At 36.9% G+C, this 254,075-nt stretch overlaps 7 protein-coding genes and 1 long non-coding RNA gene across 14 annotated transcripts; 5 read left to right on the top strand and 3 right to left on the bottom strand.

The window, feature by feature from the left end:
* The first annotated feature begins 1,666 nt into the window (after positions 1-1,666).
* LOC131427896 (bromodomain-containing protein DDB_G0270170-like) lies at positions 1,667-18,730 on the top strand. 5 transcript variants are annotated; one of them, XM_058591469.1, is made up of 3 exons: positions 1,667-1,954; positions 3,138-3,335; positions 12,038-18,730. In XM_058591469.1, the coding sequence occupies exons 2-3, from the start codon at positions 3,138-3,140 to the stop codon at positions 13,178-13,180; spliced, it is 1,341 nt and encodes a 446-aa protein (XP_058447452.1). In that variant the 5' UTR covers positions 1,667-1,954; the 3' UTR covers positions 13,181-18,730. The 5 variants fall into 5 exon arrangements, with proteins under 5 accessions (XP_058447452.1, XP_058447449.1, XP_058447450.1 ...); XM_058591466.1 differs by having other exon boundaries at positions 1,669-2,074; XM_058591467.1 differs by lacking the exon at positions 1,667-1,954 and adding an exon at positions 2,707-2,785.
* A 5,844-nt stretch (positions 18,731-24,574) lies between these two features.
* Positions 24,575-25,996, top strand: LOC131427897 (uncharacterized). The gene is made up of 3 exons (XR_009229320.1): positions 24,575-25,256; positions 25,320-25,436; positions 25,707-25,996. It is a non-coding gene; the product is annotated as an uncharacterized LOC131427897 (long non-coding RNA).
* A 7,369-nt stretch (positions 25,997-33,365) lies between these two features.
* Positions 33,366-44,155, bottom strand: LOC131427895 (tetratricopeptide repeat protein 14 homolog). Of its 2 annotated transcripts, XM_058591464.1 has the most exons (12): positions 43,955-44,155; positions 43,556-43,631; positions 43,052-43,392; positions 42,890-42,966; positions 42,662-42,784; positions 42,371-42,585; positions 41,845-42,057; positions 41,375-41,778; positions 36,055-36,318; positions 35,232-35,434; positions 34,908-35,164; positions 33,366-34,798 (listed from the first exon to the last, which is right to left on the bottom strand). In XM_058591464.1, exons 3-12 carry the CDS (start codon positions 43,353-43,355, stop codon positions 33,529-33,531), a joined length of 3,330 nt encoding a protein of 1,109 aa, XP_058447447.1. In that variant the 5' UTR covers positions 43,356-43,392; positions 43,556-43,631; positions 43,955-44,155; the 3' UTR covers positions 33,366-33,528. The 2 variants fall into 2 exon arrangements, with proteins under 2 accessions (XP_058447447.1, XP_058447448.1); XM_058591465.1 differs by lacking the exon at positions 43,556-43,631.
* A 14,466-nt stretch (positions 44,156-58,621) lies between these two features.
* On the top strand, positions 58,622-59,601 carry LOC131427899 (GTP:AMP phosphotransferase AK3, mitochondrial). The gene has a single exon (XM_058591472.1). The coding sequence runs from the start codon at positions 58,785-58,787 to the stop codon at positions 59,430-59,432; it is 648 nt and encodes a 215-aa protein (XP_058447455.1). The 5' UTR covers positions 58,622-58,784; the 3' UTR covers positions 59,433-59,601.
* A 44-nt stretch (positions 59,602-59,645) lies between these two features.
* Positions 59,646-61,719, bottom strand: LOC131427898 (uncharacterized). Its single transcript, XM_058591471.1, has 3 exons — positions 61,527-61,719; positions 61,113-61,470; positions 59,646-61,048 (listed from the first exon to the last, which is right to left on the bottom strand). The coding sequence occupies exons 2-3, from the start codon at positions 61,444-61,446 to the stop codon at positions 60,165-60,167; spliced, it is 1,218 nt and encodes a 405-aa protein (XP_058447454.1). The 5' UTR covers positions 61,447-61,470; positions 61,527-61,719; the 3' UTR covers positions 59,646-60,164.
* Positions 61,720-79,787: 18,068 nt separating this feature from the next.
* On the top strand, positions 79,788-81,374 carry LOC131427901 (lanC-like protein 3 homolog). The gene is made up of 2 exons (XM_058591475.1): positions 79,788-79,861; positions 79,963-81,374. Exon 2 carries the CDS (start codon positions 80,027-80,029, stop codon positions 81,275-81,277), a length of 1,251 nt encoding a protein of 416 aa, XP_058447458.1. The 5' UTR covers positions 79,788-79,861; positions 79,963-80,026; the 3' UTR covers positions 81,278-81,374.
* Positions 81,375-81,378: 4 nt separating this feature from the next.
* Positions 81,379-207,458, bottom strand: LOC131427900 (uncharacterized). Of its 2 annotated transcripts, none has more exons than XM_058591473.1 (4): positions 207,329-207,458; positions 89,508-90,071; positions 83,217-83,313; positions 81,379-83,156 (listed from the first exon to the last, which is right to left on the bottom strand). In XM_058591473.1, exons 1-4 carry the CDS (start codon positions 207,329-207,331, stop codon positions 82,174-82,176), a joined length of 1,647 nt encoding a protein of 548 aa, XP_058447456.1. In that variant the 5' UTR covers positions 207,332-207,458; the 3' UTR covers positions 81,379-82,173. The 2 variants fall into 2 exon arrangements, with proteins under 2 accessions (XP_058447456.1, XP_058447457.1); XM_058591474.1 differs by lacking the exon at positions 207,329-207,458 and adding an exon at positions 98,644-98,909.
* Positions 207,459-208,004: 546 nt separating this feature from the next.
* On the top strand, positions 208,005-212,618 carry LOC131432578 (transcription factor glial cells missing-like). The gene is made up of 3 exons (XM_058598923.1): positions 208,005-208,455; positions 210,584-211,154; positions 211,218-212,618. The coding sequence occupies exons 1-3, from the start codon at positions 208,445-208,447 to the stop codon at positions 212,274-212,276; spliced, it is 1,641 nt and encodes a 546-aa protein (XP_058454906.1). The 5' UTR covers positions 208,005-208,444; the 3' UTR covers positions 212,277-212,618.
* Positions 212,619-254,075: the final 41,457 nt, after the last annotated feature.

Consider the following 254,075-nt stretch of genomic DNA (forward strand, 5'->3'; position numbering starts at 1 on the left):
ATTTTTTCAAAAAAGTATATATGAAAGACAATAAGATATTGCCTTTTATATGTACTAATTATGGAAAATGTTATTGCCAATAACATTGCTTTCTCACTACCAAACATACCCATATTTCAATCTCATTTACCTTTCGTTCTCTTCCGTAACATCACCAATACCGCCCAAGAAAGACCGCTCCAGTAGAAAACCAGTATACGGGCCACCCGCCGGGCCTTCGTAGCCTGGGGGTGTTTCCCGCGGACCCACACGGACCGAAGGATGCGGCCAGCATAGATATTTACCAACGCCATCTGGAAGACTCATGCAACACTCAATTCATCGACCACTGCCGATCGCCAGCTGAAAGCTAGATTCACGAGAACCCGAGATGACATAGTCTAATGATACTATTCTAGTTTTAAGTTAGTCGTTAATTAAAATTAGAAAATACCCTTGGCATCTTAGAGCTTAAGCAGTGTGCCTAAAATTATATTACATTATTGAATAAAACAAAAATCTCATTTACCTTGTCTCAAGATTCGTTTTTTGTATGGACATGCGGGATTGACGAATATCAAATGAAGTCGAATTAAAAAAAGGAAAAAAAAAGGAAGAGAGAAATAAACAAGACACGTGCGGCGAGATAGTGACGTAATTTCGCCTGGACAATATTGACAGCTGCCGGAATGCAGCCAGCCTTCTGACGGTTGCCAGAATTCCTCACAAGCGAGTACGGACCCAACATTTTTCAATGAATCGCATGTGATATTGTAATCTTTAGTTTATCTTTGTTACAATAATCTGAAGAATAGGTAAACAAGGAGGATCTGTCATTTGCTTATATGACGTTTTTGAACATCAGAAAAAAATAAACCAACTCCGCTCAAATATACCCGAAAATTTGGCAAACACAGACCCTGTCAGCTTGGAGCGAAGTCAATCTTCAGTTCAGCAACGCCATCGCACGGCATCACATTCAACATATGGGGTGTATGGGTGCGCAACCCTGCTATTTTGGCGCGCACGAATTTGACATATTTCTCTCCTACTTATATGTATAAGATTCGATGCGGGCTCGTCTGGGGGCGACATGCTCGCAAAAAAGGATGTTGCCAATGATTTGTTCGGGAAATGTGAAAGCTGGATATCTTGTTAATATGATGTCTTTGGCAAACAGTAAGTTGTGTTGCGTACAAGTAGTAATAATTGTATGCTGATTCAAAAAGCCAATACTCGAACCATGAATAGAATAATTTTGTGGAAAAGTTTATAGCATTTTCATTTCTCGCACTGGTGCTAAACATGTGTAGGACTGAAAAGAATGGCTAGATTACATTCAAGATCTAGTTAGTGTAGCCAACTAAGCATTGGTGAGGTGCAGGCCTAAAGCCCAAAATAACGATTGTTTAGACATTTTAAATATGTAGAACACAAGATATATCCCTTTTTTGATACTTCCATGCAAGTTGCAATCCAGATGACGGTTTCTCTTTTGTAGCCCCTAGCACAAAAACTACACGCACACATCCATTCCATGAACAAAACATGAACGAACAAGATGACAGCGGTGGAGTGTGGATAAGAAATCAACCGCGCGCGAGAAGCAAAATAATACGCACGCAAACACTACAAAACGTGAAGAGCAGCTGTTCATCTCACCAATCCTGCTTGGCAGCCAGAAAAAGAAAACAACAGCACCGAGTGAGCCGCGAGTGTGTATGTACTCTTCTCGTTCGTGCTAGAGGTGAAAAAAGTGCTCATTGGGACGTTCTGAAGCAGATATCACACAACTCGCAACAGTAGTCGAATCTGCGACGAAAAAATTGTCCATCATCAAAATTCGCTGTCCGCCGTTAGAAAACGCTTGAAACCGGAAACTATTTTACTCAGAAGGAATATAAATCACGTAATTCGAGTTCACCAAACTGTGCGGATCCACCGGAATATGAAGTGTTGAAAATTTGTGAAAAAGGTAGGATTTTGTCAGTCTCGCGAAAGCACTAGAAAAAAAGCTGGAGCTCAGACGTGTGAGGATCAGAAAGCTAATCCCGGTCCATAACAGCAGCTGCCAGGAGCGAAGCGATTTTGAATGGTGAGTTCTTCGGCAATCCACGGCTGACGTTCACCGGTGGCCACTATTCCGGACACGTGTTGAATGACGCCGTAGCCAGTTCCCTATTTGAGTAAAGAAAAAAATGGAAACGAAGTAGGCAACCATTTTTCTTCCTTTCATCATCGTCATCATTGCCCTCGTCGTTCGTTCGTTCGTTCGTTTGTCAGTCCGTCCATAGTTATTTCGCTCTCACTCACGCTCGTGGGGGTCTATCTGGTTGTAATGAAGATCGAGCTGCTCTCTGATGCGAGACGACCGCAACAGGGATTACAATATCGCTCTGGATAGTTTCAAATTTGTTATTGGAACGGTAGGATCACCAGTGTATTACCATAATTTATCGCGGATTTTATACTATTATTATTTCTGGGAAAAAATATGTTCATACCTATTATAAATCCGATTCACGTAGATACTAAATACATGCAAAAAAATCACCTCAAGAAAAAAGGCAAATCGAGTGCTTGGGCTTGTTTTCCTTTATTTAAAAAAAATCAGTACTGAATTTGAATTCCTGGGTCGAATCCCCATAAACCATCCCACCGGTTCCACCTGAATAAACCCTTCGAACAGGCGAGAGAAAGAGTAAACGTAGCACTCCAGAGCAAAGTAACCTAGTCGTTTTCGATCTCACCACAATGTATAATACCACTGTGTGAGCCAGTCTGGTTCTGTCGTGAACTTGCCGACGTAATCATTGCTATTTTTATTTTCTTGGTTGTTTTTTTTTCGTGAAATTTTTCGTCTTTGGATGCAGAATTCAGGAACTGGAACGTACATCGGCAAATTTGTAGCTATCAAGCTCATAACTAGAAAAAGGTGTTCCGTTCGTGATTTTGATTAAGCCATCAAATGTGATTTTGCTTTATCATCGGTACATTTCCATTGATGTAAAATGAAATAAAAGCGCATCGTATTGGTGATAAGGTTGACATGGCGCAAGCAAAAGATTGTTTCCTTTTCAAGCAATAGAATGTTTACACTATAGAGTAGATCTTTCATTTGAAGTAATATTCCGTTCCCTTGTTTGTTTCGATTTTAGATGGCACTCAACATTGCAGTTCCGTTGACGACCGTCGGAGATCTGATGGATGGCTTCGGACTGCTCTCGCCGATTTCACCCCTTAGCGTAGACTGCCGAGGTGTGGTAGCGGCCGGAAGCCACGGAAAAAAGCAATTGGTCTCACCCGTTGGAAGCGAATCGAGTGGTGTCAGTTCCCTGGATTCTGACGAGATTAAGGTAGGATCGGTATATAGTATTCTACTGTGGTTTTCATGTTTCCATGACTACGATCATTTGTATCGCAAGAATTGTTTCGTTATTCATTTCTCTGGAACGTTAAATGACTACAATTCATTTTGCAATCTAATAAAAGTTTAACTTATTTGCTGGGAAACTCCGGAATGTTGTTATCTCTGAAATTGTGATAGTACTTATTCTAGACTGTATGGTGAAAGTATCTGATAAACTGCAACCAGATTACCAGATGTGTGGTTTCACATTGTGGTGAAATCTTTCCTGCTTTGGAACGCTTTTGTAGCTGCCAACCGAAAAGATTTTTATTGTGGTTTTTGTCGGTCAGTACACAAATCCAGAAGCTAAACCTTATGTCGTTTCCGCTTGATGCCAAACCTAACCCAGTTTCCACCCTAACTGCTGTCAAACCGTTTGTTTGAAGCTGGTTTCGGACCTAGTTTCAACGTTGTTGAACTGAAAATCGAACCAGCTTCGAACCTGGTTTTCATATCAGGTTTGCTCAAACCCCCGTTGCCAAGTGCGAACCCAATGCAGTTTCGTGAGAAGTGTTTGTTTGATGAAACTACCCTGGGTCAGTTTCAGTTTTCTCAAGCGAAAACGACATTAGTGAGGTCCAAACCCTAGTTGCAGCGAAGCCGCGTTTTTAACATAAAAAATTTGATTTCATTGTATGAACAGGACAGCCTCAGAAATTTGAAGGTGAATCCAGAATGAACGATAGCGCCTCTGTTTGTCACAGCAAATTGGTAGTGTTGTTTCAGCTCCGCTCAGCATTGCCTTAAATTGTTTCACTGCTGCCAGAACCATATACTCTGCTTCTGTTATTGAGAGTCACTGTTGGTTGCCTTTTAGAACACCAGGTGACAGCACCACCAGCATGCATAAACACGTATCCGTTGATAGATCGGTGTGTCTCCTTAGCATTCCCCCAGTCTGCATCGAAATACCCAAGAAACTGCTCTGTTGATGTACACAAGTTGATCTTTTTTGGTACCTTTCTGATATCCGAGTACACGTTTAGCTGCGATCCAGTGTAGTTCTCTCGGGTTGCTGCAAAAACTGCTGATTGCATTCACCGTAAACGCAATGTCCTGTCTGGTACATTGTGCGACGAACTGTAATATACCTACAAGTTTACGAAATGGCACCCTCTTTGTTATTTCATCGGTAGACTTCGGACACATTTCCTTTGACATTTTCTGGCTAACATCATTTGATTTGTGTTAAACGCATTCCGAGGAATTGTTCTGCATAGCCCAAACCATTAATCTGGAATGTAGCCATCAAATGCTACTGTTACAATTTCAAAGTCATTTGAAAACACTAGAATATACAGCCACGATGAGTATTTTGCTATCTTCAATCAGGACATATACGCAGGTATCCAGATTTGATCTACGTAGACCAAAATTTCTAAACACCGCATCCAGCATCGTGTTCCAAACTCGGCTTGTTTGCTTCTGCCCGTACAGAGCTTTCTTAAGACGACACACTTTGCCTACATCAGTATTGAATCCTTCTGGTGGTTCCATGTAAATTTCTTTATTATCCAAATCACCTTGAAGAAAAGCTGTGACTGCGTCAAGAAGATGAATCTGCAAACCAAGCTTCACTGCTACTGCCATAAGATAGCGAACTGTAGCATATCTGACCACGGGCGAATAAGTTTCGCCGTAATCAATTCCTTTGATCTGCGAAAATCCTTTGATCACGAGCCGTGCTTCGTATTTCTCAACTGAGCCATTCGTGTTGGTCCTTATCTTATAGACCCATTTTGATTTAAGTGCCGTTCGTCCCGGTGGTAAATCTGTTACTTCCTACGTATGGTTATCCTCTAGTGACTTCATCTCAATCTCCATTGCCTCTTGCCACAGGCCTTTATCGTCGCGTTGTTGCACCTTCGTATACGATAGCGGTTACCCTGAGACATGAAAATACTCTGAGAGACAGTACTGAAGCTTATCTTAAAATCGTGGTACTCGCCTGGAAAAGATTCCCTCCCGGTCACTGCGCTTTACACCATTGGCTAGGCATTCTATTGGCGGTGGGAGCGCTACTTCTGCCGGCAAAGGAGGGTCAATCACAATGCTATTGTTTCGGTTTGAATGTTATTTTCATTATATTCACTTGTCCGCATCCCGAACTGTAAGACTTCTGGTTCAGACTTCACTGTAGCTGATTGCTCCTTGTTATCGTCTTCATTCAGGAATTTGACATTGCAACTTACGAACAATCTTTTGGTTGTTGGATTATAGATCTTTTTTGGATTTCATATTCCATTTCTTTCTTCTCACTTTGGGAATATGGGTCATCACTCTAGTATCAAACGGGTGTACGTTATTTGGACGAATTTTGTTTGGCATAACTTTGTTTGGTATAATGTCGTTTGGCATAAAATAAAAAAGATATACTGCTTCATTTGGCAAAATTGTTGTTCGGCATAATTTCAATAGTGCATATTTTCATTTGATTCGTTTTATTCTGGGAGTAATTTAAAAGGTTGAAATACATAACGGCCTGATAACACTTATATTATAGGTTTTCCGAATAGTGATTGGACGACTCGGACTGCGTTACCTCGGGGGCTTGGCGCCGCCAAGGTTGCCTTGTCCTCGTTGTGGTCTAAAACTAGAAAATAAATCCTAAAGGCGGCGAAGCCGCCTTGCACGTTTTAATGCGAGGCCAAGGAATAGCACCTAGCTTTGAATAGACCGGGCAAACGAGTGGATTACAGGTTTGTGTACGGGGGCCGCCGCTTCCGAAAATTATGCCAAACAACAGTTATGTCAAATGAAACAGTATGTCTTTTTATTTTATGCCAAACAAATTTATGCCAATCAAAAGTTATGCCAATCAAATCTATGCCAAACAAATTTATGCCAAACAAAATTCGGCCAAATAACGTACACCTTTTCAAACACGTGCAAGTTGGACAGGTTTGGTTTAATTCCGCAGAATCTCTCATCTGGCCCTTCGTTGGTGGCCCTTCGTTGGTGATCGATTAATCAGGTAGCAAGTTGTACTTACAGCCTCAGCCCAAAACGATTCCTCCAATCCTGAATCAGAAAGAATGCATCGGACACGTTCTACTATGGTCCGGTTCATACGTTCCACTAGACCATTTTGTTCTGGATTATGTGGCACGGTTGTTTCATGCCGTACTCCACACGGTCGCAAGTATCGTTTCATGGATTCATTGACATACTCCAAGCGCTTCAGTCGCTTACCAGTCTGAGTTTCACTAAAGACTTGAAAATCTTTGAAACACCCAAATACCTCACTCTTTGACCGAATAAAGTAGATGAAACATTTTCTGCTTCAATCATCGATAAACGTGAGAAAATACGTATTGTCACCTAGAGATTCCATTCAAGCAGGAAACACAAGACGGAATCTCTGCATCGCTGAATTGCATACCGGTTACCATACTCCTAAGTTGCTTCAAACTTTGCACATTCAGATGTCCCAACCGACGATGCCACAATTTGATATCTTACTTTGGTTTCGTCAAACAAGTAATATTCTGCTCTCTCTGGCAAAGTCGGTACATTCAGGGTGGCAAGTGACCGGAAAACCCGGGAAAAAGTCGGAAATTTGATTTCACCGGGAAAAAGTCGGGAATTTTAGTGAAAAACTGGGAAAAATATTACTAGCTCACCTATGAGTAACAGTTGCTTGCTGTTTTTTTTCAACAATTGAAAAGTAGGAGACAATACCCAATTTTGCATTTGAGCGAAATGTTCAGTACAACCGTTGAAATAACTTATCCATTGGAAATTGGGCCAATACCCCATATCTCATCCAACGATTTTTAGAGGCTTGCAGGCTTAAATCAAACAGGAAGCATCATAGTTTTTTTAGTTGTTATCAATAACAGCATAATGGAAGCTCATTTCGAAAAAATAAGGATAATTTGGATGCTTCTGTTGGATTTTTATTAATTTTTAAATGAGTATTCAACACACCTGCAAAATTTATGACAAAATCTCAAGGTAACATAGGGAAAATTTTTAACAAAATTATTAAACATTTTAAGGATCCTTTATGTTTAAAAGTTTGCTAATGATTGCCCTTGTTTTATCATAATTTGTCTCAGTGATGTCATCTTGAGACAATACTTGTGTTATGCTTATATTTCTGTTAGATGTCAAAAGGACTCGCAAAATTGGAAGAGTTGTCGACTTTGATCTTATTCACCGTTTACAGGAAGTATTTAAGTTCCTTTTTTGAGAGTTAAAATTTGTTTTTGAGGACCAGTATAGAATCTTAGAAAGATTTAGAAAATGGATTGATTTGTTCAGTGAATCTATGTTTAATTTTCGTTTAAAGGTCCTCAACTATTCCATAGTAGGATCACAAGAACGTTAATATTGGTGTAGATGAAGGTGAATTGAATTTAGTTTGAGCTTTTGGAACTTCAATAAAGTAATGATTTAAATTATACACGGCTATATCTATATTTCTCAAAACAATTTCAGGGTTTACATTCGATAGTGTTCTAGTCGATTAGTTCTAAGTTGGTAGAATATATAACTAATTAAACTAATCATTGCTTAATTTGAAACTCTGAATGTTATTGATTGATCTGCTAGAATCAGATCAATTGAAGAAAGATTTCTCATAGAAGATAAATTAGTTAAGCTATTGGAAATAAAACTGGTTTTAAACCAGCGGGAAGAATCGTACTTCCTGATTATTTTTCTGATTCCTCTACTAGCATTTAGAATCCTATTAGGAAAAAACAAATCGATATATTGTGCATTTTAACAGATATTATTTGATTTATTTGTCCATCAACGCATTGAAATCGTAAACATTGTTTATTGACTGACAGATACATTAGAAAAAATTGGGGTTTTAAAAGAACAAGTCGTGGCAGCCGAACGGTTTTGCGAAATCCTAGGTATACGTACATCTAATGATTTTAAATTCAATTCTATTACATGAAAATTTCAAATTTTTGGTCTGACATGACTTTGTTAATAATTGGTTTTATGGTTTTCATCACAATCACAGCATAATAATTCATCTTAGGGTATCGTTCATTAAACAGATATGCTTGCAAGCGACTTAATTTAAACAGTATATGTCCATATAACAATTTATTGTACCATGGCCGAAGCCCAGGTAATGACGATATAATGTTAGATTCGCTGTACCATCATCAGTGTTGGTGATTGCCGATAATTTGTCAGAAAGCGGCTCGATATTTCAAAACCCTATTCTGGAGCATTCACAGCTATTTTCATAGATACAACTTATATAAAGGTTATATGCACATAGTTAGAATAAGCGGCAATAGTAAAATGATTCTATCGCAATTATCCACTGCCCGTATAGCGTGCTAACCCGTGATGCTCAGACATGTCATCGGGAGATATTCGCTTTCGCACTGGTGTCCATTCTATGTACAGTGGACCATGTCGGTTTTTTGTTGCTAAGATGATATCCGTCTCTCTTTGATGGCAATGATTGAATATTGTGAAGAGTTGGTAGAGAGCGTTCTTTGATACGATAAAAGCCATCCTTGGCCACCATGCCGTTAATAATTTTCCCGCTGAATATTTTTTATTTATACATCGAAATGCCTGGAAAGTAATTGAATCCTCAATTAGTGGGCCTATTACAATGATCCTTTTTGGACATGGGATATCTGTTTAAGGTTTAAATTAAAAAAATATTTACAAAAAAACTAAACAGGGGCGATTCGAGCCTATTCCAAAAACCGGGAATTTTTCTAAAACACCGGGAAATTAAAAACGGCAATTCACTTGCCACCCTGTACATTCCACCTTGCTGCTTTCCAACAGCTACCAAGGTGCCACATGGATTGAATGCTTCTGATTTATTTTTGATGAATAGTACTCGATGACCAAAACTGCAAATTTTATGCACCGACAGTAGATTCATTGGTAACTCAGGAATGCAAAGTACTTCGGAAACATTGTGTTACTCCTCCAACGTCTGCTTCGATTGTTACATTTCCTTCGGCAACTACCGGTGTTTCCATGCTATTCGCAACTAGGACTCTGTCAGTCACCTTCTGTGTATCTTTCAAGATCCGTTCTTCTCTTCACATATGTGATGACGTTCCGGAATCAATAATCCAGTCATCCGCACAACTCTTGTTATGATGTGTCATAAACGCCGCGTTCGCTTCTGATCTTGTGAAACATGGATTCCATGTTTTTGACATTCAGATGCGTAATAACCAGCTTGTTTGCACTTGTAGCACTTGAGGTGTGTCTTATCTGGCTTAGATGATTTTATAGAGAGTGCGAAAAGAAACTAAACTGTTCTGATTGACGTTTAGAAGTACATTAATTTTATTTAATGAAATCTTATTATCTATGCCTACCATGATAAGTGTTAAGTCACAGGTTACTATTCTTCAACACTCTTTCTAAAACTGTTGACTTCAAATCAACAATCCCATCGACTTTTGGTTATTCTCAAGCATTATTCGTTGGAGTGGTTTATTTAAACCATCTGCTACTTGCTCATTTGTTTGAACGTAAGAAATTTTGACAATTCTTCGATCCAGTGCATCTTGGATGAAGTGGTGACGGATGTCAATATGCATTTTTCGTGGTGTGTATCCGCCATTGCGAGCAATACAAATTGTGCTCTGGTTGTAGCATCGCAATTCGATTGAGTCCTTTTCTCTCAGTTGTGACATCAGTCCTTGTCACCAGGATGCTTCTTGTACAGCAGCAGACAGAACTATGTACTCGGCCTCACAGGTCGATAGTGAAATAGTAGTCTGCCGTTTACAGTTCCAGGATATTGCTCCTCCTTGCAGCAAGAATATATAACCGCTCGTTGATCTCCTGTCATCTAGATATGACGCTCAGTCTGTATCGGAATATCCGATGAGTTTTGAGTTGGCATTCGTAAAACAGCATAGCTTTATTGTCGATGTTACTCTCAGGTAACGTAAGTGATGCTTGACTGCTTCCCAGTGCTTCGGTCCAGGATTATTGTTGAACCTACTCAAAAGGTTAACAGCAAACAGGATATCTGGTCTAGTGCACTGTGAAAGATGCATCAGGCATCCAACAGCTTCTTGATATGGAATGTTCTTCATCCTCTCAGTTTCCTCAGGTGTCTTTAGTGACATTTCCTTGTCTGCGGCATTCATCGGTGTGGTAACAGCTTTCGCATCTTGCATGTTGAAGCGACGCAAGATGGAATTGATGTAAGTTTCTTGATCCAGCATAACAGAATTCTTCTTGCGAACGATCCGAATACCCAAACAGCTTGCAGCAGGTCCCAGATCTTTCATGCGAAATCTACTGCTCAGCTTGTTCTTGACATTATTGTTCAATTGGGCGTCCACGGCAATAAAAAGAATCTTCCCATCTTGGATCCAGTAGTACAGGCATGGATCGTATTCAGATGCAATTAATCCGAAACTTTCCAATGCAGTATCGAGCTTGATGTTCCAGACTCTGCTTGACTGTTTGAGTCCATACAATGCCTTGTTTAAGCGGCAAACCAGGCGGGGCTCTCCTGATTTTACGAAAGTGGAGGGCTGCTCCATGTAGATTTCTTCTTCCAAATCTCCTTGTAAAAACACCGTTATGGCATCCATCTGGTCTATTTGCAGATTGTACTTTGCTGCTAGTGCAAACAGATACCGCAGTGAACTGTGACGAACAACAGAAGAATAGGTTTCGTCGTAGTCGAAGCGTGCTGGGGCTATAACCTATAGAGTGCGAAAAAAAACTAAATTGTTCTGATTGACGTTTAGAAGTACATTAATTTTATTTAATGAAATCTTATTATCTATGCCTACCATGATGAGTGTTGAGTCACAGGTTACTGTTCTTCAACAGATTTATTCTTTATTTTCGACTGTCCATAAAATGCCCTGCTAGAATCGCTTCCCATCGAATCGACCGGCCACTTGACATCTTGGAGAATTTTTGCTCCGATGGTATCGGCTCGTAACTGGATTCCTGATGCTTCCAAATCCATGATCATGGGCTCATAGATTTTTGGCAGTTCCATCAGCAAAATGCTTGACATCCATCGATCGTTCACTTCAAAGCCAAATTGCGACAGTTTATGCCTGACGTATCCAGTATATTGAAACGCCGCCTTTAGGGTGTCCCATGCTTCTCTGGCAGTTGCCGCATTCTAATCGAGACTATAATACATCGGATCTGACGGGTTTTCTTTCTTAATAGCAATCTACGTACCTTCCCGGATCATGATTATCTTGATCGCGAAAGCCCAGGAACTGTAGTTCTCCTGGCCACGTAATCGCTCCGCCAAAGGTAGACTCACGCTTTCGCCTGGTAACGAAATTCGGGAAATCGTCGCTCCTTGCGCTTCTCCGTTTCGAATCGCCTGGAGACCGCTCTACGGTTACTGAGTTCAACAGCATAACAGAAGAATTTTTTTATAACTTACACATACAAACCTTTATCGTATTTTACATAATGTTAAGTTAACTTTGAATAATTGAACTTCTTAAAGATTTGTAATCATTGAATATATGTTTCTCACTAGTTCCATATTTAGTTTCATATATAATCTTATTAAATTCTACGGAGAGGAAAGTAAGACATTCGAAAAGTATGAAATATCGGTCAGCGACATTTATAAAAGTTCCATAGAAAAAAAAATTCTGTATTCCTATAGCAAAGACAACTATCTAAATTGCACTCCCTCCGCAGAAACCAAGCTCGCCACCGACGACTCCAACAGAAGAAGTGGAAAGATCATCGGTCAGCTCTCCACTTCCGTTGTCTTCAGAAGGTAAATCTGAAGCAACTGGAACCGAAGATTGTCCTAGTCAAGCAGTATCCAGCAGCTGTTCATCGTCCACTCGTACCTCGTTATCGTCTACGGAGAGCATTGGCAACAACTTGGAGGATCCCGGTTCCGTGGATGATTTGTTCGAAACCGAGCCAATCAAGGAAGTCAAGGTCGTTCTGGGGGGCCGCGACGTACTGAACTTGATTGACAATTTGGTCAATTTCGATCATTTCCGTCTTCAGTTCGCCCAGTTACCGGAAAATGATAACATTCACTTTTTTCTGGACAACCGTTCCCAGTATCATCGTCTTGGAGCAAACGGCCATATTCAGGAGTATACGATGGTTAAGTGTAGATGCTGTGACTTTAAATATCCGGTTAATGAGACATCACTGACAAGCGGAGTTCCGGCTGCGAGCATGAGTCAAGCAAATTTGACAGCGGCTTACCAGCTTCAACAACAACAACAACAGCAGCAGCAGCAACAACAATTGCAGTGGAGCAGTTTTTCCAACAATCTTAATAGTATTGCCGGAAGTAGAGAAAAGGTTAGCCCGAATGTGGCGGCCCATGCATTTAACAAAGCGTTTGTCGGTGGTAACAGTGGCAACATGAGCAACAACAGTAACAATGTCGGCAATCATTATTCGCGCAACGGTGGCAACATTTCCGCTGCTGCTGTCTTTGGAAGAGATTCCAACAATCGCAATACCGGTGGCAGCTTTCTAAACAATACTAGCACGTACCAGAATCACAAATCATATCAACAAAACTTCGGAGCACCAACCAACAATAGTAGCAAATTCAGCTCGCCTTATGGGCAACTTCAGCAACAGCAGTTCTACTCCAAAAACCACCCGCTGCGTTACGGCAGTGGCAATGGTAACGGTACTGGTCAGTCTAGTGGTTCCGAAGGGCTCAACGCGGTCGTCGCTGCAGCCGCTTTGGCAAGTCAGAACTTGCAAAATTTCCACCTCATCAACAACTACAACAATCGCTACAACGGCAATAAAAGCAACAACAATAACAACATGTTTGCATACTACAAGACCATGATGTAAATGAAAGCACAGTGCGTTCCATACAGTTCTAGCACCGAAAACAGAAATCGGTGACGTGTCAGACATTGCCTAGAGCGCAGGAAGGATTCTTAATGCTCTGCATCATAAATCTAGAATGGCAGAACGCCCTCGGCATCCCCTTCACAGTAGATGAAATCTGTTTCCCGTTTTTTTCCCCGTCTAGTGACGAATCCTTCCAATTCGCTAGTTAGTAGAAAGTGAAATTGTGACCAGCCATGCGGTCAACGAAACGCTGCCGCCGCCGCCGCAGTAGCCACCGCCGAAGGAACGATAAAAAGATAGCATAGTGACATTCGAGAGGTTGCTACTAAAACCAATACATTACATTTTTACGTCGAGATATTTAACTGCAAGCAAACAAAAAAAAATCGTTGTAATTATTATACATACACACAAGCATATATATTTTTTTAGAGTAATTGACTTCGTATAAGAAATTAATGTTGAATTTTAGTTATTTATTAATATTTTGATTGTATTTCCAAGCAGAACCCAGAACATACAAGGAGCTCCTAGTTATTAATATTATTATTTTTTTTTTGTAATCGATGCCACCCCGCGTTGGTTTGTAAAGTCAGGAAAATCCTGCTAGGAAAGCAAGCGGAAATCGATCGACCGTTGTTCGCTTTTTTTTGTTGAAAAATATCAAGACAAAGAATTTACTATACAGAGGAAAGGATCTCATAGTCACAGTTGAATTAGGATCGAAAACGAAATGCGAGCCGACAACAACAAAAAAATATCTGTAGGTTGGAAATCAACGGCACAGTCTTTAGCAATTTAGATAGAAGAGGAGAAATAGTTTTCCGTCTAAAGTCTTTTTTTTATTAAGAATATCAAATAATTGTGTTTTAGAATGTTAGAGAAGGTCATAGAGCAAGATAAATAAAACAATTTTATTTCAAGAATTACTGTGCAACCGGCTAGGGAATGAATGAGTTATAAGAAGAAAGCAAAACAGTCAAATTGGCTACCCACAAAGAAACGTACCTAGTATTAATAGTTGGGGTTTGTTAATCGATTCCTTTTTTACGATATTGACATTCAAAGAAACAGTAATGATTCTGGAAGAGAAAACAAAGTTTAGCTCTGCTCGAAGCGGCGGAGACAAGATTTCAGCCAACTTGCCAATTTCAGGGATTCTGACCAAATGAGAAAACACATTTCAGTGTACGCCGTCTCGGTAAATTTTTAACTTTATTTCCTGTCGGGAGACGACGAAACAACAAGCAAGCATAATTATGACAATGCCAAAACCTAGTGCAGTTAACGAGCGAAAGTGAATGTTTTTCGTTTTCTATTTGAGATTTTGCTTAGTGTTTATAAATGTAACAAGCTGAGCTACCGTAGGGAACACGGAACAAGAAACAAGACGGAAAAACAACAGCTTTTCGTTACAATTGATTGTTGCCTGCAAGACTAGTTTTCTGAACCGTTGAATTTTAAATATTCACGCGCTAGGAGTTCGAGAGCAGATTTATATTGTTTCCATGGAACAGACCGTAAATTTCAAAAACCATTCACGCACACATTTCCCTAGGAAATGTGATTCTTAAAAATTGATATTTGAGAAGAAAAAACTAACTGTGTGAAATTTTAATAGACTTGAGAGTTTCTAAAACGAGTAATTTAGACATGTTTGTTTTTATCGAAAATCCATTTGAAAGAATTTACATTATATCGAAATATCATTAGCCAAGGCAAGGAGAAATACCAAAAAAAAAGTTGATCCTACTATTAATAAAATGAACTATAAGTGTTTTGTTATCAAACTGTTTAATTCTGTGTGTATTTCAAGCGGAAATCAGCAAACGGCGAACCTCCTGTTCGAGGAATGAATTCTAGGTACTAGTTCAAAAATAAACAAATCAACAACTAATCAATAGAATGTAAGGTAATGCTCAAAAAGACTAACAGCCGCAAAATGTTGAAACGCCTCCTGGGCATCCGTTGTAGGGTTCAACTCAAACACGTACACTCAAGTACATTAAAAAATAAATAAACACAATTCTCTGTGCCGTCACTGTCGCTCGGAGTGAAATAGAGGATTTCCGGTGTGGTACTAGAACGAACTGCCGGTTATATAGTCGAATGGGGTAAGACAGCTAGATCTGTATTCGGTATTTCACGGTTTCATCGAACAATAATGTTAGTTTCGCCAATGTAAAAAAAAGTCGCAATTCAAAGATGAATTTTGTATTGCTAGAACTGCAGAAATCGTGTACGTAATGTGAATATTCCTGTGTAATTTTCGTTTTAATTAATAACCACTTGGAGCTCTGGTTTTTCCAATCTCAGTTGTTTTTGTGTTTTACAAGTTTTTAGTTGTGGGTGCGCCAGTGATCGGTGTCCATAAAATTATCCTTTTAAACGATGTTCTAGTACTGCAAAGCAATTTCCCGTTAATCACTCTCAATACGGTAGTTACCTTCTTTTCTATCATTAAAATAATATGTTTAATATGCGCTTTTCCTATTGGTTTTAAATTTGAGTGTTTGGTAACTTAGAATTAGTGTGTCTGTAGAATGAATATAAAGGGAAAACTCAAATACATGCGGCGAACCCAATTGTATGACGATTAATTTTTCTAGTTTGTATAGCTTTTCATTTATTTCGTTGCTTTCTGTGATGGTCTTTGTTTAAGGTTTTTAAATGTGTAGTTTTTTTTTGTTTAATATAATTTTTTTGGTTTTCTCATCCAAAAACTAACTACTCTTCGAAGGTAGTAGAATCATTACCATAATGCTGCTTGAAAAAAAAACTGGAACGAACAAGCACACTCACGATTGTCGATATAATTAATTATTACCTTGTTTCAAATACGTGTACGTTAACATTCTAGTTGTAGATTAAAGGAGTTTTATTAATCACTAGTTTTAGAGACGTTTTGACGAAGAACGAAAATAATAATAGTCATACAAATGTTACGATAAATTCCTATTCGATACTCGAATTGCCGTTAGATACGCGAGAGATAATAGCCTATTTTCACGCTTAAAACGATCGTTTGTTTGTATATTATTTACCACTAGTAGTGCGAGATTAGAAGGAAGTTAAACAACACTATTTAGCTTTTTTTATTTTCCCAACCCGTGCTTCTGGACGTGAAAAATTAATCGTCATATCAAGAATTCACCTGTACACTATGACATCTAATCACTAATTAAGTAAAGGAAAACGAAGCCTCGAGTCATAGCAAGAAGCAAACAAATCGCAAAGCCAAGTCAGCGTAGAAGAAAATTTCTTATTTATACATAAATTTTTTTTTTTTATCCAGTGTTTTCCGGGTTCCATTTAAACATTGTTTCTTATTACATGTGCTAGCTAAATCTAATCCTAATACGAAACGAACACAGAAAAGATCCTTCCTGATAGTCATTATTGCCTTACGAAAACATATTGTAAGTGTGTATTCTTCTTAACCACAAGCATTACTATGCATTGCAAATTAATTCATGTATGTGTGTAAAAAAAAACAGTAAAAGAACAACGCAGCACGTACCCGATAGAGAGAAAAAAAACACTGTATAAACAACGGGGGAATAAGGCCAAAATCAAAGACAAAGTCAAGCGTAGGTGTGATTTTGACAATAAAAGAAAGAACTAAAAAGCTACGAGTATTGCCGTTTTGTTTCCGTTACTTTCAAATTGAATGAGCCGTTCCGTAGAAATGAAATGAAAAAAAAACAATGTGTACTTAAGCATCCGCAGTGGAACAACATATAAACAGGAATCTTCCTGTCATAAGAAATAAAAAAGTAGAAACAAAAACAAAAGTTTGAAAAAAAAACAAACAAGTGATCTCAGAGAACTCTGTTTTTAATCTGTAAGAAGTAACCAAACGATATATCGTGTGTCATCAGAAGAAAAAGTATTCAACAGTAGTAGCGTTTGTGAAACCAATTACTTTAACAGAAACTATGCGAACTGAAAGTTAGCCTATTTCATTGTACATGTAACGCCAAAATATCAATGGTAATTATCTGCCTTTTTGTGATAAAAAAAAAAGATCAATATTTCTGGACTACCTACCAACCAACAAGGAATACATTGAAATCAGAGTGCTCGGGAAAGTCAATATCCTATACCATCCAGGTGACTGCAGATACTTCGTCATGGATCAAGTGAGTTTTTTTTCGTGGTTCTCTCGCTTCCGATAAGGCACTGTCCGTTTATAGTCCCATTTCATTTCGCAATTTCTATACAAACGTGCCTTGCTATAACCAACTGTAATTGATTATATTATTCAGCTGGATTGTCTGGATTGGTAGCAACCCGTACGATTTAAAGCCATTGGACATGAAATCGTTTAGCATATTGGTCATCTGACATAACCAACGAGAACCAAATATTTATCAGAAAAATGTATTCATCATAGTGCAGAGTAATGTTTCAATGCGAACATAAACGGGTCGGTCTGGTTCATTAGACGTAATCGTGATGCTCACATGAATTGTTTTCCGGCTAAGACAGCCGTTTTGCATGTCATGTGACTTGCGATGACAAAGCTCACCTCACTGCAGGTGACTTTTTCCATATATTTTGAGAGTTAATTTGGGTGACGTGAGATTTTCTATTGTAATCCAGAAAGTTTTTCATGTGTATCGAGATGTGAATGTGAACCGATTTAAAGTATTGGTAAAAAATGTAGTCACTTTGATAGTTGTTTTATATCAATTGTTTAAACTACTAGGCTAAATATTGTTCTTGGATTCGACTTCCAACCCCACATACAGAGTTGAAAAAATTCTAACTCGGAGAGGCAACAGATCAACACAAAACTAAATCCTCTTTTAAAAATAGAATAAAATGTTGCCAATTTTGAAATTTGGCCGATGATTTTCCGTAAATAAAAACTTGAAAATGAAAAATAATATAATTTGAAAAAAAAAGTTTATAATTTTAGATGTTCTTCAAAGAAAGGCGACAGTAGCATTGACATCAAATGGAGGAAAAACATCGATGAATTCTTTGAATTCGGTGTCAATTTCTGCTTAGGAATTATCGTATATTTTCCGATGAATGTTTGATGAAGCGATGAATTGACTGTTTAGCTTTAAAACGTATACAATTTTTTCACTTTCCTTCTATTTCCACTGAATAAATCATCAAAAGTGTTTCACTCTTTCTCGATTTCTAGAACAACATTAGAAAAGGGTGGAAGAGCCAAAGTGTAAACAAAGCATGTTGCGCTTTATTTCTATGGAACAACTCATAAACTATTATTTTCATTACAAAATTCCCTCAAAAATCATTCAGTCAAGGATTTCCGAAGTTACGCTTGTTTTAACGTGGATTTCTGAAGTTACGTGATTTTTATTTTCGTGTGGACTTTCGAAATTTCGCGTTTTTTTTACGCGGGTTCCCGAAAGTTCCGCCGTTTCTTTTGCAAATTTTCATTTTCCTTTTTCTCGCGTTTTTTTTTGTGTTGTCTTAGAAATGCATGAAACGTCGAGGTCTGGTGCTATCGCGATTTTTTTAAAGTCAGCTCTGAAACTTAAAAAAATTTCAAGTTTTTTTTTTCAAAAATAATAATTTTTAAGACTACACTGGGGTCTTTTTTCACGCGGGAGATACGTACCGAACAAAAAAAAGCGTGTACAAACCGCGTAAGTTCGGAAATTCGCCTTAAAAAAACCGCGCAACTTTGAAATCTGAGTAATTAAAAAATACAAAACCATAGAAATTTTGTTTTGTGCCGACTGTCTTCAAACAATCATGAAACATCGAGATCTGCGATCTGGTGTTATTTGACAAAAATTTATTTGAAAAAATCGACTTTGAGACTTAGAAAAATTTTGAATTTCCCAAATTGAACTTTTTTTCATGCCAAATGTCTTAGAAATACGTGAAATGTCGTCTCTAAAGTCTCTAAAAAAAATTCGAAAATTTGTCAATTGTGTCAGATTTGGCTTAAAAAATCGGAATAACACCAGATTTCGGAAATCTCAAAATTTTTCTAAGTCTAAAAGTCGCCTTTTTTATTCAAACAAATTTAACACCAGATCTCGATGATTCGTCAATATTTGAAAACATTTGGCAACAATAAAAAATCCTATAGTTTTGCGGTTTTTTACGCGTGTTTCCGAAGTTGTGCAGTTTTTGGACGCGAATTTACGTGTTTTTTTGTGGGGTACGTATTTCTCGCATAAAAAATTATAATTCAGAATAGAATTGGTCAAAATAACAACCAATTGTATTTGTGAAATGCAAAAAGCCTAAAATCATTAGCTTAAAAATCTGCATTTGCAAAAATATTCAACGACCTATTCATTTTCGGAATTGGCATCCGTTGAGTATATAATCAGAAGTTTGACGCGTTTTCAACATTGCGAGTACCCATTTTGTCAAAGGTAGCATAATGCATAATAGCTACAAAAACACGCTCTATAAATTTTATAGAAAAAAAAGTAAAAAATAAACAAACTCGCATTGATGACGTGTTGCAAATTGTGAAAATTTTTCAGGTCAAAACTACACGATTAGAGTCCGATCCAGAGCGACGCCCGGTTACTAATGTTGTTTTTGCTTGATGCCGAACCTAACCCAGTTTCGAACCGAGTTTTAACGCGATTGAACTGAAAATCGAGTCAGTTTCGAACCTGGTTTTTTATATCGGGTTTGCTCACTACCCGTTGCTAAGTGCGAGCCGAACACAGTTTCCTGAAAAGTGTTTTTTTTTTATGAAACTACCCTGGGTCAGTTTCAGTTTTCTCAATGGAAAACGACGTAAGACAAACAATTTAAAAATTGTTTGGGCGACTCTGAGTTGGCCCTCAGACTACTTCGATGAATAAACAAGTAAGTCAATCGAAGTAAGCTTTTCTCGAGGTTATCCTTAGTAGCCTATATCTGGAGAACATTGAAAGGGACAGCATTTTTATGTCGTTTTCGCGTGAGAAAACAAACTGATCCAGGGTAGTTTCATCAAATAAACATTTTCCACGAAACTTGACATCCAGTCGAAAACGACATTAGAATCGGAGGGGACTTGTTGGGTGGTGATTTCTGTCGGCTCCCATCACACGACAAGCAAAATAAGTGCAAAATAATAGATTGACAAAGTTCTAACAACTACAAATATTATCCTCCTTTAACAATTAATTTAAAATGTCATTCGTATTAACCTCAAATTCAAGTGAGTTTTGATCAAGAAATTTACTAGCTATACAATGTGCCTGAGCCATTTTGCATATCGATTACTTATTTGACATTTATGCTGTTGACCATCTCGCGAATTAGTTTAACTTTCAGTTAAAATTTGACACTCGAGCGGTTATGTGGATGTTGTCAAAAATAACCCTGCTCGAAATTTTATGTTTAGTGCAAAATAAACCCAAACAACTGTCCATTCATCAAACTTTGAAATAGGCCGAAATTTTAGTCAAATTTAACTACTCGATATAAAAAAACTGCTCGACTGTCTGTTGTTAACTAAAAGTTGAAATAATTCGCGAGGTGGTCCTCGGTCTTAGTACTGTTGAGCGTCACACCACTTGCGCAAATTTAAAATTTTACCTCACTGCACCCTACTCTCTTCACTCTATTTGTGAGTGAGCGAACGAACTCGATGCTTCAATTTTCATGCTAGAAGTCTTTACCTGAAATAACTAGAAAAAATAATTCAGGTAAAATGTCTTTCACCCAAAAATAAGTTATGTCAGATGCCAAAAACCGTATTCCAGACGACGGCTACATGATTTCGGTCAGATATCGCATCCCTCAAAATCATCATTGTTATTTCCGATAGTTTTCAGATTATTCAGGATGGATCTGTCTCCAAGATCTTCACTGGTGCATATATTATCGATATTCATGTACTGTTGATTCTCATAACTTTTACATTGTGTTACGCAATGATTCGGTTCAACTCGAGTCGGGTACGGATACCCAATCCATTTTTGAGTATACTTTTTTCGTTACTCCAATACAAACAAATTGTTAAGATCTTCAAGAATTGGAAATAATTAATAAAATTATAAACTAAATCGATTGGAGCCATATTCATGCTAAAATAATCAAAATTAAATGGAAACCTCGATTCTGTGTTTTACATGTGATGATGGTATTTAGACTGCTTACAATTGCAATCCCGTTACCAGTGTGTCGCTTAGTGTACCAATAAATTATTTGAATTACTTTTCATCGAAGTAATTTTTGTTGTTGGGCTCCCTATTGCATCCGCGCGAGCCTCGTTGTCTTGGTATAATTGTCTTTTCCCCTCGACGTGATGTATTCTTCTATTGTTCTATAGCAAAACGTATCGCAAGTTGGTAGCAATAATATTTGTAACACGCAGAAATTGAAATGAAAAAAAAAACACAACCGATGTAGAGAAACAAAGCAAACAAACCTCTGTCGATGAAACCTCCGATCGAGTGTTTTAGCAAATTCAACAAGTAATGAGCAACGAAACGATCTTTTCCGGGCAAGTTGTAGAAGCATGCTCTCGTAGTGTCGTAGTTTCCCTCGGTAGCCGAAGCAAAACGAACTCTGCTGTTCCAACACGATGCACATATTCATCTGATTAACGATACCACACACATACACATATATAAATAACACACCACTCCTACGCATGGATATGAGAAACTAAATGGAAACATTCTAGGGACAGCAACACGAAAAAAAAAATCAAATATAAACATTTACGTTCAGCAAAGTTCAAATTGTACGATATCTTTATTCTTGAAATAACCTTCTTTTAGTGCAGTATACAGAGTTTTTATTATATACTAGATTTTTACACTCTACATATTAGGCAAAGACAAGCGGAAAAAAGATGGCGTTTTTTGTACGTAGAAACTAACTAGTTATTTCTATTTTTAACGGAAACAAAGAGTAAAAGCAAACAACTTGTAGGTAACCATTGTGAACAGGAAAGAAAGATCTAGTTATTGCTGCTTCTGACTCCATTTTTGCTGCTTCAATGAGACACATGAATAACAAACAAACAAACAAAAAAAAACATTTGTTGATATAAACGAAGAAAAAATGCAATTACGAGAAACACAATACTAAAGGAAAAATAATGCAAAAAGAGGAAGAAACACAACTATATTCTTATTAATTGAGACTGTATATTCCATTGTGATAAAAACATAATTAATAAAAGTGAAAATTAAAGTACGTTGAAATAGTGAATGAGTAATACATTAATTTATGAAATAAAAGTAATTTAACTATGGTTTACAAAATGTGCAAATCAGTCGTTGATTATTATCGAAAGAATTACCATAAGTAACCTCCAACTGACTCTCATCTGTAAGTATTCGTCGGCGATCTGATCTACCCACTCGTTGTTATACAGAAACGATAGTCTCAGGAGTTTCGTACAGAACCCCAACTAACCCCCACCAACCTTAAGGTAAGTGATTTTTTTTAAATATTATATGTAAGCAAAATTATGTAATGTATGTAGTTTTATGGAAACTATGTCAGGTGGGTTTTTCGCTAATCCAAAATAAAAAATAACACGTGGATCAATAAGTCCCGGAACTAACTAGGAAAATCACTTTTATTTGGCATTTTAATGTCATGAGCAAACGGCCCGTAATGCCAACCCTGGAGAATCCATTGATGATAAAATAAACTACTCGGAAATACGATCGTCGATTTTCGCTACTAAACGACGATTTCTGAGGATCGAACCATTTCCATGTCTGTCAAGTGCACCAATCGTAATATCTTGGATAATTATGATATAATATCTTGGATAATTATGATAGATCAGTTGACTTTGTAACTTGACTAGATTTTGGAACTGAATTTAGTTCCTTAATTTATATTCGAAATTGTAATCCAGTTCTGGAGCCAAATTCAGGATAAGCATTTTGATTTAGATTCTGGAACTAAATGTTAGATCTAAACTGCGAACCTGAATTTTAGAATTGATTCTGAACCAGAATTCAATTCCTGTTTCAAAATTGAATTTCAAAAACCCAAATGCTGAAACTTGGTTTCTGGAACCAGGCCCGTACCCAGGATTTCATTTCGGGAGGGGTCCACAAATAAGATATAATGCATCTAACTGATGATTCTTGTGCCTTAAGTATTTATTTATTTTTTTGAATTTTTTGAGTGCAAGTAATTATAAATTTAAGTAAATATGTACTCACATATTTTGGATTGGACAATGAGGGATTGAAGCAAGAAGTTATATGTGTCAAAGGAAAGGGATCGTTTTTTTTTACATTTCTTTTATCAAATAGTCCCATAGCTAGGCTTCGACTTCTGGTTCCGGAAAAACTGAGTTATGAGTATTAAGACCTTCAATTTCAAGGGTGTGTTCTTATGTAAAAAGGATGTTCTTATGTGTTCACGATGTAAAAAGGAGCAAATATTTTGAAACTATTCAAGCTCTTCTAGTTTGCAAAATTTGTTGATTATTTTTCGAACAGATGGTCGAGCAGATTTTAATAAATTTATATTCAAATGAAGTGCCTTACAATCCCACATGATTCTATTTAATTTCATCGAGTCATCTTCCGTATCTGGATCAGAGATGCCAGACCTGCAGATTTGTTTTTAAATCAGCAGATTTATAAAACAAGCTGCAGACATGTTTCACTTGCAGACTTTTTTGTAGGCTTTTGAAAATCACGTTTTTTGAAGACGTTTGTACAAATTTACAGACTTTTGAAATTGCCGCGGTCTTTTTTTTTTTTTTGTTCACTATACCAATTCCTTACATCATTCTTTGAAGAAAACTTAGAGTCCGTAGACTTTTTTCGAGTTTACAGACTTCTTCAACCCTGCATGAAAATATTTTAAAAAATTTTTACTTTGCATCTCTGGTCTGGTTATACAGGGTAATGAGTATAAAAATTTAAATTCGTCATTCGGAGTGACGATGCAACAACAGAAAAATCTTCTTTGTAGCGGTCAAAAACTCCAAAATGGAATGGAATCACATAAATTTCTCAGAGATGGCTAGGACGATTTGCAAAAATGTAAAAATGGATTCTAATGAAAGGTCTTATGGATTCATAGATTTTTATGCTATTTTAACCGAATCCGGTTTCGGAACAGTTACGGAAGAAGCGGTCAGAACTCTGCTCTTGTGTATCTTGAAAAACCGATTTTCAATCGCTCTAATAATACACACTTATTGTATTGGAGAAAATTGTGCGAAGAAATTTTTTTAAAAAGGTGCTCACATACATTTTCTGTTCTCGTTGAACTGAGTCAAATGGTATAATAGGGGTCTCCGGAGCTCCTCTACTGCTACCTTTCTATAGAGAAATATGAAAAGCTATCAGTTAAGGCCCTACCGGCCTCTCCAACCTCGGATGTTGGAGTTTAATGAAATCGCCAACGAAAACAGAAGTTGTATTACATATTTATGTTAAATCATAACACAAATTTCGTTGTATCTAGTGATGTTTGTGATATGTATTCACCTGTACATTTATAAAACATGGTCGATATGTTTAGCATACGACAATACTACCTACGGCTCTATTAAAATGTGCTCTAGGAAAGAGAATAAAGCACTTCCTTCTTGAAAATCATCGAGTGTAGTTGGTTATAGTTGATCATCCGAATCCTGAAAATTAAAAAAGAAAATTAAATTAATAGACATAAAAAGTGGCGACGAGGAGAAATTTATTTTGATAAAGTGAGATCTTGAGCGCGATAACGTTGGTGGTAAAAATTTGGAGTGATTTTTACGGAACGAGCGGCAAGGGTCGACGAATTAAATTATAAGACGACAACGTGTCCCGTGGAAGGGCAGCCATTGAGCTTTTAGGCTTGGATGAAGCAGCGGACAAGTGAAACATTTCCTGTGGAAGCAGTTTTCGGTTGCTGAAAGGCGACACTATTGTGTTGGCCTTGGAAGGTGTCCAATCAACGGTAGCGGTGGGACGGACATCACACGTTTCAGAGCAGAGTGGAAATTAGATACGGCTGGAGTTTTCAGCGGCCATCGTGATTTGTCGTAGGGTTAGCATCTTCGTATTCGCAGACCCTGTCAGCTTGGAGCGAAATCAATCTTCAGTTTAGCAACGCCATCGCACGGCATCACATTCATCTTATCATGTCAGTTGTATGGGTACGCAGTGCTGCTATTTTGGCGCGCACGAATTTGACATTTCTCTCCTCTACTTCTATATAGGAGATTCGATGCGGACTCGCCTGATGGCGCCCTGCTCACAAAAAAGGATGTTGCCAAATATTTGTTCGGAAAATGCGAGAGCTGGATATCTTGTTAATATGATGTCTTTGGTATTCGGTAAGCCGATCGTAAGACTTTATATAAAAAAAAGCAAGCTTAAAAATATCGTGATTTAATTATAATTTACTGCACTTGTGAAATACATTCCTCATTTTTTCTCTTTTTATCAATACAAAAGTTGGGACAAAAGGAATAGGTTCTGTTTGAAACAACAATAAGGACAAAAGATTGTGCAAGCTGGAACAATACATTATTGTTATTTTTTTTATTTGACAAGACATTTATTTGTTCTTTTTAATAAGAGTGTTCTTTTCTTCCTTAACTTAGGTAGAATATTGATAAAGGTCTCGTTTCGGACAGTGGTTGAGGAAGATAACAAAAATTTCACACGGAAGAGTTGTGTTAAAAGATTTTTTTCGGTAAAATTGCTGACAAAGGTCGGACATAGTATCTGGTAAGTCATTTATGATTATTTTATGCAAAGTGAAGCCGATTGATGAGACATTTCGTTTTTTCCCATTTCATATTTTTCCCCATTGATTGATTGATATTGAACATTGTTATTCCGTTTATTGGGCATGATAATTTGATTATTTATATTGTTATAGTTGTTTTTTCTCTGTGCATCATTGATTTTTTTGTATAATCGATTCAATGATTGATTATCCTTCTCGAGTAGAGATCAAGTTATTCAAAATGAGTTTGGCATCAACAATCGAGCCATACCGTAAAGGTACCTCCTTCGGGGATTGGGCCGATAGGTTGGCATTTACCTTTGAGGCAAATCAAGTTACTGAACCGATGCAAAAATCTCATTTCATGAATTTGTGCGGACCGTTTGTTTACTCTCAGCTAAAATTATTTTACACAAAAGATACTCTTGCTACTGCGAAGTATAGTGAAATCATTGTTAAATTAAAACAAAAGCTAGATAAGACTGAGCCAGACCTGGTTCAACGCTTTCGGTTCAGTAACAGGGTTCAGCAACCTGACGAATCAGCCGAGGATTTCGTACAGGCAATAAAATTGCAGGCAGAATTCTGCGGGTTCGGCGAGTTCAAAGACGTAGCTATTCAAGACAGAGTTCTTGCTGGGTTGCGGGACGAGAACTTAAAACAGTTGTTACTGAACTATAGACAGATTCATAACTACGTGGTGTATGGCGAAAGATAATGCGCGCACCTTAAAAGTAAATTCGTTTTTTCCTAGTTTTGGGACAGTCTCTGCTGATAGTGCATATGGCCCGCCTGAAAATATAAATTTTATTAGACGACCAGTTCATGAGCGTTTGGGTGACAAAGGTTACAAACACAAACAGAACAGAGAAATGCAATATGCTAGACCCAACACAAATAGTTACAACAAAAACACACATCAAACATTTAGATACAATAATAAATACAGTCAAAACAACAATAATAACAGATTCAAACCTCACGATTATAACAGAAACAATCGATACAATGACACTCATTTTGATAACAAATTCAAACGAAATTACTCCGACATGATTTGCGATCATTGTGGGTTAAGGGGTCATATTAAGAGAAAATGCTTTAAGCTAAAAAATTTAAAAAGAGACGCTGTAAGGTTTATAGATACAGTAAAACCTGGAACTAGTGCAGAGAAAGACCTGACTTCTCTTATGAACCGGATGACGACAGATAACAGGATGGACACGGACAGTGAGGAGGAATGGAATGAGTGGAACTCAGGTGATTTACAGTGCATGCATGTTAAGTCTTTTGATAAAATAAGTAAACCATGTATAATAAATGTGTCGATTGACAATATTATGACCCGAATGGAAGTGGACTGTGGGTCAACGGTAACTGTTATGGGTGTTAATCAATTTAAGAGTCTTTTTGATAAATCCTTAAGAAAATGTGACAAACAACTGTTAGTTGTAAATGGTTCTAAACTTGAGATTGAAGGGGAGACAAATGTCTTGGTCGCACTAAATGGTGTTGAACATATTTTAAAACTATTGATTCTAAATACGAATCATAAATTCATGCCTTTATTTGGAAGGAATTGGATGGATATATTTTTTCCAAGATGGAGAGAAACTTTTTCAAGTAAAAATATTTTGTATGAAAACGTAAACAACACAACTATGCCAAAGGGTGAACAGTTTATTGATGAAATCAAATCTAAATTTTTGGAAGTATTTAAAAAGATTTTTCGACACCCATCAAGGGATTTGAAGCAGATTTAATTATAAAACGGGAAATCCCAATTTTTAAAAAAGCTTACGACGTACCCTTCAGACTAAGGGAAAAAGTTTTAATATATTTGGATAAGTTAGAAAAAGAGAATGTGATAACGCCGGTAAAGACCAGCGAATGGGCATCACCTGTGATAGTAGTTATAAAGAAAGATGACCAAATTAGACTAGTAATTGATTGCAAAGTTTCGGTAAACAAAGTTTTAATACCGAATACTTATCCCTTACCTTCTGCTAATGATTTATTTGCTAAATTGGCAAATTGCAAGGTTTTTTGTTCACTTGACTTACAAGGCGCATATACACAGCTAGCCTTGACAGAACGATCTAAGAAATTCATGGTGATAAATACTATTAAAGGTTTGTTTACTTACAACCGGTTACCACAGGGTGCTTCTTCTAGCGCCTCAATATTTCAACAAGTTATGGATCAAATACTGAATGGTATTACTGGAGTATATTGCTATCTAGACGACGTACTGATTGCGGGTGAAAACCTGAACGATTGTCGTAATAAACTGTATTTAGTTTTGGATAGGCTTGCGAAGGCAAATATAAAAGTAAATCTAGAAAAATGCAAATTCTTTGTTTCTCAATTAAATTATTTAGGACACATAATAAGTGGAAAAGGGTTACTACCTAGTCCAGAAAAAATATCTACTATTCAAAGAGCAAAAGTGCCTAAGAATGAGAATGAGTTGAAATCCTTTTTAGGATTAATCAACTATTATAATAAATTTGTTTCTCATATGTCTTCTAAATTGTTTTATCTTTACAATTTGTTGAGAAAAGATGTAAAATTCGTTTGGGATAAAAATTGCGAAAAAGCATTTCAAGATAGTAAGCAATCTTTGATATCAGCGAACATACTAGAGTTTTATGATCCCAGAAAAGAAATTGTGGTCGTGACCGATGCCTCAGGCTATGGTCTGGGTGGTGTTATTGCACATGTGATAGATGGCAGAGAAAAGCCAATTTGCTTTACTTCTTTTACGTTAAATGACGCGCAAAAGCGATATCCAATTCTTCATTTAGAAGCCTTGGCTTTAGTTTGTACAATTAAAAAGTTTCACAAATACCTTTATGGACAAAAGTTCATCGCTTACACTGATCACAAGCCATTGATAGGAATATTCGGCAAAGAAGGCAAAAATTCAATATTTGTAACAAGACTTCAAAGGTATATTCTCGAATTATCAATTTATGACTTCGAAATCCAGTACAGGCCTTCTGCGAAAATGGGTAATGCGGATTTCTGTTCGCGATTCCCATTAGATCAGTCGGTTCCCGTAGAATTAGATCAAAATTTTATAAGAAGCATAAATTTTAGCAACGATTTCCCAATTGACTTTGTTATTATTGCCAAAGAGTCAAATGACGACATTTTCTTAAAACAGATTATGACTTTTATGCGTGATGGTTGGCCGAAAAAGTTGGACAAACGCTTTTTAGACGTTTATGCCAATCAGAATGATTTGGAGATAATTGACGGATGCGTATTGTATCAAAATAGGGTGGTGATTCCACATAAAATGAAAAGCGGGATACTTAAACTTTTGCATGCCAATCACGCGGGAATGGTTAAAATGAAACAGTTGGCAAGAAAACAAGTGTACTGGTTTGGGATAAACAAAGATATTGAAAATTATGTTACAACATGCGAAGTTTGTAGTAGCATGGTAGTAGTGCCAAAAACAAAGGTTTTGTCTCATTGGACACCTACTACAAGACCTTTTAGTCGAATTCATATCGATTTTTTTCATTTTTCTCACCACACTTTTCTATTGATTGTTGATTCTTTCTCAAAGTGGTTGGAGGTAGATTGGATGAAAAAGGGCACGGATTGTGCTAAGGTAGTGAAGAAATTGGTAGCGTATTTCGCTAGATTTGGATTGCCAGATGTTCTGGTTTCTGACGGCGGTCCTCCATTCAATTCATACTCATTTACAAACTTTTTAGAGAGGCAAGGAGTTAAGGTGTTGAAAAGTCCACCATATAACCCTTCAAGCAACGGCCAAGCCGAAAGACTTGTAAGAACAACGAAAGATGTATTAAAAAAGTTTTTATTAGAGCCGGATTTGGCTAATGTTGATATGGAGAACCAGATTAATTTATTTTTAATGAACTATAGAAATAATATAGTGACTAGTAGCGGGCAATTCCCCTCTGAAAAAGTTTTTAGTTATAAACCAAAGACGATGCTTGATTTGTTAAATCCTAAATGTCATTCTAAAAATTATTTAAATTTGCCACAGTCCCCTGATGATGATAAAATAAATGATTTTCCTAAAATCAACAAGAGGTCAAATGACAGCTTGGATGATCTGACGGAAGGGGATACTGTTTGGTACAAAAATCATCATCATTATATACCTAATAGATGGGTAAAGGCAACTTTACTAAAACAATTCTCGTTAAATACATTCCAGATCTTGCTTGGAAACGTGGCCATAATGGCGCACCGAAAACAAATTAGACGCTATAAGGATCGAGACCCGGAGCCAAGGCCAAACATGATGATGGGTCCAAGTTCGGAAGCTGATAGATTCGGAATATTAGAGCGAGAGGAGTCATTATATGGAGCTGGAAGCGGCTCAGAAGAAAACCTGTTCCGGGGATTCTCGGAGCATGATCTGGCGAAGGTCGGACGGAAAAGAAAAGCTTCAACGGCGAACTTGCCGGGAGGCTGTCTTCGACGCTCAAAGCGTCTTCGGAAGCAAACAGAGAATCCAGATTTTTATTATGATCGTTAATTGAGTCAAAATCATTTCGGATAGAGTCCGTTCAGAACTTTAAGTAATTGAATTTCAAAATTTTATATTTGTTTAAACTTGATTAGTTACATTTAGGATATATTAATCCTTTCAAAACTGAATTTATTAAAAAAAATTGTTATTTTTCTATTGCTTTCTGTAAATAAGTTCAAATACACTTTGTAAATATTATTATTAAGAAAACTCTTTAAAAAAGGGAAGAATTGATATGTATTCACCTGTACATTTATAAAACATGGTCGATATGTTTAGCATACGACAATACTACCTACGGCTCTATTAAAATGTGCTCTAGGAAAGAGAATAAAGCACTTCCTTCTTGAAAATCATCGAGTGTAGTTGGTTATAGTTGATCATCCGAATCCTGAAAATTAAAAAAGAAAATTAAATTAATAGACATAAAAGTTTGCTACACCGTCAAAACCCATCAACCACAGGAGGGTAACAGATTTCCAATTTGGTCTGGAAACTTTTCGATTATTAGTTCGAAAATATGATTGATTTGACAAGATGGACGTCGAGCAGAACAGTATCCGCCCATCTGCATGTATTAAAACGAGCAATCATGTTACCTAATGGGTGCTGATATTCCGAAATGTGACTTCCCATGTGGATATGACGTTGTTCATCCCATTCGCCATTTTCCGTTTTGTTATTATGAAATTATATGCTAATATTCCTTGTTTTATTTTGCTTTTGTTGTCTTTTAATATTGCACCAATGCAATTTATGCGTCGCCCTCGTAATCACGTTGATCCTTGCTCTTCAGATGGAGAGGTTCATTATTCCTGTTTCGATACTGTCACAGCACTCTGTCAAATATACAAGGTGAGATGAAAAAACTGCAACCAACTTCAGACTGCTGTCATTTCTAAACCGCTCGTCCCACAGCTGTCAGATTTATTCTAGTGACAGCTCATTATATTATTTACAAGCGCACAAAAGCATTTTGGTGGGAATTTTTCAGAAAAAAAGTTATTTGTGATGGAATTCAAGCGTGATAGTGTGATTGCTTTGCATTTGGCTGGAAAACCACAAGTGGCTATCGTTAGAGCCCTCCAGCATTTAAAAGTGAATAAATCTTTTGTGTCTCGTACCATCGCTCGTTACCGTGATACTGGTAGCGTAGCCCGACGTCAAGGAAGTGGACGAAAAAAAACAGCAACATCGGCAGAAATGGTTCGAAAAGTGAAGAAGCGAATTGAACGAAATCCGCGTCGCAGTGGCCGAAAAATGGCTCGTGAGCTGAACATATCGCAATATGCCATTCGGCAAATATTGAAAAATGAGCTTGGACTAAAGCCATTGAAGTTCCAAAAAGTGCAAGATCTTACTGATGCGCAAAAAAAAGTTAGACTCGAAAAAGCTAAAGAGTTGCTTCGCTTGGCCGAAAGTGGTGAACTGCCGAATTTGGTTTTCTCCGATAAGAAACCATTCGTTATCCAGCAGTTTGTAAACAAACAAAATGATCGTGTTTACTTGCCAGAGAGGTCAGCTGAAAATTTGCAACTTCGGTTGGCCACCAGAACTCAAAAGCCGGCCATGGTGATGGTGTGGGCCGCCATAACAGCCGATGGTCGCTCGCCGCTCGTATTCATCGACCGTGGGGTCAAAATAAATGCGCAAATCTATCGCGAAAATATTTTGGAGGGAGTTCTGAAGCCCTGGGCACGCAAACATTTCGGCCGCAGACCTTGGACATTCCAACAGGACTCAGCACCATCGCACTCAGCACGCGCCACCCAAGAATGGTTAAGAAATGAGGTTCCTCGCTTCATTTCCACCGCACAATGGCCACCAAAATCTCCGGATGCCAATCCGTTGGACTATTGTGCCTGGGGTATTTTGGAAAGCAAGGTTGGCACTAAAAAATACCAAAGTGTCGATCATCTCAAGCAAGCGCTTCGCCGAGAATGGGACAAAATACCGCAGAGCCACTTTCGGGCAGCGTGTGATGGTTTCATTGGCCGTTTGAAGGCCATAGTTCGTGCCAAAGGTGGCCAATTCGAACAAATCTAAACCGATTCTCAAATTTGATGTTATTTCCGACATTTTTTGCTTTCATTCAATAAAATTTAAAAAAAAAAATGAAAAAATTATGGCGTTTTACTTTGTTGCAGTTTTTTCATCTCACCTGTATATGTTCCGTCTGGACTATGTCCAGTGTATGTCCGCATATTACTATTCGCATTCGTTCTGTTTGCAACTCTAAAATTAAATTCCTACTTTCCATGATAAATATTGATCAATTCCTAAGGGTGTCATGTGGAAAAGGTAACAGGATAATAAATAATTTAAACAAAATAAGTTGGTAATACGATATTACGTATTGCACGCCTCTCACGTTGAGTATATTAGCAAGAGTTATTGTCAACCCACTATCCAAACACCCGTAGTAAAGTGCCACTGGTCACTTCTGCACTCCGCCCCGCAGCTAGCTAATACTCCGCCTCTCATCATTCTGATAACAAACAGAAGTCACCAATCATCTTTTGACATCGGATATGCATTTTTTAATTGGAAAACAACGCCCTCGAGGACAAAATTTTTAGGAGTAACAAAAATTCGTATGTTCATATGAAATGATACGACACGTCATGTTTCATGACAAATATCATGTTCCTTTTTTGAAAATGATCACAAATTCTTTTGACACTGTTAAAAGTGGACGACATACGTCGCATGACAGTCGTCGGAAAAGATAATTGTAAGTGACGTATCTAAAAAGAAGTGACAGCCTTCCAACAATCAAATCAGTTTAATCTCTTCATGAAGGTTTTGATTTTGCTCATATTTACCTGTGCCAACTATACGAGATCAAGGAGTGCGAACCCTCGGCTAAGAAAATGCAATTATTTGAACGTACGACAACTACGAGATCCTTTCGAACAAAACTTCGCAAATTATAACTCCTTATAGTCATTAGAAAGAATTGTCACAACACAACAATGGATGTTTCGGGAAAAATAACATCATTATCCTTAATTGGATATTTTAGTACTTTTTATTGTTGCTATATTAAGGAAACGATATAAGATGCATTATATCAATATTATACATAATATTTCAAAACAATGCTGTGAATCATTCATTCCAAATATTGAAAATACTAAAAACTACAAAAGTTATGAGTCAGTTTCATTTTTCCTTATGTCCCTTTACGGTCCGAATCATCTCCTGAAAGATCTGCTCCCGGCGGAGGTGGATCTTTTTCATTATCCGACCACCGTTCATCGGCTTGCTGTACTGAAGTTTCTGCACTAGTCTTTGTTTCTTTCTTTTCCTTTACCTTTAAAGAATCTCGTTCCTTGGGTACCGAAGAGTCGCGGTCACTGGATCCCTTATCATTGCTGTTGGAACGTGAACGGTCCTGGTTCCTGTCTCTACGTTGACGATCATTCGGACTGGTTTCGAAACGGTCCGGCGATTTACTGTCACTGCGAGTGTAGGAGCGCTGAAATCTATGGTGTCCTCCGCCACCACCACCTCCCCCACCGCGAAACCGTGGTCGAAATGGTCGATCACGATACCCACCACGATGGTAGTTTTCACGGAAATTTTGGAAACCACCCCGGCGATTCATGAATCCACCTCTATTATTATTATGATGATAGCCAAACCGGTTTCCGAAAGGCCTATCGTAAAAATTACCACCTCGACCACGGTAACCACGGTTATGAAAACGACGACGCTCAAAACTACGCGAACGAGATCGACTTCTTGAATAAGACCGTGATCGAGAACGACTGAACGAACGTGATCTTGAACGGCTGAAGCGACGCCGAAAACTTCCGGAACGGGACCGACGTTTCATGCTTTGCGATCGCGATCGACTTGAACTGCCGCCATATCGATTTCCACGTGATCTGCTTCGTGAGCGTTGTGGCGGCCCAGTAGGCTCCGGTGGTTTGGCGTCATCCGCATTTGCCAATCTGAAATTACCAAATTTATCGAGAACAACCGGTCCAGATTTCACTGGAGCCATCTGTGAAATAGATTTTGATTTATCCGGACTGATCTGCCTGCGTCTTATCCTAAGGTTTGCTTTTTGTTGCAACTGTTGCTGATGTTGTTGCATCTGAAATACTCCAAGTGCACCGCTCTCTTCGTCCGATTCATTTGAAAACGCGTATTGTTTCGGAACGGTAGGCCGTGCTGAAGACGGCTGTTCCTTGGCGGATCTTTCATCTTTGTTGAACATCATGCGCCACTTGCCGTCTTTGTCGGGGCGCTCGTTTGCTTTCATCGATGCCGTTTTATCCGCTTTAAGCGATTCTTTTTTAGCATTTTTACTGAGCAAAGACGACATAACGCCTGCTATACCACTGGGGCCTGCCGCACTGGAGACATCCTTTTTCGAATAGTATTCAGACAGTTTTGAGCCAAGCTCATCCAGGACGGGAAAATTTTCAAATATTCTGAAAATATAGCAATGAGAAAACAATAAATTAGTACAAATTTACTTTTGATTGGAAATATTTCTGAAACTAGCACAGAATAGGTGTGAATTGCAAGTGGACTACTCACTTGAGGGCTTCCTTGAGTTTTTCGTTGTTCAATACGTCGTCATCTTTATCCTTTTTCTTCAGACGTTTCTTGTCCTCAGATTTGCGCTTCTTTTTGCTGTCCTTTTTCAGCTTTTTGTCATCCTTCTTCTTTTTCTTTTTTGTCTTATCCTCCTGAGCTTTACGTTCTTTTTGATACTTTGCAGCTTCCGCTACAAAACGCCGTACCTTCTCTTCGTAGTTATCCTCGTCACGAGGAATATCAAGAAACTTGCGAACCTGTGAAATGGGCAACCGGTCAAATTAAAATTCTCAACAACAACAAAACTAACGTAACAAACAATACCTTCTGTTCATACTCGTCCGCTCCGGCGGACGAATGCCCAGCCGTAGCAGGATGATTGGTCAGTAAAAATAATCCATCGGTGGCACGACTATCGTTTCCCATTCCTGCCGACATACGTTTGCTGAGCGGGGAAAGTGATTTTGGTTTCTTAACACTTTTGCTCCGCTTGTTGCGCTTTTTTGCTCGCGACGATCTCGACGAATCTGTAAATTAAAAAAAGTTCGCCTTAATGAGAATACCGTTCTATAGTCAACCATTTTTAAAAACGAAGCAAATTTCTCGATCGGAAATTACGAAAAATTAAGTGAAAATGATTTTCAATATGCTTGCATTCGCAGCTGTAACCACCTTCGATTGCGCTGATTGCCTCTAATTATCCGTATCAATTCCGGCATATTATTTTCGTTTGTATTATGTTTTTTGCTAATCAATACTCCGTTCTGCTGTTAGCTCTGTGACCGACTGGTCGTTTATCCTTCGCATGCGCAATCTTGCGACGGCTTTCATATAAAAACAAGTATCCTCATTTCAATCATTTCTAGTGACAACAAAATATAATCATCCTTCATTTGAAAGCAATTTTTCAAACCTAAAACATACGGACAGTGATGTAGAAAGAAAACAACTCTTAACATTTTATCATCAAAGGAAATGGCAACGAGGATATATGAGAAAAAAAAGTTGCGTTTGTCCAAATGTTTTCCTTTGATATACTATTGATCGTCTCAAAGAAATCTTCCACGACTCGACTCTAGACTTAGCTGAAAAGTGCATTTGTGTTTCACGGTAAAAAAAAAAGGTACGCAAGATAGTCGATACATACCCGAAGTAGACGAAGAGTTGCTGCTGCTGCTTTCCGAGCCGCTGCTCGATTCACTTGAATCTGAATCTGAGCTCGAATCGCTAGAGGTGCTTTGTTTCTTGTGGCGCTTTTTCTTCTCCTGCTTTTTGGAGCTCTTCTTCTCCTTCCGGGACTCGGGTCCATCACCTTTCGATCCACTGACACCGGAAGTGTCGGGTTCCTGCTTGTTGCTGTTGTTCGCTTGCTTGCTACGATCATGCGACGGCGGCTTGGGGATGTGAAGAACTGCGAACGAACGGAACCGATTGACGATTATTTTACCAAGCATTAGCAGCGATTACATCTCGTACGGGGATATGAATTTGCCCGTGACGCCGTTCATGAATATATGGTTACTATGCTGGAAGAAGCTTTCTGTGATAATTAAAATTGTACGCCAATGTTCTTTGTTCTGCCATCAGAACTGATACGATTTCAGATAAGCATTTTTGACACACATTTCTCGGGATCTGTACAAGATTATTGTATACACTGAAGTCTTTCTTCTGCGGATATTATGTACCGCACCGAAAAATAACCGCGTTATTTCGGAAATCCGCGTAAAAAAACCGCAAAACTATTTCGACAAAAATTTGTTTGAAGAAAATCGACTTTTTGACATAGCAAAATATTTAAATTTCCGAAATTATTTTTTTCTTTACCGAATGTCCCTAAAATGCACGAAACGTCGAGATCTGGTGTAATCTCGAAAAATAAGTTTTCCGAGTGTCAGAGTTTTCTTAGGTTCTAAAACATTTCCCCGAAAACCATTCTCCAGAACATAAAAAACCGAAGCTTTTTCACCAGAAATTTATTGCCCAGAAAGTACTAATCCCCAGAAATACAAACTCTAGAAAGTAATAAAAAATCCCAGAATGTACCAAAGTCCAGAAAACCATACACTCGAAGGCATTAGTCGCTAAAATAGTATTATTAGTATAATATTGTTTGGCATGATGGTTATTTGGCATAACAGATCAACATGCTGCTTAATAGAATTTGTTCTAATTGACTGCGACTTTGAAAGGTCTAATGCGGCTACGCCTCATCGTTTTTAATGACCTGCCTGAGGGATAGCCCCTAGCTTTGGGTAATCCGGGCAAACGCGCTGTTGTTTCTGTATTATTTTCCATTATGGGAAAACAGTTTCTAGGTATTTGCTTCTTCTGGGAGATGGTATTCTGGGGAATGGTACATTCTGTTGTATGTCTTTCTACTAATTGATACCTTCGTGACTATGGTTTTCTGGAGAATGGTACATTCTGGGGAAAATACTTCGTTGCTTTCTTTTCTGGGAAATGGTTTTCGAGAGATTGACACTAATCGACTTTGAGGTTAGGTTTGTTTGTCATCTGTTATGGCACCATGCCCCATAGTAATAAGGATTTTTACCGTCACTGCTAACCTCAATCGGAGGAACACATTTTGACAGTTCAGCGGTACTGTTTGTAATCAGACTTTTTTTGTTTGTCTGTTAATAAACGGATGAGACCGTTCACGGTCCATATCGCCTAAATTGAGTTCAAACACATTTGTTAACGTGTCCCGGGTTGGCGGTTCAATGCATAGGGCGCTGGTCTTACAAACCAGTTGTCGTATGTTCGAGCCTCGAAGTCTGCGAAGTCTGTTGAAACAGAAGGTCAAATTCCACTACAGGAATGTAATACCAAGGCTTTGCTAACGATTCGATGGTTCATTTCAAAGATTCATTAAGTAAAAGTGGCTAGTTGTGAAGTGTAGAGATGATTGTTTGAGATATGTTCCTCGATTTTGTTTAGGCTTGTTTGTAAACAGTACCGCTGAACTGTCAAGAATAAATTTTTGTTCATTTGTGACGTCACGATGAAAAATCGAATTAGGTTTTAGGTTTTGCACGAACATGACATAACCTCACAAAAATGAACAAAATGAATTAATTTTGACAGCTATCAGTGGTTTGTTTACAGTGGATAAGTTCATCGTTTGATTTCGAATTTGGCACGCTGCCTTACATGAAACGAAGGATCATCAAATTTAGCGATATGGATGCAGTTGAAAGCAAGCAAAATTACAAACTATCCGCATACGCACACGGATTGTCCCTCGCTGACAGAGCGAACGGAAACCTGCACTCAGTCTGAGGGCTTCAATCCACTTCTCTCTCCTTTTTTCATTTAACCTATTCATAAACAAATTTCTGCTTGGTAGTGGAAACGCAAACAGAGCAATTTTTTTAGTCCCTTTTACCGAGGAACACGATTTCAACAAACACTTTTTGGTCATTTCCGAGCTTTGAATCTTCATCTGAAAATCAAAACAAACCACTGATAGCTGTCAAAAGGTGAACTTGATTCATCGGCAGTTCATTGGTAGTTCATTCGAGTGGTCATCGTGCAAAACCTATTAGGTTTTTTACCGTCACTGCTAACCTCTATCGGATGAACACATTTTGACAGTTCAGCAGTACTGTTTGTAAACAGAAATTTCTTGTGTTTGTTTATTGACAAATTGGATCAGACCATTTACGGTCCGTATCACCTAAATAAAGTTTTAAAACATTTGTTCACGATTGAATACGGTTCGTTTTTGATAATTATTAAATAAAAGTGACTAGTTGCAAAGTGTAAAGATGATTGTTTTAGATGTGCTCTTCGATTTTTGTTTAAACTTGTTTGTAAACAGTACCGCTGAACTGTCAAAGATGAATACTTGTTCATTTGTGTCGTCACGATAAAAAACCTAATTTGCACGAACAAGACATAACCTCACTTGTTTACAGTTTAAAAGTTCATCAGAGGTTCATCGTTTGAATTGAAAAATTGCAAGTCGCCTCACACTAAACCGATTAATACAAATATCGCTTCTTGATGCTGGAAACGTATGTGTTTCCAGCATATGCATGAATCTGTTGAGTGTGAGGCGACTTGCAATTTTTACATTCGAACGATGAACTTCTGATGAACTTTTAAACTGTAAACAAGTACACGTCGACTGTCAAAATAAGTTCATTCTGTTCATTTTGTGAGGTTATGGCATGTTCGTGCAAAACCTAATATGACTTACCCCATGATGAACCGAATGAAAGTTCAGACTAATATGTTACTAATAAATGAATTTTCCATGTTAAATTTAGAACAGTAATGGCGCAAGATCTTACGACCAAATAAATAAGTTCACGCCTTTTTTTGAGAACGACCAATAAGCCATCCATCAACATTCACTTTGAAGAGTAATTTCGAATGACTCGGCACTCGCTGAGAGTAAGTCATAGTAGTAAACGGCAGAGAGAAGTTTCCTCTTTCGTCTGGTGTTAAATTTAATACTCTCTCTCTCTCTCTCTCTCTCTCTCTCTCTCTCTCTCGCTTGCAATTTCTTTCGAAAGTGGAAGTTGACAGGTGGCTTATTGGCCGTTCTAAAAAAAAAACGCGTGAGTTGTATAAAAAAGAACAGATTGGAATTATATCGTGGATAGTCAATGAACAAAATCATATATTTTTATTGTTGATAAATGTTCAATTTTTATGAAAACAAGAGGGTTGACACACTGACAACCTTACCCCATCTTATCCTACTGGCTTTCCCTAAGAGAGACGATGATTCAGAAGGAGTAAGTCATAAGATGAAAAAGCATCGCTCTGATTGCACAGTGAACAAGCTAGTACAAACTTTAAAAAAACTGTGTAATCATACAAGTGAAAATTTGTGGAAAATCGCCATAACGTACGATTTTGCACGCATGATTTACCATTGTACGCAAGCTTGAACGCACGAGCCCATAAGCGATTGTTGAGCTGCCCAAAGCGCCTCTATAAGCGAGTTGCTACTTGATGATCGTCATCGTGCAAAACCTAATTAGGTTTTTTACCGTCACTGCTAACCTTTATCAAATAATCGTTAAATTTCTTACATACACTTTTACGCAAATTTTCAGTCATCCAGTTTTCTTAAGTCAACTCTGACACTTGGAAAATTTTCGATTTTCGTCAAAAAAATTTTTGTTGACCAGCACCGATTCGGTTTTTGTTACAAATTTTTTTGTTGTTACACCAGATCTCGATGTTTAATTCATTTCTAGGACATTTGGCATAAAAAAATGTTCGATTTCAGAAATAACAAAATTATTGTTTCAGACATTTTTTTTCAAAAGAAAAATGTATGAGATTACACCCGACCTGAACGTTTCATGTATTTCCAAAGCCATCGGAAAAATTCCTTAGTTTTGTGCGGTTTTTTACGTGGATTCCAGAAGTTATACGATTTTATTCGCAATTTAAGAAATTTTGCTATAAAAACTCGTGATAAAAGACCTCTGTGTATTTAGGCTATTGATATATTTTTATCAGTCACAAGACAATACAAATTAAGGCAAACAAAATGTATGTTTTGGGTTCATGTGTTCCATATTCTTATGACATTCGAGCAATTGCACATTAACAATGAAGTATTATGACAACTGATCGAACTGTATAAAATATAAAACATCAATTATTCAAATTTGGTTTGCCTTGTTCCACGAGTTCCAAAATATATTATAATGTATTATACTATATTATGTTGTATTGTGATACACTGAACTATATATTGTATTATGTTATATTTTATAATATTATGCTCAGTTATATCAACAACGGGGAGGAGTTGGGAGTGCATCGGAGTATCTCACAAGTAAACAACTGGATGAAGGATTGGATTGCCAGCCCAAGTTACGTGAGGGAAGCTTTATGCTTCCCCCAGAAGGTCTGAAATGAGAAAGTCGCACCTTTTCAACATACAAACCATCATGCGGGTTCAAGCTGGTATATCAAAACTAAATACAAAGCAACAAATTTTGAAGAGTGGACAAACGAGTGTATTACAGGTTTGGTTGCAAGAGGCAACATTTGCCTTGATTAGGAACGATATTCTGGCCGCACACACAATAAAACGATGCGGAAAAGCAACATTATGTACAGAAGAAGGCACATAATAGTCTAAAATCGCGTTATTGTAAATTAAATGCACAGAAAAATCATTCGTTAATTTAGTTTTCAGCCTATGAGCAATCGTACTTCTCTCATCATCCTACGAAGTTCCATTTTGCGTGAGCCTTTACAGTCCCAAAAATAAATAAAATAAAATTGAATAGGGCTGAAAAGTCACCACTTGTGGCTGAACACCCAATTTAAATCTTAATAATTTAATTTTAACTCATATTCCAATAAATAGTTATTTAAAAAAAAAATATAAAAAAAAATAAAATAAAATAAAATAGCCCCACCCTGAATACTGATAAGTTTGTTCACCTGATGCTACGTCGTAAGAAGGTTGACGAAATAAACTTTACCTGGCAGTTCCAGCTCATTGGGAGCAACAATTTGCTTGGAAAACGTTTTCGTTTTAAGAAACTCCAGCGAATTCTGCGCTTCCTCGTGCGTAGGTATAATATTTAAACAGTCTTGGTATGCTTTCTTGGCGTCATCAAAACGACTGTCCTCCTCGTAGCTTCTACCCAGTGCAACCAACGTTTCTCCCATGTACTTCCGCGCATTAGCATGGGACGAATTAATCTTCAGTGCCATCTCAAAATCATCCACGGCTTTCTTAAAAGAACCACTGTTGGCATACAATGCGCCACGTGCCACCAAACCTTCAACATTTCGCGCATCAATACTTAGCGCTTTATTTAAACACTGGAACGCCTCTGAATGGCGTCCTTCCTTGAAGTGCTCGATGCCCTCCGCAACGGATCTGCAAATGTAAACAAAAATTATATAGTTTAAAACCTGGACAAAAAAATTCAGTACTGTTGCTTACCTAAACGCCCATTTACTGGCCTGGGTGTTGCGAAGTTCACCAGAATATTCACCTTGGGGAAATTTCCCCTTCAATCCTGACATATTTGTGTAAAATTCAGTTGCACTTAGGCCAAACTCTTGCATCAAAGTTTCCACTCCTCGAGGATCATTGAAAGACGGCGATTTCCTTAAATAGTACTCGTAAGGTTTTCCGTCCTTTGCTGCTGCAAAACTATACACCGTACAGAGAAAATGGACAATATTAAGAATCAATAGGCATTCTTTCATGGGGCATTTAATTCATTGCTATTTTTTCTAGTAAGGACGTTGAATGCTCGTGTCGGCCAATTTAGTCTAATAAATCCAAGCGAACGGTCACACTAAAAGAATAGTTATGCGGTCTCTTAGTTTGACCTGTCATCGGCCATTTCCCATAGTGCCAAACGTATGCACTTTCTATTCGCGAATGATTACAACGTACTAGAATTGAGGAATCGGATTTTATTTGGAGCAATTTCATCTGAACACATCGGAACTTAACTTACTTGTATGACAACGGTAAATCCTCTGCCGAGATAATTCCGTAACTGATCGAAATTGGCGAACGACTGAGAATACTACGCTGCATTGTGCATATTAGTTTCCTAGCGTCCGGTTGCGCATCGGCTACTTCACAACAAATCAAATCATTGGCGGTGAAATTCCTCGGGGTACCGTTGCGATCGGTTATTGGTATCAAGTAATTGTTTGCCACATACGCCTAGAATATGCATCCAAGTACAGTCAGCTTCGTTTCTTTAGTCATGTTATTAATAATATTCATTTTGTGATCAGACCTTTATCGAGCTGCTGTTGACGAAACAACACGTATTTCCGACTGAATAAAGTACTTTGAAAATGACTCCTTGCGGCGATCTATTGAGCACGACTCCATACACGACATCGCCCGGTCTTGTCGTCTTAAATAATAATCAAAAACATGTACATCGTTTGTAAATATTAAAATAATTGAAACATTTATCTGGCGAGTTGACAGATTTGTTTTTTCAATTATAATTAAATACCTCTAAAAAATGAGTAATTTTGTTGTTAACATCCGTATCCATAAATGTATCGAGCGGCGGAATGACAAATTTTTCATCTAAAAAGCAAAACCGTAAGCATTTATCGAGAAATTATTTCAGTTCAATTCACCGATACACGGCGAATAAAACGAAAACACTTACTCTGCTGAAACTCTCCACCTCGTTTTCGTTCTAAACGATCTTTTGCTGTGACTGTTACAAGTGCACTATCATACAGGAATTCTGCCTTCTTTGAAAGAAATTGATGCAATTTGAATCGTTTTGCGCGGTCCTGAAAGGTGAGTGTCTTCTGGCGGGACTGATACACCGTATAATCCGGATTGATAATCCCAAGGCATGACAATTCGGCATCGCCCCGTTCGCCTTCCCAGATTTTTTGCAATGGTAACCCATGGAATCCGATGGCTTTCTCCACCAGACTGGCATCCAGCTGGGATATTGACATTGAGCTTTCACGATAGTATCTGCTTTCTGTTCCTTATCTACAGGAGACAAAAAGGAAGAGACACAGTTTTCGTGACCACGATTATTGCAGATTGATTTTAACTCGAATCCATAAGTATGTTGTTCGTGTACAATCGTTTTGCCCGGTTGACAGTTGAAAAAATTAAACACAAACGCCAGTCAAGTTTGGTTCATACTTACTAAATTGCTCATTTCCTCTTCACTTACAACAAACAATTTGTTTGGTTTTGTTGTCACAAGCACTTTCGTTATCGAACTAAACAGAGAAACAAACGACACAGAAAGCCTAGGTTACAGAGCATACTCTATCGATTTATGGAAAATCGTTTCCATTTCCGGAATATGAAGAAAAATGTATTTTATCGTCCGGTAATGTTCTGAAGCATTTTTTTCTAAATAGTATCCATTTTATGAACTCTCAATAGAAACAAAACGAATAAATATTTGAAATTATATTTTGCGACTAAAATTCAAAGGGAAGAAAATGTTAGCTAAAGATGGCCGACCGCAATCACATTTTTCTTTCAAGTCTATCCAATGCCAAACGGCAGATAAATCCAAGAAAAAATAATAATTTACCTGTTCGTATGTCACTATTAGAGCCGGTTCTCTGCAACCGGCAATTCTAATAAAAAATCTAACGACTTTTTGCTAGTAATCCTGAAAATTCGCACTACAATTAACAATTATTCTGAAGTTAAAATTCCGGCTTCCAATTTCTGATGCGTCAGCCATCCACACACACCTCCACTTCAACGGAACTGAAAACTTGGAATGAATGAAATTAAAATAGAAAACGAATGAATATGGTTGCTTTGCGATACGCAGAGTTGCCAGATCTATCGATTTATATTTTGCGACTTACAAAATTTCAACAAGACATCAGCAACAAAAAAAATCTAATTTTTCGACAATGAATCTCGAATAAACCGACGAAAAATAAGTGCTTCCCTAATTTGGTTATCGCAGTTAGGTTTTACACGATGACGAAACGAATAGCGGCCCTTACACGATCATTAAAAGTGTCATTACTAAAAAGTAATTACACTTTTAATGATCGTGTAAGGTCTGCGAGTTCAGTAATAAAGCGAGTAATGATGGAATTCCGGATTTTCCATCATTACCAGCATTATTTCTTCTTCTTATTTTTTTTTGTGGAAGTGCTGAATATCTTTAGAACTATACGCGAAAAAATGACAAAGTGTAGATTTAAATTGTTAATATTTCATTAACCTTAACGATTCAATGGCAAATCAAATTTATTTTCAGCTAAACGAAAATAAAAATATTGCTATTGCTGTAGTATAGTCACAGACTAACAGACAGGACACTCAAATTAGATTCTTCAATCATTTTAACGGTCATTTCGAATATTCCTTTATTTGGGACAGTACTCACATGTGTCATGATGGCGCCACGTTACCCTATCAAAAACATCCTGTCTGTCATCTAGACTGTGTTTATTTTTTTCATTTACCAACAGAGTTGCCATTCATACAGAATTACCTGTAATGTATTGATTTGTATACGTCCATGCGAATTTCATGCAGGATACAAATTTAATACATATTGCCAAAACTATATACATAATTGTGCCTACTTCTCATCCTCCAACGCAATACAAAGACGAACCCGTTTTGTTACAATACTTACTTACTTCTGGTCTGTCGCCACTTAATTTCGGGTGAAAACTACCAACACAATAAAAAATAGTCTAGATGAACAACGTTGAGTCAAATAAATGGTTACCTTCCAACATCGCGAAAAAGTTAAATATATTATCAACGTAATCCAATAATTTATTGTGACGATTCATTTTCCATATTATAATGAAATCAGGCATCCCTGCAAGCAGCTGATCGGTGTTGACAAACGAGGGGAAACCAACTAGTAAAAAAACTTGTACATAACACAAGGGGTGTACAGATAGTAAATAGTTCGCGCAGTACAATATAGGTGGAACTAGTGCATCACGAAAAATTATTTTTATAAGAATTTACTCATACTGTCATGTCTGTTAGTCTGTGGTATAGTTACAAATACTCATCATTAATAATGAACATGTAATGCTAAAAAGTAATGATGTACAGTAATGCAGTAATGACGAGCGTTTGAGCAGAAGTGTCATTACTTAGTAATGACACTTTTAATGATCGTGTAAGGGCCGCTAATGAGCTACCAATGATTCAAGTTCATCTTTGACAGCTGTCGTGTATTTGTTTTGTTTTGCGACTGCAAATAAAAAATTGAAAAATGACCAAAGAGTGCCGGTTGAAAACGTGTTCCACAGTGGAAAAAACTAAAAAGATTGCCCTGTATGCGTTTCCAGCATCAAGGAGCGATATTTGTTTAGTGTGAGACGACTTGAAAATTTTAAATTCAAACGATGAATCTTTGATCAACTTTTGAATTGTAAACTGTAAAAAAAATTCATTCTGTTCATATTGTGAAATTATGTCATGTTCTTGTAAAACCTAATCAACAAGAATTCAAATTAGAATGAACAAAAAAACAAACCACTGAAATCTGACCAAATTAGTTCATTTTGTTCATTTTTGTGAAGATAAGTTATGTTCGTCCGAATAAAAAATGTTGTAGGAAACCAATACGATTTGTTGTTACAAAACCTTCCACAATTTTGGTTTGATCATTGAAAAATATTCTAATGTAGTGTTCTACACTATTCATTGTTAAGTATCGTAACAATTCAAATCATAAAATTTTCTCATACATGTTTTCTCGGAAAACAATTAAATCTACAGTTTGCATATTGTTTGAAAAACCACGTGTATAATAAATTCAATTGTGAATAGATCTAGTTGTGAATCAATTGTTTATGCTATAAAATCAATAATTTATTTTTAACGAGCGAGCAAAACCTATACTTGCGATCGAATAATTTTTAGTGTAGAGTGTTTGCGAAAAAAAATCTGGTTGCACTGTTAGAAGGCGTCAGGGCGTCACTCAGAGACAGCGATGCCAACCCTACGGATTTATCCGTAGATCCACGGATTTTTGTCTTTTCTACGGATCTACGGATGGACCTTTAAAAATCTACGGATTTTTATTTAAAAAAAGCATTTTTTCCAAGATATGTACGGAAAATGCTTGAATATTGTCGCATCATTTATCCAGCTTTTTTTTGTATGTCCAATTATAAAAACTATCAAACATCTACCGGCACTGAGTACTCATTTTAAGGAAGCCTGTCTTTATCGCTTTATTTATTTGAAAAGGAACAGTGAAAACTGGTGTTTCATATGCAGAAAATTAGAATCTGGTCTGTTATAAGCGGGCCATATACGCTCAGTTTTCCGGACCTAAATTAGCATATAAAACATAAATCTGGAACATTGGCAACTCTGGCGTCACCACAAAATGAACGTTTTTTTAAATTCGTCTTCATTCGTCTTTCTATTCGGGGGCTAAACACAAATAATGTAACAGTAAACGATTAGATTTTTTATCGTGACGTCACAAATGAACAAGAATGCGTCCTTGACAGTTCAGCGGTACTGTTTACAAACAAGCTTAAACAAAAATCGAAGAGCACATCTCGAACAATCATCTTCACACTTGGCAACTAGTGACTTTCATTTAATAAATCTCAAAAACAAACCGTATCCAATCGTGAGCAAATGTTTTAAAACTCTATTTAGGCGATATGGACCGTAAATGGTCTCATCCAATTTGTCAACAGACAAACAAAAAAATCTATGTTTACAAACAGTACTGCTGAACTGTCAAAATGTGTTTATTTGATTGAGGTTAGCAGTGACGTTAAAAAACCGATTGAAATTTCCGGCCACCTGTCACGACGCCATATTGATGAGATCAAAATCGGAACTTCAAAATCAGCTGATTGCAACGTAAACAAACAAACAGTAATACATTTGTTTTACGCGTTTACTTTGTTTAGTGCACCAAAATTAGTGAATTTTGGGTCGACTCTCCCACAATAACTTGTCGGTTTACCTAAGATACAGCAGACAGTGTTTTGTGACATCAAGTGTAGATAATTTTCACAATTTGAGAGTCGCGATGAGTATCAAAACATCGCAGTGTTTGGGGCTCGAAACACGAGGGGCTCAACGTAATCGGTATACTTTCAAATGGCTGGTGCTCACATACCGGTGTCAGATGGGTGGAAATTTCAGTAGCGGCCCTTACACGATCATTAAAAGTGTGATCACCAAATAGTAATGTCATTTTAAATGAACGTGTAAGGGTAAGTAATATTTAATTCTCCATAAAAATTTGGAATATCATTACTTTAGTTGTCATTAAAAATGACAATAATAATTCTAGTATTTTCACAGTCTTAAACACAGGAAAAAAAATTTGGAATTTGATAATGATATCGTATCGTATCGTATCAGTCACGAATATTGGAATTCCAATAAAAAGCTCTATTAAAATCATACGAAAGTTTTAGGAACATTGTTCGATATTTTTATGACAAACATAACTTCTCTCATATACTGTGGAATTCATAAGTTGTTAGTAGGGAAGCTGTAATAGTAGTAGATGAAATGTATATAGTAGAATCATAAATATTATAATAGAGGTATATTTTTCATATTAACCTTTTGAAATGATGATTTTGGTGGTTTTTGATGCATCATAAGATTTGTCGTATGATTTTCACTACTCATTTTGTCTGAGTGAAAGGAGTATTGACAACACTATCGATCAATCAAACTTCCCATCAGTTCTAAAATACTTTCCCTGCAGAGAAGAAACAGTTTAATATGTGCATTTAGCTCTTCTCTCGATGTTTCAATAGCGGCCCCTCAGCAGACAATCGCCCCGATTCTGAATTTCGTTCGAATCGGATTATTTCGATCGAATGAGAAATTTTTCATTCTGTATCTCGATCGAGTTCGAGTTTTCCATACAAACTCGATCGAATTACAGAATGCAAATTTTTACATTCGTTCGACAAAATTCGATTCGAACGAAATACAGAATAAGGGTAATAATATTCATTTGTGAATTTGACAATACTGGAAAAGTGCGATGGAAAACGACTATGTACATTCGAATGGTATTGACGTTTTGATGAAGGATTGACAATACTAAGTATTAACAATCAAATTGTCTCGTGTAAGGGCCGCTAATATTGAGTTGCAATATTAAAAATTCTCAACGTTTGTTTTTCTATAATTTCTACCAAGCTAGCAAGTGAATTGGATTGACGGTATTAACAATACTTTGGATTGACAATAATACAGTCTCGTGTAAGGGTCGCTATTGACAATACTGATTATTAAAAATAATATAGTTTCGCCAAACACTGCTCAGAATCATCAACACGTTCTTGTTTTTGGTCAGCAGTTAGCAAACGCGGCAACCACTTTGTACAGAGCTTTCTCATAGTCAAATCAACGACACGACCTGCCACTCGTCTATCGTAACTGTATCGCAAATTTTACTACCCCTTAGTAGCTATAATGTCAAAATCAACATAATCTCTTGAGAAGCTATTGAAACTGTGCAACGCAAGTTGGTGAATTATTGATGTTGAATAACAGTTACCATAACCTTGGTTACTGCATATTGAAGAGTTGAGGAAAGTAAATAAAATAAACTGGTTAAACGAAAAATTTCTTGTAGGACCAGCTCAATCAGGTTGTCGTATGGCCAAGATCTTTTGTATTGGATACTTTTGTAGCGTTGTCGGTACCACATAACGTTTCAATATTCGTCGATGCTTGTTAAATAATCTAACGTAATCAGACTTCAGATCAGATCTATTACGGCTGTTTCGATCGAATACGAAATTTTGCATTCTGAATCTCGATCGAGTTCGAGTCTTCCATACTAAAGCATTACTCGATCGAATTACAGAATACAATTTTTTGTATTCGATCGAAACATACCGACTCGATCGGAATACAGAATTGAGGTGAATATTTATGGTCTCCGTAACCTGTTGAAGTAATCGAATGTCAAGAATGTCGATACAATCTAACAATAAAATCTTATCTTCGCTTCGTGCAGACTGGCACGAAATTCAGGGTTTGTTGACAGTATATCAAGCAACGGTGATGTGTTTCGGAAACTCGAGTGGATATTCCTGAACACCGAACGATGAACATTAACTTTAACGTTGTAAAAATAATTTGATAGTATCTTACAAATTTATAATTCGTTCCGGTATATGATCAACTGTTGAACCTGGCTCTGGTGCAGGATAATGCTCTACTTCAAGATAAATAAAAATGTTGACCCAAGTAACCACGACGCATTTTAATTCTACATTAATTCAGCTTTCAAAATTCGCGTAAAATTTAATTAAATGCAGCGGAGTTGCACATGTTTTTACAATGCTATTATAAAGCGAAAAAGGGCGTTTATTAGACTCTTATAGGATTATTACTCTTATAGTTATTATTAAAGTTTCGTTGCTCCAAAATATAGCATTGAATGTCGATATATAGCACGGCGGAAGGTTGTTGTAAAATTATGCTCAGTTACATTTTGAATGCAAATTTAATGCACATTGCTTTAAAGTATGTAGGATTAGTGTAATTATACATTAACAATGTAAAAATAGAGTTGTAAATGTGCAGTGATATAATGCATATGGTTACATGGGGAGTGATTCAATTTGTTTCCTCGTACTTAACGGTTTGGTAACAACGTACCGCCATTGTTCGTGTGATCGACGCACTAGCACTTTTTATTGATTTATAGTGGTTTTTATTCGTTTCTATTTCCTGCGTTACTCGTAGTCTCGATAAGAATTGGACAGTTTTTTGTGTCGTGGTGAAGTGAAGATAATTTGTGGTGTTTTTCGGTCAGTTTCGTTGCCGCTCTTTTGCTATCGTATCGCGAAGTGACGCCTATCGAAGATATCGTTTTATCAAGATACTCAGTTTCACGCTCTCTCTTACCCGACCGAAGCGCCATCTGAATTTCACTGTTGGCATCCTGAGATTTGTTCACTATGGCTAATGCTTGTGATCGTTGTGCCAAAACTGTAAAATCGGAGGAAGATTTTGTTGAGTGTTCAGGTTTTTGCCATCATTTGGTACATATGAAATGCGCAAAACTCAACAAGCCGTTTCTGAAAGTTTTGGACGAAAATCCCAACCTGTTTTGGATATGCGATGAGTGTTGTAAACTGATCAAACTTGCTCGTTTCCGCGACTCGGTTTCTTCGTTTGGAAGCGCATTTGCATCTATCGCAGAGAGAACAGAATCGATTTTTGCTGAGCTGAAGGCCGAAATTAAAAAGTACGGGTGTGTAATGTCAGAGACATAACTGGATGTCGTGAATACGAATATGACACGCTTTATTTATGCTTCCGAATTCGAATTGGTAGTTCATCGATTGTTTGAATTGTGCAACTTTCCCCTCTTTCATTACTAGAAATTTAAACGATGCGCCTAGACTAAATTACAGATTAGTTACATTAAACATTCTGAAACGCACTTAAATACTATGAAATAAGCAGTATAGTTCTTTATAATAAAAAAATGGTGACGATTTGAGTTAGTTCAGCACGCAGACTCTGAATTCTAAACCCATATTCCAGAACTAAGCTCTAAAACATGAAGACGATTTTTCGCCATGACTACCAGAATGGGTTTTATAGAGTACAGTAAAGTAAATTTCCGCATAATTCTTTAGGAGTATTATTATGGTTCTAAAAAGAACCGAATATAAGAAGTATGGAATAAAGAACTGGATCCTGAGTTCAAGAACTAAATTTAGAACCAATAACAGACTCAGAATCCAGTTTCAATTCTAGAATTGCAATTTCGAAACTCAAATTAGTTCCGGAATACAGTTCCAGAATCCAGTTTCAGCACGCAGGCTCTGAATTCTAAACCTATATTGCGGAACTACAATCTGAAAATTGAACTTCTCGTTATGACTACCGAAAACCAAATGATGGCAGGTGCTCTCTCCGTCGCTGATGGTTTAACTCCCGCGATGGCAGTCTGCTCGCCTTGAAGCCCAGCAAGCGAATGAGAGTTGCTACCTGAGCGTTTGAGGTTTTAACCACGCAGAAGGCGCTCTCTCCCTCGCTGCTGGTTGATGGTTTAACTCTCGCGATGGCAGTCTGCTCGCCTTGAAGGCCAGCAAGCGAATGAAAGTTGCTACCTGAGCGTTTGAGGTTTTAACCACACAAAAGGCGCTCTCTCCGTCGCTGCTGGTTGATGGTTTAACTCTCGTGATGACAGTCTGCTCGCCTTGAAGGCCAGCAAGCGAATGAAAGTTGCTACCACGCAGAAGGCGCCCTCTCCCTCGCTGTTGGTTGAAGGTTTAACTTCCACGACGTCTGCTCCCATCGAACGCACGAAAAGAAATGATCGTTTTTCACCACGGTTCCCCTTTTATACGCATTCAGTTGAAGATATGTGCCTGGCTACCTCAAAATCGTCGTCCTTGCGCGAAAAACCCAAGCGAAAGTAAATAGTTTTCCGCATTATTTTGAAATTTTGAGAAAACTTAATTTTTGAGTTGTTGTATGGGTATGGGTTGTATAGAGGTACAGTAAAGTAAATTCCGCATAATTCTTTAGGAGTATTATTATGGTTTTAAGAACAACCGAATAGAAGTCTGGAATAGAGAACTGGACCCTGAGTTCAAGACCTAAATTTAGATCCAATAACACTCAGAATCCAGTTTCAGTCGCTGCTGGTTCTCGCCTTGGTGGCCAGCAAGCGAATGAGAGATGCGACCTGAGCGTTTGAGGTTTTTATTAACCACGCAGAAGGTGCATTCTCTCTCGCTGCTGGTGGAAAGTGTAACTCCCGCTGCTGCTGCTGGCTGGTCCTCTCGCCTCGATGGCCAGCAAGCGAATGAGAGATGCGACCTGAGCGTTTGAGGTTTTTAACCACGCAGAAGGTGCATTCTCCGTCGCAGCTGGTTAACTCTCGCTGCTGCTGCTGGCTGGTCCTCGCGCCTCGATGGCCAGCAAGCGAATGAGAGATGCGACCTGAGCGTTTGAGGTTTTTATTAACCACGCAGAAGGTGCATTCTCTCTCGCTGCTGGTGGAAAGTTTAACTCTCGCTGCTGCTGCTGGCTGGTCCTCTCGCCTCGATGGCCAGCAAGCGAATGAGAGATGCGACCTGAGCGTTTGAGGTTTTTATTAACCACGCAGAAGGTGCATTCTCTCTCGCTGCTGGTGGAAAGTTTAACTCCCGCTGCTGCTGCTGGCTGGTCCTCGCGCCTCGATGGCCAGCAAGCGAATGAGAGATGCGACCTGAGCGTTTGAGGTTTTTATTAACCACGCAGAAGGTGCATTCTCTCTCGCTGCTGGTGGAAAGTTTAACTCCCGCTGCTGCTGCTGGCTGGTCCTCTCGCCTCGATGGCCAGCAAGCGAATGAGAGATGCGACCTGAGCGTTTGAGGTTTTTATTAACCACGCAGAAGGTGCATTCTCTCTCGCTGCTGGTTGATGATTCCACTCCCACGACGTCTGCTTCCATCGAACGCACGAAAAGAAATGATCGATTTTCGACCACGGTTCCTCTTTTATACGCATTCAGTTGAAGATATGTGCCTGACTATCTCAAAATCGTCGTCCTTGCGCGAAAAACCCAAGCGAAAGTAAAAAGTTTTCCGCGTTGTTTTCAAATTTTAAGAAAACTTAATTTTTGAGTTGTTTGTGGTTATCGCACACTGTTCAAAATATTATCCTGAATTCCTGATCATATTTTTGATGAAATGGTGAAAGAATTATGTTGCTACCATTAATACAAGTCGAGATATTCGCGATTAAGTTCTGCCCATTCTTCCATATGGCTAATTTTGAAAAGGCACCCCATAGTAAAGTAAGTCGTATTCACGACAAAAGAATAGCCAGCAAATATCTCGTCTCTCGCGCAAAGTGCCTGTTTCGTCGCCGCTGCCGCCGAAGCCCGACGGATTTGGTCCCAATGCGAAGCGTCGTCGGGAAGATAGTTCTGAGCCAAGTAAAACCTTGGAAGGTTGCCGGAAACCATCGGATAACTGTAATATCGCCACAGTTCCAACGCCCTGCTCCCTCGTATGGATTTACTTGTCACGTTTCCACCCCAGCGTTAGTAAGGAGATGGTTTCGCAGCTAACAAAAGATGGTTTAGAGTGCAGCGAAGATGTCACGGTCATCCCGCTGGTGAAAAGAGATGTCGACGTAAATACTCTGAACTTTGTCTCCTTCAAAGTTGGGATACTGCCCAAATTTCGGGAAGCGGCTCTTAATCCCGACACCTGGCCACAAGGTGTTTTGTTTCGCGAGTTCGAAGACAACAAAAAGCAAAACATCTGGTATCCTCCAATCGATATTTCTCCACCGATTCCCGACGAAAATGGATGCAGCACCGTTATGAATGTAGACGAAGTAACACCCAGCCCGCTCCGTTTGATGAGAACACCGCCCCGGCAAACGTTATGAGAGTACAATGGAACCACACCGGGACGCACTGAAGTTGATATTTTGGAAGCTCTCGAACCCCCCGCCACAGTCGTGCCACAGCAGCCAGCGTTCTCCAGTCGTCCTGGTCCTGTGCGTGGGTGTGGTGAAAGAGTCTTCCAAATGTCTCATCTCGGCAAGTATTTGCATATTCCGTCCTTTCCAAGTGCTGATCTCTCTCGCACTTATAGATGTCCTCCTCTCGCTTTGAATCGGATACCGGGATGCACAGATGTTCGCACCATGGAAGCCCCTGATACGTTCCCCACAGTCGAGCTATTGCAGCCAGCGGTCATCAGTCGTCCCGGCCCTGTGAGTGGGAACGCGGAAGGGGTCTTCCAAACCATCTCAGACGGCAAGTACAATTCAGTCTCAAACGATTCAGGCGTTGATTCACTTCCCGTCGTTTGCAGTTATCCATCGCACGATCAATCTAGTCAACCGCTGCACTTGTACTACCAGAACGTTGGAGGCATGAACATGCACATCACCGACTATTTGCTGGCTTGTTCGGATGATTGCTTCGACATCATCGCTCTTTCGGAGACCTGGCTCAGTGATTGTACGCTCTCCGTTCAAGGTTTTGGATCCAACTACGAAGTCTTCCGTACCGATCGCAGCCCCTTAAATAACTCAAAAACTATTGGAGGCGGGGTGCTTATCGCAGTGCATCGTCGTTTGAAGGCGCAACTGATCGAAACCGCATCTGGTAAATGCGTGGAGCAGGTTTGGGTGCGTTTGAAACTGGTCAATTTTTCCCTCTACCTTTGTGTGATATATCTTCCTCCGGACCGATGCCGCGATCTACCGCTAATCGATGCACACATACAGTCGTTGCAAGAAATTACTTCCACTCATGTACTACCCGTAGATGAAATCTTGATTGTGGGAGACTTCAACTTTTCCAGCATAAAATGGCAAACAAGTTCCGGTGGTTTCTTCTTTCCTGATCCGGCGCTCTCCACTTTCCACATTGGCATTACAACCATGCTCGACGGCTACAACCTCAACCTTCTTCGACAGTCGAATCCTGTCGTTAATGAAAATAACCGGATGTTGGATCTTTGCTTTTCAAGTAGAGAAGATGTTGCACCAAAGATTAGTGCTTCACCGTTCCCTCTGGTCAATTCCGTTCGTCATCATCCTCCACTACATATTGTGCTCGATTCAAATCGCTTACAGAACGCCTGCATTCCAACGGACATCATCTGCTATAATTTTAGTAGAACCGACTACACCAATATGACCGACTTCTTGACGCAAATCGACTGGGATGAAGTTCTCGACAACGATGATGTCAATGCTGCTGTGCAGACGTTTTCTAATGTTATGAGCTACGCAATCGACTACTATGTACCGAAACGAGCAGACCCGGCATCCACCATGGCTGACTGCGGAAGCGAGACATCTGAAAACGACCAAAAGAGCCGCTCTAAAGAGGTATTCTAAACATGGAGGATTTTCCCTGCGTAATCACTACGTGCAGATAAATCAGTTGTACAAGAAAACCGTTAAGCGCTGCCATGCCAACTACTTGAACAACGTACAACGAAAACTGAAATCAAATCCAAGGTATTTCTGGAAACATGTGAATGAGCAAAGGAAAGAATTTAGGTTGCCCTCGTCAATGAGCTTTGGAGATCGTACTGGTTCGTGCACACAGGAAATCTGCCAGATGTTTGCGGAAAAGTTTTCTAGGGTTTTTTCAAATGAAATCCTGACTCAGCAGCAAATTGCTGCCGCAGCACTTAACGTTCCCCTGTCTAATAACTCATTGAACTGCATCAATATTGACGAAGACTCAATACGGACGGCAATTGTAGGAATGAAAGCCTCAAATTCTCCAGGCCCCGATGGAATACCGGCAGTTATTCTTAAAAAGTGCTCGCGTGGAGTAATCGCTCCCCTCTGCAAACTGTTTCGAATGTCTCTCGCTACAGAAGTTTTCCCCAATTTATGGAAAGCTTCCTTTATGTTCCCAGTCCACAAGAAAGGCGATAAAAAGGATATAAACAACTACCGCGGTATCACTTCCCTTAGCGCTATACCAAAGCTGTTCGAAAAGGTTATACTGACACCAATTTTCAATCACTGCAAGCAATATATCGTCGATACTCAACACGGTTTCATGCCTAACCGCTCAACAACCACAAACTTACTATCGTTTTTGTCTTATGTGTTTGATGCAATGTCTAACGGTTTACAAACGGACGTTATCTACACAGATCTTTCCTCCGCTTTCGATATAATCAACCACGACATCACGGTTGCTAAGTTGGACAGACTTGGATTCAGTTCGAACATTCTTCGTTGGTTGCAGTCGTATCTTAGGAATCGTCGTTTAGCAGTTAAAATTGACGATCATACTTCCGGAGAGTTCCTCGCATCATCCGGAATACCACAGGGTAGTCATCTAGGACCGTTAATATTTTTACTGTACTTCAATGATGTCAATTTTGCCTTGGAAGGTCCTCGCTTATCGTTTGCTGATGATGTCAAGATCTATCACATCATCCGCAACTTAGAAGACGTAGCCTTTCTCCAGCGGCAATTGGTAATCTTCGCAGATTGGTGTAAAGTTAACCGTATGATTGTAAATCCAGACAAATGCTCGGCCATTACGTTCACGAGGAGAAAAATGCCATTGCATGTCGAATACTTTCTGGATGGATCCTCGATTGGAAGATCTACTAGCGTTAAGGATCTTGGCGTCCATCTCGATGAGCAACTTACATTCAAGCATCACATCAGTTACATTGTAGCTAAAGCTTCCCGTAGCTTAGGATTCTTAATGAGAATAACTAAGCACTTTACAGACATACACTGTCTAAAATCGCTTTACTGCTCGCTTGTTCGTTCAACTCTCGAATATTGCTCGGCAGTTTGGAACCCATGCTACCTGAACGGTGCTCATAGAATTGAGGGAATACAGCGTAGATTCGTTCGCTTCGCTCTTCGTCGATTGCCGTGGACCGATCCTCATCAACTACCTAGTTATGAAAGTCGCGGGTTATTAATGGGTCTCGACACATTACAAGTGCGACGAGAATTATCACGCGCTTTGATAATAGCAGATATATTCAACGGTAGGATCGACTGTCCCGTTTTGCTCAACGAAATTAATATTAATGTGCGACCCAGAGCTCTCCGCAACAGTGCTTTTCTTCGACTTCCTATACGACGTACCAACTATGGCGCAAACGGTTCTATTATTGGTTTACAGAGATCGTTCAACCGCGTTTCATCTGGGTATGATTTTAATGTGTCACGAAGCAGAATACGTACAAATTTTCTGAATATTATTAGGAATTATCATTAGGACCAAATTGTGTCTGTTGATTGTAAATAAATAAATAAGGGTGAAACGTATTGTGAAAAGCGTCTAACTTTGTCGTATTTAATAATTTCATTTTTCAGGGTTTCCAGTTCCCGGCCGATAGCTCGCGGTGCCTCGTGCAACTTTCACAATATCTATTTCTTCAGAATAACTTTGAGTTGGCTTGCCATGCACTCTGTACAATTTATTACATGTGCTTTCTAGCAGATAACCGTATCTGAGTAGAGGCTATTTGCTTCAATTTTTTCAATCGCTTGGAAATCGTGGTATGACTATAGAGCACTGACACAAACATACAAAGAAAAAATATCGTTTTCATTATTTCTACTTTTTTACAATAATGTAATGTCGATCTATATTAAACAATGGAGTTTTTCACTCACCTATTTAATGATATTGCAAACAATTGCGAGCGAAGCCCAGCGAAAACTTTATTAATCTATTCGAAGAAGACTTTGTATTTGTTTATTTTTGTTGCAAAAGTTCCTTGGTGACGAGTTTATAGCAACAAGAAAAGTGTTGCTGGAAACATTTTTTTTCAATGATTAACAAGGGGTCGCTATATTTGTGCTAACTGGCGCTGAATCGTTCACGGACACTTTTTATTCTGATTTATCTTCGCAGTGCCTGGTCGTGTTGTCGATAGAGTATTTGGTTTATCTTTGGTGGAACTCAATACAAAAGATCCTTATACGAGCGTTTGTATGCAAAAGTCTAATCGACTTGGTAACGCAATGCCGTCACAGGTTTGTAACAAACTAATTCTAGGTTTGATACACGACGTAAGATACACTGGTGGCGTGATAAGACAGTTTTGGTTGTGTTGGTAATTTTCTCACGAAATTAAGTATGGCGCGCTGGGATTCAAGCATGTAAACATAAACAAACGACCAGTTCAGATCGGGATTTCGATTCTAAGTTACTTCAGTTGTCGCGCAGCCTGGCGAATCTTTGACACTAATTGAAAATCTGGACATTTTTCTTCAAGGGCTTGCAAGGTAACGTCGATATATAGAAAATTTTACACACATCCGATTCTGTTCATTTCGTTGGAGGAAGGATTTGGCGGATCGCACTGTTGTATCTATTACAGTTATTATGAATAACGGAGTGATTGTGCTGTGGGTGGCATTTCAAATGCAGGTAATGAAAACGATTGAAACATCCCGGAACAAAACACCGCATTTTACTGTCAATATTTTCGCAAACAGAATCAACTCTAAATATTTTCATAAAAGCAACTCCCGAAACGTCATTTGTTTATATTTTTCTTCTTCACTTCTCTCTGTTATTCCAAAATAAAATGACAACCGCACTAACACATAGAAAAACGTGATCACCAGGTATTTTACATCGTGGGTTTGATAGACCTCTAATCGTGTAGTTTCTAATACATTTGTTTTTCTTTGTGTGCATTTTACGGTTGGTGCTTTGAATATTTTGAGAGAGCAGAGAGTTCTCTACACAAATAAAGAGAAACTGCATGCAAAATCAACAGAGTAGAGACTAAAGTCCAACATAAATCTTGTTTAGTTGTTTTTTGATAGCGCTGCGGAATGCACCGAGTTTGGAAGTTGCTAACTGTCTGTGGTTAACCTTTTGTTGTTTTAGAATATTTTATTCACTAAAAAGTAAAACTGATAAAACGAAACGCACAAAAATGAGCCCAAACCTGTTTCGCGCGGTGCTCATGGGTGCACCAGGGTCGGGCAAGGGAACAGTGTCTTCTCGTATAGTGAAAACATTTAGTATGAAATACATCTCGAGCGGCGATCTGCTACGAAGTAACATAGAACAGAAAACGGATTTAGGCAACATTGCAGATCAGTACATCAGAGATGGGAAACTAGTACCCGATATTTATATAACCAAATGTATCCTAAGTGAGTTAGAAAAACTTAAATCGAAGTCTTGGTTATTGGATGGTTTTCCTCGCACACTTGATCAGGCAGATGAATTGTTGCACACCGAGCCGATTAACACCGTTATCAATCTAGATGTGCCTTTTGACGTAATCATAGACCGATTGAAAAGTCGGTGGGTTCACCTTCCAAGTGGGAGAGTATACAATATCGGTTTCAACGATCCTGCAGTGCCTGGAAAAGACGATGTTACCGGTGAGCCACTTATCCAACGGCCAGACGATAATCCAGTGGCAGTTCGAAAACGATTGGAGGTTTATGAAGCTTGTACTAAACCATTAAGCACATACTTTAAACAACGAGGATTATTAGTTACGTTTAGTGGCAAAACGACTGATGAAATATGGCCTAATGTAAAAAAATATCTAGAAGAAAAAATAAAATAGTAACAATCATAACATTTCCAAAATAACACTGGCTTTTCCGAGCTGACTGTGCAATACAATTAGACAGTGGACTGATAAGGGATTTCATGTACATTCAACATGATATAGATAAGGACAAATTATGGTGCGAGGCAGATGATGTTGAATAAAACTTGCTATCAATTATTAACTTATTATTTCTTCTAAATTGTATCTAAAATAATCCTGGAATATTCAAATCCCGCAGTTCCGTTCGATATATTTGTACAGCTGTTCTATCGCACTCGTGAGAACTGAAGCATTGTGTGTCAGGTGTACATGCGAAAGGCACGTCTCCGTGTTTAAATGTGTTGAAATATCAGTTTATCAGCAAAACAGGTCTTTTGGAAATATTTTAAATAAAGTATATTTGTAGACGAGAAATACAGAGCAAAGCGGAGATTTGTTAGGTGTTATTTACATAACTCATTTGCGTCAGAGCTCAGCCGAAATATTTGGGAACCTTTGTTTCATGCCTATTGAATAACAAGCAGCTGTTAGTTTCTTATAGTGCTTTTCAAAGTAATGTTCTCCAATACTGAAAAGAAATTTCTGTGTACTGCGCTGTTGTTAAATTGTGGCATCATAAAAAAATATCAAATATTTACGTTGAGTACTCTGACTTGCTCGACATGCCCAGACAAATTCGATTTTTGTTTGCGTATATATATATTTAGAAGTAATAAGTAAGATTCTTTCTAAAACAAATTTTATTCAGGTGGGCAAAAGTCTCTCCGTAGACTCTTCTTGATCAGCACTCACAAACTCAATCTCCTCCATTCGGGTGCTACGTTGAAGTATCCACTTATAGAACGGAAAGTCTGCCCAATCGCTTATAATTAACTCTTGACTAATTCCATGATGTATAGCAGTTTGAATTAGTTCTGAGAAGTGTATTTCCGAGATACAGTTGCCGGTATTCAATTCTTTCCATTGGAAGGAAGCATCACTAAGTTTCCTTTTTATATGTCTTGTCAGGATTGAGATGTTGGCGGCATGTTTCCGGTTGTTCAAACTTTCGCTTGGATTATAAGCTACAAGGCTGATATTTAGCTTTTGACATGCTTGCCACAATTCCAAGGTAACTTTTGGTTTAGTTCCATCAATAAAAAGTATCACAGGAAAGTGTTTTTTGTTAAGTATTAAAAATTTGTAAAACGTCTTGGTAACAAAATTATAAAAATTTTGTTTCGTTATAGTACCACTTGTGCTGTTACCAATGCCATAGAATAAAGGTACCGATTCAGCAATATCGATAGGTATTGTGCCGCTACGAGGATATACAACCATTGGAAATGCTAACTGACCGCGAGCAGATGTTATTAGACCGGTAGTAACTAAATCAGGACGATTACTGTTTTTACCATTTGCTTCAAAAAGGCTCAACAAATTAAAACCCAAACTAAACTCAATTTCGTTGTATTTAAAAACCCGCGATGGATCGCTAAACACTTCCAGTGTATCTAAATTTAGGAAGACGTCTTCGTAGCATTTTAAGATAGGTTTTTCAACAATGTTTCTATTGGTAGTAGGTTCCACTTGGATATACATTGTTATTGCCGGATGACGTCTTTCGAAAGCTCTCAACCAACTATTGCCTAAAAATGATCAAACATTATTAGGAGTTTCTTCTTCAAAAAGAGTACCGTATTCTCCACATACTAGGAGTATTATCTTTAAACTTTTTTTCCCGGGGAAATGTTTCTAAAATCCATTGGGCCGCCTCTAGTAAATCGACACGACGTAGTGTTAAACCTTTCTGATACATATCTTGCACCCATAAGACCATAATTTGTTCCTCTTCACTCGAGAATGTCAATGTTGGTCCCATTTGTCCTTTTCTATTACGATTTTCGTTATACATCGTTAAAGTTGTGCGAGGAACATTGTATTGTTTAGCCGCTTGATATAAACTCATGAGCCCCTCATCAACGGCTTGTAAAGCTCGTTGAAGATCATCTTTACTATATTGACGGATCCTGCGTACTTTGGACATTGCTTTCAATAATAATTCAAGCTTCTGTGGGGAAACAAATGATAAGTGGTTAAATTCATACATGACAAATTCGTACATACCTGTAATGTTTTGTTAACAATGAACTAACAAACTTCGTCAGAAATTATTAGTCAATGATTTATACCTATATAAAGCATCCAAGATGTAGATGAAAATTGAATTATCTGAAAACAAATCGAAATTCAGGTACAACGAAACACCCCTAGAGTAATCATACTATGAAAACAGTGGAAACAAAACAAAGAATGTTGATCGAGCTCAAGATGTAGAATTTACACTGGTGGCGACATAGGATGGTTTTGGTGGCAGTAATTTTCTTACGAAATTAATAAATCGAGAAAATAAGTAAAAGTTTTGGTTCTCTGGTTCCACAATGGTGTCGTAAATGGAATAACATTTGGAAATAAAGTATATGTTTTTCGACAATCTGCGGTTTAAATTTTTATATTTAAATAGGTAAAATAAATTTGGTTAGCATTTCTTGACATTAATAAAATAATTATGATGATAAGTTGCTTTGGTTTAGTATAAGTATAATTTTTCTCTTTTCATCAATAGAAAAAAAGTAGTTAATCACATTTCAATGAACAATGTACGTGAAGTAATGTATTCTACTAAATCTTGAAGAACAATACTACTTATTTGCAAACCAAGATTAAATCCATGGTTCCCTTATCTTTATCCGAGCCGTTATAAGATCATTCAATGATAACAAATACTCCTACAAATGGCTACTAGTTCCTTGCGTTTTCATTGATACGACTCTAGTCACACACAACATTAAAAAAACACTTCGTTTTTAATTCTATCAATTACTATTGTTATATATTATAACAGTTTTCATTCCAAAAATAATAAAAGTCCTGCTTACTGGCAGCACTGCCTACGAAGGCGATCGAAATGTAAATAATAAAGAAACGGACTAGTTCCGTCAGTTAAGTTTTTGATGTTAACTAGTGCGCTTCACTTTCCCGAAAACTCCCTTGGATAACCTTTAGTAGGATTGGATTTTGGTACTTTACCGTCTTACTGTTCAATCACAGAATCGTTGAAGGTAAGGTTTGTGTTCTGGTCCAGACCTGTAAAATAAAGGATATAAAAACTGGCGACGAGGAATTCAAACCAGAAAGAATATTTAATTCTTTTGTTCTTGGTAGCGTCACCTTCACCCATCTCCATTTTGTTTTCTTTTGTGTAGGTACTATTCCAGCCATCAAAGGTAACAATTAAATTAATGTTGAATAGTGCTGCTGGTTGAACACCATTTTAAATTTGATTAAACCTGGTTGTTTTTTTTTGTAACGAAACTGTGGTTTTACCTATCATTAATATCTTTTTTTTTACGTTTTATTTTCGGTGGTGTGATACAAAACAGTGAGCTGAACATTGAACAACTCTCCTCGATATTGTGGACAACTGATTATTGTCGGAGGTCGCGAAAACTGCGAAACAATTCATTTTACTGGCGGATATAGGCTGAATTGGATAAGAAGAATAATACCTTAGTAAAGCGGTGAGTCATTTTTGCTCTAATTATATTGTTTGTTGAGTGGCAATTTTTGTCAAATTTTATATATACATATATATTAATTGATTTTAAAGATGGCGAACGCCAACATGGTAACAACTATCGAACCCTACCGCAAGGGCTCATCCTTTTCCGACTGGAAGGAGAGATTAAGATTTTATTTTATGATGAACGGTGTTGCCGAGAATGCAAAAAAGCGCATTTCATTACTCTAGGTGGTCCGGTAATTTTTGCCCAATTTGAAACTTCTTTTCCCGAATGGCAAGTTACATGAAGCTCCTTATAATGAATTAGTAGCAAAATTAAAAGCTAGGCTAGACAAGGTGGAATCGGATCTGATACAAAGATTCAAATTCCACAAAAGATCACAACAATTGGACGAATCGGTTGAAGACTTTATTTTGTCTGTCAAATTACAGGCAGAATTTTGCACTTTCGGGGATCACAAAAATGCCGCAATCAGAGATAGAATAGTAGCAGGGTTAAGTGATAAGGCATTACAGCAACGTCTGCTTAATGAAGAGAATCTGACCCTGGAATCGGCAGAAAAAATTATTGGTAACATTTCTCAAAGTCCAACTTTGAATGTATTAAATCGTTTGCGGGCGTATGAGTCTATTCAATCTAAAAACAACTATAATCCAGGTGAAGGTAAATCGAAAGGCCCAATCAAAGATAGATTAGGGTTTAGAAACCAAAGCAAAAATTTTTATGGCAACACTGCAAAATATGAGTCCAAATATAACAATTGGAATAATGGGGCAAGACCCGATTATTCCAATATGGTTTGCGCTTTTTGTAAAAAGAAGGGTCACATAGTAAAAAAATGTTTCGCCTTGAGGAATTTAAAAAAAGAGACAGTAAATGTGGTGGATTCATTCAGTCCAGGACCCAATACGGAGCGGCATTTAACCGACATTATGAGCAGGATGAGGACGAGCAACATGAAAAGTGACAACGAAGAGGAAGATACAGGTGATTGGGATTGTATGTGTGTTTCGTCTATTAATTGTATCAATAACCCCTGTTTAATTAAATGTAAAATTGAGGGGGTCAATATTGACATGGAAGTGGACTGTGGGGCTTCAGTATCCGTAATTGGGAAAAATCATTATGAATCTATATTTAACAAGCCAATTAAAACGTGTGAGAAAGAATTGATGGTAGTAAATGGGTCCAAGTTGAAGGTCGAAGGTTTTGTAAATGTGTTGGTTGAACTTAATGGGTTTAAGCTGCACCGAAAATTGATAGTTTTGTATTGTGACAAATCATTCATTCCTTGATGGGCAGACCGTGGCTGGATAAATTTTTCCAGAGATGGAGGAGTGTTTTTTCAAATGAGGAAATGATCAATAGGGTAACTGATCAAAAGTTCGCCATGGTAGAGGAAATCAAATCTAAATTTTCAGATGTTTTTAAGAAAGATTTTTCCTTGTCAATCAAAGGGTTTGAAGCAAATTTGATACTGAAGACAAACACTCCGATATTTAAAAAAGCATATGATGTCCTTTTCAGACTGAAAGAAAAAGTTATTAACCTTTTAGATAAACTAGATGAACGAAAAGTTATTTCACCAATTCAAACTAGTGAATGGGCATCATCAGTCATTATTGTTATGAAGAAAAATAACGATATAAGACTGGTGATAGATTGTAAAGTATCGATCAATAAATATATAATCACTAATTCATATCCCCTGCCAGTGATGCAAGATCTATTTGCTAATTTAGCAGGGAGCAAAATTGATTGCTTATTGGACTTGGAAGGCTGTTTGCTGTATCAAGATAGGGTAATAATACCAGCAATTTCGAAAGATAAAACATTAAAATTGTTTCATGGGAATCACATAAGAATTGTGAAAATTAAACAGCTGGCAAGACGTTCAGTATACTGGTTTGGTAAAAACAGTGATATAGAAAAGTATATTGGCAAGTGTTTCAGTTGTAATAGCATGTTCATTACTCAGAAACCGAAAGCGGAGTCTAACTGGATACCTACTAATAAGCCTTTCAGTAGGGTTCATATTGATTTCTTCTACTTTTCTCATCATATTTTCTTGTTACTGGTAGATAGTTTTTCCAAATGGATCGAAATCGATTGGATGAAGAAAGGTACTAACTATACCGAAGTGCTGAGGAAATTGGTGAGCTATTTTGCAAGATTTGGGTTACCGGATGTTTTAGTTTCAGACGGAGGTCCACCTTTTAACTCTTATGCCTTTATACAATTTTTAGAAATACAGGGAATCAAAGTCCTCAAAAGTCCGCCTTATAATCCATCAAGTAATGGTCAGGCGGAGAGGTTGGTGAGAACCACCAAAGAAGTTTTGAAAAAGTTCCTTTTAGAACCGGAAGTGTCTGAATTAAACTTGGAGGACCAATTGATTTTGTTGTTGTTTAATTATAGAAACAATTGTTTGACGGGGGATGGACTTTTTCCATCCGAGAAAATTTTATCATATAAACCAAAAACCTTGTTAGATTTAGTTAACCCTAAATTGGGTTATAAAAGTAATTTGCTATTACCACAAGTAAAACATGATGAAAGTCGAGTAAAAGAAACGATCACGTTTCGTGAGGAACGGAATGATCCAATAGACAATCTGATTGAAGGGGCTGAAATTTGGTACAAAAATCACGATACTCACATTAAAGATAGACGGATAAAAGCAGTATTTCTAAAACGCGTTTCAAAACATATTTTTCAGATTATCATTGGAAACGCTCGGGTAGAGGCCCATCGAAATCAGCTAAGGATGTCTAAGGACACAAAGGTTCAGTCCAAGCCAAATATTTTTATTTTAACGCCTTCCTCATATCAACAAGTATTAGAGAAAGATAACGAACCTGACTTTCCGGGATTTCCCGAAGCAACCACATAAGAAGAGGCTAAAGCAACTTCAAGGAAAAGGAAGATTGGAGAAACCCTAATGGGTTCGGAACACACACTAAGGCGATCAAAAAGGAAAAAACGGCTAAGGCTGTACATGAATATCTTTATTTCTGATAGATCAGAATTCGATATATTTATATTAATTTCATTATCTTAAAACATTCTTCTTTGTTTTAGTTTAAACATTTCATAATTAGAAACCCTGTTAAAGGGGGAAGAGTTGTTATATATTATAACAGTTTTCATTCCAAAAATAATAAAAGTCCTGCTTACTGGCAGCACTGCCTACGAAGGCGATCGAAATGTAAATAATAAAGAAACGGACTAGTTCTGTCAGTTAAGTTTTTGATGTTAACTAGTGCGCTTCACTTTCCCGAAAACTCCCTTGGATAACCTTTAGTAGGATTGGATTTTGGTACTTTACCGTCTTACTGTTCAATAACAGAATCGTTGAAGGTACACACTTAAAACCATTTCTTGAGCTCGGCATAATAAAATGCCGAAACTGATCAGCAACACCTAAATTTGCTGATTGCTCAGTAATCAATACGCATGTTTCTGAACTTCGTTAAATGCATTCACTGATATTTCGGTAAAACGCTTCACTTTGCCGAAATTTGTCATGATTGCTTGCTAAATTTATCAGTAAACAACAGATATGCCGACATCAGCAGAAACGTTTGCCGAGATTTCGGAATATGCGCTAGCTGTTGCCGAGATTCAGCACGACAGCTGTCATTTATTGCTGCGTTACATTTTCGCTTCGCATTGCGCGATTATTTTCTGATGAAATTCTCGAGTGAAAAAAAGGCGGGTGGGTAATGTCAGAGACATAACTGGATGTCGTGAATACGAAAACAAATGACATGTTCCTTAACACTTCCGAATATCAATTAGTTGATCAATTGTATGAATTATGCAAGCATTCCCCTTTTCCACATTTTTCGCAAAAATAAAGAAGGCTTCACTTGATCTCGATTACTCTGAATTTCACACAGCGAAAAGTGCAAAAATCTAACCAAACTGTTCTACATTTGCACTAAACTGAGGATATTTTCTTTCGATTTGCGAACAACACATCCTAATAGTTCTTCAGAAAACTTTTAGAGCCATTAGAACGGCTGATTTTTTATAATGCTTTCCAACGTTGCTTTTTCATCCATCGAAATGACTGGCAGCTGTGACGTAATCGCTCTTGTCGGAAGCGAAACTAGCTTTGCAAACGGCACAAAATACATCTGCTCGCATTGACGATAGAATCCAAACTGATTAGATTTTTGTTAGGAGCTCTCTTTTACGTGATTTCGTTTGCAGCTTTTTCACTAATGGGCGGTCCTAACAGCTATAAAAATAGTCGCATACAGAATATTATTGTCGATTATTTTATTTCGCATTTGCATAATTTATTGAAAGAAACTATCAATATGCTGTAGGAATTCGTTTCTAGCATTCAGAAGGGTCAAATTGCGTAATTCTCTACGATATTAAACTCGGAACATTTTTCGCAAAAAAGGCTTCACTTGATCTGTGAATTTCACACAGCGAAAAGTGCACAAATCTAACCAAATTGTTCTTGATTTGCACTAAACTGAGGATATTTCCTTTCGATTTGCAACAAATCCTAATAGTTCTTCAGAAAACTTTTAGAGCCATTAGAACGGCTGATATTGTGTAATGCTCTCAACCGTTGTTTTTTCCCAATGCTAATGACTGGCAGCTGTGACGTAATCGCTCTAGTCGAAAGCGAAACTAGTTGTGCAGACGACACAAAACACATCTGCTCGCAGTGGCGATAGAATCCAAACTGATTCAATTTTTGTTAAGAGATTTCCTTTTATGTGATTTCGTTTGTAGCTTTTTCACTACTGGGCGGTCCTAACAGCTATAAAAATAGCCGCGTACAGAATTTTAATGTCGATTATTTCATTTCGGTTTTGCATAATTTATTGAAAAAAAAACTATCAATATGCTGTAGGGATTCATTTCCAGCATTCAGAAGGGTCAAATTGCGTAATTCTCTACGATATTAAACTCGGAACATTTTTCGCAAAAAAGGCTTCACTTGATCTCGATTATTGTGAATTTCACACAGCGAAAAGTGCACAAATCTAACCAAATTGTTCTTGATTTGCACTAAACTGAGGATAATTACCTGCGATTTGCGAAAAACAAATCCTAATAGTTCTTTAGAAAAATTTTAGAGCCATTAGAACGGCTGATATTGTGTAATGCTAATGACTGGCAGCTGTGACGTAATCGCTCTTGTCGAAAGCGAAACTAGTTGTGCAGACGACACAAAACACATCTGCTCGCAGTGGCGATAGATTCCAAACTGATTCAATTTTTGTTAAGAGATTTCCTTTTATGTGATTTCGTTTGTAGCTTTTTCACTAATGGGCGGTCCTAACGGCTATAAAAATAGCCGCATAAAGAATTTTAATGTCGATTATTTCATTTCGGATTTGCATAATTTATTGAAAGAAACTATCAATATGGTGTAGGGATTCGTTTCTAGCATTCAGAAGGACCAAATTGAGGAACTCACTACGATATTCACCACTTTTCGGAACATTTTTCTTGAACGATTTGTTGTACAGCAGCAGCTATTTTCTTCTCTTCCTCAGAACGCGTTCTGATTGGCTGGTGTTGACATGGGTCAAATGAGACAGGTTTTTCAATAGTGTACTATTGAAATACTTCAATGTTTTTGCTATACACGTTTAAGTTGAAAAATTTCGATTCTATTGGTAGTTAGATTATATAAATCCTTCCACAAATCACTGAGCTATGAGCTTTCAAAATACGAGAAAGGCAAACGCGCCATATGGATTATCCCCTTTGATTCTCGTTTATACCAAACATTTAAGAAAAGTTTAATTTTGAACTATTTGAGATTATGTCACACAACTGAAAATTTTATCATAAAATTGTGATCATATTTCCGATGGCATGTAGCAAAAATTATGTTGATTCGTTAGATACAACAATAGATATTCACGATCAAAAACTTATCACTCTCTCAGAGGGTAAATTTTGAAAAGGCACCCCATAGTAAAGTAAGTCGTATTCACGACAAAATGAATAATCTTCGAAGAAACGTGGAACCACTTGCAAGTAAAAATATTGAATAAATATAGTGACATGTTTCGCTTTATAAAAAGCGACTTTATCAGATCACATTATAAGGGAAAAACACCCAACACGGGGCTCAAAGAGTCTTCGAGACAAAACTTTGGGGGATATGCGAAAAAATAACCCAATGCATGGACAAATTCAATAGATCAAAGTAAGTTTATTTTTTGAACAATACCGTATATGCATCATTAAATATTGAAAATTTTTGTATATTTATTTTTATTTTCATATTTCCAGCTCGACTCAAGGTGGCCGCATCCGGAAACGCCGCTTTTTATTATGCTACATGTTTTAAGGTAGAGGCTTTAAGCACTACTGGCAACAAATTTGTAAGCCTCCTTCAAGTGTTAATAAAATGAACTTTTGATCCTGAATGGTGTGTTTATAATGTTTAGAAATTACAAACAAAATTAATTGACTAGATATTTAATTACTGATGATTCGGTAATTTGTTTTTTTCATTTTTTCGTTTTATTGGATTGCCGAATATTCAGCGAACGTTTCACTGAGAAAACAGTAAATCTTACGCTGGCGATTTCGGCAATATTTGACGTTTGTCAAATTTGAGGGTGCCGAGACGCTCAGTTATTTTATTTTTGCCGAGATGATTGCTGATTACTCGGCTGTGCGAATCTCGGCATTTTTTTGCCGAGACTCAGTTAAAAAATTTAAGTGTGTAAGGTTTGTGTTCTGGTCCAGACCTGTAAAATAAAGGATATAAAAACTATTAATAGTTATCTTTTTAGACCAAAGAGAAGACGTGGGGCAGAGTGAATTAAAGGATACAAAGATTAAAAAGTCGGGTGGGTAATGTCAGACATAACTGGATGTCGTGAATACGAAAAAACTGGCAGGCTTCAATCACTTTTCCGAATATCAGTTAGTTGATTGATTGTATGAATTGTGCAAGCTTTCCCCTTTTTCACTAATAGAGTTTGAAGCGATGCACCTACATTAAAGTACAGATTAGTTACATTAAACAGCTACTATTCTACAGCTATATATTCCAAACTTGAAATAATTCCTTTTTAATTTGCCAATATAGGAGGCTAGGTACGACAAATTTGTAGTTTATTTTTATTGAAGCCTTGAAGTTCGAAGATCTGATTCTTCTCGAAATTTCAGTACGAAACAATTGCAATGGCCTGGTCTGAAATGTATCGACGATCTTCGGTATGCAAGTTATTTTAATAATAATAATGATAGTAATAATAATGATAATAATATTAATACAGATTAATCTGTACATATATGTATGTGTAAATAAAATATAGATTAACCTGTATATATGCCAACCCTGTATCGCATGGCATATTTTCACACGACCCCATACTAGTATAAAGATGTGTTCAACATCATCACATTCGCTTTCGCATTGCCGTTCGTAATTGAATGTGTTAGTGACGGTACAAATCTGCCTTTTTTCGGTTTTTGCCATCTAGCTGACGGTGTCTCGTACGTTCAGAGCAGCTGCTTTAACTTAAATGACGCTATTTGATGATGATGATGATAAAATCAAATTTATTTGTATTCGTTTTTGGTTTACAATCGTTTTCTTTACAGAGTAAGTGATACAGCTTATTGCTTTTCAAACTTCGTATTTCTGTTTTGTTAAGTAGTTTTAATCTGTTTGAATTGTTTTGCATTTGCAGCATATTTGATTATCAACAAGAATTTTGTTTTGTTTCTGGTTATCCTTAAGCCTAAATTATCCTAATACCTAATTTTCCTAACTCTAATTTTATTTACAATATTTACAATATTTACAAAATTACGAATAAATACTTCGTATAGTTTGCCATTCTGACATTAATGCTTTGTTCATATGCTTCGTTGCATTGTTATTTATTCTGGTTTGAATCGGGTCGAGATTTGCCAGTTGATGGATACGAGATATTCTTGTTCGTCTTGGAAGATTTAGTATCATTCTCAGGAATTTATTTTGTACTATTTGGAGCTTTCTTCGATGCGTAAGTGCACAGTCTTTCCATACCGGAGAGGAGTACTCCAGCATGGGCAGAACGACTTGCTTGTAGACAGTCAATTTATTGGTTTTAGACATTTTAGACTTACGGTTTATTATCGGATATAGCTTTCGCAGCATGACAGTACTTTTGACCACTCGATCATCTATGTGAGCTCGGAAGAGTAGCTTACTGTCCATTAAAAGGCCAAGATAACGAGCAATTGCGGACCATTCCACTTCGGTTTCCATCACCTGAATGTTTGTACTTGGTTTAAGACGGTCAGTATTTCGGTGAGGAAATACGATTATTTGCGTTTTGGCCGCATTGACCCGAATTTTCCATTTGTTCAGATACGAGGTGTATGCATTGAGACCGTTTTGCAGTTTTTTAACCAGTGTTTTTATGTACCGTCCGGTATAACTGATAGCGGAATCGTCCGCAAATAACGAGAGAGTTCCTTCAGCTGGTAGAGGTGGAATGTCTGAAGTGTATAGATTATAAAGTAGTGGACCCAAGATACTACCTTGCGGTACACCCGCCGGAATATTGTACGGATTCGAACAGACTTTCGATAGGCATACCTGTGATGTCCTATCTTGAAGATAGTTGGTAATAATTTTGGTTAAATAAATCGGACAGTTTTGCTGGAGAAGCTTGTAAGTCAAGCCTTCATGCCAGACGTTGTCGAATGCCTTTTCGATATCAAGGAACGCCATCACCGTAGTTTTAGCTAGTTCTTTGGATCGTTTAATTAATTTTAGAACTCTCTGGAGCTGATGGACAGTTGAATGACCTCGCCTGAATCCAAACTGAGAGTCTAGGAGGATATTATTCTCGTTGGTGTGCTCAAGAAGTCTCGTATAAATGACTCTTTCGAACAATTTGCTTATAGAGGAAAGTAAGCTTATTGGTCTATAGCTTGATGGGTTGGTGGGATCTTTGCCCGGCTTAAGAATGGGAATTACTTTGGAGAGTTTCCACATGGATGGAAAATAACCAATTTCCAGACAGCGGTTGAACACATTGATCAAAAGGTTAAAAGTTTTTGGTCCGAGATTCTTGAGAACAATATTGAAAACTCCATCAAAACCGGGAGCTTTCATATTACGGCTGGTCTTAATAAAGTTTTTCAACTCATTCAGTGAGACTTTTTTGACACTTAATGGATCAATTGGGGTGTTGGAAAGCTGATTGATGCTAAACGCGACTGGCTCTTCCATTTCACTGATGATATCTCGACCCAGATTGTGCGATGCAAGGAACTGTTCAGATATCAGATTTGCTTTTTCGGTGGCAGTAATATATAAACCATTAGTATCTTTCAGTGGGGGAATAGGTTTTGGTTTGTTTTTTAGCACTTTGGTAAGTCGCCAGAAGGGCCTGGAGTAGTTAGGTAAGTTTTTTATGTCATTACTGAACTTAATGTTGTGAAGTTTTTTAACCCTAGCAGCAATAATTCTGTTCAGTTTTTTATACAGCACTTTTCTGAGTAAATTTTTTGTTCTTTGGAATTGTCGTCTTACACAATTTCGCAAAGATATAATTTTTTTAGTGTGTTCATCAACTTGAAGAAACTCACCTACTACTGATCTTGCTGGAACGTGCGTTGATTCCGCTTCGATGATGGTGTTGGTCAGGTGCTGGAGAACATTGTCAATGTTGGCTGTAGACACCAGCGGAGGGTTATCCGGAAGTTTATCTTCGACGAAACGTTGTAGAATAGGCCAGTTCACTTGATGATAGTTGCGCCTGCAAGCCTGTTGGCGCGTGTTGATTTCGCTTTCTAACTGAAATACCACCGGTAGATGGTCGGATGATAATTCAGCTATCACGGAGGGGGTTGAACAGTTTTCCACCATATTGGTTAGTACAATATCCAGTATGGTGCCTTGTCCGGTCGGTGAGTAGTATGTTGGTGAACCTGGGTAAAGCACTGTGTAGTGACCAGCCTGAAGATCATTTGCCATCACGACACCGTTGCAGTTGTTTCTTGCGTTTCCCCATAGCGGATGGCGGGCGTTTAGATCACCAATAAGGAGGAATTTTCCTTGTCTCCTGGTTAGCTTCTGGATCTCGTTTCTCAGTCGCATTGCAGAGCCATCCACTTTTTTGCACTGTCTTGGGCAGTATGCTGCTATCACTTCGATAGGTCCTTCGGGTGTCTTCAACTCGATGCCAACAGCTTCGATTATCGATAGTCGGTAGTCGGGAAGAGTCCTATATTCAAGCCCCTTGCGGATGGCAATAGCTACACCACCATGCCGTGCTCCCGGTCGGTCCAAACGGCAGAGAAAGTGATGAGGTAGAGAGAAGTTCACTGAGGGTTGGAGATGGGTTTCGGTAAAGACTGCTATATCTATTCGGTTTGTTTGTAGAAATTCGATAATTTCCAGCTTTTTCGCCGCTATCGAGCGGGCATTCCAGTTAAGGATTTGGGCGGTGAATGCTGAAGCTCATGAACATTTGCATCATGTGCATCATCATTTTTTGCATTTCAGCCACCATCGCAGCCAGTTGTGCAACAGTGTTTGAAATTGAAGTGGCAGCTGATCCCATTTCAGGATGTGGACCGTTTGTATTCGGATCCGGAAACGGTTGATTCTGTTGATTCCATTTAAAACCGGGGGGAATCGGTGTAAAATGATCGTGTTGACTAGGGCCTTTTCTGTTATTCGATGGAGGCGGAAGCTCGGGAAACATTTCCGGATCGATGAGAATATCTCTTTTCTTTTTTGTCTGTTGGTTTCTGATGGTTGCTTGTGCCCGAATTTTCCGGTACTCTTCACGTTTGGGACACTGTTTATCCGTAGTTTGATGATTGCCGGCACAGTTAGCACATTTGTATTGACATGCACCGTCGATTTCGCAGTTCGCTGTTAGGTGCTCCTGGGAACAATTGTTGCACTTTGGTTTCATATGACAGTTGCGGGTACCATGACCAAAATTTAGGCACCGCATGCACTGTGTAACACTACGATTTGGGCCTCTGTACGCATCCCATTGCACTATGATATGGCCGAGCGAACGAATAGCCTTCAGCCCGCCGAGGGTGACACTACCCTTTTGGAAATGTACGAGGTACAAGCAGTCTCGATATTTTGCTGTTTGATTCCTTCTTGTTATCGGAAAAACAGCAATCGGCTTCAATTTGTAGACTTCACTTAATTCACTCAAGATATCGTTAGTTTCCATCGCTGGTAGACCTCGAATCACTGCCTTGAATGGTTTAGCTGCTGCAATGTCGTGGGTGTAAAATTCAGCTCCTGTCTTAGCCAGATAGGTTCTCGCCTTGTCAAAATCTTTCTGCGTTGATATGATAAGCTTCGTTCCCATGCTGGTGAGCTGGTAAGCTGCTGATATGTTGATAGCTTGCATTACACGTTGCAGTTTCGGGAGGGGAACGGTTTTCACCACCAGTGGGGGCAATTTTATTTTTGCCTGTACGGTAACATTTTCGGGTTTGTCGGAGAAATCAGGATTTATCGGCGTACCCGATGTGTGTACGGAGTACTGATCATCACAATCGTCGACTTCTGGCAGTATATCGTAAACATTATTTTGCTTACGATTGTCACTTGAATTATCGAAGGCATCAGCACCGCTGGAGGTGCTGCCACGCTTTCCCTTTTTTAACAAAGGGCTGATATGCGATTTTGTGGGAGAGAGAGACTTTTTCTTTCTCTTGCCACCCATTCTCAGCGCGTTTAACTCTTTGTAACTGTAGGAGAATTCTAACCGTGTTCACTTTACGAATGCTAACACTAGAATGACGCTATTTCTCACATCACATTTCCTTTTATACCTGCTACTGGTAAGGGTGTAGGGACCTCCCCTTCGCAGAACGGGAAACAGTGAGACAATATAAAAGAGAGAGTTAGTATAGCAGCAGCCAGTAATACTGAATTGGCTATCGAGCAGTAAACAGTATCTTGTGGAGTTTTCACGCAGAAACACGCTCACAGGAGGAAGAGTTAAGGGCAAGGCAAAGTCTCGCTCGAACCGTGCTGGTCTGCAGTTCCCAGTTGGCAAAATCCATCGTCTGCTCCAAAAGGGAAACTACGCAGAGCGTGTCGGTGCCGGTGCATCGGTCTATCTGGCGGCAGTGATGGAGTACTTGGCTGCCGAAGTGTTGGAATTGGTCGGTAATGCTGCCCGTGACAACAAGAAAACGAAAATCATCCCTCGCCATCTGCAGCTGGCCATCCGTAACGATGAGGAGTTGAAAACCCCGTCCTTTTCAGGATGACCACATCACTGATAAAGAAATATTTAGAATTGCTTTAAGTTTAGCCAGTTCTGAAACGCCTGGAAAGTAGAATGCGCAAATCAAGTGGAAACATTTGTTCATCTCTTTCATTTGTTCAACTCTGTTTCGCACGGCATATTTGTATACTAGTATAAAGATGTGTTCAAAATCATCACTTTCGCTTTCCCATTGCCGTTCGTATTTGAATGTGTTAGTGACGGTGCAAATTAATTTAGCTTCCATCTTGATGAATCTTTTGGTAGGAAATATTGAGATCTGATATGGTTCTCGTGTGTGTCTTGTTTCAGCAATGGGCCTTGCTGGACTTTTTGGCTGCCTTTTTTTTTACCGATTTTCGGTGTCATTGTGCTGACGGTGTCTCGTGCATTCAGATCGGGAAACAGTGAGACGACAGGTCCTCGATGTTGCTCTCGCGTGTCTTGTTTCGGGAACAGTTGCTCAGCAAATGGTAGGAAAAATGAATCACTCAACTTTTATATGAATGCTCTTGTATAGATTCAGACATCTCGCGTTCTGATTGGCTGGTGCTTTCATGGGTTAAATCAAACAGGTTTTTCAATAGTGTACTATTGAAAAACTTCAATGTTGTTGCAATACACGTTCAAGTTAAAAATTTTCGATTCTATTGGTAGTTAGATTATATAAATCCTTCTACAGATCACTGAGCTATGAGCTTTCAAAATACGAGAAAGGCAAACGCGCCTTATGAATTATCTTCTATGATACTCGTTTATACCAAACATTTCAGAAAAGTTTAATTTTGAACTATTTGAGAATATGCCACAGAACTGAAAATTTTATTATAAAATTGTCATCATATTTCCGATGGCATGTAGCAAGAATTATGTTGATTCATTAGATATAACATGAGATATTCACGATCAAAAACTTATCACTCTCTCAGAGGGTAAATTTTGAAAAGGCGCCCCATAGTAAAGTAAGTCGTATTCACGACAAAACTGCGCATTTTTGGAGATTTATGATGTGTGTTATTGATGAGTTTGTTCCTATGCAGCGCTGTGAGAAAAATTCGAAATTTCATTCGCATTTCATTCAGGAGTTCTTGCGTGAGTCACAATATGAAAATTACGCTCCTTTTAAATATATTGCTGGAACCATACACAGTGACCGTAAATAACGTAATGAAGCACTGGTTTCTCTTATAATCTTTTTGTTTCGTTATTCATTGAACCCGTATTGTTTAGGTACACTAGCGCCGTCCTGGATTCAGTGAAACAGGCTCATTTCTGTCAGGTTGTGTATGAGTTGGCGCCAGCATCCACGCATGTAAACATCGGAACAAAATATGACTCGGAATTTTATTGTAAAGCTACTATGTGGGGGTTTCGGGTATTTAACATAAATGTACAAGTCATCATGCATTTCTCAAGCAGTCATGCTTGATTACTTGTAAATTTATGTTAAATATCCGAAAAACCCACATAGTAGCTCTGCAATAACATTCCATAAGCAATTGATTCACAATTAGATGTATGTGTTACAATACATTTTATTTTATCTTGACAAAATTTTTTCGTTCCGAACGATTCAATATATTGTTTCTAAGATTCTACAACTGAATTTATTGTACATGTGGTGTCTTAAACAATATGCAAACTGTATATTTGATTGTTTTTCAAGAAAAAAAAAATATGAGAAAATTTTATGATCTGAATTGTTACGATACTTAACAACATATACATTCTATTGTAAAAAGCATGTTCACAATTAATTGAATAGTGTATAACAATACATTAAAATATTTTTCAATGGTCAAAGCAAAGTTGTGGCAGGTTTTGCAACAGCAAATCGTATTGTTTTTCTACAATATTTTTTATTCGGGTATAAACTATGCTACACCCAAAATAATAATCATATTATAGTTACGTGAAAAGTTATGTGAATATTTTCCACCCTACTTTTCACGTAGGTTTTAATGGACTGGCATTTAAAAGCTGTTTAATGCATAATCCAGTAAAAGTTACGTGTTTCATAGGTAAAATGTAATGTACTGTTCATATCACATTTATCTATCAGTTCATATCAAATTTAGATACCAGAAAATTACTATTTCATATATTGGTTGAAGTCAAAAGGGAGATTTCAGATTTTTATATAAATCTATGAAATGAAAAATGCCATGAAATATAAAACATTTATTTCAGAAAATTGTCATACAATTCCAATGGCTTGAAAAGCAACTAATAACGTCGTGGTATCTCAAATCGACAAGCCTCCAGAAATCGTTTTTGTTGTCGCTGCCATCCAACCGAAGTCGAAGCCGAGATCCAAGAACATCCCACAACACTACCGATGCAGGTTGAAGTCGCATTACATGGTTCCAGTGTCTCTAGCTTCATACCGACGGCCTGTTGGAAGCATTCGGCAGGAGCGGGTAAACTTCCGGAATCACGCAGGCACTCGGTCCAGTTGAATACATGTAAACTTTCATACTGGAATGGTCCGGTCGATGGAGTAAAAATTGTAATTAAATAACTTTTCTCGCAAATATTTACACTACTTACACTTCGAGGCCCACTGCTCGCCATTTTCAAAATCGAGTTTTTCACACTGGAAATTCACGTAGATTGTTTGACGTTTGGTCAATTCACGTAAACCTTATGTGATGACTCTATTCATTTTAGGGGATGTTCGTATAACATTCATTTTCGTCACGTAAAATATTCAGTTTGACATTTGAAACCATTTTACGTGATTTTTCAAGTGAATCGAACGTGAATTTTTATTTGAGTGTAATATTCACATCAACATCAGGATGTTCATTTTGCGCACTTAGACAAAAAACAGGTTAGGTAATGTACATAAATCCGGATCTCGCTTTTTACAACAAAACATCAATCACTTTACAATGTTTTGATGTCAAACTAACTGTTGGTCTATACCAGAGGTTCCCAAAGTGGTCGATATATACCCCTTAGGGTCGATATCCTTTTTGCGGAGGTCGACGAGATCTAGAAATCGACCCTCTATTGTTTGATATACGTTGTTCTTTGAAATATTTACGCTAAAAAAGTTGTGTCTATTTGACCATCCGCAGAAATTTGGTAAGTATTTTACATCAATATTCAAAAAGCAAGAATTTGAATTTTCAAATGAATTTGTTGATGGAGGTCTAAAGCCAAAGTTAATTTTAGTAAAGAGGTCAATGACCCAAAATAGTTTGGGAATCCCTGATCTATACTGTTAAAAATCGAAACAAAAAACAACCACTCCTTTAAAACATTGCAAAAAATATGTCGTCATCATCTTACTAGTACCATTTAAGAAATCTAGATATCTCGATATCCAGCTCTCACATTTCCCGAACAAATCATTGGCAACATCCTTTTTCGCAAGCATGGCGCCCTCAGACGAGTCCGCATCGAATCTCGTACATAGAAGTAGGGGAGAGAAATGTCAAATTCCTGCGCGCCAAAATAGCAGCACTGCGCACCCATACAATTGACATGATATGTTGAATGTGATGCCGTGCGATGGCGTTGCTGAATTGAAGATTGATTTCGCTCCAAGCTGACAGAGTCTGCAATAGGGTAACAGACGTATTTCGGCCCGCTTTAGGATTTTTTTATTTTGGCCCATTTTGTAACAATATCCACCAAATGTAATATCTTTGAAAATCCCTTCCGCAATAGATAATTTGATGTGATTAGTTTGAAATTTATGCAACATGGGTTACTTAAAATCAATTAAATCCATAAAGTTTGTTATGTGGGAGAAAATATATGAAGTGACCAAAATACCTCTGTTACCCTATTCAACAACAATGTAAGCGATTCTACTTTTTATTAACACCAAAGCATTGGTTTAATGTATCAATTTAATTTCCTTGCACTGTTATTATTAATGTTTCGTTGCTTCAAAATATAGCATTGAATGTCGATATAGCACGGCGGAAGTTTGTTGTAAGGTAATGCTCAGTTACATTTTGAATGCAAATTTAATGCAAATTGATTTAAAGTATGTAGGATTAGTGTAATTAACTATGTGAAAATAGAGTTATAAATGTACAGTGATATAATGCATATGGTTACTTGGGTAGTTCTTCTGGTTCAGTTGGGTTGCTGGCAGTTGGATATTTGGACACCAAGGTCGTAGTCGCGTACACGTTTTATGAAAAAGTTCGGTGTTCCAAATGTCAAACATCTGAAAATGCAAATTTTTAACCTTATCCGTTAAACCATGTTTTACAACCGAATTCGCTACTCCCATACATCAAGCAGTAGCGGAAGAAACCTCTAGAAAATAAAGTGTTTAACTCATGTAGTTCGATTCAATAGCAAAACATATCACATTCGAAGAAAAACCACATCTAGGCTAAGTGAAACTGAACTTTGCTCACAAAATCTTAAAACAAATCAGTTTGTTTTCGGATTAAAATAGAAAAGCATAATAAATTGAAGTGCTATTTGCATATGAATCGATAGCTCCTTGTTTTTCCAGTGTATCATGCATGATTTTTTTGGCTCCGTGTACAAAAATAATAACTTAATATTGGTTATCTTTTGTTCAGCGGGTATGTCCAACAGGCACCACAAGAACAGAGGACCAAAACAAACCAAAAAAATGGCAGTAGGCGATCGATAGGTAAAAATTTTAATGGAATAATTTTTCAGTCGTGTTTCTAAAGCAGTCGTTCATGAAATAATGGCATCATATCAAATATAACATTTAGTTATTGGTTTTAGATTCGAATTCTATCGATTTTTGTCAATTGGTGAGTTACGGCAGTTGTGTAACAACTCAAATAAGATGTCTGGCCCTGGAGGTCGATTCTTCAAAAATCCGTTTCAGGATTACGTTGGCGGCCAAGTGGAAAAAAACGATGACCACATAAGGGGACTTATACAATCCTACGTCAATCTGATTGTGGACAATACCCGAACTGGTAGAAATAGTGACCATAGAGGCGATTTGTACGTAGGCGATGCTGGTATTGCATACATGTTTTTAAAACTTCATGAAATGGGGTTGTTTGGAGCGGAAGCTCTACAATATGCCAAACAATATGCATCTAACGCTAAAACGAAAGCAGTTCGATATGCTGCTAGGGCAGAGGAGCGGTGTTCCTTCCTGTGTGGAAACGCAGGAATATATGCGGTTTCAGCAGCTATTTGCCACAAGCTTGGGCAGCGACAGGAAATGGACGAAGATCTTAGAAATTTTGCTTCTGGGATAAGCGTGTGCAAAAAAATTGACTTCAATCAGAATGGAAGCGACGAATTGCTCTTCGGGAGAGCTGGCTATTTAAGTGGTATTTATTGGCTGCATCAGACCATCGACAAAAGACTATTTGCTCAGGAAACATTGAGCTCTATTTCTGAAGTAATTATTGAAAGCGGGAAACGTTATTCCGCTGCTCATAGGAGTCCTTTTCCGTTGATGTTCCATTGCTGGGGAGATGAGTATTTGGGAGCAGCTCATGGGGTGTCATCTATTATGCACATGTTGTTGGAGTCGCCACTTCAAGCTAACTTGAATAGTAACGAAATGGCAGCGGTGCGAGCTACTATCAATAGTCTATTATCTCTCCAAGATGGCGAAGGCAATTTTCCGGTGACTTTACAAGACTATTTACAACGAACAAGGGACGAAACCTTAGTGCATTGGTGTCATGGCGCACCGGGAATCGTTTATCTAATGGCCAAAGCGTATATTGTGTTTAAAGATCAGAAATATTTGCATTCTTGCATCCGTTGTGCCGATCTTGTTTGGCGTAAAGGACTACTACGCAAAGGTCCTGGCATATGTCACGGTGTAGCCGGCAGCGGATACGTCTTCCTACTCCTCTATAGACTGACAGCAGACCCCAAGTACCTCTATCGAGCGATAAAATTTATGGAGTTCTTAACACACGAAGAGTTTATTAGATATGCGCGTAATCCCGATCGATCTTTCAGCCTCTATGAAGGATATGCTGGCACCGTATGCTTCCTTTTAGATCTGCTACGACCGGAGCGCGCCAAATTTCCGTTCATGGACGTGTTCGAAGCAAAATGCTAGATGAATGTCGGGTTTCTGAGTGTTGATCAAGTTTAAATGTGTTTCACGTAAATAAATTAATTTCTTGATTCCTTTTAATACTTCGCACCGAAATAAATTGTGCCTTTATTTATATCACATATTCCACATTTCTTTGGGGAATTAAATTTTTTTCTTCTACTAATTTGTCCGAATATGATCGCTTTACAGTTTAACTTGAACGAATCGTGAGTTTAGAATAACAAACTATTAAAAATCGTGATAAAAGCCTCTGTTCTATAGATATGTGTGAAGACTCATATGAGACTAACAAATGAAATGACTGGAAATATTGAACGAATATATTTTGCCGATTGCTTAAGACATTTTCCAAATCATCTTTCAAAATCGAGACCCATCGTATCATTCAATTATTGATACGATTGATATTGATCAACTACATGTTAGCTAGTTTCTCTCCCTCTATGTAGATAGCGTAAATATAATTATGGAACCGTTGATCGTTCTAACATGTAATAATATGAATGACTGTTCATAGTAAATATCAAGACCAAACTGTAGTTCTGTCTAGCGGTACGGGTTGATTAGTAGTTCAATTTGAGCTGCTATTTACAGTAGAAAGAATCAATTCTAAGATTACCTTCCAAGCAACGAAAATTTAGGATGTAGAAGAATAATTTAGTTTAGGCAGACCGTTTTTTTTTCAAAGTACCTACAGTAGTACAGAACGAGTTACAAGCGTATTTTTTTATGATGCCGTTGATCATTTGGTTGGCTTCTTACTGGATATACAACACATGCAATACATGTAATCTAATATTCCAATTTGTAGAATATATGTGTGATATTGTTGACACAAATAACTCTACGAAAAATATGTTTTCTTATTTTTACTGTACTCAAACGAACGAATAAGGCTAATAAAAATCGTACGACGCAATGGGCACTTCTGCGCCTATTTGTTGATGCTGCGAGACGTGGTCATTGGTACCTAGACCAGTTTTGGAATAGCCATTGTTGGGATATCGGTAGCATTCCTCATTCATCAAAGCCGTCGATACGAGAGCCGATTGATTTGATCCGCTACTAGTTAGGTAGTTTAAATTATAGCGATGTTGGTAAGTACCGGATTCACTAGGGAAGTTGAAATTGACATCGTCACACGGATTGTAGATTCCTTGATGGCTTCCATACTGATAAGATGTGCTGTTGTTATTGTTGTTCGTATAAATTGTATTGACGGATTTTCCAGTTTTTCTACAGTTTAGTTTGTTATCACAGTCATACCGAATCCGTTGAGCATAATTTAAATCGCAAAACTTTGCCGCATTTTCTTTTTTGATACTTTTGTTAATATCCGAAGCGTATGACAAATTCGCAGAACCTTGAGTTCCCGACGTAGTAACAGGTCTGTTCGTATATCCGTCACATTTATCGAAAGCTGTCGAACCTCCACAAGGAACAGTTTGTCCTAGATGTGCTTCGGTGAATGTGTTTCCACTACTACTACCAAGAAAATAATCCGGTGCAATTTGATTACATTTTTTATAAATTGCTCCACTTCCAAGATCTAGCAGTGTGGTAGCTGGAGCGATCATGTTGGCCGATTGCTGCGAACTGTTTCTCAATGGTTGATCCAGCAGGAAGATCTCTTCTGGTTGGAAATTTTCAATAGCACTCCCAGAACAACCAGCATAGTCAGACGGGCCCATACAAGTAGCAGTTTCATACGAGTGATTGTTTGAAGCAGTTGAGGAGCATGGCCACGTGGTTCCATGAGAAGAGTTGACGCCACTATCCACGAAGAAAAAATTCGATTCTGGAACCTGCGAGCCTTTGGCAGGAAGTATAATTTGGCAACTACATTGGGCTTCGAGACAATGTCGGCATTTTGATTTTTCTGCAAATTAAAATCAATTGACACAAATATTGGAATTTCTTTGTCATTTTCAAATTATACCAAGGTTTGCATCTGGAATCAAAGGGGGAGGTTGTAGAATTTCTGCTGATGGTTGGCTGGTTGAAGCTGCTTTACTTCCATTTTTTAGTTGAAGAAGCTGTAACAAATAAAAAGAATATCACATGTAGTTTTCAGAGTGTTGTTTTGACGTAATACTAATGTATAATTTTATATTTGAAATATATTATTATCAATCATAGATTGTTCAAGCTAAAAACCTTTTTTCAAACAACCTAGTAGTGTGATAATACCTTTCTCTTGCCAATCACATACCTAGGCTCATTTAAACATTTTTTTCAATCAGCTAATTTTGGACACAAATTTGGCTACATTTATTCGTGCTCATTCAAAATGATTTGAGTAATTCACTAAAGCGTACTTCAAGCTTCACGTTGCTTATTCGGAACAGAAAGGCTTTATGCACAAATTACGTCACGCGTTAAGGGGGGAGGGGTTTCGAATATTGTGACAAATTGTGTCAAAAGGGAGAAGCGGGACTTAGTAAAACGTTACGTCACGGAAGTTTTATTTTGACTACTAAAGTAAAGTGTTTTTAATCCGGACTTTCGGCTTTCATTTAAAAAAAATTGTGTAATTTTTCGAAATTTCGAAAATTGTGCTAATGTGTAAAAATAAATACTCGAAAAAACGTTAAGTTAAGGAAACGCACCCGGGTTGGCTGTTCTATGCATAGAGCGTTGGTCTTACAAGCCAGTTGCCGTATGTTCGAGCCTTTACCTGGAAGGACTGTTAGTGTCAGTAGCACCGTAGCACCAGCCAATGTGACAGCTCAGCTTAGTTGACCCCCCGTGAGTTTCCTATGATTGACCAGAAATCAGTTGGAACTGCAAACACGGGTAAAATTCCAACACTGAAAATGAGCAAAACGAGTCATGATTTAAGGAAAATAATATATTTTCATGTTATGATAATACACCCTGATTAAAACTTCTCGGATCATTATCTATTTGAAGGTAATTTTTGCAACATAAATTCAGGCGTTATGTGTGATTTTTGCAACGATGTTAATTTTTGCAACACAAGTTCGGTAAAAAGCACGATAAACTTATTTTAGTCAGAATCATTAACATTTAAAATATTATGTTTTTGAAAAAGGCCGACGCCTAAAATAACGTCTTTACTTGCGTTCATTGATTCAGTTTTGATTTTGTGTTTCAGAATTCAAACACTTAAACGAACTGCATGAAAAAACACGTGTGAATCAAACCTCTTAAAAAGAAACTCTCTGCCGAATTGTTGCAAAAAAATAGTCTTATTTATAATATTAGGTAAATAAATACAGCTTGTGATATTATATCTATGAAACAAATTATTCAAAGTGGTTGAACAAAATATCTTTTTCAGATTTTCGTTAGATGGTGTTCCAAATTCACATTCGAATTTATTTTTTGGTTTACGCTAGCTCTCGGAATATTATTCTAGCAACAACTGTCACATCAAATATGTAAGAATACATTCAAACAAAATGTAACATTGATGTTTGTCAAATGAAAAGCGTAGCCGCTTAGTCTCTTATGATGCCAATGCTCGGTTCATTATCTTTATTTTTATGTTATGTTTAGTTCTCTATCAGCCAGTGGGTAAAACAACATGATTATTAAATGAACATGCTTCAGGATCAAGTAAACATTTTCAAGCTATCACATTGCTTTTCAATATCTGCTTTTTGCTTTATCATCAATCTATTAAGCAATATATCACATCACTTGAGGCAGAGGGTTCAAAGTGATATCCGGGTAGAAAATTAGAGTTACGAGCTTTGAAAGAAATGCATTCTTCAAGTAACGCATTTTCGTACCATGATTAATTTTCATGGGAGAAGAGATATTGCTCATGATTTCATGGTAAGTTAAAATGATTCGTTTCATGATTTTCTATCATGACAGCAGTAACGGAATTGTTTCCGTGTATATGTACTAGTAAGGTACTAGGCAGATACTAGGAAGAAGTAGATGCTCAACGACTGACTTAGAGCATGAAACGATCAATAACGTAGATGATTAGTTCAATACTTGTTGCTACTAGTGACCGAGGAAGTCTCTTCATCACAAGTGTCACAGGATGTAGTGGGTTAGTGGGCCGAGGAAACGATCAGACTTTATCATTGTAAAAAAAGTCTTATTTTTTGATAACTTACACGTGATGTTCATAACCTGAATGCTCATTTGTAACCGATCTTATAATGGATAAATAATAAAAATCATTTATCAAAATAACGACTCACAACGACGCTTAACTCTGCAATATTTCAATAATGTAATATTTTAATTTAAAAGTGGAATGAATCATGTACAGTTTAAATTCTTAGCACGGTAGTTAATCAATTTGAAACCAATCAAATCCCCAATCTTACCTCGAAACACGATATCAATGACAAGTTTTTTATAAGAATAATGTACAAACATGAAAATGATGAGTTATTCATAATAGGCGTTTGATTTATAGTAGCCCAAATGCATTGGTGAATTTCTAACGAAATGTTTGTTCTTAAACCTATAGTTTTTCCTTAATCTATAGACAGCCGGATACTGAGAGATAAATATGAAATCTATCCTAAGCTGAGGTGCTATGATAATAATAAAATAAGACAATGATTAGCTTATTTGAATTTATTTTTGTTTATTTGCGAATGAACCGAATTCTTAAGAAAAACGTATTGTACGTTTGTTTCACAATGAAATGTTCTATCACTACTCTCATCCAAATGTTCTGTCGCTACTTTCATCCAAACAGTTCCAAGACACATTTTGAACTTGTCTTGTCCTGATCTCCATTAAAAAACCGCGTAGCTTCGGAAATCCGCGTAAAAAAACCGCATGAAACGTTCAGATCTGGTGTAACCTGAAAATTTTTTTTTGTGAAAATCGACTTTGGGACTTCCAAAACAGAAAATTTTTTGGATGTTGAATGTCTTAGAAATGGATGAAACGTCCAGATCTGGTGTAATCGGAACAACTGTCAAGTGTCAAAGAGTTGACTTAAAAAAAATTTAGGATAATACCACATCTCGAAGTTTCATGCATTTCTAAGACAAAATAAGAAAACCTCGTAACTTCGGAAATCCACGTAAAAAAAACTGCGTAACTTCGGAAATCCGCGTAAAAAAAGCCGCCGTGAAAGAAACCGCATAAAAAACCGCGTAAAAAAATCTCAGTATACAATTCACACTTCTTCTGGACGGATTTGTAGTTGGTCATACACATACTAAACAAAGCATTAAAAAAGTATGTTTGGCAAAATAATATGAGTGCTCAATTATCAATCAATAAAATTATGCACATTATGTTAATGGAGCAATTTTCTTGCTGAGAAAGAAAAAGAGACAAAGGACGCGAACAAATTGAGCTCATCGCCATAGGCTTAGAGTATGTATTAGAAAATGAAATTTTAAAATTAGATTGGTAAAAAATGCGCAGTAAGAGAAACAACTAACAAAAAGGCGAAACACTATCAATAAAAGCTCCGCTAACGAACCATTACATGAGAATAAGCGATGAGAAACGCATATGAATTGAGCAAACGAACGAAAAATAACACATAAGAAGAAAAATATTTTTGATTAGATTATTCTTAATAAGTCGAGAAAATAGATAAAAATTCTTTCAAAGTGTTCTGATAACATAGTAGGAAATCCTGAAATTGTGACCTTTTACAACATGAAAGCAGGAACCCAGTGGATCTACTCTTCATCATTTTTTTTGCAGCCGGATTCCACACAGCCTCTAGGTTGGCCTATCCGGAGAAAGGTAGTATATGGGAAGGTACAATAAGTGCTATTGGTTTTTTTTTATTGAATTCCGACTGCGGACTCCAGAGAACTAAATTTGAGGAAAATGTATCAAAAAAAGTATTATAATGTGGATTCAAATAATGAGGAGGTTTTATGCCATTTGGAGAGCTACTTTGACAGAAACTAACTTCAATGGACTTTTCTCTGCATCAAATAAATAAATAAACTGAAAGGCATCGTTGTAAACAAAAATTAAAAAATTAATTTTCACTGAGGTGGATGAGTGGGGAGATGGGGTTATGAAAGTTGTTACGTAGTACTTTGAGGGGGTTCCAAAATTTATGACTAACTGCGGCAAGGGGAGGAAGGGGGATTAAATTGATTGAAATTTATCGTCAGGTAATTTGTGCTCGACGCCAAAGTATCAGCAGTAACCCAACTAATAAAAAGTTCGGGTAGAAGGGACTGATTTGGTTTAACCAGCTTGCGAAGGTCATGAATAGCATTCTAATGTCGTTTTCGCTTGATGCCAAACCTAACCCAGTTTCCACCCTAACTGCTGTCAAACCGTTTGTTTGAAGCTTGTTTCGAACCCGGTTTCAACATTGTTGAACTGAAAATCGAGTCAGTTTCGAACCTGGTTTTTATATCAGGATGCTCAGATCCCCGTTACTAAGTAGCACTTAAGTGTTAATCTGTATAATAATTATTTCTTAAATTATATTAAAATTAACTACGAACAAAATGTTTAAAAATGTAACTATAACTGAAAAACTTGAAGTTGTATCTCTAAAATTGTAAAACATGTAAGAGAAAACAAACATTTGAATTAAGAAAATGTTACGGAATATATGGTTGCTAAATGCGGAACCAACACAGCTTCGTTAAACGTGTTTGTTTGATGAAACTACCCTGGGCCAGTTTCAGTTTTCTCAAGCGAAAACGACATAAGCAACACATCTTTTGCATTAAAAATCCCTTACTCTTCACTATACGGGGTCATTAGTATACCATTGAAAAATCGCTTTGAAATGACTTATGTTTTCATGAGCCAATCATTGCTTACCATGATGATATCATCCTCTCGTCTAATTTGCGCAATATGGACTAGATCTAAAATTGATCTTTAAAGTAACTTTGAAATAATCATAATAGAGTTCCAGTTGACGAATAATTTCCAAAAACTCTGCATTGTAAAAATTTGTGGGAAGGGATCAAATCAGAATAGAACCAATTATCATGAAATAATCTAGTTGTCAATTTTACATCCGCAAACCATCTAAGCGCTTAAACTTGAATAGATTTTCTAATTTGTCCCTTGAATAAGTTTCTAGTGTAGTGCATCATCCATCATCTTTATTTTGGTGTTCATTTGTGGGAACCTTAGAATTGTTTCATTTTTAATTTAATTGTGCTCGATCGTGTCTTGCATACAACCCTGTAATTTTTTTAGGAGATGGCTTGACCGATTTTCACAAATCAAATAAAAAAATTAATAATCGCATAGGTTGCTATTGAATTCCATCCAGCTCCGACTTCCGGTTACGGAGTTTGTGGGGAAAGTGTGTGTTTTAAATTACACATCGTCACTTGGAGCGACGATGCAAAAAAGGGTAAAATTCTTCTAGAGTTGGCTCAACACTGTTTTAATTTGTAGAATTTATTAGTTACTTACTAAACGAACCGACTTCGGCTATAGCGGTTCCCAGTGCTTGGTTCCGGAAGTACAGTGGTGGTCAAAAACTCTCAAACGAAACTTACTTTTTTCTCAGATATGGTTTGATCGATTTTCATAACCTAGGCTCAAATGAAAGGTCCTATAATCTCAAAGGTTGCTGTTGAATTTCATTCGGGTCCGACTTCCGGTTCCGGAATTATCGGGTAGAGTGTGTTTAAAATTTCAAACAGTCGTTTAGTGCGAAGATGCAAAATAAGGAAAAATTCGTATTAATTTGACATTTAACGTAACTGCCTTCAAATTGGAAAGGTTATGATAGTTTAAACCCAAAGAAAGTTTCAAATTTTATTCAAGTTTGAAAAATAATGTACTTGACAAAATCTTCTAGTAGTTTTTTTTGAAAATATAAGTAATATGAGAAAGGCACCATTACACCACTAGGTGGATTAAAATAGATTTTTATTTATGACTCCTGGCCAGTCAGTGATTTTCCTTTTTCGAGTTTTTTAACGATATCAAACTAACTAGAGATTATGAGAGGAAAAAGAATATGAATATTAGAGAACCCTAGTACTCAAGGAAGAACAGGGATGTGGATGTTTACCATTTACTATCCGAACCGGTTCGGATAGTTTACCTTCACTTTCTGACATACCTGATACTCGAATGATTTGCATTGATGAAATGCTTAAGTTCGACTCCTCTGGTAGAAGGTAAAAGTTTAGCTGCGAAAAACCTTCTGCTATCTTAAATGACCCTTGTCATGTCTCACTTTTTCCGCACTTTATCTGTACATCCTTGCTCTTCCTTGAGTACTATGGCTCTATAATTTTCAAAAATGGTATTACGAATTATTACTTACCTTGTTTCCCAACGCTGCATCCCTCAGTAGTAGCACTGACAACTTTTTCGATTTGATTTTACCACACGATCCAACTAGTTTCCTAGTTTCACCCGATGTTTTGGACTCTGGCTTCGGATGGTCATGGGTGCCTTTGGCTTGGAAGAAAATCGCCTTCTCTGTATGGCGCCAATAGTGTGTTACAGGATATCCACAGTGGCCCCGACAGGCCAATATTTCAAGGCGACCGCTTTTGCAGTTGCGATTGGGACAAGCTCGTCCCTGTTGTTTCCTGCGGGCTTTATCACAAATTGCCGGCCGCAGGTGTATTTGGCTTCCGTTAGGAAGACGGCATCGTGTCGAGCAGATTAAAACACCGAGGCAACTTTTCTTCAGTATGCTTACATTGTGGTTGTTGGTGTTCCGCATTGCCCAACCGGATATGTGCTTCCGCGCCTGGTCGTCGGTAGAAACGTACACGTAGCGACAATGTCCGTCGGCCCATTCGTGAAATCGATCGTAGCTAATGTCCTGAACAAAGGGTATGTGGGCGTCATTGATATCCCACTCTACTGACATATTGTGCTGGAATGTAAGAATAATGAACGATATGTTTTAGGTCAATTTATTAATTTATTGGTTCAGTCTGAACTTTTTCTTTATTATTCGTGGTATGCGCACTGTAAAATCAATCTAATGGAAAACTCCCAGTATAACATTACTTCTGTTCATTTCCAAATCCGGAAACAAATCATCATAGCTAAGGGTTAACTGACAGCTCGTTTTCCTAAGAAAATCATTATTTGGAGGATTTTTTTTTTGTTTTGACTATAGAGATTTTATCCTTAAAGTCAGTCGCCTGTTCGGGCCACAAAAACTTCCTGACCCTATGTGCGGGGTTGTGAATCGAGCCCAGGTGAGCCGCGTGAAAGGCATCGACTTACCCATCACGCTATACCCGTCCCCCTAAATTATTTAGACTTGTTATTTCTGTATGCGCAAACTTTAAGTTTGATTTCACCTAATTAGGTTCTGAACACTGTCCTCAGTCACATGTCTGGAAGCTTTTTCTATTTTTCAACAAAATCTTTGTCGTTAATTGCCTGTCCTTCGGAATCCCCAAGTGGCCCACTTTCACTTCACAGTGGCCCAATATCTTCCAATGCATACCATACCTGAGCTGCTCCAAAACTCTAAGGTTGCTGTCAGAGTGAAAGCGTCCCGCGAAGTGTCCGGACGCGCGAGTGAGCTAGTTACATTCAATCAAAGCAAACCTGTCAGAGTGAATGCGATGCGCAAAAGTGCATCGCATCAAAACGCTTCGCATCGCCTCGTAAATCGCGTTCTCTCTGACAGCAGCCTAAGGTTGATGTCAGAGTGAGCGCGGAACGCGAACCGAAGCGATTCATTTTTGCATCGCTTTAACTCTGACAGGTTTGCTTTGATCAAATGTAACTAGCTCGGACGCGCGCCTCGACGCTTCGAATGACGCTTTCACTCTGACATCAACCTAAGACTCCAAAACAACATAACATAGAACTCGTGCGCTTTTGGATGAATGGTGGTAACCGTGTTTTGCAGATACTCGTTGACGTACATTTGTTGGTTATTTGTTTCTGTAGTTATGAAAATTTATCTCCATCTACATTACAAATAACCTATTTAACTACGTACTTTTTAGAAAATTCGGATAACCTTTTAATCTTGAAATGTTCGCCGATCTTACCACGTTGTAATTTGGCCTAAAACGTAAAACCAGACATCAGCACGACATTTGTTTTATAATTCTTCACCTGGTGGACAAATTTGGTCTGAAATCTCGGATAGGAAGGTTCGGGTTTAGCTCAATCAGACTCTGTATTCCGCTTTTGTGTTAGCAAACCGTATGTCAAAACGTTTACATACAATGACATTGGATTAGCGGTGTTGGTGACATCTTTACATTAGCAAATGAAAATGGCTAATAAATCATGGCTAGATTTTTCTGTGCGCATATCTTATATAAAAACTCCTTTTTATAGCATGGTAAATATCTAAAGGCAATGACTGAAAAAGATCTTAACCATCAGTACGTGGTTGTAATTGATCCGAAACGAAGGTAGTCCTTTGAACCGAGATCACATCCTACTTTAACTATTAATACACAATGTAAGATAGATAAAAATAACCTATGTGATGTGATTAAAGGGTAATAATGAAAATGTTTTTAAAATTTACTTATTAGTAAACTACTCTTCGATGATTTGAAAGAAGACCCGAACCTCCGCCGTAAAAATCTTGCGGACAACAGCACTCCACTGCCAATTACGCGAGATATTCTATTTAAATTCGAAGTACATTTTTTGGCAATAAAAATACCTTACTCTTCAATATACGGGGCCGGGTGCCAAATAAAAAATACAAATTTAGCCACGCTACCTCTTTTCTGTCATAACTTTGAACGCTTATAAATTAGTCATTTGTTGATGGATTTATTTAATTTAATTACCAATCGTTTCGAAAACGTGTGCAGGTGCATTGTCGTATTAAAAATACTTTGTCGTGTCTTCTGGCCATTTTGTTTTGTCTTCTGGCCATTTTGTCGTGTCTTCTAGTCATTTCTGGATCAATTCATGGTTCAAGTCGATCATTTATTGTCTGTAGCTATTAATATTAACGGATTCACCTGGTTTTAGAAACTTACAATACACCACACCTTTTTGATCTCACCAAACACAGAGCATTGCCTTCTTGCCGAATCGATCTAGTTGTGCAGTCGATGTTGATGATTGCTCCATACTAACCCATGATTTTCCTTATAAGAGTCAACAAATTAATTTTTTATCATCAGTAATAATTCAATGCAAAACTGATTTTCTCTCGTACCTTCGAAGCGAAATTTCATAAGTGTTTTTTCTGTTTTCCCCCTGTCTTTCATTCAATTCATGTAGCACCCATTGTCCACACTTTGGGACTTTTCCCATAGCTTCTAAATGTTAATTTTTCACATCAAAATTATTATCTCTGAACCGTTTAAACCCTTTTTGGCATATTGCATCTGATAGAGCATGGTCACCATATGCTTTAACAAGTATTCGATGCGACTTCGCAGAATTTTCTATCAACTGAGAACAACAAAAATCATGTTTTCCGCAAATCATCACAAGTTTAGAGCCCAACTATTTCAATTTGTTCGTCATGTCATCGTGTTAAAATGTCGAGCTTTGTACTAGAGTTCGACATTTTAACACGATGACATGACGAACAAATTGGAATAGTTGGGCTCTAAACTTTAAGGATGTTTTAGGATTTTTGGTATAGTCATCTTCTCACCCTGTAATTTTAGAATCGGAAGTTAGAGTTGGATAAAATTCAACTATTTTGTATGGGGCCATAAGACTTTTAATATGAATTTTTGTTCATGAAACTCGAGTTTGGCTTCTTCAAGAAAACGATTGAGCTCTTTTATTCCCGACCGGAATTCGGAAACCGGTATAGACGAAATCAGTTAAATTTCTAAATTTTTGAAAATCAGTGTAGCCATCTTTAAGAAATCGTAGTGCGTTCAAAATAAAATGTTTGGGTACCTTCCGGGATCGAGAACCAAATACTAGTATAACTGAAATACATTTATTTAGTCATCGAATATCAAAACCTGCAAACCCAATAAGCCCGAATAATTTATGTGAAACTGACATTTTTACACTCCAATACTCCCAATACTCTGGAACCGAAAGTCGAATCTGATTAAAAAACAGGAAGTTTTTATGGAATCTTAAGGTCTATCATTTGAATCGTAGATGGAGGAAATCTGTTCAGCCATCCACGAGAATTTTTTTTTCATTTTTCTACACATGTCATCCTGTAGTTCCGGAACCAGAAGTCGGTTCCAAATGAAATTCAAGAAATTTGTGTCGAAGTATATGATTTTTCATATGAATTTCAGTTTGTAGAGATCGACTAAGTCACCGACGAGCTGATTCGAATGGTATATGGGTGTAAGAAATTGTTTTCTTTCAGCAATTATTGCTGTAAGCAGTTTAAATCAATAAGAATGAGATTTTTTTAATTCGAATATAATGCCATCTTTCTAATACAGATGTTATATTCGAACAAATATGTTGAAGAAAAAGAGCCCTGATAAAATCGAGTCGAGGTAAAATGTCATAAAAAAGGATGCTGTACACAATCTATGGTGCTCAAGAAGAATTGCAAACATCTGTCATACAGCGCTTCAAACTCCCACTGCTGGAATTACCCCTTTACACAAAAATATAAAAATCTTCCTTAAAAAAGACGGATTTTAACAATCTATGGTTTGTTGGGTAGCTATTGCCGTGTGAAATCTAAGTCTTAAAACATATTTTGTTCACAAGGTCAATTGTTACAGATTTTGTCAAAAAACTAAAAATTTTGACATGAAGCTTTTCATAACTTGAAGAGAAAACATTCAATAGTGTTCAGGCCGACGAGGAGAGCTTTTAGTTGCGACTAGTCTGATAAAAATCGGTCCAGTAATCTCTGTGATCTCGACCTCATTGTTAACAAATACATACTTACACGTACACGGACATTTGCTCAGTTCGTCGAGCTGAATCGATTGGTATATGACACTAGACCCTTCGGGTCTCGCCAAATTTTTCTAAAGTTTCAGCGAACTCTATGCCTTTTTTTGCCTATGCAATCGCTGTGAAAACCGACTTTACAACCGAGGCCCGGAGGGTCGAGTGTCATATACCATTCGACTCAATTCGTAGAGATCGCGAAATGTCTCTATGTGTCTGAATGTATGTATGTGACAAATAATCTCAATCAATTTTATCAGAGATGGCTGAACCGATTTCCATAATCTGCTATTGAATTGTATTTTCACCCGATTCCCGGTTCCGGAAATACAAGGTAATAAGTGCGAATTTATGAGAAAAGGTCAACTGAATTTTCTCGGAAATTTCTTAACAAAATTTCACAAACTAAGATGCAAATGAAAGGTCTGGGCATCCTTTAAAAAGTTCCCGAAAAATCGATTCGGATCCGATTTCTGATATCATGGCGCCATAATAGAAAAATGTTTTATTTCACGAGTATTTTTCTCACAAGTGATGGCAAAACAAGGTGCAAATTATTATAAAACTTACTGGTAATTTCATCTACTTGGGAGATCTTGTTGGTTGGTGAATATATATACCTACTTTTGGACTACTAGTGCCTGGTTTACGGTTCAGGAAGCACCGATAATACTAAATAACAGCTCCAAAAACGGTACTCACTTCGATTTGTCAGCAACGGTTAAACCGATTTCCACAAATTTTGACTCAAATTGAAGCTCTCATTATCTTAAAAATACCGGGAAATTTCATCCAGATCCAATTTCCGTTTCCGAAATTATATGGCGATGAGTGCCAAAACTTTCAAACCGTCATGCAAAATGGCGATGCAAAACCGGTACGCATCGGTACGTTCTGATCCGGAAGAAGAAAACACCACGGCCTAGCGAATGAAGCACACAGTGTGCTTTGTTCGATTTCGTATAGCGTGTACGGGAACGCGTAGAAGAGTATAGCGTGTAAAAGAGAACGAAAACATGCAACGTTTTCACAACACAACCGAATTCATCCACTGTGATTACATTGATAATAAATAATAATAAAAATAAAAATCCAATCACTAAGCATGTTTCATAATACTGCTTGAAAAGTATTACTTCTCAATCTAAATAGTGCATAAGAGGAGAATCAACCAGTTTTAATTCAAACAATAGTTTTTTCGCTGAACTGTTTATATGTTGGTCGAAATGTTTAATCGTCATAACATTTACGGCATAGATAAAAATGAAGTTTTCAAACCAGATTTTATAACTTATTGCGACATTCACCTAACCAGAGACCATTTTGTAGAAACAGGAATGGTTTCTTCAAAATGGTCTAGTCAAAAACTTAATTCGAACTTGCATCGATTTCTAATGAAATATTAACGAGAAAAGTATCATTACACCATACTTGGTGAAATAGAAAAGGTTTTTATATTTAAAAAAATAGGTAATTATGAAAAATAATTGTCATCATAATTTTAATACACTAGTTTTCGGTTCTTGAAATAGAGGTAAAATAAAAGAACTTTCCCAGGGATGATCGATCCGATTTTCACAACCTTAGATTTAAATGAAAATGGTCTCATACTGAACTTACAATTTTATCCGCATACAACTTTCAGATCCGGAATTATGGGAAGATTATTGCATCAAATTTTAAGCCGTCCTTTAGATCGACGATGCAAATACGAGAAAATATTTTAAATTGAATTTAAAATGAATTCAATTTATGTATCATTAGAGCTGACTTCGCCTATATTAGGGGCTGGGGTCCACTAGGAGATTGATAGTACCTATTAGCTCTCTCCGGACAGTACCAGCCTATATGTCGTGTGGAATCCGGCGGAAAAAAATGAACCAAGAATAGATCCACTGGGTTCTTGCTTCCATGTCGTAAAAGGCGACAATTGCAGGAGTTTCTTTTTCCTTTCAGTTATCAGATATTTTCAATGTTTCACTTCTGATTACTCTATTTTACTAAATGATCTCTTCATTCAACCTATCAATTTCCGTCTAGCTTCAGAGAAAAGTTTTATTTGGAATGTTCTCTTCTTCCATGTTATTGCTCGTCTTTCGAGATTATAAATTGAATGATAAAAATAAACTATTGTGCAAATCCGTTGATATTACAAAGTTAATAACAGAGATAACATATATCGGTATATTGAATACGTAGTAAAAACACTTGATATTAATATTTCAAACAATAAATTAATATTTGTCTCGGTAGCCGTCTGCCCAAATCAACCAATATAACCAATTAATAATTTTAATAAATAATTAAAATAATAAAACGGAAATAATACAGAATCAAGACGCGCGCGAAATCTGTTGACCTTTATTTGGTGATTTAAAATGATTTTATAACAACTGTCATTTGGATGATTGTAATCTGTTGATGCTAAAGATGATGAGGTTTTATGCCTGTTGGAGAGCAAGTTAGACAGAGACTAATTCCACCGGGCTTTTCCCTGCTCCAAATAAACAAATAAACCAATAAACAGTGCAATGAATCAACTATTTTGTCTAAATCCTATTCACTCGTTTATTTTGTATCACGTAATTTCATTTATAAAAATTAGGGAAGTTTTTATTCTTTACGCGACAGTATTGCAAATTTTTCTTCAGTTTCCTCGAATAATAGCTGTGAATCAAGACTTTCCGGGACTTCAATATAGGATATTGTTGAAACGTTCACTCGGGAAGTCAGTGAGTTTAGTGGTGCATCCGAGCATCTTGAAACCGGAACATACTGAGTCACACGTGAATAATACCAATACTGAAATTTTTACTAACAAATATCCTTCTCCCATGACATTTGTGGAGTGCGCAGTAGTATATACGGCCTCTAGTAACAACAAGTGTTGGACTACCATCCCTTCCCATTCCTTAGACGATCTATGTTCGGGCCTGGCCGGCGCCGGTACTGATCAATGAATTCTAGGGTTACCAGAAGATGTACATTGAAGGATGATTTACCAGTCCCAGGTTGGATCATTTAGAAATTCCATGTACAATTTCAGCTAATCCCGATCTGTAACGGAGTAGCAACCAGGGGTGGTCGCTCAAGCTCAAGCTCAAGCTCATTAGAGCTGACTTCGCCTGTATCGAGATTCCGGTTCCGCATGTACCGGAAATAATTGTCACACACTCCGACAATGAACTCATTCATTTTTCTCAGAGATGATGAAACCGATTTTAAATAACTTAGATTCAAATGAAAGGCCTTAGGTGTCACATAAAATAGCTGAATTTTATCCATTTATAACCTAATGAGTGCTTAAAATTTCAATCCGTCGTTTGAAGCGACGATACAAAAAATGTTATAAAAATCTTCTGAATTGAACTTAAAACTGAACCAATTTGTAAGTTAGTTGATATCCAAATGTTCGGTTATTCCGGTCCCCGGATTCCAGTTCCTTAATTAGCGGAAATAGTGGTCAAAATTACCGATAAGGAACTCACTTCGATAGCATAAAGATGGCCTCTCCGATCATTACATTACTAGGTGGATGGAGAAAGGTTCATGGGGTAATTGACAATCTTAAAAAACGGCCATTGTTGCAAAACGCAAAAGCAGTTTTCTTCGCAGTCGTTGAGCGGAAATTCAAAAGAGAAAATCATCTATAGCTGTAGAAATTTTAAATTTATTATCCAATTAAAAATTAGAATTTTAAATGTACACTAGCCGCGATAATTATTCGAGGTGGTAGACGTTTGTTTTTCGAAGATATCAAACTATATGCGGCTCCGGAAATTAAACGAAAATTTTATCTCAGTGTTTTTATATTGTTCCACATCCATTGAATGGAAGTCGCATAATTTGTTAGTTTCGTTATTTTGGAGTAGCGTGACATTTCCCGCTATACACTATGTCTTGACATTCGACAGTTCGAATGATTTGTTATGTTATTTTTGTAAGAAATTTAAAACAAATCGAATGTTTCTACAATTCAATAAATTTCCTGTCCTTCTCCTTTTATTTTTAACGTACGACTCACGCCCTTTCTGGAAAAGACAATTTTATCAATATTCACATTTTATAAGAAGTGCTAGTTTTAGTAAGGATATATTTTAAGCGTAATCTAGGTTTTGATAGCCTAACATAAATCATAACAGATGGTAAAATATTATAATTGTCGAATAATAAACATAGCTTCACGAATGTCTCCAATGATTACCACTAATGTTCGAAATTTTATCCTATATCCAATAAGTAAATTTTTACGTACATCTTCAACAATGTGCTTTCGTATTCTTATCCAATCTGATTATTCATTGCTAGGATCAACTTTACAAGTTATTCGAATATATACTATTCTGAAAATTCAATTTTCTTGGCGCTACGTTGACGGAACATTCATCACTGGATTCGAGAATTTATTATAGTTTTTGGTGGAAGTACACTAAGTTTGTTTCATTTTTGACAATTAAAAGTTAGTGTTCGTTATCCAAGTGTATGTCACTCGTACTCTTATTTGAAGTTCTAGAAATGTTTCGTGTTCTACTAAGGACTGGTTAAATTTCGAGTGTCCTGAACTGTTGGTCTATAACTACTAATTAAGTAATAATTGATTGATTTCTGCTCACCTGGCCGATTGTTTTGTATCAAGATTTAGTCACTTGATAAAACCTCGAAGCACATATATTAGACGAACATATAGATTTATTTTGTCACTCCATAGTATCGCAAGTCAATTTGTTCATCATTGCCGCAAATATGAAGATGCCGTCGCCCGATGTTCACTACAGAATCTGTATTTTATTGCGTTGGTTCAATTTTATTTTATTGAGACATTTAAGAAAAACTACCGTACCACAGAAGCACTTTCCACCTCGCGATCGCCTATCGACAAACTGAGCGAACGATTGAATTGTGTTTGATGAAATGTTTGCTTCTTGTAAAACTATTTCACACAACCCATACTTTGTTACTCCCTCTCTACAAACGGGACTTTCTCTCGTTCACTCTCAATCAAACCACCACGGCTCAACAATTCCACCATATCGCTTGAAAGGGAACGAACCGCGGTGTGCACTCATTGGCAGCATAAATTTCAGAGATGGAGGAAAATTCATCATCATTGCGCCATCATCGTCAACGGACTTCCACAGTCGGTAGCTACCCACCACCCACAACGCGTTTTCAGTTTGCGTTCTCTCGTTGACAGTCGTATAACAGTTGTGTGTTGTTAGAAGAGAAAAAGAAATCGTCATTATTATCGTCATCATTCTCATCATCACCATCGTGAAACAGCAGTGGAAAAAGCAAGGGGGACTACGTCCAACCCGAGCGCACGCGAACGAGTGAGCAATCCTAGTCTAACATTTCAAGAAGGGGGTGGATTGTTTGGTTGACATTTTTTATGATGTTCGGTTTACGGGTGGTGCGTCGCTCATCGGTTTTTTATGCGCATGGGAGATATCCCTCGGTATCATCTTTGTCTGCTCTGAATGACGAAGCTGTCGGAACATACTATATTACATAGAAGCTGGGCTTGCGTGTTACGAGCAACCAGTTGTACATATATGCGGGACTAAAAATCGAATCGAGAATGCGTCACAGGAATTATATTTCGTCGAGCTGGCAATGTTTTTGAACGTCATAATTGAAAATTTCACACAAATTGCACAGAATGGTGTAATTTTTTTTGCTGTGGTAATAAGTAGGGATATTTACAACTACAGTCATAACAATATTACACCCACAAATTCTTTGTTCATGAACACAACCTTGCGACAGCTTTTGTAATCTTAAGATGACTGAATGAATACTATTCCTTCATCAATAAGGGAGATACGATCTACTAATTTTTTTTCTATTTTGCAATGTTGGTCATATGATGAAGAGTGTCGAAACAGGAGATTGGTTGCAAATAAAATATGATGTTGTTTAAGAATATCAAACCATGTGGTAATAGCACACCTAGTAGTTTTTCTGTATGATAAACGTTGGTGGTCGGTAGTAGCTGATGGGATGGCTCTGCTGCTTTTGACTCTGTGAACCATGAAATTTCGTTAACCAAGCTGAGAAAACTAGGATGCGCGACCAGATTTGGTCAAGGGCTCCGAACATATCTCGCTATCCGTAAAGTTGTCGTACAAATTGGAAATACTGTATCTGAACCCTTTGCAAGCACCTCAGGAGTACCTCAGGGAAGTAACACATGGATCAATAAGTCCCGAGACTAAAGCAGAGATGGCGCTCGTAGTAAACCAGTAACCACGTCTTTCTAGAGTACTAACCTTTGCTTGAAACGGGTCAAAATTTTAAGTCGATCCGACCAGAAACAGCTGAGTTATCGAGGTTGGAGTAAAGTCGTTTTGTAGTTTGTTTAAAAAATGGAAAAAAACGAGTTTCGTGTTTTGATAATACATTGTTTTTAATGGGTAAAAACACCGTGCAAGCGAAACAATGGATTGAAAAATGTTATCCGGACTCTTGTCCATCAAAAGCAACGATTAGCCGGTGGTTCGCCGAGTTTAAACGTGGTCGTACCGACACAAATGACGCGGAACGCTCGGGTAGACCTGTGGAAGCCGTTACACCGGAAAATGTGAGTGAAGTGACAAAAATTATAATTAAAGATCGTAAAGTGAAGCTCCGTGAGATTGCTGAGATGACACAGATATCATATGGAAGTGTATTTACTATCCTTCATGAAAAATTGAGCGTGAAAAAGCTTTTTTCCAAGTGGGTGCCGCGATTGCTTTCGATGGAACAAAACCACCCTGCCACAAGTCGATGAAAACAATGGCGAAATTGAACGAATTGGGCTTTGATCTGCTTCCCCACCCCCCATACTCGCTAGATTCAGCCCCCAGTGACTACTTGCTCTTTGCTGATCTTAAAAAAATGCTCCAGGGAAAAAGATTTGGCTCAAATGAGGAAGTCATCGCTGAAACTGAAGCTTATTTTGAAGCGAAAGATAAATTTTTTTATAAACATGGTAAAAAATTTTGCAAAACAATGTTGTTTCCATTGTTAGTCTCGGGACTTATTGATCCATGTGTTACTCTAGGACCACTTCTTTTTTCGTTGTTTGTTAACGATGCTGTATTTCTCTTAAGACATGGTGGTAAATTAATTTTTGCTGACGATTTGAAAATATTTCTTGTTCTTCTAGTTACAACACCTTGTTAATATGTTTTACGAATGGTATGTAAGAAATGAAATGGATCTCTGTGTTTCGAAATGTTCCGTCATAAGCTATCATCGTACGAGAAGTATGTTTAATTTTAATTACACCGTCACTGGCGCTCAGCTGCAACGCGTTGATCACGTCAAAGATCTAGATGTTATTCTGGATGAAAAACTAACGTACATCCACCATCTTTCAGTAACGATTGACAAAGAAAATCGTTTACTTGGATTCATATTTAAAATCTCGAGAGAATTTCGTGACTCACCTTGTTTAAAATCGTTACATTGCTCATTGGTTCGTTCACATCTGGGATTTGCGAATGTTGTTTGGTGTCTAAACAACGCTATATGGATTCAAAGGATGCAAACTGTGCAACGTAAATTCGTGCATTATTCTTTACGAGAACTACCGTGAACTTGTTGTCAGATGAGCATTGTACTAATAAATAAATAAATAAATATCGGCCGGTATTTCATTAATAATGCCACCGGCTCATAAACCACACCAAACAGTGACTTTTAGGGATGAATTGGTAGCTCTTTCAGATCTGGCAATTTTGCTAATTGACGATTCCATTCACGAAGACGACGAAATGAGCTTCGTCGCTGAACTCAATTTTTCGATATAAAAATGAACCTTCCTCCAGTTTTGGCAGCGCGCATTCATGATTAAATTATAGACCGAACGATGATTTATTATCAAATTATAGACCAAACTGAACAAGTTTGATAATGGCACAAGACACGATTCACGCGTGATCGGTCAAAAACAGTGTTGCCAAAAAGATACCACCAAAATTACCCTTTATCTGTTTGTGTGTACATATGTGTGTGTGTCTAACGTAAACTAGATTTTAGATGGCCGTAAATTTAGATTCAAATGCAAGGTCTCGTAATCGTAAAGTCTACTATTTAATTACATCCGAAACCGACTTCCGGTTCCAAAGTAACGTATAGTAAAATGTTCAGAAAAAAATTACATTAGTGCACTCGATTTTCTCAGAAAAACAAACTTTAATAAACGTAGTCGTAAATGGAAATTATAATAGTCGCATAGCATGCTATTAAACTTTATCCCTGATCTGATTTTCGACCACGGAGTATCGGGATGAAAAGTGCAATGAAATTTAAAAAGTGCACACGTCTTTCTCGTTCTCAAAAATCAGCAGATCCGACTTCCGTTCCCGGAATAATGGAGTAAAATGTGCCCAAAAAAGTGCGCTCGATTTTTTCAGAAAGTGCTAGATTATCGAAAGCTTAGATTCATATAATAGATACTAAAGTACCATAGCCACCCAAGTAACAATTCGAATGCCTTATGGTTTTGATTATAATTTATTGGAGTTTTGTAATTGATTTTTCAATCACTATCTGTTTTATGACAACTATAATAAGAGTCTCTTTTAACTAGTAATATCATGGTTTTCAAAGCTTCTATAAAACCCTTTACCTACACTAACAACAGAACTAAAAATAAAACAATTTGTACTAGGATAAAACCATGCAAACACTCTTAATATTACTTTCAAACATTTTCTTTAAAACATTATTGTCAGTTAAATTCTTTCATAAATCTAGTTTTGTGTGTGTGCGTGTTCATTGGATGACAATTTCACTCAGAGCAAATTCGAGAGTTCTAAAGTACATTTATGACACATTAGTTTTAGGCTATTTGATTTATTGCTTCTTAGGTTAAGTGTAATTTGCATTAAAGGAAATTTCATGGCCGCCATTATGGTGTTCTATACCGTAGCATTTATTGACATCAAATAAACTTCGAAATGCTAAAACGAGGAAATATGTTGGACTTTCATGATTCGTTTTCAGAATGTATGCACAAGTTTTAACGCCACGAAATAGTTTTATACAAAAATAACGATGAATCACAAAAAATAATTTTCATAAATCATGAAGACTTTCTCAAAAACCGCATTCATTTCAAGGCGATTAGTTATAATTCTTATTTTTATCCTTACATTCACGATAAAAATAAAAGCGCATGAAGTTTTTACGTTCGGAAACAGCCTCAAACTCGTAAAAAAATCTAATATATTTTTACTGATTGCATTCAAAGTAGACATGACACACACATAGTCAGAAAAATTTTATCAAAACGTCATTTTATTCATAGCGGAATTCATTCCATCCAAATAAATTTAATGTTGATCGTAAAGCTGGTTTCAAAATTTTCTTGAATTTGGAGTTTTAAAGCAGGTTTATGCTGATTCTTCATTTTGATTTATAAACCTTATGAAGAATGGTCCACTTGGCAGGAACCCAAGATAGACTATCCAATGTCCCAGTTCGAGACATTTTTGCTTGTTGTGACCTTCCATACATGAAACTTCTTTATCATTCTAGTTTCAGTTCAATAATTGACCTTTTCAAGACATAGTTCTAACTCCCACTGTGCCCATTAGTTCAACCAATAGATCAATTTGAATAAAAAGAAATAGTTTATGAAATTATCAACAAAATGTATAAAAATAACAGCTTTTTCATAATTTATAGCAGTTAATCGTTTGGTTCAAATAATATTCTTGAGTAGATTTAATAATAAATGGCGCAATACCTAATATGATATGCAAAAAATAAGAAGAATGTGTTTTATTAAATTCAAATCGTTGTGACTATATTAAAATTTTATTAGAATAAGAATTCTATGCAAAAGTGATGCTACGGCGAAGAAAAACATATGTAACTACCTTAAGGCCATCGTCCAAGTACCATGCGCGCGGGTGGTTTTGGAAAATTTTCGATGGAAAATTTGAAAAATTTGCCAAAACCAAAAACATACAGACCTTTGAAAAACTTTTATCTATCTGCAGGGCAAAACTGGCTGAAAAATTTGGAGGATGTTCCGAATGTTATTAAAAATAGATCTGTTTTTGTTATCTTTCACAATTATTACACACATTCAAACTGAAGCGGATTTTCTTCAGATCATTGCAAAATTGATCTTATTATGTGTAAAACTTAGAAAACTTCACAAAACTAACATTATTCCGTTTATTAATTGAATTAGCATCGTTGCGAAATAATTTGTATTTCATTTAGTACTTTCAAAAATAAAAAAGCATTGGAAAGTTTTTTTCCAAAAATGTGTCTGAATGTAACCCTTGCAGCCAGAAAAAGGTTTATTCGAGAAAAAGTTATCATGCCATCGCATTATTTTTCCAAATAATTGTGAAAGATCACAAAAACACTCATTTTTCAGAGCTGTTTTTGATAACACTCGGCGATTCCTCCGAATTTTTCAGCCTATTTTGCCCTGCAGAAAGATAAAAGTTTTTCAAAGGTCTGTATGTTTTTGGTTTTGGCAAATTTTTAAGAATTTCCCTCGAAAATTTCCTAAAACCACCCGCGCGCATGGTACTTGGACGATGGCCTTAAGAAATAAACGTATTTATTGAAAAAAAGTCCCATAGCCTCTTATTGATACGGATCCGACTTCCGGTATTACGAATTAAAGCGTTTAAAAAATGAAATAAAGTGCACTCAATTTTATCGGACACCCTGAAACAGTTTTTGCATACTGGGATTCAAAATGTGCAAAATAATGGATCAAAATCACTCAATTTTCTCGGCCACGCGCTGAACGGACTTTTTTTTACATTGTTTACTGTCAAATTTCGGGATTCGATTTTCGGATCCGAAGAAACGAGATGAAATGTTCTAGAAAGTAGAAAAATGTACACACGGTTTTTTCTAGGATATTACTATAACAATTTTGAGTGCACGATAATTCAAATTTAAAGTCTTGTGATTCTATAATTTTATATTGAATTTTATCCGGAATCACGGAGTAAAACGTACATAAAATAGCAAATGATTTTACAGTACAGTTTTTTTAGCTTGCGATAGAGTTTTATCCGGATCCTACTTCTGGTTTTGGCGTAACGGAATAAAATAAGCTAAGCATGAAAAAAGTGCACTCAATTTTCTCCCACATCACTGAGCCGATGTTCGCAAACTTGTATTCAAACAAAAAGTCGTACAATCTCATAGCTTGAGATTGAATTTCCTATGGATCCGACTTGCGGTTCCAGAGTAACGAGGTTGAATTAGCAAAGAATGAAGAAAAAGTGCATTCGATTTTTGCAGAGACCACTGGACCGATTTTCTTAGGTTTAGATTCAAATGAAAGGTTCTCAGAAAAATTCCAGAATTAGATCCGGATCTGATTTCCGGCTCCTATAAAATCTAATTTGATCTTGTTGTAATCGTTACGTTTTTGGATTCTTTAACAATATAAAACTAACTCAAATTTTCCTTACTTTTTTTCAGCAATAATAAAAGTAACTAGAGGATAGCGAATATGAAAACTATATCATTGTACTCAAGGAAGAGTAAGGATGTGAAGATAAAGTGCGGGAAAGTGATTTTCAATTGTTCGTTGCTGATGATTAATCACCCAAAAGTAAACGATTTAACTGATCAAAGCGTCATCTGCATATCATTGTCGGCGTTAGAAAGAAAGACAAAATCTGTTAACGATTTCATCGAATGTTCGAGTTTTTTACAATCAAAATCCTGAAGCTGAACATCCAAAATTTGATCTGGATGTGGGATGTTTGATAAATGCAGTGGCGTATCAAGGGAGGGTGGTGGTCGGAGGGGGTATTCGCACCGGGTGCAACGTTTTTAAGGAAGCGGCAAACTAATCCTTGGGACCTATTTTTTTGCTCGCTCAAGTCATCTTTCTGGAGATGGAGTTCAGCTTCTTTTTTTTTGCTCACTAAACCAACGATGGGGGCGGCAAATCGCTGATTTTGCCCCGGGCGCCAAATTTCCTCGGTACGTATTTTGGAATGCAAAATTTGGATAAAAAAATAAGTAAAAGTCGGGCACGGATATAGACCTATACCAAAGCTTTCAATCAGGAGAGCACCAATCGAAATTCTTATTGACAGATGAATCACCGTGATACTTTGACAGTAAAACAACAACCGCTAACAATGCAATCAAACTATGTTAGCTATGTTGATGAAACCCCATATTAGCGTAATTTTTTCAAAATTCGACAAAGTCCTCCCCATTCTATGCTTTCGGGTGTAAAAAATTCTCACGTGAAAAAAGTGTGAAACAGGCGTTCCACGCACCCTTACCAATCACTCATTATTCGCTGCCTAGAGCGGGATTATCGTTTATTGTTTCCAATAAAAAAAGATAAACGTTTCAACGTTGATTAGCGATGGTTTGACTCGTATGAATTAGTTTTTCGAAAAAAGGAAAGATAATGCCTTATCTCCCCTTCGCGATCGATTGTTCCTAACTACCAGCCAGGCTCAGAAAATTATGTTATCTTCTTCGCTGTCGGTCTCACACTTCTGCGTTCATAGGTAATATGTCTAAGTGCAAGTGTGCAACAGGACGACGGAAACCAGCAGAAATTTGGTGCGGTTTCTAATACTCACGTGTGTGTGTTCGCTAAGTGCATAGAAGATGATGGTTTTATTAGCACTTGAACGTGGGAAAATGGGTCCTCGAACCTTGGGATCACAAGGACCTCGCCCTTCCCGGAGGGAAATATGAGGGCGGTTTCTCCCTTAGTTATATTTTCTGTGACTTAAAATCCCCTTTTGTTTTACCAGGGTCAATTGCATCTTTGGCATGAGAGTAGAATGGTTAAAAACGAAAAGGATTTTTTGTCTAGATAAAATTAAAATCAATTATTTTAATCTTCTTAAACACTGTATTTGTATTTACGATAAATGTGTTGTGTCGCATCGACAGTCGGAACGTAAATACTGTCGGATTTTTAATTCACGCTTTCTGGGATTTGATTATGCGGGCGCTGAGAATAACTCCTAGGCCCAACTCGTCGTCAGCGTAGCCGAGTTCAAAGTGCGTCTATGTACATGCGGATCCGATGAGCGGGGGAATTCCGCTTGATTCGTTCGCACAGATTTCACATCCATCCACGGAGTGCCACCACGGGAAACTGAACTGTGTAAAGCCAATGCAGTTCGGTTTTTGTTCTGTGAGTGGAACATGATTCATCGATTGTCGGTCTTTGCTGTTAACGTTATTAGTAACATATATACCAATCACATATATAGTCTTTATGAAAGTTCATAATGTTGATTGCCGGTTCAGTGTGGGATATTTAATTAATCATTGTTAGGATATGCCGAGATTTTGGTTTCTCGGTTCGATTTTATTCAATCTGACAGTTTGAGATGCTTTTGTATGTTCAAGCTTTGGCGGTTTGAGAGGCGTTCATATTCCAGCTTCCAACTTGTTACAGTTTCTCTTCCATTGGTAATGTTGTTTCTGTGCATACATAAAAAGCAACCTGTTTCACGAATCGACGCAGGTGTGCTGAATCAAGTTTGAAGATTTTTTGTGTGAACAGAGTGACGTGAGTTATTAGGTCATTCCGTCCTTGACCAGTAGGCATATAATTTCTGGGACCTAATAAACTAATAAATTTATCTAAGGATATAGGCATTTACAGTCAAAAGCTAATGAACAAAAACATCTGAGGGCATTATAACATATACTGTCAAAAACAAAACATTTTACCGATATCAAAGAGCTGAAATTAACTAACAATAACGGATATATATTAGAAACAGTATTGAAGTCAGAATTTCAAAAAAAACATAGATTGCTGATTTGATGTTTACAATATTATAAATTCTGAACTTGTGTGTAATGATTTGTTCGGTTTTGTTAGTCATTACGAGGAAAACTGCTGTCTTATTCTTGCTTGTGGAAGAACGTATTATAAAAGCATTTGCCAAGTTGGAAATTATGAAATACATATAATAACATACATAGAGTAACCAAATAACTTAGCAGGTGATTCGTTCATTTAGAACAGATTTTACTTCTGGAACGGATACCAATCGATAAGAAACTTTTACGTCAATTTTCACACTCTTTTCACAGGAAGATAATATTTTCATCACACAATATTCATAATAAATTCAACCAAAGAATTTGAAAGTTCTGTAGCTGAAATGTTGCAATTAAATTAGTAGTTAAGATGAAAAAAACTTATTTCAGTCCATCTAGTGGTGTAATGATGTCTTTCTCATAATCAGAATCATCAAAGGAAAGCCATCAACAAATTGGGATTGGGATGGGTTTGAATACAATTTAAAGACAGTCCCAGAAAGTATGGACGCACTTTGATTTCGCTGTAAATAATTCACAAGTGTTAGATATTCAAATTTTATTCGATATACTGATAATATTAGACTACAACAACAGAATATTATTCTCAGCATTTGCTACTTAGCCATTGTAGACTAGCTGGTGCATCTTCTTGCGAACGTTCCTCATTAAATTCCGTACAGACTACTTGGCAACAAGTTTTGACACTTTTTTCCAATCTTTTTCGAACTGTTGAATGGTTTCGGCTGCCGAAACATGTTTCCTAAGATGTGCCTTCGTTAATGCCCAAAATTCCTCAATTGGTCGGAGTTGTGGGTAATTTAGTGGATTCATGTCTTTTGGGGCGAAAGTGACATTTTTGGTAGTATACCATTCTACCGTTGAGTTCGAGTAGTGGCAAGAAGCAAGATCTCGCCAGAAGACAACAGGATCCTTGTGACTTCGAATCATGGGTAGAAATCGTTTTTGTAAACATTCCTTGATGTATATTTCGCTGTTCATTAAAGCAGTGGTGATGAAGGGTTTCGAAATCTTACCACAGCTACAAATTGCTTGCCAGACCATAGCTCTCTTATCAAATTTTTCGACTTCAATCGATGTCTCGGACTGGTTTAACACTTGCCCTTCTCGCACCGTATAATATTGTGGTCCCGGCAAGGATTTGTAATCGAGTTTCACGTAGGTTTCGTCGTCCATGATTATGCAGTTTAAATTTCCAGCAAGAATAGTATTGTACAGCTTTCGAACCCTCGGCCCGATCGATGCTTCTTGTTTTGGACTACGTTTTGGTTGTTTCTGTTCTTATAGATCAAATCGAAGATTCAAACGTTCTTTAGCACGAAGAACATTTGACTTCGAAGTGCCCACTTTTTTGGCCACATCCCGAACTGAAACCTCCTTCTTTTGCTCGAACGCCTTCAGTATACATTTATCCAACTGACGGTTAACAGGACCTTTTTTCGACCCGTTTTCGGTTTATCCTCAAAGGTGTTATCCTCACCGAACTTCCTGATTGCATTTCGCACGGCTTTTTCACTTACTCCTTCAACTTTTGCTATCTTTCTCAGTGACAGTCCGCGTCCTGTGCACCATTTGTACACAATTTTTCGACGTTGTTCTGCTGAAAGTCCACGCATTTCGAAACAAACTAATGAAAACGAATAAACAACTGCATAAGTGGTTAAAGAAGAGTGTAAACAACAGGACGCAGCCATAAAAATTGACAGATTCTAAACCATTGCGAAATGGCAGCGGTTTTTGGTTGCGTCCATACTTTCTGGGACAGTCTTTAGAAGATTTTTTTTACGATTTATGCATCGATACTTGATGTGATAGTGTGAAATTTTAAACACTCTTCGCCATGTAATTTTAAAAATAGAACTTGAATCCGAGTAACATTTAGAAGGCCTTTCATTTTAATCTACAGAGAAATTCTACGCCATATCTTTCAGAAATGGCAAAACTCTGGCACGATCCCCTTCAATTTGCATGAAACTGTGCATGTGGGATCGGTATGGCAAATAACAGATCGGCTGAAAAGTTCGTATCGTTTCTATGAGAGGGCGCCACTAGAATTAAATCCATACCATTTTCAGTTAGGACCAACCTTCAAAAGATACGTGTATAAATTTGACAGCTGTCTGATTATTAGTTTGTGAGATATTGCATTTTGAGTGAAGCTACTTTTGTTATTGTGAAAAAAATGGAAAAAAATGAATTTCGTGTATTGATGAAACACTACTTTTTGATGAAAAAAAGTGCCGCCGATACCAAAAAATGGCTTGATGAGTGTTATCCAGACTCTGCACCGGGCGAAGCAACAATTCATAAGTGGTTTGCAAAATTTCGTACTGGTCATATGAGCACCGAAGACGATGAACGCAGTGGACGTCCAAAAGAGGCTGTTACCGATGAAAACGTGAAAAAAATCCACAAAATAATTTTCAATGACCGTGAAGTGATGTTGATCGAGATAGCTGACACCCTAAAGATATCAAAGGAACGTGTTGGGTGCCGCGTGAGCTCATAATCGATCAAAAACAACAACGAATTGATGATTCTGAGCAGTGTTTGGATCTGTTATATCGAAATAAAACCGATTTTTTTCGTCGATATATAACAATGGACGAAACATGGCTCCATCACTTCACTCCGGAGTCCAATCGACAGTCAGCTGAGTGGACTGCAGACGATGAACCGAACCTAAAGCGTGGAAAGACTCAACAATCGGCCGGTAAGGTTATGGCGTCTGTATTTTGGGATTCGCATGGTATAATTTTCATCGACTACCTTGAAAAGGGGAAAACCATCAACAGTGACTATTATATAGCGTTATTAGAGCGTTTGAAGGACGAAATTTCGAAAAAACGGCCTCATTTGAAGAAGAAAAAAGTTTTGTTTCATCAAGACAATGCACCGTGTCACAAGTCGATGAAAACCATGCTGAAATTGAACGAACTGGGCTTCGAATTGCTCCCTCATCCACCGTATTCTCCAGATTTGGCCCCCAGTGACTTTTTCCTGTTCTCAGACCTCAAGAGAATGCTCGCTGGTAAAAAATTTAGAAGCAATGAAGGGGTAACCGCTGAAACTGAGGCCTATTTTGAGGCAAAGGACAAATCGTACTACAAAAATGGTATCGAAAAGTTGGAAGATCGCTATAATCGCTGTATCGCCTCTGATGGCAATTATGTTGAATAATAAAAACGAATTTTGGAAAAAAAAATGTGTGTTTCTATTAAACGATACGAACTTTTCAGCCGAACTGTTAAAGTTTGTTTTACTGGTCTAGAGATTACTTTCATTCAAAAGTAATTTTTGAAAAAGGTGTATGTCTCTTAAGCAGTGTGGGGAAAAGTGAAAAGGGTTTAAAAGTGATTTTCGGACAAAAAATCATCGATTAGAAAACTCACTGCAAAAAAGTTCAGTATTGATTATTTGAAAACGCGATTCTTACTGAAACTGATTCCATATGGGAAAAAATTAGTTGTGAAAAGTTCGATAGCGAACATTCTGCTCGATGATATTCAAGAAAAATGTCAGCTGGAATAAGTATTGTTGTTCATATTGACCACCCCACGTGCATCGCAAATATTACAGTCATTATTTCTCAGTTGAAAGTTGCTAATTTAATCAGTAGAGATTTTATTATAGCTGAAAATATCATTAAATCTTGCACGAATCATTCAGTGAGCTTCGAGGTTCTGAGTTTTGTGGATGCTTGTTTTATGAATGAAAATCACTGAAGTGATTTTTTCAGTCACTGAGTGTTTTTTGGAAAATCTCTTGAGCTTATTTTTCACGAGTGACACTGAAATGATTTTCCCAACAGTGATCCACATTATTTTTAAACAATTATTTTTTCAACACTGAAAAATTAAATTCTGATTTTGCAAAAAAGTCAAACATAAAATTTATTTTACAAAATTGTCAGCTGTTTTTTGTTGGGCTTATCATGCGATAGAAATTTTGGCAATAGATCAAAACACATTCTGTTTGGATAGTGAAGAATTTTTTGAGAAATTATTAATACTTACATCACTAGTTCCTGATTGTGGCACTTTTTTCAGCTTATTGTTCAAATAATAGTAATTAAAATAGTTGAGCTTAACTTTTAAAACTATGGTTGAGAATATTACAACGCATCGTGCTGATCACTTTAATCGTTATTTCGAGATGTGCAGTTAGCCTATAGCCCGTTTGATTTTGGTCTAAACAGTAGCATGAAATCATAAAAAATTATTTGAAAACGATCAACAGCAATGAATTTTTAAAAATAAACAGCACGGAACATGGAGTAATGAAAAATATATTTCAAAACTCTTAGAAAAAAATGAAGATTACGGAAAGCGTAAACGTTTAAGCTTGCTGTATTCTCTGGAAAGATCACAAAATATTACATCTGTTAACATGCAAGCTTAAGTTTTGTGTCTATTTTTCTGTTAAATTCTGTATACGATTAGTATTTGCATAATTTGGATGTAAATTTAAGTAAATTGAGACCCTTTTTTTATGTGATTTTTGACACATGTTAGGGTCGGTGGAGTAGAGTATTAGGTGCTGGTTCAAAAAGCCAGATGTCGTATGATCGAGTCCTGACTTGGAACGATTTTAAGTATCCGTAGGACCATTGCAGAACTGGCCATGAAACACTCCCATACGTTTAACACTCGGCTACAGGGTTGGCAGGTATACGGATTTTTCAGTATTCCACTGAATTTCAAATACATTTATAACATTTACTGAATTTTATACAGATTTTGCGAAAAATGCTGATGTTATACAGATTTTTTGGAAAGTTAAGTTTTTCGAACCTGTAAACTCTAAAAATCAGTACAAACTATCCGACATTTGTAAATATAGAGAGTATATGTCTTCGGCAAAGTTATTGAATGTGAGTTTATCTAAAACTTTGTCGAAGGCACCAAAAACCTATATTTTCAAATTAAAAAGTTAGATTATTTTGTTTATTTACAGTGAATTTTGGAAAGTGGCTTGTCACTTACAAGAATCTTTATACTAAGCTGAGTAACTATCGTGAACACATATACAACTCAGATCAACAGTTATAGCATAATAATAAAAAGTCAACTCATATTACGACCACTAGAACCTTCCTTTTTCGACCGGTATGTTTTCTCCTCGATGTATTTGAGTACTTCAATGAGTGTAATGAAGAAAGAGATAATTTACTCTGGATTAGACAACAAAATTTTTCGTAATGAATAATAAAAATTCGTTTAAACACCAAAACATCGCCTTGACATAAATTACGCAATAATTTGTATAAAAACATGTAATCAATGTAAAATAAGCTATACGGATTTATACTGATTTTTTTCCTCTACCATCACCTCGATACTATACGGAATACGGAAATTCAGTGTGCACGATCTGGCATCGCTGCTCGGCTATTATTATTCTATTCAAATTGCAGACAATTGTGTGAAAACAAACCGATCGAGTAGATCAGTAAAATAGAGAAAAAATGAAAAGTAGAACTCGCAAACTGCTTGAACAAGATGACGAAACTTTGTTAGATCTGCCTTTCGCATTGCCATTTTGAAAGTTAGCCGCATATAAAACTGATGGCCAACAAAAATGTCAACACAGCACATGAAAATTTAATTATAATCGTGCATATTCATTAGCGTCGAGCATCCGTGAAGTGATGTGTACATAGTATCTGTTCGGAACGGTGTTCCACCTCAGAAACCATAAGAGCTCTTAAAATATCGTCCCCGATGTGTGTCGTGCTTATTAGTATGAAAACAATAAAAAATTGGATATCACCTGAATACAATTAAAACGGGCCCGCATTTTCCACGTTGGCTCTCTCGCTTGGTAAACGTTTTTCCACATTTCAGTTTCCATCGTAAGCTTTGTGTCTTGCAAAGCTGCGATGGGATGACACTTGTGCTGCGGTGTGAATAGTTTCAAGAAATTAAATGAAATCGTTCGTCGAGCAACCGTAGCGTCATATACCTATGTATATGTCAGGTCCGTTACACCTTTTCCGCTTTAGCTAAACAAAATGGCTCTTTTCAGTTGAGCACTAGCATAACGGACGAATGATCAATTGAATAAGGGTTTTCTTTTCGATTTTGGACAGCTGTCTAGAAGTTCTTCACTGTTATCCTTTGAACTTTCTGTAGTATAATATATTTAATGAATTTCCTCACGAATTTCTCATCGTCCACTGATGTGCTTGAGTCTCTTTCTAGTTTCCCTAATATAAATAACATAATTCCCTATCGAAATTCAAACTTTGCCTTTGACGATATTTATTAATGAAGTTATTTAAATTTGAAATTAGTAATATTTAGCGATATTATTTGAGAAAAATCTTTCATTATTTCTTGACGCATTTTTTCCGAAAATATCGGAATATATTTTTTATTACCATCGAAAATTTTAACTTTATCCCATCTTTCAGTTTGTTATTGATGCGAATGGAATGAAACCTATTCCGGTGAAAATGTTGTTCGACCACCAATCGTCGCATATTTCTGTCTCGTCAGCTTGCTCGATTGAATGCATCGTAGAAATGGAGCCTGACCAATAGGTGGTTAACAGATATTTGTTTGAAACCAAACCTCATTGAAATGCTTCATTTTCCGTTTTTGGTGCACACCAATCGCATTGGTTGCCATTGCTAAACTGTATCGTTTTATTACTTACGATGATTTTAGCACCAGAATGAAAATCATTTTGTACAGGTCGTCCGAAGGTGAGATACTTAGTGCTCACAAGTACGACGTCGACTGGATGCTATCACCTACTGCGTTAGTAGCAGAATGAGAGGGTGCGAATTGGTTTGTATGTAATAACTCCCTTTAAATGCGAAAACTATGAATAATCCCTAATTTTAAATTGACGTTATTCTTGTTTTGTTTGTTTTGTTTCAATTATAGAGGCTTTAACATTAATGTCATTCGTCTCTTCGGGCCAGAAAAACTTTCTGACCCTATGTGCGGGGTTGGGAATCGAACCCAGGCGGGCTGCGTGAAAGGCATCGACTTACCCATCACGCTATACCCGTCCCCCACGTTATTCTTTTACTTTCTTATTTATGACTTCTGGTCAGCCAGTAATTTTTATTTTTTGGTTCTTTTTTAAAGATATCAAACTAACTAGAGAGAAGGAAGAATGTGAAAGTTATAGAGACATACTACTCAAAGAAGGGCAAGGATGGCTCTATAATTTTCATATTCTTTCTTCTCTCACAATCTCTAGTTAGTTTGATATCGTTAAAATAACGAAAAATTGACGTTAACTTATTTAGTTTTTCTGTTTACTTTTTCTGATAAAAACCGTATGTAAAATTTGCATAATCCATAAATTAGCATTTTCATCTCATCCTTGAATAATTCGACGCATAAAGCGAAATATGTCTTATGAGTAAAAGTAACTATTTGAGTATAAACAATTTTTCTTTCTTATTATTAGTGTTTTGTATAGAAGCATTTATGGGGAAGATATTCAGATGTATACAATATCATACTATGTTCCGGAGAAGTAATTGATTGGTTTCCATCACTGAACGTTTGGAAATAGGACATTGGATACCAACTTAAGAACATAAACTGAATATGCGTTGATTACTTGACATTTGCAAGAGATCGAAAGTCTCTCTAAAATGTTTGAATCCATTTGATTCAAATATTTCATTGAGACGGGGCTGGTCGATGGAACGATGACCTCGGAACACGGTTTGCTCAGATAGGAAAATGAATACTGAGCCAAAACAATACCTGAAATAGCGGTACGAGAAAAAACGTATCGTTTAAACTTGATACGAGTTTTGAATTTCGAAACATAGGCAAACGGTTTTAACTTTTTTGAGTGCGATTTATTAATTTTAGTTGGTTTGACGTAAAGCCGCCATAACTAAGTTCAGTTTTTGCAATAACTGAGCGGAAACATATATTGGTGAAGCCAAATGAATGAACAACTAACAGAAAAGACTTTGGAATAAGATACGCTCAGAGACAGGACTCGTACCTGCGTTCTTATACATTCCGTGCATACGCGCTACCATTTCGCCACTCTGAATCCACTCATTGCAAAAACTTTTTTGAATATGCATCGTAAATCTTCTAAACTGGAGTTCGATCCTTCCCAATTTTTAGGTAGTGCTAGTCGATGCCAAAACGAATCGATTTCGGCTATTCCGGTCCCAGAATTCCGTATCCAAAATCGAACTCGCATTAATTTCTCAGAGACGACTGGACCTCAACTGGAAAAATTTATAGGATGTCCCAGTAAGTTTATTTATTTATTTATTTCGTCAAGCAAATGTAGCCTATATATAAATTGTTTACAATGTTCACTTACATACTACGCATTATTTCTACGACAAAGCTGAGATTTAATTTGATTTTTTGACATAGTATGGTCAAGATGTTCGCAATATTGATTGTAATGGCGTATTATTCGATTGACTGGACTGTATTTTGCATAATTTGTTCTAGTATGTCTTTCTAAAAATAATTTCCTGGAACGTAGTTGACGGCTAGGCATAGCAAAATTTAATTGCGATAATAATGGAGCTGATTGAATGCGTTGAGAAATAATGTCGCTTATAAAAGAAAGCATTGCAAAGTCGCAGCGTTCTTTAAGTGTTTGTATATTGATGAGCATGCAGCGTGCTTCATATGATGGTAGAAGAAATGCTGTCCAGTTTAATTTATGAAGTTTATATAAAATAAATTGTTTCTGGATCGATTCAATGCGTTCTTCGTGAATAATGTTATATGGTTCTATACTAGGCTTCAATATTCCAGAATGGGTCTGACATATGTACTATTTAGCAATTTTATAATATATGGGTCTTGAAAATTATGGCTGAAGAGTTTGATAAAGCCCAGTATACTATTATTGTATTGTAATGTTCCACAAATGTTAGTTTGGAGTTCAAGATTACACCTAAATCTCGTACAATTTTTCTTGCATTTTTTTACATTGAGTTGAAGTAGACTTTTGCAGAACCAAATGTGGAATAGATTGATTTCGTTCTGGAACATTACAGCGTCGTTGGTATTTTTAATTTCCATGAAGAGTTTCATGTCGTCTGCATAAATAAGAACTTTTAAATTTTTGAGTATGAAGGAAATGACGTTTATATGTAAAATGAAAAGAAGAGGCCCGAGGTGAGAGCCCTGAGGTACGCCAGATGTTACATTAATTGGTTCAGTGTTTATGTTTTGGAAGCGAACTACTTGTACACGATTCGTTAAGTATGATTCAAGCCACTCCAGAAGGCTATGTTCTACGTCATATTTTTGTAGTTTGTATAGAAGTAATGGTGTGTCAGTACGGTCGAAAGCTTTACTAAAGTCGGTGTAAAGAGTTTCTACGTGGTTGCCAGCGTCCATTTAAGCACGGCTGATATGATTTGCGAAAAATAATAAGACAATTGTCGTTTTGCAAACCAACTTTATTATTTCCCATCGGCCAATACTTATTACAGTTATATATTTTCATATTTTGATAATCTTATTATTTAAACTTTAACTAATCTTTAAGATTTCTTTTCCGCAGATTTATATACAAAATGACTGCTCATTTCTGTGTCTGGCATATAAAAAAACGAGATTGCTGTGAAATCATAGTGATTCCTCTTAGAAGCTCAATTGTATAAAGTTTTTGCATTTGTTATTGGACGTTCATATTCTCTTGCCAAGCCAGCTCTTGTTGCCATTCGTTTCAATGTTCCACGATTGCATCACATGGTTCCTTACCGTGCGAAATTGCGAAGGAATACCTCTCTGAATCAACACTGTATTTTGTTTAAAATTTACGGAGGCTCTCGAATATTTTTTCTATTTTTATATTGAGAAACTGCACGTCCGATACAAAAATTTCTTTTTTTATATTCATTTTTTTGTCTCAAAAGCGTTATTAATTTGGAAATGAAAACTTGCGCAGCAACTGTGTCATGTTTCAAGACTTATGATATTACAATTTTTAATAGTGTCTGATTAATGTCTGATTAATTTATTAAAAATTGATGAATTGTTGCTTGATCATTGCTCCAATGATGTCTTTGAACAGCGTCTTGAAGAAAGAATGAAAAATTCTCGGAAAAATCGCAAATTATAACTACTTCTCCTTTAGTTAATGAAAATTTTGTGTCTTTCAAAAACTGAGATTGTTGTTTTTTTATATAGATACAAGATTTTATTGCTTTTCTGTTAAATATGTTACAAAATCATTGATTTATTGAACTGATTTTCTTAAGATTTCTAGATTGTAGTTTACTTTTTTTATAAAAAGGCCAATAACTTGACTTTCCCTTTAAATTTTTGCACCTTCCCCTCCGTTTGAACCTCCCCTTCCTTCCTTGAATACCCACCCCCCTTAAACCTCCAACCCTTCTTTTGAACCCCCTTGAACTCTCTCTTGAACCCTTCGTCGAAATCCCCTCCGCCTTTGGACAAAAATATACAGTAAATTTTTCCAAAGGCGCTTTACAATCAATTTGAAAGGAATACTTTTTGAGACTGTGAAGAATTGAGTTAACATTTTCATGAATTGTAAAAACAGATACATAATAACAACCTGAAGAAGAATTAAGAAGTTTACCATGGTTTGGTCTTAACGCCGCAAATGTACTGAATGAATGTGGTGTGCAAATTTTTGTTCGGGTGTTTATTCAAGCCCGATTTCAATCATGTAAGGTTTTTCGCCGGGTGAAAATGTAATCTTGTTGTCCTCGCATAGTTCTACTTATACTATCATCGTTGGAGAACTGCAGTACGTCACTTTTTATATCAGGATATAGCGGACGGACACATGTTTTTAGGAACAGCCAATACTCCTTGCTCTTTAACCAATTTTGATACCAGTGAGACCGTGTATTTATTCACATTAAATTGTTTCATCATCATTGGAACAGACCACGAGTTGGGTAAAATTGAGAGTATCCGCATTTTATCATCTCTTGAGCAATCTGGTTCGCTAAATTTCGCCTTTGATTTATCAATGATTTTGTCGAATGCCACAGGCTTAGATGTCTGAACTTCTTTAGATGCATTTAGTGGTTGTTTTCTGATATCGTCAACGATTTTGGAATACTTTGATTGACGATAGTTGTCAGACCTGAGCTCTCTAGCTGCTATAGGAGATACATTGTTTCCAGAAATACCTTCATACCTCAACATTTTGATTCCACAATTCATCCGCTAGATTATTGTGATGGGAGGATGGTGAGACAATTGAAGCCGCTGATGGTATTTCTTCTAAATCATATCTCGATATAGCTAGCGGTATCTTTTCTAAATTAGTTCTCGGTGTTGCTGGCGCAGCTGCGGTAAAATTTGCCGTCTCGTTGCCGCTGGGGCTTTCAACTGACACAGGTCGATATGAATATAATCGACATAAGCCGCAAATATGCATTGTAATATTCACAGTAATTGCGCACTGTTTGGATGCAAAGTGTTCATCATACTATCTGTTACTTTACGACGCTTAGACGAACAAGGTTTTCCGTTATCACGAAAAGGTCTACATCAATGATATATTCCCATAATTAAAACACACTCACTGAATACTATAGTTTTGTATGATAGTTTTCACACTGACTTTTGTACCCGAGGAAAACAAAAAAATCGCGGTTACCTAATTTTTGATACCAGAACCGGTTACTGTTGTTGTTTTTTTTTTTTTTTCATAAATACGTTAATTTCTTAAGGCAGTTTACATAAGTTTTTCTTCGCCGTAGCATCACTTTTACATAATTTTTTTTTCATAAATACGTTTATTTCTTAAGGCAGTTTACATAAGTTTTTCTTCGCCGTAGCATCACTTTTACATAATATTCTTATCCTAATTTAATTCTAACATAGTCACAACGTTTTGCATTTATTAAAACATATTCTCTTATTACTTAAATATCATCTTAGGTAACTCGTCATTAATTATGAAATCTACTCGGAAATATTATTTGAACCAAACGATTAACTTCTATAAATTATAAAATAAGCTGTTATTTTCAGACATTTTGTTAATAATTTCATAAACTGTTTCGAGTTTGTTTGTATCATTACATTATTTTTATTCTAATTTAGCTATTGGTTGGACTCATGGACGCAGCTGGGATCAGAACTAAGTCTTGAAAGGGGCCTTTATTAAATTGAAACTCCAGTTTTCTTTATGAAATGATAAATAAGTTTCATGTATGAAAGGTCACGACAAGCAAGAATGTCTCGAACTGGGACATTGGATAGTCTAGCTTGGGTACGCAAAGAATTTATTAGTTGAGATCTGACATCACGATACTCCACGCATGTCCAAACGACATGATCAATATCCCGATAACCTTCTCCGCAAGCACAATGATTAGTCTCGGAGAGCCCAATTCGAAGGAGATGTGCATCTAACGTGTAGTGATTGGACATGAGTCTGGACATCACACGAATGAAATCTCTACTCACATCCAGTCCCCTGAACCATGCCTTTGTCGATATTTTCGGAATAATTGAGTGCATCCACCGACCCAGATCATCTTTATCCCAAGAAGCTTGCCAGCTGGCAAGTGTTCTTTGGCGAGACGAACTATAGAATTCGTTGAAAGCAATCGGTCGCTCATAAATTTCACCCTCAATAGCACCACGTTTGGCTAAAATATCGGCTCTTTCATTGCCAGGAATGGAGCAATGAGCCGGGACCCAGACTATAGTGATTAGATAATTATTGTTCAATATGTCGTTCAGGCACTGTTTTATTTTGCCCAGGAAAAACGGTTCAGTCTTGCCAGTCATGTTTGAGCGAATGGCTTCAATTGCACTCAGACTATCTGTGAAGAGGAAATAATGGTTTGGAGATAATGTGACGATTACACTCAAACTATAATGAACTGCTGCTAGCTCTGCTATATAAACAGATGCAGGTTCTTGAAGCCTAAATGAGGCCGAAACATTATTGTTGAACATACCAAACCCTGTCGCTTCTTCAATTCGCGATCCGTCCGTGTAAAACATTTTCTCAGAGTCAATATGCCTGAACTTACCTGAAAATATTTTTGGGATTTCCGTCGAGCGTAGGTGATCCGGGATTCCACGCACTTCGCGCTGCATGGATGTGTCGAAAAATAAAGTTGAGTCAGGGACATTTAGGAGGCTGACATGGATAGGAATATATCTTGAAGGGTTGATTTCCTGTGACATATGGTTAAAATATACTGTCATGAATTTTGTTTGAGATCGAAGCTCGACTAGTCGTTCGAAATTATTAATTACCATGGGATTCAGCACCTCACATCTTATTAGCAGGCGTGATGAAAGCTCCCAAAATCGATCTTTTAATGGAAGAACTCCCGCCAGAACTTCAAGACTCATTGTATGTGTTGAATGCATGCAGCCTAAGGCAATTCGCAAACAACGATACTGAATTCGCTCCAGTTTGATAATATGAGAGTTTGCAGCGGAACGAAAGCAAACGCATCCATATTCCATCACTGAAAGTATCGTTGTCTGATACAATTTTATTAGATCTTCCGGATGAGCACCCCACCAAGATCCGGTTATTGTTCGAAGAAAATTTACTCTTTGTTGGCATTTTGTTATCAGAAACCTAATGTGTCCTCCCCACGTGCATTTGGAATCAAACCACACCCCGAGGTATTTGAAAGTCAAAACCTGTTGGATCATTCTTCCCATCATATGAAGCTGAAGCTGCGCGGGATCATGCTTTCTTGAAAAGACGACCAGCTCTGTTTTCTCCGCAGAGAATTCGATACCCAGATGGACAGCCCAAACGGACAAGTTATCTAAGGTATCTTCCAATGGTTTTTGCAGATCAATAGCTTTGGGTCCAGTAACTGAAACTACGCCATCATCTGCCAATTGTCTTAGTGTACATGGGGATACTAGACAGCTGTCAATGTCATTCACGTAAAAATTATAGAGGAGCGGACTGAGGCAAGAGCCTTGCGGTAGACCCATGTTGCTAATTCTGAATGTTACCAAATCGCCATGTGAAAAATGCATGCGTTTCTCTGACAAAAGGTTGTGCAAATAATTATTTATAACCGCTGGGAGTCCATGTTGGTGAAGCTTGTCTGAAAGAACATCAATGGAAACTGAATCAAATGCTCCTTTAATGTCTAAAAATACAGATGCCATTTGTTGCTTTTGAGCGAAGGCAATTTGGATGTCAGACGAAAGTAATGCAAGGCAATCATTCGTCCCTTTATTTCTACGGAAGCCAAACTGAGTATCTGACAACAAACCGTTCGTCTCGACCCAAGTGTCGAGACGTCGTAGAATAATTTTTTCGAACAATTTTCTGATGCAGGACAACATCGCAATGGGTCTATATGAGTTGTGATTGGAAGCTGGTTTCCCCGGCTTTTGAATGGCGATAACTTTCACTTGTCTCCAGTCAGGTGGAACAATATTTTGCTCAAGAAACTTGTTGAACAATTCCAACAAACGTCTTTTTGCGAGGTCGGGCAAATTCTTCACCAAGTTGAATTTAATTCTGTCCAACCCAGGGGCGTTATTGTTACAAGACAAAAGTGCTATAGAAAATTCCATCATTGAAAATGGGTTATTAATAAAACCATTATTTGGAGGAGATTCCCGTATAATGCTCTGCGTAGGAACAGAATCTGGGCAAACTTTCCTAGCAAAGTCAAATATCTATCGGTTCGAGTATTCATCACTCTCGTTGCCCACGTTACGATTCCTCATTCGTCTGGCCGTGTTCCAAAGAGTGCTCATTGAGGTATCTCTTGACAAACCTTCGACAAAATGTCTCCAATAGCTACATTTTTTGGCTCGAAGTATGCTCTTGTACTTGGTTTCTAAAACCATAAGTTTTTCAAAATTCTGAGGAGTTCCTCCTCCCCGTTTTAGAAACGTCTTGCAAGCATTTTGTTTTGCGAGTTTAGCCTCTGAGCACTCTTTGTCCCACCAGGGGTTGGGAGGCCTTCTGTTAGTCGTTGGCCCAGGAAAGCGTTTAGTTTGGGATTGTTCTGCTGCCTCCAGAATCGAACAAATGAGGAAGTCATATTCTTCAAGTGGAGGGAGCTCTTCCATTGAATTCAAAATACTAGAGATACTACTTTGGTATTTAATCCAGTCGATATTTTTTGTCAAATCATATGGAATACTAGCGGAAGTAGCAATGCAATTGCTACTGCTAATCGCTAATCGCTACCGTGTAAATCAGGCAGTATTTTCCAGGTGCAATCTAGTCGAATTGATGTTGAGCAAAGAGATAGATCTAATGCACTTGGGCGTGCCGGAGGTCTTGGGATCCGTGTCATGCTACCCATATTTAATACCGTCATGCTAAAATTGTCACAAATGTTTTGTATTAAAGATGATCTGCTATCATTGTAAACGGAACCCCACATAATACCGTGCGAATTTAAATCCCCCAGAATCAATCGTGGTGCAGGAAGGGCTTCAACCATTTCATTAAGCTGTTGCTGTCCAACTTGTGCTTTTGGAGGAATATAAACCGAAGCTATGCAAATATCTTTGCCTTTAATGTTTATTTGGCAAGCAACAACTTCTATACTAGAAGTTGAAGGGATGTTTAATCTATAAAAGGAATAACATTTCTTAATTCCTAAAAGCACTCCACCATACGGAGAGTCTCTATCGAGACGTATAATGTTAAAATCATTAAAATTTAAAGCTATGTTTGAAGTAAGCCATGTTTCGCATAAAGCAAATACATCACATTTTTGACCATGCAATAAAATTTTAAATGAATCAAGTTTTGGCATGATGCTTCGACAATTCCACTGCAGGACAGTGATTGTATCATTTGCGGCGGGTGATAAATTATCCATCAAAAGATACAAAACCTGAGACAATTGGCCATTGAGCTGATAACTGCTTCAAAAAATTTCTAGCTATTGGAAGGAATGCCATTATGAGGGTATTTAAGGGTTCAGATATATTGAATGCTGAGAAAATCCATTCAACAATTTCCGAAAACTTCAGTAATCCTGTTGGTGGCTGTGAAATGGAGCCCACAGGATTATTACCTTTTTCTGTGCTAGATCCTGGATTGGTTTGTGAATTTGACAAACCAGGAGGCACAGTCTTTGGTTTTGACTTTTTTTGTTTAACACGGGGATCTTTTTTTGAAGATGAAACTTTAGGTGTCTTTTTTGGTAATTTGGAAGAAGACTTCTTTCTCTTAACTGACCCTTGGGTAGTGATAAACGAATTACCTTCACTATTTTCGTCAGAGTCAGAGTCCTCTGTTTCCTCTAGATTTGAAAACCCGTTTTCGGTTTCCAAAGGGGGGACATCAATGACCGTTTTAAGCATTTCTGCATATGTGCGCTTAGACCGTGCTTTTAAAGAAAGCTTAATTTTGTCTTTGTGCACTTTAAATGCAGTGCATACTGAAATATCCTCATGAGGACTTTCCCCACAATAAATACATTTTTCAATTTCCTTGTTGCAATCATTATCTTTATGAGGTCCTTCACACTTAATACATTTTGGTTTATTGCTACAGTAAGTAGCTGTGTGTCCGAATTTTTTGCAGTTCGTACAATTCATTACATTTGGAACAAAAAGCCGAACAGGGAGGCGAATTTTATCATTTTATCGACATAGACATGGGACGGCAACGCAGATCCGGCAAATGTCACTCGAAACGAGTCTGATGGGCGATAAACTTTTTTTCCCTCTTCATAAACTACTGAGTACAGTTGTTTGCACTCCAGTATTTTCACACCCTCAAGCATAGAGTTCTTGAAACGACCAACACCATGCTTGAGTAAATCATCTACCGAAAGACTCGCTTCGGTAACAACACCGTCAATTTCGACATCTTTGGAGGGTATGTAAACTTTATACTCTTTAATGAAATGTTCCGAAGAGACAATATCATTCGCGTGTTTCAAATTATTTACCACAACACGAATTTTATCGTTATTTACTTTTATGATCTCTTTGATTGAAGAGTATCGTGATGTCAAACCTTTAGAAATTTGGTAAATGTTTAATGGCTTTGATATACGTCTAAAAAAGACTATCCAAGGTCCAGAAGAGCTCTCCTGATATTTTTTCGTTCATGGGGGTATAGGATTCATGCTAGGATTTACGTCCATGGATTCATCCATCACATTAAAATTTTTAATCAAACTTTAAAATAAAACATGAAACCAACACTACACAGTACTCAATCAAAAGGAAAAGAAAAAACTTCTACCTTGAAATTGTTGTCTATCTCCGTTGCACTGCCGTGTAGATCCTCGTTGCTCTAGATGTTCTTGTTGGATGCTGATTGTTGGATGTGATGCTACTGCTACCTGACATCCAGCACCACTCGATTTCCGATTTACTTTTGTCTTCGCCAGCTGCAACCAGCGCAGGTCACCGGTGTATACCTGCGTGTTGTATGGCAGTGGAAAGACCGAGTTGTCTTGTCTCCTTCTTCCTTGTGCTCCGCACCGATATGCTTCTGCACCGAAGTGCCTTCGCACCGGTGTGCTTTTGCACTCTCCTGCTTCTGTGTGCCTTTGCACTCTTCTTCTTCGATGTGCCTTTGCACTCTCCTGCTCAGCAATTGTGGCTGTATATTGTGGCCTGGGTAGAGCTTGGGAAACGCCCTTTGTTGTTTCCTTCACCAGCTTGGCCCAGCACTAGGGCTCTCTTATGCAGCACGATTTTACGTTTTAACGGCTGCTGCCAACAGGTCTCTACCTGTAGTTCAACCGTTGTCGTATTTAACGCGTGTAAACTAACCAGCGTTATTAAACTGTACGCTTCTATACACAACCTTCTCGGTTGAACGGCTATTACTGAATGGAAATAAATAAATAAATAAATAAATAAATAAATAAATAAATAAATAAATAAATAAATAAATAAATAAATAAATAAATAAATAAATAAATAAATAAATAAATAAATAAATAAATAAATAAATAAATAAATAAATAAATAATAAATAAATAAATAAATAAATAAATAAATAAATAAAATGAGTACGGTTATTAAAAATCTCTTTCAAGACCAAAAATGCTTAGTTTTCGCCGTAAATTGTTAAGGAAGGGAATAAAATTACAGACAGAGTTCCACGTAAGTTCGAGAAGCGAAATGACAATGCTTTCCTCCTCAAATGAAATTTTTATACTTACCTATCTGTAATTCCAGAAACGGAAATCGTACCCGAATGAAATTCGATGGGATTCTATAGAATTGTAAGACCTTGAATATGAACCTCTCGACGAACTGACTCGAATGGTATATGAAACTTGCCCCTCCGGGTTCGGCCTTTCTATATTGAGAAAGGCAAAAACGAATACAATCTTCAAAACTTATCTTAAGACTATTTCAATTTAAAGGTTATAATGTTGGTCTCATGAAACAAAAATAATTAGTAATTTTTGTTTCAATTTACTAAGAAGGTCAAAACAGCTCTTTGTATTATACATTTCAAAATAATTTCCCATTAACCCTTAATTGTATGATTTTTCATTTTTTTTTTGGTGATACGTTAAATGGTCCACAACACGGGAAAGTACTAAAAACCCTTGTTTACCCCTTCAGGGGTGAAAAATGTGCATTAAACTATTTGAAAATCACGAAAGTCAAAAGTTTATTTTTTAAAATTATTAGTATGGTAAAATAACTAAACAAAATTTTTTCATGTTATTTCATAAGTATAGAGCACCCCTGGATTTTTTTGGAAATAGCTGAAATCAGCTGTGTACGTAATTCTCGTTTTGTGTCAGGTAGATGCCGCTAACTTCTCTCGATATGATGGGAATTCTATGAAATTTTTTTTGTGAGTTAAGAATGCGTCTCAAACATGGAACATCATGCAATCGGTGATAAATATACATTACAACGCTTTGTAGAATTTTTTGAAATATGTGTCCCATATTTGGAACTCAATGCAATTAAGGGTAAAATTTTAAATGCCTTTCCTTTCCTACCGAGAATGTTTTTTACACAATATAGCCTCGGAAGTCTCCCAAAAAGGGTAACTCCATTAGTCATCTCATATACGAATACCATTAGTTAGAGTGAGATCTGTTATCTCTGTGCGATAGATCGACTTCAAGATGAAATTAGGAGCATTCGCTTAGCTATAAGAGCAGTATTGAACAATTTTGAACTACTTTTTCTGCGGTATTGCTTCTTAGAGCCGGAGCAAATATTTTATCACAATGCATTGGTTGAAAGTTTAAAGGTAAAATAACATGGTGACTCTACTAGTGAGATGGCAATTGGTACAATAGCTCTATATTGTGAAGAAATTTGAGCAAAAATCTACCTATCAATTACTCATAATAGTTTGAACATCATTTTTTTCTTATTGTTTTCTGTTCTTAATTTTGTTTGTTCTTGTCCTACAGCTTCGTCGAGAATCTCTAAAAACTTGGTACATGTTTATTTTATATTGGAGTAAATGAAGTTTTGAATCTCTTTTTCAATTTTCATCAGCAGTGTTCTCTGAAACGATCTTGGCTACCACTGCATATCTGTAACTGCGAAAAATTCTTCTGATGCACCATATGGAACTTATGAGTTGTTGCATTACACCCCCTGCACTATTAGCTCAGTCGCGGCAAATTAGACTATTGAAAGGGAATATTTACACTGTCATTATGACGTGTTAGAATGTGTCGGTAGTAAAGGCAATCAAATGACCGTGCCGCATTATCATGCCGTCATCCTGCAGCGCCAATTGAGATATCGATCTAAACTGTAACCAGCAGTAGTACAGTGAATTGGGTAGTTTGGACGGTGGAGTTGCGTGCTATCCAAAACTATCACTTCTTCGTAAATGATTTGAATATCGCGTTTACATATCTGTTTATTTTCCGAATCGACATCACGACATGCCGCGTTCACCCGGTTCTCGCACATTGACCAGACATCCCAAAGTGACTCCCGACTTTAGTTTGGAGTGGGGTGTTCAGTGAAATGTGAAAAAGAGGAATAATTTAATTGATCCTAGTTTCCGAGGGGCACGTGGTACTGCAGTGGAATCTCCCTCGCGGAAATGCACCGTGGAGGCGTGTGTGGTGCGTTCGACGGAATTTCGGAACACCATATGGCATACCAGGTTGACGTCACCGCTCATAACACAGAGTAGCGTTAGAAGCTTTCAGAGGTAGTAGCCCTTTAAATTTTTAAATTGCCACCACTTGAGATGTGTGCTATGATTAGGAAACACAGTGAGGGACATCAACGTGCCGCAAGTGGTTGGTGTACCGTATGATTTGACGGCAGGGACCTGTAAATTTATGCAGAGCGTCTGCCGGCCAATAAACGGGATCGATCGCGTGTGGTTTGAAATCGCGGAACAAAGCGAAACATCTGTTTGTGACTGATGTTCAGCAAAGTATGTTCACGGGGGTGACTTCGGGGTTTATCTGCAGCAATGCACTTATCACATTGATACGATGACTAATTGATCTTGAATACAGCCGGTTATGGCTGTAATTTATTGTTGCTGGATTTTGAAGGCAGTTCTATGAAATGCTACTGTCACGCGTTGTAATTTCTGGATGTTTGACTTGAATTTGACTTGAACTAGAGAGATTTTTATAACTTTTTTTTATCTGATTCTCGTGGCCACCCAGGTATTCAGATCAAACCCTAAGTGCGAGAATTTCAAATGAACTCAAGCGGGCTGTGTAAAAAATCAATCATATTATCTATCCACCTTTGACTTTACGATGAATACCGATTGAACTATTATAGAACATCAAATGAACATAAAGTGTGGTGAAAAAACTATTTCGAAACTAGCTCTCAATTTAATATATTTAAAAAAGTTTATCAGAAAAGCTGGCTACCAGGAAAAATCATTGGTTTTCCTGTAACAAAAATGATGAGATGATTAGTCGTATCAAATGTTTTTCTTTTATTTATTCAACATAAATAAAACAAAAGGAGTGAGGTAGTTTTATTTACATTATTAATATAGTAATTTAAATGCATTTTCTCGAGAGATGATTTTTATCAATCAAATTGTAGTCCAAAAGTTTTGAAATAATATGCAAAACGACAACGAATTTAGTCAGATAAAGCTATTCTTAGAAGCTAAAATAATGGATAAGAAACAGTTCTTTCGAAAAATTAAAGATAAATAGGAATAGTTTAGAAAAAATAAAACAAACAAAGTTTGAACACTAAAAAATCTGGTAATCGAAATTAAGAAAAGAGAAACTCCTGCAGTACGAAGTATCAAACTGCATTAAATTTTATAACACATTTTTTTAAATCTCAACAAGTTCGTTCAAGTGAAATTAACTTTTTATGATTGAAACATGAATGTGACACACCAGAGAAACCATAACCTGCGACACACCAGAAAACCTTAACCTTGACTAACTTATTCGATATCCATTTTCACATTTGCATTCCATTGGCAAGATTTCTAGTTAATCATATAAACATTAAACCAAGTGTCGAAATAGCCTGTTTAGTGAGAAAATGTGTGAGTTCGATTGGCGTCACCCGGTGGATACGGTGTTCCCCTACAATACCATCACTTTCGCTTGAATACGACATAAAATATGTAGCTGTTGAAAGAATTACAAAACAAGTTAAATTTACAATGAGCTATGAACCGATGGAAAACGATAGCATTGCTGACATATTGCTACTTGAAAAAATGGCGACAAGAGACGTGGACGAAGTGAGCTCACCACCACCTTGCTTGGGACTACAGCTAGAAGTACAAAATTCAAAACATTTTCACATCTTAGGTTCATATCTTTGGCAAATCCATCGGTTTAAAGTTTCATTTACTAGTGGAATTGAATACTTACATAAGTCATGTCAGTTTCTCACCCATGGAAATAGATGGGTCGCCTCTTTTTCAATACACGTTTGTTCATAAAGGCATTAGTTTTTTCCTGGTAAAGCACCATTTTGGCCGTCGTCTAACATATTTGAAAAAAGTTTTTTTTTACACTAACAACATTGTACTCAAGTCAGATGACAGAGAGCATGTTTATAATAATAACATTTCTAGAAAATTTTATTCACATTCCCAAGCTTTTTTTTATTAAAAAGATATTTTATTCAGGCCTATTTGAGTATAAGCTTTCCGTGGCCGATTTAGCTGAGTTTTTAGATAATGTTTTTTTTTGTATTGGATCCCGTTGTCACCCGTTTCCTAGGGGAGAGGAGCTTCCATTTTCCTCCTGCGAGGATTGAGCGGCAGTTTGTTCGCGGTTCGTCTCGTCATTCATTGCCGCATCGGTGGTATTGTTGTTGATTTCGTTGCTAGTTGCTGAAGATGCGTCTTGTTGCACATTGCTTGCGGTTGCTGGTTGGTTGTATGGTAAGTTGTTAAATGCAGCTGGTGAACTTTGTTCTATAGGGGATACGTTGGATGGTTTCGTTCACTGTTGTTGGTGACTGTCACAGGTGTACTGGGGTGCTTGGGGTTGGTGTGAAGGAAGCATCGTTGTCCTTTGGTGTATTTGTCTCCTTGTCCAGTTTAATACATGGCTTACCGTAGTGAACAGCTTTTTGGCAATATTGACATGTGGCCATCTGATTGTCATAGGTAACAAGTGATTTGCACGGGATTCTTGTATCTTGACCGAATGTCACATAAGAAGGTATAGGCCTCTTCAAGTGTATGCGTAACAAACGTACGCCATTCAGAATACCGGGGAAAAAATTCTTCCACTTTTCTTTTTCGATAGAGAGAATCTCTCCGTATTGGGACATAGTTTTGCGAATATAAGAATCGGTGACGCTTGAGGGAAGATCATGCACACACACTTCTATAGCACTATCTTCCATATATACTGGAATGTTGTACTTGATGTTCTCGTGCCACACATAGTGCACATTGTTATTGTCTTTTGTGAATTGAATTGCATCCAACTTTTTATAAAACTGGATGTAAACAACATTATTCGTCTTATTGCATTGAAGTAAATGCACACGTTTAATGTCAAGAGGCATTTGCTCCTTAAGCAAACCTTCAAGTTCTCGTATCGAAGGTCGAATTTTGCACTGCCTGAAGTCAACAACAATTGTATTCTTTCGTGTCGGCGGTAGCTTTTATTCCTTTGGTTCACTCATTTCGAGGTCGTTCTATTGTTCACTACACAATACTGTACTTGGATTCTTCCGTCCGGAACGTAAACGATTTTGTTATATCGACTGACTTGGATGAGATGTGAAAGCGAACTGAGGCCATTCCTTGAATATATTTCATATTTTTCTATATAAACAATGCTTTATTATATTTCTCCCTATAAACAATTGGGGGAGACTACATTCCATCGATCATCCGAGGAATGTTTTATCATTGATTTTTTTCTATTTTTTACAATTATTAGGTATTTTATTGTTTGGGGTTGAACGCAGAATTAAAGACGCGCATAACTTTATATCCGGGCAGACATTTTTTCGACCATATTCAACTAGAACGTATGTAGATATAATTTAGACTACGAGGGGGATCCTTTTGGTATTTCATTACTTTGGTTAGGGAGTAATAATCGACATTACTCCGTACATATCTTAATACAAAAAACGATAAAATTTCAGCGTATTCTTGGTAGCCGGCTACCCAGAGTAATGAACAATTCACTGCAGGTTTAATACGGCAACGTTTGAAATCAACGGAGATAAAATTTGATCGCAGATGCAAAAATGTCGGGTTGAGTTGTTTCAATCTATTAAATTTTATTGGTCTGTAACTTTTCTTGGTATTCGCTATTGCAATGAAGGCAGCTAATGAATATAACAAACAAAATACGGAAATGAGCTGATTGTATCTGACTTTGAAGTTCCGATGTGGTTAAATTTTTTCCCAACCCATGCCATAAGCAAAAAAATTATATGAATTACGTATTTCTTAATAATAACTTATTATCTACACATGAAGCCCCATCTTCCGTTGAAGAGGGGTGGTATGTACAATGTTTCTATTTATGTAGAACGTTTGTTAATCACAAATGAGCTTTGAATTTCGTTTGAAAGTCGACAATTGATGAGTATTCTATACACCACAAAAAATAAGTTTCAAGCTGAATCAACCCTCAAATGAGACCTCACACGAGAAAGTTGGGTTCTTTTGCGGAGAAATCCATCCATCATATATTATGTGCCAACCTATTTATGTTTGCATATTATCCCGAATGGCATGAGCCGACACTACTATTATCTCAATAATACTTCATTACTGCAGAAAGTATCATTTTCGACACATATTTCCCGACATCCAACAGAGGGCTCATTTGCCCTGTTCCATTGTTTAATTAGCGACATAATGATAAAAAAGGTGTTTCGCAACGGTAAAAAAAGCATTTTCCGATAGATACGAGCCACACGCAACTAATTTTTTGTATGTTTCGTACCTACAAGTGACAATTTATCAAGTGAGCACGTGCTATATGCCGTTGTGACATGCGTCTGCGGTGAAAAGGTGTTCTTTGCGTTTCCACATGTTCTCTAGCAGTGATCGCACGGTCACATGAAGCATACAAATGAATTTCATTCGCCGTGGCATCCGATACATCATCAAGCGTTTCCACTCATGTCCCGGAATCACGTTTTGCTATGCTTCGGCTGCCAGGATCTATATTTTATAAATGCCATTCAATACCAGGTGACTGCATTATTCTAAGTTTTTTTTTCTCTCCTCTTCTCTTTAACGGCGTCCCTTTTCACAATCCTCTTTACGCCTATAAATGTTGTCATTGAGTGGCTCATCCCAACAATGAGGACGATTCCCCCTACGGTATCCTTTCTGTGGTAGCCCTATTGTAAAGAGAAAATTTTGTTTACCCTAGAAATACAAATAGATATTCAATTACCCACTTCGACACTGGTCCGAGTCGAAGAAAAATTTATGACCTGAGTACCCGGGAATAATTTCGAAAATTATCGATGTGACCACTTTTTGGCTGATGCCATCAGGCGGTATTGTCTTTTTTCACGGTGGTCAATTTTTGTTCGGCCGTCCCGGAGTGGCATTGATCAAGCTAAGGACTATGGAGAAATTCGGCAGCATTCGACTCGACTGTTCGTTTTGGTGAACAGTAGCAGCGGAAAAAGTGACAACAAACGAGAAAAATGCCGAGGGGATATACAAATGAACGGAAACACAAAATTCATTAATTTTCATATTGATTATGCAATATGTTTTGATCTGCACGAACAAACGAATGCTACATTGAATGATAATTGAAATTTATGTTTAGAGGTTGGCCCATTGTAGCACTATTAGATGCAGTACATTGAGTCGAAGTCGGGGACTCGGTAATACAAGGGTATGCGCAATAGCATTACTTTGTTGTTCGGTACTTCGAGCCTTTTGGGTAAAAATATTATTTTTGATGGTCATGTTTTCCTCACTTTAGGCTACAAAGCTGATTGTCTTTATTTCCATAGGAATACTTTAGTACGTATTTGTTGTACGCTGGATTTCGGCTTATTTTTAAAAGTACTGTGGATAACAACACGAAGATAACAAACATTTAAATGTGTAAATGCAAAGATGTCTTTTTATGACTTTTTTAATGGAAAGCTGGCGATTAGTACGCACTTAGGCTTTTCTATGTATTACAAATGAAGTATTATTGTTTAAAGATCCTACGGAAACTTCAAACTTTACTTTAGGATATTCCAATGAATGATTTCAATTATTATGTTGCTTACACGTATGGAAACCACAAAATGGTCATATTTCGTAATAGTGCGCAAGGGTAAGATAATAGTACGCGGTAGTACATAATAATGCGCACAATGATTTTTTCGTAATTCTCGAGTCTTTGTAAAACAAAAAAAAAATCTGCCTAAATCGTCGAATAGACACGAATCAACCCTTGGGAACGAAATATATACATACCTTATGATAAAAAAAGAACTGGAATTTTATTTAAAAACGCAAAATTTCAATTTTTAATAAATTTCTTTATTATCGCCTTCAAAGTACTCTCCTCCTGCGGCAATACATGCATGCCAACGCTTGATCCAATTTTCCATACAAGTTTTATAGGTCGCCGAAGGTATGGCCTTTAGTTCACGCAGCGAATTCTATTTTATGGCCTCTATGGTCTCAAAACGCGTTCCCCGCAATGGCAATTTGAGTCTGGGGAAGAGGAAAAAGTCACACGGGGCCATATCTGGAGAGTACGGTGCTTGGTTGAGTTTTTGGCCAAAAACTGTGACACAACCAACCGGTGTTTTTGAATGAAATTTAGCTTTTTTGGAACCAGCCGAGAAGCGACGCGTTTCAAACCCAAAACATCAGTTAAAATGTGTTCGGCTGATCCATAAGAGATGCCCAACAACACAGCAATCTCTCTAATCGGTACAGAACGATTTTGCAACACGATTTGCTTCGTCGATTCAATGTTTTCTTCAATAACAGATGTTGTTGGGCGGCCAGGGAGCTCATCATGATCCAAACTTGTACGACCACCTTTGAAGCGTTTATACCTCTCGTATGCCTGTGTTTTTCCTAAACCCGATTCACCAAAGGCCTTTTCTAACATTTTAAACGTTTCGGAACACTTAAATCCATTTGCAACACAAAATTTGATGCACGCACGTTGTTCTAAATTTTCATCCATTATAAAAATCGCCACACGAAAATTTTTCAACTTCTTCGTATAGACGCCAAACAAAAACTAATCGTACGATATGCGTCAAAATTTGACAGAAGTGTTGCCAACGTTGAGAGAATAAAAGTTTACCGATTGGACAAGCGCGGGAATTTTAAAATGAAAATTCCGGTTCTTTTTTGATCATAAGGTATATTAGCAAATTCAGTGAATTTGAACAAACTCAGAGCCATACACTAGTTAAACCAATGCCATATTTAAAAATATGAAAAATTAATCGTTGTGATTTGCATTTTAAACGTTCCGATTAACGTTTATGCTCTCATATACTACTATTCATCCTTGAAAGATTAAGAAAAACACTTCCTGATTCGCAATTTTATTCGAAGCTGCTCGAAGCAAAACATTCGCTGATGACAACAATAAACATCGTTAGCACTTGTACACAAAGAGAAAGAAAATAGCGAATCTAACTAAACTTGAGCTTATCACAACGATTTATTTTATTGAAACAGTAACAGAAAATCTGGTTTGATACTGAAAATATTGTTTCTTGAAACAATAAAACAAGATATTTGTTATTTCCTAATGAGTAAGTTTGTTTAATTATTTTTTCTATTTTAACTGTTCCACTTACTTTTTAGTTATTTTAAACTGGCCTAATCTTTTGGCGTTCGATATGATTGTAAAATAAACCAATCGGTTCATACTGCTTGAAATTGCAATTCAAGAAAAGCGAAAATCTTAGTCTAAAACTCTTCCGTTTTCCTTAAAACTGCTCGAGAAAAATTATTTCAGTTTCAGCTTACTTCCACAGACAAATTTGATTAGCAACAAACACATTCCTATATGGATTTCCTCTTGCAGAAATTATTGCGATATAAAGATTTACGTACCTTCTATTAGTAATCCGGCAAAAAAGGAACCTTGAATTTTACACGTGAAAGGCAATGAATATGGAATGTTGTCGTAAAACTATTTATTTTTCTGGCAAACTGCTTTTGTAACAGAAAATGTTTAGTTTTGTTTATTTTGTGTAGCGCAATCTAATGTCGTTTTCGTTTTCAAACTGCACTACACCGGTGCAGTGCTACACCATGGCATGAATAAACGAACAAAAATGATGAAAACATAAACAGTAACCCTTGACTACAATAAACGATTCCATTGCACAGAGCTACACCGAACTTTTGATAAGTGCTACACCAGTGATATCGGTGCAGAAAAAGTGTAGCACTGGTGTAGTGCAATTGGTAAAAATGAACGGTTTCAGTGCAGCTTTCGCAACACCAGTGTAGCGCAATTTAAAAACGAAAACGACATAATGCAAATGCATTGAAGCAGTGTTGCTAACTTTTTTATTAGGGATTTAAAATCTACATTCATAGAATGTAAGCAATTTTACATCAAACGTTGGTGAAAAATTGATCAAAACTGATATTTCATCCAAGATGTCAGGCTTAACATTCATTTGAGAATACATTATTATGAAAAAAGATTGTTTGAATCTCAATCGTGCAATCCACTTTGATTAACTCGGTGCACTGCATATATGAATACACAGATCTATGGCATACGTACCAAATAAAATGCACGTAATACACAAATTACCAACACAAGTTAACTTGGTTTACTCTTGATCCTTAAGCGAAAGTATTATAATGCGCCCCTGGGGGCTAAAACGTACCCCCTTTCTTTCTCAAACATTCGAGGCTTTTCTCGACTATAGTTTTATCACTAACACTATCTTTTCGTTGGGTCTTTCTGCTATGCAAGTTTGGCAGTTGTCGTTTGCTGGAAAATATGCGTAAACTGGAAACAAACAGGAAGCTTTTCGATGTAATATTTTGTGTCGACTAAATAAGCATTTTAACCGTATAAAATGTCTAATACACTGGACCCTCAATTTACGCGCAAAGTCTGGGGTGCGTAAATTAAATTTCACGCAAATGAAGTAAAACATCGCGTTATTTCAAATTTTTTAGCGTAAAAAAGGTTTTGTTTCAAAGCCATTCGATTTTATTGTAAATAACACAAAAAATCTAACTAAGTTCATACACAAAAGCATCTAAGACCATCTGAGTATATTCTGAGACTACGGAAATCTATAAAAGTTATTTTAAGATCCAAGAGTTACTATTAAATTATGCCACTGCACGAACTTCCACACATTGCCTACTTGTCTATTTCGATCTGATCCAGGGACGTTCACAGTTATCCAAGAACTTCAGTGGAAACAGATCTTAAGATCTACACAAACAATCCACGGCTTTTGTATAGTTTTTCAATGCTGCTCATAATCATGGAGCTACATGTTGCTTACTTGTCTAGTCCGATCTGTTTCTGGAATATTTTCAGACATTCAAGGACTTCAGTGAATCGCGAGTATAGAGTGTAAAGATACGATTTTTTAATGCACTTTGTTATTTTGGTAGATCTTACGTTCGAGGACAGAAAAGTTGATTAGCGCAGTTCTTTGGGCTGGTAGATCTTATGGCTTTGTTAATAGACCACAAGTCCTATATTCCAATGAGGTTTTGGATGAACAAGAACTTCCACAGACATTACCACAGTATTTAAATTTGCTGAATAAAGTACTACGAGAACATATCACACTCAAAAGTTATGCAAAAGTCACTAGTTCATACACTGATATTTCCTTTTTTTCAGAGAATTCTTGGATGCTCCCGATCTTCAAAAAAATCTATGAAACAAACCAATTTTATATAATTCCATTCACTGAAGCTTGTTTTGTATTCGTATAAATAAAATTTCCTTCATCATGCAAAAACTTTTTAATAATTAAAAAATAATTAAATAAAAAATCGCGTTATTTAAAATGAAACGCGTAAAAAAAGGCGCGTAAATTGAATTTCCTTGATGTATATTTCTCTGTTCATTGAAGCAGTGGTGATGAAGGGTTTCGAAATCTTACCGCAGCTACAAATTGCTTGCCAGACCATAGCTTTCTTACCAAATTTTTCGACGTCAATCGATGTCTCGCACCGTATAGTATTGTGGTCCCGCAAGGATTTGTAATCGATTTTCACGTAGGTTTCGTCGTCCATGATTATGCAGTTCAAATTTCCAGCAAGAATCGTATTGTACAGCTTTCGAACCCTCGGCCTGATCGATCGGCTTCTTGTTTCGGACTACGTTTTGGTTGTTCCTGCTTCTTATAATTTCGAAGATTCAAACGTTCCTTAGCACGAAGAACATTTGACTTCGAAGTGCCCACTTTTTTGGCCACATCCCGAACTGAAACCTCCTTCTTTTCCCGATCGCCTTCAGTATACGTTTATCCAACTGAGGGTTAGCAGGACCTCTTTTTTGACCCGTTTTCGGTTTATCCTCAAAGGTTTTCCTGATTGCATTTCGCACGGCTTTTTCACTCACTCCTTCCATTTTTGCTATCTTTCTCAGTGACAGTCCGCGTTCGGTGCACCATTTGTACACAATTTTTCGACGTTGTTCTGCTGAAAGTCCACGCATTTCGAAACAAACTAATGAAAACGAATAAACAACTGCACAAGTGGTTAGAAAAGAGAATAAACAACAGGACGCAGCCATAAAAATTGACAGATTCTGAACCATTGCGAAATGGCAGCGGTTTTTGGTTGCGTCCATACTTTCTGGGACAGTCTTTATATTAAATATTAAAATGTGACCGTATTTACACACCGATAGAATCAAAATCCGAATTCAAAAAAAATTAAAAACATTACACCAAATTAAAACCTGTTTTAATCCACCTAGTTGTGTAATGATGCCTTTCTAATCATACTATCATATATAATACTGAGGTATTATTCAAAATAATTAAAGAATAACCGAAATCGGTTTGTTCGACCGTCTACTGATGAAAACCATCAATTGGAGAAGATTCGAGGTCGATTTAGAATTTTTTTACGGGTTTTCGCCCTTTTCAGTAATTGTATAAAATTTTTAACACACTTTACCCTATATTTCCGGATCCGGAAGTCGAATCCGAATGAAATTCAGGAATTATGTATGGGACCACAGGACCTTTCATTTGAACCTAAGTGTGTGGAAATCATTAACTTTAAAATGAAACTAAATTAGGCCAGCGCGGACGGCAAAGCAGAATAGGAAAGGATATACTTATAGTGCAGTGTGTGTTTGTTCTCCTAGAACTTTCTCTTCATATGTTTTCATATGCAGGGTAGTTTAATCGGCAAAACAATTTCCCCGGTTGGGAGTTAACTACGCGGTAATATTTTCGCGGTTTTCATTACATAGTTGCATTCGCATGTCAAATCGAGATTTACGTGAACTGCGGCGCTCCATTTATGTGCGTCTTCTAAGATGTAAAATCCTAAGGTTTTTCCGAACTATGTAAACAAATTGTGTAGCACCAAATTAAATAAAAGTATTTCATATTTAGAAATCAACTCTGTTTTAAGTCTATTCAATGTTTTCATCCCGACACAAGAAATGGCGCCCTTGTATATACTCTTTCACTCAACATATACAAAATTAACAAAATCGGTATAATTGTTTAATATGAATTTTTTTATAAGGTCTTTCAAGAAAAATCGATTTTTTAACCATTCTAGAAAATGTTCAGCCTAATGATATTATGAAAAATACGGATCCAATATTGTTTAATGGAGTAAGATTGTACATCAGAAATTAGGTATTTGGGTTTTTGTGTCAACTGTAATAGTATTCCACTAAATAAGTTTTGAATAGCCAATTTTGCAGGTTTTTTAATGAAGAACACTGAAATAAATAGACGTAGGATAGCATATTAATAATACGAAAAAATTCTTCTATCATCTACTTGTGCAGAAATCTGATGCAGCATGTCAAGATGTGGTAATGATGATGTAGAATAAAAACTGTATACGTACTGAACCAGTTCATTCATTACCTTATATTTAGTCCAATACATTTCGAATCAAAGGATGAAAATGCTCAATGCACCTTGCCAATTTAAGATAAATTCAAACGTATGCAAGGTTCTGATAACGACTGCATATTGCAGTCTCAGGGACTACGAGTAAGCAACTGTTGATGGTAATTAAAAAAGCTTCAGTCGATTTCGCATCGACAATCTTCAATCACCGGGCTGCGTTGTGTTCATCCTTGAATTAATTCGTAGCCAGAATAGCAGCACCATTTAAGCAGACTTTAATTATCCCACCTCATAGCAATGAAATATGGCTTGCTCCGAAACTATCGAGAACAGAGTTGTGTCGCGTGCATGTGAGTATAATAATTTACAGATTGACACCCGACGTAAACGATGAAAATGAAAAGCGGCAACAAAAAATAGTATCGCGCTGAAGTCAAAAGGAACGCGAACAATTCTGCGTCAATAATGCAATAAAAATTGCGAAAATCGCTGCAGAAGGTGCGCTACAACATATCGTGGATATCGAAAGTTCATCCTGAGTGCTGCCATACGAATAAATTAACGCACAGCACGGGTCTGTGCGATGCGGTGTACAAATTGTCCAGTTTCTTCGAATAAATCGGCCCAATTGCTGGATAATTTTAAACGATGGGCCGCAAGTTGAACTGACGCCGCAATATGCAGGACTTACATGCTGTTTCGGATGCCTCGTGACAAGCCTTCTGCATCGTGCTTTATACTGCTGAGCTGACTACTGTTACTACGAGGCCAATGAGGAGCAACTGCGATTTTAGTGCGGTGATAGCTCCAGGTGCAACAGAGCTACAGGCTGCACTGGAACTAGGCCTAGAGACCCTGGCCCATTCGGCGTGATTGTCACCTAGTAGTCGGGCTCGAAGAGTTGCAGTTGTATAGAAAACCAACTGCTTGTCACTTTTTGCATAATAAGGTGACAAATATACAATTAAGGCACTCGGTGGTAATGAAGAGTCCGACAGGTGCGAGAGTTCAGTTTCGAATCTGTTTTTGTGAAATTAAGCTGTCTCACAACTGCGACTGTTTCAGAAATACACACAACACCACACAGAGTAAACTCGTTGGCTAGTCCGCGTGATGCAGTCAAACGGTTTGCAGTTTGTGGAGTTCTATATATTTCCTCGGTTCATAGGTCATTCTACATGCGTGCTCAACTCGCGGAACTAGCATACGGACGATGAAACAATGCTATCTAGAAATGTGATTGGAATGTTTCGCGTTGCTCATATTTCTTTGTTTTGAAAGATACTGTTCCGTGAACATGCTCTTCAGTTCAGTGGTACTACAGACATAGATATGTTGCTTAGGATTGGTTTGAACTAGTAACAGTTAATTCGAATTAAATTTCTCGCGACGCTTTATGTTTTCGTATGCCATCGAAGTTTTTGACGAACTAGAAGAATACATTGCTGAAAAGGCGACGTTTTGTTTTTGGACAGGATCAACTATTTATACATCAATAAAAAAGTTTGATTTTATATTCCGTTTTTCTTAATCCCATTCTTCAACAATTTCTTCACCTTTCACACCAATTGCCGCTTGAAGTCAAGGTGAAAAATGATTTCGGTGGTGATTAATGAATAAAAAGTGATCTTCAGGTCACCCGTTTGGGCAGTGAAATGTCTGTTTCGATTGTTGAGCTTTCTTCGTTCTTTTTGTTTCTAAATGGTTATTTCTAAACCAAACACGAGTATTGATTAATTTTTATCGCTGACCTAGGGATATGGGAACCAAGTTGATATGACATGACAAGTTGGGAGACAAGCTTTCTGGATGAATAATCGATTATGGATATGAGAAGATGTTTTACCTTACCTAAATGTATCCGTGAAGCATGCTGTACCACAATGATTGAAATCTTTCAGATTGAATCTGTGAAAGGACGTGGGTGTTCAATGAGCATAAAACGAATTGCATTCATTTTGCCTGAGAGCAAAGTTTAGATCGAAATTACTTAGCATTAGCGTTGCATAAACCACTTAAAAAAATGTTTTGCAAATTCTTCGAAAATGGAGATGGCTGGCATAGCATTAGCATTAGAGACCACCCGTGTGTTGTTACTCAGTTATTGATCAGAACCAATTAAGCTAGCAAAATGTTTTTCTGAAACAACTTGCTTGGGAATAGCACGTAGTTTCACATTGTGTAAATTGCATTGGTCTCTGCATGCTGATCAATATCAACGTCGACCACATCCGAATGCTGCTCTACTTGAAAAAAAAAAGGATTGTTGGTTCAATGCATGTTGCTACTAGAAATGTTCTGCGTTTCCACATTCATCACAGGAAGGGGTAGTTTATAAGCAAATTTTCTAATAATATTATCATGTGTTTATTGCTCTGGGTAGCCGGCTACCGAGAATACGTTGCATTTTTATCGGGTTCTGCATTAGTATTGCTTCCTACAAAAATACAAAATTTCATCCGAAACTCGTAAAACTCCGGACTGTCGGGAGGTTCGCTATCAATTCATGCATTTAACTTATTGTGTTCTGTTTTTTTTTAAACAGCCGTAATACTGGTAAGCTATTACTCGACCACCATCAATCAAACAACAACGCCTCACGCGATACGAAGTAATGTCGATATCTACTCACTAATCAAAATAATAAAAATTGCAGTTCGCTTTCACATCTCATCCAAGTCAGTCGATAAAACAAAACCGCTTACGCTCGGGACAGAAGAAACCAAGTACAGTATTGTGTAGTGAACAATAGAACGACCTCGAAATGAGTGAACCAAACGAACAAAAGCTACCGCCGACACGAAAGAATACAATTGTTGTTGACTTCAGGCAGTGCAAAATTCGACCTTCGATACGAGAACTTGAAGGTTTGCTTGAGGAGCAAATGCATCTTGACGTTAAACGTGTGCATTTACTTCAATGCAATAAGACAAATAATGTTGTTTACATCCAGTTTTATAAAGAGTTGGAGCATGAGAACATTAAGTACAACATTCCAGTATATATGGAAGATAGTGCTATAGAAGTGCGTGTGCATGATCTTCCCTCAAGCGTCACCGATTCATATATTTGCAAAACTATGTCCCAATACGGAAAGATTCTCTCTATCGAAAAAGAAAAGTGGAAGAATTTTTTCCCCGGTATTCTAAATGGTGTACGTTTATTACGCATACACTCCAGGAGGCCTATACCTTCTTATGTGATTTTCGGTCAAGATACAAGAATTCCGTGCAAATCACTTGTTACCTATGACAATCAGATGGCCACATGTCAATATTGCCAAAAAGCTGCTCACTACGGTAAGCCATGTGATAAACTGGACAAGGAGACAACCACCCCAAAGGACAACGGTGCTTCCTTCACACCAACCCTAAGTACACCTATGACAGTCACCAACAACAGTGAAGCATCCCCTTCAACGAAACCATCCTACGTATCCCCTATAGAACAAAGTACATCAGCTGCAGTTAACAACTTACCATCCAACCAACCAGCAACTGCAAACAATGTACAACAAAGCGCATCTACAGCAACTACCAGCGAAATCAACAACAACAACACCACGGCAATGGATGACGAGACGAACCACGAACAAACTGCCTCTCAATCCTCGTAGGAAGGAAATGGAAGCTCCTCTCCCCCTAGAAAAAGGGTGACAACGAGATCCAACTCAAAAAAAATTATTTTAAAAATCGGCTCAATCGGCCACGTAAAGCTTGTACGCAAATAGGCCTGAACAAAAATATCTTTTAAATAAAAAAAATACCAAATGGATCCTCATCGCAGTCTAAACTGTATTTACATACGTCACACCACTACTACAAATATAAAATAAACACTCGCGGATGGGTTTGCTGTATATACATTTTAGATGGCGCTTCGATCGGTTGACATCGTTTGATATTGGGCGGTAAATTCGCAGTTTTCGTCACTTGAATCTATTTTAGTTTCGCGAATCATAAATATTCAATAAACAACACTTTTCACAAACCAATACACACTTGCCACAGCTGCACTATCACTCAACATAACTGTTTACAATATATTTTACAATACATTACTCTTCCCTTCGAAAATGGAGATGGATGGCATATTGAACGAAGTCTTACTATAAACAATGATATGGTTTGTTTTTTAAGTATTAGAATTCAAGTGAATGATCATATTATATCATAGATGTTTCATAGGTCGATATTGAATCAACCGATCTCGGGTAGATGTTATAAACACGTTGTTCTTAGTTTGATATTGTAATTATAGAACTCGATATTATGTTCCTATTTACACAGGCAGAACTTATGAAATTTTATTTTAGATATTTGAATTCTTTTTTCACACACCATAGTTTAATTTTACCATTGAATATTTGGTTTTAATTTTAAGGGGCTTGAGTCCATTAGAAAATTGATAGTACCTATTATCATTTTTCGGACAGTACCAGTCTAGAGGCCGTATGGAATCCGGCGTTAAAACAAAACTAACCAGGAATAGATCCTTCTTCCATGTCGTAAAAGGCGACAATTGTAGGATCTTCTTTTTTACTTCAGTTATCCGATTTTTTAATTTTTTTACATCTGCTAGCTCTATTTTACTTAATTATCTCTTCATTCAACAAACTGTTTTTTGCTAAAATATTTTCTCTGAATTTTCTGATTTCTTATCTATTTACATCTAGTACTGAAAAATGTTTTATTTGGTATATCTCGTTTCGTTCGTTCTGGACGTCAGTTTTGATATTACACTTTGGTGTAATATCAAAGAAATGTTTTGCAAATAGAATTAACTTTACGTATGCCTAGCGGTTTATGTTGAACCGCCAGGTCGGAGGTAGCAGTTCAACATAAACTGCTACGCACTGATGAGTCTAAGACGAAACGTAAAATCAAAAAAAAAAATCTTCCGTGTTCTTGTTTTTCTTTTTCTTTAATTATTGCGAAGATCTGTTAATATTACAATGTTAATATCAGAGATAACATAGATCGATATACTGCATAAATGGTTGGGAAATACTTATTTGTTTTATCTCCTATAACCGTTTGATCACTTTACTCTGGATAACCGGTAGGATAGGTTACGTATCACTTTGAAGTAAATAAATTAATAACTTTTTCTCGGTAGCCGGCTGCCCAGATCAACCAATGTAACCAATTAATCATTTTCCGTGGTAAATAGTAATAATATAGTGGAAATAATAAATAATAAAGAGGCGCGTGATGTCAGTTGATCTTTGTTTGGTGATTTAAAATCGTTTAATACAATTTAACCCCTTAACCCTCAAGGGGAATATTTTTCCCCTCTATAAAAATTGTTATCGATTCTTCAATTATTATTAAATCGATCGATGTTTTACTGAATGTTAAATGTGACTAAATCCTATTCACTCGTTTATACTGTAGCAATCAATTTCATTTAGGAAAATTTAAGGAAATTTTTATTCGTTCTGCGATAGCGTTTAAAATTTTCCTTCCTTTCCTCGCATAAAACCGATGAACCAAGACTTTCCAGGACTTCAGTATTGGATATTGTTGAAACGTTCACTCGGGAAGTCCATGAGTTTTTTGGTTCATCCGAGCATCTTGAAACCGAAACATACTCAGTCGTGCGGGAATGCAACTATTACTGAAATATATACTAACAAATCGGTACTAACATGTGATTAGGGTATATCGTGCGATATGCCCTTTTGAAAGTTACGAAAAATAATGCTCATAATTCAAGCATATTGCGCACAATTTCGTAGATTAAGCTTCCATCTACGAGATTATTTCGATTATTGTGTTAATGAAGGTTGTAGAGCCGAGCAATAAGCATTATATTTTGTAACATTCGCAATAATCACATGTTACTACCGAAATATCCTTTTCCCGTGAAACTTGTGAAGTGCGCAGTAATATGTACGGTCTCTAGTAAGAACAAGTGTTGGACTAGCATCCTTTTTCATTCCTTAGGCGTTCTACGCTCGGGCTCAGAAGATGCACATTGATGGATGATTTGTCAGTCCCATGTCTGATTATATAGAATTTTTGTGTAAAATTTCAGCTAATCCTGATTAGTAACGGAACAGCCACCAGGACTAGTCGGTCAAGCTCAATATTTAGTTTTAATTATTTAAAATTGCTATTTGTAAGTTATATCTTCCCGGGATGTGCGTATGTTCGATCAAAGTTACCCTGGTTTGCGGGTGTTTAAAAATGGGCGCGTGTCATAATGACAGTATGATAAAGTGTTGCAACGTCTGTTTCCCCTGTAAACACCGAAGGCGTTCGTTTATCGGAAATATTACCCCTGTAACCCATTGTCAATTACTTCTCCGCTAATGATTCGACATACTGAACCGTGCTGTTATGTACGGCGATGAATTTCGAAACTTCCGCAAGTCGAGCACATAAATCAAATCATCCGCGTTCACAACAATTGATGACAATGCCGAGACCGAGGAGAACACCAAACAAAACCTTTCATGTTTTCCACGAATAATGGTTTCATGTTTCAAACAAGGATACCCCTTTTCCGATTGAGTAAAATTGAATCTGATCTTGTCAGTTTTGTTTGAAAACATATGCGAATAGATGCTACAGTTGATATTGTAAACAAAGTGTACGTTGACGCATGATGACATTGATTTGATTGAAAAAATAAAAACCGGGTGAAGCTGCAAAGATGCAGTTCACTCATGCTATGGACATATTTTTTATTAATTATTTTGTTTACAGCCAACGAATTGTGCTTTTTTCGTTTACGATTATTCTAGTTTTGGAAACGTAATCGTTGTTAACAATGGATTAAAATTGACGGACTAAAACGTACTATCTTGACTTTGAAGGAGCTGAAAGTTTTCAAAAGATTTAGAATGCGGTCATTTTATTCACATGTCAACGAAGAATGAATTTGAAATGTTCAAATTGTTTTCTTCACGAATATTCTTCGGTTCAATTCAACCAGCCAGCGAAGCTCATAGTATTGATTTTCGACTCAGATTCGTTATCTGTACCCAACGAAAAGACTGACTGGAAAATAATTGTTGGAATAAAACCAGTTAAACATTCAATTGTCGATTCCCAACTGTTTCACAATCCACCTATTCGACTGTCCGTGATTTTGCACAACCGCGTACACTAATTTTTTTGTTGAATCTTGCTTGGAAGACATCTCGATAACCAGTTGACAGATTCTAACGGAACTTTGTGCATGTAAACATTACAAATTTCTAAACTAAAAATTTCATCAATTTTACCCATCCTTTAAAAATTAATATACCAAAGGAAATGTTGCTTTTTTTCTCGAGTCTTTAATTTTGGAATTATTTAAAATTTATTTATTTTCTTTAAATTCATTCCACGTTGGTACATGCATTAATATAGTGTAATCTAACACTTATATTAGGATAATGTTGAACAAATTACCATGCTCGGTAAGTAATCGTACGGTTTCATCTTCGTACTGAGAGAAGGAAAATGGGGTAAAACGCAACCCGAAGCAAAATGCATTCCATACCATTCCATAGTTACCAGATATTTGCGCAAATATTTTATTGAAGTCCATCATGAGAAGATATTACTATAAAATTTTGGTACCTATCGGGTAATCATATCTGGAAAAATAATCAAAAACTAATAATGTCGTTATTATATGTAATTTTTGGTGTTCGTTCCATAGTAGCTTCTAGAGTTATGGATACGATCCTTCGTTTTTCTAAGTTCTTTTTCTTCAGTTCCAATACAAATTAAATATATGAAATTCAATTTAATAGTTGTCATGGATATCGTTTGATGTTTATCGGGGCAAAATGATTCGAATTGTGTGGGACAATATGCTGATCAATTCGCTTGTTTGCATTATTCATAAGTTATAAATTAAATGAATAATAGTAAACCGATATATGGAAAGTATATCTTCCCCGTTGCACAATGGTCTCAATCATGTCAAAACACGCGTTTTTCTTTAATTTGTGCTTCAGGGGTTTAAACTTGGAGCTTTCATGTCTTCAGACGAATTTTTTTTTGAAATAGTCCGCTTCTTTTAATATAATCAATGTTGTCATTAATCCACCTACAAGTAAGTTGAAAAAAAATATTTTGCATATAATACGAGATAGAGCAATTATGTATTTAGAAAAAAAATATAGATATAGCAAGCAAATAAACAATTCATGGAAATATAAAAAATGGTGTTATAATTAAATATCCAAGTATCTCAAGAACAGCTACTTTTAGAAGAAAGGATATCATGAACATATTTATTTCCTTCAACCTGTAGAATAATATTCTACTGTTTAAATGATTATCTTTCAATGAGAACTTGAAATTTCGAAAATATCTGTAAATTGTTTTAGCTTTTAGCTTCTTGATTTTTCAAAAGGCACGGATGGGATAGCCATCAATCTGTAGGTTTTAATAAGAGCTTTAAAATAAAAACTATCGAAACCCTGATTTTTTTTATTTAATATTTTTGAGAGAAAAAAAACAAAATTTTTCAGTGTATATTTTTTAGAGTGCCCAATCGATTCCCTACAACATCTTCCTGAACGCCATTTTTGAACAATTAACGATTTCCGAGTTACAATGATTTGAAAAAGGCAATTTTAGTGAAATTCAAAAATACATACGCCCTTTTTAAAAATCAGTCGTGAGTCGGATTGACCTCTCCATCGGTTCAAAACTTATAGTTTACCATACTGAAGCCATGAGCAAAGTTTCATCCAAATCGGAAAAGGTCGATTCTGATTTGGTCACTTTTTCGTCTACTCATTCCTGGAATTGCTCAGCAGCCTTAGGTTGGTGTCAGAGTGAAAGTGTAGCGCGAAGAGTCGGGACGCGCGTGTGAGCTAGTTACATTTGATCAAAGCAATCCTGTCAGAGTGAATGCGATGCGAAAACAGTACATACAAAGTGAGCGCGGAAAGCGAAGCGTTTTGATGCGATGCACTGTTATCGCATCGCGTTCACTGTGACATGCTTGCTTCGATTGAATGTAACAAACTTGCGTTGAACTGATTTTGGGTGATTTTTGAAGAGGTGTAGGATTTGATTTTCAAAAAAAAAAAACAAAAAGATGAGAAATTTTACGAAGTCTTCATAGCAATCGATAGAACGATCAATATAATTTAATGTTTGAATATTCCATGCAAATGGCGACTCTGCTTTAGATAACTTTTTATTGTATGCATTGGTAGCTTTTGCTATGATTCTGGCTGATCTTCACTTCAGATGCGGCAATTTTGCTTGTTGACTTATCCACTCAACCAGAAATGAGCTACGACGCTCTCTTAATCTCTTAACCGAGCATGAATTTTTAAAGTAAAATTCAATAATTTGCAAGCATTGTTCGCCAAACTGAACTAGTTTGACAATAACACGAAACACGATTCACACGTGATCTGTCAAAACAGTGTTGCCAAAAAGATACCAGCAAAAATAACACCCTTTAGGATTGACAGTAACAGATCGGTTGAAAAGTTCGTATCGTTTCTATGAGAGGGCGCCACTAGAATTAAATCCATACCATTTTCAGTTAGTACCAACCTTCAAAAGATACGTGTATAAATTTGACAGCTGTCTGATTATTAGTTTGTGAGATATTGCATTTTGAGTGAAGCTACTTTTGTTATTGTGAAAAAAAATGGAAAAAAAGGAATTTCGTGTGTTGATGAAACACTACTTTTTGATGAAAAAAAGTGCCGCCGATACCAAAAAATGGCTTGATGAGTGTTATCCAGACTCTGCACCGGTCGAAGCAACAATTCATAAGTGGTTTGCAAAATTTCGCACTGGTCATATGAGCACCGCAGACGATGAACGCAGTGGACGTCCAAAAGAGGCTGTTACCGATGAAAACGTGAAAAAAATCCACAAAATGATTTTCAATGACCGTAGAGTGAAGTTGATCGAGATAGCTGACACCCTAAAGATATCAAAGGAACGTGTTGGACATATTATTCACGAATATTTGGATATGAGAAAGCTTTGTGCAAAATAGGTGCCGCGTGAGCTCACAATCGATCAAAAACAACAACGAATTGATGATTTTGAGCAGTGTTTGGAGCTGTTATATCGAAATAAAACCTATTTTTTCGTCGATATATAACAATGGACGAAACAAGGCTCCATCACTTCACTCCGGTGTCCAATCGACAGTCAGCTGAGTGGACTGCACGCGATGAACCGAACCCAAAGCGTGGAAAGACTCAACAATCGGTCGGTAAGGTTATGGCGTCTGTATTTTGGGATTCGCATGGTATAATTTTCATCGACTACCTTGAAAAGGGAAAAACCATCAACAGTGACTATTATATAGCGTTATTAGAGCGTTTGAAGGACGAATTTTCAAAAAAACGGCCTCATTTGAAGAAGAAACAAGTTTTGTTTCATCAAGACAATGCACCGTGCCACAAGTCCATGAAAACCATGCTGAAATTGAACGAATTGGGCTTCGAATTGCTCCCTCATCCACCGTATTCTCCAAATTTGGCCCTTAGTGACTTTTTCCTGTTCTCAGACCTCAAGAGAATGCTCGCTGGTAAAAAATTTAGAAGCAATGAAGAGGTAATCGCTGAAACTGAGGCCTATTTTGAGGCAAAGGACAAATCGTACTACAAAAATGGTATCGAAAAGTTGAAAGATCGCTATAATCGCTATTTACTATGGGACGCCTTTTCAAAATTTACCCTCTGAGAGAGTGATAAGTTTTTGATCGTGAATATCTCTTATTGTATCTAACGAATCAACATCATTTTTGCTACATGCCTTCGGAAATATGATCACAATTTTATGATAAAATTTTCAGTTGTGTAACGTAATCTCAAATAATTCAAAATTAAACTTTTTTGAAATGTTTGGTATCAACGAGTATCAAAGAGGATAATTCATAAGGCGCGATTGCCTTTCTCGTATTTTTAAAGCTCATAGCTCAGTAATCTGTGAAAGGATTTTTATAATCTAACTACCAATAGAATCGAAATTTTTCAACTTAAACGTGTATAGCAACAGCATTGAAGTATTTCAATAGTACACTATTGAAAAACCTGTCTGATTTGACTCATTTAAGGCATCAGTCAATGAGAACGCGTTCTGAGGAAGAGAACAAAATATCTGCTGCTGTACAACAAATCGTTCGAGAAAAATGTTCCGAACAGTGAGTTCCACAATTTGGTCCTTCTGAAAGGCAGGAATGAATCTCGTACAGCACCCTGATAGTTTCTTTCAATGAAATGCAAATCCAAAATGAAAGAATCGACATTAAAATTCTATATGCGACTATTTTTATAGCCGTTAGGACCGCCAATTAGTGACAAAGCTTCAAACGAAATCACGTAAAAAAAACCTCTTAGCAAAAATTGGATCAGTTTGGATTCTATCGCCACTGCGAGCAGATGTATTGTGTGTCGTTTACAAAGCTAGTTTCGCTTCTGACAAGAGCGATTACGTCACAGCTGCCAGTCGTTTGCATTGGTGAAAAAACAAAGAAAAGAGAACAACGGTGGAGAGCATCACACAAAATAATCAGTTCTAATGGCTCTAAAAGTTTTCTAAAGAACTATTAGGATTTCTTGCTCGCAAATCGAAGGTAAATATCCTTAGTTTAGTGCAAATCTAGAACAGTTTTATTAGATTTGAGCACTTTTTGCTGTGTGAAATTCACAGTAATCGAGATCAAGTGAAGCCTTCTTTGTTTTGCAAAGAATGTGAAAAAGGGGAATGCTTAATAAACAACAGAATGTATAAAAATTTCAGATTATTTTATAATTTATAGCAGTAAATCGTTTGGTTCAAATAATGATATTTACAAATAAGAGGAATATGTTTTATTAAACTCATATCGTTGTGACTATATTAGTATTATATTAAGATAAGAATTTTATGTAAAAGTGATGCTACGGCGAAGAAAAACTGCATAATTCATACAATTGATCAACTAATTGATATTCGGAAGTGTTAAGGAACATGTCAATTGTTTTCGTATTCACGACATTCAGTTACGTCTTTGACATTACCCACTCGTCTTTTTTATCGCGGTTTTTCTCGTCACGGTTTTCTTTCGCACGAGTCTAAGACGAAACGTGAATTTACGTAAAGATCATTATGTTCACCTAGCATAAGTTAGGGAGTAAAAACTTTTCGCCCCTTGAACTTATTTAGACAGAATGACTTTTTAACTATTAGTTCTTAATGATATTGTTATGTTAAATGTTGATGTGAAACAAAAGTGTATTTATCGTGTTCTATTCGCCTCAATGCCGCGCACAGCTTTGCGCACTTTTTGCTGTGTCAAATTCACAGTAATCGAGATCAAGTGAAGCCTTCTTTGTTTTTGCGAAAAATGCGAAAAAAGATAATGCTTGCATAATTCATACAATTGATCAACTATTTGATATTCGGAAGAGTTAAGGAACATGTCAGTTGTTTTTGTGTTCACGACATCCAGTTATGTCTCTGGCTTTACCCACCCGCCTTTTTACCCGGAAGATGAACTTCCTCATCTTGTTCGAAACGTTTCTATGGATATATCTAAAAATACTCAACATTAAAAAAGCCATGCTTCAGTACAATGCAAACAAACTTCATGAACATTAACGATTAAGTGTCTTATAGAACTACCAATGCTATAGAACAATAACACACACACACCAGACACAGTCAACTTTCAAACTGAATGTGAACAAATTTTCTCACGCCTCTCAAAATTGCTCAAAACCACGCAAACATAATGTTAAAACTGTGGCATCAACTATTAGGAAATATCTGTTTCCCCTCTTGCGTTTTGATGGCATCACGCCAAGGTACAAGACGGTACAACATTTTCTCAACGCACCACACACCAGTAAATCCTCTAAATGAGGGCGGAAAATTAACTTCACGTCACTTTTTGTATCAGTCTATATTGTATATATTGCCGACCGTCTACTGTATTATCCAAAAACATTCGGGACTTCCTGACCCTCTCGAACATTCATTTCTAATAGATTAATAATAGTATAACATTTCCAAAAAAAATTAGAACAACAATGAAAGAGAAGCACATGAAAACAGAAAACATCAGAATGCTCAAGATTCGCCTCTTTTTGCCGGTTCTCGTAGACAGACTCCGTCCAACTCTGCCACGGTTGCCGATAATAAACACCAATGAGCATAAATCATTCCAACCCTCCCTGCTGAATGTTGCATCGTGTGTTGATCGGTGAATAGCTGTCTGTAATACTAGTAAGCGAGTAACGGTGGCTTTTGACGGGAGAATATGCTTTTTTATTTATCATTTACGATTTAACAGTTATTGAGGGCGAATTAGGGAAGGTTTGTTGATGAGTGGTGAGAAAACAGTTCAGTTTGTGTCGCTAATCACGGGAAAGGTTTTTACGTTTCAAACGTTTTGGTTTCGACCGCATTGTTTTCACGAAAGTTTTCGAAATGACGTCCAAAGTCGGGAAAGCCAACACAGCTGATTACAGGCAGTGATTAATGAATGTTTGACTAAATTCGTGGTATGAAAACATGCACCTTTGGATCAGCATCGTATCGGATGTCGTAACGATGATGTTGATTAATGGCTTGTTCCTTGATGAATGTTGGCAAAATCGATGCAGAGATGTTCGTGATTGTGTAATTTGCTAATCATCATCATCCCCGGTTCTCGCTCTAGTTTTCCGTTTTCACTGTCGTCAATACTCACCAAGTAATTCAGGCGAATTAAAGATCGGCGAACTTTAATCCTACAGATTTATTCAAATATAATTTCTTGAATCAATACATCTCATTCAAATTGTATGACTATTCAATTGCAACATGCAGCATTCATTATGAAACACATTTTTATATCTTGTGCTATCTCTCAATTGTTATCCTATTAAAGGATCATTTTCCATACGAACCGAATCATCCTTACCACATAACAAGGAACACACAATAGATCGAAAAAGCTGAGTAATGTTCGCCGCGGGGGGAATAAAGTGTGCTGTGTTTTTAAGGATTTTAAGAAAAGATTCCACAGCTGGACGCACGCGATTCCTTGAGCTCGCAACCAAAACAGCCCTTTATAGCAGAACAATCAACGTCTGGTGAGTTTTATTATTAAGACACGAGACCTACATCATTGAGGCGATAAATTTACCGAAGATGTATTTAAACGGTTATTAACAGCTCTCCGTGATTTCTTTCTCTTACGTGTATATCCTTTTTACCATTTCTTTGACAATGCGTTGCTCAATATAGTGATTCCTGGAACACACAATGAGTTCGTTTCACGAAAAAAGGATTGCCTAACTAGACGATGAACACACGTGTCATTTTATCTGAATTCATAGGATGTATGGCATTATTATCAAGGATTTGGTAAAAGTCATCAACTTTCTTGAGAACAAAATCATACGTGTGGGATATTAGAAATTCAATATTATTAAACTTTGAAGATATCGTAATTTCAATTGCTCGTCTCCTACAATTGTGACAACGTCTACATTAGAGTAGTAATGACAGTAAAGAATGTAGACAAACACACTCCCTGTTTTGTTCCAACAAACAGTGTCAACCCTCAAGTTTTTCAGCGGAAGCTGCATACGTTTCGTACGAATAAATTAAAATCTGAAGTGGCATCCTGCGGGAATGGCAATGCCGAGGCAAAAAACGCGAAACAGTAGGATTTCAATATGTTTCATGGAGAACAATTGCATAAGTACCCACTCGAGAATTGTACGGCTGTAACTTTTTTGCCCCGTCAAACCTATGTATCAAGATTGAATTTATGATTATGAGAGACCTAGCGCGGAAACGATGTCGTGTAGTAATCTGGACGAATTTTCTCACGATTTTGATACATTTTTTTGCTTTCGTTGGCCTCGCCGGAATAAACTACTAGAATATTTTGAATCGATTTTGAACAAAAAATGATAAAATTTTACATAGCCTTCATAATTTTCTCCAAATGAAACGAAACCCTGAACTGGTCAGGTAAAAAAATCTGTGAAATACGTGATGACTACGATTAAGTTGATCCTTTCGTGAGCTTTATTTAGTGCTATTTAGGCTTCTACTGTATATTGGATAAATGTTTTCATAACTTCCCTAATAGTTCTATTCATCCAACATTGTTGATAACAAAGGCGGATGAGAGGATAACAGCATCACAAAAATTCGACCTCGTATCCCCCTTCTTCAGCCCGCGCTATACCCGAAACGGTCCTCTGTAGGCACGTTCCTTCCACTCGTTGGTTTGCTGGCTGTCTGCCGCTGATGATGACGAGATGCCACAGTGTGGAATGATGAAAAGTTGATATCTTTCCCTTTTCATTATTTTGTTCACATATGAGAACACGAGAGCGTTTGAATTTTAAGGACTCTCCGAACGTTTTTCCTTTTCACTAGCATATTTCATCCATTATCGAGAAGGTATATCTTTTTACAGAACCACTCAAAACAATGCAGTGCGCTTGGCCCAGCGGTGTGTGTCCCCGGCAGGAGGTCTTTGTACGAACGCAGAGTATCAAATGGTCTGCATCTTGTCTACAGTCTGCCACAACTGGACGTGTGCGCTAAGCTATTCAATAGCTGGTTGTCAGAGTGCGAATCTTTGATCCAATTTTGTTCGCATTAGCTGCTGTGCTATGAACTGCAAAACCGTTTGGATTACGATGTCATGGTGAGTTTTGGATTCGGAGTGCACTTTCAACTGCTTGCTACACCATTATTGGACAGTACATAATGTAGACTGAAACTATCGAGTACCTTCAAGGGCAGCCATGAACAAGGAAAAATGTCTTTCTGTCATTCTACAAAAACTTTATAAAAGGCTGTTACACAAAATGATGCACAATTAAACAATTTAGTTTTTATCAGCACATGAGTCGTTTCATAAGGTATGCTTCAAAGTTATTCAAATGTTTAAATGAGAAAATGAGAAAAGACAAACATAATAAAAATTATCCAGTAAAGAAAAACAAATTGTGCAATACAAAACTTTCATTAGTCAGAAGTGGAAGGAAAGAAAGGGAATTATAAACTGCTATAAAAGTATAACATTGTATAAGAATTCAATGCCAAACAAATACTAATACCATCGTTCTCGACTTGATTATAACTCCTAAGGTATTATCAACCTAAGTAAGTAAGGGGGCATTCTATGCCCTTATCAAATTACCCATCTTTAATCGCAGACTCTATCTGTAAGTTTTCAAATGTCAATTGAAAAAAAAAAAACAAACCGAACATCGCCACGGAAGAACGGGTGTTATTTTTATTGTGCGTGTTGGATATTCGTTTTGCTCAGAGATTTAGTACCCTGCCTTTAGAACTTTGACTAGACTAGAACTTGATCATGGAAGGCTGTGAAGTGAAATAACAGCTCGCTCATATTTTTCCAACCAGCCTCAAGAATAGACGGATAAAATAATGAACAAGCGTATACTGCCCATACTCACATATCAGTCCCATATCGATTTTCAACTCATGTCTGTCCCATTCAGTGCAAATTTCAATAATTTCATTTGATGCAATATTTAAATAGCAATGGTGTATTACCGATAATTCATGTAATAATATCGTGATTTAGCATTAGGTAGCACAATAAATAAAAAAAATCGGAAATAAAATTTAGATGTCTTTTTCTCGACATGCCGATTTTCCATATGAGTATAGACAGTATAGCAATAAAGTTATAATTGATTCCCATTTTAAATTATTTGGAATATCTGTTTACTATATTTTCCTAAACTAGGATTACAAGAATGACGAGTTTGAACAAAAACGTGATAACGATTAAATATTTGTGAATACGGGCGTTATTGGGGTAGGCTCGCCACTCTCTTTAAGGGGTAAGACCAGAGTTGCAAATTGTCAGTCATGTCAAATGACCTTGACAGACTGACTAAAATCATTGTCAACTGTAATCGGTACGGTCAAAGTGTCTGTCAAATGAGATAGTCGATAGTTCTATGACCACGTAGAAGTATACTCAGTCAAAGACAGACGACTTATTTGTTTTCTCTCTCATTCTTCTATTCCCAGTTAAAGTAAAAATAAATCCATGAGAGTAAAGACTGCCCCAGAAAGTATGGGCGCAACCAAAAACTGCCATTTCGCAATGGTTTAGAATCTGTCAATTTTTATGGCTGCGTCCTGTTGTTTACACTCTTCTCTAACCACTTGTGCAGTTGTTTATTCGTTTTCATTAGTTTGTTTCGAAATGCGTGGACTTTCAGCAGATCAACATCGAAAACTTGTGTATAAATGGTGCACAGAACGCGGACTGCCACTGAGAAAGATAGCAAAAATGGGAGGAGTAAGTGAAAAAGCCGTGCGAAATGCAATCAGGAAGTTCGGTGAGGATAACACCTTTGAGGATAAACCGAAAACGGGTCGAAAAAAGGTCCTGCTAACCCTCAGTTGGATAAACGTATACTGAAGGCGCTAGAGCAAAAGAAGGAGGTTTCAGTTCGGGATGTGGCCAAAAAAGTAGGCACTTCGAAGTCAAATGTTCTTATTCAAATGTTGAATCTTCGAACCTATAAGAAGCAGAAACAATTATAACGTAGTCCGAAACAAGAAGCATCGATCAGGCCCAGCATGTCGAGAAATTTGAACTGCATAATCATGGACGACGAAACCTACGTGAAACTCGATTACAAATCCTTGCCGAGACCACAATATTATACGGTGCGAGAAGGACAAGTGTTAAACCAGTCCGAGACATCGATTGAAGTCGAAAAATTTGGTAAGAAAGCTATGGTCTGGCAAGCCATTTGTAGCTGCGGTAAGATTTCGAAACCCTTCATCACCACTGCTTTAATGAACAGCGAAATATACATCAAGGAATGTTTACAAAAACCACTTCTACCCATGATTCGAAGCCACAATGATGCTGTTGTCTTCTGGCAAGATCTTGCTTCTTGCCACTACTCGAAATCAACGGTAGAATGGTATACTACCAAAAATGTCACTTTCGTCCCAAAAGACATGAATCCACCAAATTGCCCACAACTTCGACCAATTGAGGAATTTTGGGCATTAACGAAGGCACATCTTAGGAAACATGTCTCGGCAGCCGAAACCATTCAACAGTTCGAAAAAGATTGGAAAAAAGTGTCAAAACTTGTCGCCAAGACGTCTGTACGGAATTTAATGAGGAACTTTCGCAAGAAGGTGCGCCAGCTAGTCTACAATGGCTAAGTAGCAAATGTTGGGAATAATATTCTGTTGTTGTAGTTTAATATTATAAGTGTATCGAATAAAATTTGAATATCTAACACTTTATTTAATTATTTACAGCGAAATCAAAGTGCGTCCATACTTTCTGGGACAGTCTTTACTAACATAGACATAAATTGATAAAATTCATTGTTCTTTACAAAAAGTCATCGGACTTCGGAGTTTATTGATGTAAATGAATTTAATTCGAAGTTTATGCTGCTTGATCAATATTTAGTCCTTGTCACGGATGCAGTAGTTCACGAAACTCTTTTATGTTTTAGATAGTCTTTTGGCTAACCAGAGCGGCCATTCTGTTGCACCATCTCTGTCGCATCCGGAGTCATCTTTTCTTTCTTCTTCAACTTCTGTTCAACAATTACTCAGTATTTCTCATTTTGGTGGAATAGAGGACAGTTGAGAGGAGAGTCCTTTTCGGAGAATTCCACCAATTGTCTCGCAACCACTGTAGCATTTCTCCACTGTAGTGACAGTTTACAAATTCTTTACTACTTGTAGATTTGTGAATAAATTATCTTGTTTGTCACGAAAACCTAGATTTCTGTCTACAGCTGCAAATTTCTTGCCGTATGAAGCTTTCTTGAGAATTTAACGAATAACACAAATTTGAACTTGCTCGGGATATAACCTCGATCAATAATAAATTTTATAAATTTAGTCCAGAAGGTTGTCCATAATCCCATCTTTGCTTACATTTTGTCCTTCATGAGGATGCATTCTTCGTATTTTGTAAGAGCCTCATTGTATTACTTCCGGACACGTTATTTGACCATTAAATTCCATTACAGTTTCAGAAATCTTTTAGTAACTTAACTTTTACCTTCTACCAGAGGAGTCGGACTTAGGCATATGTTCAATGCGAATCGCCCGAGTCTCTGGTATGGCGGAAAGTAGTGATTAAGGTTTTAACCATTTACTACCCGTACCGGCCGGATAGTAAATTTACTATATAATCAATTTACTATCCGGCCTGTTTGGATAGTAAATGGTAAAAGACCATTTACAGTTGAGTTACTAAAAGATTTCTGCTTGCTTAAATGATCCACTGTCACGTCTCACCTTTTCATTCTATATATTCACATCCTTGCTCTCATTTCCTGTTTCTACAAAATGGTTTCTGGTTAGCTGAATATCGCAAAAAGAACAAAGATTTAAAGAATTTATAGCTGGCACTATACCATTTTAAGTATGTTCAGCCAGGTTAAAAAATGAATGAATAAATTGGAATGCTCGATCTCTAAAATCAAGTGAAGATGAATTTTATAATTTTCTCAAAGTTCACAAAATTGCTATTGTGACAGAAACATTTCTTAATCCAAATGTCAAATTGGAAAGCAACTCCCCTTAAGCGGTTTATCGATTTGACAGGTTGGTGGACATAGTAAACAAACAAATTTGCCAAAAAATAACAAGATGTCGATTAAAATATTTCATAATAGGGGACCTCAATGCAAAATAGTGGAGTTGTGGGAAAAATAATCGGAATGGGAAAATACATCATAATCAAGTTTCGGCTGGTTATTTTTCAGTTCCATCTCTCGGTTGTCCTACTTGTTTCTCTTCCGTGAGAAACCCCTCTACAATTGATCTGGTTCTAACAGATCAAAGTCACATTTGTAGCGATCTGATAACTCATGCAGACTTTGACTCAGGTCATCTTCCTATAACACTCAGAATATCCAATGCAGTGATAATTAATCCAATCAGTTCTATATTTAACTATCATAGAGCTCATCTAGGGGTTAAATTTTGTACATAGGGCACATAACCGTTTATTATACTTTATATTTCGTCTTCGACTCGTCAGTACATAACAGTTTATGTTGAATTGCTTGGCAACATAACAGTTCAACATAAATTGTTATGTACTGACGAGTCGACGAGACAAAACATAAAGTATAAATATCATAGAGCTAATTGGATTGAATACAGATCACGAATTGAAAATCGTGAGAATGACCGAGCAGGTGTTCCTTAAGGAACAGAATTGCTGTTTTAATAGTAATAACTCAATCATGTATACAATAGGACTGAAAAGTCACCACTTGTAACTGAATACCCAAACAAACAATCAACAAACAATACACTAAGAAAAATAAATAAATACAGTCAAATTACCATATTTTAGAAAAGCAATGAAAATATAATAATAATATTCGCCTGAAACAATCACTAAAGACCTGGAATTTATTGACCCATTTCGACCTTGCATTCACTTGTTTGTTTAACTGCAGTCACGATTTGTGTAGGTAAAATCTCTTGGGGAATTCAACAAAAAAAAACTAAAACATAATTAATCATTTCAGCAGTGCCTGTAATCATCTAAACTGAGGAAACATGTGAACCGTATTAGTGAAGTCTGTTGTTGACCGACGAAGTAAAAGTTTACCTTATTTTCGCCTTCCCTTAATTTGGTCAATGGGCCGCCAAAATTTTGAGTCAAGAAACAATAATAAAAAAAAAAACCAAACGAGTAGAAGGTGATATTTCAATTAGTGAAAATCAAACCGTTTCTCAACTCTAAACGAAGTCACGACCCAAGTTATGAATAATTGATTTGTCAGTCAGTTGGAGGAGAAGAAGCTGTTATTTTTGTTAATTCCTTTTAGTTCTTTTTGAGCTTTGTGTGAATGTCGATCGGAGCGAGGGCTCGGTAGGTCAAAAGGCCGTTTGGTTGCATTTTTCTCTTTCCTTTGCTTTGCTGCAACCTGGTCCAGATAACGCCGGGGAAAGAAGCAACTTGTGTATCGCCGCAACCGTGCCGCCGTTATGCACAATCAATGGAAGGAAGGATGGTACATTGCACAAACGCGATGCGACAGCTGCGAGTGCAGACAGCAGCATGACGCATAGATGTGGTAACCCTTTGCGAAGTTATTCCTTCCAATAAATTTGTTGCAATAAATTCCGCTTCTGTCGATATAGGGAAGGTGATAAAAATGAAGCATTTAATAGTAAAACCGTAGAGAACGAACCCCTGAAGCCGTCCTACGGAGTTATTCGGAACAGCAACAGGAAGATTGTGGGCTAAAATTTTAACGATTATGAAGTGTATTGTTACCAAGCCACATATCCACTGCAAGCCGCTTTTGCATTTGTGGTCGGGACGAATAGCCAGAGTAAAGCAAATAACCGAATCAGTGAGAATTATCATGAAATTTGTGTACATCCAACTCAGCATAAGCATGAAACCACTCCAAGTGACATGGCAAATCAGAAAACCATCAAAACTCACGCACTCATCTATCCCCGTTGACAATAACAATTAAAACCGAAACCTTAATGCTCCATTCAAATGAATATTTATGATGTTTGGTTAAATCCTTTTGTTGGTCGATATATGAGTTTGGTTTTCTGTACAATGAGAAGATGGTGAGCATAAACCAATTTCTAACGATTTTCCGTGCTCGTACGGCCACCAGCAGTGTTGTAATAATCATAAATTCACAAATACTGTCAAAGTAACAGAAATTTGCGTAAACGGCTAGACTGGTGCAAAGTTTAGTGCGATCGAACGATTGACATTGAAATATGAGAACCGATACAACCTCATTCTTTTCGAAAACAAAATGTGACATGTCCCGCATATGAATGCTGCTGAAAATTGCAACTGCAATTGTAGTGCTGCTCCCTCTTCGTAAGTCATCGGTCAAAAACTGTCAACAGTGGAAAGAAATACGCGGCGTAATTACTGTGGGAAAATCGGAAAGCTTGGGGTCACAAAGCTTGTGTAGCGGGGAAACGGCACAACATCAAATTGGCATTCATTTTATACATAGATGTTTTTTCCTTGAAGAGCTAAACAATTGTTCCAACGGCGTTCCAACATTTATACCACGATTTTTCTTTAGCCCAAAAAACGCTCCAATCTTAACGATGGCCGCAATAATCGATGCAAATTTCTTTCCAGCAAGCTGCTTTGAAATCTGAAAACAGAAAAGAGTCACTGGGGGCTATATTTAATGGATATGGTGGTTTTTGATGAACTGTGAGAAAACGCGGAACCTACTTTGCCAAAATGTTTTTTTCGTATTCGAGTGCAACTTTTTGAGTACACTTTCTTTTCTATCTTTACTATGTCAACTATCTAATGCAACTTCACTTTTCTATTTTCCATACCGATGGAATGAACTTTTGAGTCGATATCGGGAACAACAGCGTCTTTTGGACGACTACAGCACGACCACGTTCAAATTCAGCCGGTAAACTGGTAATGGTTGTTTTGCTTAGAACAGCGTAGATGCCTTTGAAGCCATTTCTATTTTTGCATTTTATTTTTTATTGGAAGCAGTGTTTTATCAACACACAAATTATTTTTTCTCCATGGTTTGTAATTTTTCAAAAGTATTGTCAATGAAAGCACAACAACGCGTACCAACGAAACCTTTGTTCAAGGGAATGGACGTGAATCGCGAGTTTTAATATTCAGGTGAATTTGAAAGAAGTCTTTTATACAGAATGAATCGAATCCAAAATGCTGCATTACAGATATAAATATTTCAAAAAAGTTATAATTGAAAATATTGGACGACACATTCCAAAAACCATCCTCCCTTCAGCCCTACTCCCCCTCCTCCCCGTACAACGCTGGCCCCTTATCACATTGAAGAGAAACTATAGAATATCCTTCAATTTTCGCTTTCCATACTTAGGTTCAACTCTGTATGGAGAGTCAAGCAACCCGGATACGTGGTAGCGTCAATGCAGGGTAATTCGGTGCATTGTCTTGGTGAAACAGTGGGTTTTCTTCGACATTTGACGGGATCGGATGGGGTTCACTTCGACAGTTTCGACGGGTTCTGATGGGGTTCGCCGGCTGCAGTTCGCTCAGATGATGATCGTTTTAAAACCGGAGTGAAGTGATAGATCCATGTCTCATCCATTGTCACATGTCGATGAAAAAATCTGATTTATTTATTATAAACATGACCAAACACTGCACAGCGGAGAAAAATGGACCAAAAACGCGATTATTGCTGACCGCAAAGCCCTTTTAGAAAGACCGCACGACCTTATTTAGAAGGACCGCACGAAAAGCTATCATGTACACGTTACCTCATGTTCTACTTTTTACTGTATTGTATTCCAACTTAACTATATAACATAAAACCGAAGTTCTTGCAGAAGAGCGACTAGAGTGTTTCTGATGTAAAAAAGTCTACCAAACCGATTTCATATAGTTTTAAAGGCAGAATCAAACTCGTTGTACCGTTTTACCCCATTTCTTTTCTAGTTATAATATTCAGTGAAATATAATCTACAATCCAACAGCAGATCCAATATGATCTATCAATATTGGTTCATATTACCTATAAAACTTCTGTGATTTAATTAAGTACCGTTTTACTCCAATTTATTTCATAAGTCGTATTTCAGGTTACACTTTCTTTCGCATACCGAAAGGAGGTAGATTGCGGTTAATTAAAACCTTTTGATATTAAAAAGTTCTAAATAATTATTAATATTATTATTATTATGATATTGAAAGCTCTAAAAAGTAGAGTACAAATAGGTTCAATGACTGCACGAATCTTGTTATACCGTTTTATCCCAATTCATTTCAAAAGTCGTATTTCATATATTATTAAACTTTCTTTTGTATACCGAAAGGAGGCTAATTGCTATAAGTGAAGTCGGTTAAGTTATGTTTCATTCTTAGTCACATTCGAACCTTTTTCCAAATCTGGAACGAAATCTCAAGACTGAGTTAAACGATAAATTGGGGTAAAACGGTAGAACATGAATCGTGCGGCCATTGAATCTATTCGTAATCCACTTTTTGTTTTTTTTTTACGTAATATCAATCAATTTTCATCAACCGCACTCAGCCTCCTATCGGAATGCGAGTGAAAGTTTACCCAGAGATACAACTTATAAAATAAGTTGGGGTAAAGAGAGTTAAACGGGCTAGTATTGTCGTTCCCATTATATGTATTCAGATCACTGAAGTTTTGTACGTATTATGGACCCATATTGGATCTCATTTAGAAATTAACCTTATTTTGTGCTAGGGCACATAACCAATTTTACTATCTTTACGTTTCGTCTTAGACTCGTCAGTGCAGAGCAGTTCAGCTTGGAGCGAAATCAATCTTCAGTTCAGCAACGCCATCGCGCGGCATCACATTCAACCTATCATGTCAATTGTATGGGTGCGCAGCCCTGCTATTTTGGCGCGCACGAATTTGACATTTCTCTCCCCTACTTCTATGTATGAGATTCGATGCGGACTCATCTGAGGGCGGTATGCTCGCTAAAAAGTATGTTGCCAATGATTTGTTCGGGAAATGTGAGAGCTGGATATCTTGTTAATATGATGTCTTTGAACAAATGGATCTTTTCGATGCAGCAGAGTTCAGATAAGACTTTTGAAACCATTGCTGTGTTTGTACATTTTTTTACGTAGGACTACGTCTATGCTCACCTGGTTGCATTTTCAAAATTTCACAACGCGAAAGTGTTACGAAATTACTACAGATTTGTTTTCTTAAAAACTTTTTCCCTGTTTGAGTATTTTCTCTAATTCTTACACGAAACGAATGGAAAAAAATGTAAGATTGTTATGAATACCACGTTTATTGCGAAAGCATTGTTTAAATAATGAAAAAATAGGTCCAAACACGAAACATCAAAATCAACCGAATCTATTAATAGGCCAAGTTACACGTTTGCTAGCTTCAGTCTATGATAATCCATCAACGGAGGCACATCGGGTGCGCAGGCTGCCATCTACGCCAAGACAGTACAATTACACCCGCCATTATTCAACTGGTGTTTCAGTCAATGGCGAATATGAGGTTTTGTTCATTCAGACTAAACGCAGATAAACAGCAGCTAGTTCTTCTATGAGCATATCTGCTGTTGGACATTTGCAGTGTGAGCTTCACTTCAAACAAAAGTGGTTGCATCATCCAGCTTCTGGTCGTTTGCATTGGAGGAAAAGAACATGAAAAGTGGACAACGATGGGGAACACACAAAATATTAAGACTACTTTCTTTGCAAATTAAAAGTAAAAATCAGTGATTTAGTGCAAATGCATAATAATTTGATTAGCTTCGTGCACTTTTTGCTGTGCGAAATTCGTTCGAGAAAAATGTTCCGAATTCCACAATTTGGCCTTTCTGAATGCCAAAAATGAATCTCGTACAGCTTTTTGATAATTTCTCTCAATAAAGTATGCAAATCCGAAATTAAATAATCGACATTAAAACTGTATAACAGATCGGCTGAAAAGTTCGTATCGTTTCTATGAGAGGGCGCCACTAGAATTAAATCCATACCATTTTCAGTTAGTACTAACCTTCAAAAGATACGTGTATAAATTTGACAGCTGTCTGATTATTAGTTTGTGAGATATTGTATTTTGAGTGAAGCTACTTTTGTTATTGTGAAAAAATGGAAAAAAAGGAATTTCGTGTGTTGATGAAACACTACTTTTTGATGAAAAAATGACCGCCGATACCAAAAAATGGCTTGATGAGTGTTATCCAGACTCTGCACCGGGCGAAGCAACAATTCGTAAGTGGTTTGCAAAATTTCGTACTGGTCATATGAGCACCGAAGACGATGAACGCAGTGGGCGTCCAAAAGAGGCTGTTACCGATGAAAACGTGAAAAAAATCCACAAAATGATTTTCAATGACCGTAAAGTGAAGTTGATCGAGATAGCTGACACCCTAAATATATCAAAGGAACGTGTTGGACATATTATTCACGAATATTTGGATATGAGAAAGCTTTGTGCAAAATTGGTGCCGCGTGAGCTCACAATCGAGCAAAAACAACAACGAATTGATGATTCTGAGCAGTGTTTGGAGCTGTTATATCGAAATAAAACCGATTTTTTTCGTCGATATATAACAATGGACGAAACATGGCTACATCACTTCACTCCGGAGTCCAATCGACAGTCAGCTGAGTGGACTGCACGCGATGAACCGAACCCAAAGCGTGGAAAGATTCAACAATCGTCCGGTAAGGTTAAGGCGTCTGTTTTTTGGGATTCGCATGGTATAATTTTTATCGACTACCTTGAAAAGGGAAATACCATCAACAGTGACTATTATATAGCGTTATTAGAGCGTTTGAAGGACGAAATTTAAAAAAAAACGGCCTCATTTGAAGAAGAAAAAAGTTTTGTTTCATCAAGACAATGCACCGTGTCACAAGTCGATGAAAACCATGCTGAAATTGAACGAATTGGGCTTCGAATTGCTCCCTCATCCACCGTATTCTCCAGATTTGGCCCCAGTGACTTTTTCCTGTTCTCAGACCTCAAGAGAATGCTCGCTGGTTAAAAATTTAGAAGCAATGAAGAGGTAATCGCTGAAACTGAGGCCTATTTTGAGGCAAAGGACAAAACGTACTACAAAAATGGTATCGAAAAGTTGGAAGATCGCTATAATCGCTGTATCGTCTCTGATGGCAATTATGTTGAATAATAAAAACGAATTTTGGCAAAAAATGTGTGTTTCTATTAAACGATACGAACTTTTCAGCCGAACTGTTATGTTGCTATTTTTGTGGTCGTTGGGTCCACCCATTTGTGAAAAAGCTACAAACGGAATCACGTAAAAGAAAAATCTTAACCAAAATTGGTTCAGTTTGAAATTAATCGGCAGTGCAAACAGATGTGTTGCGATTCTTTTGCAAAGCCAGTTTCACTTCAAACAAGAGCGATTGCGGCATACAGCTTTTGGTTGTTTACATTGGAGGAAAAGAAAACGAAAAGTGAACAACGATGGGGAGCATTATACAAAATCAGATGTTCTAATGGCTCTAAATGTTATTTAAAGAACTATTAATATTACTTTTCTTGCAAATCGAAGGTAAAAATCATCAGATTAGTGCAAATCCAGATTAATTTCATAGGTTGTGCACTTTTCACTGTGCAAAATTCGCACCAAACAAATGCAAATAAACATATAAGCATACGGCATATCAATATCGTAGAAAAGCAGTTCGCTTTCTCATCTCATCCAAATCAGACGATAAAACAAAACCGCTTACGTTCGGGACGGAAGAAACCAAGTACAGTATTGTGTAGTGAACAATAGAACGACCTCGAAATGAGTGAACCAAACGAATAAAACATACCGCATTTCGCCGAAAGGGTCATTTCGCATATTCCTGAAATTGCCTTATATTATAATTGGAATTGATTTAAAATAAACACTAATGAATGATCATACGTTAACGTCCGTTTTGTTGACCTACAATTGTACTTCTTGAATAAAGATTGATTCTTGTACACTGGAATAAAGATTGATTCATAAACCTAAGAACAAAGTTCCCAAGTAAAACTTGTTGACTATTAGCCACTAAGCATCAACGCAATTGCATAGGTGTATCTACCAAGCAAATGTATGTGGTATTTTCAGTTTACTAAGTGAAAAAATATGTACTGGGGCTTCGCCACATCGATTTCATTCATGTGCTGTCCGACCTCGCTACCGCTCGCTCGGACCTAACTAAAGCAAAGAAACCTAGCTTTGAGCAGACCGGACAAACGAGGCGGTTACAGGTTTGTATGCAAGAGGCCGCCGCTTTCGACGGCGGGTCGGCGGCTAACTCAGCCCAGCCCATCTTGGCTTCGGTTATGTGGCTGCGCCACATCAGTTATACAGGAGGCATAATAACACAAAATAATAATAATAATAATAATATGATGTATTCGAAATTACTTTTTCGGCGAAATGTCCCTTTCGGCGAAACGGCTTTCGGTGAACGACTTTCGGCGAAATGACCTATTCGGCGAAATGGCATTCGACGAAACGACTTTCGGCGAAATGGCTTTCGGCGAAACGACCCGCTCCCGTAGTCAACCTTAAAATTTTATACGTTGGTATTTTCGTAGCCGGTAGAACCGCATTTTGGAACTTTCGATCTATTATGTTCATTGTTCGCTCCGTTCGCAGTGCGACTTTCGTTTCAAACAAGTGAAAAAATCAAAGTATGAACACAACGTAGAGAATACATATACAAATCGACAGCAATTACGGTTAAATCATTAAGTTCCAAACAATTTTTAGTGTCTCTACATAGAATCAAGGAATGAATTAATTGGGTTTTCTCATATCCATTATTTTTATTTTATAAAATCGATTTTCAATCACAATAAGTGTCGTCACTAATCCATTCGACGTCGAACTTCAAGGGTGCCACGACTGCGGAACGTTAACGCTGTAGAAAAGGGCACACACGCATGTGGCAGATTTACTTCGTGCGTCGTTCGCCAAACGAGAGGCAACCGATTTGCTCGGAATTTTGCTCGTGGAAATAATTGCCAACTGTGTTTAAAATTGGAGAAATTGTAACCTTCGGTTCTTTGCAGAATCCAAAGTATTTTACAAAGACCTGATAAGATTTTACTTAAAATGGATAATTTATTAGTAGAACAATGTACCAAAATAAATATGCATTTTTAAAGTGATCTGCCCCTTGTCGACAGCAGTCCTACGTCAATCTCGCGGTTATGTCTCTTACATTTAGCACCTCAAGTTTTTTCTCATCAAGAAGCAATGATAAATTATCACATGAAATTGTTTCAAATCTATTGTTTTGGAAATGACAAAAGTAGCTTCACTTAAATGGCTGTTACTTTTGTCTGACTAATCGAAATATCGTAAAATTTCACACGTAGTATTTTGACCGAAAAAACATCATATTGATTTGACAATGATAGCGCCATCTGTGTGTCAGTGACACGTTTTATTGAGTGATGTGTTACCAAAATTACCACCCGGTATAAAAAGTAAACTCGTCATGCGGTCACTACGTCAGTAGACACCAGCACAGCACGACTCTTCTACAGCGAATTGTCAGTGTTACAAACTATGTGCTTATTGACTTGTCGTCGCAACAACAAAATAACTACACGATGAAAATTTCACAAAATTTCTGATTTGAAAGGAAAACTTCTTGTAACACTTAGGTCATTAGGTTTTGAAAAAATTTGCCTCAAGCACACAGTTTCTGAATTATTGCGGTCCTAAACATTATCAAAAATTTTTAGTATGTTTAGTAATATAGAAGTTTGTAAATGTCTGATCCACAATATCAAAGAAGTTTTTGGTCGTGGTAAAAAATAACATGTTATCTAGTTAAAAATAGATTCTAATTTTTCAAAACAAAATCAAAATAAATCGTACCAGTACTAGTTTCGAAATGCCAGAAAAAAAAATTGTGACGTGTATTTCGTTTCCTTTCATATTAATGAAATATATATTCGAAAATATTAAAACTTTGTGTTTTCTATTTGAACCTTTCTTGCAACGTTATCTTATTCATATAGTTATCAGTGAAGCTGAGCCGCAAACAGCTCTTTTAAATTAATTATTCACCTCAAAAAACAACGAGTGGAATAATTAGTGTTAATTTGATATAAATTTTAGAACAATCGTATCTTGGCAGGTACACAGTGAATCAAATCAACGATCCGGAATAATTGCTATAGGCGATTTTCGGTATCGAATTTAGTGGATCAATCGATTACCAGTTAGACAATCCTCCCGTTTTTCCCCAGGCCGGTACACGAACGCTCCAAGGGGGAAGATGTGAAACAGGGCGAGGCACAACAAACAAATCGGTTTTTCATATGAGATGAGCCTTTATTCATTTGTCTGTTCGAATATGTGATTCAGTGATCCGATGCGGATTCTTTCATGTCTCACAAGCACTCTAATTAGTTATTTTATCTGATAAAACAGTTTAGTTCAACATGAGCTCTCGTCTGCATCCGTATCGAAATGGACGGACTCTCGAAAAGCATATGTTCCATTCGGTTCGGTACGATGAGTGAGGGAGATTATCGCCATGCTATAACCGCTTGTTTTGCTATTTGCAAAACAACACGAAGAGTTGTAATTTACATCAAGGATTTGAAGGCAATCGTACGAGTTATATGTCGACTGTTGAACGACCGTAACTGTACGATAAGAAAGTTTCTAGGCAAGGGACCGTTTTCAGGAATAGGAATGAAATGTTCTCTAAACATAATCTGTAAACAGACAAACAAGCGGAGGCTTTTTTCCAATGATGATGATGATGATGATGGAAGCGCTCTTTGTTCTTTATTGTTTTGGCGTGAAGGGCTGTAATTGCTCTAACTTTCCTTCAGATGAAAGAAAAATTGATAGAGCAAAGACTGTTCAGTTTCGTATTTCGAATTTAAACTTTTAATTCAATATTAAAGAAGATGGTTTATGGTCTTTAAAAATGCTTGCAATTTTGTTGAGCAAGTATTCCTCAACGCGAGTCAAATTCCATATTTTTTTATTCATGATTTTTGTGAAACAAAACGCTAGTTCGGTACTTCGATGTTATTTAAAGGCTTTTTTTGTGGGAGGCACGCAGTGCCCCTACAAAATTTCGAAAATTTCACTGTTATACATTTGTGCATTTTTAAGCTGATCCTACATATCAATTCGTGAATAAGTTTCGTCATCAACTAACCAGACCAACAAATCAGAATAATGTTGATACCAATCCAAATTATATCGTCCCTAATTTTGCGTCATTAACACATAAAGGTTGTAAGTTTTCAACATTCAGAATTCTACAACTTACAAGAATTGAATTTCGAAATAGTTTGAAGATCAGATTTGAAAATTTCGTTACCGGAGAATTGAGTTGGCATCACTGGCAGTGCGATGCGGTGTCCTGGTGCTACTCTCAAAAAAGTATAATTTCAATGTGTTGTTTGATACGTATAGTTAAAAATTTGGTTGAAACAGTTATTTTTAGTGATAGTGCAGATGTGGCAAGTGAGTGTTTAGAATTTACCGCCCCAAAATTCAACTATGTTAACCTGTTAACCAATCGAAGCGCCGTCTGCATGTCATTGTTGGTGTTGTCAGATTTCTATGGAATGTGTGAAAGTTAAAAAGTCGATCGTGTCATTCAGACTGAAGGTCTTGGGTTTGTTCTGCAAAGGACCCATTCGCGAGTGTTTTACCTTTTTTTATAAATATAATAAATAGGTATAGAATTCGCTCAAACTTTAGAAAAAATTTCCGAGGCCCGGAGGGCCGAATGTCATATACCAATCGATTCAGCTCGACGAACTGAACAAATGTCCGTGTGTGTATGTGTGTGTGTCTGTATGTGTGTTGTCAACTAAGAGGTCGAGATCTCAGAGATGGCTGGATCGATTTTGATCAAACTAGTCGCAAATGAAAGGTCTCTCCGTCACCCTGAACGCTATTGAATGGTTTTGAGATCCAACGTTTACTTTTTGAGTTATACGAAGTTTTATGTCAAAATTGACAGTATCTGTCACATTTGACCTTGAAAACAGAATATATTTTCAGACTTAGATTCCGCTCGGTAATACCTATCCAACAAGCCATAGATTGTTAAAATCCGTCCATTTTTAACGGAGATATCGCAATTTTTGTGTAAGCGACTTTTGCCCCTATTCCAGCAGTAGAAGTTTTGAGCGCTTTCTGGCAAAGAAATGCTTGGGAGCAACATAAAACACGATTTTTTATACTGTTACATACATTTGTTTCTAAGTACCCAAAAGACTATGTACAGCATGATATTTTGCCTCGGACCGATTTTAGCACGGTTCGTTTTTGGCAACATAATCGTTCGAATATGCCATATGTAAACCAGATGATGGCAGAATTTTCGAGTTGAAAGGAGTTCCATAATTATATTGATTTAAACTACTTACAGCAATAAATGCTGGAAGTACATAACAGCCATATACCATTCAAATCAGTTCGTCGAGATCAGCAAATGCGTGTGTGACAAATAATTTCACTCATTTTTTTTCGGAGATGACTCAACCGTTCTCTACAAACTCAGATTCATACGAAAAGTCGTATGCTCCCAAACAAGGTTTCTGAATTATGTTTGGTTCCGACCTCTGGTTCTGAAACTACAGGATGATATGTGAAACGAAATTAAAACTGTGTAACTCATTTTCCTCGTAGATGGCTGAACCGTTCTAAGATTCAAATGAAGTCTAAGAATCATCTAAGATTCAAATGAAAAGTTTTAAGATTCTTTAAAACATCTTGTTTTTCAGTCAGATCCAACTTCCGGTATCGGAGATACAGGGTGATTAGTATAAAAATGTCTATTTCACATATATTAATCAGGTTTATCGGGTTAGCAGATTTGGATAGTCGATAACCAAATAAACTTATTTCATTTTTGGTTGCATCCAGTTTTCGTTTCGGAAGGCACCCAAAAATTTAATTCGCACTACGATTTCTCAAAGATGTCTACAATGATTTTCAAACATTTTGAAACAAATGTAAACTATACAGCTACTCACGTGAATTTGTCTGACTTCGGCTACACCGAATTTCGAATTCCGGTTCCAGTATCGAATCGTTTCTCAAAGCTCAAACGTTTTCTCAAAAAAAGCCAAATCGAATTTCAGAAACAAAAGTTCAAATTGAAATAAATCCAATTTTATCCAATGCTGACTTCCGATTCTGGAATTGTAGGATGATGAATTTTTAAAATTCAAAGCGATATAGAAGATGAAAATTCCGAAAAGCTTTAAAGTTGGACTCAAAAATATTGCAATTTATTCGTCATATGGCCATACGAATTGGTTTGGTTTATGCTGGTTCCTGAATACAGGCTCTGCAAGTACGTTAAATTACCCTAAACTCCAAAGTGGAACTTACTTCGACATATCATGGAATGTTTAATCGATTGTTACACTTTTAGATTCAAATTCGATCCGATTAGCAGTTTCGACATTGCAGAGTAATGAGTGATTAAAATATCACATTGCCGCTTAAAACGACGGTCATTAAAATATTGTCATGAAAACTGAAACACCGAAGAATATTCATGCAAAAAAAATACATGCGGATTGATAAAAAAAAGGTATCATCTCACTGCTAGGTGGTTTAAGCACGTTTTTATTTTATTCTTTCAGTGGTCGTGTTTCATCTCGCGTTGTTGATAGCAGGGCGAGTGGGAGAAAAAGGATATTGGTGAGATCGTTCCTTGGAGATATTTTATATTTTTATTACTTATTTCATTTCTCCTGAGTATCGAAAATCAGGTTTTGTTGAGATCATATTGTTTACCAAAACATATCCGGATCTCTTTCCCTCCCTACTAACAAATCTCCTATCCCGTGATGCTCGTGGAGATACAGTGGTACCCGCGGTCTCTAGAAACAACGAGTATCGGACTAACATTCCTTCCTTTCACTCAGTAGCACAGCCTTCGGTCGTAGCCAGCGTCGTTATTGATCATTTTCTTCATTTTCTTGGTTCATTGCACGGACAGACCGAAATTAGCATTTTGGCGAAAAAATTAGTTGATTTTAGTTAGTTATTTTTTGAGACAACTAAAAAAATCTTACTTTTGCTAATTTAGATTTTTTAATTCTGATTCTATTAATAATAATAAAATATTTGTTGAAATGGCTATTTTTTTTAGTTGAATTCACCAATTAAACGTGCTGTCATTTCTTAGCTAAGGCACGCTTCATATCCATTCAACTAATTTTTTAGTTGAATTAGAGAAATAAAACGTTGTTTTCAACCAACATAAATGGTTGAATTGGTTTTTGCAATTTGCAGCTATATGGCGCTCGTTAACACCGTAATGACTACTAGCCACTAGATGGCACACTACTACCGAAAAAAATTTCAGTCGCGGTTATCTTTTCTATATTTGCAGGTATAAATACGATGTTGTATTGGAGAAAAAGACATAAGCGAAACATAAACTTCTTTTTGAAAAAATTTACTTCTAAATCGCTGTTTTCTTCATTCGACTTCGCGAAATCGACTCTCTCACTGAAAACTTTGAGCACTCGGAAAACAAAAACCGAATACAAGTAGTACACCGGACGGCGTAGCCCGGAATGAGAAGATACAAAAAAACATCATTTGACGTATACAATTAGAGTGCAACATTCGAAACTCACTTCACTGTTTCCCGTAAAAACATTATTACCCACAATCGCTTCAACTGCGCACAAATTCTGAATAAATACACTTTCCACTAACAGTTTACGTCATTTTTACATATCGGTTTAGAAATTTATATAGGGATATATCGTAACACATGCGAAAAACATCTAAACAATTTGCGAGCAGTTTCAACAAGACTGTCCCTTTTAGCTTTTTAATGGATTGTTTTGCTTTGACACTACTGTCCTTCAGTAATGACGGTGATAGATAAATAGAATCAAAGTTTCTGATTTTAATAACGAAATTAGTTGTCAATGAGAATTTCGTGTTGGATCGAAATATTGCTGGTTTGTGTCCAGAATATTCGCCAACTAAACACATTCTCTAAAAATAAGAGTTTTTTTCAGCACAGTAAATTCTAAATTTTAACTAATTTTATAGTTATTTTGGAAATTTTGTTGTTAAAATCAACTAATTCAAAAACAGTAATACGAATTAGGCGCAGAGCTAATTTCGGTCGTTCCGTGTGTACATTTCCACTCATTCGGTCAATCACGAAGTGCAACTACGGGCGATCTACTTCAGCTCAGCTCAGATTTGAAAATTTCGTTACCGGATGGCGGATCCGGATAAAATTCAGGATTTCTGTATGGGACCATAACACCTTTCAATTATATTTAACTCTCCCCATCAATACTGTCCATACCATAGCAGTTTCAACGATTAAATGCGAGAGAGAATTTTCACAGATGAACTTGACTCAACAAAGAGCTTCTCTTCTACTAAAAAAAATTATCGCTGTTACACTAAAGAGATAATCGAAAAGAAGAAGAGTCTCCGATGATATTTAGATGCTGAATTACTACTACGCTTCAGTTCGGCATCGAAGTGATTCGTGCAAAATTTAATTATTATATTTTCATCAATAAATAATATCTACTGAATAAATTCGCAACTGAACCGCAACTTAGAAATAATAACTGTGATATTTTCGATGTAGGAAGGGTGGTGAATAGGAACAATAATAATTTTTCCCCAAAGTGATTATAGTGACGAAAGGTTGCTTTAATTCCAGCTGGCTGAATACACAGCACTATTTAGATAAAACCAAAAAAACGCTATTTAGAATGAATTTGATTCATTGAGGTAACAGGAGCGCAGCATTGTCAGCAAGTCTTGAATACACAGTAGGCGCAGTGCTTGAATGGCACGTTTGAATTGGTATAGCGGTATTCTGCGTAGTATGTTGCTTCTGCGTACGTTATTCAAACTGAATGATATGACATGGCTAATATTTTTTAATCAGTTGCATAACATGTTTTGTTTTTATTATCATTACAACTATTATTAATCACAGTACTTGCTGCTTTTATTAATGATGTAGTGCAGAATAAATTTAAAATATACTATACACAAATACATTTATCAACCACCCTACTTTTTCCGAAAGCTTCAGCTTTTGTTCATCGGCGAATTTATTCATCATGTCATTTGATGCGATGTTCTTTTACCACAACGCGTTTACTCTGACAGGTTTTCTTTGATCAAATGTAACTGGCACGCACGCGCGTGTAGATGCTTCGCGTGACGTTTGCACTCTGACAGGAACCAAAGACATCATATTAACAAATTAACAAATCATTGGAAACATCCTTTTTGCAAGCATGGCGCCCTCAGACGAGTCTGCATCGAATCTTGTACATAGAAGTAGGGGAGAGAAATGTCAAATTCGTGCGCACCAAAATAGGAGCACTGCGCACCCATACAATTGACATGATATGTTGCTGAACTGAAGATTGATTTCGCACCAAGCTGACAGGGTTTTCAGGAACTTAAGGTTGCTGTCAGAATGAAAGCGTCATGTGAAGCGTCTGGACGCGGGTGTGAACTAGTTACATTTGATCAAAGTTTCATTTGATCAAAGCAAATCTGTCAGAATGAACGCGATACGGCTTAAGTGTATCGCATCAAATCGCTTCGCACTGCTTCGTAAATCGTATTCTCTCTGCCAGCAGACTAAGGGCGCTGTCAGAATCCGACAGTCACACAAAGCGTTGAATCGCACGTGCGAGCAAGTTGCATTTGATCAAATCAAATCTGTTAGAGTATATACGATGCGATAACAGTACATCGCTTTGAATTAGAGATGAGCAATCCATTCGCGAATGGTTCGAAAGAACTAGTTCTTCTGGAAGAATGAGTGAACAAAAGTTCTTAGTTGAAACACAATTGTTCACTAATCTATTCGAATGAATAGATTGTGATTATATAAAAAAGTTTATTAATAACTGTGTATTTCGGAACGGCCACAGTTTTTAGGAATGCAGTAGAAATTGCATATATTAACGATCTCTGATAAAATGTACAAAAGTGAACGGTTACTACTTTATATGTACATGCAAAAGAGTCACCGCACACACTATTAAAAATTTAAATTTAAAATATAACTATTTGCTTTCGTATAGTTTGCTCAGATATATACAAAATTTCTATAGAACGAATGAACGGTTCAGGAGAACTAGCTCTATCGGTAGAACTATCGAGTTCTTTTAAGGGAACTGTTTTGTCCATCGCTTCTTTGAATCGCATCGCTTCGCTTTCCGCGCTCACTCTGACAGAAACCTAAGGTTGCTGTCAGAGTGAAAGCGTCACGCGTAGCGTCTAGGCGCGCGTGCGAGTTAGTTGCATTTGATTAAAGCAAACCTGTCAGAGTGAATGCGATGCGATAACAGTACATTGCATTGAATCGCGTTCCGCGCTCACTCTGACATCAACCTAATGACATCAACCTAATGCTGTCAGAGTAAGCTCGGAACGCGGAGCGAATCGATGCGATTCAATGCGATCCCAGTGAAATTTGTAGACCCGCATAAGTCCGATCATCGGTCCGATTATCGGACCGATTGAGCACGATATAGGGCCGATCGTAGCGCTTCGATCGGCCCGTCATCGGACAATTCTGCACCATTTGCATCAACCGCGCTGACCTAAAAAAGCTTTATGTTTACATTATGTATCGCTATAGGAACAGAGCGAAGGAACATCAAACAAGGCATTTTCGAGCCGACGTCTACCCGATAGGGTTTGAAATACAATATTTTGTTTTGATCATAGAGGCTTTAACCTTTAGGTCATTCGCCTCTTAGGGCCAGAAAAACTCTGGCCCTATGTTCGGAGTTGGAGATCCAACCCCGACATATCCCATCCCCTGAGTATCAGACATCCGCTCTCTGTTTTGGTATTTCTTCACTCTTTTGTTCTACCGATACACTATGTAAGCTCGAAACGCAATCAAAAGCTTTCTTGCACGATGCGTCCGATGTTCGGATTCACTGGGATGTATTGTTAGCGCGTTGCATTCACTCTGACAGGTTACGTGTTACGTTTCCACTCTGACAGCAACCTAATAGTAATGCTCGTAAATGCGAAAACATTTATGAGAAAAATTTGATTGAAATTTTGAAACTACCATTTTATATCAATGAAACCTGAATAAAAATTATTATTTATTATTTTTTACTAAAATATTGTGTATTTAAACAATGAAAAACGAAACGACTTTAATATTTACTCTTTGAAACTTAGTGGAGGGGCTACAAAAACTTATGCACTAGCGTGCCCCATAGGAAAGCAATGACAAAAATGACCCTGTCTGAATGTAATTTGCACTGAATGAGACTGCTGCTCGGGTACTTCGCATGTTGAAAAGGCAAGAGTTTTTTTTCTCATTTTGCTAAGCTCAAATGATTCTTGCAATTTCAGAAAGTACAGTAAGAATGCCCTTAATTCGTCAGTTTTTTATCAGTGCCCAACAAAAAACGGATTGGAAAAAGACTGACAAAAGGATTAGCAGAAATGGAAAATTGCAAAAATAGAATTCACAGAGACTAGACTTTTTCTGTACTGTACATGTAGACAACTTCTGTATACGTCTGCTCTGCAATTCATTTTGTCAGTTTCTCAATGAGTACTGATGAAAAGTTCAACTAAGATGAGAATGATGTCACACCTCAACAAAACGAAATAAAACGTTGAATCCGACTACCGGTTTCGGAATTATTGAGTGATAAGTTCTAAAACTTTCAAATGGTTGTTAAGAGCGACGATGCAAAAAAAAACCTGTTTTAATCCACCTAGTGGTGTAATGATGCCTTTCTCATGTACATATAATATTGTGGTATTCTATTCAAAAATATTCTCTTCGATTTTTGAAAGAAACCAAGTGATTGTTTATGCATAACATACAGAATAAAACAGTGCTTTGATTGCGTAAGCCATCCTTAAGAGAACGAAATGGGTTCACTATTATATGCACTTCCGGCACCGGATCCCGAGAACCGGTATAATCGAAGTCGGTTCGTACGGCCACCAACTAACATGACACACAAACTCTTCTAATACGCACCCTATAACTCCGGATTCGGAAGTCGGATCTGGATGAAATTCAGGAATTCCGTATGGGACCACGAGACCTTTCATTTGAATCTAAGTTTGTGGAAATCGGTCAAACCATCGCTGAGAAAAGTGAGTGAGATCCATTTTGGTATATATGACCACTATTTCTGGTACTTCCGGAACCGGATACCGGGAACCAGGATAGCCGGAATCGGTTTGTTTAGTTGCCTACTGATAATGACTATCGATTTGTGTAGTTTTGAGACCAGTTTAGAAAAATTTTCACGTTTTTTGCTTCGCCGGTTTAAGTGACGGTGTACATTATTGAACACACTTTACCCTATAATTCCGGAACCGGAAGTCGGATCCGGATGAAATTCAGGAATTCCGTATGGGACCACGAGACCTTTCATTTGAATCTAAGTTTGTGGAAATCGGTCAAACCATCGCTGAGAAAAGTGAGTGAGATCTATTTTGGTATATATGACCACTATTTCTGGTACTTCCGGAACCGGATACCGGGAACCAGGATATCCGGAATCGGTTTGTTTAGTTGCCTACTGATAATGACTATCGATTTGTGTAGTTTTGAGACCAGTTTAGAAAAATTTTCACTTCTTTTGCTTCGCCGGTTTAAGTGACGGTGTACAATATTGAACACACTTTACCCTATAATTCCGGAACCGGAAGTCGGATCCGAATGAAATTCAGGAATTCCGTATGAGACCACGAGACCTTTCATTTGATTCTAATATTGTGGAAATCGGTCAAACCATCGCTGAGAAAAGTGAGTGAGATCCATTTTGGTACATATGACCACTATTTCTGGTACTTCCGGAACCGGATACCGGGAGCCAGGATAGCCGGAATCGGTTTGTTTAGTTGCCTACTGATAATGACTATCAATTTGTGTAGTTTTGAGATCAGTTTAGAAAAATTTTCACGTTTTTTGCTTCGCCGGTTTAAGTGACGGTGTACAATATTGAACACACTTTACCCTATAATTCGGGAACCGGAAGTCGGATCCGGATGAAATTCAGAAATTCCGTATGGGACCACGAGACCTTTCATTTGATTCTAAGTTTGTGGAAATCGGTCAAACCATCGCTGAGAAAAGTGAGTGAGATCCATTTTGGTACATATGACCACTATATCTGGTACTTCCGGAACCGGATACCGGGAACCAGGATAGCCGGAATCGGTTTGTTTAGTTGCCTACTGATAATGACTATCGATTTGTGTAGTTTTGAGACCAGTTTAGAAAAATTTTCACGTTTTTTGCTTCGCCGGTTTAAGTGACGGTGTACAATATTGAACACACTTTACCCTATAATTCCGGAACCGGAAGTCGATTCCGGATGAAATTCAGGAATTCCGTATGGGACCACGAGACCTTTCATTGGAATCCTAGTTTGTCAAAATCGGTTCAGCCATCTCCGAGAAAACCTAGTGATATTATTTGACACATACACACACACACACACACACACACACATACACACACACACACACACACACACACACACACACACACACACACACACACACACACACACACACACACACACACACAGAGACATTGCTCAGCTCGATGAACTGAGTCGAATGGTATATGACACTTGGCCCTCCGGACCAATTTTCACTAGTCGGTTTTTCAAGTGATTGCATAACCTTTCTATATGAGAAAGGCAAAAACACAAATTATCATCTGAATTGAGCTCAAAACTAATTCAATTTATGAATTGCGTCAGTTGCAGGTCGTTAGATCAGATTTCGGGTTTACCGGTCCCAAAATCCCGGTTTTAGAAGTGCCGAAAATAGTGGTCACATACTCCAAAATGGAACTCATTCACTTTGCTCAGAGAAGGCTAAGTCGAGGTTTTATGGTGCCATATTAATATGCTGAATTTCATCCGGACCCGGCTTCCGGGCTCGGGATTATACATGGATAAGTGCTCAACATTTTAAATCCTTCAATTGAACCGTCTTCGATTATGCCAATCCCGGATTCCAGAAGAACCGAAAATAATGGTCAAAATTACGATTATGGGATTCACTTCGACATCACCAATTACGCACACTCAGGTTCAAATTCGAGGTCTTATTGTCCCACACAAAACTGAATTTTATTCGCATCCGATTGCCGGATGCGGAATTACACCAGAAGTGTTTAAAATTTCAAAACCGTCATTTGAAACGCAATACAAAAATTGTAAAAAAAAAACTTTCAAAGTGGGTTAAAAATTCAATTCGTAGGTCATGTTAGCTGATGGTCATACGGACCTACTTCGATTATACCGATTCTCGGATTCCGGTTACGGAAGTACCTGAGATAGAGCAATTTAGTTCATTTTCATGTTTCTTCACTCATGCGATTTCACGGTTTATATTTTCGGTAGTGAATGAAGCTTTGACTTTCTCGACCACAGCTGCATATTGCCTGCCAAACCAAATATTTTATGGGAAACATAACCTTTTTCTTCGTCATGAAATGCTCCTCTACACCGTTTCGTTGCGTGGCAGTAAAAGACATCTCGGGAAGCTACATAAATTGTTCTAGCACATTAGCAAAACTTCGCCAAATATGCACGAAAGTAGAAGACATTTTTACTTTTTACTGAGATACGTTTTTGCTCCGTTCCTAGCCTTCCTGGCTGTTGTCAAACGTGTATCGAAAGATTTAAGAATGACACTTGCGACTCTGCACGTAACAAGAACTCCGAATTCAGTGGATAATATTCATAACTCGTAAAACACAATAGGAGTCATAAAGATAAAAATGCAGAAATATACACTCCTGCTAATGATGCCATACTCAGTGTTTTTCATTGACCGTTTCATGTGATTATTACCTGTATCGTCGTTAAAATTCACTAATATAAAATTTGTTCGACCATTTTTATTTCTTCAGTTTAAACCTCACGGGATCGTTCTTTGACATTCAAAAATCATCAAAAATGCTTCATTTGCTCCCAAGAGTAAATGTGTGAAGATAAAGTTTCCCAAGAACAAATACCCTCCGATGTTTACAAGCAACGATTTGCTCCCATTATTTGTTGATCGAATTAAGTCGAGTAGGTACTCGTTATACGACACTCTCTATGATGTATAAATTTCCACCCCCGTCATCGGAAGCACACCTAGCACCCAATGTAAGGGAACAAATATTTATGAAGAAGCGAACAACGAGGAGTCAATAAACGGTACATTGTACAGTAGGTTTTGAGCGACAAACCATAATGAAGCTCAAAGGATTATAATAAGGGCTTGACGCAGACAGGGACAATTTACCGGCTACAACCTTCGCTTCAGGATGATTAGATTTCACTCTCTGAAAAGGGAAATCCAATGTAGAGAACCCATCCTTCGTCTCTGACGAAGGCTGATGAATGATCAAGATAAAGGGAAAGAAATAGAAACATCCATAAAAAGGCAGATGTAAATCCTGGTGAATTAATACGTATTTAACCGCACGTTCAAACGACTCTACCAGACAATATTGTTCTGGCAAGCGCATATCAATACGGTTTTTGCTTCATACCTTTTGATTCTGGGTGTTAATTCTTCGATAGGATCATCCATGCAAGCTGAACCACAAATAAACACATCTGCGCTTTGGGAACACACTTTTTGTAGGTAGGCTTGCGTGTTAATGTTCTGAAGAGTTCAGAGGCATATTACGACGATGACGATGACGTTAGGAAATCACCAAACGAGATGAGGGGAACTTGATGTTTGCGGTTTTTTTCCGGTGAACAAGTTGCGTATAGTGGCTTGTTTTTCAAATATACGTAGTTTCCAAATTTTTAAGGGAAACCAAAACTTTGATACTTGTTTTAAGTATAACAAATTTGGCTAGTTATCCCCAGCATGCCGTTCTAGTTTATTTATTCGAACAGTTCTTCTGTTAAATTTAAAACTGGTATATGCTGCCGATCTATTTTTGGCTTTCCCATATAGAAAATCTATACTATTACTGCGAAAACCGACTTTTAAACCGAGGCCCTGTTACTTACTTTGCTCGGAGATGGCTGAGCCGATTTTCACAAATTTATATTTAAATAAAAGGTCTTATAGTCCTATACAAAGCTCCTGAATTTCATTTGGATCCGACTTCCGGTTTCGGAATTACAGGTTGATATGCGGCAAAAATGTGAAAACAATTTTATCATATTTCTTATGGTATTACTTAATAGAACGTTTTTACTTTTTAAAAAAATATAAAAACATTTTTCAATCCACTTAGTGGTGTAATGATGCCTTTCTCATATCTCATATATTCTCATATACAGATGTGATGTATTCTAGAAAATAATTTTCTGTAATTCTTGAAACAAAAAAAGAATCGTACATAAACTAGTATAACCTACAGAGTGAATCAGTACTCAGATGGGTTAGATCATATCTGAGAAAACGAAGAGAGTCCTACTTCCAATACCGGAATCCGGGATCCGGTCTTATCATTGTCCTTTCGAGAAAAGGGACAGGTATCATTTTTTGAGCATATGACTACAATTTTCGGTCGTTAATCGAAAACCGGGAACCAGGAAGGTCGAAATTAATTTATTTTGACCGTCTACTGACAATGACTACGGATTGGAATAGTTTAGAGCCGGGTTTAGTAATTATTTTACGTTTTTTTACTTCGACGCTTTTAGTGACGGTATACTTATTTTAATAATCTTGACCCTGCAATTCTGGAACCAATGGTTGGATCCGGACGAAATTCAGAAATTCAATATGAGACTATAAAACCTTTCATTGTAATCTTAGTTTGTGCAAATCGGTCAAACCATCGCTGAGCAAAATTGAGTGAGATCCATTTTGGAATATATGACCATTATTTCCGGTGCTTCCGGAATCGGAAAACTGGAACCAGGATAGCCGAAATCAATTTGTTTGGTTGTCTACTGATAATTGCTACCATTTGGAGTAGTTTCGTAACCAGATAAAAATAGATTAACATTTTTTGTCTCACCGCTTTGAATGACTGTATTAATTTTTTAACACATTTTACCCTATAGTTTTGGAACCGGAAGTCAGATCTTGATGAAATTTAGGAGTTTTGTTTGGAACTATGAGACCTTTTATTTAAATCTAAGATTGTTAAAATCTGTCAAGTCATGTCTAAGAAAAGTGAGGAAGTAATTTGAAATAGGAATTTTTTCTCGGAAGTCAAATTCGAATAAAATTGAGGAACTTTGTACGGGGCTACAAGACCTTTCGAGAAAAGTGAGCGCAAAAAATGTTACATACATACATAAACACACATATACACTCACATAAAGACATTTTGCGTACTCGACGAACTGAGTCGAATGGTATATGCTCGACCTTCCGGGCCTCGGTTCAAAGATCGGTTTTCACAGTGATTGCATAACCTTTCTATATGAGAAAGACAGAAATAGGTATAGGATTCGCTCAAACTTTAGGAAATTTTTTCGAAGTATATGACACTCGATATACCAATCAAATGTCTGAGTGTATATGTTTGTGCTGCCAAAAAAAGAAGTCGTGATCTCAGAATCGACTGGACCTATTTTGATCAAACTAGTCGGACATGAAAAGAGCCTTGAACGCTATTGAATGGTTTTGAGATCGGATGTTTACGTTTTTGAGTTACGCGAAGATTTATATAGAAATATTCTCAGTTCTGTTCTTCAGATATTGTTGTCACAAATAATCTTGTAAACAAAATATGTAATAGACTTAACAAGCCAGATTATCAATATTTTTGTGTAAGCGACCTTCTTTCCTATTTCAGCAGTAGAAGTTTCGAGTGCTGTATGATAAAGCGTTGCTTGGAAGCAAAGTGAAACACGATTTCCAATACTTTTGTGTGCAATTATTGATAAGCACCAAAAAAACTGTGTATAGTAATTCTTTTCATTGCCTCGTTTCGATTTTAGCACGGATCGGTTTTGGTAACATAATCGTACGAAATGACATATGTATTAGAAAGGTGGCAGTATATTCGAATTCAAAACAATGTCATATTTATAGTTAATTTAAACTGCTTAAACTACGAATATGATGTAAGTCCATATAAAAAAAATCGGGTCGGATGGGGTTTGAAAAAAATGGTACCCGGGAAAAAATTCCGCCATACTTCCTTTTCGATGGAAAGAACTTCACCGTACAGCGACATACTTTCCCGAACATACCCATCGCAGGTCTGCGGGGAAAGGTCATGCACTCGTACTTCTATGGCATTATCCACCATGTACACAGGGATTTTATATTTAACATTGTCATGATCAATACCGTGCACCCCGTTATCAACCGAAGCGAATGCAATTGCATCTTTTTCACGTTTGAACATAATGTACACACAGTTAGACGCCTTGTTGAATTGAATCTCACTTACATCATTAACGTTTAGATGCATTCGTTCTTTAAGCAAGGTTTCAATTACGGTTGCTGCTGGTCTAACTTTGCAGCGCTTGAAATCTATACAAATTGAATTTGGCCTTGTAGGCCAAGTTTCAGGCTTTGTTAAATCGTATTTGCCCATTTCGTACACTCTATTGTTCACTGCACTGTATTGTCTTTGTTTCTGTCGTCGCGACCGTAAGAAATTTTCGACTGTGTCGTTAGCGATGCGAGCACGAACTGAATCTGACAATGAAGATTGTATGAAGCTTGGTATGAAATGAGGAAACCCGGTTTTTCTAATAATACCTTAGCAGATAAATCGTCAAATCAAAAATGGTACCTAAAGACGGGAACTAAATGAGCTTAAGGGGGAGTAAGGGATAATTTGAATCAAAAAACACTTTTTTTGTAATTTTTTTTGAAGAGGCTGGCAAATGTATTCAAACTTTTTTAACGTTTTACAGCATCATTTAAAGAATATTTAGTTAAATTTCCGTATATTAATATTGAAAAATCAGAGCATTCCCCAAAAGCTTTTTTGATAATCACGTTGCGCGGTGAACACGATAACTCGGCATAGAATTATCTGAAATGAAAAATGTTCTTAAATTTACTTAAAGTATGAATTATTTCTCCCCTCTCCGTCATTCTCAAGAAATTATTTTGATTTTTAATCAGTTCGTGGCATATTTATGCAAAAAACGCAATCTTACGATAATTTTCCGTCAATTTTAAGGTAAAAAACTACCATAATATGAAAATGGAAAAAAAATCCAAAAGGTAGGGAGGGAGGGGGGGGGGTGGCATTTTATACCAAGAAAGTATGTTCCACGTTTAAAAAGAACCAGTTCAGTAGATTTTGCAGGATCGGGTTCAAGGACTACGAGAAATTGGTTTTCAGAAAAACGTTTAAATTTTTACCTTTTATTATAAAAATAAAATAATAGGTATAGAATTGTCATATAGGGGAACATGGGATAAAACGCACCCCCGAGACGTAATACACCTTTTGCTTTTCTCAAAAGTTACCATTTTTACCTTTTTTTATATATATATTACCTTTTTTTATATATATAAAAAATAGGTATAGAATTCGCTCAAACATTCGAAAAATTTTCCGAGGCCCGGAGGGCCGAATATCATATACCAATCGATTCAGCTCGACGAACTGAGCAAATGTCTGTGTGTGTGTATGTGTGTGTGTGTATGTGTGTGTGTCTGTATGTGTGTTGTCAACTAAGAGGTCGAGATCTCAGAGATGGCTGGACCGATTTTGATCAAACTAGTCGCAAATGAAAGGTCTCCCCGTCACCCAAAACGCTATTGAATGATTTTGAGATAGGATGTTTACTTTTTGAGTTATACGGAGTTTTACGTCAAAATTTTCAGTTTTTTGACAGTATCTGTCACAATTGACCTTGAAAACAGAATATGTTTTTAGACTTAGATTCCGCACGGTAATAGCTATCCAACAAGCCATAGATTGTTAAAATCCGTCCATTTTTAACGGAGATATAAATATTTTTGTGTAAACGACTTTTCCCCTTATTCCAGCAGTAGAAGTTTTGAGCACTGTATGACAAAGAAATGCTTGGAAGCAACGGAAAACACGATTTTTATACTGTGACATACAATTGTTTCTAAGTGCCCAAAAGACTGTGTACAGCATCCTTTTTCATGACAATTTGCCTTGGACCGACGGTTCGTTTTTGGCAACATAATCGTTCGAATATGGCATTTATAAACCAGCTGATATCAGCATTTTCGAGTTGAAAGTAATTCCATAATTATATTGATTTAAACTACTTACAGCAATAAAAGCTGGAAGAACTTAACTTCCATATACCACACGACTCAGTTCGTCGAGATCAGCAAATGCGTGTGTGACAAATAATTTCACTCAATTTTTTCGGAGATGGCTAAACCGTTTTCTACAAAATTAGATTCATATGAAAACTAGTATACTTCCAAATTTGGATCCGACTTCTAATTTCGGAACCACAGGATGACATGTGAAACGAAATTAAAATAATGCAATTCATTTTTCTCGTAGATGGCTGAACCGATCTAAGATTCAAATGAAATCTAAGAATCATCTATGATTCAAATGAGAGATCTTTAAATCGTATAAAATTTAGTCAGATCCGATTTCTGGTGATTAGTATAAAAATGGTTTAGGTGATTAGTATAAAAATGTCCATTTCACATAAATTATTCAGGTTTATCGGGTTTGCAAATTTGGATAGTCGATTACCAAATAAATTTATTTCAGTTTAAGCGGTATTCTTTTTTGGATTCGGAATGTACCCCCAAATTTTAATTCGCACTACAATTTCTCAAAGATGTCTACACACTCCTCAGGTGAATTTATCTGATTTCGGCTACACCGATCTTAGAACTCCGGATCCAGTTTCGAATCGTTTCTCAAAGTTTAATCATTTTTTCAAATAGGCCAAATCGAACTTCAAAAACAAAAATTCAAATTAAAGGACTTAAGGTCCCATACAAAATTGGTGAATTTTATCCGATTCTGGAATTACAGATGATGAATTTTTAAAATTCATACCGATATAGAAGATGTAAATTGTTTGGCGTATTAATTTATGGCCATTCGAATCATTTTGTGTTATGCTAATTCCTGTATACCAGCTTTGGAAGTACCATAAATAATGACGAAAAACTCTAAAGTGAAACTTACTTCGACATCTCATGGAATGTTCAATCGAATGTCACACGTTAAGATTGAAATTCGATACGATTTGCAGATTCGAAATTACAGGGTAATGAGTGATTAAAATCTCAATTTGCCGTTTGAAACGACGATAATTAAAATAATGTCATGAGAACTAAAACACCTAAGAATATTCATGCAAAAAAACACATGCGGATTGATAAAAAAAGGTATCATCTCACTGCTAGGTGGATTAATCACGTTTTTTCCTGAAATTTCAACGAAATAATATAATTCAAAAAAACCAAATAATTTTTGATGTTCGGTCCATAGTAATTTTCTAGGCTGAGGAAGACGATTTTAATTATGTAACTAGTGAACTTCTTTGCCAATCATTCAAGTTTCTAAAATTAGTTTTAATACAGACGATGTATTTGCAATTTTATAGAGAAATCGTCAAATTTATCGTTTCATATTTTTGGGGCTAAATGATCCGAATTGTGTGAGGCAAAATGCTCAAGGCAAAATTATCCATAAGTTATCAATTTAATGAATAATAGTGAACATATTTCGTCAAGGAAAAGTCTAAAGCTTTCTTTAAATAAGAAGAAGAAGCTTTATGAGGGTGCATTTTGCCCTGTGGTTCTCATGAGCTTTAATCCGTTGTTTTGATTAATGTTTACCCGTTGTTTAATATCATCCTGCCTCTATGTTCAGATAATCGTCACTTTGCGTAATTTAAAATGTATATTTTTCATGCTTTCCACGATCGAGCGTCATGCCCCGCATATAAAGGGTGATTTTTTAAGAGCTTGAGAACTTTTTTAAACAATAAAACGCATAAAATTTGCAAAATCTCATCGGTTCTTTATTTTAAACGTTAGATTGGTACATGACATTTACTTTTTGAAGATAATTTCATTTAAATGTTGACCGCGGCTGCGTCTTAGGTGATCCATTCGGAAAATCCGCTTTTTTATCGACAAATTTTGTTCAGCGATGAGGCTCATTTCTGGTTGAATGGCTACGTAAATAAGCAAAATTGCCGCATTTGGAGTGAAGAGCAACCAGAAGCCGTTCAAGAACTGCCCATGCATCCCGAAAAATGCACTGTTTGGTGTGGTTTGTACGCTGGTGGAATCATTGGACCGTATTTTTTCAAAGATGCTGTTGGACGCAACGTTACAGTGAATGGCGATCGCTATCGTTCGATGCTAACAAACTTTTTGTTGCCAAAAATGGAAGAACTGAACTTGGTTGCCATGTGGTTTCAACAAGATGGCGCTACATGCCACACAGCTCGCGATTCTATGGCCATTTTGAGGGAAAACTTCGGAGAACAATTCATCTCAAGAAATGGACCGGTAAGTTGGCCACCAAGATCATGCGATTTGACGCCTTTAGACTATTTTTTGTGGGGCTACGTCAAGTCTAAAGTCTACAGAAATAAGCCAGTAACTATTCCAGCTTTGGAAGACAACATTTCCGAAGAAATTCGGGCTATTCCGGCCGAAATGCTCGAAAAAGTTGCCCAAAATTGGACTTTCCGAATGGACCACCTAAGACGCAGCCGCGGTCAACATTTAAATGAAATTATCTTCAAAAAGTAAATGTCATGTACCAATCTAACGTTTAAAATAAAGAACCGATGAGATTTTGCAAATTTTATGCGTTTTATTGTTTAAAAAAGTTCTCAAGCTCTTAAAAAATCACCCTTTATTTCAATAGACAATTTTTAAGGGTTTCAGAAAATAAGATATTTCATGTATTTTTCAATGCATTCAGCGAGTATTTGTACGTAATTTTGAGAAACAATGATTACATGCATGATAGTCATGCATGAAACTCTTCCGTGTTATTCTCTATAGTTCAGATATAGCTACATTGCCTTAGGGTTTCTTAATTCCATTTGGATCCAACTTCTGGTTCCTGAACAACAGGATGATATATGTAAAAAAATAAAAACAATGTCACTCATTTTGCTAGTAGATCGCTGAACCGATTCCGTCCATCTAAAGTTGATGTCAGAGTGAGCGCGGAACGCGATGCGGAGCGAAGCGATTCAATGAAATGTACTGTTTTCGCATCGCATTCACTCTGACAGGTTTGCTTTGATCAAATGTAACTAGCTCGCACCTCGAACGAACCTCGACGCTTTGCGTTACGCTTTCACTCTGGCAGCAACCTAACATTCCAATAAAAGATCTTGAGGTCCCATAAAACTGCTTGCGGGCGATTAGTGTAAAAATTTCACACAAATTTATCGGGTTTATCACGTTCCAAGATTTTGAACTTATTTCAGTGGCCTGATTTTCAAAAATTTAGAATATAATGAAATGGTTAACAATCCATTAGGCGAATTTAACTGACTTCGGCTACACCGATTTGCGAATTCCGTTATCGAAAGTATTGGGAATAGAGAAGCTAAAAGAAGGCCAAAAGGAATTTGATAAGCAAAAATTCAAATTGAAAAAACTTATGGTTCCATACAAAATTGGTGAATTTTATCCGATCCCCACTTACAATTTTGAAATTACATCGTGATGAGCTTTTAGAATTTAGACCGTCATAGAAAATGAGGATACTTAAAAACTCTTCAAAGTTTAGCTCAAAACCATTTCAATCTATTCGTCATACTAATTCATGAACATACGAATTATTTTGGGTTATGCTGATCTAATAAATAATGACAAAAGTTTTAAAGAGGAACCCACTTCTACAACTCATGGAATGCTTAATCGATTGTCACACGGTTAGATTGAAAGGAATAATTTTAACTTTTAAAATTTTTAAGGTTCATACAATTTCTATCTTCGATTCGTGTGGCAGTTCCAAAATTTTAATTACAATTCATTTAAAATCACGGTCATTAAAATAATTTCATGAAAACTAAACATAACGAAGAACATTTACGCGAAAAACACATGCTGATTGATAAAAAAGGTATCATCTCACTGCTAGGTGGATTAAGAACGTTTTTTCTCTACGAGTCAGTACTTGGTGTTGTTGGCGTGAAATAGAATCGTAGGTTAGCAGTTTGATTTGGATTTGTTCAAAATAAGCTGGATAAATATTTTTTTCAAAACTGTAGGAATAAATGTAATATTTGTTTAATTTTTGTTATTTGTCTTAAATAGATACTCAAATATTATGGCTAATAAATTTAAGAAAACTGAGTTTTAAACTGTTTAAAGTGAAGATACTAAATTTAACGATTATTTTATTCATTGCGTTTATTCGACTAGGTTTGGTGATGATTCAATTGAAACGCTTGTCGTTGTTGTTTCAGTGAAATACTGCTAATAGTAATCTAAATTTTATCTCAATATTTACCAGTCTACCACTTGATGTAATAAAAGTACGACTCTACATAATTGTCATTTTTAGTGTGACGTTATTTTCTGTTAATATTTCAGTCAACCTTGAAATGTAACAAACACAAAAGGTTCCTGAAGGATCAATGTGTGATACGTATATTGCTGAAAATTTCATGGTTGTTGCTAATATAATGTCAACTGAAAATTGACACCAGCCCTTCCTAGGTTGATACACAGAACAACTAAAAGTCATACATAGCAAATAAAAATTCTGCAACTAAAATGTCACTTCTATCCGGTTGGTGCGAACCGATAATCTTGCTCTCACCATAGTTTGCTATTGAGCTGCCACTATCAGCAGTTCCGATCTGCTTAACGAGCAATCACTACCGAGACCACAGGCTGGGCAGTGTAGTTGCAGATGAATTGTGCTGAAATGGCAATGCTGTACGAAACCTAGGGTAGATAAACGGTTCATTGCTTTTGGCCCACGGCAAACCACGTAACGGAAAGTAGGGGCCGTAACTCTGCGTGTTTGTTCTGCCGTTTGTTTTCTCTTATCAGTGCTAGTTTATCGAAAAATTACGATTTCCTTCGCTCCCCGGGTGTTCGAAGGAAAATTCAGTAATTCATCAAACAGTGAAACGCATATAGGTTCACGCTGCTTGACAAAGTTTGTTATTGGTGTGCAATGGATGGGAATGTGGCCAAGATCAAGTTTTTAATGCTGAAATCCCTACTATGTGGACAGGAAACTTCGCCGGTTGAATGGGTCTAATTTTTATCCGATTAGGAAATCTACTCCATAAAATACAATTAAGAAATGATTCTATTTATCCGGTACCAGTTGTATCGTTGCAGGATCCTTTCTACTTGAAAAGGAAAGGAAATGGAGTGGAAAGGAAGAAGCAATAAAACTGCAGCGTCCATTCTCGAGGACCTGCATTCAAATATTTGTGTGAAAGTATAGATTATAAGACGGATGCGACGAGTTGTGGGAAGGAAATTGTAATTTTCGTATGTTTAGTGTTTAGCGCCTTCGACACAGGTGTTTTAGTTTAGTTTCACAATGGGGGGCTAAAAATTTCGTGGGAATTTTTTCGAATCGCTATTTCATCAAATTGTTTGCTTATGCATATTATCTACAATCTTGTTGCAAACCACAAGTATCTATTTTAGATTTTTAAAAAAAATTACTCGATATATAACAGTTTATATTACATTAATAAGTAACTTTTCTAGAATGAATTTATTTGGTCATCAACTAAAAAGACCGGTAAATTGAAAAAGTTTTAAAACCTATTTCGCCGTCTCTCACACTGATGCAATTCCGAAACAGGATGTCGAAATTGGATAAAACTCAATAGCAATCGATGCTACTATACAATGCTTCATTTGAATTGCTCACACAATATTACGTTCAAATAAATAAACGGGTAAATGCTGAAATTTTTTCAAAGTTTAACTAAGAAATTTATCGTCTGGCATAGTTGTAGTTTTTCACTGTGTGCTCCATGTTTTGCTAGGCTTGTGTTCTATGTACTTCAAGCTACTGGGCGTTACATAAATTTCACAGTTCTACTAACGTTGACCAAAATTGACGAATGAATTTAAGCAAAATTGACGAAGTTACGGGCATTTTTATAGAGGGTAGATGTTTCGCTCTTTGTATAATGCCAAACCTTACTCTCCAGTTCAGTTCAAAGAAATTTTAACTCAAGTGCAAGCGTGTCTTATATTTAAGCTGTACGTCAGTATAGAGTATTAGATTTAGTGTTGTGGTAAATACACTGAAGTCTTTTTTTATGCGAATTTACGTACAGCATAAAAATAAATCGCATAAAAAAACCGCATAACTCTGAAAATTCGCATAAAAAACCGCATAACTCTGAAACTTCGCATAAAAAAAACCGCATAACTCTGAAAATTCGCATAAAAAAGTCGTGTAAAAATAACCGCATAAAAAAGAACGCATGAAAAAAGATCTCAGTGTATTGTATTTGGGGTATAAATAATTTCGAGCCTGAGTTTTTTTCGGAATTTGAAACGCTATTGATGAAACATGGTCACCAATTCAACATTCAAAGTATTGTTTATCGCTAGCCACTGCACACTTAAAAGCAATTCTCGAGCTCGGTAAAGTAATTTGCCGACACAGATCGGCAACACACAGTTTTGCTAATTGCTTTGTAGTCAATATTATGTTTTTCGAGATTCGTTTAGTAGATGCACTGATTTATCGGCAAAGTGCATCGCCAATTCAGTAATTAATCAGTACTCAGTAATTATTCCGAAATCAGCAAATGTTTTTACCGAAATGTATTTGCTTTTACCGAAATTCGTCTAGACATCTGTCATTCACGTTTTACATTTTCGCTTGGTACGCAGTGATTTTCTGACGAAACATTTCGAGGAATTTTTTCGGTAACTATTTGAAGAAATGAAATTAGTCCAAAAGGAAGACGTGAGAATCTACGATCTATTATGCAAGTATAATAGTAGCTACAAATTATTAATGATTATTCATAGAAAACTCCTATCCGATTTTGCTTTCACTGTTGGGAAGTCTTTATAGGATATGTCGGAGAACTCCAACAACATTTTTCCCCATAAATACGTTTATTTCATAGGCAATATACATAAGTTTTTCTTCGCCGTGGCATCCACAGATTTGCTATTATAAATTACATTAAATAAAATACATTTATTTTGCACATGATCTTATAACTATTTAGGATTGTTTGTATCAGTTCATCATATAATATAGCTGGCTATTGGTTGAACTTATGGAAGAGAAAGGGGTCTAACAAAACTTCAACAACATGTCAACCAACATATTCGACAATTAGAGTTTAGTCCGAATTGCACATTGTACAATTGTACGTACTCGAAACATAACTAAAATATAATGAACTCTTGATCTCCAATTGATTGTTTATAAAGACTGTCACAGAAAGTATGGACGCAACCAAAAACCGCTGCCATTTCGCAATGGTTCAGAATCTGTCAATTTTCAAGGCTGCGTCCTGTTGTTTACATTCTTCTCTAAGCACTTGTGCAGTTGTTTATTCGTTTTCATTAGTTTATTTCGAAATGCGTGGACTTTCAGCAGAACAACGTCGAAAAATTGTATACAAATGGTGCACAGAACGAGGACTGTCACTGAGAAAGATAGCAAAAATGGAAGGAGTAAGTGAAAAAGCCGTTCGAAATGCAATCAGGAAGTTCGGTGAGGATAACACCTTTGAGGATAAACCGGAAACGGGTCGAAAAAAAGGTCCTGCTAACCCTTAGTTGGATAATCGTATACTGAAGGCGTTCGAGCAAAAGAAGAAAGTTTCAATTCGGGATGTGGCCAAAAAAGTGGACACTTCGAAGTCAAATGTTCTTCGTGCTAAAGAACGTTTGAATCTTCGAACCTATAAGAAGCAGAAACCAGCAAAACATAGTCCAAGACATAAAGCATCGATCAGGCCGAGGGTTCGAAAGCTGTACAATATGATTCTTGCTGGAAATTTGCAAACTGCATAATCATGGACGACGAAATCTACGTGAAACTCGCTTACAAATCCTTGCCGGGACCACACGGTGCGAGAAGGGCAAGTGTTAAACCAGTACGAGACATCGATTGAAGTCGAAAAATTTAGTATGAAAGCTATGGTCTGGCAAGCAATTTGTAGCTGCGGTAAGATTTCGAAACCCTTCATCACCACTGCTTTAATGAACAGAGAAATATACATCAAGGAATGTTTACAAAAACGACTTCTACCCAAGATTCGAAGCCACAAGGATCCTGTTGTCTCTGGCAAGATCTTGCTTCTTGCCCCTACTCGAAATCAACGGTAGAATGGTATACTACCAAAAATGTCACTTTCGTCCCAAAAGACATGAATCCACAAAATAGCCCACAACTTCGACTAATTGAGTAATTTTGGGCATTAACGAAGGCACATCTTAGGAAGCATGTCTCGGCAGCCGAAACCATTCAACAGTTCGAAAAAGATTGAAAAAAAGTGTCAAAACTTGTTGCCAAGAATTCTGTACGGAATTTAATGAGGAACGTTCGCAAGAAAATGCGCCAGCCAGTCTACAATGGCTAAGTATCAAATGTTGAGAATAATATTCTGTTGTTGTATTCTAATATTATCAGTATATCGAATAAAATTTGAATATGTTACACTTGTGAATTATTTACTGCGAAATCAAAGTGCGTCCATACTCTCTGGGACAGTCTTTAATTTAACAAAATTATTTGTTTAATTTCAATTTCTCAAAGCTCAGTAGTTCATAAATTTCACTTCATTTGTTTTCCGTACATTCAGTAAAACTTCTGCCGAACGGAGAGTAAACTTTTTGCTGACAATTTCTCTAATAACCGACGTTTGTCAAATTTGACATTTTATCTTTTGCCGGGATGATTACGGAGTACTCGGCTTAGTAAGCCTCGGTAATCGTTTTGCCTAGACTCTGCAGAACAAAAACAAAAAGTGTAAAGTGTATACTTTTTCCCATCAGGAAATTTACTGATACCAGTTTTGAAAAACTCAACCGGTTTGATCGCGATCCACGAATCAATTTATTTCCTGACTTCATCGTAATTGGAGCCAGGCTGCATTGACCGGAAGAAACAGAGCAATTCCAGGAATAAGTAGACAAAAAAGTGACAAAATCAGAATCGACCTTCTCCGGTTTGGATGAAACTTTGCACATGGCTTCAGTATGGCAAACCATAAGTTTTGAACCGATGGAGAGGTCAATCCGACTCACGACAGATTTTTAAAAAGGGCGTATGTATTTGAGCATTTCTCAAAAATTGCATTTTTCAAATCGTTGTAACTCGGAAACCGTTATTTGTAAAAAAATGGCGTTCAGGAAGAAGTTGTAGGGAATCGATTGGGCACTCTAAAAAAAATATACACTGAAAAAATTTTTGGCAATTTTTGTGAAATGGAAAAATACATACGTCCTTTTCAAAAATCAGTCGTGAGTCGGATTGACCTCTCCATCGGTTCAAAACTTATGGTTTGCCATACTGAAGCCATGTGCAAAGTTCCATCCAAATCGGAGAAGGTCGAGTCTGATGATCCGCTAAGCATTTCTGGAATTGCTCAACAGTAATCGGAGGGATGTCTGGGTTGTATGATGTTTTGGGTAGGACTTTTGATTTGAGCGTTTCTAAGTATGTTTTCACCGATTATACAACATGTGAGTGAACGTTGTCAACATGTAGGTGAGGAATTCCTTTGTCGTGTCTGTTGATGTATTTCCGCGGTATCCATACGTTGCCCGACGTTTTGGATTATCGTTTTCATCGGCACAAACAACTCAAAAAAAACTTTTTTTTTGGCGCCGTTAGAGTAGTGAAGGAACGGCGTTCTGCGTTTTACAAGGCAATTCCTTCAATTGTACATCATCAAACTTTGATGGCGCTTCGACTCATTATTCGTCTTCCAAATAAAAATTACTACTTTTGAACTGTGCATGAAGAACTCCCCGCAAAAAGGCTTTATTCGCCACAAAATTCGACACTTTCATAGTAAAAAAAGTAATTTTGTTTACGTTTCAACAGAATTATACATACACAGTTCGAAAAATTCTTGTGATTTTACATCTTATCAGATGCACAAAAATTGCGCATCATATTTTACACAAATTTATATTCAAGAAGATATAAAATTGTGTGATTTGAAAATTTACATTTACATGGCTTTAAAACGAATGGAATAAAAGTTCAAAAGGTCGACAGCAACAACGCGACCTGAACCGAAAAACATCAGATCACAAAGCACACCAGTTAGTCGACTGAGCCACAGAAACACATATCTGCTTGGCTGGTAAATCGTGCATATAAATTCATATTGTCTCACTTGATAGCCGAGTGCAAATAACACTCCAGTAGATTTCATAACACCAGTAAATTTCTGTACAAATGGAATATTGCGTCATTCGAGAAGTAAGTAGTTATGAATTGCATCGTTTGTAGAGTTATGTCACCTGTAAAATTCATAATTTCTTCCTGTGTAGTGTTTCTAAAACTGTATGATAGTAGATTTCCAACATATATTTGGAAAGGTAAATCACTGGAATAAAGTCAAATTAAGCCATCTGTTAGAATTTTTTTATCAAATTTTAAAGCATTTTTTCTCACCATTCACGTTTTTAAAGTCGGTGCCCCTCATAACTTCATAAATACTGCATCGAATATGGAACACTAAACTTACTAAACAGTAAGGTCTCTTTTTACGCGTAACGCGTAAAAAACCGCGCAAAAAAAACTGCGTTACTTCGGAAATCCGTGTAACTTCGGAATTTCGCGTACAAAAAACGCCTAACTTCGAAAATCCCCGTAAAAATAAATCTCAGAGTGAAGAAAAACAAATTTTTTTGATGCCGATTACCTCAGAAATGCATGAAACGTCCAGATCTTGTGCAAACTAAAAATTTTTTTGTAAACATCGAATTATGAGACTTTTAAAAGCGAAAATTTTTTTTGATGCCGAATGTCTTAGAAATGCATGAAACGTCGAGATCTGGTGAAATCTGAACATTTTTTTAAATCGAAAATTTTTCATTTTCGGGATAACACCAGATCTCGAAGTCTCATGTATTTCTAAGACAAAACAAGAAAACCGCATAACTTGCGAAATCAACGTAAAAAAAACGCGTAACTTTGAAAATCCGCGTGAAATGAAACCGCATAAAAACTGCGGGAAAAAAGACCCCAGTGTACATAATTTAAGAGGTATCGCTGGAGATTTTTTTTAATTTGTTGTAAATTTTTAATTTACAATAACAACTTAACCAATTTTTATCAGAAAAAAATCGCGTTTTCCTGTTCAAAGAATAATAAGGGAACACTTCAGGGGAAAACTCTGTGCAAGTTTAGGCGCTTGAAAGGAATAACATGGTGCGAGTAAATTCAAAGAAAGTATTCGAAGCTCTACTGAAAAACTTTGCTTTTCTAGTCTCTGAAAATATGCCTATCGATTAGAGTAATTTGAAAAAAAATCGATTTTTATTAGAGTGCCCTCTCAATGTTCTAGTTTGCTTTACAATCCGCACAGTATTCACCATACATTTGTCAGAGGAACTGATAAAACCACTAGCAAAAGGAGACTAAATTTCCTGGTTGTGTTTAGCTAATGTATTAAAATATCATTTCTGTGTCACATTTTGCGCCAACTTGAAATGTTGGCAGTATCCTCTCAGATTTTAATGCAACTTTCTGGTCTTGTTGACTTTCTCACAAAAAGCCACTTTGCATACTTCGTTTTCCCAGAAATGTTGAAGTCTGTCTTTTGAAATGGGAAAAACTTTTTTTCACTATTTTTTTCATAGTCAAAAATGACAAGTGTTCGGTTATTAGTTAGTCAAACTTTTAATTGAACATACTGCAAGATTCCCAATCGAGTCCTAAACTAAAAACCGATCTGAAAACTTAAAGTCGATTCACAAAAAAACTCAATTTTTGTACCGTTTTTTTTAAAAGAAAATGGAAATTCTCTATCAGTATCAGCTTAGAAACATTGAGGAAGATTGCAATTAGCATTCGAAATACTGGTCACTATTACGTTAGTATTATAACAAAATAGTTAAAAATAAAGGGAATTTCCATTTTTTTCCAAACGGTTTAGTATCATTCCACAAACCGCTCAAACCCCAAAACATTCTCAATTTTTGGTTATTATGCTTTCTACCAACCTGCGAAACTTTTAGTTGTTACTTTATATTTCGTGTTCAATTAATAGTTTCCATGTTTAATTGTCGATTGGTCGATTCCATGGCAAATTATAACTTTCAGTCACACACAAGTTTTACAATTACCAACGATGAGTACGAACAACGGGAATAGCATTTCTTCTAATTTTTCTAGGGTATGCTAAATGACGAAAAGAGACTGTCATAAATTGACAGACAGCGATAAAAGAACCACGCGCTTTAGCTTGAACTTTAATGAATCCAATCATTGGTGCATTTAAATACCACCAATAAAGAGACCAATTCTCTCGGCGATTTCGGATGTGTGTATTCACGTTAAATCTTCACCCAAAGTAGGGTTCCATAATGAAAATTAATTGAAGAAGAATGCCGCACTCAATAGGCCCTTTTCCAACTTAGAGCTAGTATTGAAATATATTAAAGTCAGTTCGTTTGCATTGTGTACACTAGTCCCTGCAGCATTTTCTGATGATCCTTATTTCTCCCTAGCGAAGATGAAAACTACTCAAGAGCTTAGAAGGAGTTTCGTTACGATGTTAATAATATTGTACAATACATAATTTTAAAAGTTGACCAATAAACTGAAATGTCGTTAGAGACTACTTTCTATTTCTATTTTCATTTTTACATTGCCCCACAAGAGTATTTTTTAAATGAGAAGTCATATTACCTACCTTATGAGCATTTTTGAATATCATTGCAGATGGATTCACTCCTTTTATTTGCTCAAACGGATTGCATATTGAAAATTCGCGTACGTGTTGTTTCATTCTTGCTTAAGGTCAAACTAAAACAAAGGTCTACAGTTTCATATCAGTCGGACATTTATCGCCACCGGTCGACACAAACGACTGATTTTAATGACCATTCTTTTATCGCACATGTTCCAACCGCACCGAAGATGCTGGTGGCAGCTTTCTATTTGAAGGTGTCATCCGGTTACTCCTTGCACTAGTAACCAACTGCGCGAACACCTGGGAAAACGTATGCCTCAACAAATGACATCCGTTGACCAACTGCATGGATTGTTGGTGTCCCTGGAATTCTGTACCGCAGCACTATCAAATGATGTCCGGAAGTTTCCCACCTCATACCGCCAAAGGACCCAAGTGGAGCCATACATGGTTCACATGGAACGAGAATTCACAAGTCTTAAAGAAACTTGTTTTTGTGTGGATTGTCGCGTTCTTAGGATCAGAACTCCTGCACACAGACGGAGCTAAGCGGACGCACTCTCCCTATGCGGACCAACTTTAGTGTTGAACGCTTGCAGCCTGCGGAAACATGGAACTCCTTGGGCGCCCGCATCAATCCATTAATTAATAATGATTATTAAAATATCCTATTTACAGTCAAGCGGTTGGCTGTAATATTCGATGATCGTTCGTATTTGAATGTGCAGGGGAAAATGGTTTGTTGGAAATATGTGGAACTGCAAAGTTTGATTAGTTTTGATGTGAATTTGATTAACAAACTCGTACCCATGTTGATTACATCTAGCTGTTTTTATTTACGTAGCAACTAAAACTTTTGTATTAGACAGAAAAATGCATATACCCGAAAAGCAGTTCTAAAGCAGCAAGCAGATTATAGACAGGAATTTGACACATCACTCCATAAGTCGTGTGACTAACTGAGAAAAACGGTTTTTTTTGCCAAAAATCGATTATATTCATCAATGTAATCTCCTCTCATCAGGGCTGAGAAATTCACCGAAAATCAAAAATCATTTATGATCTGAGATCACTACTGATCTTAAGAGTTTTGAATCCAGTTTACGATTTTTTTTTACGGTTTTCGTTTCGCCGGTTTAAGTGACGGTGTACAGTATTGAACACACTTTACCCTATAGCTCCGGAACCGGAAGTCGCATCCGGATGAAATTCATGAATTCCCTATGGCACAGTGAGACCTTTCATTTGAATCGAAGTTAATAAAAATTGGATGAGCGGTCTCCGAGAGAATCGATTGCACGTTTCTAGATCATTTTGCACATTTTTCCCCATAACTCCTTAACCGAAAGTCAGATCTAGATGAAATTCAATAGCAACCTATGAAACTACATGGCTTTCAATTTAAATCACAGTTGAAGAAAATCCGTTGAGTGGTCTCTGAGAAAATCGAGTGCACTTTTTCATCATATTTTTGCACATTTTACCCCGTTACTCCCGAACCGGGAGTTCGATCCGGGTAAAATTCAATAGCATCCTGTGGGACCAAGAGACCTTTCATTTGAATCTAAGTTTGTGAAAATCGGTCTAGCCATCTCCGAGAAAATCGAGTTGGTTACATATACATACATACACACACATACACACACACATACACACACATACACACACATACACACATTTACAGTCATATATATACACACACACACACACACACACACACACACAGAAATTTGCTCAGTTCGTCGAGCTGTGTCGAATGGTATATGACATTAAAAAGTCGGTTTTTGCAGTGATTACATAACCTCATATAGGAAAGACGAAAAGTTATTTGAAAAAAAACCTTTTTTTCAGTGAAATTGAAATTGAAACGGTTTAATTAATTAAAAAAAATGTTTCAGTTATTTGAATTTAAGGTCTTAGTTCAGCGAGCTATTGGAATTGAATGTCTAAATATCTCGAAAACGGCTAGAAGGAACTCACTAAGTGTAAATTTCTTGCTTTTTATCTGTACAATCACATTCTATTACTTTAACGAATATTTTTTATCAGGAATTTTAAATTGAAAAATGTGCTTAATCCACCTAGTAGTGAGATGATACCTTTTTTTATCAATCCGCATGGATTTTTTGCATAAATATTCTTCGATGTTTTAGTTCTCATGACATTATTTTAATGACCGTCGTTTTAAGCGGCAATTTGTGATTTTAATCACTCAATACCCTGTAAAGTCGAAGCAGCAAATCGGATAGGATTCCATGAGATGTCGAAGAAAGTTTCAGTTTAGAGTTTACGGTTATTTATTTTCAGAGCCGGTATTCAGGAACCAGCATAACCCAAAACGATTCGTATGGCCAAAAAATTAATATGACGAAATTACAATAGCTCTCAGTCCAACTTTGAAGCTCTTCTATATCGGCTTGAATTTTAAAAACTCATCACTCTGTAATTCCAGAATCGGAAATCAGAGTCGGATAAGTGGGAATTCGAAAATCGGTGTAGCCGAAGTCAGTTATATTCACCTGAGTAGTTGTATAGTTTACAGTTGATTCAAAATGTTCGAAAATCAGTGCAGACTCATTAAATAGCAAGATGTTTTATAGAACCTTAAGACCTTTCATTTGAATCTAAGATCGGAAAAATGAAAAATGAGTTACACTATGTTAATTTCGTGTCACATGTCATCCTGTAGCTCAGGAACCAGAAGTCGGATCCAGACGTAATACAGGAACTTTGTTTGGAAGCACTTTTCGTATGAATCTGAGTTTGTAGAAAATGGTTGAGTAAATTCCGAGAAAGTTGAGTGAAATTATTTTTCACACACGCATTTGCTGATCTCGACGAACTGATTCGAATGGTATATGGGTGTTACGTTCTTCCAGCATTCATTACTGTCAGTAGTTTAAATCAATATAATTATGCAATTGCTTTTAAGTCGATAATGCTGCCATCTTATATATGCCATTTATATATGTCATATTCGAACGATTATGTTGCCAAAAACGAACCGTGCTAAAATCGGTTCGAGGCAAAATGTCATGTATGTAACAGTATAAATATTCGTGTTTCGCGTTGCTCCCAAGCATTGTATTGTCATACAATGCACAAAACTCCTACTACTGGAATAAGGCGAAAAGTCGTTTACACAAAAATATCGATATCTCCGTTAAAAATGGACGGATGTTGACAATCTATGGCTATTATCGTGTGGAGTATAAGTCTTAAAACATATTCTGGGTTAATAATAGGGTTTTCTTTTTGGGACGATAGTCCGAGGTGGCAGTTAAATGCATAGGGCACTGGTTTTACAACCCAGCGGTCGTATGCTCGAGCCCCGATCTGGAAGGATTCCTATTATCAGTATTGCGATGAATCGGCTTGGAAGTCTGTTGAAACCGAAAGGCCAAATTCCTCAAAAGGAATGTAATTCCAAGACTTTGCTTTTTGGAACCATAAAAGCACGTTTTCTTTGTTTTTCATTGTGTGTTCGACTTACTACACAGCAACAAATTATGAAATTTACAGATTACGCAAATCCACATATGACACAATTCATAAGAACTTAATACGTGAAATGACTGAATTTTACAAGAACGATATAATTTTATGTCAAACATACTAAGCCTTTAAAGTAAACGGATAAATTTACATGTTATAACAGATAAAAATATGTCAGAAAGCATTTACTATATGTTAGATTTACTATAAAATTGAGTCATTTTTCACGTCCATATGTTATATGTCGGTCTCTGAGACGTAAATTTACACGATTTTTTCTAGATGTGTAAATATTCTCTTCCTTTCGCCCACGTTTGCGTTTCGAAACACATTTGGGGTACATATTTGCATGAAATCAGGCCCGTCCGCAAAGGGGGGATGAGGGTTTTCGGGGTTCAAACCCCTTCTCCCATTGAAACAAAATTTTACATCTTTCACAGACTTTTCCCTATCTTATTTGTTTATTGGAAAACATTCGCACTAGTAAAGCAAATAATTTCAAATTTTGTCATTTTTCATTGAATGAATAAATTTTTACTTAACTAGATAAACGACGATCAGTGTAATAATGCTCCAGCACTACCTCTCAATGCGTGAGCCGTGAGACAATATCGCAATAATAATGTTAATCTAGAGTCAGAGTTAAAAAAAAATTTTCGGTGCCTCGAAGAATCGAATTGTTAACAGAAAAATAATGCAAATGGCAAATAAAGACATGTCACTATGGATCACGTATTAGTATTATTTTATTTTTCCAACGACCACGCAAAATCAAAACCTAGGGAAGAACAAATTTGTCAAATTTCGAAAGCCAATTAAACAGAATTATCCATGAAAAAAATTCCACAAGTAAAGCTAGTAATTCTAAATTTTACCATAAAACTTAATTTGATGACGTGTTTTCAGTTGACATAAAATAAACATTTGACTACCACTTGTTTTAATTCAAATTTCCATAATGCAAATAACTTTCCATAATTTATTTTTGATTTAAATTTAAATAATGCAAATAACTTTCCATAATTTAATTTATTTCTAATTTCCATAATGAAAATAACTTTAGTTTATGACTCATGGAGGTTTTGACTCAATCGAATTCGTATACAGAGCAAATCATTTTCCGATGTCACCGTTCAATCGACCAGCCCCGCCTAAATGAAATGTTTGCATCAAATGGATTCAAACATTACAGAAAGACTTTAGATCCCTTGCAATTGGCAAGCAATCGAAACGTATTCAGTTTATGTTCTTCAGTTTTGTACGAATAATCTATATTCTCTAATCTTACCAACAAATAGAGTTTGCATTCAATATTTTATTTCTTACCGTATTGAAACCTTCCAAACCTTCAGTCATCTGAACCAGGTTGGAACATAGTATGATATTGCACACTTCTGAATATGTTTTCTGTAGACGCTCTTGCATAAAACACTTAAGAATAGAATTAATGTTTATACGTCAAATTATATAAGAATAATATGCAAACTAGTAATTTATTAATTGCAAGTAATGCTGCAGACGGTCTTCATGAATACAAATTGACAATTTAAAGTCACAATACACTTCAGCAAAAGGACATCAAGACTAAATATGAAGTACAATGATTTTTGCGTTTTAAATGAATTATTACATACAAACTAATTCGTACCCTCTCATTCTGCTACTAACGAATACGATAGGCATGAGACAGGAACTTGTGAGCACTTAGTCATCTCACCTTTTGACGACCATTATTTTTATACCCAAGTGCTCATGCCAAATTGCAAATCTGGTTCCTTTTGATATCTTTACGATGGTAGTTTTATACTGTAATTTCTTTTTTCGATTTTGCATACTGATGAAACTTTTGAAATAATTCTTGAACAACAGTCTTATACGAACGACTAGAGCGTGATGAATCATCGGAATACTAGCCAATAATGTTCGTCTTGCTTGGACCAGAGCTGGGATAATGCTTATCAAGCCTTTTGTTTTCATGCACAGTATCTTTCTAGCGTGACTGAAAGGTGCAGAAAGAACAAATTTTGGAGCCGCATGTCCTGAAATTTTGATAGAAGACATTTGCAGGATGACTCTATCGAACGGTAGACGGGTTTTCAATTAGTGGCGACATCTGTCTGTCAGCAGAGTCGGTGAAACATATTAAGTCCCGGTGGGTAATTATTCGTACCGGGGAGAACGACCCACTATTTTGAAGTATTATTTAGTCGATTTTTAAATAATATTTTGTTTCGATATAACTTTGCATAAGACGCGTAAATTCGAAGCTTGAAGCGTTTTCGATATTGTGTTGTCAATCAAAATTGCGCATTTAAGGGTTAAATACAATATCAAACTACAAAATTTCTGCCAATATTTGTTTGGAATATTAGGTTAGCAGTCTTTTAGGTTCCGTATAAACTTATTTGTGTTTGCCAATTCACGAAATTATATCTTTGAGAATTTTGGTTACCTTGATCGTTTAGTTGGTTGGGGTTGATGGAGAAAGATGTCTCGCATGAATTGAAAGCAATGTCTTAGCATTCAGAATCATTTTATGGCTAGTACTACGATCCTACTGACACTAAAAAATCTTTTCCTCGTTCGCTCACAATCTATCAAAAGCAACAACGCATAAACAATCCAGAGAGCTGGTCGGCACTGTTTAGTCGCAATAAAAAGGATTTCTTGCGTTGCTATGAAACAGTGGACGAAACATGGATCTATCTTTTTTCTCCGGAGTTGTTTCAACATTTAGACGGGGAAAACGCACAGGTAGCTGCAAGAAGTATGACGTCAGTTTTAGATGCTCGAGGTATAATTGACGTCGACTATCTTGAAAAGGAAGTAACAACAAAAGTTTTTAGTTATTAATGCGTTAGGAGTTATTAATGCTTTTGAAGTACGGAATCGTAAAAAAACGGCCTCATATGGAGCAGAAAAAAACATCTTTAACCAAGACAATGCACCGTGCCACGAGTCAATGAAAATAATGGCCAAATTGAATGAATTGGGCACCGATCTGTTTCTTCACCCACCATATTCTCAATAACCTAGCCCCCAGCGACTACTTGTCATTTGATGATCTGAGAGAGTCATCGCTGCAACTGAAGCCCATTTTAAAGCCATGGACAAATCATTCTATAAGCATGCTATGAAAAATTTAGATAATAAATAAAGAAATTTTGCTCAAGAAATGTTGTTTTCCTGGTTAGTTCCTGAGCTTTTTGGACGATGTGGAAGCAACCTTCTCTACGGCAGTATCGAACCGCACGGAGTGCAAGTCGATTCGACATTGAATTTGGTTTTCTGTGAGTAATTTTCTCAAATGCGAACGCACTCATTGAAGAGCAGAAATCATATGGAAGCCGTTAACTTTTGTATACGAAACCGTCGTATCAATTAGATGAATAACAATGGTTTGAAAAATAGGGAGAATTAGACATTATTCGTGGTTGAGTTGTAAATGTTCAAAACCTAACCACTGTCCATATGGTTTTACTTCTATATTTTGAATTTGTACCCCGGTATAGAAAACAAAGACGCAATCCTACGCCAAAGGATTTTGAGTGATTTTATTTATGTGAAGATAAAGAATGGAAAGGCGAGATGTGACAAGGTTGATTTAAGCAAGCTGAAATCTTTTACTAACTTAACTTTCGCAAGAGGAGTTGAACTTAAGCATCTCATCAATGCAAATCACTCGAGTCTCTGGTATGCCGGAAAGTACCGATAAAGGTATTTTACCATTTACTATCCGAACCGACAAAAGAATAGTTATCAGAAGTTGTTACTTTCTACTTGCGGCTGCATTATCGTACACAATTAATTCTTCACTATCTCTAATAGTGAAAAAGTAAAAATAGCATGATGGGTTTCCATCAGGTGGCGGTGATTGCAGCGCTACTGAATACCGCTTACAACCTAGGCTAAACAGCCAGCACGCTGTGACTCTGGAGGCATAAGCGATAGTTCGAACAAACCTTTCATTCTGATGTTCAACTAGCTGTATAGAGATTGAGAAAAATATCCATACAGTGAAGAACTCAATGTGTATAAGAATGCTGTCGCAAGTAGAAACTGACAACTTCTGGTAACTTTTCTGTTACCGGTTCGTATAGTAAATGGTAAAAGACCTTTTTCGGTACTTTCCGGCATACCAGAGACTCGAGTGATTTGCATGAATGAGATGCTTAAGCTCGACGCCTTTGGTTGAAGGTAAAAGTAAAGTCACTAAAAGATTTCTGCTTGCTCAAATGACCATTGTCACGCCTCACCTTTTTGTTGTATATCTTCACATCCTTGCTCTACCTTGAGTACTAGCATTTTATAATTCTGATTTTATTTATTATTATCAGTTACAATAAAACTATTTTTATTGTTATAAATGATACTAATATTACTATTATTTTTCGTTAGAAATTTCAGGTAGGTAATTACCCACCTTTGAAATTTTCGGGTGGGTAGTGCTACCCACCGTACCACCTCTTTCACCGCCCCTGTCTGTCAGACCAGATATTCATGGACCGACGTGTTATATTTCTGAAAGTTGTCTGTAATATTGCGCATATTTTATGGTGTCGCAGGAAGGTTATTAAACATAACTTATTTTGAAGCGCTTGGAAGATATGATAATTTAATTGTTTTTTTTTAGCACTATAAACATAGTTCAATTGGAAGCCCATGAAAAAATCCTAAAGCTCATATGAAATTCCATCAAATTCGTTATTTTAAATATCACAATTCATCCTTATTTTTGTTAGAAACAAAGCAACAGAATTGTAACAAAGTAGCTTGAAAAATGTTACTGAAGGAAAATTCATATAAAAATATCAGTTCGTATATAGATTTGTAGCGGCAGTGGCTTATGCACCAATTTAGAGGTTTTGGTACCTAATTGTTCCACTAAGGTTGGTTTTCTGTGGTTGTAAACTATCCCGTAAGTACATACCGTGTCAAAAAATCGGAACAAGCGAGCTGTGGGTGTCAAAATATTAAACAATGTATGAATTATGGATTAATTTGTAGATAAACGATAATAACGTTATTGAAGTTTCGCTGATTTCTGTACAATCTGGTATGCAATTAACGTTATAAGTGAACCAATCGCTTGTATTTGATTCCTTCGTAGCTCTCGTTCACCATCATCTTCTTGACATCACAAATCTTGACAAATTCGGTTCATAATGTCCACTAATAGAGCTATTGTTGTAACTTGTACCCCTCGAAATGCTCAACTTCCTTCGATCAATTGATCGCAATGCTGATCATACTGCCCAAGTACTCATACGTTTAATGAAGCGGCTCCCTTTTTTGAAATACCCTCTAAATTATCTCAATTAAATCTGGTGAGTGGAATCTAATCGAATTCAAACGCCTTACCATGAATTGCTTTCAAGATTCTTCCGAAAAACTGCTGGTCTCAGCATCAATGTCACGATACGACCCATCGGGGTCTAGTGTCCAGACACGGCCAATCATTGAGAAAGGTCCATTAGAGGTTACAGTGTAGCGCTGGTCGCCGGAGGGTAACACCAAAACACATCACACCGCACTACGATTGTCGAAATCCATTAAGGAATTGAAGGTCAGGACAAATTGAAGCATCGAGATTCATTGGATGTTCATAGTTTTGAGTTGGGGATTTCTTAATGTAAATTGTTCTACGTGAACAGCAGTTGCACGGCAATAGAGTAAGGATTTTCCGTGCAGTTGAATCATTGTAGATAGAAACCATCTACACACATAACGAAGCAGAGAGAGTAACGCATTCACCAATGGGCAACGAGCACGGATCGATTAGCACGCAGTTACGATTGGCGGTTAGGTAGTAATGGGCGGAGCTTACTATCATTATACTGTACATTTCTGTTATACTGTGCTACAGTGTAGCGCTAAGCTACGATGATTACCGGCAATGATGATGATTCCATGCTTATGCTGTTGTGTGGGGTGAGAGTGAGCATTCGATTGCACAGACCGGGAGAGAATGTTGAATGTTGTGGCTCGAGTGCATGTTTAGTTTCGGTGGCGCAGCTTGTTAGCTCGGACGTGTTTTTCAAAGCTCTTTCGCTATCTTTGAAAGACCAGAAAAAGTGTTGCTCTTATTGACTGCGGTTGTGGTCTGTTTTTGAAATGTGAATTCCTGAAGGATGCGAAAGACTGATGTGTATTGAGAAATAGCAAGTGGTGGATGCTACTACTGAATTATACCGAGGCCGGTCGAGATCAATTAAAATTAAGAAACGAAAAAGCATACGGAAAGCACGACTGAATGTCACTACCACCGACTAAGCCAATGGAATTAAGTGGTGTTGTGTTTTGAGCAGTTCAATTGAACTTAGTGGAAACGAGAGAAAACAATAGTGGTTGGGTGGTGAAATTGAATTAAAGGTTCAAATTAAATTAAACCGTGGTGAACCTTTACTGAATGCGGAATTATTTTCAACAGTGAAGGAATTCATACAAATTGATTTTGAGACGTTTAAGTCATTCATAATGGTTATTGTGTAAGTATTTTTTTTATTAGAGTAGGTGATTAAACTTCTTATAACGTTTTTGGTTTTGAATTTGAATTCTACGTTCGAATTATGAAGAAATATATGATGCCGCCTTTCTATATTTTTTAGATTGATTTTTTACTATACTTAATTTTCAAATTTTGTATAATAATCCTTTGATTTTGAGATACATGTGGATAACATTGTGTTTGAAATATACGTCAATGTAACGAAAATGTCACGGAACTGTCTAGCAGATTTTGTTATAATCCAACTCAGCACATCTAAACGCTGATTATTTATTGTTTCATATATTGGAATTATACCTTTTTTCTTCAAGTCCTGAATGATTTTGACATTGTATACCGGTTGCATAGAAAAACTCTAAGCTGACTCCAGTGCTATTTACATTTAGTCATGAAATATCAAAGATTATAGAAACGATTAGGTAATGTGAAAAGCAGCAGTAAAACTAATGCTACTTTTCATTTTTCACTGATTAGTTTCAAACAAAAATAAATTTAAATGATTTTTACCTCCGCAGCGATTCATCTTTGCGAGAAAAAGACTAGATACAGGCGAATCAACGTTGCAAATTGAACTTCACACAATATATTTTACGGGATGATAATTTTCTCACATGAGATCGGAACAACCATTTTTTATGAAACCAGTAACCAAGTTTACAATTTTACAATCGTGTAAAATTGGCAGTAATTTTCTATAGTAAACGAAAAGGATTTGTTTTCTCGATGGTATCGTAAGTTGACACAAATATTCTTATATTCGTGATCCGTTTTTTAAGCAAACGGTGCACTACTTTTCAAATATAATCAAGTTGCGTGACGTTCAGATCTATCACAGCTTTTTACAAACCAAAAAATTAGCAATAAATAAAGTTAGTTAAACGTGTAAACTATAACCAAAACACTCCGGAATCATAATGATGCTATTTTAAACACGAGGATCAATTTCATCGCCCCACAAGAATCTTGTTTTTTTTTCGAGCCCAAAGTTTTATAAATGTTTTCAGTTATGTCTCGAATATCTTTCTTTCTCTCGCTCAGAATAATAATCTGCTCGGAGGTCTGTTCCCTAATTTTTTATATCTTTTTAGAGTGACATTAGGATAACTTATTAAAGTTTACAAAATCGTCAATAAGAAATAAACTTAACGAAAAATTCAGAAAATCTCACATGAAATCAACATTTCTTAGAGTTAACTAAAATTACTTCTACTTGCTTGTTCTTCCAATATTTGCTCAATATTTAGCATTAGGTTTCAAGTAGGATTACCATCACTAATAGTACTGTGTTCTACTAACAGCTCAAACGGAAATCTAGGATTATCATACTTCTATTAGTCTTCTGAACTGGTGCAACCGTTTCGAATTATTGCTCTTTTCCAAACTGATGTTCCTGAGATGTGACATCCAAGAGGATATTAGTTCGCATTGAAATCCGTTGATTGTAGATCGAGTAACTCTGAAAATAATGTGGTGGCTCGACCAAATAGATGACATTTAGTACAACGAATTGTGATGCGATTAGATAAAATATCTTGTTTTTTGCTATAAAAATTAATACCGCTGAAAAAGATAGTTCGAAAATTGTGTGATAGTGATGTTATAGCGACGCGAAAACTTGAATCGAATGCATCTGTTTTCATCCTACTCTTATAGTCAATCCATATAAGGGAGACAGCAGATCTCACTCTAATTTATAGTTGAGATGACTTCTGGAGCTGAGATGAACAGAAGTACCGTTACTCTAGTAGTTTTCAAATTTCAAATTTAGATCAGGAATCCAATTAGAAGTATCATTGTTTGATTGATACTTCTGAGCCGCATATTCAAATAATTAATTTAAGGCCTTCTGGGTTCAATTCCCAACCCCGCACATAGGGTCAGAAAGTTTTTCTGGTCCGAAGAGGCGAATGACCTTAAGGCTCAAACCTCTATAATCGAAATAAAAAAAAAAGATTGATAATACTGTGATGCTACGAGGATTAACACCAAATCTTTCTTTTCTGGTTTTCAGCGTGGAAATTTGGGAGATTAGTTCTCGACTATCATTATTTTTTGCAACCAAAACTGACTCGTATACTCAATGGTCCAAACTTCATTTCACTTTACAGGCAATCCAACATTATCACATCAAACAGCCGTATCGGTCTCGAGTGGGACATCAATGATCCGAACGTGCCACCGGTCTGCGAAGCAAACTTGGATGATTTTAACGAATGGAGCGACGGTCACTGCCGCTATATCTATCGCGTGCTGGATGAGCAGGCCAAACGGCACACTTCCGGATGGGCTATGCGCAATACCAACAACCACAATGTCAGCATCCTGAAGAAAAGCTGCCTGGGTGTGTTGGTGTGTTCAGCCCGATGCGTTCTGCCCAATGGAGATAAGATTACGTTGCGTCCTGCCATATGCGACAAAGCCAGACGGAAGCAACAGGGCAAGGCATGTCCCAACAGGTTGTGTGTCGGCGGTGTTCTGGAAATTCAACCATGTCGTGGTCACTGTGGATATCCGGTGACGCATTTTTGGCGCCATACGACTAACGCCATCTTCTTCCAAGCAAAAGGTGTCCACGATCATCCTCGACCGGAGTCGAAATCGTCTGGTGAAACACGCAAAATTTTGGGAATCGGTCGGCGTGAACGCGTTTTGAAAGCAATTCAATCAAAAGTCACTAAGGTAATTATTTTTAGTAGAATTCATGTAGCAACAATCTACAATAGTTTCTTTTTTTTCAAACAGATTACGAATGTTAAACAAACCAAAAAAACTACCAAACAGTTTCTGGAATCGGGCAAAACATTATCCAGCAACCAAACCACGCTGAACCAGTTGACTCGTTCGAATGCTGAAAACTGTTACAGCATAACATTCCCCAGTAACTACAAATCGAATGCTCAGTGCGGTTACGGAACAGTTACTACATCGCCCAGTCAGTCGACACAAATTCAACACTCCGCTCAAGATTACAACCAATCGTACTACTACGACAACTCGAGCTTCATCCATCCGGAGGAGATTTTTCAGTTGGATCAACCCATTCGGCCCATCAACAAATATCCGAGCAGCTCTAACACCAGTCTGCACACACTGGGAAGCTCACCACCCACAGTGCTCGATATGGAAAGTGGTAACATCTACAAGAACACTCTGGCAAACTCCGAATATGGCTGTCGATACTTCGATTGCGTGAAGTACGAAACAAACAGCACCGACACAGATACAGCCAGTCTGACCAGTGGCTCGAGCGTGTTTGATGACTTCTCCTACTACTCCAGTCCCCAAATCGATTATCACGGAGTCAACACGAACAGCAACAACAACAACGCCACACTCCCTGATATGAACAAAATTAACCTGCGCCTGTGTGACGACATCAATTCGTTCTTCATTGGCCAATCGAGTTGCGTGTCGCAAAGCAAGCTCACTGATGATGGTCCGGCGAACGCCAATCAGCTCGAGAACTATTGCTATGAAAATTACAGTAACTCCGCATCACCGAACGCGACGGCAATGATGCTCCCATATGGTGGTTATAGTGAAGGATCCAGTGGAGACGCTCTCGTCCCCACTGCTGCTGGTGTTGAGCAGTCGGCTCCACTTGGTGCCGAAAGCTGGTGGAATGGTTCCGCGGAAAGTGGCAACAATAGCAACAATTACGCAGCATCAGCAGCAACGGCAGGGGCGGGCGGTTGGAATCATCACGATATCATGGCTAATGGTAGTCTAGAGCATCATCATCATCAGCAGCAGCATCAGCATTACTATCTAATGGAACAACAGACAGATTATTTGAGTTAAGTGTCCTATGTAGACACACCGTTGTGTGATTAAGATTTGACAAATTGTTGTTGAAATGCGACAATAAATTAAGGATGGATCTATTTGCTGTTGAAATGTTTAGTTTGTTGATCAGGCGGATGCGCTCACATGCAGCTAATCAAAACCATTGGATCTTATCGGATGCATTAAGTTTCAACTTGTACCAGTGTAGTAAGACTTACGTTTTATTTTGAAAAAAAAAAACATTATTTAGATATTATTCGTCTGCCCAGTACTGATTATAACTGTCTTAGTAAAAGAAAAGTGAAAATGTTTCCAAATGTAATTAGATGTTAAGAACACGATGTTTTGTTGGAACAACTCTAGTCATATGTATTTTTAATAGTAAATAAAAAAAGATGTCAAATTATTTGAAATATGTAGTTTCGAACTGTCCCATAAAATGTTTTGGTATACCGGTAGGTAGTTTCTGGGGTTATCTATTATACGTCATCGGAAATTTAGCTGATGCAGTATGTAAACGCATGACAAAAGATCTTGGCTTGTTGAATAACTCTGTGCATTGCTTGTTTAATACTGAATCAGATCTTATTAGACGTCTACGATCATAGCGGTTTGAAGCAGGCGCCAGGTGGATCGTTTACAGAAAACGAGGCGTTTGGAGTCAGAGAGAATCGTTCCCGAAATTTTATATCTGGTTAGTTCTCGAACTCACTGAATAAAATTCCTTGTGGCTAGGTTGTTAATTTTTAGATCTGGGCTCCAACCGACTCCGAAGGAGATGAAAGCAGGCCCATGCGCAGGGGGGGGGGGTGGTTTGAAGAATTTTTCAAGATTAAGTTTCATGAACAATGGAGTACTTATTATATTAAAGTGCAAACAACTTGACAATTCATACTACGTTTTCAGATTTTTTTTTACAGTTTCAATATTGTGGATGACGCAACATTCTTTTTCAAATTTTGGCGCCTTTCCCACTTTCTGTCAAGTGTTACTGGAAATGCAGCCATCGATGTTATGCATTTGTACAGTGCGTGTCCGAAGTACCGACTACCACCCATCAAAATAACGCGCATCTTTTCTCAAGAGTAAAGTCCAATACTCACATGCAGGTGAACTATTTCTTTTATCGTTTTCGCTAAAAAAAGTTCGACAAAATTGCCATTTTTGTATGGTAACGATACTTAACAGGTATATGGTAAAATCGTGCCTGATCAAAAGGAAGTAGTCAATAAGATTACTAGAAACGTCGATTGATCGTTTCCTAACAATACGAGAAAATGGTACGGAACGGTTTATTTAGGAATTGAAAAACGTGATTAATCCACCTAGCAGTGAGATGATACCTTTTTTTTTATCAATACGCATGTGTTTTTGCATGGATATTCTTAGGTGTTTTAGTTCTCATGACATTATTTTAATTATCGTCGTTTAAAACGGCAAATTGAGATTTTAATCACTCATTACCCTGTAATGCCGAAACTGCAAAACATATCGAATTTCAATCTTAGCGTGTGACAATCGATTGAACATTCCATGAGATGTCAAAGTAAGTTCCACTTTAGAGTTTTTCGTCATTATTTATGGTACTTCCAGAGCCGGTATTCAGGAATTAGCATAGCCCAAAATGATTCGAATGGCCATAAATTATTACGCCAAACAATTTACATGAAATTTATAAACTCATCATCTGTAATTTCAGAATCGGATAAAATTCACCAATTTTGTATGGGACCTTAAGTCCTGTAATATTTGTTTTTGAAGTTCGATTTGGTCTTTTTTGAGAAAATGATTGAGCTTTGAGAATCGATTCGATACTGGAACCGGAATTCTAAAATCGGTGTAGCCGAAATCAGTTAAATTCACCTGAGGAGTGTGTAGACATCTTTGAGAAATTGTAGTGCGAATTAAAATTTGGGGGTACATTTCGAATCCAAAAATGAATACCGCTCAAACTGAAATAAATTTATTTGGTAATCGACTATCCAAATCTGCAAACCCGATAAACCTGATTAATTTATGTGAAATAAACATTTTTATACTAATCACCCTGCATTTTCTAAACCAGAAGTCGGATCTGACTAAAAAGTAAGAGGTTTTATAGGATTTTAAGACCTCTCATTTGAATCATAGATGATTCTTAGATTTCATTTGAATCTTAGATCGGTTCAGCCATCTACGAGAAAAATTAATTGGATTATTTTAATTTCGTTTCACATATCATCCTGTGGTTCCGCAATCAGAAGTCGGATCCAAACGTAATTCAGGAACCTTGTTTGGGAGTATACGACTTTTCATATGAATCTGAGTTTGTAGAAAACGGTTTAACCATCTCCGAGAAAATTGAGTGAAATTATTTGTCACACACGCATTTGCTGATCTCGACGAACTGAGTCGTATGGTATATGGAAGTCATGTTCTTCCAGCATTTATTGCTGTAAATAGTTTAAATCAATATAATTATGGAATTACTTCCAACTCGATAATGCTGGTATCATCTGGTTTACATATGCCATATACGAAAGATTATGTTGCCAAAAATGAACCGTGCTAAAATTGGTACGAGGCAAATTGTCATAAAAAAGGATGCTGTACACAGTCTTTTTGGTACTTAGAAACAATTATATGTAACAGTAGAAAAAATCGTTTCATGTTGCTCCCAAGCATTGCTTTTTCATACAGCGCTCAAAATTCCTTCTATTGCACAGTGGTCCGAAACGGGAAATTAGCGTGACAAAAATGTTTTCACTATTAAATATTAATTTTTTGTAGTTGATGTCTTCACAAAAGTTGTTTGTTATCAAATGGCGCTCCTTTTGATGAAAAAAGTTACTAGGGTTGTCCTTATTTAGATTGAAATCTGAAATCTATCTTTCTTAATTGAACTCAAAAATGATTTTGTTGTACAATAAAATTGTAGGAAATTTTATTGCAAGCAACTTTGCTCAAAAAAGCACCTCTCTAGCTCTTCATTTGATCGAGTTACATCAATTTTCCCGAGTAAAAGTAGGGTGGCTCCTGAAAAATCACTTTTTTTGTTCTAACTTTTTTATGAAACGTTCCACCGAAAAGTTGTCTTCAGAAGAGTTGTTGAACTAATCATTGCGCACAATTTTGCTGAACCAAGCTTTTACATATGAGCTACCAGTAAAAAGTTATGATTGTTTTTTCATCAAAAACTAGTCATGCTTCAAATGTCAATATTAATTAGATGTCAGATCGATAAAAATGTATCCTATGCGGTTCCTGAAAGGTCATAATATAAGTAAAAATTCAAGAGAAAATTGGAAGGGTGTTATTTTTTTAACTTATTTAAATTAGTTTTAAAAATACCTTAAAAAACTCAAAAACATTGCATAATTCTTAAACGCCTTAACGTATCAACATACTTTTTTCAGCAAATAATAGTATCAAATTAGTTCTACAAATGTTCCATACATTGTTCTTTCGAGAAATGAGACACACAAAAACTACAGCCGAAAATAGATTGCAGAACAATTTTGATTCATTTATTATTAATATAACTTCTTCAATTGAGTTTGAGCAAATGAGGATTAGAGATACTGTGTAATATAGTTATTCCGAACTAGTTGGCCATGATAAATTTATGAACAGAAATTTTCATGATCACGACAACCATTCCAACAAGCTGGTGCAAGTTAGTAAACTGCAAATATTTTTATTCACATCGTGCCAAGACGCCTATGCTACTCGCCCTTCTTTCTCATCCACTTGTGTACCGAATAGTCTGTAAAAGCCGGAAAACGACGCACAATGAGTTTTGGTTCGAATAAATACATTCTACTCATTTTAACAAACTAATGATTTTCTTGGGTTTCAGAAAGTGCTTTGACTTACATAAAATCTATTTTCGGCTGTAGTTTTTGTGTGTCTCATTTCTCGAAAGAACAATGTATGGAACATTTGTAGAACTAATTTGATACTATTATTTTGCTGAAGAAAGTATGTTGATACGTTAAGGCGTTTAAGAGTTATGCAATGTTTTTGAGTTTTTGAAAGGTATTTTTAAAACTAATTTAAATAAGTTAAAAAAATAACACCCTTCCAATTTTCTCTTGAATTTTTACTTATATTATGACCTTTCAGGAACCGCATAGGATACATTTTTATCGATCTGGCATCTAATGAATATTGATATTTGAATCATGACTAGTTTTTGATGAAAAAACAATCATAACTCTTTACTGGTAGCTCATATGAAAAAGCTTTGTTGAGTAAAATTGTGTCCAATGATTAGTTCAACAATTCTTCTAAAGACAACTTTTCGGTGGAACGTTTCATAAAAAAGTTAGAACAAAAAAAGTGATTTTTCAGGAGCCACCCTACTTTTACTCGGGAAAATTGATGTAACTCGATCAAATGAAGAGCTAGAGAGGTGCTTTCTTGAGCAAAATTGCTTGCAATAAAATTTCCTACAACTTTATTGTACAAAAAAATCATTTTTGAGTTCAATTAAGAAAGATAGATTTCAGATTTCAATCTAAATAAGGACCACCCTATTAGCTTTTTTCATCAAAAGGAGCGCCATTTGATAACAAACAACTTTTGTAAAGACATCAACTACAAAAAATTAATATTTAATAGTGAAAATATTTTTGTCACGCTAATTTCCCGTTTCGGACCATAGTGTATTGGAATAAGGCTTACACAAAAATATCGATATCTCCGTTAAAAATGGACGGATTTTAACAATCTATGGCTTGTTGGATAGGTATTACCGAGCGAAATCTAACTCTGGAAACATATTCTGTTTTCAAGGTCAAATGTGACAGATACTGTCAAAAAACTGAAAATTTTGACATGAAACTTCGTATAACTCAAAAAGTAAACATCCGATCCGAAAATGATGCTCTGCATAGTCTTAAGTCAAAGTTATTTGCGTGTATAAACAAGTAAACTTTTTTCTGTAAACTAACGCCAGCGGAGCTTGAGTTAAGCTAAACAAACAAACACATCCACACAAGTATTTTTTTTTTCATTTGACGGAAATAAAATTCTGTCGAGAGTTTCAAGAGACGTCCTACATATTTTACATGCCAATCGACAGATATATAGTTAAAGTAAGGTAAACTCCAGTGCAGGTGAATTGGACAGCCTTTAAGTTACTTTTTACAAATGAAAGAATTAATGCGTAATTTTTCATCTCAGTGATGTATAGAAATATGTCATGGTTCATCTCAATGATATATAGAAACATGTAGGCCAAATTTGCAGCCTACGAGTTGTTAGTGCAATTTTTTTATTAGCCTTACTCTGCGTCAATGTTAAAAAAACTAAGTGGCACCAACAATTCAATATAAACAGCTAACGTACTAATGAGTCGAAGATGTCGAAATTTCAGTAAAGAACAAATCTCCACACTACTCAAATAAATAAGTTGAGTAGTGAGAGATTTGCATTCTTCAGAAATTTCGGCAGAAAAAAATATTTAAAAAAAATGTTTAACATGCTTTTCTATATCCTTATTATGGGAGGTTAAGGATGTACTTCAGTTAATTTATCATGAGATAGAATATTATGAAAAAATGTTCTTATTCCTCAGTTTTAGTATCCTCATACACGTTCTCAAAATATTTCGTTGAAATTCAGTATGTTTACATTTTTTTTCGTTACAAAGCGTTAGTTTTCTTAACGCGATTTTTGGTGCGTTTAAGAAGTAAAATGTTTTAAATGTTATAAATTTTCATGCAAGCTTCATTGCAATTAAAATTTCTAAAAATTTGAAAAAAATTGAGAATTCAGACGAAATATTTTTTGAACGTGTTTGTGACCAATAAAACTATTTTGTAAACATTGCGAAAATGAATACGTCGTTGTAATCGAGGAAGTCATTGTACTAGGGAATTTCCAATTCTATGTTGGGAAATAAATTTATATAAATATACGCTTTTCTTGAAAAAACTTTAGTAAAACAAAATTTCGTTATGAAAGCATTGCAGCCGGAAAATTTGCAATTGGTTGTTTTTTAAAAACGAAATAAAAAAGAAAATGTGCAGGTTATCTCAAGTAAATTTCAAATATATGTATAATACTACGAATGGGAAAAATACCTCAAAACTGCATCTTTGAGAAACAGTTGTTTCTGAACTATGTATTACGCGTTATTTTCATTCTTTAGTCTTCTAAAATATCAATTGCAACGCCGCAACAACCCATAATTACCCCGCATTTGACCGTTGTTTCTTTCATTGTTCCTGAAACATCACCCAGTTAGGATCGGTACTCGAAACATATTGTTGAACAACTTTCAAGAGCATCATACACTGTAGCGGCCGTCGTGACCAAGTTTCCCATAACTACATGACATCACTCATGGGTTCTTCCGATTTATTATTATACAAGTTTTCGCTCTAAACTGTCACACTGCTCTTCATTTCAACAATGGCTTATGAACAACCGACACGCCGGGAAAGGAAATCGCTGCCTAGGTTAAGGAGTGCGAACAGTGCGAGGAAATATCCAATTTGCTACTTTCCGAGAGGGTATTCAACCTATTACATTATCCTTAAACCATAAGTTTGTCGTACGACTCGGGATCGGCTGGCGGTTCGGTCATTGTGGTGAGGCCCGTTCAAAAACAGAAGGGGAGGAAACCTCGAAACCGAACAAAAGTCACCGAGATTTTGTTTCTTTGGTTACTTTTGAAAGGTAATAAAGTAGCTAGCTGTAAGGCGGGTTTGTCTTTTCGGAAGTTTTCTCAAATGTGGTTATGGTCCCAAAGATTTTATTGCGGATAATAATTTGTTGCTATTACACGCATATAGTCACATGATATCAAACTATTGAAGTTGAATATATATGCAACGCGTACAATAAAACTCAGATATATTCTTGAGTTTTAACTGATTTCTTTAACTTTTATTTCGAGCTTATACTAATATATTCATAGTTGCATATGCATTCGAAAAAAAAAACGTTTCAGTTCATTGCACTTCTAAATAACCGACAATCGGGAAGTGAGAGTGTTGACGACAAACCTCTTCACAACAAGCTGAAAAGGTGCTACTCATGGATGATTTGAGTTCTTTTATCTTTTTTTGGCTTCCCATTTGAGCATTCAGGATTTTCTATATCCTTCGCAGCGATGAATGCTGCTAACCCTGATACCACTCGTCGTATTTGTATACGTTTCCGGTTTGTGAAGACCGAAAATTCTTTCACCATCCGTATTACTCTTCATGGCAGTGACGGTCCTCATCCCAGGGTGGATAAATAAGTGTTCAATTAAAAGTCATTGTGTTGTCACTAATTTGATAGATGACTGTGTTATGGCTGTACCAAACTGTATTGTCGATTGCCAGCTTATTAGCTTTTGAAGTGGGCAAGAGAGTGCACATCTTGACAATTGACATGTTTAACATGGATTTTGCACAGTGAATTCTAGTCACGCGATCTACAAAAAGAACATAGATAGGTGATGTGTGATAGCATCGATAATAGGAGATTTAAATATTGCGCGTGTGCGCGTTGCAGTGAATTTGCTGGATCGATTTCATTTCATAACACCAAACAATTTTGAATTTTACAGGAGACACACATCCACATGTGACATAATTCATAAGAGCGTAATTCGCCAATGAATGAACTTTACATGAATCATTAAAATATGTGTCAAAAATGCCCCTCCTTTTGAGCAAACCTATAAACTTACATATTTCGGCACTTAAAAATATGTCTATGAACATCTGTTTGGCTGGTAAATAGCACATATAAATTCATACAGTCGCACTTGATAGTCGAATGCAAATTACAGTAGCAACCAATGAAATTCATGCTAATCAATCATTAAGTCATAACAAATGGAACTTTCTGTCATTTGACAAATACGGTATTCAGGTGAAATTTAGTAGCATGCGCGCGTCACGTTTTTTGAACAATTATTCCAAAACTAGATCGTTATCCGAAAAACTGAAAAAAACTTCACTTTTTGTAATTAAATTTACAATAACTAAGTATGCTATGAATTTTTGATTTTTACCTTGTGAAGCCGTAATTGGTTTTTGAAAAATATAAACAGTTCTGTCCTGCTGGTATGATTCAAAGATAAAAAAGTACTAGTTGAAGCCAGATCCTCCAAGGACTAAATTTGAAACTCAAAACTATTTAAACTTACAATAAATATAAAAAGTTTAAAGGGTATTTCGAAGCAAAATTGAAAAATGATCGTCATTTTCATTATTCCTTGCGCGCTGCTGTTTCCTTTGAGGTGGTATCCCGATCAGATGCACATAACAAAATCATAACACAAGTATATCAACAGTTGATATGTATAACAATTTGCGTTATTTTGAGATATTTAACAAATGTTGAACAATTGAGAGTTAAAACTTATGATAACAATATAATAACAAAATCAGTTATGATGTTTTATTTTGATTTGCAGGACTCATGATGAATTTAATTAATTGAAAAAATTCTTCCGTTGCATTATATCGGAATACAATGATCAGAATTTCAAAAAAAACTAAAAGAAGAAATCAGATCACTAAATAAATTATTCATTCAATAAAAAAATCATTCAAAAATTTTGGATTGGAACGATGCTAAAAGTTAGCTGTGATATTGTTTTTCTGTGTGAAATTTGCTATCTAATTTTTTACAACTATTGTTATAAATTTTTACTTTCGGACTTCTGTAGTCATATCAAACTGAATAATAATTGTGATGCAAACGTTCTAAAATCTGTTACGATTTTGTTCCCGTCTTTTTTGTTATGATTTTTGTTATTTTAACAGCTTACCAGCCAAAATTATTTCAAAATTTTGAAATAAATTACTCCAGTTGTTATAATTTTGTTATCACCATCTAATCGGGACGGGGAACACACGGGGGGTTCGCTGGCATTATATCGTGTGCAAAATTACATGTAAAATGATGAAACCAAACTGATGCAATATTTGGTTTTGTGTTGAAATGATGAGTTAAAAAATCGATAAGTTTTTAGAAATTCCATACATTAAAAGTCAAACAATTCCAACAGTAACAATCAAGAGCATTCCAGGTATTCTTTCTTTCTATTTCGTACTGTCAGTACCATTTCGAGGTTGAAGTTTATATTTTATACATTTATAAAATTAGAAGAGGATCATTTGTGCACACTATTTTTGTGAAAATAATTTCACGCGATGTAACAGATCGGCTGAAAAGTTCGTATCGTTTCTATGAGAGGGCGCCACTAGAATTAAATCCGTACCATTTTCAGTTAGTACCAACCTTCAAAAGATACCTGTATAAATTTGACATCTGTCTGATTATTAGTTTGTGAGATATTGCATTTTGAGTAAAGCTACTTTTGTTATTGTGAAATAATGGAAAAAAAGGAATTTCGTGTGTTGATGAAACACTACTTTTTGATGAAAAAAAGTACCGCCGATACCAAAAAATGGCTTGATGAGTGTTATCCAGACTCTGCACCGGGCGAAGCAACAATTCGTAAGTGGTTTGCAAAATTTCGTACTGGTCATATGAGCACCGAAGACGATGAACGCAGTGGACGTCCAAAAGAGGCTGTTACCGATGAAAACGTGAAAAAAATCCACAAAATGATTTTCAATGACCGTAGAGTGAAGTTTATCGAGATAGCTGACACCCTAAAGATATCAAAGGAACGTGTTGGACATATTATTCACGAATATTTGGATATGAGAAAGCTTTGTGCAAAATGGGTGCCGCGTGAGTTCACAATCGATCAAAAACAACAACGAATTGATGATTCTGAGCAGTGTTTGGAGCTGTTATATCGAAATAAAACCTATTTTTTCGTCGATATATAACAATGGACGAAACATGGCTCCATCACTTCACTCCGGAGTCCAATCGACAGTCAGCTGAGTGGACTGCACGCGATGAACCGAACCCAAAGCGTGGAAAGACTCAACAATCGGCCGGTAAGGTTATGGCGTCTGTATTTGGGATTCGCATGGTATAATTTTCATTGACTACCTTGAAAAGGGAAAAACCATCAACAGTGACTATTATATAGCGTTATTAGAGCGTTTGAAGGACGAAATTTTAAAAAAAACGGCCTCATTTGAAGAAGAAAAAAGTTTTGTTTCATCAAGACAATGCACCGTGTCACAAGTCGATGAAAACCATGCTGAAATTGAACGAAATGGGCTTCGAATTGCTCCCTCATCCACCGTATTCTCCATATTTGGCCCCCAGTGACTTTTTCCTGTTCTCAGACCTCAAGAGAATGCTCGCTGGTAAAAAATTTAGAAGCAATGAAGAGGTAATCGCTGAAACTGAGGCCTATTTTGAGGCAAAGGACAAATCGTACTACAAAAATGGTATCGAAAAGTTGGAAGATCGCTATAATCGCTGTATCGCCTCTGATGGCAATTATGTTGAATAATAAAAACGAATTTTGGCAAAAAAATGTGTGTTTCCATTAAACGACACGAACTTTTCAGCCGAACTGTTAAGTATGTATGAAGGCACCATCCTAGCTAGAGCCTTGCTCTGCATGCTCCGCTCGACAGTAACTTCAAATGTCATTACAATAGCATAGTTAAGTCAGCTAGATGAAGTACTATCATATTATAAAAGATTCTGGACTGCAGAGATGGCATTTCACCAGAGTTATACACGCTAGAGTCAGATTTTTGCCACACCGAGGATGAAAAAAACGAAGCACCGCACAAAGAGGAAAGCGCACTTCTTCTCAGTGTCGAATAGACAGCATTTGAGTGTGTGCTTGTGGTTAAAGCAGCTGGCGCGAGTGAAACACATTCTCTTCGCATGAATCGCTCACACGCGCTCTCGTCTAAATACACTCAAGTGACCACTGGCGCGTGATTGTGAGCGAACACTTCTGTGAACTTCAATTAATAGAGAGTAGATCTGGCCTTGCTATAAAAATTTGCAAGGAAAACCGAAAATTTTACGATAAATTGTTTTATTTTGCTGATTTTGCGAGTCCACGCTTCATCTACGAAAACCATACAGCAGAGTGCTCACCGGCGTGTACACCTCTGTGAAAGTATCTGCATCCTCCTCAGAGAATTTATTAGCTAATGCTCTAGCACTTTGGTGCGAGTCAGTGGAAGAGGTAAAAGGAAATAAACAAACGCACTCATGATGCGTGCACACTTACACAACAGTGGTGTATAAATGTGAAAGAGAAGAGCTCTCGTTGAAGTTGTCAGTGCGAGGGAAGAAATTTTGCTTGCTCTTCGTCACACAGAGGAGATAGACATCTCTGCTGGACTGTAACGGAGAATGAACGTTTTCGTTATATAAGTGAAAAATCAATAATAAAAGCATTTTGATTATAAATTTGACTAAATGTAATGTGTGCACAAATGAGTCTTCCTCATATTAGTCAATTAAAAATATACATAGTTTGTGACCATATATAGTTAGTGTCTGTTTCAGTAGTGAACAGAACGGGTCGAAGGCCCACTGTACGATACGTTTTGTGTGATCGTTCAATTCATGCGGTTGAGATTTTGCATACCTTTTTCTGCAATTGAATTTCACCTTAATGAGTTGAATCGTTTGTGGGATTAAGTCTCCTATTAAATTCAATTTTTTTAGACTTTCGAATTTTCATATGGTGTCATCTGATTTGATGTGTAGGAGTTTCTTGTTTGACGAGTCTCGTTTTTTTGTTTGGTAAAATTTCAATGTGCTCTGACGATGAGATCTATCGACAAGATGGTATCTAAAAACGTTTTTTTTCTGGCAAATCCTGATAGTATTTCTGGTCAGCTGCCATTGCGTCAAGAGCACGACCGCTCGGTACTTCGTTGTTTACGTTTCACAGGATTGGTAACGAACAAGTTTACAGAAACGCTGAAAATCTTTTTGGTTTATAATGAAATTGAATTTACTACTGCAGTTTGATTTGAGAATAAATTAAATTAACAAAATACTTATGCAATATATCGAGTCAGTTCAATATTGGGTGTGAACGTCATCTTTCAACGTACAACGTCATTGTTGGGATAAAAAATTTCTGGGTAATTTCAACAAAAGTTTTTGTACATACAGCGACAATAAAAATTTTGTTTTGATTCAACAAATGCTTTTTTTTAAACAACCTCCTGTAAAACCTCATTAGGTTTTGCACGAACATGACATAACCTCACAAAAAGAACGAAATGTACTTTTTTTTGACAGTCGACGTGTATTTGTTTACAGTTTAAAAGTTCATCTTGAATGTGAAAACTGCAAGTCGCTTAAAAAAAGACAGATTTATACATATATCGCTCCCTGATGCTGGAAACACATACAGGGCAATCTTTTTAGATCTTTCCACTGTGGAACACGTTTTTAACAGACACTTTTTCGTCATTTTTCAATTTTTAAGATGCAGTCGCAAAACAAAACAAAAACACACGGAAACTGTCAAAAATGAATTTGATTCATCGACAGTTCATTTGTGTCATTATCGTGCAAAACCCTAAGACAAGACCTGACAACTGGCTTCTTATTCTTCCTTCCGAATCATCCTTCTCGTCATTTTCACCCTGTGGAATAAATACCAACGTATCGGCTACAGTGTAGCCATATTTACAGATTTTTTAATAACTATGCTAGGAAAAAAATATTACATATAAATTTTTAGATTTTAGGTTTTTGATTTGAAACAAACATAAAACATGTTTTGGTGAATGCATTTCTTTATTATATATTAATGCTTAAAAACAATTAATTGAGCTTTGATGACAAAACACGAAATATCTCTTGTTGAACGCAAAATCGAATCCTTTATTGACGTATTACCGGATCTTTTGGAAACCGGAAGAAGTCAGGTTTGGATAGAAATGCTTAATGCGATCACAGTGTGAAACGCAACAGTTCATTCTTCTCGTGAAACTCAACACACTTTCGAGTTTACACTAATTTAACAAATATTTTTTGGATACCTTTAATTCGAAAAAAAGAAAAACGGCTTGATGCCTATTTTAATTACACAGTCCTGCCACTATAAACATTTATTACCAATGAGATTGAAAAAAATGTGAAACATTCTCCGAAAATTTTGGTGAGATAAAATTATACATTTTAATAAATATGTTTTTTAATAAATATGTTCTTGGCATCATTGCTCGCGTACCCTGCAAAAGTTTTTTCTTTTCACAATGTGCAGGTGGCAACATCAAAATCAGCCAATCAAAAACTGGTCCATTTTGGAACAAAAGCAGCCCCCCCCAGATGTCAGGTCTTGTCTTAGACAAAACCTAATTGCTTAGTTCATGTGTTAACTGAGACTGACAGCACAGGTAATTTACCAAGCAAGGGAACTGGTATGCTCAGTAGTATATACTCTCACGCATCAAGTTTCTCTCTAATATAAGTGTCTCATTCAGTTATGTCAAGCAAAGTTTTCACAGCTTCATATTATCTTTTCTGCACTGAATAAATGTTACTCCAAATTTGACAAATATCACCTTTACTGAAAAGTGAGTGAATCTAACTTTACTCACTATCAAAGACATCATATTAACAAGATATTCAGCTCTCTCATTTCTCGAAGAAATTATTGGCAACATCCTTTTTTGCGAGCATGGTGCCTTCAGGCGAGTTCGCATCGAATCTCGTACATAGAAGTAGGGGAGAGAAACATCAAATTCGTGCGAGCTATAACAGCAGCACTGTTCTCCCATACAATTGACATGATATGTTGAATGTGATGCCGTGCGATGGCGTTGCTGAACTGAAAATTGATTTCACTCCAAGCTGACAGGGTCTGTCACTATTCAGTGGTTTCATGTTTATGTGAAAGTTAGTGAAATTGTACTCACTTTAGAGTAACCTTAAACGAGCGTGTGGGACACAACAACAACTACGGTTTCTTGAATTCCATATTTCCTTCGACGGCTGTTACACGGTCTTGCTGCATAAATTGATTCATTCTGTTCTGCATTGATCCATTTTTCAATACGTGAAGCTTCTCACATTATCACATATTCAGCATCCAACCAATTCTTGCTAAACCAGTTAGCACGATTCATATCCGATATAACTATCTACCTCATTTACCTCGTTATTAACTAATTTTGTCGAATTACGCAAAACGAGGTATTCGTCGGGAATGAATCACTCAAACTCATTCAGGTATTTACGAAGCTAGCGTGAAAAGGAGTTTCCAGCAGTAGTAGTGTTTGTTTTTGCGCCCTCTTCAACACCAAAACCGATTATCTGAAAAAAAAAATAATGTTTCAATCCACCTATAGATGCATGAATTAATGACTTGCGCGCATAATCGAATTTCAACTTATTTATTTACAATAAAATTTTATCTTATCAACTTCATACTTACAGCTATTTGCACTTCAGACTATCAAAAACTGACTTTTTTACTTACGTTAGAGTTTTTATGTCACGTTCCATTTGCACTTTCAATTGTTATTATTATTATTATTATTATTATTAATATCATTTATTTTACCCCGGCTTTAACCTTTTGGATTCCAATTGTTGTCAGGGAGCAAGTAACTGATTAATTCATCAGCGGGAGTACAATGGGAGTATAAGTGAAAAAATCGAGAATAAAAAACTTTGACAATACATTCCTACTTTTTATTTATGAATTTTCTTTGACGAATAATATAAAACCAAATTACACAGAAGCAATTCTTTCAAAAGTTATGAAATTTGCATTATTTGTAGGAGTTATTTCCAAGCTCTAAAATAACGATTGAATTGTCAGAAACAACCATGCTTACCATGAGTGATTTTTGACACAAGAAAAATTCACTACTGAGCGGTCAGATTTTTATAGAAAGTCAGATTTTTATAGAAAGTTCGGGAGGTGGCTCACAGTCTAAGAATCGTTTATCAGTTAACAAAAACTTTAAAAAAATGTTGAACCAGATAGCCATTTTCTATAATGGAGTTTGGCACCAAGGCTGCAAGACATTATTTTCCGTTTGTGCATGAGTTTGAAAGAAACTGATTCTGTTATACTTGGGAGCCTAATTTAGGGTTCATTCAGAAGATTCGTATTGAATCGACGGAGCGAACCAAAGATAGGGATATCGTAATATCGATCCATTAATCGAGTAATCCGGTGATAACCCAGATAATCGATTAGTTTGAAAATTATGCCCAACGTTTTTTTTCAATCCTCGAAACAGTTATTAAAGTCGATTTCCGGAATAGCCTTCAATGACTCAAAACGGTTCCTCCGGAGCGGTCGTTTGAGTTTGCTGAATAGCCAGAAGTCCCACGGAGCTAAATCAAGCGAATACGGTGGGTGCGGAAAGATATTGCGACGGTGCATTATCGTGGTGCCAAAACCAAGAGTTATCGGCCCATAACTCCGGCCTCGTTTTACGAATAGCTTCGCGCAAATGACACATAACAATCAAACAGTATTCCTTGTTGACAGTTTGGCCGGTCGAAAGGAATTCGGAGTGCACCACAACTCGATGCTCAAAAAAACTGTCACTTGATTTGGACGTTGTTCGTCGTCAACACGTTCTCGACCCTCTTTGAACAACTTGTACCAATCAAAAGCAGAGATGTTCATCTCCTCTGTATGACGAAGAGCAAGAAAAATTTCTCCCCTCGCACTGACAACTTCAACGAGAGCTCTTCTCTTTCACATATATACACCACTGCGTTGTATAAAGTGTGCACGCATCATGAGTGCGTTTGTTTATTTCCTTTTACCTCCTCCACTGAATCGCACTAAAGTGCTAGAGCATTAGCTAATAAATTCTCTGAGGTGGATGCAGATACTTTCACAGAGGTGTGGTGAGCACTCTGGTGTATGGTTTGCGTAGAAGAAGCGTGGGCACGCGAAATCAGCAAAATAAAACAATTTATCGTTAAATTTTCGGTTTTCATTGCAAATTTTTCATAGCAAGGTCAGATCTACTCTCTATTAATTAAAGTTCACAGAAGTGTTCGCTCACCATCACGCGCCAGTGATCACTTGGGTGTATTTAGGCGAGAGCACGTGAGAGCGAATCGTTATTCTCTCGCACCAGCTTCTTTCAACACAAGCACGCACTCAAAGTCTGTCTGTCTGGACACTGAGAAGAAGTGCGCTTTCCTCTTTGTGTGGAGCGGAGCAAATGTATCCGCAGTGTATAATTGAAACCTACGCCCTGGTGTATCACTCTAGTGAAATGCCATCTCTGATCAAAAGCACTTACTCACGACATACAATTATCACCGAATTCCTTTTGTCACATTCTGAGCATTTCGGCACCAGAAATTTCATTCCGCACACCAAATTTAATGGAACTTTTTTATTGAATAATTTCACTCGTTGTAAAAATCGCCGATTGCACTTTTAATCCTCCACAAAGACAGACGTGTACCAAACACCATTGAATATTTCGACGTGACACTTGGCACAGATGTCACTGACAGTCATACCAACCTAGAAAAAATATTTCTACAAAACGTGAAACCCACGTGAAATATAATTCAAAAGTCTTACAACTGTTCGCCCACAGTAGTAAAAAAATTGTTATACCGAACTTTGATGCTTTGATATTCAGCAGAATGGATTTTTGTTTCAAAATTTCACGACCAGTTATGAAATAAACTTTTGGAAGAAATCTAAAAAAAAAAACTTTCTGGAGAGTTGTATTTGCCCCACCTGTTTCTACCACATTGGCTCACTACTAGATATAGCATGTTGCCTGGGATTCCTAGTAGATCCCTTAACTTGTTTTATGTTTAAATAATTCCCAACAATATGGTAGATGGGAAATGTCTTTGCAATGGCGAAAAATTATCAATTTTTTCTTTTGATTTGTTTTAGACTTCACGAACCAATTTCATAAGAAAATTTTGAAGCCTTTTTATGAATCGGAACAGAAATTTGAGTTCGATTTGATGAAACAGATGTCGTTATTCGAAACATTTAGAATTATGACACCTACAGTAATTTTACTAATTCAGTCACTGCATTGTTTTGTGTATTACTCAACCTACAATTAACGGAATGTGACGATATCAGCATCAATATGAATGCTTCGACTCTAAGAGAAAATATCACAACAAAATTAGTGCGAAAAATTTGTACAACATTTGCTATAGCGATCCAAACACTCGGAACGAATGCAAAAACTGTCATCCGAAACTCAAACAGAGATAGCACATTTGACTCTAACTGATGATTTCAATAGATGAGATGAGATGAATCAAGGTACCATTCTCGAAACACTGTACCGAATGTTGTATGAGATGTCGAGTTCCGAAGTGATTGCAAAACTTTCTTTCAAGTGAAAAAAATGAGAACAAAATTTAAAGAGACCTTCATTGAAGTAGCAATTTCGGTACGAGCTTGTATCCTAAAGTCTTGCTCTCGCAAGCGAAAGCGAGAATAAACCGTTACCATGACGAAAAACGAGAGTAAAGTGAGCGGCAAATTATATATGAGTACGTACCGCAACATATTATATTTTAAACATGCACCACCGAAACGGGCAATTATCACCAAATTGGCTGACGGTCAGAAACATGCTTCTCGGTGTGATGAAGCTGAAAACTAGTAAACATTAAAAGTGACCGCTACCACTCTGGTACGCGTTGTATCAACTTTTTGTTTCATATTGACTTTGGCTAATTTCACCAAATTATGATTGATTGGATTTTCGGACGACGTCATTCAAGAGCGTCCAGTTTCAGCGAGATTCGTCAACTACAAGTTCAATCATGAGGATGACTAGTGATTATTGAGTGTCCACTTGTGTTGTTTGTTATGAGAGCGGATCCATTACAACAATAACTGATTTACGTTAACTACCTTTGGATTATCGTCGTCCAAGAATATTTCAAACTCGGATATAGAGTGCAATGACATTATAGTAGCGTATGTAATTAGCAATTGAATGATTCATTTAGGATTTATCCTATGTTTGTGCTTCAGGCACATAACCGTTTTTACTTTTCTTGAAGACCAAACAGAAAAAAAAATAATTAAATGACTGCCCGGATCGTACAGTGCACTTCGGAGCAAAACAAAGAAAACTTCAGGATCACACAAGATACAATTTGACTTTACAGGAGCGACGTAATAAATGAACTCGGGATGAATGAAGTTCATGTTTCACTTGTATCGGTGGTTTGTTTAAATTTCCAGTAGCACATATTCGAAATAAGAATCGACATATAAACAACACACCTCCGATAGCCGTAAAATATTCTTCCGGCTTATTGTGCGCGGTTGAAGCTCTGCCCATTTAGAATCCGGTTTAATAAAATCATCTGTATCGCGGTAAGAAATTGACGTACAAATAGGGATAATACATTAAAACAAAGGTAATTCACTGTACTTTCAGGAAAAAATATCAATACCCATAATTTCTCTTTGTTTCTAATGAAACTGCTATCAAACGCTGCACACCTCCGGAGTCAACTTTCTTGGCACGTTTGTCGCGTTCCGGGCCGTTTCTTAAGATTCTGCTTCATTATCGCCCAAATTTTATCGATGGGCTGAAACTGCGGGTAGTTGGATGGAACTATGTTTGTTTTTATCGATAAAATCTACGTTATTATCATGGTACCAGCCAGTTGACTTCCCGGCTGTGGTTGCAATTCGCCAAATCTGGACAAAATTTCTCGGGACCATTATGGGCTTTAAAGAAAGTTAATACGCGGTTTTTGAAGCATTTTTTCTTGTACAGCTTCGAAACCATCGTATTATTAGTCACGAACACTTTGGTCTTTGCTCCGCAGCTGCATATCCCTTGCCAAATCATCTGGAAGCTGTCCGCAATCCTTTTTGGCGTAGGTTTCATCGTCGATGAGCAGGCATCCTTAATACTTCGTCGAAACCTGCTGGTACAATTTCCGAGTTTTGGTAACGAAACTTTGCTTCAACGTTCTGCTTATTCTGGCTCGATGAGAACGATATCCTGCTCGCAAACTTTCCGCAAACTTTCCGACCGGTACTGCGAGCAGCAGTGTATTTTTGTACGTTTGCATTATCTGATGATAGTCCAGGCTTTGCTCTGATGGTTCTCAACATCTTCTGGTTCAGCTTGCGGTCATATGTCCCACTCCGACGTCCACTTTGAGACACTTGATCCACGCTTATTCTTAGTTATTCTGGATTCTAACTTGACAGAACTTTATATCATGTTCGTGTCAAACCTAATTTTTTCATCTCTGTATTTGATAGACATCCTGATTCATTGAGTGATTTTCCTTAAGATTCTGTTTTGACTTATTAGTATATAGTATCCCAAGCAGCATGTTAAGTTGCTGTCCTGTATTTTTCTACTGATTCTGCAATTTATCAAGTTAGTTTATATTACAATTATAGTAACTGTTGTGTTATGGAGAAAGCGCCGTTTTTCTGTGTTGTGCAACATATCTTTAAGTTCTTCAAATTTTTTTTCACAATGATTATGCAACTGAGCTGAGCTGAAGTAGATCGCCTGTAGTTGCACTTCGTGATTGACCGAATGAGTGTAAAATGAACAATGAACCAAGAAAATGAAGCTTGGGAGAAGCAAATCATTTTCACTGTACATACCCACTCACTCCTAACTTTTCATTAAATGATATACCTCCAAGGAACAGACCAACTCTAGACCTTCAGTTTGAATGAAACGATCGACTTGTAAACCTTCACACACTCCATAGAAATCCGACAACACCGACAATGACATGCAGACGGCGCCACGATCGGTTAACAGGTTAACTTGGGGCGTTAAATTCTCAGTTTCCGCCGCTTGAGCATCTTTAGTTTCGCGGATCAACACTATTCAATAAATAGCACTCTCACTAACACATGGATCAATAAGTCCCGAGACTAAAGCAGAGATGGCGCTCGTAGTAAACCAGTAAGCACGTCTTTCTAGAGTACTAACCTTTGCTTGAAACGGGTCAAAATTTTAAGTCGATCCGACCAGAAACAGCTGAGTTATCGAGGTTGGAGTAAAGTCGTTTTGTAGTTTGTTTAAAAAATGGAAAAACCCGAGTTTCGTGATTTGATAAAACATTTTTTTAATGGGTAAAAACACCGTGCAAGCGAAACAATGGATTGAAAAATGTTATCCGGACTCTTGTCCATCAAAAGCAACGATTTGTCGATGGTTCGCCAAGTTTAAACGTGGTCGTACCGACACAAATGACGCGGAACGCTCGGATAGACCCGTGGAAGCCGTTACACCGGAAAATGTGAGTGAAGTGACAAAAATTATAATGAAAGATCGTAAAGTGAAGCTCCGTGAGATTGCTGAGATGACACAGATATCATATGAAAGTGTATTTACTATCCTTCATGAAAAATTGAGAACAACGAGTCGATGATTCAGAAAGCAGTTTATCGAAAAAAAAAAACGTTGGAACCAAAGGTGATTATGTTGATGAATAAAAAAACAATTTTGCAAAATAAAAGTTGTTTCCATTGTTAGTCTCGGGACTTATTGATCCACGTGTTACTAAAACACACACTTGCCACACCTGCACTATCATTCAAAATAACTATTTCAACCGAATTTTTAACTATACGCATCAAACAACATATTGAAATTATACTCTTTTGAGAGCAGCCCCAGGACACCGCATCGCACTCCCAGTGATGCCAACTCTCCCCTCTTATTCACAACGATTATGCAACTGATACAAAAACTCATGCGTCGATCCCATCACAAAGGCGGTAATAAATTCAACGAAAAAACAATTGTGATACTCGTGAAAACTACTACGTAATGTAAACAAGAAATGGAATGACGTTCACAAAAACATGAAAAACTTAATTCCTAATTAATCAGTTTCACATTTGATTTTCAATACAACTGCTTTCAATACAACATGGACCTTATAAAATAATCTACACATGAAAAATGATAATGCTACATACAAGGAGTGTATCGGAAAGTAGTTAGCAACATTGATTATTGAATAAAAAAGCGAAAAAATCATATTTTGACATCAGTTTTCGATATATTGTAGAAAAATTACATTTTTATGCATTTCACTGATTATATTGAAGAAAATCCTAGTTTCTGTGAAACGCTCGCACTTTGGACTTGACATTCTTCATTAAAATCTGCACAGTTACTTTTGTGACTTTCCTGCATGTTTTGGGACACTGTACCTTCCTTTCGAAAGTGCCGCTCTATCAATTGCCCAATACCTTTCAATTGGCCGAAGATCCGGACAGTTCGGTGGGTTGATGTCCTTTTCCACGAATTGTACATTATTTCTTGACAACCACTGTAGAACGGAGTTGGCGTAGTGGGCTGAAGCCAAATCCGGCCAGAAGAGAGGAGAAGCCTTATGCTTTCTGTACAGTGGCAGCATTCTCTTCTTCAAACATTCTTCCTCGTACATCTTGGCGTTAATTATGCCCTTCGTGAAGAAAATCGACGACCGCAAACCACAGGTACAAATTGCTTGCCAGACCAACACCTTGTGCCCAAACTTTTCCATCGCTACCGTGGTGCCAGCGTCGTCCAGGTCCTGGTACACCGATTTCGTATAATATCGCGGTCCGGGCAGCGCTCGAGAGTCTTTCTTGGCGTAGGTTTCGTCGTCGATCAGGATGCATCCGTCTTTATTCTGTAGAATCCGGTTATACAGTTTTCGCGCTCTTGTTTTGGCCTGAACTTGCTGTACCAGGGACTTTTTCCGCACCTTCTGTTTCTTGTACGTTTTCAGGGAGTTTCGAACTTTGATCCGTTGAATCATCCCGATGCTGGTGTTGAACTGCTTGGCCAAATCCTGCGTCGACGCCGATGGGTTTTTCCTGATGTACTCAACCACTTATAAGTCCCGGCCGGGCTGAGGGTCTTACCAAACTTCTCGATAGCATTTTTGACACTGGTGTGGTGCACTTTCACCCGTTTTGCAATTTCGTTGTACGTGACACCACTTTCTGAGTACCAAGTGTGCAGAATTTTCTTTAGCGTTTCCGGATCAATTCGACTCATCATCGATTGCGCAGCTGTTATTGACATGTAAACAGGCATGTCACCGCAAAACACGCTGCAAAAATTTGAGCCATTTCAGAGTAATAACTGTTTGAATGTTGCTAACTACTTATCGATACACTCCTTAGTAGAATTGATGTTTTGTGTTTTTGTAAATGAAAAATCGACAACGAACTGCATTTTTATGGTTTAACATGTATTCGTTCGCCCGAAATTTTCAAGTGCCTTTGAATTCCATAATTTTCCAATATGGCATCGATGGTAACAGAAAGTTGAATAGAAAACAGATCACGCAACATAATGACTTCTTTTATATAGATAACAGGAAACATTAACATGTTAATATTTCGGAAAGAAATGCTTCACGTTTTGTTTTTTTATCTGCTTAACATAAATCTTCTAGTTTAATTAAACAACAATACAGTATGGGGTTAGCCAAATTTTGTGCTAGGGCACATAACCGTTTTTATTATTTTTACGTTTCGTCTTTGACTCATCAGTGCAGAGCAGTTCAAATCCAGCTGCTTAGTGCTAAACTCGGCAGTTCAATCTGAACCGCTAAGCAGACGTAAAGTTTCTGCTATTTACAGAACACTTTTTGTTTTGCAACGGAATGCAATGTCTTTTCTGAAATGCCGAACGAAAACGTGTTTTTGACTATTTCTGGCCGATGCAGGTTTGGTCAACTAGGGGTTAGCCAAATTTTGTGCTAGGGCACAAAACCGTTTTTATTATTTTTACGTTTCGTATTTGACTCATCAGTGCAGAGCAGTTCAAATTGAACAGCTTAGTGCTAAACTCGGCAGTTCAATTTGAACAATACAGTATAGTCATTCATCTTAGCGGACCCGACTTTTGTGATATGCACTGTAGATATTATTTTGGTAAGCTCATGTGCTGGAGTTGCAAAAACAAGTTGCTCAACCGGTAGTATATAACTATGAGAGTAACTATGATGAACTTAACTTTTCGTTCAATATCTTTAAAAAGTGATGTTAGGTCTGCTCATTTTTTTCGTGAGATTTATTTTCGTTTTCATTGCGTATGTAATGCTGTATTTCTGCAACTTTAATGATTATATTATCATGTCTGCCATTTTTGCGTTCATTTCAAACATATAAATCTTGCACAACTGTTTCGCAATTTTTGGATTTTAAATTATTGTTTTTCTAAAACTGAAGAAAACTGCAAACACTGACCTTAAAATTCATGAGGCAGCCAAAGCTAATCTCGCTAATTTTTCGTCCACACGATATTTATAGAAATTTCGACATATTTTGTGTCCGAAACAATTCTGACAGCCGTTTTGGAAAATTTTTGATAAGTTGTACAATTGTTATAGTTACTCCCGGTTTAGATGACGAAGTGAAAATTTCTACAGATCTTCGAAAACTGCTAGTGAAACATGAACTAGTTGGTGATTTGCTGCAAAGCTGTTTTAGATGCACTTAAAGTGGTTCTACAGCATTTTTTTCGGTAGTATTATGAAACTTAACAGTGATAAGTCGTAGATCCTGTCAGCTTTGAGCGGAATCAGTCTTCAGTTCAGCTACGCCATCGCACGGTATCACATTGAACAAATCATGTCAAATGTATGGGTGCGCAGTGCTGCTATTTTCAAGCACACGAGTTTCACATTTTGCTTCGATTCGAACTTATATCAAATACAAATTATAATACGGAGTACTCCGACAAATTTTCAAGGACACATTTTGCATCGTGCGGTACATTGTCATGATACACTGTCAGAGTGACAATGTACTTTAACGAATTTTCCATACAACTAGCAACGCTGAAGGGTAGAAATCAATTCGTCATAGTTACTGTTTATTATGATGAAAAAGACGGAAACAGATTTGGTTTCGAAGCGAATCGATAATCTGATGCGCCAAAAAGTGGAACATTTCACTAAGTTGTACCCTGCAGGGAGTGCGATACAACAGTGTGACGGGCCACATTCTCAACGGTTCAATTTGAACTCGTCATTTCGGATTAATAAAATCTCGTGATGTATCTATGGTGAGTATTTCTGAAATACAAGAGCATTTAACTTCGCTTATAATTCATTGGAAACTTTTTGTATGCAGTTTCAGTCACCTAGAAGGCTCTAATTAATTTAACGCAAGAATCGCGATCGTGCAAAGCGTGATTTGATGGAATCGTCTCTACCGGCGTCCGCAATGAAGGAGACTTGCACACTTCAGCCACTGGAGTCGTTTCCCGTTGAGATCATCTGCCAGCGTCAGCCAAATGCGGACCGCGTACCCAATATTATAATTTCTATTAGTGATAATACGAAGTGACTTACCAGGGCTGTTTTGTGTACTCTAAGCTCATCAATTTTGACGACCTAAGTGATATACTTATCATCATTTTTTCATTCATACTCAATTACATTTATATTATTGTTCAGTAGGAATCACACGATCGTCAACACATTAAATTTTCATACTCGACCCTTCTTTTGAAATGCTACTTTTAAGACGAAATCAAAATATACGTTTTTTGTCTCGTAATCGAGTTTGAACATCATGAAATATGAAATAAACCGATTTTATAAAAACATGAAAATGGATTTATTTGCAATTGGGGTCGCCTTCGACGGGCAACAATCTTGAACTTTACCGAAACGAGCGAATGGTATTTTTGCGATCAGTGAATGGATTTCAGCCGGACCATTCTAGTTCTCGCGACCCATGCTGGTTAAGATAACGGTAAGATTCGAATTTTCTTCGGCCCTAGCTCACAAGCTAAGCTTTTAGTCATCGCATCCATTATTTGTATTTGCTTATAGTATGTTCACATTAACGCTGATATCAAGTGATATACCGATATACTTGATATCCGATGATATCACTTGATATCCCATACAATTTGATGTAAACGCAATAATAGAGTTTAATAGAGCAACAATAAACAAACAAGTTTGTTTTGCACCGTAGCAACTAGCATAAAGCGTTGCCAGAAACGATCTCTTTTCACATTTTCACACTATCGCAACGAAAGGGAGATATTTGCTAGGCTTACTTGTTCATGCTGTGAACCAAACATTGGCGATTCGTTTATATGGAACTTAGGTGTATTATTATTTGTATTTGCTTATATGCTCGCAAAAAAGTATTTCTTTCATGATTTGTTCGTAAAATGTGAGAGCTGGATATCTTGATAATATGAATTCTTTGCATGTAGTGTGTTTTAAAAATTGTTCTTCTCTGCATTTGATAAAAGTGTTTCCAACGTCATCTTTCACATTTTACGAAAAAACCATAAACGACATACTTTTTACTAGCATGGCACTCTAAGTCGAGTCCGCTTCGGAACTCGTACATAGAGGTAGGTAAGAAAATTACCAAACTTGTGCGTGCGAAAATAGCATGCATTGCACCCATTCAATTTGAAACGATTCGAGCAATATGATACCGTGCGATGGCGTAGCTGAACTAAAAATTAATTTCGCTCAAGGCTGACAGGACTTGCAACAAGCCTATTTTGGTTAGAGCTTGCAGTGCGCATATCTCAAATCCATCATAGCTTACTTGTACACTCAATAATTAAATTTCTAATGAAAATTTCGACTCTAACCTTATTTAATGAACATCTGCATCTTTAATCTTGTCGTATGAAAATTTCAAATCAGTTTTTTTCCAAAGAAACATGAACTTTTTAGACTAGTGCATCTCGGAGTTACGCTGAGAAATTACCACTATAGTATTTTTTTCCAACGATGTTAAGGAGTGATGGACCGTCTTGGATTTCTTCACAGTTCCACTCCAATATAACTAGTATTCTATACATTTCTATTACACACTTAACTGTTTAACTCTCAATGTTTGCTGGATTGTAATAATAAATTTTAATGGTTTCTTTCCCCTTGTTTGAATCTATAGAAAATAATCAACGATAAATTCAATCACTTCACTAGTCCTACTGCCAAAATTCTATCGATTATGAACTAAACATCGAAATGCTACAACTTCAATGGGCACAATTCGCACATCGAAATACCTTTTCGCAAACAATTGAGCGTAGTTTCCCGAATGCTAATTTGCATAACACATGTAAGCATGGTATTGACAGTCGGATGATATATTTGCCGGGTGCACTTTTCCACCGAACAATTACGAACGGTATCTCACAAGGGGCAAGGCTGTTTTGCATATCCTTTCCCGGTAACTCACACTCGGTACGGGATAACTTTTCTCCGACTACCGACGGAAAGTCAATTCTGAAACCGATAATATATGCAAATCACAATGATTAATATGCTATTTATTTAATTTCGAATCAAGAGGCTGGTAATCCGTTTTAATATTCTGCATGAACAAAAAATGAATTTGTATTCATAATTTTTTGCTGTTCGCTTCCGTTTGTTTGTCGTGTGGCACGCTTCCAACTCATATTACAAAGAATGGCTTTTTACTAAAACTGCGAAGGGTGTGAAGCGCGGTACGAAGCATTCTTCATAATAGAAATATAAATATTGTTTTGATAAATGACATATTTTAACGTTCATCTAGTCCCACGATACAAGCAATAGGATACCAGTCGGATCGGATTTTTCCTCCTGACGGATGGGAGTGAAAAGCCACCAAAAAGACTAACACCCCTCTGACCCGTTGGCACTGCAACGGGATTAACCGAAAGTGAGCATCAACCCCTCGCCACCAAATTAGGACCGCTTTTCATAGAATGTACTTCATTTAGCGCATGTTTACTGTTCGGTACGGGTGTTTCGCTCTGTTTATTTGATTGCAGAGGCGTAAGTGTCGAATTAATCAAAATTAAACCCCTAAGTACGGTTTATTCCGTGGGATTTTCAACTTTTATCGGATTCGTTACGCTCACTGTTTGGAACGAATAGTTCGATTCGAGTTGATTGGAGCCCTCGTATTGAACTAACAGAAAAGATGTTGCCGAATGTAATTCACGTTTGTATTGAATAAACTTTTTTTCTGTTACTTTGTGTCTTAGGATACAAGCGACCAGTTCTTGGGAACACGGCCTTTTGGAAATGATTGAAATATATTAAAGTTTTGGTGCAAATTTGTTTTTAATATTTTTTTAAAGTTAGTTTTAAGGGGCGGGTAGGGTCTAACACTTTTGAAAAATCATTTATTATCTTATTTATATTTTCTTATAGTAAAACATTTTATGGAAGTTATGGGCCTTTATCTATGGCTATCTCATTCTACGAAGGAGCAAGAGCTCGGCGCACAGGCCCACGATTTCTACTTCGATTGACTTCAAAACTTGACAAAAAATTCTTAAAATCATTTAGGGGTTAGCCAAATTTTGTGCTAGGGCACTGTAATGTATGCACCACATATATATCATCATGGTTGATACGATTGACAACCATCAGTATGACCAAGCAAAATGCAGGAAACAAATTGAAATTGTTTAAAGCAAAATGATAAATAAATAATCTTAACTAGTAAAGACGTGTTCTCAGTGATCTCCCGAAATTCCCTCCGGTTTGGTAACAGATATTATTAGGAGAATAAAACAGTGGAGACGAGGAGAACAAAATTTGGAAAAGTAAAAATATAAAGTTTGGTGAATATTGTTTTCTTCGTGAAATTGAGGGAAATTTTCGATTTCAACGATTTGGGCGACGAAATTCAGCGTGGTCCATACACAGACAAAGGTTGATTGCACCGAGGTAGGGGTTTGGCAGCCATTGTGTAGTTGACTTGGAAGAGGTTGATTTCCATCTTCAGTTTCAAAGAGTTCTATGCAAGGACCGACCTACAGAGTTTTCTGCTTGCGGCACGGGTCAGCAAGTTGGCAGTGGATTTTTTTTCGACAATTGATTTCGGATTCATTTGTACGATCAGGATAAGGCGCGTGAGTGCTATTCAGTTGGTTAGATAAAGTGTTATTGGAGGTGACATTTCGGACTAATTAAAACAAATACAATAACTAAAACTTGGACAATAGAGCATTGAGATTGAGTTTCTAAATTTCGGAAGTTTGCATTTGGAATTTTGATTGACGGAATTGGTATTTCGGTAAGCTAACGGTAACCATTTTTTTTTAAGAAATTAAGACAAAGGTAATTAATTTTATATTTATTTTGTGGAGAATATTGAATGTTTTTATTTAAAGAACCTTAAGTACGATATAGGTTTTACAAAACAAGGCGAAAAATAAGTGCAATACGCTAATAGTACTAAATAATAAGAGTGTTTTTTCTCTATATTCTATAGGAAGTTTCGCGAAGCCAGCATTCCTCGTAAGAATAAATAAAAGTTAGCAGCATTTACGGGTGAGGCGAAAGTACGGTGAAATTTTTTGATTTAATTATACAAGAAGGCTGACAAAGGCCGGATAACGGTTGCAGTAAGTTGTTTTGATCTTTTTTTGGCCTGTGAGCATATTGAGACTGATTGATTTTTGTTCGTTTTTTTATTTTGTTTATTTTTATTGTTTTTCTCATATATTTCTATTACATATCACATAAACTACAAATATTCAGGTTACATATATACAAATATTTTCAGTGCATATTTTTATATTATTAAATTTGTTATTATGAATTTGGGAGGTATGATTTCAACTATAGAGCCCTATCGTAAGGGAACTTCCTTGGGGGACTGGGCAGATCGATTAGCTTACACCTTTGAAGCTAATGAGGTTACAGAAGCCAAAAGAAAATCTCATTTTATGAATCTATGAGGCCCTTTTGTTTACTCTCAACTCAAATTAATTTTTAAAAAGATACCATGGCGCTACGAGTTACGATGATATTATTAGTAAACTAAAGCAAAAGTTTGACAAAATGGAACCAGATTTGGTTCAACGTTTCAGATTCAGTCATCGGGTTCAGCAACCAGATGAGTCGGCCGAGGATTTTGTCCAAGCAGTTAAACTACAGGCAGAATTCTGCGGGTTCGGCGAGTTCAAAGACGTAGCTATTCAAGACAGAGTTCTTACTGGGTTGCGTGACGAGAACTTAAAACAGTTGTTACTGAACGAAGAAAAGTTGACTGTAGAATCTATGGACAGATTCATAACTACGTGGTGTATGGCGAAAGATAATGCGGGCACCTTAAAAGTAAATTCGTTTTTTCCTAATTTTGGGACAGTCTCTGCTGATAGCATATGGCCCGCCTGAAAATATAAATTTTATTAAACGACCAGTTCATGAGCGTTTAGGTGACAAAGGTTACAAACACAAACAGAACAGAGAAATACAATATGGCAATAGACCCAACACAAATAGTTACAACAAAAACACACATCAAACATTTAGATACAATAATAAACACGGTCAAAACAACAATAATAACAGATTCAAACCTCACGATTATAACAGAAACAATCGATACAATGACACTCATTTTGATAACAAATTCAAACGAAATTACTCCGACATGATTTGCGATCACTGTGGGTTAAGGGGACACATTAGAAGAAAATGTTTTAAATAAAAAAAATTAAGAAGAGACGCAGTAAAATTCATTGACACAGTCAAACCTGGTACCAGTGCCGAGAGGGAGTTGACAACCTTAATGAGCAGGATGGACACAAATAATAAAAAGATACAGACAGTGAGGACGAATGGGCTGAATGGAACTCAGGAGAAATTCCAATGCATGCATGTGGAGTCCATCAATAAAATAAGTGATCCTTGTTTAATCAATGTGTCGATTGACGAAATTACTACCCAAATGGAAGTAGACTGTGGGTCAACGGTAACAGTTATGGGTGTTAATCAATTTAAAAGCCTTTCTGACAAATCCTTAGGAAAAAGTGACAGGCAGCTACTAGTAGTAAACGGCTCAAAACTTGAGATTAAAGGGGAGACAAATGTCTTAGTCGCACTGAATGGTGTTGAAAACATTTTAAAACTATTGATATTAAACACAAGTCATAAATTCATGCTTTTAATTGGGACAGATTGGTTGGACATATTCTTTTCAAAATGGAGAGAAACCTTTTCAAGTAAAGATATTATGTATGGAAACGTAAACAACACAACTATGCCAAAGGGTGAACATTTTATTGGTGAAATCAAATCAAAATTTTCGGATGTATTTAAAAAAGATTTTTCGACACCCATCAAGGGATTTGAAGCAGATTTAATTATGAAAAGGGGAATCCCAATTTTTAAAAAAGCTTACGACGTACCTTTCAGACTAAGGGAGAAAGTTTTATTATACTTAGATAAGTTAGAAAAAGAGAATGTGATAACGCCGGTAAAGACCAGCGAATGGGCATCACCTGTGATAGTAGTTATAAAAAAAGATGACCAAATTAGACTTGTGATTGGTTGTAAAGTTTCGGTAAACAAAGTTTTGATACCGAATACTTATTCTTTACCTTCCGCTAATGAATTATTTGCTAAATTGGCAAATTGCAAAGTTGTTTGTTCACTTGACTTGCAAGGCGCATATACACAGCTAGCCTTGAAAGAACGATCTAAGAAATTCATGGTCATAAATACAATTAAAGGTTTCTTTACTTACAACCGATTACCACAGGGTGCTTCTTCTAGCGCATCAATATTTCAACAAGTTATGGATCAAGTTCTGAATGGAATTGATGGAGTTTATTGCTATCTTGATGACGTTTTGATTGCAGGTAAAGATCTGAACGATTGTCGTAATAAAGTAGACTTAGTATTGAATAGACTTGCGAAGGCAAATATAAAAGTAAATCTAGAAAAATGCAAATTCTTTGGTTCTCAATTAAATTATTTAGGGCACATAATAAGTGAAAACGGATTACTACCTAGTCCAGACAAAATATCTACAATACAAAAATCAAAAGTGCCTAAAAATGAGAATGAGTTGAAATTTCTCATATGTCTTCCAAATTGTTTTATCTTTACAATTTGTTAAGAAAAGATGTAAAATTTGTTTGGGACAAAAATTGTGAAAAGGCCTTTCAGGATAGTAAACTATCCTTAATTTCAACTAACATTTTAGAATTTTACGATCCTAAAAAAGAGATTGTGGTTATGACAGATGCATCGGGATATGGTCTGGGTGGCGTTATTGCACATGTGATAGATGGCACAGAAAAGCCAACTTGCTTTACTTCTCTTACGTTAAATGACGCGCAAAAGCGATATCCAATTCTTCATTTAGAAGCTTTGGCTTTAGTTTGTACAATCAAAAAGTTTCACAAATACCTTTATGGGCAGAAGTTCATCGCTTACACTGATCACAAGCCATTGATAGGGATATTCGGCAAAGAAGGCAAAAACTCAATATTTGTAACGAGAGTCCAAAGATATATTCTTGAATTATCAATTTATGACTTTGAAATCCAGTAAAGGCCTTCTGTAAAAATGGGCAATGCGGATTTCTGTTCGCGATTCCCATTGGAGCAGTCGGTTCCAATTGAGTTAGATCAAAATTTTGTAAGGAGTATAAATTTTGGAAATGATTTCCCAATTGATTTTTCTATGATTGCCAATGGGTCAAAGGACGACATATTCTTAAAACAGATTATGACATTTATGCGTGAGGATTGGCCGAAAAAGTTGGACAAACGCTTTTTAGACGTTTATGCCAATCAGAATGATTTGGAGATAGTTGACGGATGCGTATTGTATCAAAATATGGTGGTAATTCCACTGAAAATGAAAAGTGGGATACTTAAACTTTTACATGCCAATCACGCGGGAATGGTTAAAATGAAACAGTTGGCAAGAAAACAAGTGTACTGGTTTGGGATAAACAGAGATATTGAAAATTATGTTACAACATGCGAAGTTTGCAGTAGCATGGTAGTAGTGCCAAAAACAAAAGTTTTGTCTCATTGGACACCTACTGCAACACCTTTTAGTCGAATTCATATCGATTTTTTTCATTTTTCTCACCACACTTTTCTGTTGATTGTTTCTCGAAGTGGTTGGAGGTAGATTTGATGAAAAAGGGCTCGGATTGTGTGAAGGTAGTAAAGAAGTTGGTAACTTATTTTGCAAGATTTGGATTACCAGATGTTTTGGTATATGACGGGGGTCCTCCAGTCAATTCATACTCATTTACAAACTTTTTAGAAAGGCAAGGAGTTAAGGTGTTGAAAAGTCCATCATATAACCCTTTAAGCAACGGTCAAGCCGAAAGACTTGTAAGAACAACTAAAGAAGTATTAAAAACGTTTCTGTTAGAGCCGGATTTGGCTAACGTTGATATGGAGAATCAGATTAACTTATTTTTAATGAACTATAGAAATAATATAGTGACTAGTAGCGGGCAATTCCCCTCTGAAAAAGTTTTTAGTTATAAACCAAAGACTATACTTGATTTGTGAAATCCTAAATGTCATTAAAAAATTATTTAAATTTACCACAATCCCCTGATGATGATGAAAGAAATGATTTTCTTAAAATCAACAAGAGGTCAAATGACAGCTTGGATGATCTGATGGAAGGGGATACTGTTTGGTACAAAGATCATCATCATCATATACCTAACAGAACTTTTCTAAGACAATTTTCGTTGAATACATTCCAGATCTTGCTTGGAAACGTGGCAATAATGGCGCACCGAAAGAAAATTAGGTGTTATAAGGATCGAGACCCGGAGCCAAGATCGAATGTGCTGATGGGTCCAAGTTCAGTTGCTGATAGATTCGCAGTATTGGAGCAAGAGGAGTTATTAAATGGAGCCGGAAGCGGCTCAGATGATGAATTGTTCCGGGGATTCTCGGAGCAAACTCTGGCAAAGGCTAGAGGTCTGAAACGAAAAGCCTCAACGGCGAACTTGCCGGGAGACTACCCAAGGCGTTCGAAGAGAACCAGGAAAAAGACGGAAAACAGATTTTTTGTATAATTGAATTCTGGATGCACAGTCCGATCTGAAAAAAGAATAAGCTAAGATTAATAATTGTTTGAATTTAAATTGTATATATATATATATATATATATATATATATATATATATATATATATATATATATATATATATATATATATATATATATATATATATATATATATATATATATATATATATATATATATATATATATATATATATATATATATATATATATATATATATATATATATATATATATATATATATATATATATATATATATATATATATATATATATATATATATATATATATATATATATATATATATATATATATATATATATATATATATATCATGGTTGATACGATTGACAACCATCAGTATGACCCACCAAAATGCAGGAAACAAATTGAAATTGTTTAAAGCAAAATGATAAATATATTGGCCACTTTTTCTGTAAATCTTAACTAGTAAAGACGTGTTCTCAGTGATATCCCGAAATTCCCTCCGGTTTGGTAACAGATATTATTAGGAGAATAAAACAGGCACATAACCGTTTTTATTATTTTTACGTTTCGTCTCTGACTCATTAGTGCAGAGCAGTTCAAATTGAACTGCTTAGTGCTAAACTCGGCAGTTCAATTTGAACCGCTAAGCAGACGTAAAGTTTCTGCTACTTACAGAACACTTTTTGTATTGCAACGAAGTGCAATGTCTTTTCTGACGTGCCGAACGAAAACGTGTTTTCGACTATTTCTGGCCGATGCAGGTTTGGTCATTTAGGGGTTAGCCAAATTGTGTGCTAGGGCACATAACCGTTTTTATTATTTTTACGTTTCGTCTTTGACTCATCAGTGCAGAGCAGTTCAGTTGATTTTATAGACAAAAACTTTTAAACGCGTTTTCCTCGAAAGCAGATTTTGAAAGTCCGTGTCCATCGTCATTCAAAAACTACTACAACAATTTTTTTCAAATTTTTCACGCGCTTCCTACATATAAAAAACCAGACCCCAACGTTTTCCTTTTCGTTGTTTGTTACTTTGAGGAGGTTTAACAGCAACAAAGTAGCGGATTTTTTCGTGAAAAATCTTAGTTTTCACTTTGAACAACCACCGAAAATAAAATAAAAAAACAAACAGAAACGTTGGGGTCTAGTAAAACTTCTACTCTAACTATGCTGCGTTCGTTTGTTCACTTCTGATTAGTCTGCGCTGAGATACAGTGGACACCGCAAATCATGATTTTTAAGAAGCGTTCTCGAAAATACCTCTTCACCGACTTATTTCTCAATATTTTTCCACGAAAAAAATACAAAATGTTGTTCGACAATGACACAATCCCAGCAAAGATACCTGTATGCATGAAAGCAAAAAATGTCTCAGTTGTTTTAACCAATTATTCAGTTATTTGAACTTAAGGCGCCTCCACTTGCAGAATGGCTCGCTGGAAGATCTTTTTTGATTCCGTTTTCAAGAATGTTGCCGGTAAGCCTAATGCTACAGATGCACTTTAAAGAAAATACAAACAATACCACTTCACTTTAGCAGCATATTTTTAAGTACACTTTCGTTTACCTGGATGGTTATGACAAAATCAACAGATATGTTAGTTAAATTAACAACATTTTAGTTGAAACAACCAGGGTGTGAAACAACAATTGCAATATTGTAATTTTGTGATCTGAGGGTTCTTAAACTTTATTTGAATAATAAGTGATGAAAACTTCTGATCCTTCCGATTACTAGCTCTTCCAATCGATTCAGAACTCCTTTACAAGAATGCGTTGTTAGTTGAGAGAATCAAAAATTCATTCGAAACCCCTTAGCGGTTCAAATTGAACTGCCGAGTATTGCATTAAGCAGTTCAATTTGAACTGCTATGTACTGATCAGTCAAAGACGAAACGTAAACATATCATTCGAAGAATTTTTGTGCTCAATTTAGTTTTTGCCAAAAACAAAAATGCAAAAAAATGGAAAAGCTGCAGAATGAACGAATAAACTATATGTAAGCATAAACTGTTGACCCAATGTATGAGATTTTCTCTATTTCACCAAGTTTCCATAAACTGGGAGGTTTGGGTTGGGTCATTTCCATCCCCTGATTGAAGTTTGAATGCATGGCAAAAAATATGTAAAAAAAAATTAAAACGCTTTAAAACGTCAGATTATCATCACCGTAATTATTACCTCTCACGTCAAAATCTCACCAGAAAATCGCCACGTTACTGAATCGCCCGTTGATTTTCCGCCCCGCTACATAACCAACCATGTATTAGATTTGTCGCACCAATTTTCCATCGATAAAGCATCATAATAAACGATCACCATCGCTTACTCACCCTTTCGCCGTGCATGCACAGGCTGATTGAATTAACACTTTGGTCATATTCGTTGTGTTACTCTCGCTTCTCATCCTGTCACCAGCAGTTCCAGACTGACGGCCCAGTAGATTCGATTATCCTGATCCTTTCACACCATCAAAGAGAACCTGAACATTTTACGCACAACAAAAGCAAATTTAAAAGCACTTGGTATAGTATTTATATAGTAGTAGCATATTTTCACTCACCCCTTTTTCTTGGGAACACACAATTGAAGCGCTCTGCCCGTTAGGGTGAGAGCCTCTGAGACGTTGGGCTTGCGGTGCCTATCCTGGAGTACGTTTAATGATGGGTTCATTTGCAGTGTTATTGTTGCGTCTTTTTCGCGTGTTCTCTGAATCCATCTCTCCTGCGGTGAACGACAATCATAGAAACTTGTATAGGGTGTCTGAAGGAATCGTTGGAAAACATTTAGATTATAAGAAATGATACGTGACGATATCACATCAATGTTCTATTGTTATTTGTTTCCATTATTTGGTTCTCCTAGTCTGGAACTTTTATTTTTATGCTTCTAATTCTTTTAATGTATGTTCGTGGTCATCGTTTGTACATAGTTGCAGTTCTCTTCCGAGCGTCATCAGCCCAAGAGTAATTAGTTCAGTAGCCTAATTCCCCCAAGTCTGCTTTAATCCTATGCTTAAACAAAGCCTATGATTACATTAAGCGGCAAAAGTACAAGGGCAAACATAAATATTTGCCCAACAAATTCAATCGATGTTCGACACAAGCTGAGCAAATAGATATGGTTTTCCGTTGAGATGAAAGTGTCGGAAATCTGATATCTATACAGATGAGAGCATCCCTTTGATTCGATGACAACGTAGGGATCTGTTGATGGTAAATGCGCTCATCCTCATCATGATGTTCGGACGAAAATAGTTTAGTGTCATCAATTTCGTGTGGCTTTTGGCCATTGCATTCATAGCTACATCTGTCTTATAAGGAGAAACTGCTTTGGTTGCGACGAACGAGTTATCGATAATTTGAAAAAAATTTTACCGTTCTCATATAGAAACGCTATGCAATCACAGTGAAAACCAACTTTTGAACGAAGGCCCGGAGGGCCGAGTTTTATATACCAGCTTCAAGAGAGGGTTCAAGGGATGGGTAAAACCCCCATGCACTCCACCCCCTGCCCACGGGCCTGGTATGTGACAAATAATGTCACTCGACTTTCTTAGAGATGGGTGAACCGATTTTAACAAACTCAGATTCAAATGAAAGGTCTTATGGTCCCATAGCTCGCTATTGAATATTATACCGATCCGACTTCTGGTTCCTGAAGTACAGGGTGATTCAGATTCAAGCGAATGTTCCTATGGTCTCATATATCGCTACTGAATTTCATCCCGATCCGACTTCCGGTTCCGGAATTACAAAGCAATATGTGCAAATCTATGAGAAAATGTGCACTCAATTTTCTTAGAAATTTCCTAACCGATTTTTACAAACTAAATTATGTAAAAAATACATTATTTAATTCCAATCAAAATAAAACTTTGGGTCTGGTATTTTACATGTAGAAAGTGTGTGCAAAATTTGAAAAAGTTTCTGAAGGACCACGGACTTTCAAAACTTGCTTTCGAGAAAAACGCATTTAGTTTTTTTTTATAAAATCGAACTAAACAACTTATTACTCTTGGGAGCCCGCAGGGTCATTTTCAAAAATCATATTTTTTCTTTCGTATCTTGTTATAATGAAACATTTCAAGAATATTTTGTCAAGCTTTTAACTCAATTGAAGCAGAAATCTTATGCCTGTGCGCCGAGCTCTTATTTCTTCGCAGTGTGAGATAACTAAAGATAACAGCCGATAACTTGCTGAGTTTTGTTCCGATAGGCTTGAAAATTTCACAGAACATTCTTGAAATGTTTTACCATAAGAAAATGCAAAGAAAAAAATAATGATTTTTCAAAAGTATTAGACCCTACCCGCTCCTTATTGATATTCCCCGTATGAAACATTACATTAGCAGTAAATATCAGAAGACAATGTCAAAAACCTGTTTCAATCCACCTAGTGGTGTAATGATGCCTTTCTCATATCAATCATATTCTCATCAGTGTTGGGAGAATCTTGATCAGAAAATCTTCATTTCACTATCACTCGTTCAAGAGATTTTTCTAAAAAAAGCTCAGTGACTGAAAAAATCACTTCCGATATTTTCATTCATGAAACAAGCGTCAACAAAACTCTTAACGTCGAAGTTCAGCTGTTGGTTTTTAATATCAGCGAAACTCGATGACGAATTTGCACCTACAGAAATATCGCTAAAGATACAGGGTCCGGCACTCGAAGTGTAACCAATTAAAAAGGCCATAAATTCAGTTTGGAAAATTACTTTTACTTTATTCAAAGTACAAAATGTGTAAAAATAATACAAAATACAGAATCAATTCACTTTTGCTCGATATGACCACCTTTTGCCTTGACTATGGCCTTGAGACTGTCAAAAAACGAATCGCAAGCTGCCCGAATGTGACTTGCAAGTATTTTGGCCCACTCGCGGACAATAACTTTTTTCAGCGCCTCGAGACTGGTGTATCTTTTAGTTCGGACTTTGCTCTCCAAAATGGCCCAAAGAGAATAATCCATTGGATTCGCATCTGGTGAATTCGAGAGCCATTATGTGGACGTGATGAAGTTCGGAACGTTGTTTTTCAGCCATTCTTGGTTCACTCGAGCTTTGTGAGACGGTGCCAAGTCCTGCTGAAACGTCCATGGTCTGCCACCGAAATGTTTGTCTGCCCACGGCTTCAAAGCAACCTCCAGAATACTTTCCCGATAATATGTCGCATTTACCTTGACGCCAGGCTCGATGAAAACGATTGGAGAGCGCCCATCTGCGGTTACAGCGGCCCAAACCATTATCTGTTGCGGGTGCTGCCTCCTGGTGGCCAATCGATGACTCAAATTCTCGTATTAACGATCGGTCAAGTAAACCCTATCGTTTTGAGAGTTTACGAATTGCTCAATTGGAAAAATTTTCTCGTCAGAAAATACAATGTACGGAAATTGACCGCTTTCGGCCAAACGAAGCAACTCCTTCGCTCTCTCAAGTCTAACTTGTTGCTGCTTCGGTGTGAGATCATGCGCCTTTTGGATCTTGTAAGGCTTGACCTTCAGATCATTTTTCAGTATGCGGCGGATGCTACGGTCGGATATTTTCAGTTCTTTTGCCATTTGATTGGCACTTCGTCGAGGATTTCGTTCAAGTCGCTTCTTCACTTTTTGAACCATCTCACATGACGTTGCAGTCTTTTGATGACCACCTCCATGACGTTTTGCGATGCTACCAGTATTATTGTAACGAGACTCGTTAAACGAGTTATGGTGCGATAAACAAAAACTTTATTCACTTTAAGGTGTTTGAGCTCACGAACAATCGCTGGTTGTGATTTTCCATCTAAATATAAAGCAATCACACTATTACGTTTTAAATCCATCACTGATTTTTTTTTCGCGTTCACTTTTGGCAAAATGCTTTCTTGCGCTTGTAAACAATACAACTCCGAACTGTCATTTAGCAAATTTCTAGAGAGCTGATGCCCGTGCGTCAGCTGCGCGAGCGGTCTGAAGTTGGTTACACTTCGAGTGTCGGACCCTGTATAATCGATGGGGAGAAGAGTCTCTGATGATCTTCGACGCAGTATTTCCACTACGCTTCAGTTCGACACAAAAGGGGTTTGTGCAAGATTAAATTATTATAGTTTCATAAAAAAAATCTCTGCTAAATAAATTCGCAACTTAGAAATAATAACTGAGATATTCTCGAAGCACGTAGGGTGGTCAATATGAACAATGATATATTTTCCACATTTCAAACAGTGGATGCTAATTCCATCTGGCTGATTACAACTACACATTTCAGATTAAACCTAATACAACGTTATTTAGAAATAATTTGATTCATAGAAGTAACAGGAGCGCAGCATTGTCAGTATGTCTCGAACATACAGTAGGCGCAGTGTATGAATGGCGCGTTTGAATTGGCATAGCGGTAGTCTGCGCTCCTGTTACTTCTGCGTACGTTATTCTAGCTAAATTTTTTAATCGGCTGTATAACTTGATTTGTAAATGTTTTTATTAATGTTTTTTATCATTCTAACTTTGATTAATTACAGCGCGTGCTGCTTTTATTAATAATATTACTCCACCACCACCACTGCCGAATGAATATCAAAAACATCATCACTGTTGATTCACTTATCAACCACCCTACGCACACTGAATATTTTCAGATAGGTTCAGTTTTTGTTCATCGACGAATTTATTCATCATGTATTCTGCAAAATTCCGAAAATCTTTTGTTCGAGAATCATATCAGATATATTCAATGACTTTTTTCTTTAATATCATCGAGCAGAATGTTCGCTAGTGAACTTTTCACCATTGATTTTTTTCCATGTGAGATCAGTTCAGATCAGATCAGTCATTTTTCTGATCGATGATTTTTTGTCTAAATATCACTTGTAATAAATTTCAGTCGCGATTTTCGAAATTTTGATTTTTTCCCGTGGTATTCTTTTCAAAATGTTTCTCTTCGATTCTTGAAAGAAACCAAGGAATTATTTGTGCATTAACTATTATAACCTTCAGAATAGAAGACGAGAAAAGGAAGTGTGTTCCGCTATTTTAGGGACTTCCGGCACCGGAACTCGAGAACTAGCGTCGTTTTATGTGGCCGTCAACTAACATGACGTACAAACTCCACTAGATTTAATTAAAATTTTGAAGATTTTATACGATATGACATCATACTCTTAACTACGGTGTAAATTTTCGTACCATAAGGCCTATCATTTTACCCTAAGATTGGGAATATCGGTTCTGCAATCTCTGAAAAAAAAGTGAATAAGATCCATTTTTGGGCATATGACCACTATCTCCGTCGTTAATCGAATCCCGGGAACCAGGATAGCCAAAATCGATTTGTACAGCTGCCTACTAATAACAGCTTTCGATTGGTGTAGTTTTGAGGCCAGTTTAGATTTTTTTGCGGTTTTTGTTTCGCCGCTTCAAGTATCAGTGTGCAATATTTAACACACTTTACCTTATAACTCTGGAATCGGATCCGGATGAAATTCTGTAATACCATATGAAACCACGAGACCTTTCATTTGAACCTAAGTTTGTGGAAATCGGTCAAACCATCGCAGAGAAAAGTGAGTGAGATTCATGTTATAATATATTACTTTATTTCCGGTGCTTTCGGAATCGGAAACCGGGAACCAGGATAGCCGGACTCGGTTTGTTTAGCTACAGACTAACAGACATGACAGTATGAGTACATTTTTAAAAATATAAATTTTCGTGATGCACTAGTTCCATCTATATTGTACTGCGCGAACTATTTACTATCGGTACACCCCTTGTGTTATGTAAATTTTTTTTTACTAGTTGGTTCCCCCTCATTTGTTAACACCGATCAGCTGCTTGCAGGGATGCCTGATTTCATCATAATATTTGAAAATGAATCGTCACAATAAATTATTGGATTACGTTGATAATATATTCAATTTTTTTTAGCGATGTTGGAAGGTAACCATTTATTTTTCTCAACGTTGTTCATCTACACTATTTTCGATTGTGTTGGTAATTTTCACCCGCAATTAAGTGGCGCCAGACCAGAAGCAGGTAAATATTGTAACACAACGGGTTCGATTTTGTGTTGCGGATGAGAAGTAGGAATAATTCTGTATATAGTTTTGGCAATATTTATTAAATCTGCATGAAATTCCATGGCAATATTTATTAAATCTGCATGAATCCAATTTGAGTGTCCTGTCTGTTAGTCTGTGGATTAGCTACCTACTGATAATGACTATCGATTTGTGTAGTTTTGAGTCCAGTTTAGAAATTTGAAAACTGGATAATTTGTTAATATGATTACACTCAGAAAAAATCCTCACGTCAGTGATTTTTATCCATATAACTGTTCTTATAATACTTATGTAAAGTATAGGTGGCACAGAATGAACTGATGAACTCTTAGTCTAAATTTGTATCACGTAATCCCTACGTGACTTTTTCGTAGATTCTGTAGAATAACTTTGGGAAATTTACACGAAGTTCATTCAAATTGTACAGCAAAATAACTTTCATCTGAACTTACTTTTTACCAGAGTTTTACGTAATAGTCACATTATTTTCATGTAATTGTTATTAAGTTCTATGTTGAATCTTAAAAACGAATATAGGTATTAAAAACTAATTAAATCATTCTAAGGGTTAAGATGCATGTATTGTGATAGACGACAATTTTCGATGCACAGTTTCCTTAGAAAATTAATATGCTTGAACCAAATCTAGGGGATTTGCCTTTTGAACTATAGAAAATAAAAATTGAATTTTGTTTCAGTTTCGTATTTTTGGTACACAGAATTCGCGTATTTCCGATTTGTCAGGCAAATAAGTTGTTGAGGTTTGGTTTCGTAGAGTCATTTAGTAAACTCAATAACATTTGCTAATGAACTATACTTCTGCTAGGTACTAATATTAGATCTGAAAGTATAATAGAAATTAGCCAGACTTCATAACTGTTGATTAAATACCGTAGAAAGATCAAAAAAAGATTTCGTCTATGCAGTTTGTTCTAGGTTTTTCAACAGACGTCATATTGCGTTTGCATCCGAGTACAAAATGAATATATGGTTGACATAATGAATTCAAGTAAGTACGTGACACATAAAAATGTGTGACAACAGTAATGATTCTGACATACGGCCCATTTCATATTCAATCATGATCCGATGGTTGTTGAGAACGTCACGTAAA

This window comes from Malaya genurostris, chromosome 2, assembly GCF_030247185.1.
Source record: "Malaya genurostris strain Urasoe2022 chromosome 2, Malgen_1.1, whole genome shotgun sequence".
Taxonomy (NCBI): Eukaryota; Metazoa; Arthropoda; class Insecta; order Diptera; family Culicidae; genus Malaya; species Malaya genurostris.

Bases quoted from the DNA above. Each gene is read 5' to 3' on its own strand.
- LOC131427900 (XM_058591473.1), bottom strand. The intron at 83,314-89,507 runs GTAAGTAATAAT...TATTTGTTACAG, and splicing joins ATGCAGCGTTGGGAAACAAG to CTTCTTCAACTAAAAAATGG. The intron at 83,157-83,216 runs GTATAATTTGAA...TTTAATTTGCAG, and splicing joins GATTCCAGATGCAAACCTTG to AAAAATCAAAATGCCGACAT.
- LOC131427899 (XM_058591472.1), top strand. From the start codon at position 58,785: ATGAGCCCAAACCTGTTTCGCGCGGTGCTCATGGGTGCACCAGGGTCG.
- LOC131432578 (XM_058598923.1), top strand. The intron at 211,155-211,217 runs GTAATTATTTTT...TTTTTCAAACAG, and splicing joins TTCAATCAAAAGTCACTAAG to ATTACGAATGTTAAACAAAC.
- LOC131427901 (XM_058591475.1), top strand. From the start codon at position 80,027: ATGTCTGGCCCTGGAGGTCGATTCTTCAAAAATCCGTTTCAGGATTAC.
- LOC131427895 (XM_058591465.1), bottom strand. From the start codon at position 43,355: ATGTCAATATCCCAGCTGGATGCCAGTCTGGTGGAGAAAGCCATCGGA. The intron at 42,586-42,661 runs GTCTGATCACAA...TGCATATTCTAG, and splicing joins TCAACAGCAGCTCGATAAAG to GCGTATGTGGCAAACAATTA. The intron at 35,165-35,231 runs GTATTGTTTGTT...CCCATTTCACAG, and splicing joins CGGACGAGTATGAACAGAAG to GTTCGCAAGTTTCTTGATAT.
- LOC131427898 (XM_058591471.1), bottom strand. From the start codon at position 61,446: ATGTCCAAAGTACGCAGGATCCGTCAATATAGTAAAGATGATCTTCAA. The intron at 61,049-61,112 runs GTATGTGGAGAA...GATCATTTTTAG, and splicing joins GTTTAAAGATAATACTCCTA to GCAATAGTTGGTTGAGAGCT.
- LOC131427896 (XM_058591466.1), top strand. The intron at 3,336-12,037 runs GTAGGATCGGTA...CTCCCTCCGCAG, and splicing joins TGGATTCTGACGAGATTAAG to AAACCAAGCTCGCCACCGAC.